At 38.8% G+C, this 288,358-nt stretch overlaps 1 long non-coding RNA gene across 1 annotated transcript; it reads left to right on the top strand.

Annotated features, from left to right (window-relative positions):
- The first annotated feature begins 76,502 nt into the window (after positions 1-76,502).
- Positions 76,503-283,716, top strand: LOC122810919. The gene is made up of 4 exons (XR_006366150.1): positions 76,503-76,704; positions 152,868-152,935; positions 202,764-202,858; positions 283,328-283,716. It is a non-coding gene; the product is annotated as an uncharacterized LOC122810919 (long non-coding RNA).
- The last annotated feature ends 4,642 nt before the right edge of the window (positions 283,717-288,358 follow it).

Here is a 288,358-nt window from a genome sequence, read left to right as displayed (position 1 = left end):
AATGAGCAAAGGGGAATACAAATATAAAAGAGAATAAAATCTGCCATTTCAGACTAGTAAGCAGCATGCAACTTCTACTTGTGGTGTACTCCTACACATAGTTTTTCTTGGAGAAACCTTCCAGTCCTTGAACAAGGGTGCCTGTATGTTTACCTTATTTCCTTGGCTGTCCTTTTAATAATTAGCTAGGTTTAGCAGAGTGCCTTGGATTCTCCCCTGCTACTTGAAATTCCAATTGATGCCCCCCCAAGTGATTGCTCAGGTACAACACACCAAAGGTTTTAAAAATCCTGGATGCCATATTTGCTCTTATTGCAGCTGAAAGCCCTCCAGGTGTAGCATATCTAGTAAGTGTCCCTGGACTAGCTGATAGTTTTTTTTAGCTAGGTTCTATCTGGAAGGTGTAGCCCCACTCTGTTCGCTTCTCTCACTTCAGTCATCTTTCACCCCCATTCCCACCCACCCCCATATCATTAACTTTATACCTATCCACACAACCACACCTCCTCACTTCCTCCCAAATCCCCCACCCCTCTACGTCCTGTTCTCATACTACCTCCCTTCTTTGTTCCTCCCCACACTTACCTACTATCCACTATCAAAGACTACTATACCTTACTCCGACCCCTTCCTCTCATCCTCTGTTCTACATCCCATAAAGTGACGTCTCTTACAACTCAGACTATACTCTTACCTTCTCTACTCCTTATACACTATCACCTCACCTCCTATCACTCACAATTACCTACTCCCAATTTCCATCCCTCAAACACCACTCTTAACTTGAGTACTACACCATAACCCTATCTACTAATTTGTCCCTCCATCCTTCCCCCCACCACTCCCATTCCTAAAATAAAAATATATCCCCCCTCCCCTTTAAATAAAAAAAAAAACAAAGTTTACTTACTCAAATTAAAACCCCATTACATACCTATACTTCTATCTGGTGACATTCATCCGAACCCAGGCCCTACAGACACTACCCTGAACAATAACCCCCTGTATCTAAACCTGCCAACCCCTCCAACCCACAAAAACAAGAACAATTCTGCTCTATCAACATCAGAAGCCTTGTAAATAAAGTTCAAGATCTCCATGCTTGGATAGCTAACTATACTCCTGACATAGTTACCCTAACTGAAACATGGTTAAAACCACACCTTCTGGACAATGAAATCATATCATTCATCAGCATAGTCTCCCTAGCTCATGATAACAATAAACTTATCTTATGCGTATTCCTTGACCTTTCTAAAGCCTTTGACACTGTCTCTCACCCACTCCTTCTAGATAAACTCACTAACTTACATTTCTCTCCCCCTACTATCTTCTGGTTCTCCAGCTATCAGTTAAATGGCTCTCTGCACTATCCTCCCCTCTCACTGTACAAATGGGAGTCCCCAAGGGCCCATACTTGGACCACTACTCTTTAATATTTTCACCAACTTGCTCTACTCCTCTTGTCCCCAGTCATCTCTTGCACAATATGCTGATGACTCAACTGTTATAACCATTGCTGACAACCCAACTGACCTCCACTCAACTACCCAGGCATCCTTCCACACCATTGAGGCTTGGCTTAGTGATAACAAACTAATACATAATCCAAAAAAAAACTAAGCTCCTACTCTTCCTCCCTAAAAACATCACCACACTCAAAAGTACATTTATCATCTTATCCTGCAACAACACTATAATCTCAGCTGAATCTAGTACTAAATTGCTAGGTGTTACAATAGATGATCAGCTTGTTTGATCTCCATATTATTAACTCGGTAAAAGGAACTCATCAGAAACTTGGACACCTTTTCCATAGCAAGAAATACTTAACTAACACTGCCCGAATAACTCTCTCTCAGGCATTATTACTCCCAACACTCCTGTACAGTTGCCACATATTCACAAATCTAAATTCTACACTTATTTCCAAGCTTGAAACTACCTATAATAAGATCACCAGATTTGCAGCTAACCAAACCTACAAGTCACACCACTGCTTAGCAATACAGCAACTAGACTGGCTAGAATTCCCTCAGCTGCTCCAACTATACCAACTACAAATCATCCACTCTATCCTCTATCTACCCTCCTTCTGCCCCAGCCTCACCACTATCATATCCAAATATTCCCCTGCTAGGACGCTACGCATCTCAATTCAAGAATTATTAGACATCTGCAAACCCAAAACCAAAATAGGTTGCCTTCTCTATAACTATAACCCAGCTACATCCTGGAACTAACTCCTCTTGGAAATAAAATCCCTCCAGCATAGCAAAAGTTTCAAATTAGCCACAAGGAAATACAAACAAAGTGGTCTTGCCACTGTAGCCAACCACCCTGAAACCACCATCCTTTCATCTATTTCACCACCTCACTCTTAATGTATCTCTAACACTATTCCCCTGCCTCTTCTACCTCTTGCCTTCCTCTATCTCCAACCACTCTTAATTCTTGCAGTCTCAAAACAGCCTACCTGTCTAGCCTGTCTCCTATACTCTACCTCCCCTGCATCTCCTACTAGCCATTCTTACTTTCCTTTCTTGTTCCCAAACTCCCTACAACTAGATCCTACACACTTTAAATAAGCATCTGCCTAACTATTAACTCATTTTGCTCTAAGCAGCTTAAATAATATTGTAACTAGTCATATTTTCTTCTGCTAATTGTTTAAAACCTTGTCTGTAATAACTCACATACTTGTCTGCCAGTTGTTAATACTCTGTATCATTGAATTGCCTGAGGAGCTTTTTTTCTCTCCAGGTCTCTGCTTGTAAGATCCTATAGCTGATTGTTACTACTATATGACTAAAATTTAATAAATTGTTTTCTAGTCCTGAGGAGCTTTTCTCCCCGGGTCTCTGCTGAAAATGAGCCAAAAGCTCAGCCAAACTAACCCAGTTAACAAATGTAAAATAAATAAATAAATCAGTGCCCTCCCAGTAATAAGAGCAATTAAGAATATGGATAGTTTAGCCAGATTGTGGCACACAGGCAGAGTGAACAAACAGTTATGCTGCCAGCAACCTGGCTTCAGGAATGAACTGTTTTTAAAGTCAAAATTTGAGAGGAAAGGTGATCTGACCCTTGTCCTGCTCTCCTTTCCCGCAGGGAAGTTACAAGAGTCTCTGCCATTCTGCTGACATTGTATGCTTTGAAAGTGGTATGTAATGCAGGACCCAGTAATGCAAACCTGTTGTACACACAGGTGTATTAGGAGAGTGGGGGTATAGTGATGCTTCTGCTCCTGCATAGTGCCAGTGCATGTGTGGCAGGGCAGGGCTTGGTGTAGAGATCCTTCCTGTCAAAATGATGGCATCCTAAGGACCTTTTCTCAGGAAATATTAAACCTGCAAAGGTTAATCTTCACAGGTAGGCAAATTCTCAAAAGGTACAGAAGATACACAAAACGAACAGATGGTCTTGTGGATGGCAGAGTGGGTAGGTGACTCTTCCAACAAAATTTATTAAAACATAGTGCTATTAAGAATGCCAAATAATAGTAACCTGTAAGTTAGTCCATGACGTGTAATGGAAGAATGATATTATTTGACAATATCTGAAAGTAGCAGCAGTTCAGAGTAATGGTGAGTGTGGAAGAGAGGTGAAGAAGAGAGTACAGGTAGGACGGAGTGGGTGGAGAAGAGTGTCAGGAGTAATTTGTGACAGACGAGTACCAGTAAGAGTGAAATGGAAAGTCTGCAAGAGGGTAGTGAAACCAGCTCTGTTGCATGGGTTAGAAATAGTGGCATTGACAAAAAGGCAGGACTCAGAGCTGGACATGGCAGACTTAAAGGTGTTAAGATTTGCACTGGGTGTGATGAGGATGGACAGGATTAGGAATAAGTATATTAGAGGGTCAGCCCAGGTTGGAAGGGTTGGAGACAAAGCCGGAGAGGCAAGATTACGTTGGTTTGGACATGTGCTGAGGAGGGATGCAGAGTATATTGGGAAAAAGATGCTAAGGATGAAGCTGCCAGGTAACAAGAAAAGAGGAAGGCCTAAGATAAGGTTTATGGATGTGGTGAGAGAGGACATGCAGGTGGTTGGTGTGACAGAGCAAGATGCAGACGACAGGAAGAAATGGAAGCAGTTGATCCACTGTGGCAACCCCTAATGAGAGCAGCCAAAAAAAGAAGATCTGAAAGTAGCGGAATGTGTGACATAACTACAGACTGGATGCAGCTGATAGAGTAAACCTCTGTGTTATGACCTTGCAAATGTTGAAGCAAAACATTTTTTGAACGTTTTGCTTGCACTGCCTCTGGACAATCAGACTTTGTCCTAGTCAGTTGGACCATTTGTTCTCCATACAGCAGAGTGACAGCTGGCCAAGAGGGTCAGAATTTATTTATTTTATTTTATTTATTTATGTTTTGCATTTTGGACCTTGATCCCAGAGCACATGCCCAGTAATGCTCCCAGGGTTTAACATGTGGAGGGTGTAAGCAAGTTCATGTCACTTTTGCTTGACGTAACTTCTCAGGACAATCCTGCCCCCTTGAAGAGAGTTTGCCTATGAGATTTCTGATCACCAGTGGGGATTCAGCTGTGGGAATGTCTGTATCCAGCATGTGTTCCCACACACTATCCCCAAAGAGAGTTGAGACAACTAAGATGAATCACTGCTTTCATGTCCTCTCCCATTCCAGCTCCAGCTGACACCTGGGCTACTCCTTGAACTCAGGTCACATGGGTCTTAGTCATGCCTCTGTCTCTCTACATCACTGAACCTGGCATCTGAAGGCAAAATATATGGAATTCCTGTAGGACAAGTACCGTTCAAAGGTTGCAGGGAAGTAGGAAGCATAGAATGATAGAGGTCGTTTGACTTGATGGGGCTGCATTAAAGAAGAGCAAAGACTTTGCTGTAGACACGAGGGACCCTAAAAGTACTGGTAGATATTTGTCGATGAATTAGAGAAATTAGCTGCAATATAAAACTGGCTTCATGGAAGAAGGACTGTGATATTTTTATTTTACATTTGTTTACCCGGAAAGTCTGACTGGACACATGTCCTTTTTCAGTGGAGGCCCAGGGAGAAAATCTCCAACTTACAAATAAAGTACACAAGGAAAAATACGTATACAGATAATACAAATAGGAATCACAACGTAACAATTCACACTAGAGTTTCTAAGTATACATTTCTAAAAGACATTTGGGAAAGCCCTAGTATTATATTATTTACACTTTAAGTATATAGTTCTGCAAGTATACTATTCTGTGAAGACATTTGAGGATGTATTAGCAGTAAATTGTAAAACAGCAGAATATACAATAAATAAGTTAATTGTATCTCAGTGTAGAAATATAGGAAAAGTACATATGTTTTATATTGTCTGCATGCCCTCCCCACAGTCGAGTGGCATTCGAAAGACATGCGTGAATGGGCGTGCCTTCGTTGAAGGTTGGGCATCAGGCTGGCAACTCGGCACCATAAAAATCTACTGCCAATCATTAGAGGACTGGAGTTCTGCTGTGGTGACCCCTAACTGGGAAAAGCCGAAAAGGCACACACCATATGTTTTATATTGTTTATGTTAACTGTAGCTTAGTATAATATCAGAAGAGTGCATAGAAATAGAAACGTGAGAAGATAATTTAACTAGAGGAAGTGACTGATGCTTAGCTACTTTATCAGCCAGGGGTAGAGAATGGACTTATCCATTTACTGACTAGATAGTTTTTTAATTAAGTTTTAAAGTATGGGATGATAGGGAGGTGAGAGTGTTTGGTAGGGCATTCCAGAGTTTACCTATGTAGTTAGAAAAGAGGGAATCCCCAGCTTAGCTTGAATAAGGTTTCTTGTTGAGGAGCGGAAAGGTGTGGCAGAGGAATAGGATTGCAGAAGTATTTGTAAGGCAGGTATTTTTTCAGGGTCAGATCGGATTTTTTTGGGCCATTAATGGTTGTGTGTAGTTTAAGAGATGTGGCAATTCCAACCAGTTGAGTTGCCTGAGTGCTAGGCAGTGATAAGACCTAGCAGGTGAGTTTGTGGCAAATCTTGCTATTTTATTGTAGCAGACTTCAAATTTTTGAACTCAAGTTTTTCTAAGGTTAGTAAAAATGGGTGCTGCATATAATAAGGCAGAGAGAAGATGGGTTTGGGCTATGGCAATTCTGGTATTTTTTTGTGAGAAAGTGTTAGTTTCTGTGTAGTGTGCCAAGTTTTTTGTGTACTTTTTTAATTGTCTGAGCTATGTGAATATCAAATCTAAGTTTGTCAATTTCTATGCCTAGTAATTTAGTGTGTTGTGAGGGGGTTATGCAGGTGTTATTGTGTGAGGTAATTTGGAAGGTGTAAGGAGAGGGAGGGGTTTTGTTAGGAGAGAATACTAATAGTTTGTGATTTTTAGGGTTTAAGATTAATTTAGCATTTGTTAGCCAGGCCTCACCTTCGTGAAATGCTTTCTGGGTGAAAGCTTCTAATTCAGGTAGGGATGGTGCAGAACAGATCACAGTAGAATCGTCTGCATGTTGTATGAGAGATGCATGTGTGGTGGCCAGATGGAGGTTGTTGGTAAATAGAATACGAGTGGAGCCTTGTGGTATGCCTAGTTCAACAGGTAATAAGGGTGATAGGGTCTTTTGCCATGAGACTGCTTGTTGTCTCCCTGTAAGATAGTCTTTGAACCATGGTAAAGAGGAGTTACTGAAATGAAGGTCAGATAGGGTGTTAAGAAGATGGGGGTGGGAATGGGAGACCATGTTGAATGCTTTAGAAAGGTCCAGGAAGATGGAGGAGGTATAGAGATTATTACTCTTGTGAAGATTTATGGTATTAGTAAAAGATATCAGTGCAGTTGTTGTGCTATGGAAAAGCCTAAAACAGTGCTGGGTGTTGGTGAGGAGATTGTTATTGAGCAGATGGGCAAATACCTGTTTATGAATTACTCTCTCGTATTTTAGAGAGTGAGGATAATATTGCTATTGGTCGGTAGTTGTTTAGTTCATTTGATGGGCCACCTTTATGGAGGGGTATGATATAGGCTAATTTCCAGATGGGTGGGACCTGTTGTTCAGCTATTGCTTTGCTGATCAATATAGATATAGGTTATGCAATGACATCTGCTGTTAATTTTAAGTATTCTGTGGGTAGATTGTCAGCTGCGAGTGTTATTGGCTTTAGTTTTTTCAGGAGTTTTTTAATGGTATCTGTGGCGTCCAGTTGGGGTGAGAAGGTGGGAGTGGTAGTAGATGAGAGGAGTGAGGAATTGTTTGTTGATGGGGTTTGTTTTTTTTGCTAGTTCCAGGATGGTTTCTGTAAAATATTTATTAAACTGAGTGGCTATGTTTTCTGCATTATTATTATTGGTATTTGGGGAAGGGGTTCCTATTTTGCCTGGCTTAAGGATGTTATTAATTGAAGACCAGAATTTTTGTGGGGTTTTGTGCTATATATTGGTGTAGTAGTTGATTTTGTCTTCTTTTGTTTGTTTTTTTTTGCTTTATTCCTAAGTTCCCCATTTTCTAGGAACACCATGCCTTTTCCCTTAGCCTGTGAAGATTGTGTTTCTTTTCTTAACCAAGGGACATAGTTAGATTTAATGCGTATAGTTCTAATTGGTACTTGAGCATCAAGAATGGAGAGAAAAGTGGTGTTGAAGTGATTTATTGGGTCCTGTAGGGTTAGGGTTTTTAGGGGTGACCAGTTACAATGTTTCAGAGTGTCTCGAAGTTTATTGGGGTTCAGTTGTTTTTTATTTCTTATTTGTAGCAGTACAGGTTGCTTGGTTTCATTGTTTTCTTTCTAATAAGGTGAGTGATCACTGAGGCTGTCAGGTAGACTACCTGAGAGGGGGTAGAGTGAAGGTCTGTTTGTTAGCATCCAGTCTTGGGTGGATTGCCTATCAGAATTTTTGTGAATTCTAGTTGGTACTTGGATGAGTTGAGTGAACCCATGAAGGTTAATATAATGTTTGGGCTGAGGAGAGTTACACTCTGCCAAGTCAATGTTAACATCCCCTATAATAAGTGTCTCTTGAGGAAGTTTATTGCTACACCAGTGTAGTAAGTTTTCCAAGGATGAGCTATTGTCTCCTGGTGGCATGTACAGTCCTACGATATGTATGTTTTATCGGTGGTTGATTTTTTGTTTGGCATGCAGTATTGTTAGCTTGAAAGGGTATCTCAGGAAGGGTTTCTAGGGAGAGTTGATCTTTGTAGAGTAGGGCTACACTACCACCTTTTTTATTTAGCCTATCTGAGTGTATAATGTAGCCTGGGGGTAAGATTTCTTTGCAATCTGTGCTGGGTTTTAACCAGGTTTCTGTGAGCAGAGCAATGTCTGGAGTGTAGTGAACTAGGTTGACATGGAGTTCATGGATTTTATTATTTAAGCTTCTGATATTCATATTTAGTATTACTAAATCTAATTTGTCAGTAGTGGGTATGGTCGATTTCATGTGGGTATTTGGTCAGAAAGGTCAGGGGATGATGTTAAGTTATTGTTGGTTGGCCCTGGGTTTGGGTGTATTTCCCCACATAGAGATAACTTTGGCAGAGTTTGGAATAGTTTTTTAGATATTTACTAAAGTCTCTATCGTATTTTAGGGATACACTGGTTGAGTTAGGGTAGTGAGGTTTTGTCAGTATAGCTTGGGTAAAGGTAGAGTAGTTAAAGATGGAGCTAGTTATGAAAAAGTTGACTGGTTTGAAAGTAGTGGGGTGTATATTTAAGGTGGAGTGGAATGAGGGAGGGTTGGAAGGGCTTGAGTGAAGAGATGTGGAGATTGTAGCATTTTTTACTAGTTACAGAGTATAATCTGCTCTGCAAAGATGGAAAGGGAGGAAAATAAAAGGTAGGATATAGTCAGGAAGGGATTATTTTATACCTAGAAGAGTCTGAAAAGGAAGAAGCATCCATAGTAGTATGATGTAAGTAAAGAATTAAAGTAGTATGATGTAAGAAAAGAAGTAAATGCTGGAGAGGAGTTTGACACATGTGGGAAGAGGAGGAGGGGTGTGATACAAACATATTTCAGCCTATCCAGTGTGTTGTGTCCTACCTGCCAGCCCACCCAGACATGATAAGGCTGATGACTGCAAACTGGGAGCCATAATTGACTCTCCGGCTGACACGGGCATCCTTCAAAAAGGCCTTACTGAGACAGACACCTAGTGTTAAAGTCATGGCCTCAAGCTAAATGCCAAAAAATGCATAGTCATCCCGTTTGGGAAAAACAAAACACCCACGAATTGCCACATAGGTGGCAGCCCCCTTAATACAGAAGAAGTAATAAGAGATCTGGGGACCCAGGTAGATAGTAATCTCTCCTTTGACAATCATATTGCCAAAATAGTTAGGAAATCCTTCTATGTGGCCTATCTAATTACTAAGAGGTTCACATCTAGAAATTAAGAGGTTATAGTGCTCCTCTACTCATCAGACCCATTATAGAGTACAATGCCCCATTTGGGATGTACCTCACAAGACACTTCCAACAGCTGGAAAGACCACAAAAGCACCTCACCAAGAGGATTATTGGCCTCAAACATATGTCCTATGCAGCCCGACTGGAAAAACTCCAGCTGTACTCTGTGGCATATTGCTTACTCAGAGGTGATCTCTGCCTGACTTACAAAGCCATGTGAAACTCAGAATCGATGGACATGATCCACCTAAATAAATCCAAGTCACTGCGAGCCACGTGCTCTAGTGAGCTAAACCTCGGCACAACAATAAATAGAACATGCTGGAGGGATAGATTCCTGTCACAGAGACTCCCCATGCTTTGGAACAAAATTCCTAACTACATTAGGCAGAGCCCCTCACTAACACTCTTTAAGAGAAGCCTTGACGAATGGATGGGTAACAGAAAATACACCCCTGAGATCACTTCATTGGCTCTGCTTGACAGAGGCTCAGTTAATTAATCAATGGGGTGGCGAAAGCCAACACACTCTGGCTAGGCTTAAAAATGCCCTCGGGCAGATAGCCTAGTACCTACCTATGAACCTATAATTATGATAACCTCAGGATTTCAGTAGATAGTGACATCATCAATGTCGTGTTAATAATGACATGTATGTGTTCTGGTTTTCACTAACGCATAGAATATGAGAAGTGTATGTTGTAATTAAATATGAAATGCAAGAAAAATTAAAAAGGCAGTAAACTGGATGGACTGTTCCCAAGATAATTTTTAAACATAACATTAGCCACAAGGTAAACACTGTACAATGCAGACTGAAAACGTGCAGTGAATAATTTAATAGTTTGCATTAGATATAACATGGAAACATTGAAAGTACATTGACACTGGGTACACCATTTCATAACTTATACTGCATTGGCTACACTTTCCTACATTCAAGATACATTGCTTTCTGTTGCATTTGATACTGCGTTACATAGGTAAGGAAAGTCTCATCACTCATCTGTTATACTAGAATCTGCATCTGTTAAGCTGTACAAATATGACTCTGTCATTGTTCATATTTAGTGTATTACCTGAGACGTGCCTCCCTGGACTACATGAAAAGAGACATGGAGGAGCTCTCGGATCATGTAGCCCAGGCAGGTATGACCATAGCCTTGAGTAGCATCCTGCCATTGCCCAGAATGATACCACAATACAAGGACAAAATGATTGACTTCAACAAGCTTCTGGTGTCATTCTAAGGGGATCCAGTGTGTCTCTGCTTGAGACTACATGATAGACAGACCATGATGCTTTTCCAGAGATGACCTGCACCTGTCGCCCCCTGGGATTCTGGATACTGGCTAAGGCTCTTGCCACCCCTATAGTGTCTTTTTTAGGCAAGGTTCAAATGACAAAAACTCACAACCATAGTAGGTATAAGCAAGCAAAATCTGAGGATAATGCTACTCAATGCTAGAAGCCTAAACCTCAAAATGCAGTCACTCGAGGCACTCATTAAAATGGAGAACATTAGCATCTGTGCAGTGATGGAGACCTGGTTCAAGGCTCCAGAGAGCACCCCTGCATTACCAGGCTATAACTCATACCACACCTTTCAGCCGCCTAACTTGGACTGAAACACTAAAGGCGGAGGTGTATCCATATTCATTAAGGATATCCACACCTCCAGGCTAGTTGCTCGACATAATGCATCCGAAATTATCTAAATGCATCTAACACTGGGCAAGACTGCAATCCAGGTTTTAGCTTATTACAGATACCCCACCATCCCCCCAAGATGCCCAGTCCATGTTTCTTGATGTACTGGGTAATATTAAGGTACAGCCCAATACCCTAGTAATGGGTGATTTCAACTACCCCACCATCAGCTGGGAAAACTACTCATGTACTAACTCATTTGCTCAACGCTTTCTGGAATTCATAAATTCCAATGCCCTGGATCGGCTTGTCCATACCCCCACCAGGGCCAGCAGTATCCTGGACCTGGTTATTACCAATTTGGGCAACCAATGTTCCACACCAGAGGTCAACTCCACACTGGTCAGATCTGACCACAAGCTAATTACCCTAGACATCAATATCCCGCCCCCACCCCCCATTAAGGAAACCACCTTAAAAAACTTCTCCAAAGCCAACTTCATCCTTCTTAAGACAGAAGTGGCAAGCTTCACAACACCCATACAGACGGAAAGTAGTGGTACGACTGCTGAATCCTATACAACTGCACTGTATAAGTACATACACGAGTGCGTGGATCGTGCCATCCCCAACAGAACCGAGACACTATCTTCCAAAAAAAGGAAGCCAATCTGGTGGTCCCCTGCCATAAACAAACTATAACAGAAGGAAGAAGCTGTTGCAAAAAGAGTAAAATTCCCTGATTGTAGGAACTCCCTGGGCAGCCTTAGTAAGAAGCTGAGATCCCTCATAAAATCCTCCAAAGCTAGTTATGAAAATAAAATCACCACTGATTCTAAAGACAACCACAAAGCATTCTACAGCTATGTCAAGAATCTCAATGGCGACACTCAGATCTTCTCTGAGCTACAGCACAATGGCACTAGAAATACAGAACCAACTGATATTGCCAACACCTTGGCAGATAGGTTCAGTGCAAACCTCACCCCCCAAAGGGCCCATCACTATACCGGAAGAATCCAAAGCCCCTGTAATCATGGTTGCCCAAGTAAAGACTGCACTCTCCAAAGCCAAAAAAAACACAGCATCCATGGGACCTGACAACATCCCAGGCTGCATTCTGTATGCACTACAGAACGAACTGGCACCCCACCTAAGTACCATATTCAATCATAGCCTCACTTCAGGCTTTGTGCCTATTGAATGGTGCACAGTGATGGTTATCCCACTCCACAAAGGGGGCGCCACCACAGACCCCCGGGAACTACCACGCCATTATCCTGACAAGCCTGTTCTACAAGCCCATGGAATGTATTATCTTGGAGCTTATAAACAAGGACATAGGTAACCTCCAAACTCTGGACCTCACTCAGTTTGGGTTTCTAAAAGGTAAGTCATGTCTCCTAAACTTGATTGACTTCTTTGAAGCAGTCACCAGAGCCATGGACAAGGGTAAGATGGTGCACAGAGCCTATCTCAACATCGCCAAGGCTTCCAACACCATCCCCCATTCTGGAATTATAGATAAACTCACTAGACTGGGCATAAATCCCTATGTCAAGAGATGGGTGGCCAAACTGGCTCACTGACAGAACCCACACAGTGAAAGTAGCCAACTCCAAATCCAACTTCAGACCAGTGACAAGTGGAGTACCACAGGGCTCAGTCCTCGGTCCTCTCCTGTTTGGCATCTACTTCTCTGAAGTCCAGGCTAATACAGCAGGTCTTTGGTTAATGAAGTTTGCAGATGACTGCAAACTAGGTGCCATAATAGAATCACCTAATGATGTGGACATTCTACAAAGGGGTCTCACTGAGACTGATACTTGGTGTCGAAGTCATTGCTTCAAGCTCAATTCCGAGAAGTGCATTGTCATTCCCTTTGGGACAAATATTGTACCCATAAACTACCACATAGGCGGTAGCCTACTAAACACTGAAAGTGTGATAAGAGAACTTGGGACACAGGTGGACAGTAGTCTCTCCTTTGATAATCACATCGCCACAGTAGTAAGGAAATCCTTCTACGTGGCACATCTCATCACAAAGGGTTTCACATCCAGAAAAAAAGAGGTCATTGTTCCTCTCTACTCATCTCTCATCAGATCCATTATAGAGTACAACACCCCATTTGGCATACACCTTGCAAGACATCTACAACAACTAGAAAGGCCACAGAAATACTTCACTAAGAGGATTACTGGCCTCATATAGATGCCATATGCAGACTGTCTCAAAAAACTCCAGCTCTACTCCGTCACTTATCGCCTACTCAGAGGCGACCTTTGCCTAATATCCAAAGCCATGTCAAACCCAGATCTGTTGGACATGCTACACTTAAAAACCCCAATCTCTCCGAGCCACATGCTCCAGGGACCTAAACTTTGCCACCACAATAAACAGAACATACTGGAGGGATAGATTCCTGTCCCAGAGACTTCCCATGCTCTGGAACCAGACTACCCATTCATGTCGAGCAAAGCTCCTCATTAGCCCTCTTTAAGAAAAATCTCAATAATTGGATGGGAAATAGGAAATCCACCCCGGGGATCACTTCTGTGACTGTGCTAGACAGAGGCACAGGAAAATAACTTTCTTGGGTGATGAAAGCCAGGGAACTTTTTTGGCTAGGCTTATATAGGCCCCAGGGCCAATAGCCGTAGTACCTACCTATGAACCTATGTTTGAAGTGATCATGCAGTTTTTCTTCCAGATATCTTGCTAGTTTTTGACATTGTAGACCCTCATAAGGGATAACTTTTCATATCATGCTTAAAGGCAATTAAAAAAGAAATGCAGCACAATAGACATGATGCAGGGGAACACTAAACACCAAGGATGCTCTACATAGTGTGCTGTAAAGGGCCTAAAAAGATCCCCCTAAAATTACATAGGGAGTATTAGTCCTCTGGAACACCACTAGGCACAAGGGATACTTGAAAATAAAACCTAAGACTTTTTCAAACAAGAAACAGTAAAGTGAACAAAGGAAGTTTCAAATGCCGTACCTTTGGCACAGGACACATCAGCAACATTAACCCACTACACTAAGTGAACTGTTAGTGAAGCTGATTTTTTTAATAGTAATAAGTGTGAGACTAATCTCTGGCATTAATGACTGCAACACTTTATAAGTTAAGGGGTAAGGCATGTATAAGAGGCAACAGCAGGTACAGCCAGTAAAATCTGAGACAGACAGTTGAAAGGAATAGGGGTGTGCCCATGTGAGGGTATGTTTTGGGAAAAACTGGGAGGAACATTAGACGACACCAGGGAGAATTTTTAAACTATTACTGGGACTCGTTTAAAAAGTTAATAGTGCAACAAGTCTAGTATCACATTAAGATGAATGAAACTCTAATGCATGGAATTGTTGACTTGACTGTAAGGCTCTGTGATTTATGTGGACAAGGGCAAAAAATCAGAAGAGACACTGTAGCATTCTGTCAACTCAGGGACAGGTAAGAGATACAAAACTGTGTGCATACATGTGGTGTGCATTTGTGTGTGTGTGTGTGTGTGTGTGTGAGTGTGTGTGTGTGTGTGTATTCAAATGTGTACATATGAGTGTGGGAGAATGAATGGGGCATACATGTGCCAACACAATGCATGGGCCGCCACTGTGAATTACTGTAAGAAGGTTTTACAGTAGTTAAGGGTAATTCAGAAATATAAAATTAGCTGATAATGAGGCCTTTCCTTATTGTGGCTAACATGTTTCCTAATTGCAAATTCCCTTATGTTAACAGTGCATTTTCATCACATCTCTTACCTCCAGTGATGGGGTTCTTTCTGAATCCCCAGGATAGTGTCAATAAGTGGTGCAGTACAATACATTGCAATCTGCACAACAGATACATCTGCGTAGGCTGCACATTAAGCAGTCTTCTAAAATGTGCACATGAATGGATTCATACATCCCAGATTTCGTACAGAGCCATGGATATTTAGCATAAGGACACAGAGGTGTTGTAAGATATATCTCTCAGCTTATTTCCTCAAGAATTCTGGGCAAAACCAAAAACAGTGGGGCGACAAAGGTCCAAAATCAGGGGTAATTTTTAAGTATTACTCAAATTTACTTAAAAGTTTCGTAGACTAACAGGTTTTTCATCAACATGCCTTTTTCAGAATAATAAGAAGTATAAAACTCTAATGTCTGACATTATTGGATAATCCTCAGTAATTTTGCCAAGACAAAAATCAAACATTTTATGAGGAATGGGGCAAAATTTAGAATGTTCTACAAAATCAGAATCAAGGGCAAAATTGATAATTATGGTGAGAATTGCAGTTGGCATATAATACTAGGCATATTTTCCATGTTACTAGTTCTTCACATTAATGCATGTCTATATAAATCCTCTTACTTAACTTGCTAAGTGAGTAGTACCTGTATTTAAAAGTTTTCCTAAGAGGGATCTTGTTCCTGATATTTGCTGGCTTTTCACTTATTCTTTTCTTTTTTTAACAACTTTATTTATTTATTGTTTATTACTAAGCCACACATACCTTAATAGAGAAGAAAACAAACTATAATAATATTTGTTCATGCATAATAAATTGCACGTTTTCTTCCTTTATAAAAGCAGTTATTCATTCCAACATTACAGAAATTGCTCAGTTACAGCCTTCTCATAAACCTCACTCCCCCTGAACATTATTCTGCATGTATTGTTCCCACAAATTCCTCTGATTTCCTGATGAAACAAGTTGAGAGCTGTGCATTAGCATACTCAAAATATAGGAATCGTTAGTCAAGTGCTAATTTGACTTTTCACCTTTCTTCCCTCATTTGTACAACATAGTTGTACCACTAGATGGCAGTCAAAGACCATGTAAAGTACATTTATTTTTAATTTGCTTTTTTTCTGTACTTGGTTGTTTCTCATCTGTGAACAGATAAATCCACATACAAAAGTTGCATGTCTAGTAGTAGCAGAATATATACATACTGCAAAACTAGATTAGGTAGTGTGCCTAGTTAACTGAAAGGCAGCATCACAAATATTATCTGGCTGGCTAATACAAGATCTAGGTGGCCATTCTGAGTTCAACAATGTTTCTACAAAGGAAACAATACAGGCACAGAAATAAATATTTAAAATGGATGAAATAAAGGATGGGAAGCATATTTGGAAGGACTGCTGGACAGGAAGGGCTGCTAAATGCTGAGTTGAAGCAGTGTTGTGAAACGGGAAGATATGATCATAGGAAATGAGTTATGTTTGTTAGTGTTTGTGGCAAGTACAGTAGAAATGGTGGTAGTTCTAGTCATAGGAGCAGTAAGAATGAGACAGGTACTAGAGCGAGAAGGACGAGAGAAAGAAAAGGTGTATTTCTTTTTTTCCAGTCAATGGGAGCGGCAAGTAAATGAGGACTTGCTGTTAGGCATGACACCAGGCAGGGACGATAGATGTCAGACTTACTCCATGTGAAAAGATCATGAGGGGAACATATGACTTTGCTGAAGGATGTGTAAATGCAAGGCTGTTGAAACTTTGGTCTAGCAGCTTTGATGGAAAAGCAGATCTACACCTAGTTAAAGGAGATAAATATATTAGAACTTAATTGATATACAATGTTTATTAAGATTGAAGTCCTTTATGACAGTAGCTGCAATTGTCTTCAAAGCTGAGAAATGTATGAAGTATGGATTTAGGGAGATGCTAAGATTTACTTAACTGATCTTTTTTATAGAAGTGAAATATTGAAAACCACTTTTGACATATTTACTGACAGATTTGTAATGTAATAGTTTACCTCTTCATAAGATATATATCTATATCTATCTATCTATATATATATATATATATATATATATATATATGTTCTGTATATATGTTTGCATGTTAACTATGTAATATTTCCTTGCCACAACATTAGCCTATTTATCATGCTAGCTCATCTGTGATGGACTCTATAAAAGGTTTTCTGTTTATTATGGAGTTTCTCCCCAGGTCTCTTCTGTAAAGGGGTATGGCCCAGTCAGACATCAGGCATTTCCTTTAAACAAAGAAACAAACAGATAAATAAATAAAAAAAATAAATACACAGTAGGGGATTGTGTTTTAGGCTTGCAAACAAAACATAGCTGAGGATATTAACATGTTTTGTGGTGATGCATCATTGTGGACAGCCACAGATGGGATCCCATTACACATATACGGGACATACCAAGTACTTTGTTGTGAGGTAGGCTAAGGCCAATGCGAGGATGGTTGCAGAAGGCAGTGCTGTACAATAGAGAATGGCATAGTGAAGTTTACAAATACAGCTTTGCTGGGAGACTATTGCCAAGATCAGCTGCATGGAAAAGAAATAATACTTATCAAGTTCAGTGGTTGGGCTGTGTGGCCCAAAGCATACACATTTGGGAGTAAACTAATTTATGTGTCTAAGTACCCAGTCAGCTAGAGAGCATCAGAGTTTGGGGATTTTAGTTGGGGGACGTGGAGAAAAGAAACAGATCAGTATTTTGTAGTCAGCAATGTGCCACCATGTGGAGAGGGCAGCCATTTCAGATTTTGTCAGGTATGGGAACATTTGGAGGGCTGGTGAGCAGTTTGGGATATAAGTAATGTGTGTGCACTTGTGTATCTGCTGTGTGTGTAGGTATTTCTGTATCTATGTGTGTGTGTTTGTGTGTATGTATTTCTGTGTGCATGTTTCTATATATTTCGGTGAGTGGGGAGTTATTAAAAAAACAGAACTAAAGGCAGATCTCTCAACTGTCCAGATTTTCACAGAATGTCCAGATTTCTGCCTTATATTTTTGGTCTGTTCCTCAAAAGATTTCTGGTTTTCTAATAAATCATTGAGGAACTGAAGTAACTCAATAATGACAGACATTTGCATTTCAGACTTCATATCCTTCACAAAAATGCATACTAATGCAAAACATGTTATTTTAACAGGTTTCTAATTTTATTAGAGCAATAACTAAAATCTGTCCCTGTCTTTGGACTAAGTGGTTGAGAAGTGTGGGTATATAACATGCTGAGATGAAAAATTGCTGAATGTTTGCAGAATGGACATCTTTCCTTATGAGACTGAGCAATGCATTACTATGTTGTAAATACTCATGATATCAAGAAACATCTGTCTTCCTTTTTCTGAAAATGTACATTTTAGGAATAAAAAACAAAATGAATCAGGGAGCTGTCTTACTTAATGAATAGACATTGGGTTTTGTGCAATCATCTTCCCCTGTTCTTGGCAAAAAAACTGCTAATATTTTACTAAATCTGATCATATTAGGTAATAATTTGAGATGGAGGGAGGCTAGTGATAAGTTCTAAGGTGGATCTCTGAAATCATCCTACTATCTCCCTTCACATAAAATATTCTAAGCTGCAACAGTTTAGGTAGGGACTCACCCATATTGTATACAGTGAAGGAATACCCTCTCATTCACCGAAGTGTACACTGTGTACATTACATTGGAAGTGTGTTGTTCATTTTTACTGTTCTCTGCTTTTAACGAGCAGAGAAGATCAACCTTAGCATGATCCAGATATCAGAATACTTTGCTTTTTCTCTTTTTATTAACATTCTAGTATATTACAGCTACTTTGATTTCAAAGTAACCATTTTGTTGTATGACTTTTGCTTATTCTTAACTTTCAGTTTTTCCTTCGACTGCATTTAACATTTTCTTGTCATATTTAAATAGTAACACATTTTGGATATTTTTCCTCCAAGCATCTTTTGAAAATGGGCAGGACATTACTGGTCAGACAAGTACAACACTCCATCTCATATATAGTCGCTGTTTAGATTCAGGTTTCCTGAGCTGGTAACTGTTTTTTTTTTTAGTGTTTGCAGCGGTATTGTATATCAGCAGGAGTAATTATTCTTCAGCTATGTGATTCAAGCATTTTCTAAGTAATTAATAATTAACAAAAATCAATACAGAATAACCAGCCATTGCATTCAATAGGACAGCAATTTTTAACATGTAGTTTTATGCATTGTCATTGAAGCACAGACATTCACATTATTTCAGGAGATGTATTATCATGGTAGTCTTAAAGCAAGTCAGTGTTGCTTGTTTTCTGTAGGATGATGCATACTTCTCAACTGTCCAGATTTTCACCTCATATTTTTAATTTGTTCCTTATAAAATGCGTGCTTTTCTGGCAAATCAGTTAGGATTGAAGTCACTAAATAATGACAGACATTAGAGATTCAGACTTCATAAAATACATAATGCAAAACCTGCTATTCTAGCAACTTTGTATGTTTATAGGAGCAATAGTTAAACTCTGTACATAGTTTTGGGCTTTTGCCCCCCCTCCAGTTATTTCTGGCTTTGTACAGATTTCTTGCTCTGAGAGGATGAGTGGTATGGGGAGATGATTCTGAGTTTTGTCAGATCTTTCTCTCCAGTGATTGTTTTGTAATGCGGAGGCAGTACCCTGATTTACTATGTATATTTGTTATTTAAATGGTAATTTAACCCTTATGGGAGGGCATTATGAGAGTATTATGCTTTTAAATAACATTGAATTGAACAGTAGGGTAGCTGTACTTTGTATTGATAGCCAATTAATTCCTTTTATTTGGTAACCTTGGTGGCTGTAGGTATCGGCTAGAAGAGCAGCTCTGCAATGTTATTTTCTTTCTTTTGCAGTCTATGGATGTTGGGATCAGGCTGCAAAGCAAACAAGGGGAAGGCATTATTCTAGCACTAGGGAAAGAAAGTGGGGAGTTCTGTAAGCCAGTCTCAGTTAGGCAAGGTTTTATCAATGTTTATTTGAGTATGTCTAGTAAAAATCAGAGAATGATCCAAAACCATGCTAATATTTTTATGCAGTTACATTAGGTATTATATAGCTCAGGTTGTCTCTGACAAGAAAGGTTGTACGTTTGTCATTTTCTTTGGGTAGCAAATATTATGAGGCTTTTTTTGTTGTTAGAGTTTCATAATTGTTATTTTAATAAAGCAAAAATTGTATTAATGTCCTTCTTGCAATCAATGTACATTAAAATGAAAACATTTTCTTGGTGGTTGTTCTGAAAGATTCTAAAGAGAAACAAAATGAATTACTTATTCACTTTCACCTTCTCTTATTGTGTACAGCAGCTGCAAGCTAATACCAGGAGTTCCACTTATAACTTTTGATACATTTAGTCATGCCTCATTTTTCCCCTTTATGTCCCTGCCTAACGTCTTCCCCTTTAATGCTCTATATGTTTTACTTAGTTGTCTATAAAATACTCTGCCTTAGCATTCTTATTTCCTTGCCGGCGTTACCTAAAAGTACTCCCTCATTTTCTTTTCTCAATGTCCCCAGTTCCTATTATTACATTTGTATTACATTACATCCCTAAGTCTTTCATTTCTTCTACCAAATATATCACCTCTTTTATTCTGGGAATAGTATTTGTTTTCCATCTTCTAGTAATTGTTTTTTAGCTAATATGAGGACTAGTGACTGTAGCCCCCTAATATAATAGGATGGACATTTTTGGGGTTAATTATCACCCCATAATAGTGCTATTTTACTCATGGTTTGTAATCATGTGTCTTCTTAATGATCATTATGGGGGTCTTTATGTCACATGGTTGTGCTATAGTAAATCTAACATTCTATTTTACAAAATTCTGTCCTTTAGTTTCTGAACGTTTTTATGAACTTCAGACAATTTATTTATACTAAAGTATGACAGACTGCAATATTAATAGTTATATGGTAAGTACGGATCTGGCCATCTGCACATCGGGTCCAGGCCTTAGGTGAAACATGTCCTGTGCCAACATTAATTCCAAGAAATACTATTGCTTTAGCTTCTTCATTTTTTGCATTCTCTTAAATGCAGCTGAAATGAGTTGTTAATATTCAGCAAAGTCCTTCCACAAAATGTTTTGCCTGGAGCTTACACCTGGGGTGGAGGTGGCCATATTCACATTCATCAGTGATGTAACCCCTTTCATATGCATTTGTCATATGGACTACACAGCTGATCTTTGCCTTACTGTCCACTCCCTGCTAAAGTCTGAGCATGAATCACTGTATGTAGTAGACGATTATGCCTGTAGTATGTGATTCTTGCTCTTGCATACCCCCAGGTTGTCACTGTGCCCTGCAGTGTATGTGTACATACAACAATTCCACTACAGTTTATTTATTTATTTAATTTATTTTATTTGACATTTGTTCACCAGGAAAGTCCAACTGGGGTAGCATCTCATTTTCAGCAGAGGCCAGGGGAGAAAAGCTCCACATTGCCATAATAAGGTTATAGTTAAAGTTATTACAAAGCCTAATACAGAAGAATGACATATTAACTAAGTAAAAAATTCAGCTTTGGCTCATACAGTGTGAGCCTTTGTATGCATAGTGCAAATATTTTGACAGCTGTAACAAGCTGAAAAAAAAAACATTGTCAATAGGTAAGGTAGTCACAAGTTTCAATTTATAGAGATACAATTAAATACAATTAGTACACTCTTTGGAACAGAGATGACTAGATAATATAGCCTAGGCAAAAATAAATTTGATCTTTGTCTAAGCAATAGATGTTAATAATTCCCTCTCTCTGAATATAGTAAAAGTATACTGGTTTTGGAAGGAGGGATGGACTAGTTCAGCCTGAGGTAGTGCAGGAGCAGAACCACGTCATATTTAGGTAGTCTTTTAGTAGTAGTTTGAAGGAAAGGTTAGAGGTAGATCTAATTTACTGGAGGATAGAATTCCATTTGTAGTGACAGAGTATGAGTAAAGACGTTGGCCAGAAAATTTGTGGGGTTTACATATGTTGAGAAGATGTTGCCCATTAGATCAAAGTAGTCTGTTAGGGTGATAGCAATGCAGGGTAGCCATTGGCTTTGTGAATAATGTTGTATGTGGAGATAAAATGTATGTAATGTAAATGGTGAGGCAGTTCAATCCAATTCAAAGCCTTAAGGGCAATACAGTGGTGGCTGTGGTATTGTTTGTTGGTGGCAAATGTTGCATCCTTATTATAGTATGCCTAAAGCTTATTTTTAACTGTAGCCTGAAGGTTAGTTTGGATGGGTGCACCATATAAAAGCGATTGGAGTAGGTAGTTAGTGGCAAGATTAGTTTTGTTGATGCTGCTAAGGAAGTTTTTTATGCCTGTAGAGCATTCCTAATTTTTGGTTTGTCTTTTTATGCTATTTTGAACATGCAGATCAAATTTAAGAGTATCATCTATAGTCATCTCAAGAAGGTTTGTATGGGAGAGTATAATTTCAGTTTCATTTCGTGAAAAGATTTTGAAATGTACTTTATCAGGCATATGTAATTCTGGGAAAATAGGAGTAACTTTGTTTTTTTAGGGCTGAGTAGTACCTGGGCAATATGTAGCTGTTTCTCAACTGAAGAAAAAACTTCTTGCATGATATGATTTTTTTTCTGGCACAGGATCTTACCTTTCTTGGCTTAACACACTCCATTCACCCTCGCTACGCTTGAGCTCAATCCACTCCCCTACCCTACCCCCATTCCCATACACCCCACTTTCATTAAACTTATACCTAACCTTACCCCACCCACTACAATCAAGTCCACAAATTACCTAGCTTGACTCCAACCACCCACTCTACTCAACATACTACACCCCTACTGAATCTAGTCACCTCCCTTAACCCATCACACCCACCAACTACTCTCCTTCATACTCACATCCTTTTTGCTCCTCCTCCAACCTGTCATTGTTATTAAACATTGCTAACTAAAATCCCTCAACCTGCCTTTCACATCTCCCTCTCCCACTTCTTCCTCAACCACAGACTGCATGTACACCCTACCACCTCACACACCCCACATTCACCTTCACTTACAAATATCAGTATATATCTCATATAAGCACTATCTCTATACCACGTTCTATTCCTACAAACTTCTCTTCTATCTCATTTACTCCTCCCTACCACAATGCCTCTCAGCTCTAATACCATAATCTTTACTATCTCCCTACACTTCTGTATGCTCCTCCACCTTACATCTTATAAAACAACTCGTATACCTTTCAAACCAATATGCACAATATCCACACATATACAGTCTCTCCCAAGTTATTCCACAATAGGCTCCACCTTATATGGATCAGATATAATTCTACAAACTAAAGTAAAAGTCCTCCCTCTACTTAAAGTCCTCTATACTTACTCTAAACTAGACTACCAACACAAAACCAAAATAAATTGCTCTCTGTAAACCAGACCACCCATTCTAACTTAATCAAATGTGGTGACATGCACCTAAACCCAGGCCCACTGTCTGTCCTGCACAACCAACCCAACCCCATAAAATTCCTGAACTTCACTACCATTCAATCTACAAGGCATTAGACATAAAATTCCCCATTTCCATGCATGGTTACACCAAAATAAACCCAACTTCACTGCCATAACAGAGACTTGGCTTAAACCATATATCAACAGCACGTAATCCCCCCCCCAACTATACATGTCTTAGAAACGACAGGCCACATAGAAATGATGGAGACATTGCCTTGATATACCCAAGTGTCTACACCGTAGTCCCATTTACAAACCCTATTCCATATCTCTCCACAGCAGAACTTTTAGTAACCCTCCTAAAGCTAAATAACTACAAAACCCACTGTATCATAGTATTGTACATACCACCAGGTAACAATATTCCTTTACTACAGGAAGTTCTTGCCTGGTCATCTAAGAATATTCAAAATGAAACATTAATTCTAACGGATGTTAACATTAATTGGTTAGATATCACTAACCAACCTCCCCAACTAACATCAACCTATTTAACTACACCCAGCTAGTCACTGATATAACAAGGCCCAATAACAAAAACAACCAAGGCTCATTCTTGGATTGAATACTTGTGTCTGACCCCAGTAAGATTTCCACCTCTGGTACACTACCAAATAGCATCAGTGAGCACTTACCAGCCTTCGCTATACGTAAAACTACCTCAGCTGTAAGTAATCACCAACTAAAACAAACTAGAGACCTATCCCACTTTTCACCAGACACATTTAGTGACATTTTGCAGCATACAAACTGGGCACCATTAAAAACCAGACCCCTTGATGATGCAGTTTAATTCTTCAATTCAACATTTCTCACAATCTTAGATAGTGTAGCCCCACTTCGACTGAAAAGATTCAAGGCTAATCATGCCTTTTGGCTCACCAAATCCACAAACAAATCATGTCTACTAGAGACAAAGCTGGGAAAGCCTGGCAAAAATAAAAAAACAGATGACCTTGCTCAATATAAACAACTACATAATCAGGCCAAACGACAAGTCATTAAAAGCAAAAAAGAATACTTCCATAGACTACAAGACCAGCATAAACTAAACCCACAGAAATTCTGGGGAGCAATCAATTCTCTAATTCACCCAGGCTCTAACAACAATCCATGCCAATACCATCCCTCTTCAATTAATATTTCATTGAAACTATTGCTAAATTGACCACCACCTTCCCACCTTTTAACCCCAACCTACCTGACCAACCTCAGCACATTCTAGACCTTCCTGTCTACCTAATTTTTCTTTCTCTCCTGCTCCTACATGCACTGTAAAGAAACTCTTTCAAAAACTCAAACCTTGCACCAATGCTCCTGATAACTTACCTGCTGAATTCCTAAAATTATCTGCAAGCTCCATTGCTTACCCCATCAGTATACTCCTCAATAGATCTATCCAGGAATCCCACATACCAAATATCTGGAAGAAAACATACATTCTTCCTCTCCACAAAGGTGGCAAAAATTCAGACATCTCCAACTTCTGACCTATCACTATCCTCTCCCCCATTTCCAAAATATTAGAAAAATGTGTCCATATTCAACTTCTTAACCATTTAGGTAATAACCAACTTCTCACCCCTACCTAACATGGCTTTAGGCCAGGCCATAACACAAACACAGCTCTCATCTCCTTTATGGATACTGTAAATCGAGTATGCAGTGCTGGTCTCATTGTCTCTACACTCTTCCTTGACCTTTCAAAAGCCTTCAATACTATATCCCACTCCCTTCTACTCTCCAAACTCAACAATCTAAGTGTCACATCCCCAACCCTAAACTGGTTCTCAAACTATCTCTCTAGTAGATATCAGTCAACAAAATGAGAGCAATCCTGTTCTCCCTTCCTCAACATCACCACGGGTGTACCCCAAGGATCCGTATTAGGCCTCCTTCTGTTCAATATATTTATCAATAACTTCCATAACTCCCTTACTCATGGCACCATGACCCAATATCATCTGGACGGCCAAATCCCCTTCTGAGTTACAACTGCCAACACAACATGCTTTACATCCACTGAAAACTGGATGTCAAATAATCACCTTGCTCTCAACCCCAACAAGATTAAACTCATTCTATTCACTCCCAAAAAAACTACCCCTCCTTAATAGGACAGAATTCTCTATCCACTCCCAGAACAATACTACCATTGAAGTTGTCTCTAGCACCAAATTGTTAGGGGTCATTATTGATGAAAACCTAAAATTTGAGCTCCACATTCTCAATAACATAAAACAAATTCCTTAAACCCCTCTGCAAAAAAGGCTCTAGCCTTAGCCTTTCTACTTCCATCCCTGCTGTATAGTACCCCTATCCTCACAAATATCCAGTCATCTCTTAAAACCAAGGTGGACTCATGTTACAATAAGATCACCAGGTTTGCAACAAATGCAAGATTCTGAGCACACCACTGTTCCTCTTTACAGCAAATAAACTGTCTAGAATTACCATTCTATCTGAGCTACCTACACTTAACCACTGCACACAAAATCATATACAAACCCACAGCATGCCCCTCTCTTTCCTCCCTGCTGTCCTTGTACCACCAAAACAAGCCTCTCAGATCAGAAAATAAAACACGGCTCAAAGCAGACAAACCCCAGCTCCCAGCCAGTCAAATGATCTATTCCTTTACTGTTTCCAAACTTTGGAACACCTTCCCATCTACAGTCACCTCCATCACTTACACTGCACTCTTTAAAAAGTCTTTTATACAACATCTCTCCTCTGGCTGGCTATGCCCATGCCAAAAACAAATCTCTTTAAAAACTGCTTCTCCCACTCTACCCCTCACTGCTTCTCCCACTCTACCCCTCACTGCTTCTCCCACTCTACCCCTCACTGCTTCTCCCACTCTACCCCTCACTGCTTCTCCCACTCTACCCCTCACTGCTTCTCCCACTCTACCCCTCACTGCTACTCCCACTCCACCCCTTACTGCTTCTCCCACTCTACCCCTCACTGCTTCTCCCACTCTACCCCTCACTGCTTCTCCCACTCTACCCCTCACTGCTTCTCCCACTCTACCTCTCACTGCTTCTCCCACTCTACCCCTCACTGCTACTCCCACTCCACCCCTTACTGCTTCTCCCACTCTACCCCTCACTGCTTCTCCCACTCCACCCCTCACTGCTTCTCCCACTCTACCCCTCACTGCTTCTCCCACTCCACCCCTCACTGCTTCTCCCACTCTACCCCTCACTGCTTCTCCCACTCTACCCCTCACTGCTTCTCCCACTCCACCCCTCACTGCTTCTCCCACTCTACCCCTCACTGCTTCTCCCACTCTACCCCTCACTGCTTCTCCCACTCTACCCCTCACTGCTACTCCCACTCCACCCCTCACTGCTTCTCCCACTCTACCCCTCACTGCTACTCCCACTCCACCCCTTACTGCTTCTCCCACTCTACCCCTCACTGCTACTCCCACTCCACCCCTTACTGCTTCTCCCACTCCACCCCTTACTGCTTCTCCCACTCTACCCCTCACTGTTTCTCCCACTATACCCCTCACTGCTTCTCCCACTCTACCCCTCACTGCTTCTCCCACTCCACCCCTCACTGCTTCTCCCACTCCACCCCTTACTGCTTCTCCCACTCTACCCCTCACTGCTTCTCCCACTCTACCCCTCACTGCTTCTCCCACTCTACCCCTCACTGCTTCTCCCACTCTACCCCACTTCTTTCTAGCCAGCTGGTACTTCATTTTCCTTGCCTATGTACCATACCGTATCCTCATACACCTCCTTTCTCTGTATCCCTCTACATTACTACCACTGCTGAACCTATCCTCCCTGTCATCGCTGCTGTGAACAATTCTACTAATATTCAAGCTGCTTACTGCTTAACACCCATTAACTCTGATATGTACGTTTATACCATAATTATTTTAAACCCATGCCCATGATTGTTACTGTATTGCCTTCTAGGTCTTTATGTAACTGTAGTTGTATTTCTGTATTTTTATTGTATGTGCATCACCTTTAATTTGTATGTGGAGCTTTTCTCCCCGGGTCTTCACTGAAAATGGGCTCATGTAGGCCCAGTGGACCTTCCGAGTAAACAAATGCAATAAATAAATAAATAAATAAATAAAGAGAAGTCAATTTATTGGATGCACATGTAAGCATAGAATCATCAGCATATTGCATAAGAGAGGCTTGATCTACAGAGGTATATAGGTCATTGATAAAGGCATTAATGGAAAGGGGACCAAGAATAGAGCCTTGGGGATAAACCAGTGGAGATCTGCAGGTATGGTGAGAGAGTATTTTGCTATTTTACAGACTGGAGCCTAGTAGTTAAACAGCTATTGAACCACAGTAATGAAAAGGGATAGTCCAAGTTAAGATAGTTTATGCAAGAAATTAGAGTGAGAAACTGTGTGGAGTAAGGAGGAAACAAGTTTGCCCAAGTTTCCTGTATTTATTTATGGTGTCAATGAATGATAGTAGGGCAGTAGTTATACTGTGTGTTGGATAGAAGCCATGTTGGGTGGATGTTAACAGCCACTCTTGTATAAGATAGTGGAGGAGTTGCTTATGAATATACTTTCAAGAGTTTTTGATAAAGCTGATAATATTGCAGTAGACTGAAAGTTAGAGATGTCAGCAGAGATGCCACTTTTATGAAGAGGGATAATATGGGATTTTTTCATATTGAGGGTACATATGATTCAGATATTGATCCACTGGTAATAATGGATGCTGGGTATGCTATGGCATTGGCAACTGTCAGTATTCAGGTGGGAGGTTGTCAGCTGCAATGGGGCAAGCACTGAGCTTAAGTAGACTTTATTATCATCGATGTGGAGACAAGCTGTAAATGGAAGTTGCTAGCAATAGATATAGAAGGTAAATTATGTTCAGGGGATGCTGGGAGACAGTAAAAGAAGTCATAGTGTGCATGGTGTAGGGAGAATGTTGGTTTTGGTCTAACTTGATTGCTGAATTACTAGGGGGTGGTAGAAACACTGAATGGTGGTGAAGGGTTTTTAGTTAAGGAGGTAATACTTTCTATGAAATATGTGTTGAAAAAGGTTGCTGTTTCTATTATGAGAAGGGTTTATTACAGTCTGACGCATCTGTATGTCAGCTGCATTAGTACTGATGTCCCAGAGCTGCTTCAGTATGCCCTGCTTACTAGAGAATGCAGATGTAAGGCCCACATACTGGTAGGTAAAGTACATTTGCTGCACATTGTCAGAGGTGTAGCAGTGCACATGTTAATCAAATATTAATCACACATATTCTTTGCCATTCTGAATGGCTGATGACAATTCTTTTCCATGCCCTAGAACCCTGTGCAATCCCCATGAAAGCCACTATATGTAACCTTCCCTTAGGTGGACTACCCTTGTACACATTCTTCAGCATATATCCATGTGCATGCCATACTGACTGTTACACAATTGCCCCAAAAGGCATTTACTCTGTATTAGTTCTAGGGAAGCTCAGTGGAGGAGAAGAATCTGAATATTGTTTTACATGAAAACAACTGGTTCACAATGGTCTTTGCATAAATTTTAGATGTTTTGAAAACTTCTTTTTTTTTTAATCGAAAAGCTCCCATAAAGGGGGAGGGAGTTCCTTCCCTACACCCTTAGATGCATTATAATCATCTGAGTTCACTGCAGCTTGGAAGAAGGGACATCTTTCCCATACATCACTCACTTTTATTAGTCATGCCCTCAGTAATGGTGTGTCAGTCACAACAGGGTCAGACATTCTGCTTTCTCCTTCTATAGCTTCTGAGTGCACTTCCATACAAGATGTTGAAGTCATATGATAGTTCCTTTACATTACAGGTTATATGCTTGGTTGGAATAATGGTTAAGGTCTTCACCTCCCAAGCATAAGGTACAGAGTCCGATCCTGACCTCTGTATATTCACTGTATGGAGTTTGCATGTTTTTTCCATGTCTCTGTGGAGTTCTTTCCAAATACGTGCTGAGTATTTCCACCTCAACCCCCCCCCCAAAAAAAAAAAATAATGGTGTCATGGGCAGCAGCAGAAGCTCCCTATTGGGGAAGAGTTGGGTAGATCAACTACTTTAGGCATCAGCTGTGGTGTACTGTATCCTTCTAGGCAGAAGAACATGGATCACAGACTGCACTGCACTGTATGTTAGGGCTAACTGTTAACCACTTAATAGTGTAAAAGATGGCTCTAGGTGTTGGTCAATTGGAATAATGCTTCAGTAGTAACAGGTTCCTAGCTTACTCTGACCTGTTTGAGGGACCAGTGCTAATGGTGGGAGAGGTCTGTATGCCTTTATTGGGCAGTGTGCCCAGTATAAAGCCTAGCAGCTCTGAGACGCTATGCTTCTAGCCATCTGGTGTCCAATTGCCTAGCCTGTGTTACTTAGGATAGCTCTGCTGGGTATAAAACCTGCCAAACAGGAAGTGTGTATTACAGTTTTAAATACAGATTCACTGAGAAGATGCAGCTTGGAAGTGGATGGCATAATGGTAAGGAGGAGGCGGGACATCCTGTGTATCCAGGAGGCCATGTGGACATACTTCTCAACTGTCCAGATTTTTTCAGAATGTCCAGCTTTTTGCCTTATATTTTTGGTCTCTTCCTCATAAAATGTGTGATTTTCTGGATTTTTTGTGACAAATCAATGATGATTGAATTCAATAAAAATGACAACTATTTCATTTTTAGACTTCATGTCCTCCAGAAAATGCCTGGTATTGCAAGACCTTTTAATCTAGAAACTTTCTAAGTTTATAAGAGCAATATTTAAAATTTGTCCTTTTCTTGGGGCTTTATTCCCTCACTATTTTTGGCATTGTCCAGATTTTTGTGCTAAGAAGTTGAGAGCTATGGTGGAAGGACAATGCTGTAAAGTCACTTGGCTTGGGATCTGGAGTTTGGTTCCCAGGAGGAGGAAGGACTCATAAGGGTATGGAAACTGTAGTAGGAAGTGTCTCCTGAAGATATTGAGAGATGGCATTAGAATTGGTGCTAGGCTCAGGGGCCATCAGGCTTCAGTGTATAGGGAGGTCAGTATTTATTATCTCAGTTTGTGCCCCACAGTTGTAATAGTGAGGAAAAGAGTGCAGAACCAACTAGATAAAGCAGGACAACATGAGCTGGTGATGATAACAAGAAACCGGAATGCTCATGTTATGACGGACATAACAGGCTGTGAATACTGCCTGGATGCACATAGGTGGGCAAAAAGGAATAAAGAAGGAAAAGCCGTTCTAGACATTTGTGTGATGAATGACTTAATGGTGGCCAGCACATGGTTCAGCAAGACAGAGAGAGAGACAGTCATATATGAGCGGTCAACATGCAACTCAGCCAGATGGCCTTCTAGTAAGAAAAGGGCATTTGGGTAGAAGCAGCGATTGAGACTGTGAACTCGTCTACAGCTGAATATTTGACACACATGACAAAACCAGTGCAGGCAGTGGATGGAGAAGTTTCTTAAGGTCAACAGAGACTAGACCGGAGAAGTGGAAGTTGACTGGAGTAAAAGTGTAAGAGTTCAAAGAAGTACTCAGTGGTCCATCACCTCAGGAAGAAAAGCAAATTGGTAATTTTGAAGAAAAATGGCAGCACCTCAAACCAACATGTGTGAAGACTATAGAATAAATATGCAGCCAAGCCAGGTATGGATATAAGGTACATATGGCAAGCTGGTAGTGGAAGGCAGACGTCCACGAAGTTCTCAAAAGAAAGGAGTGCAGGAAAAATGGGAGACAGGAAAGAATGACCAGACTAATGACACATATTGCTTCACTAACAAAGAGGCTAAGAGGGCAGTTGCAATAACAAAGAACAATGAATAAGAGGCACTCTGCCACATTATGAAAAGTGATTCAGCAGATGGCACAAAGAAACTCTATCAGGTTACAAGATAAAGATGGAAAGATAGAGAAGACAGTCATCTCAAACCATTCACAAGCTACAACCTGATCATCAGCCCCAAGATATCAAAGGCAGATGGAAGGAGTTCTTCCAGCAGCTTCTGAATGAAGAAAACTCCACAAAAACTGTACTGACCCATAAACAGCTTACATTGAATAAGGAGGGAAGAGCCCACCCTAAAATAAAGTAAAAATAGCACTAAGAAAATGAAGTCGGGGAACGGAGCATGTTCAGATGAGATCACAGTAGATTTGATGAAGATGTTGGGTGAATTAAAGGAGAGATGGCTCTTGAAGTTAACCATACCAGTATGGAGGGAAAGGTGTTTCCCGGATGACTGGAGACTAAGCACCTTAATGTTAGTGGAGAAGAATGAAGGAGACCTTCACAACTTTCAGTAGTATAGAGGTATCAAATTCTGTCACACTGCATAAAAGTGCTGGAGAGGGTGAATGATACACAAATATACAGAACAGTAGAAGGTATGATGGGAGAGGAGCAGTTTAGATTCGGATCAGGAAGCAACATAAACAAGCTAATATGTGCAGTGAGACAGATAGTGGAGAAGAAAGTAGAGATGTGGAAAAAGTCCAACTGGGATTTCCTAGACTTGGAGAGAGGATATGAGAAGGTTCCAAGAAAGCTGCTTTGGTCAGTCCTGTAATGGTTCCAAGTTCCAGAAACATTGGCAGAATCAGAACAGGCTATGTACAATGACCCAATGATGCAAGTGTGAACAGTGCTCAGACTTATAGATGGGTTATGAGTGGGAGTTCAGAATGTGGTTGGGGGTTGGTATAATGGTTAAGATGTTTACATCACAGACACAAAGTACAGGGTGCGATTCCCATCTTTGGAAGTGAAGTTGTCTAGGCTTAAGATGACCGACAAAGACATCTAGCCTAGTAATTACCATTATATTACCTAGTATCTATGAGTGGGGTGAATCAGAGTTATGCTCTGTGCCCACTGCTGTTCATACTGGTGATGGACTACGTTAGCACACAGGCTGGAGGAGAAAGATCTATGATGCTGCTGTATGCAGACAATGTGGCATTGCAAGCAGACTATGATTTTCAGCAAATGATAAAGGGCTAGAATGCAAAACTGAAGACTCATGGGATGAAACTAATTACAGGCAAGACAGCTGTTATGGCAGCAAATGGGGGAAATCAGAAGAAGCTAAGAACTGAGACAGAAGTGAGAATAGGGGGAAAGGTTAACAGATTCATGTATCTGGGAGGTGTGGTTGAGGAGAAGGGAAGTCTGAATGAGGAAATCAAAGCTAGAATCAAAGTAGTTGAAGCCAACTGGCACAAGAGTGTTCAGGGGTGGTGTATGACAAAAGACAGATAAACAAGCTGAATAATAAGGTGTACAAAACAGTGGCGGAAGCAGTACTTCTGTATGGTACAGAAACCTGGGCAGTGAAGGCAGTTAAGGAAGTCGGAGGTGATGGAGATGAAGTGCCAGAGATGGGTGGTAGGATGCACACTGTAGGACATATGAAGAGATGATGACATCAATTCTGAAGCCAAAGTAGCTACAATTACAGAGAAGGTTAAAGACAACAGATTACTGCACTTTGGGAACATGTGTAGGAAAGCAGAAGATGATTTGGGAAAGAAGATTTGGGAGAGAATAGAAGGCAAGATATTCTTTGTATTCATACAATATGCTGATGATTCAACCCTAATCTACATTTCCAGAACAAAAATGTTCAATAAGGCGGCCACGGCTTAAGTACTCTTTAATGAAGATAAAATGAATAAACAATGGATAAACGCTTTTGCGTGCTATATGCTTCTTCAGATCCTAATACAATATTAAAACACAGCAGTGTTAAATACCAAATCATTCAATCAAAAAATAACTCATTGAATATGAAAATTAGGACCACCTCTTATTAAGTGTACGCCCTCTACGGGCAGGTTTTATGCTGACATTAGCATTGATAACTTAAGATGCAGTTCCGACAACCTAATACATTTTCAGAGAATTACTCAAGAAGTCTTTAACTCTGTTGAAAGTTGGCTACAAGGTAATCACCTGCTACCAAACCCCCCACCAAAACTAAATTACTTCTCTTTTTTCCAGAAATCCCATTTCCATGAAAAAAGAAACTTTAAAATTTCTTCTTTAAATAATACCATAATCGAAGGTTCACCACATACAAAACTACTTGACATGATGATCGATGACCATATTAAATTCGATTTACATATTCACAACAGAATCAAGAACACTTATCAAAAGCTAGGCACCCTAAATCAACTAACAAAATTCCTTACAGACTCCGCCAAGGTACCTCAAGCTACCACTTACCTCTTACTCTCTGTCTTATACAGAGCCCATATTATGACCAACCTACAAGCCTGACTTAGTTCTAAACTTGAACAGTACTATTACAAAGTTGGCAGATTCACTCGCAACAAACTATACCAAATCCACTACTGTTTAGCACTAAAAGCACAACAAGCTCAAGCTTCCTCCAACACCTATCTAATACTCAGTTCACCTTAACCATAAAATTATCCATACCCCATTCGCCTACCCAGCAATTAGACCCCCTACTCAAATTCTGTCTTCCAAATTGTCTCCTTTGGCCAATTAATTAATGACTGCTGACCATCTATAAACCACAAAGTGCTGCTGGGTTCAGTCTCTATTCCAATTGCGTAGCTAAAACTTGGAATATAATTCCTATATTTTATGAGGTCTATCACACACCTTCATCCTTTTAAACCATTACAAAAATACTTCCTCTCTGCTTAATGGCTTTGTCCCTAGTCCTCATCTGGGACATAGCTCCCTAACATAGCTCTCAACCTCTTAGCACAAAAAAATCTAGACAAAGCCAAAAATAATGGGGGGCACAAAGCCCAAAAAATAGGTACATATTTTAAATATTGCTCTTATAAACTTAGACAGTTACTAGAATAAAAGGTTTTGTGTTACCATGCATTTTCTGAAAGATATGAAGTCCGAGACTCAATTGCCTATCAGTATTTAGTGAATTCAGTCCTCACTGATTTGCCACAAAAATACAGAAAACCACAAATTTTATGAGGAACAAACCAAAACTATGAGGCAAAAATCTAGACAGTTGAGGGGTATGCTCTCCAGTACCCTTCCTCCCATGTCCTATACCACCCTTTAAAACACAAACTCACTTAACCTGCTTATCCCCTTCTAATACCACACTTTAGTGTACTTCTTAAACTACTATAGCTGCTTTAATTAGCATGACCAAATTACTATTCCATCTCAACTTCTCTGTTAACACTCAGATTTGCTTATCTCCCCTAATACCTCACTCTATTGTATTTCTTAAATTACTCCTACCTATATTATACACCTCTCTTCTGTCTGTAAAGTCTTAATACAAGGCTTATAAATTTCTCGTTTGTGAATATGAATACACATTTTATTATACTATTATGCTTTGTATTTACTGAAACTGTATTATAGAATTTGTTATTGTAACTATTGATTGCAGTACATATGATACTTTGGAGCTCTTCAGCATAGGCCTCTGCTGAAAAAGTGCACCTGTGCCCAGTCAGACTTTCCTGGTAAACAAATGAAAATAACTAACTAAATAAATAAATACGAGAAAATAAAGATGTCCGGCAAAGAGATGGATTGATTACACAAGAGATGACCTCTGGCATGACTTCTGGAGACGGTAGGACATAGGTGATGACAGTTCATATAACACCCCAACCCCATATAGAAAAATGGGAAAAAAGGGGTGGTGGTGATGATGATGATGATGTCGAATGCCCAGTTGCAGAGCAGTATAAAGCTGCTTTCAGGTTTACGTTGTATGATTGAGTGAGATTTGCCAGATTCAATTAGTTGGAGGTTGTCTGCATTCATGAGTATGTTTAGAAAGGTGATGTTGTGTTTAAGATTATTGCTAAACAGTGAAAGTAACACATGACTAAACATTAAGCCTTGTGAAAGAACTCCAATATTGAGAGTGTTATGATCAGTTTTAAAAATTCCCATGAAGTAAGAATTGTTTTGTTTTAGCAGCACTGCAGAATAAACTTATATGGTCTTCTAGAGCTCAAAACTGAAGCTCTTGCATGTGAAGTAATCAAAGGCATTCTTGAATACTAAAAAGAGTGTAACTGAGCAGATATACCAGCAAGGGGCACTGTTGGATAGCTGAATATTTTATAGTTTTCTGAGAGGCTTTTTAGGAAAGTTAAATTGACTACTAGCAGAAGGAAGGTATGTACCCTGTCCAGTACAGCTAGCTGGTTGTGTTTGCACAGAGCAAAGTAGTTAAATTTTACCTTTCAGAAATGTTTATTTCATGACACTGCAATGCCATAAAAATGAGCATTCTACAAACCACAGAAAAGTAATTAAAACTTTCCTAGGCATCATAAAAGTACTTTGGGCCTGCCATTTTCAGGAAAAAGACATATGTACTGCCCTGTATAGAAAAAGATCAGTGCCCCCTCCCACACGTATGCTCATGTGCACTTGAAATAAAGATTAGACATTGCACATGTTTTTATTGATTTTTAGTAAGACAATTTATTTATTTATTTTACATTTGTTGACCGGGATTGTCCAACTGAGCTGAAGAGCCCTTTTTCAGCGAAGGCCCAGGGAGAAAAGCTCCAACATATTATACAATTTTCATTATAAATTAGCATTAAACAGCGATGTTACAGGATTATTACAAGGCATTAACTAGCTACAATGTTATACAGTGTCAATAATCAGGAGTATAGCATAACTATTTCAAGATGTATAAAAATAAATATGTCATTAAGATGAATATAGTTTTTGGGGTAAGTGGTTACAAAAACCCAGTTTTTGTAAACAACTATATATTCATTATTCATTATAACAAATGTATTCATTATTCATTGACTGTCATCCTTCTGTTTTTAGCCTGCTTCCACGTGAAACCAATACTAATCAGTTAAAGTTCTGAGTACACAGCATATTCAGACTTACTGGGGCCTCCCTTTAACAGTCCTGGGACTCCTAAGTGAGGCTTGGCCTCACTGTTTGGAAAACACTGCACTAATTAGCCTCCACCATGCTTTTACCATAATATGTTGTAACAGACCCACATTGTATAGTTTACCAATAGCGTTTTTACATGCATTCCTTTTATTTCATTTGTACAGGACTGACCACTATCTAGCTTTGATGTTTCTATGCTATAGCCATGTCTTGGCTTCTATTGCCTTACCTTTGTTTTGCCACAGCTTAAACGTTCTAAAACAGTGTCAACAAAAGATTATTAAGAAGCATCATGTTAGAGTTTCTCATTTTTTTTTTTTATTTTTGCGTCTTATTTTTTTTTTTTTTTTATTTTTGTAAAGAACCACAAGGGCTTACCTCAAGAGTGCCCTAGATATCTGACATATCATTTATATGATATATGACACTGACATAACTAAAATCTTTTTAAAATCAGTATACCTACTGCACTGTACATACAAGCAGCAGTATTATCATACAGTGATTTCTCATTCTCAGGGTTACTGCAACCTTTATCCATCATGACTTTACTTTTTTGTTGCACATATTTTTAGTCCTTCAGTCATGTATGCTATTTTTCAGCCTAGTTACCTTACTGCTCAGAAATTCATTATCTGCTGTTGTCCCCCTCTCAGAACTGTATGCAGATTTCCTGTTTCTCTTAGCATCCAATAGAGACCCTATTTCAACACAAAATGAGGTGCAAAACAGCTTCACTGCCTTTCTGTCAGGACGTGCAGTATCAGACTGCTAATAAATACCTTTAAATCTAAACTTATGATCTTTGGCACACCTCAAACAAATCTCACTTTATCTCCCACTACTAATTTCAGATAGCCAGGGTGACACCCTTCCAATAGTCTCGGAACTAAGATACCTGGGCATGACCTTTTGACCCAGTAAAAACACAGAAATAGTCATCAGCAAAACCCTATCACAGTTAAAGCTCTGCTACAAAATCTCACACTTACTTTCCCACTCTGGACAAAAAACTCTTGCCAGAAATGTCTTAATTCCTAAATAGAAAACGGCCTTCCATTACTAACACTGCACCAAAGTTCCAACATCTGCAGAGCACAGCCAACAAAATCTGTAGATTTGTCCTGTTGGCAGACAATTGGATCCATCATTGCCAATTACCATCAGCATAGCTTTGGCTTCCAGTGATGTATTGAGCTACTTTTCTCCTTAGCATACAGTTATCTAAAAGTCTCAAGCTTGGCCTCTGTTCACCTCTTAAAACTAAACTGCTCATCAAACAGTATAACTGTACATTAAGAGATGACCCTGATGATGGATTAACCATTATTAGACCTAAATTTAAAACATTCAGTGGACAAAAAGACTACTCAAAACTAGAACCATCAGTCTGGAGTAATCTAAATGCAAATATTAGAGTTCAAGGAACTCTAAATAAGTTCAAACACCCATTAAGACAAAACCTCCTAAAAGAATCTGCCTGCACATACTTTAAAGATAATGGGTAAAGATTTAACCCTCTAGGTTAAGCTTATCTACAATGTATTACCTCAGTCTTCTACTTCACTGAACCAGCAGTATGTTACATACAACCATGCTACTGACCCATGTAATATTAGTCTAAATTAACCTGCTCTATCTAATAGCCTTTTCTCTGCAGGTTGGTAGTTGTGTAATTAAGATTTTTGTCATAGGGTCATAGAATCATAGGATCATATAAAGTTACTAGGCTATTGGCCCTGAGGCCCTTATAAGCATAGCCAAGAGTTTAGTCCATGTTTAGACAAGTCAGTACCCAAAGCCCCTGTCCAGCAGGGACACAGGTGGAATCCCAGGGATGTATTTTTTGTTTCTCATCCAGTTATCCAGATTGTGCTTAAAAAGGGTTAATGAGGTACTCTGCTTAATAAGGAGAGGGAGTCTATTCCACAGATGGCGGAGTCTATGGGACACAAATCTGTCCCTCCAACAAGTCCTGTTGATGTCACAAACCAGGTTGAGGTCATGCATACAGGTTACTTGAGTGGAGCTTGACTTGCGGATATGCAGCAGTCCCATCAAGGTGGGGTCTGAGATTGCTTTGTATGCCAGACAGAGGTCACCTCTGAGGAGTCTGTATGAAACTGAGTAGAAGGAAAGGGCTTTTAGCCTATCTTTGTAGGGTAGATGCTTGAGGCCCTGGATTCTCCTGGTGAGAAACCTCTGTCATCTCTCCAGCTGCTGCATGTGCTTTGCGGGGTACATGCCAAAGGGGGTTTTGTACTCAATAATTGGCCCTATAAGGGAAGAATACAGGGATGTTATGACCTCTTTTTCCCTGGATGAGATACCCTTACTTATGAGGTGAGCCATGTTGAAAGCTTTCTGTACAACGGATGCAACATGGTGGTCATAAGTCAGGTTGCTATCAACATGGGTGCCCAAATCCCTCACTACTCATTGAGTGCTTAGGACATTGTTATTAATATGATAATATGTGGTGATGTCACTCTTCCCAAAGGGGATGATGATGCATTTTTTGGCATTCAACTTGAGGCCATGTTTCTGGCACCATTTGTTTGGGTGAGACCTTCTTGGAGGATGTCCACATCTCTTGGGGAATTGATGACTAAGCCCAACTTACAGTCATCTGCAAACTTGGTCAGCCGTAGCCCACTGGTTTTGGCCTGCACCTCAGAGAAGTATATCTTGAATAACAGAGGCCCCAAGACTGATCTCTGGGGTGTGCCGCTTGTTACAGGTGTACTGCTTGAGGTGGCTTTCCCTATTTTGATTAGTTGGGTTCTATCAGTGAGCCAGTTTGCTACCCATCTGGTAACATATAGATTGATGCCTAGTTGAGAGAGTTTATCTATTATGCCTAAGTGGGGAATAGTGTTGAAGGCTTTGGCCAGGTCAAAGTAGGCAGTGTGCACCGTCTTCCCCTCATCCATGGCTTTGGTGATTGTCTCAAAGAAGTTGACTGAATTTAGTAGACATGGCCTCCCCTTGGCAAAGCCAAACTGTGTGGGGTCAAGTGTTTGGAGGTTACCAATGTCCCTGTTAATGATGTCCATGATAATCCATTCCATGGCCTTGCAGATCAGGCTAGTTAGGCTGATGGGTCTATATTTTCTTGGATTGGTAGACGCTCCACCTTTGTGTAAAGGGATGACAATGGCTGTCCTCTACTCGGCTGGGACAAAGCCGGTACTCAGGCTTTGGTTGAATAGGGTGTCTAATGGTGCTGCAAGTTCATGCCTGAGTTCATGTAGAATGCAGCCTGAGATGTTATCAGGTCCCATGTAGGCTCTATTTTTTGCCGTTGAGAGGGCAATGATGACATGTTCCCTAGAGATAAGGGGTGGGGGGCAGGTACTGGGAAAAAATAATATGTAGGTTGACAGGTTAGCTGCTTTTGTGGACCATTTTAAGTCTAGCCAATTATCCCATGTGAGAATCAAACCCTGTACTGTATGCTTGTAAGGTAAGCACCTTAACCATTATACCAATCTCCCACCCTATAAACACTGCATTCAATTTTGCATCTTGACCTCTTTGTATTTATGAGGAACTAACTCAGAATTGACACAGAATGATATGTTTATTTTTCTTTAGAACCTGAAACCATACAGGAGAGAAATGTGAGACAAGTTTTTTAAACATGTGATTCAATAAATCATATTAATCAAGTTATGGAGAGAAGTAGAGTATGGACTGCTTTGTTAGAATTGACTAAAGAATTAGTGATTTTATCAATAGGATATGTCAGTCAGAAAACAAGGTGAAAAAGTGAAAAGAGTGAATGAGCTGAGTGGGATCATCCAAGGTAGAAACAGCTGTTAAAGTGAAAAGAATGATTGTTGGCAAGAAAATTGATTTTGTCATTTATAAAGGGAAATATTACATGTTTATTGGGAATGCTTAACCTGGTAAAAGATGTGTGGCCCTAAGGAACACATTTAGTTGAGCTGTTATCTTGAAAGAAAATGTTGTTCATAATATGTTTTTGGGGAAGTGAGGAAAGAAAGTGAGGAATAATCAAAAGGCAGACGAGATGATGCAAAGGGAATGGAGAGTAAATGGAGAGTAATTGCAAAAGGAAATAAACTGAGGAAGAGAAAAAAGAAGAAAAGGAAAGGAAAAAATAAATATACACCAGGATGACAGTATTAACAATGTATGTGAATAGGAATAAAACAAGAGGCTGAAGAAAAACAATAAAGCAATGCATAAGGGACGTAGGAGGAGGTATAATATCTGTAAAGGGCATTCATCTCTTTTGAAGTTTAGAGTAAGGCAGAATAAGAGAACTTGAGCAAGGAGATTGGTTCCTTTCATTTGGAACTGAAGAATGTTCTTGCGTTTTGGTATGGGTAGCTCCATGGAGTCACTCTAGAGAAATATATTGAGATGAAGAGAATGAAGGGGAATAAAATGTATTAACTCATGCTTTTGCAGATGTAAACTTAAGGATCACATTTTATTAGGAATGTGAGGGAATATATACTTGTAAATAAGAAAGCATTGTCCCTAGGGAATATTTTACATATAATACAGAGACTGGTAGAAAGAAAATTTTGAAATAGAGAAATAGTGGGTATTGGCAAAAAATGTTGATGAAAGGATCATATATCAAATGAGATTGCATGTTATGGCAAAATATTCTTTGATAGGGACTTAAGAGCTGTGTTAAATGAGAGTATAGTACGGGAAATTGATTTTATGATTATAAAACTGTGATAGGAATGGGAGGAAGGAGGTGATAGGTAAAGTGGTATTTAAAAATATGATAGCTAAAGGAACATTTAAAGTTCAACCTTCAGTATTGCTTTCAGAAGAGAACACTATGTGGAGATATTTCATAAAGAATTGGAGCGGGGAAATGAGACAGTTATAAGGATAAATTCAAAACAATTATTTGAAGCTAGGAAGTAGAGAAACTATAAATAAAACAAGAAGCAAAAAGTTTGAATGTTATGGCAAAAGAATAAGGTTTGCCTAATGTAGTCTGAGAAAAAGAAGTGTGAAACCCAGTTTATTAAGTATTTTATTTGAGTAAATAATGTAGGGAAGTTATGAGAGAAGATAGTGTTAATATCTAATTTTTTTATCATCAAATTTGATATGAAGAAGAGAGAGGTAAGAGACCAAAGCAGTAATGAAAAAAGGAGGAAGTACACATAATTTTACTGGAAGAGATAGATATTTAATAAGTTAAAATGATGTGTATACCAGGAATTGATGCGTTAGAATATGAATTTTATGGTCAACTGAGCATGGAGCAGGTAAGGGTCTTTGCAGAATCTTTAATGATAGATTATTTGAAAATCAGGAGCAGGGAAATACTATATGAAGAGTTTATTATTTTTTAAAGGGATATGGGGGACAGATGAAAATCTGGAGACCTTTATTGATAGATTATTTGAAAATCAGGAGCAGGGAAATACTATATGAAGAGTTTATTATTTTTAAAGGGATATGGGGGACAGATGAAAATCTGGAGACCTTTATTGATAGATTATTTGAAAATCAGGAGCAGGGAAATACTATATGAAGAGTTTATTATTTTTTAAAGGGATATGGGGGACAGATGAAAATCTGGAGACCTTTATTGATAGATTATTTGAAAATCAGGAGCAGGGAAATACTATATGAAGAGTATATTATTTTTTAAAGGGATATGGGGGACAGATGAAAATCTGGAGACCTTTATTGATAGATTATTTGAAAATCAGGAGCAGGGAAATACTATATGAAGAGTATATTATTTTTTAAAGGGATATGGGGGACAGATGAAAATCTGGAGACCTTTATTGATAGATTATTTGAAAATCAGGAGCAGGGAAATACTATATGAAGAGTATATTATTTTTTAAAGGGATATGGGGGACGAATGAAAATCTGGAGACCTGTCTCCTTGATAGGGATTGATTATAAATTATTGTCCATATTGGTTCAGAATATGTTAGAAAATAAATAGATACATTTTTGGGAAAGAAATAGGTATGATTTAGTAAAAAAAATAGGAACACTTTGTGGTGAGTGAAGAATTTGGGAGAAAGTAGGAAGGGTACATTATTAGCACAAATTTAAATAAGGGATATGACTCAGTAGAGATACAAATCTTTAATATTTTTACAGGATATGGTTATGCATCAGGCCTGTAAAGAATGTATTCAAGAAATAAATGAGTTGTCTGCACTGTGAATAGTTGATTAATTGCTGGATTAGTAACATGTGTGCAGTAGAAAAGGGAACTGAACATTGTTGTCCCATAAGCCCATTGCCCTCTGTGTGTAACATTAATAAACTAATAAAATAATCTCAAAAACAAAGGGGAGGGGATGTACAGACTAACAAATGCATAATAAAATAAAAATACCAGTGATGATATGATATGTAAATGACATGGTTTTGGATGAAGGAAGAGAATGAAAAGGGTCATATTAGGTCATATCAGAAGATAACACTGAAGACAAATGTGAAGTGTAAAGTTGTAGAAGAAACGTTATGTGACTGCAAGAAATATATTACTGGAGAAGAAGAAGTGCAACATTTTTAAGCCATGAATGAAAAAAAAAGAAATTCTGGAAGGAATTGGTAAGTGAGTTAGAATTACCACTGAATACAACTAGTAAAGAGGTAATTTGTTATGGTCTGTATGAAGTGTTTGTGTGTATATATATATATATATATATATATATATATATATATATATATATATATATATATCTATGGTTTCACTTCATATATTCAAATTGCTGAAATATCAAATTTCAGCAATTCATGTCCATGAAGCCGAAACCTCTATATAATGAAAGTGCATAATTGCAAATAGGACTATGTCGAATTTGCGCTTATGCATTTTCATTATTGTACGGAAGTTTTCGGCTGGGATGGCATCTGCAGTTTAAGGTGAGTGAGTGTGCTTGAGTGTTTTTGTAACTTGTATGAGTGGGTCAGGTAGGGAGGTGGGGGTATGAGTGTGTGTGTTGGCTGTGAGTGATTTTTTTTTTTTTTACTGTTTCTGCGATCTCGGAGTTAGTATGTATAAGTGGGGGAGTGTGGGGTTGCAGGGGGGCTTGCCCCCCTGCATAATTGTAGTGTAGGTGTGTGTCTGTGTGGTGTTGTGTTTTTTTTCAGTGTTTTGTGGTGTGGGTGTTATGGTTTGTGTGTTGTGTGCTGTATGCTGTGTGTTCGATGTTGTGATTTCGTGGTTGTGAGGTGTCGGTGTTTTAATGGTTTCGACTTTATACTGTTGAAATGATGAAATTCGATATTTCAGCATTTTGGCAATATCAAGTGAAACTATATATATATATATATATATATATATATATATATATACACACACACACACACACACATACATATACATCTATATATACATTTATATTTACATGTGTGTGTGTGTGTGTGTGTGGTATATGTGTCTTTAAGTGCTCTCAAAAGCTAAAACTGCTGCATTGATGGAGCCTTATAATATCCCTCCATGCATCTTAAATAGCATGAAGCACAATTTAACCACAACTTTAGCAATACTGTTGAATCTCAGCCTTCATACAGGTTTTGTACCAAGCAAACGGAGAACAGCTAGTCATTCCTCTGCATAATAGAGGACCTTCCACAGACCCAGAGAATTACAGATCCATCAATCTAACCAGCCTCATATGCAAAGCCATGGAAAGACTTATCATGGAATTAATCAATCAGGACATAAGGAACCTCCAAACACTGGACCCATCTCAGTTAGGATTTGTTGGGGCGGTTCATTGCTTACTCAACAGGATGGATTCTTTTGAAAAGTTCACCAAAGCAGTGGATGAAGGCAAAATGGAACACAGATGCAGCTCCTAAATGTTTTATCCCATGCATAGGTCCCTGTAAATGTTTTATCTCTCAGGCCCCTGCTTGTCAATGTTTCATCTCTCAAGCCCCTTCTTACACTTATCAAGGGTACCAGAACTTGTCAGAGATTTGGGATGCATGGCTAAGTTTAAAAAGGCCCTTGTGGTTGTTAGCCTAGTAAACACCTATGAACCTATAAACCTATGAACATTGCATACCTCGACCTGGCCAAAGCTTTTGACGTAATTACCACTCAGTAGAATAGCTAAACAAACTGGGAATAAACCCCTGTGTCACCCATTAGATTGCCAACTGGCTCATAGATAGGATGCAGACAATCAAAATAGAGGATGTTACCTCTACAAACAGACCAGTCATCAGTGGAGTCCCCTAGGGTTCTGTTCTGGGACCGGTACTATTTGGCATCTACTTTTCTAAAGTAGAAGCCAATACCAAAGGGCTCAGGATGACAAAGTCTGCAAATACTTGCAAGTTAGGAGCAGTCACTTAATCCCCCAGTGACTTAGACATTCTACAGGAAGGTTTGTCTCAAATAAATAACTGGTGTCATATTAATGGTCTGAAACTAAGTGCCAAAAATGCATTATTGTATCCTTTGGAAAGTCATCTATGCCAGGGAACTACCACATTGACAGTGCACCCCTAAGAGTTGACCCAGTTGTTCAGGATTTGGGAACTTATGTGGTCAGTTACTGAACTTTTGACAAACATGTCTCTGTTGTAAGAAAGTCCATCTATATTTCACACCTTATAAATAAAAGGATTGTGTCTAGATCTAGGGATGTTATTGTCCCACTTTACTCAGCCCTCATTAGACCAATAATTGAATATAATGCCCCTTTTGGCATGTATCTGTCCAGACAAATTCAACAACTGGAGCAACCACAGAGATATCTTACTAAAAGGATCCAAGAACTAAACAACATGTCCTACATGGACAGACTCAAAGCCCTGTAACTATACTCTGTATCCTACAGACTGCTAAGAGGTAACCTGTGTCTGGCATACACGGTATCCTTCAACCCATTACTGATGGATTTACTGCACATCAACAAGTCAAATGGCATCAGAAATACTCAGTCTAGGATCTAAACCTCTTCTGCAACATCAACAGAATGGTTGGGATGGACAGATATATCTCCCAGAGGATACTGCTGCTGTGGAACAGACTCCCCATAAACATAAAACAAAGTTCATTTCTGTCTATTTTCAAGCAAAACTTAGATCTATGTATGGGAAACGGAAATTTTACTCCAGGACTGCCCTGTGTACTACTAATGGACAGATGCAGCTCCTAAATGCTTTATCCCTTGCACAGGTCCCCTCAAATTATCAATGGTATGATCCAATTTATTCTCATTAAAATAATATAATTATTGACCATGGAATGGGTAAGGCTAATCTATAACCATGTGGGATAGGTTATTTCAAGCACAAAAGGGAAATTAACTTAAAAAAGGTACTAAGTAGAACGAATCAGAGTTCAATAAAATGTGGCTTTTAACTTATTGGGATTGGAAATTTTTACTGGAATATTTTTCAACATATGTTGGTGGAATTGTAACTATTTTGGGTGTTATTGCTTCTTCATTCTACTTAGTACCCTTTTTTGAAGTTGATCTGTCTGTTTTTGGGTACCAGCCCTATTTATTTGGTTTCGTGTGACAAAAGGGAAATTGGTTAGACGTAAAACAGCCTGCAAGGGCAGATAGCATAGTAGTTACCTTGGAACCTAGGAACCTATGAAGTGAATATGGAGATGACTAGAGAAAAGAACAAATTAATAATATGTGTGTTTTGGAAATTATGCATAGCAAAATCTGTTGTGCATTTGTGTAATTATAATGCATGCTGTAATTGCAGTGGGACATTTTTGATTAGTGCACTACCACAGTAAACAATAAACAAACAAATAAGTAAATAATACAATCCTGGATTATAGGAAATGGTGAGAAATGTAAACGCAAGTATTGATTGGTTCTAATTGGGTTGAAATGGAATGGAGGCGAGTATTGGTGAAGTGAAATATGATAAACAGCTTTTGTGGGCAGTGAGAATTCATGCATTCATTCATTTATTCATCCCTTTTCAATTACCTACTCATCAAATTCAAGTTCATGACAGCACCGGAGGCTCTCCTTGCTCTCACTGGGCACAAAGGAGAGGAAATAATCCTGAAGAGGGCACCAAACAATTGAAGTATGCACACACACAATCACACATAACATGCACACCTACAGTCAATTTAGAGGTCCACTTGTTCACCTATGGCAAATCTTTTGAATGTAAAAGGAGGCTGGAGCAGACAGAAAAAAAAATCTAAATACGGAAAAAATGTACAGACTCTGTCAGTGAATGAATTGATGAACTGTGAGGCAGCAACACCAACTGCTGTGCCATCATGTCATCCTAATAAAAATTATTGTGTGAAATATTTCACTAAAAAGGCTTCTTTTCAGTAGGCATCATGGGATCATTTATTTTCACCTCAGCCATATGGGACCTCCACTTAATGTCTCGCCCAGGGGAAGGTACCTCAGGAGTGATGCTCTGCCCTTGTTTTGCATTACAGTGTCAATATCAGAACGTGAATCTAAGCAGCTGGTAGTGAGATAAAACCTGCAGCCTTCTGATCTTGCAAGCATCAGGGGCAACTGTGCTGACATGAGTACCTGGCATTATGACAATACATACACAAATACGTGATTCAGTGCTGACTTATTTGCCCCAACACAGTAATACCATCCCCCATTTATCTCCGGTACCACTTGATTATCTAGAGCAGAGTAACCTGTTTTTTTAATTGGGAAAATGAAAACTTAACAGGTGCTCAGGCAAGCCGTGTTGCTTCTCCTGCCTTTCCAGCAAAGCCTCTGGATGAGCTCACCTTCTAGAGGTTACATTCAAACCACAATTTTTGGTGTGGCATTGACTGAAATATCACTGTCTGATTCATGGACAGTGCTGGGCATAACTAATGCAATATATTCTCAGGTATTAAAATGGCTGTGAGATGAAGTCATTGTTAGTACGTTTCTTTTCCTCTTCTATATTTTGTGTATGTGAAGAAGGGTGTGTCAGACCACTGTCCTGGAATTATTTTCTAGATATCAGCTTTAGACAAGCACAGTGCTTTTGGGTGCCAAAAAATAATATATTTTACAAATTTATATCTGGAATTATACCATTGCACATATGAAGTGGAGGCCTAAGAAATGTTGATTTTATGTTATGAGGTATCTTTTGTAGTGACTTACAGAATGAAGAATGAGTCATCTTTTTATATGCATTGCAGGAATTAAGGCACAATGCCATGTCTTGTTCTCCAAGGACCCACTAAAGGTCATAAATTTGGGTCGCATGCACATGTTTAATTAAACTGCAGTCTAACTTGTCTCTGCAGTGGATAATCTAAACAAGCCTACAGGGTCTTGTCAGTTTTCATCCATCCGTATCTACCTTTTCTCAAACTTTAATCCTTGTCATGCATCAAATTTCCATTATCTTCAGCTTTGTGTTTTTTTAGTTGTTCATTTAATTTTGCATGTTATGAATTCATTTGACATGTTTGTCATACTGCATGAAGGAGACAGTGATCTCTGATATGTACCACACTGCCTTCACTTAATTCAGATCAGTAACATAATGTAGCATTCTGCACCTGTCCCAATTTCCAATAATTAAACCATTTTAATATTTCTGTATTCCATATTTTGGAACAGAAGAGTGAAGCATGTAGATATTTTTTATTGTTAGCATTAAATAGAAGATGTTTGCTTTACCTTTTCTTTTTATTTGTTTCTTAATCATATATGATGCTATAGTAAATAACAATGCCTCTTTTCTTGCCTGGTCAGGCCAATAGTGAGAGTTTGCCTGTTATGGAAAGTTGATGTACGAAATTGTTTCTTTGTCAGGTTTAGAGAAAAGTATAGTATATGTGGCTATGTATAGAAATAGTCACATTACATTTAATTTGATAAGTCTCCTACTCTGAAGTATAGCATTTTTTTTCCTTCAGCATTCTCCTGTCACAACTTATCATGTATTTATTGTAATACGTAACAGGTTATTTTCCTTGCCTGTCATTTCAGGCTGGGGCTTTCCTGGTAGGCTATGTTTTTGAGTATTTTTTTATGAATGATTTGTCTTAGTAGAGTGCTGTGTAATCCCATAGTGCCATATTATTTTGCCAACAGACGCCCATGGACCGAATTGCTTTCCTAATGGCTATAAGTCTTGTACTTTATTATTTGGCTCACGAATGGATGGAATTTGAAATTGTTGTGTTATAGAGCTATAAAGGATGGCTTGCACTGGGAAGTGCAAAGTGGCATCATCAGTACATCACCTAGGTTTGTAAAGCTTTCCTGCCAGGTAGTACATAAATGCTGGCAAATAGGGTTTTTCCTTATGGGGACAAGATCTTACTACAACATGAGCAAAGGGATCTTCTACACTATTGCTGGTGACTTCCTACTAAATCTTGTAATGTTAATCAGTTCCACACTTACATACACAACAAAATCCCTGTCATTAACTGTTGAGTTTTGCAGTGCTACGGTTTTATACACTGCCATGTCTAAAATTGTCAAGTAATTCTGATTAGGAAATACATTAGAATTTGCAATGGAGTAACATAGTGGTGGTGATAGTAATATGGGGATGCTGCAGTTATCCAGAAAATTGGAACATCGAGAAAATAAAATGTAAATGTACAATGGAAATGCACTTTCCTCTCTTTCTCTGACTTAGTTAAAAATGTTTAAGTTTACAAATCTCTGGATGTTTTATTTTGTGACCCTTTTGTTTCATTAAGGCTTTTGTTTGTCAATTTACAAGCTATCACAAAAGAACGAAAAAATAAAAAACAAACTGATATAAAAAAGCTAAACTGGAGGACTGCTTTGAGCAAAGAAACCACAAATTTAATGAAGTGCTTTTCGTCTGCCTCTATGGACAGACACAGAGGCAGACGAAAAGCACTTCATTAAATTTGTGGTTTCTTTGCTCAAAGCAGTCCTCTGGTTTTGCTTTTTTATATCAGTTTACAAGCTATATTGTATACCTTTGCAAGTACAAAAGTTGTTCCTCCAAAGGTATGCAGGCTTAAGTTAGAGGTGCACAGATGTTCCTGTGAACATATATTGTTTTATCCAAATCTGTATTGATTCAGGTGGGAGGAATGCAAATGTTATCTGGACATGAACAGATTAACTTGCAGAGGTGTAATACTCATTCAGAACTATTCTTCCATTAGTGGAAAAAAAATCAGGCTTATTCAAAAATTAATACTGATTAGGTAATATTGATGAAGCAGTGTTCTTCCATAGGATGGTTTATGAGTTTCAGTGTTTTCAAGAAAATAGTCTTGAGAGGTCACCATGGGTCACAAGCCTTGAAGTGAGAGAATACAATAATATGAAATAACAAGACTTCAAGTATGTTATACTATATAGTTAAAATACATCTAAAACAAAGCACCATTATTGGTAAAACTGAAGTAGACTGAGAAGATATCATTAATGCCCGGATCTCTTCCATGTGAAGACTGATTAGTTTGTTACACAGCTATTAGAGAGACTGTAATGCTGACAATGATTATGTATGACTGTGTTGTTTTTAGGAGGGAATTAATACTGCCCCCCCAAAAGAAAAGAAAAGAAAACATTGCTGTCTAACTCACGCTAATTGAGGTAAGATTGTCACCTTTTTGTTTGGTAGCTAGTTATGTTAACTTTTTAAAATATTAGGCAAACCTTGGTGCTGTGATTTGTAATTTTTATATCAGAATGAGTTTGTCATTAGAGACCAGATTATGTTGTCAGGAAGACTAAGCCAGTATAAACAGCATGTATTGTTAATCAACCACAACGAGCAGGATACAGAAGCCCATGGTGCCATATGTAAATCAGTTTATTGACACGTGGCATTCAGCTAGAACAAGCTTCTGCCATATGTTGATGTAAGATAATTGTTCAAGGAACAGTTTGATGTTAGTGTTGTCCATAAAGTCAGTACATCAGATGAATGTTACTGTTCCATATTGGGAGGAGGAGGAGAAGTATTTTACAAAATGTTAAAAACACATTTTATGGGAGGGAGGCTGTGTCAAACATGCACACACAATATACTCCTGCAGCACATCGATAACACAATGACTCCAATATCCCTGAAACCCAAAGGAAAAGGTAGGTTTGTTATTATCCCTGCCTCCATCTAAAACTGTTATTTTTACTATTGACAGTCTAAGTCCTACCGTGTGGAAGTAATCTTCGACAAATGTATTCACATCTGTTGTCATTAATTCACTCATTTTCTAAACTGGTTTTGCTAGTGAGAATCATAGTGGTAGGAAGCTGAAGCAGTTAGACCAGACTTCTATAGTCCCAGCAGCAGTCTCCAAATCATCAACAGAACACATTCTTTGTAATCTAGTGAACTTTCCCTCAGAACTAAGTATAATAATAACCCCAGCCCACCCCTGATAATTTTCTGATGGTAATTTCTGAAAAGCAAAGGTGACCAGCATGCCTCTGTTGTTGTATTCCTGGCTAGTTAGTGAATGAAATGATTGAATGAATGTGTGGGATTGTATAAATAATTGTTTTTCTCAGCTGGAAGCTGCTCATATATTCCTTATAGGTGCATTACACCACCTGAAAATTATATTACAGGTGAGTATGCAGTGTTACCCCTTTGCAGGATATACTTTGAACTGGCATATTAGTTGTAGCACTCCAATTCCATGTGCAAAATGGGTGGTTAAAAAGGAAAGATAGATAAGATTGATTAGAAAAATGATGACAGGGAAAGGCAGTAACTGCAAACTGCATATTATTGTTGGGTGAATTTGGGCATCCTGGGTTATAATTAGTTTAAGGCAGTATGGTAGTATAGGGGTGCTAGCACTATTCTATCATGATAGTTATGAATTTTTGGTCTTTGCTTTTCATTGCCTCCATGCATCGGTTTGTCTGAAACATAATGGTACTGGGTTTGAGCTTTGGTGCTTTTTATTCATAAAGTCATTATTGACCCTAGGTGGTCATAGGTGTCAGTCTAAGTGATATGCTTCCTGCCTGTCTGATGCATATGTGATGCTCCAGTAGCTTTATTTCCATACTGTCTCCATCACAGAATGCAGTATTCATTAGTACGTTAAGTTCTTTGAATGACTGCCACTTGTGTAAACTGGGGTTCGGAGCACTTTGACAGAAGAACATTTATCTGGGGTCTGCTTTAAGCATGGATTCTTATTATCCCAAGATGCAAGAATGCTGGAGTTGACTTTAGTAGTAGAAGGGTGGAACTCATACATGAAGATGGGAGGTGGGGAGTTAGTTCCCCTCATAAAGCACTACTTAGTTCCAAAATAAGATAAAGAAAGGACATGATTTAGTTAATGTTTCAATCCACCACTGGTCTGTAGAAGCACAGGCTAGCCAGACAAAAAGTAGAAGAACAGAAATGCATTATAACTGTTAATCTATGCCTGCTGTCTCAGCTGGAACACAGAAGTGTTGAGAGTGATATAGTCAGGCCAGTGTGGTCCATTAGAAGATGATATATCTTGTCTGTGTTCCAGTGATTTCTGTCAGTGGATCAGCAGAGCATTTTCAAAATATTTATCATTACAGTTACAGAAGTATATAATTTGATAGAAAACTTACAGCAGGGCATGTTCAATCCAGATTCACAATATATCTACTGCAGGGCTTGTCATTCAGTTTTAGCTACACTGGTCTTTTGTTTGGGTAACTGCATTTTTAACTTATATACTCAGTTGTTCTGCTCTCTTCCAGAAATATATGCCATATTATACCCTTCCTAACATTTGTCACATAATTACTTTTTTCTGTCACATAATTATATTTTCCTTGAATGATAGAGCTCTTTTTACACTTATCCCTTAAGATCCTTTTTACAGTCTGCCTTGCAAGGATGTATAGTGACTTGGCAGGGTCACTTCTCTTTTCCTGCAGATAAACCCTTTCCATATTATCTGAACACCCTGTAAGCTCTCTTTTTATGTGTTCCTGCTTTTAAGTAGTCATGATTTCAAATAATAAGCTGATCTCCAGATTGTTTACTGTACTTTGCTTATCAGCTCTGCTACTAGTATGCAAAAAAAAAAAAACATGATTTGCACAAAGTTAAGTCAATAACACTGCATTTTCTGTACTGAAACCCAGTTACTATTCCCATGCTTTTACTCGTTGCCCTTTTGCAGTCTCTTCAATCCTTCTATGTAACCCTTTTACAGTGATTTTATGGTGGTTGTTATATATGTATATCTATGCATGAACAGGATTGATAATGTGCACAAGAGTAGTGACTGAGTGTGGCACTGTGTAGGAGCGTGTTTTAAGGAACACAGTACAAGAGTAGTGACAGTGTGGCACTGTGTAGGAGCACGTTTTAAGGAGCATAGGACAATAGTAGTGACTGAGTGTGGCACTTTGTAGGAGCATGTTTTAAGGAACACAGTACAAGAGTAGTGACAGTGTGGCACTGTGTAGGAGCATGTTTTAAGGAACTCAGTACAAGAGTAGTGAATGAGTGTGGCACTGTGTAGGAGTGTGTTTTAAGGAACACAGTACAAGAGTCATGGCTGAGTGTGGCACTGTGTAGGAGCATGTTTTAAGGAACACAGTGCAAGAGTACTGACTGCATGCAGCACTGTGCAGGAGTGTGTTTTAAGGAACACAGTACAAGAGTAGTGACTGGGTGTGGCACTGTGTAGGAGCATGTTTTAAGGAACACAGTACAAGAGTCATGACTGAGTGTGGCACTGTGTAGGAGCATGCTTTAAGGAACACAGTACAAGAGTTGTGATTGAGTGTGGCACTGTGTAGGAGCATGTTTTAAAGAACACACTACAAGAGTAGTGAGTGAGTGTGGCACTGTGTAGGAGTGTGTTTTAAGGAACACAGTACAAGAGTAGTGACAGTGTGGCACTGTGTAGGAGCATGTTTTAAGGAACACAGTACAAGAGTAGTGAATGAGTGTGGCACTGTGTAGGAGCGTGTTTTAAGGAACACAGTACAAGAGTAGTGACAGTGTGGCACTGTGTAGGAGCATGTTTTAAGGAGCACAGTACAAGAGTAGTGACTGAGTGTGGCACTTTGTAGGAGCATGTTTTAAGGAACACAGTACAAGAGTAGTGACAGTGTGGCACTGTGTAGGAGCATGTTTTAAGGAACACAGTACAAGAGTAGTGAATGAGTGTGGCACTGTGTAGGAGTGTGTTTTAAGGAACACAGTACAAGAGTCATGGCTGAGTGTGGCACTGTGTAGGAGCATGTTTTAAGGAACACAGTACAAGAGTACTGACTGAGTGCAGCACTGTGCAGGAGTGTGTTTTAAGGAACACAGTACAAGAGTAGTGACTGGGTGTGGCACTGTGTAGGAGCATGTTTTAAGGAACACAGTACAAGAGTAGTGACTGGGTGTGGCACTGTGTAGGAGCATGTTTTAAGGAACACAGTACAAGAGTCGTGACTGAGTGTGGCACTGTGTAGGAGCATGCTTTAAGGAACACAGTACAAGAGTTGTGATTGAGTGTGGCACTGTGTAGGAGCATGTTTTAAAGAACACACTACAAGAGTAGTGAGTGAGTGTGGCACTGTGTAGGAGTGTGTTTTAAGGAACACAGTATGAGTAGTGACAGTGTGGCACTATGTAGGAGCATGTTTTAAGGAACACAGTATAAGAGAAGTGACTGAGTGTGGCACTGTGTAGGAGCGTGTTTTAAGGAACACAGTATAAGAGTAGTGACTGAGTGTGGCACTGTGTAGGAGCATGCCTTAAGGAACACAGTACAAGAGTTGTGACTTGAGTGTGGCACTGTGTAGGAGCATGTTTTAAGGAACACAGTACAAGTGAATTGACTGAGTGTGGCACTATGTATGAGTGTGTTTTAAGGAACACAGTACAAGAGAAGTGAATGAGTGTGGCACTGCATAGAAGCTTGCTTTAAGCAACACAGTACAAGAGCAGTGACTTAGTGTAGCACTGTGTAGGAGTGTGTTTTGAGGAGCATAATCTGGCAGGGGTAGTTCATTTTTTTTTTTTGCCAACAAACATCTTTATTCAATTTTCACATATGACATAGGCAATCTTATAGTGAATTCTGTATGACTGGATATATTAAAATTGATGTATAAGGTTTGCAGCTGCAGTTGTGTTGGCACGGTTTGTAAGGTATAATGGTTGCAACCAAGATTGTGTCATTATGCTTTATTTTCATTCATATAAATGTAAGATTGCTTATGTCATACATGAAAATTCAATAAAGATGTCTTTGTTTAAAAAAAAGTATTGGTTGGGTCAAGAAAAGACATTCTATTATTTATTTATTTTATTTTGCATTTGTTAACTGGGTTAGTCCAGCTGGGTATGAATTTACCTTTTTCAGTAGAGACCCGAAGGGAAAAGCCCCAAACAGACATACAAGTAGAGGTAAGTTTACAATAATACAGAGCAAAACAATGTCATGAATACAATGGATAAGAAAAAAATAATGTACTCCATGGAATTAAACATAGCTGTATACAAAAGTATAATAATAAGGTTGTAAAAGGAAAAACAACAATAATAAATCCAGGTTGTAAAAGGAAAAACAATGGTAATAAATCCAAGAGGTATGCAGTAAGGGAATTAAGGTTATAGGTAATCTTTTGAAAATAATATGGTATTATTAGATTAGTGGCTAGAAGGAGAAATTGTGTCTGTGCAGGGGGCCTCAGCTCTGAAGATGAAACTAGTGCAGGAGTAAAAAAAAATGTAGAGAAACGTGTATGTAGAAGAGTCCTCAGATCAGAAGAAGAGATGTTGCAGAAGAAGAAAGTATTAGAGGAGGGATGTAGTGATCTAGAGGGAGGGTGTAGAAGGGAGAGCATATAGATATAGTAATTTATAGAAATAAGAAAGGTCTTATAGATCAGACTTATTGGTAAAGTGGGTGTAGGGAGAGGGAGGGGTTAAGTAGGGTGGTTGCAGGTACATATAGGGTTGTTATGGAGATACAGTATCAGGTCATGTTTGAAGTTAGAAAGGGAGGTATGGCTTCTGATTTGGAGTGGAAGATTGTTCCAGATAAGTGAAATGGGAGTGTTTATAGAGTATTTTACCTATGTTCTTGTTGGGTCTATAGACTTGTATTAAGTGTTTATCGGAGCTGCACAGGGAACGGGGAGAGGTGTTCAATGAGATCTGGTTGGGCAGAGATGGACAGTCAGAGTTTGAATTAAGAATTGTAAAAGCTTGGATTAGCTGACTTTTGGCCAGAAGGTGTGGGAGTTCAAGCCAATGTAGTTTTGTGAGTGCTGTGCAGTGATGGGATTTATAGGAGCTGCTGGTGACAAATATAGGAATTTTGTTGTATTTTTGGTCTAGCTTTGTCAGCAGGTTATTTTGCAGATTAGAAATTCTAACAAAGTAAAGTTGCTATTTTTACAAAAATTTCTATGACACTGGAGGTTGATATTTTTTTAGTGGCTGTGAGCCTCATAAAAAAATCCACATTTCTGCAAGAAAGATTAATGATCATCTTTTTCATCCTTTGTTTTGCTGTTTTTCAGAACACCCTCATAAATCTGTCAGGCTGGCTTCTGAATTGTCAGGCCTTTTGTAAAATTATGTGTTGACCTTTGCATTTTATACTTGCATACTTGACATTCTAGTCACTGAGGTCTTACGAAAGAAAAATAAAACCTAGAGAAACTGACAGCATTGTTGATACCAGGAGGCTCAGCTGTAAATAGGCCCCAAACTTATACAGTTTTCTTAACTGCAACTAGTATCATAGTTTTGGTAGCTGTGAATGTTTTCATATAATGGTGTGCTTTGTCAAAATGACATTCATTGAATCTGATTAATCAAAATCAGTTTTCTGAGCAGAAACTCAGTGTTATCTGTAAGAGCCATCCCTCTAATATACTGCACTCAAGTTTGCTGCATCTTTAGGTAGGCATTGCTGCAGTTTCAGTGGTCTCTGAATGCAAGGGTGCACAATGACAGGCATGCTATAGTAAAGAACTCACAAAAGCAGCATTAGGGTAGCTGTAAAATAGCTACCTAACACTGGGTTATTGATCACTACTCACCAGTGAATTATTTTGTACCAAACAAAAGCAATCACAAGTTGAGATCACTTTTACTGGGCTAGGTTTGCGGAAGTGAGCTCTAACGTATTTCAGGTCCATGAAGTTTTCTGCCACTGATGGCACCCTTATTTTTATGCAGGGTCTTCCCACAAAGTTAATCAAAAGACACTGAACTCTGTATATTTTTACTCAGAATAAACAACAATGTGAGGAGTCTTAAGACATTTCCTGCATTGTGGAAAGGAACTCTCCAAACCAACTATTTCTAATTTAGACAAAATGATTAATCTATATTTTACAGAATTACTTGACATGTATATTTCAGTGCAATGAAAAATACCCACGTTGCAAGATCTGGATTTCTTTATACATCATTACTGATAAAGCTTTCCTGAGAAATTTATTGTGCTACTTAATCCATGGATAAATGCCACAACTTTCCTGCATGTGTGCTGTAACTCACTACCGTCCTTGCTTGACTGCCACTATCACCTGCATCGCTTGCTCTAGGAGACAGCTTCAGATGTATACCACAACATCTTGGAAATAATTACATTTTCAAAGTTTTTTTTTAATCTCTTTCCCCATAAAATGTGTTTATAATGCTCTACATTTAGGTGCTGCAACTCCTCAAAAAATCACCCAACAACAACATTCAATACATTGTTTTCTTCTTACCAGATAAGCATACTGTCTTATCTGTCATAGCATTTTATGTCATGTGTACTTTTTCATAGGCCATGCTATTTGGTAATATTTAATAAAATAAAATTGAATAAAAATTGTTTATACCCTTTTAAGTGACGTTAAAGACATGCAGGTAGGTGTGTGCATGAATGGGCGTGCCTTCTTTGAAGGGTGGGCGTTGGGCTGGCAACTTGGCACCGTAAAAATCCACTGCCAATCATTAGCAGACGGGAGTTCCACTGTAGCGACCCCTAACTGGGAAAAGCCGAAAGTTTGCATGTATAAACAATCACAAGGCACAAAATAGTGGTTGTAATGCTAATATCCTGTGTTACTGGGTGAAGTCTATCTCTGTCTCCTTATAGTAAACCTCCCCCAAGCTACTACTGCTGCTCCTCATTTATCTTTGTGATGTTTTGACATCTAGAGCATCTGGCGGGCTGTCAGTCAATAACACAGGATTATATGTGAGTTTCTAGTAAGCTTTATTCCATTGTTATGGGTTTGATTCCCACAGTCTTCATTTGCCTACTGTATGATTCTAAGCAAGTCACTTAACTAAACAGTACTTGTGGGTGGGTCTTGACTGAAAATGTGTCTATACCCAATTGTACAACCCGGTTAACAAAGTATTTAAATAAAAATACAGCAAAACATTTACAATCGCAGTAAGCTATAGAAAGCCATACATTTTATAAACATTCAATCTTCTTGAATTTTAAGACTGTTGAAACAATTTCTTATTTTAAGACAGAGTAAAGGCCCATGCCCTTGAAGCACAAGTGGTATATTTATAGTGACTAGATTCAGAGCTGTCTTTGTCTGATTACTTAGGCATGCATACTAATTTTTATGTAGACCAGCTTAGATAAAGCTATACCAGTGGCATGGTCCTCTTGCAATTCTGTCTTTCTTATTAAGAAATGCACTGATTGCTGTTCAGTCAAGGACAGCTGCCCTAACATTATAACCAGATTTCTAAACCAAAATATAAAATCCTTTTCTTTTACTTAATGACAAGTGTGTCTCCCATGTCAAGAGTATACAGGAAGAAAACTGTTTTTTACAAGACCATTATACATTTATAATAATGTCTTCTAAAGTGCTGGGGCTTTGACCTTTGCTTTTTCTGTTTGCATGCTTGAAGCACAAAGCCCTAGATGGGTCCGTGGGGGGGGGGGTCTCATAAGAGAAACAAAACTACAAGCAGGTAATAAGTACAGTACTCACAGTAGCAGGCCTGGTTCCACATAGGCACTGTATTTATACAATTTCTAATATCAGTTTGTTTTGCACAGTTATCCTGATGAGCAAAATCTAAACCAAAATATCAAGACTTGTCATCCTATAATTACATTCTCAACTGGTATTTACTGTAGTCATTTAAGAATTAAAATTATGTAGCCTAATTTACCGAAGAGCACATTTGGTTTGAATATTAGCCTTAGTATGTATAAATGAAATTTGATTGTCTAATTGTGAGTTTTTTCATTTATTGTATCACTCTCCAGATCCTATTACAGTTTTCTAGTTTGGATTCCATTTGGCAAATGGCTTGGCTATACAGTATCAGTGCTATTGCCTGTAGTGCTAGACACTTGTATCTCAAAATAAGACTAGAATACAACAGTCATATAGACTATATATATAGGGATGATCTTCTCCAAGACTAAAGACAGTATTATGTAACTGTAGCTGTGCAGCCCAGCTGGGCACAAGTGGAGCTATTTGAGGCACAGTGAGGTGTGTGTAGGCAGAATATGTGCATCTGTGTTTGATTGATCCCCTGGAATCATCTAACTGGACTTCAATGAACCAGATGGGGATGAATAAGTACTTATATACTACTCCTGTAGCCAAAACAATATGTAATGAACAGATAGAGTTTATCGAGTGTTGTGTGATGAAACTGTAGGTAGTCTTCACAAGCTGTGCAATATCTTGCATACAGTAAAAAAAAAAAAAGGACTGACAATCTCTTCTTTTTTCATGCTGAAATGGCTTTTACATGGTTTCATAAGTTTATATAACAGTGTTCATTGCCCCGTCAAAAAACACTAACTTAGTAAAATGATAGTCAAAAACATAATTTCTCATACATGAGTCTGGCTTAGATTCAAATCATTTAAAACTTTAGCCATTCTAAATATATGTGATAATTGATTCCATAATCATGGAAATGAATATTCCCTTGATTGCGAGTTAAATAGTTATAGTAATTTTGAAGATTTAGTGATACCTTAAGAAAGTCATCATTAAAGGCTTTGTAAGCCATGATTGCCTTGTCCCTAAAATATCTATAATGCATGATGAACAAATTCAGATAAATGCACCTTATACTGTAGCACAGATCTTTTACAAATGGTAAACGCTTGCTGAAGATATTTTGAACAGAAGAATGTCATGCTGTACTCCAATGTTGGTCTTATAAAGGATATGCATAATTCAACCATGTTTTTGTTCTCTCATTCACAGTGATCTGAACCTTAAACCTAAATTTCTTAGTGCCTTACCTCTGGCGATATGTACGTGAATTTAAAAAGAATGTTTATTATCAACTATAATTCCCAAGTATTTATACTCATTTACAGCTGATAATATACATTCATTTAGAATAATTGTTTTTTTAATAACAGTCTTCCTACTGATGATAATAAATTATTTAGAAATGAGTGTATGACATTGGGAAGTCTAGAGAAATATTGACATATGTGGGCTGTCATGACTGGGGAGAGATGGGCGAAGGCTGTCAACCTAGTCAAATAGAATTTGATATATAATTCTGGCATTTGTAAATAAATGCAAAATACAGGCATGTTTTCTTCTGTGTAAAAGAATACTGTGAAATGTGGAACTGCAAAATATGTGACAACATTGCACTCTACTGGCCCAGTGAAGCATGTTGTGACACTTTAATGTTAGAATTCAGCTCCAGTGATTCTGGATGAAGGTTTCACGCCCATTGTTTTAAGGCTAAAGTTTGTGACCAGAATTTAGATGTGGAATGTGCTTTATTGCTCTGGTTTCTGTTAGAGTATACATGTGAAATGACTTATATTGTTGTAAGTTTCTGAGCAGGTGTTTAAATAATGCAGTTTGTTTGCCTGGGAAAACCTAAGTGTCAAAATGATGTAATTAGGGAGGGCCTTATAGACATGTTTGTTAGTAATGTTTAAATACTATTTCTCACATGAGACAATGAGCATTTTGATCTTGGATATCTAACTCAGCACTCTGCCGTATGCTTGCATGTAAGTTTTAGCACTGTGATTTCTTATAGGAATAGTTAAAGCTAGTAAAGATTAATTAGGTATTTTTCTTTGAAATCAGACCTGTCCTACTGAATTATTTTAAGTTTCTGTGTGATCTCTGAACTCTTAGATATCTCTGTAGTGTAGTAGTATTGTCTTGTGTTTTAATTATTTATTATTAAATATTTTAAAAACCTTTACCTGTGGCTGGTTTGTGAAGAGATAAGCTCTAGAGTACATTGCATATTTATAGAGTTTATTGTAATAGGCCACTCTAATAAGCCTTAGACTGTATAGTCACATTACCAACTGGATAATAATATTGCACAGTAATAATTGGACACCCTTTTAAGGGCCTTTTAGTAGCTGATATTATTAGCTAGGTGGTGGCAGGGATTACTACTGTATAGTCTGGGTAAAGGGGCACAGCTGGAGAATCTGTGTCAGCCTTTTTCAGGAGTGTCTGTGAAGTTGTATAAATACTTATCTCAAAGTGTGTGTGTGTTGTGTCAGCTACTTGGGCAGGGTCATGAAGCACTGGTTAGACAGAGAGGGTACTGGAGGTTTTAGCTCACCCAGCTAGGCCGAGACCTGGACCCTATAGCTGTGCCAGTGGGAAGTGTTATTGGGAACCTGGTGAGCAAGGGAGCAACCAGCCCCAGACTGACTGTGATCTATGTGTGCACTTAAGGGAAATGGTACTTTACTGTGTGTACTAGTTATACTTTCCTCTCTTCTATGAGACGACCTCCCTGGTGTTAGTGGTAAAGATTGAGGCTCCTTGATTGCTGGACCAGGGCACGGTCTTCACAAGTGTTTGGCAGTGGTGGGGTCTACTTCACATACTAATTGACTTGTAGTGGTATGGGTCGAGCAAACTCCTGTAAATTATGTACAGTGATCTCTAAAAGTATTTTGCACTCTAAAACAGCCACGGAGTGTATACTCAGAGTTCAGATCACAATTGTTTTATTTCTTTTGTTAGGTTAGTGTTACTCAGGGTGAGCTGGCAGCATGTCAGCAGAGGAGTATGGAAAGCTGAGAAGGAGCCAGCTGGTGGAGATGTGCCAGGCTAGGGGACTGGTTCATGGAAACCTGACTAAAGCAGACCTGATTGCAGTCTTGGTTACAGCTGCATCAGAGAACAGCAGCCTGGAGAACAATCAGACTGACAGTGGACATACAATATCCTCAGAGAATGGACAGCTCAACCTTTCTGCAGTGGACTTAAAAATCCAGCTGGAGTTAAAGAGACATGAGTTCGAGGCCAGGCGTATGGAACTAGAAGCAGCTGAGAAAATGAGGAGTCTACAAGCTGAGGAAAATGAACGGCAGAGGAGGCATGAGAGGAAAATGCTGACTCTTCGCCAGAGTCATGGAGGTAATGGGGAAGGGAGTAACCAGAACCCAGAAGCACAAAAGGTCAGTAAATTTCTTCCACAGTTTAAAGAGGTAGATAATTCTGGTAGCTTCATTCACATGTTTGAGCAGGTATGTAAACAGTATGAAGTTGACCAAGGGCTCTGGGTACGGTTCCTGACCCTCTTACTCCATGGTAAAGCTGTAACTTCTTTAGCAAAAATGCATGACACTGACTGTTTTGATTATACTGCTGTAAAAAGACACTTGGAATGTTTTAAGCTAACACCTGAAATGTATAGGAAAATGTTTCGTGAGCATAGACGCATGGCAGATGAAAATGTATGTGAATATGTTGTTGAACTGAGCACTTATTTTCATAGCTGGGTGAGTGGATGTCAGGTCACCACTTTTGAAGGGCTGGCAGTCCTTTTGGTAAGGGAACAATCCCTTAGCACTTTGCCTGAGGACATGAGGATCTGGTTAGCTGATGGACAGTGTGCTACTTCAGAGGAGTTGGGGAAGAAGGGAGACCTTTACCTAGCAAGCAGGGTAGCCCTGCACAGGAAGGGGACCCCCAGTACTGCTCATGGGTCTAAAGGAACCCATGATGGGTAGCACAGACTGCCCCAACAGAATCCGCCAGTAGCAGGGGAAGCCACTAGTCCAGTTACACATCCAGAGCTAGGGTTAAATGTTTTGATTGCAATCAGTGGGACCATGTGGCATACAGATGTCCACAGAGGCAAGGTGGGGAACAAAAGGTGAAAAAGCCAGTAAGTGGGAAAGACAAAATGCCAATAGTAGGTTGTCTTGGGACAACAAGGGAACCAAACTACCACCAGAGGTTATATCCTATTGTAGTGAATGGCAAAGAGGCCATTGCTAAGAGAAACACAGCCTCTGATATAACCATTGTAACGCTTGCACTGGTTACAGAGGAGCTATATTTGCCTGGTCAGTCTACTCCATTCAGGGCTTTAGGAGGAATCCCATTCCAAATACCTTTGGCTAGGGTTCACCTTGACTGGGAGGGTGGAAAAGGAAGCCAGCAAGTAGGTGTTTGAGGATATACCTGCAGATGTCCTTATAGGGAATGATTTTGATAGTGCAGTACCCTGCGCTTGTGCAGTTACATGCAGTCAGGCTTGGAGACAAGCATGTAAGTCAGGTAGCCTAGGGGAGACCGAGACAGACTGCATACTTGCAGCCAGGACTGCTGAGGTGGTTACTTCAGGGAGTGAGCTGTGCTGTAGCAATGACACTGAATGTGAGCCAAAGCTGCTTGTGGGTACTGATGTTCCCTTGGACAGGGTAACTGCATAGGTAGAGTTGAGTATTAGTACCCAGGCTAACAGTGAGGCACCACTGTCAGAGGATGCCAGACTTCCTGTGGAAGGGGAGCTGGGAAGAATTACAAGGAGAGACTTGAAACAGGCTCAGCTCTCAGATCCTACATTGCAAGGCCTGATGCAGGTAGCTAGGGAGGCACCTGATACTCAAGGGAAGGGGGAATCTATATACTGGAACAAAGGGTTACTGTACAAAGAGTGGACTACTGAGGGAGGGCTAGAAGGTGAGAGAGTATAGCAGTTGGTAGTGCTTAGAGCTTACCGTCTGGTGCTTCTAGCCATAGACCATGGTATTCCCTTTGCAGGTCATATGGGCATAAAACATACAAAGAGGCATATTATGCAAAACTTTTATTGGCCTGGAATTTCCAGAGATGTAACAGGGTACTGCAGGACCTGTGGACCTGTTAGCAGTGACAAAATGTAGGCAAGGCAGGAGACAAGGTGAGAGCTCCTTTGTTGCCTTTGCCTGTGATTGAGGAGCCATTTCAGTGGGTAGCTATGGATATTGTGGGTCCTCTGAGTACCCCAAGTTCCACAGGGAAAAAGTATATCCTAGTGATTGTAGATTATGCTACACAATACCCTGAGGCAGTGGCTTTGTCCTCCATTGAGACAGAGAAGGTGGCAAATGCTTTGCTAGAGATTTACAGCAGGGTAGGTTTCCCAAAGGAAATACTGTCTGACAGAGATGCCAATTTTATGTCAGACCTGCTAGCTTTTCTGTAGAAGTCCTGTGGGGTGAAGCACATGAAGACCACCCCTACCATCCCCAGACTAATGGTCTTGTTGAGAGGTTAAACTCTACAATCAAGTCCATGCTATGGGCATTTGCAGATCAGTTTAAGAGGGAGTGGGGCAAATATTTGCCCCATCTGTTGTTTGCTTACAGAGAGGTTCCCCAGGAATCCACAGGTTTTTCACCCTTTGAGTTGCTGTATGGGCATAGGATGATGGGACCTCTAGATTTAATTCGAGATGAGTGGGAAGGTGAGTGTCAGTCTCACAAGGAGTCTGTTGTGGCATATGTCCTGAACCTCAGGACAAGGCTGAGGGAACTCATGGGCCTGGGCCAGGAGAAACTAGCAGAGGCCCAACAACAGAAAAAGGTGTGGTATGACAGGAATGCTCGAGCTAGAGAGTATGCTGTAGGGCAGCAGGTGATGGTTCTCATTCCTGTCAGACACAACAAGTTGCAGGCAGCTTGGGAGGGACCCTACAAGGTGGTAAGAAAGCTAAGTGATGTTAACTACATGGTGGAAGTGCTAGGCAGATGGCAGGGGCACAAACTGTACCATGTTAACATGATGAAACCTTACCATGATAGGGAGGCCCTTGTGCTGAGCATTTGCAGTGGATTGCAGGAGGGGTCTGACAAGAGATCTTGTGACTGATCTCCTCAGTGAGGCTCGGGCTGACACCTCAGTGGAAGTGGTAGCAATGTCCCAGCAGCTATCTCATACCCAGGTTCGAGAAATCTGAGCAGTGTTTCAGGAGTTTGGGGGCATGTTCACTGGGAAACCAGGGAGCACCCACCTGGTGCAGCACCAGGTAGATACAGGACCCCAAAGGCCTCTCAGGCAGGCCTGAGGGAAGAGGTACAGGAGATGTTGGAACTAGGGGTGATTCAGGAGTACAACAGTCCCTGGGCCTTCCCAGTGGGTACTGGTGCCAAAGAAGAATGGCAGCACCAGGTTCTGTGTGGATTACAGGAAATTAAATAGTCACACAGAGGCAGATGCTTACCCCATGCCTAGGACAGATGAGGCCCTAGAGCAGCTGGGTGGGGCTAAGTATCTTACAAACATTGATCTTACCAAGGGCTACTGGCAGGTGCCCTTGACTCCCAGTACTAGAGAGAAGTCAGCCTTTGTGACTCCTTTTGGCTTGTATGAGTTCACAAAGATGCCCTTTGGGATGAAGAATGCCCCAGCGACTTTCCAGAGGCTTGTAGATCATATCTTAGCAGGAGCAGTAGGGTTTGCCCTTGCTTACATGGATGATATTGCTATCTACAGCCATTCCTGGCAAGAGCACCTTCTGCATGTCAGGGAGGTGCTGGGCAGACTGCAGAGGGCAGGGTTGACCATTAAGCTGAGCAAATGTCAGATAGGAATGGCAGAGGGCTCCTACCTAAGACATAGAGTGGGGAGTGGTAAGATAAGGCCAGAACTTGCCAAAGTGGAAGCCATTCAGGCATGGCCTGCACCTGTCACCAAAAAGCAGGTGAGAGCATTCTTGGGGACAGCAGGGTACTACAGAAATTTAATTCCCAATTATAGTACCATAGCTGCTCCCCTCACAGACCTGACAACAAAGAAGAGGCCAGATAAGGTAGTGTGGACCCCAGCATGTGAGCAGGCATTTCAGAAGCTTAAGGAAGCTTTGGGTGGACCCCCTGTGTTAGCCAGTCCAGACTACAGCAAAGACTTTGTTGTGCAGGTGGATGCTTCAAACTATGGGGTGGGGGCTGTACTTAGCCAGATTTCTTCAGAGGGAGAAGAGCACCCCGTGGTTTATCTCAGTTGTAGGCTCCAACCCAGGGTGGAATGCTATGCAGCGGTAGAAAGGGAATGTCTAGCCATAGTGTGGGCACTACAAAAACTTCAGCCTTATCTGTATGGAAGAAAATTCACTGTGATGACAGATCACAACCCTCTAACATGGTTAAACAGAGCCAGTCAGCAAAATGCCAAGCTGCTAAGATGGTGTCTGCGGTTGCAAGCATATGATATGTCAGTGCAGCACCACAGTGGGAGTAGCAATGCCAATGCAGATGGGCTCTCAAGACAGGGAATGGGGTGAGGTACACCCAGATAGACCTGACACTCCCAAGTGACATTTCTCAAGGGGCACTTGAAAAACTTGCTTGAGTTCCCCCGGGGGGGGGGGGGGATTTTACGACTGGGGAGAGATGGGCGAAGGGTGCCAGCCTAGTCAAATAGAATTTGATATATAATTCTGGCATTTGTAAATAAATGTAAAATACAGGCATGTTTTCTTGAGTGTAGAAGAATACTGTAAAATGTGGAACTGCAAAATATGTGCAACATTGCACTCTACTGGCCCACTGAAGCATGTTGTGACCCTTTCATGTTAGAATTTGGCTCCATTGAGTCTGGATGAAGGTTTCATGCCCATTGTTTTAGGGCTAAAGTTTATGACCAGAATTTAGATGTGGAATGTGCTTTACTCCTCTGGTTTCTGTTAGAGTATACATGTGAAATGACTTATATTGTAAGTTTCTGAGCATGTGTTAGATTGCTAAAGAATGCAATTTGTGGCCTGAGTACTCCAGACTAAGTGTCAAAAATGATGTAATTTGGGAGGGCCTTATAGACATGTCTGTTAGTAATGTTTAAATACTATTTCTCACAAGAGACAATGAGCATTTTGAACTTGGATATCTAACTCAGCACTCTGCCTTATGCTCACATGTAAGTTTTAGCACTGTGATTTCTTGTAGGAATAGTTAAAGCTAGTGAATATTAATTAGGTATTTTTCTTTGAAATCAGACCTGTCCTACTGTATTATTTTAAGTTTCTGTGTGATCTCTGAACTCTTAGATATCTCTGTGGTGTAGTTGTATTGTCTTGTGTTTTAATTATTTATTATTAAATATTTTACCTGTGGCTGGTTTGTGTAGAGATAAGCTCTAGAGTACATTGCATATTTATAGAGTTTATTGTAATAGGCCACTCTAATAAGCCTTAGACTGTATAGTCCCATTACCAATTGGATAATAATATTGTACAGTAATAATTGGACAACCTTTTAAGGGCCTTTTAGTAGCTGATATTATTAGCTGGGTGGTGGCAGGGATTACTACCATTTGGTCTAGGTAAAGGGGCACAACTGGAGAATCTGTGTCAGCCTTTTCCAGGAGTGTCTGTGAAGTTGTATAAATACTTATCTCAAAGTGTGTGTGTGTGTTGTGTCAGCTACTTGGGCAGGGACAGGAAGCACTGGTTGGACAGAGAGGGTACTGGAGGTTTTAGCTTGCCCAGCTAGGCTGAGACCTGGACCCTATAGCTGCACCAGTGGGGAGTCTTATTGGGGACCTGATGAGCAAGGGAGCAACCAGCCCCAGACTGACTGTGATCTCTGTGTGCACTTAAAGGAAATTGTACTTTACTGTGTGTATTAATTATCCTTTCCTTTCTTCTAGGACACGACCTCCCTGGTGTTAGTGATGAGGATTGAGGCTCCTTGATTGCTGGGCCAGGGCACGGTTATCACATGGGCAAAGAAAAATAACCTATTCATTTTATTTTGCAGACTTTGGAGATGTCTGATGTCAATTTTTGAAGAAAGAACCAGAAGGGGGGAGGAGTCTGATTCCAGTTAAAGTAGACAGTGGTAGTTGCAGCCACCTCTGACCTATTATGTTTAAGGACAAGATATGCGTCTAATGAACCTGAAGGCACTAGTTTAGTTGTGCAGCTTTGAAAGCACAGGAACTCAGGTGTTCTAGGAGGCTATAGGATATGCTGTATAAGAGTCCAGCCTATTTAACTGAGGCAGCCATTTCCATTTCTGGCCATTCAGTTGTGTGGTAAAAGCAGAAACTTTGCATTTAACCAGAAATATACACTTGGCTGCATCAGGGTTCCTAATATGTTTGTGGGCTATAAATGTCTTGTCCATATGAGAGAATCTGCATATAAATTGTCTGTTGAGTGTTTCATAACATGCTGCCTCTTAGGTGAGTGTTGTCCTCTACATTTGAAAGTGCAGTGATATTGGAGGTAATATGAGATAATTTATGAAGAAAAATGAATAGAATCAGTCCTAGAACTGATCAGTGGGGATTCTTGTGGTAGAAAGGGGGGTTAGAAGGTATCCTCTCTTTTGGCTTTGAATGTTTTGCACTTAGGTAGGCCACCAAACATGATGCAGCCCTATCAGGGAGGACTAGATCCCCCAGTTTGTTTAGGAGAAGATGATTGTTCTAGACTGCTTCAAAGATTGAATACACCAGGCATATTGTGACTGTTTTAGCCATCTCTAATGGTAACTGTCTTTCAACATTTAAGAAGAACGTTTTTTGCTTCATCTATCTAATATATTAATATGTATACCCCTGAGCATTTCTGGGGAGACCGTCTTTTGATGCATCTTTATTGTGCTTATTTAACATGCTTCGTGGTTCTTAAATGTCTAGACTTACATTTATTCCCATTCTTGTTCATTCACTGGAATTTTAGATCCTTTACACATATTACAGTGTACTACAAGTATCTCTGTTTTATTTTGTGTTTGTTTTTTTTCTTTATTTCTTCTTCTTCTCTTAAAACAGTATTAACACTCACTTGTTGTAGTCTGTGTTCTAGAATGTTGAACTACTAGCCTCTTCTTTGCATTCCATAGCTGTCCTGAATGTGACCTTTTTTCACTGTGAGAAACTACTGGGATGCATGTCTGCATTTGGCCACTTTTGTTTGATTTAGATAATTTCAAAGACACCCATACTATCTAACCTTATTCATCCCTACAATAACCTGAAATCCCTAAGATCTTCACAAAAAATCCTCATAAATATTAACAAATCAAACAATAGAGCTGGAGACTCTCTTCACTAATACTGTTGGGAAAATCTGGAACTTACTCCCCACTGAACTTTCTACACTTCCCTCTATTTTCTCGTTCAAAAATAAACTTAAGCTCTTCCTTAAAACACATTGGATGTGCCCCTGTACTAAACCTGACTAACCTACATGCTCTCACTACTTGTTTCAACCCCACCTTATATGCTCTAGCTACCTGTTTCTACCTCACTGTCTCAGCTCAGTAACAATCTCATCAGAATTCTACTACCATTCTACCTCTACTACCTAGCCTCACCTATTAGTATACTCTCATAAAAGTTCCAGTCTTCACGATTAGAATTTTCTTACTCAACTTCTGTTCCAGTCTTACTTTCCTTTTTTCCCCTTCTTATATCTACAATTATATGATGTGTTTTACTGTCAATCTTTCTGAACAGTTAATTGCAGCCTCATGATAAATTGTATTATGTTTAGTCAATATTTTGTGTTATATGCTCTATATACCTGTAACCACTTTTTAGCTAATAGTGTTTTAGTTATGATTAATGTAGTCAATCTCATATATGTACTTCTGTAGATATGTACTGTAATTGAACTTTGGAGCTTATCTCCCCGGGCCTCTACTGAAAATGGACATATATCCAGCTAGACTAGCCCGGTCAACAAATGTAAAATAAAATAAATAAAAATAAAAATAAATTTAAGATTAATGTGGTCTGGTCTCCACCATTATCTACTAAGAAATAGCCCTATATCATACATCTTCCTCATCCTTTTAGTCAAGATGAATACTGACAATGGCCATCTTATCCTTCAGCCACTTTCAGACCCTTTGTGTCCCGTTCCCATTTTTAAACTGGGGCCACTAATTACAGGCAGACTGTTAACTGCAAATGTCATCTTAGGTGTCACACCTTTAAAGTCTGTGTTCATTTCAGTAAGAGTTACACCAAACCTAAAGTTCCATTGGTAGAGTTTGAATGAATGATATATCTGTTTGTTATGTAGGATGCCTTTCAAGAGGCATACTGTTTCCAACCTGATTTACTTTACACTTTTGAATAATTTTGCATTAAACAATTGAATATTAATGTAATGAACAATGAAGTTGCATGTTACATATCTATGCATGTCTGCTGTTCATGCACTGGAATCATGCTACCAGATAAGCTCTGCAGAAGTGAATGCATTTTTACATATTTATATCTGTGACTTGTTACAGGCAGGATGGAGTTGGTGGAGAAGAGTGTCAGGAGGGATTTGTGACAGACGAGTACCTGTAAGAGTGAAAGGGAAGGTCTACAAGAGGGTAGTGAGACCAGCTATGTTATATGGGTTGGAGACAGTGGCATTGAAAAAAGGCAGGAGTTTGAGCTGGATGTGGCAGACTTAAAGATGTTAAGATTTGCACTGGATGTGATGAGGGTGGACAGGATTAGGAATAAGTATATTAGAGGGTCAGCCAAGGTTGGAAGGTTTGGAGTCAAAGCCAGAGAGGCACGATTACGTTGGTTTGGACATGTGCTGAGGAGGGATGCTGAGTATATTGGGAAAAAGATGCTAAGGATGAAGCTACCAGGTAACAGGAAAAGAGGAAGGCCTAAGATAAGGTTTATGGATGTGGTGAGACAGGACAGGAAGGTGGTTGGTGTGACAGAGCAAGATGCAGAGGACAGGAAGAAATGGAAACAGGTGATCTGCTGTGGTGACCCCTAACGGGAACAGCCGAAAGACGATGATGATGATGACTTGTTTTCAGTATCTAAAACTTCTCTAGTAGTGTACTGCAATTTCATTAAACTGCTCTGACATTCTGGGATTTTATATGTGTAAATCTAATTACATGAACATACTAGCAAATTGTAAGACACATATCCCTTTTTTATTGCTGTTGCAAACTTAGCAATGCACTGATGCATTTGAATTTGCAGCTGTAGCAATAAGTGTGAAATTAATATTATTATTATGCTTATTTGTTTTACTGGACCATAAATCAGATGTACTCATCATACAAAACCTTGCAAAATAGAAATGGAAGTGAGGCGTAAATGTCAAGAAGGGCAGAATGCTATACACAGTGATCAGATCAGAAAGGACCCTTGCTTTGCATATTTCAATTCATAAACAAAGACTCAGCTAGGTATTTTTCTAAAAGTTTAAAGAGAAGACTGCTTTCTGCCACCAGTCCACACTGCTTAACTGCTCATAATTTCACAAACTGTATCGTTTTTTGCCTCATATATTTTTTATTCGCTCCTCATAAAGGTTGTGGTTTTCTGACAAATCATTAAGGATTACAGTCACTAACTAATGACATTCATTTCAGTTTCAGATGTTATATCCTTCAGAAAATGCTTGCTATTGCAAAATACGTTATTTAAGCAACATTTTAAGTTTATGACTGCAATATTTAATACGTGGTTGTGATTTTGGGCCTTTAACCCCACTATTATTTTTTTGCTTTGCCCAGAATTATTGCACTAAGAGGTTGAAAAGTATGTGTCAGTCTGAAAGGGCAGTAGACAAAGTTGACTTCCTTACCCTTGGCCAAGTGTGAACTGGATGCAGTTACACCTCACTTGGTACAACTTCTCTGAGTAGCGGCACACCGACCTGTGTGTTTCATTAAAAATCACTGTTGCCATGGTTTTCATTACTGTGCTGGCACTCATTCAAAGCTTTAGGGCTTTTCAGTTTTCTTTGCAGCTGTGCAACAATGGAGTTTGTATGCATAAGTAAGGAGGATGTTGGGGTGAAGGGTTTAAGGTGGTTTGCCTCCCTACAAATAAATAAATAAAAAACAGAGATAGAGAGATAGCTAATGAGGCTTTGACTCTTGTGGACTTGTCTAATTATAATGAACTGAAAAAAAGCTCCGGGTTATTGGTCATATATTTAGAAATGTGTGACCTAACATTGTGAAGGCTTGGAAAGAGCTGAGGAGAGTGGGGTGCTGCTCATGTAAGGAAAGACTCATCCAAAGAAAATGGAGGCCATAATACTTTGAAACTTAAATGATTACTGACTGTATTCCCACTCTGAGTATGGTGTAAAGAGACCCCATCTAAAGGAGCATATAGCAGAACAGTTGTGGTCCAGCAATAAACTAGTAATGTGCACACAGTGTTTATAATGCATTTGAAAGAGAAAATTGCATAAATACCTTACTAATATAAGCATGCCAGAAGAAGAAATTCTCTGTAAAAAAAATAAAAGACTTGTGAGAAACTGAAGGCTGTTAGGATAAAGTTTTCAAAGAAATAATAAAGTTCTTATAAAAAGTATACTAGCAGGAGCAGAAATGGAAAATGAAAAAAAAAAAAAAAACGTAACGTATGAGTATAGCTAAAGATCTAGGAGTACTAGTGAGTGTGTCAATGAGGGAAGACAGAAAGATGCCCTGAGTTAAGTTTTCTCCATCTCTTCACTAGTTTGGTTCTAAATATGTCTTTGAAGCATTTCTCCCCAGGCCTCCCCAGAAAAGGGGTCTTGCATGCCCCATTCAGACTGTCCTGGTAACCAAATGCAAATAATGTTAACGATAACATCTTTTAAGCTTAACTTTTTTTTACTAAATGCATTTCACTTCTTAGAATAGTTGACGTTGTGCTTTAATAAACATATATATATATATATATATATATATATATGACTGTTGCCATGATTTACATTATAGCAAAACAGACTTTTACAGAAGACTAATTTCACAGCCATACACTAACTGTGAAAAACAGAAGTATGATGTAACGGGATGAGTCATACAACTGTATTTTTTGTCATTTCATGTGTGTTCAGTATGTTCTTTAAATAAAGAAGCTTATAAATAATCCTGATTACCTTTAATGACCAGATCTTGAGAACCAAAGCACATTTAAGGCAAAGCGCTTAATTATTTGTGCTATCTGAACCTTTAGCTCACTTCCCTAAGGGAGTAGGCTGTTGTACTGCTTCTGAATTCTTAAAAAGCAGTTATGTGCTTTATTCTGTTTCTTTTTTTCTCCTTTTTAAAAATATATTGCTTTTCAGCTAAAGTTACAGCTAATGGTGATAGATACAGTCTCTGTAACTAAACACCATTGTTGGGACTACACCTTGTATGAGTCATACCTCCGTAGAACAGTGGAAAACAATCTCTCTTCCAGTTTTTAAAAAAAAGCTGACTGAATAAAATGCAGTTAAGTGGTGTTAGTACTTTGGCCTCTGTACCATTTACAAGAATATGACATCCTGTTAGGAGGCTCGCACTAACTTGTTCAGAGAGACATGTAACTACACTTCAGGGAAGGGAGACTCTTGAGCTGACTATTGAGTCAACATGAAGCTACTTGTCTGTCAAGAATGCTGTGTGTTTGAGCCCAGATCACAATATGTCACAAATTGTGAAGATTTTTATAGTTTCATACATTCCCAAGGTGTTTTTGTGCATTTTAGTGGTCAACAGGTGGGATTTTTTTCTCTTTTGACTGTACAACAACATTATAAAGTTAAAATATTTAAATGCTGTACAAGAAGGGTTCCTCCAAAAGCAAACTGATTAGTGGATGCTTGCTTTTCATTAAGCTATGTAGCATAACAGAGTGTAGTAAATGTGCCTGCCGAAGCAGCATAATTTGACATTTTATGAGATCTGCTTGAAATGAAGCTCTAGAGCTTTTGTGTCAAAGCCAGAAGACGTCAGGGCCACTTCATACCAGAAACCCAGTTATCCACAGTTCCCAGATATGTCAATAGAAATAGATTTCAGGTGAAAAAACAGGCATAAATAATAAGTATGAAGTATTCCTTTCATTTACGTTTCACTTATATGAAATATGAATTAGAATCTGGCCTGACTTGTTAGATGCTGATATATCTAGAAATATTCTTAAAATTACCATATTTTAACTGGGATGTATAGATGTTTTCAATTTAAGTGCCATCATGAAGCAGTAAAACAAACAATTCTCTGTGATAAATAATTACCTTTAGAAAGCTGCAGTAAAATCAGTCTTACTGTGCAAGAAACATTCATCTTGCTACACATCACATAGAATATGCCAGGTATGCATCAATGTTGTGAACTGAAGAGATCATAACACAGCTACATGTAATTATGACACACTACATTGCTTTGGCTGGATATACAAAGCCCAATGTACTATATACTTCTTGTATCTGCAGACTAAAATGCAGTTTATGAACTTGCAGCAGATATATGCCAAAACTAGTTAACCCCAATGTCTGAACAATAAAGCAGCTGCACTGGTACTGTGGAATGTGTCTGCAGGCATTGATTTTTCATGCATTGTGGTGCAGATTACTAACCAAAGTATAGAGGGTGGTCAGTCATGCATCACTGTCCTTTTAGTAGGTTCTATATATCAATATGATGCAATGTATAAGAGGAGTTCCTATGCAGCAACAGACAGCTCAAAAGTCTTTGATAAAATGCCCTGTTGGTTAATGTTATTCACAATAACTGTCCTGATTGCAGAATGACATCAAAAGCAAAGTGCCTCTGTCAGCATCTAGTAACACCATTCTAGTGATCATCTCAAAAGCATAATGAAAACCATTACTGAAGTCTTTGTGATATTTAATATGGAACCACCTGCCCAGTCTATATCCCCAGCACCCCTCTCAATCATTCCTGTCATAAAATTCCATGACTCACACAATCCACCTTGCATGAACATCACCTATCGTTGTCTGATACTTCTATGTGTATTAATAATCCATTGATCTACACATGCTCTTTCACAGATGACAGCAGGTAGCTGTCCAGTGTGGTATGAGAAGAGATGGGTTTTTATTGTCTCATTGCCAGGGCACTTCTATGGGCTAGGCTTATAAAGGCCCCAGGGCTATTTGCCTAGTACACACTTATGAACTTATGAACCTATGTCACAAAGGGCCCAATCTGGGGTGGAGATTATGGTATACTTGGGTAGGCTTAGAGTCAGATGAGGGGACCTAACATGTTATGGTGGGTTTTTTATTTATATTATTGCTTAGCTGTCAGGACAGTTGTGAAGTGGGAGCAAATCCATGTGGCAGTGGTTGTTTGAACTGCTTTCATCTGCATTTAGGATGATCATAGTTGGAAGATGGTTGCCCACTGGTGGTGCCGTTGTTTCTGGTAGGGGATTTCTACCTGATCCTGCAATATAGCTACATTCTTGGACAGCAAACAGCGAGTGCTGCTGTCTGCTACTTTTGTAGATATACTGGTGCCTATGTATATGGCTGTTAGCTTAATTTGCATGGTTATTTATGCTACATGCAAAAGATATATACTGATGTATGGACATCATGTTCTGCGCACAATACAGAATGGATCTGAGTGGTGCAGTGCTCTGAGTACAGGTACAAATCAGTGCTCTATGCACAGTGCAGAATGGATGTACAGTGCTGCAGGGGTCTGTGTACAGGCACAAATCAAAACTCTGAGCATGGTGCAGAAAAGATCTGCAGTGCTGCAGTGCTCTGAGTACAGGTACAAATCAATGCTCTAGGCACAGTGCAGAACGATTCTACAGTGCTGCAGGGGTCTGTGTATAGGCACAAATTGATGTTCTGACCATGGTGCAGAATGGATCTGCAGTGCTGCAGGGCTCTGAATACAGGTAAACCCAATGCTCTATGCACACTGCAGAGTGGATCTACAGTGCTGCAGGGCTCAGAGTGCAGGCACAAATCAGTGCTCTGCTTATGGTGCAGAATGGATCTGCAGTGCTGGAGTGCCATGAGTACAGGTACAAATCAAAGCTGTATTCACAGTGCAGAATGGTTCTGCAGTGCTGCAGGCCTCAGAGTACAGGCACAAATCAGTGCTCTGAGCATGGCACAGAATGGATCTACAGTGCTGCAGGAGTCTGTGTACAAGCGCAAATCAATGATCTGCACACAATGCAGAATGGATCTACAGTGCTTTGGAGCTTTGTACACAGGCACAAATCAATGCTTTGCGCACGGTGCAAAATGGCTCTACAGTGCTACAGGGGTCTATGTACAAGTATAAATCAATGTTCTACCCACAATGCAAAATGAATCTACAGTGCTGCAGGGCTCTGTGTACAGGCACAAATCATTTTTAGGTTATATGTGATGAGGACTGAAGCTCAGTCAATGTTTTTGTCACACTACAAAATATTCATAGCTATGTAAAGCCAGAAGTCCTTATACTAACACAAATAAAACTATAGTAATACTTTATCCAATTAAGAAATTATGTTAATTTGTCAAATCCACTTGTGTAGGACAAAGCCAATAACAGCTATAATTCTTCAAAATGTTTACACGTGTTGCCTAATGTGCTGTGAACAGGTATAATCTGCTTTTCATGTATATTTTATTAGCAGTGCTGCACCAAGGTTGTGCAGCTTAACATAGTGTTGAACTAAAATTGGGAAGGAATGCTGAGGGGAAAAAGTGGATGTGTCTTAGACTGCGGTTCTCTGGGACAGTATACTGGTTAGGACAGGAGTGGCTTTAGGTCAGCTGGTGCCCTAGGCAAAAGGGCCCCATGATACCCTCTACCACACCACCCGGTGCCCCCATCCTCGTCTACCTACACCAAATAAATACTGGAAAAGTGCCCCTACAAGAGCAGTGCCCTAGGCGGCTGCCTAGTTGGCCTGTGCCTAAGGCCAGCTATGGGTTGGGAAACCATCTTTCACTAGCATTCTTTAATATGCTGACCACTAGTGGTAGTATAAGTGACCCAATGTGTATCTGTGTGCATAGTGTGGGATTATGGAGAGTAAATTTAAAATGATGTTGTGAGGGAATGGTAGCAAAAGCCATAATAACAGGACTAAATTGATCTTGGCTACAGTTCACTCATCTGGCTGTGGTTACCCTTCTTGATGCATTTTTTAATGGAAGAGTGACAGGTCTCATTTGCTGCAATTAAAGACATTGATTTAGGTGCACATATTGTAAATGCATGTGCCTGTGGTACAATGCAACTCACAGCTCTGAGTATTGAGCATGACTGCACATTGCCTTGTACTGCATATGATAGTTCTGTAGCAATCCTGGCAGAACGAGTTAGAGAGAGAGAGGGAGATAGAGAGAGAGAGAGACAGAGAGAGAGGGAGAGAATATTAGTGAGAGATACATAAGTAGCTGAAGTGGTCTGCACAGCCATTCTGATGATACATTTCAGTAATCTGAGCAGAGTTACTGTCAGGACAGATGATATGGAGTGTTGAAAGTTTTTTTTTCTTCCTTTAAAATAGTAGTATGCTAAGATGGATTAGACTTTTAGTTTATTTCAGTGCGTATCCAGATATTAACTGTCGCTCTGAGGAGCTGATACAGTAAGCGAAATGAAGAACTGCAGTTCATGCAAGACCTACAGAGAATTGTCTCAGTCTGTGAGTTTGTTGTTTGCTAAAAGCTTGTATTGTAATACATTCTGAGAAAAAAAATCATAATCTAATGAGTTAGTGGGTCTTTATTTTCATCAGAATTTTGCAGAGCTGAAGAAAACAAATGCATAAAGCAATAAGATATTTGAGAAAGATATACAAATGCTTGCTGAGATGGCAATTTCATGTTGGAGCAGGCAATGGTATGTTAAGTGAAAGTGTGCCAGCCAAATCAAAGGTGTCTGAATAATAGCAGGCTGAACCATGAATTACTACATATGCATAGCCTAACACAAAGAGAAGTATTAAAAAAAGAAAAAAAATGCTGAAGCAGAAAGCTGAACCTCACCTAAAAAGCTGAATTCATTCAGTAGCCACCGCCCTGCCTAGCAGTTCTAAACGTGTGCAGACACTGGCGGCTCCTTTTCTCTTGTGTTGGGAACTTTATTTTCGCATCTTGCACATAGCTTTCATGTGGCATTTTTGATGTGCCTGGTCTTTCAGTGCAAGATTTGCAAAAGAGTTTCAATACTGTATGTTATTTTTTACAGTATGTGTATAAAAGATTTTCTAAGAGACAGATTAGTGTTCACATACAAATGTTATAAGGAAATGTACAATTGCACTTCTGTTAGCATAATGTCTATTCTGCTAGGAAACTTTTACTATATTTTGAAGTAATAATATTTTGAATGTACAACTACAGTTCTGATACTATTCTCAGGATGCATTTGCACAGGATAAATTATTTGAGGGGCAGCATCATATTGATAGAGGATTTACATCTTAATCATTTTGTGTGTATACACACACACACACACACATATATATATATATATATATATATATATATATATATATATATATATATATATATATATATATATATACATACATATATGTATATTGATCCCTCTCGTGCACGCGCGCTCTCTCTCTCTATATATATATACATACACACATATTTGTATATACATACACATACGCGATACACAAACACATATATAAACATACATATGCATATATACTGTGACCATAAAAAGGGGGGAGCAAAGTAAGGCAGTACAGGGCAGACAGAGCAGAGAGGTAGAATAGGCAGAAAATTCTTAAGGATAGTTGTTAGCTAGGCCAAATCTCAGTTCCTTACCAACAAAACAGCATGCTTTTGTGCACTTTTATTCGCTTTCATAGCAAATCTGTTTTATATAACTAGTAACTCAACTGCCATTTAAATGCTGTGCGTAATTTTAACAAAACATTGAAATCAGCAAAGGGAATGTAGAATCCTGATTGGTTTGTAAAATATTTCATCTGGACCATTATCCAGTTACAACAGTCTACTCTAAAAATATCTTTACAGTATGTAACAAAAAACTGTCCATTTCATAACTGAAGTAAGATAAACCATTGAAAATTACTATTGTAAGTTAAAAACATGTATAGAATATGTGAAGCTCCCAACTGTGCAATCTGTTGTAACCCACTTTAGGTATGTCATTATTCCATCATAACGTGCAACCCATACCATGATGTAGAGGGTAAAAGACACTCCCTCAAAAATAAAAATAGATCAGACCATGATTAAAGTGGCAGTGAAGATAGTTTCTAGTATTGCTTTTAAATATAAATGATGCTTTTGTTAATGTCTGAAAAGTTAATATATAATACAATCAAGGAATTTAATGACATTTTTCCTCCAGTTCTTCAATTATTATGAGGAAATGTTATGCTAGGCAAATCTTTCTATTGGGAGCTGTTTAAAGTCCAATAAATATCTTCATCTGTGGAATTATTTGATCTCATCTGCTTGCTCAGTTTGTAGAGGACCGCTGAATATAAAAGTCAAAGATATATAGTGAATTTTTTATTTGTTTCACTGAAGATATGACGGATAAATGGGAGCTAGACTCCTCAGTGGATACAAGAAAAGATTAGTTCATATGAGGGAAACGTGAAGAGGTTCCTCTAAATAGATAAAGGACTGAAGGGTATCAGTAACCGATTGTAGAGACCAACTACTCTTTGAAGATGCAAAAGTACTTCTTCACTGAGAAGGTTGTAGACCCATAGAACTGACTATCAGAATGAGTGGTGAAGAGAGACTCCATGGAGGAATTCAAGAGAAAATTCAGCGTTTGTGAAAGAAATGAGGGAGGAAGAATCAGACAGAGAGCTTGTAGAATGCTGAACATGCTTAAAGTGCAAAGAAGGTAGGATTATGGTCTCCTTCTGAATTCATTCAAATGTAGTGCAGTTTAAATTAAAGTGAAATATCTTTAATGGCTAAGCAGTAAAACTTTAGGGGCTCTACAGTTGTAAGTATATAAGCTACATGGTTCATACAATAGGAATACCTGTTCCCAGAGCCATTTAAAATGGTAGCCTTTTAGTTTTGTGTGGAGCAAAATGTGTTTTGTAAATATTTCCACATGGGATCATGAAGCAATGAATCCTGATTGGCTCAGACAGCTTTCCAGGAATAAAAGTCAGCATAATGGCCTATCTCAAGTAAGCCATGCTAAATGCTTCCATTATGATAGCTTGAACTTCAACTCACTCAAACCTCAACTGCCCTGCCCTACAACCTTTAACCTATTACTTAAAGAACACATGACTTTTAGTATATGTCCTTGCAAAGCAATAGCTCTATAAGCACTCCAATTAATCATACAGCAAATCAGATGTTTTTTTTTTGAATGGAATAAGCTGTCTTCGATCCCCATATATGGGGGGTGTTGCCTCCAAACCCCATTATTTTATTTTTGTCATAACAGTGTTAATCTGATTCGGTGAAAAAGCATAAAACACAAAAGACAAACAATCTCACTCTTCTTTTGAGTTAGCATGATCCTGGAGAGGCAATGATAAAGTTCATTGCAATGAAAAATACATTGATGTAAAGAAAAGTGATCAAACAGGTGCATGCTCCAGGAAACAAGTCTCAAGCATACAGGACTCTAGCAGGAAGGCTGCCAGTAGTCTTGAGTAAGGCTCTGTGAACTCTAAAATATACTGGCTTGTTTGAACAAAGGAGGAATAGAAACTTTTCCTAAAGTTCAAGAAGATGATCAAATGGCGAGTCTATTTTAGATTGGCCAGGCAAGAACTTAAAATATATGCTTTTTTATATCAGTTGGATCTTTTGATGCATTTTTACTCTTTTTATATCTTTTTTTCCTATTGAAGAAAAAGGATTCCAGCACCTAGGCAGTGAAACATTTCCCTGTTGTACATTTGGCTGGGGACAGATGGCTGAAGTGACATTTAGTTGCAGAGACATACAGCTGTTATAAATTCCTTGTGGGCAAAGAGAAGCAAACAACACCATGCCCACAGCCTCAATAAACAAGTGCATGTGGACAGGGGAAGTAATGTGTTGTGCTTCATGTACCGCACATGCTTATGTAAGTACAACATGTAGAAGTGTGTTACAGCATAGAGGAAATCCTGTAAGCTGCCATAGTCACATTTATGCTCCAGTATGTGTTTAGACAATATACCCTAGACACTGTGAAGTGGGTGGTGGTCCACACACTCCAATTATAAAGGCACTGCTCATTGTGCACTGCATTTTTACTGCCATTGACATGCCCACTATACAGCCTGCTGTCTCTTGGTGCTTCAGGAGCCATGGACATTATTTCCCCCTGTACATTTGGTCATTAAAACTGACGGTATGACACTGAGTGCTTCTCTGTGCTCACATAGAATATGCAACAGCCATATGTCTGCGCAGTTGAATGCCACTTCAGCCATGTGTTCCCAACCAAATGTGCCACAGGAAAATGTTTCACTGCCTAGGTACCTAAACCCTCACAAACAGCATACATACCATTTAGTCCTAAAGTGACAGCAGTAGTTTTAAAATATAAGCTAAATAGAGGCGTGCTTGAAATAATAGACCATCGACAAATGTGTATACTGTTGAGATATTGCAAATATATATACATATATATATATATATATATATATATATATATATATATATATATATATATCTGTTGTGCCAATGTGAAACTGATGAAGTTATGAAGATTATTTGTTCATTTTACACATAGTGTGTAAAGCTATTACATATAAATATGCAAATCCAGTTTGTTGTTTTGTTAATGATGTTGGCACATTAGCAGACGTATAGTTGTAGTGAATGATGAAAATTTGTGTAGTATATTAGGAGAGCTTGCATGGCCTATTTCACATTCACTTCAAGTGCCAGTTCAGCAACACAAACTGTTTAGCTATGCAATGAAATTGTAAGGCATTGTAGACTTGTGAATGCTGTTGTTATTTTGTTGTGCACTTACTGGCATTTTTCAAATCTGATTTTTGCATCAAAAAGATGATAAACCAAGAGAAAGTGCTGATGATTAGGAAGATATGATAGATGTTTCAGCCCCAGGCAAGAAGTTCCAGCACCTGAAATGGTCATTGCCTGGAAAACATGATGCAAACAATCTTAAATTAAGTAGTGTGAGCATTTTTCTGCAGTATTTCAGTGTAAATGTTTAATATTTAAGTTACAGGTGTCATCTATTTCCAGAGTACATCTGTTTACTGCTATGAGTTAAGCTGAGTGATCCATTCAACTACTTTATAAATGTAGGTGTCACCCACATATCTTTTAATTTTTATCTGCAGAGACAAAGAAGAAAATAATTAGAGAAGGGACCCTAAATTAGGGACACTTTTTAAGAGCTGATATTATGAACTTCTGAAAATAATTTTAAATTTAAGGATGGGTGGAGCAAAAGTTTTGAGAACAAGTTAGGAGTGTCCATCCAAAATGTGGAGAGTTGAGAAGTATGGACACTCAACAAAATGTGGACAGCTGAGAGGTATGGTCACCCAACAAATCAAAATGACATAAAATATTGTTACTGACAGCAGATCAAGATTACTTGTCCTACATTGATCAGAGGTTGTTGTTGAAATTCTGAGGAGTAGAACTGCAAGCCTCAGAACAGGGAGACTGAGTACAAATTGATGCATGTTACTAAGTCTGAGTTTGCAGTAAGTCGAAGTATTCCCCAATACTCAGAGGTGCAGTGATCCCGGAGTTATGTATATACTTAACAGCGGCAGGGCTTCCTTCAGCAAAACATTTCAACAGTTGCTGTACTAAAAAAATCAAATTTTAAGTTGTGGGGCTCAGTGATGGATTTAGCACTTCTGATAAGATAAGAACCACATTCATACCTGTCAACCTCAACATGAAGAAGTCTAGGCAATTACAAAAATAACGAGGAGGCAAAGACCCAAAATCAGGGACAAATTTTAAATATCACTCTCTTACACATTTTCTGAACAATATAAAGTCTGAAACTCAAATTTATGTAATCATTTAGTGATTTCAATCCTCAGCGATTTGCCCAAATGTGACAGATTTTATGAGAAGCAAGCCAAAATTATAAGGCAAAAATCTGGACATTCTGCAAAAAATCTAGACATTTGAGAGGTATGACCAAATTATCAGCCCTTTTCCTTCCTATTAAAGTATTACGCTTAACATTAAAAAGACATTGTCCACTCTTTCTTAAGAAAAGTTGCGTTAGGTTTGTCTCAGCACTGACAAATTCTGTCAACATTTGGAATTTCAATTGCCTCATTAACAGGACTTTTCATCTGCCACATGTTCTTTAAAAAACAATCCTCATATCTTCCAGACTTGACTATCTTAAATGTCCATATTGTTTTCTTGTTTTAACATACACGTTTTAACTATTTTCACATTTTTATTTCTGATATATTGGCCTCCTTACAATGTTACATTTGTGAAAACTTATACATTTAAGTAATACAAAAGGTGATGAAGTTCTGCATTGAGTTTTTGTTTAAGTTACTTAAGAACTACTCTATGGGAAGAAGTCTTCTGATGTGAAACTGTAGATGCTCTCAAATGCAATGTTTCAATTGCTTTGGCTGTCAGACATAAGACAGCCTTATCATCATTTTGATTTAGCCTTAGGTTGTGTATCCTCATCACACATCCCAGAATCCTTGAGCAGCTGAAGCAATTATTCATCACAAATATGACTACTAACTCAGCAACCTGCCTTTTAACTGAAATTAACAGCATTTTGATTGAATGAACTCAGTGTCACACATTAGAAGGTAAGCATTCTGTATGTGATGTCAAATGAATTATTGTGGCCTAATTCCCAAAGACGTGCTGTCAGTGCAAGTGACCACTTACACTGAGAGCAGGCTGAGACCAGATCTTTTGGAATCTGTTCCATGTAGCAAGCCTGTTCAAAGGCAGATCTTACACCGAAGTAAGTCACTTACACTGAGAGCAGGCCTTTGGGAATCACGGCAGACTTATGCTGAGAGAAGCTGTTTTGGAATTTGGCCCTTGACGTTCTAGGCAGAGAAAAGGTAAATGAACATGCTGAATAGTAATGCCAAGAACACTGCTTGGTGTAGATAAGTTGAAGATATGTTTCTGGAAAAACATTCAATAGCAGATAAGCATTACTAAGCATGTATGGTTTGCTTGTTTCTGTACTTGCTGACAACTCCATGCATCCTATTTAATTATTGTACAGTAGCACCATATGTCATAGTAAATATACAAAGCCATTACCTTAACATTACCTCTGCCAAATAATCTGAAATAAGGGCACTTTTTAAACATAATGCAGGAGAAAGTACTGTATTTTATTTCAGAATGGTTAGGTAAAAAAATGCCGTTATCATTTTTATTATAATTATAGTCAATACAATTGTGTCTCCCTTGAAAAGATGCCACTGGCCTAGTGGGACTAAACTGGTCAACTAAATCAAGTCAGTAAATAAAACAAGTAAACCAGTCAACCAAATCAAGTGAATAAATAAAACAAATAAAATAATTATTTTATTTTTACAGTTAATTAGAATCTTTTATCAGCATTCCGATAAAAATGGATGCAGTAATGCTTTTCCAAAGCAAAATATTCCCCCAAAGGATACAGTGTACTATAAAATTTATTTCCACTGGAACACTGCAGAGGTTAGTTTTCCTGTGATATGTTCATTGCCCTGAAACAATAGCTCAGAATTGATAAAAAGCTATGGAAAATTATTTTGCAAAGAATGATGATGTTTCCTTGGCATCTGTCCACATACATCTAAAAAAATGGCTGCCCCAACTGTAAAAGAAAACCGTCATAAGAACTAGCCGTGCATTCGGATGTGAGCTGCTTCTTTTCAGTTCCTATAGACCTGTCACACAGCCATATGTCTTGTCTGCTGTGTTTATATTTCTTAGCTTACCAATGACATGTAAGTAACATAGAAAGATTAGCTACTGCCCACTTAAAAGTGTGAAATGAAAACAGTTATCTAATTTTTTGGTTTCTGAGAGTCACTCAGTTATAGTGGAAGTTTTCTTTGTGCCATAATGTGAGCATGTAGTTAAGTCAACACCACTGCTTTTTTTATACCATTTCATCACTTGAAATTATACAAGTGCATTGTTGTCAACTATTAGTGATATACTAAGCCTGAGGCAAAGTGAGCTTACAGACAGTATATTTTGAATTATGCTAGTTTAGAAGTATAGGGTTTGCAGAGAAGCTTGCCTCTACAAGAACTTTTTTGTCATTTAATATTGCCAATATTATTTCAGCAACATTGTGGTAAATGATATTTGTGTGCTTAACAGCAAATGAAAAAACAGGCCTAGAACCTGAGATAAACACAAAACCAAAATAAAATATGAATAAGCTTGAACCAGCTAAGCAAACCACACAAGGTGAAGGGAAAATTGATAAAAAAAAAAAATTTATTGAGCGCTTTCGTCATGTGTAACAAATGACTTCTTCAGAACGATACCAAACAATATTCAAGAGTAGTCCTTAAAAAATTCCACATCTAAATAATTAATTTGATTCTGATTATGTGAATGTGTAAACATCAAGAAAGAAGCAGTGGAATTAATGTACTGTTATTCCTCTGGTCTCATTTATGTAGCTATTTGTCAGTCTTGCTTTGTTTTTATGTGGGGAAAACAGAGAGGAAATTTAAGGAGCATATTTATGAGCATATGTATGACATGAAGAGTATAAACATGAATAACACTCAGTACCAACATATTCATACATTTCCTAACCATCAATTTATGTTTTATGGGCTGGACAAGGTAGACAAAACTCCCCAGGGAGGGCCTTGGTCCGAGCTCCTTGAGTTCAAGGAGCTCATATGGCAAATTAGACTTAGTGCATGTCCTTTCCCCAGTTTAAATGATTTTCTCTCTATCACCAGTGTTTTGAAATTGCATTCTTTATTCCACTTGATTTCTTTTTCCCTACATTTGGATTTCTTTGATGCATATATTTTCTAGGGCAGGATTGTATTTATGTAATGCTTCTAGATGCGGTTGCCCTTTAACTAGTAGTTTGCTTGCTACTAGTGAGTTACTGTGAATCGCTTTAATTTTTCAAGTGTTTTTCATTGGTTGTTTTAATCATTTGATATGAGGAGGGAGTTTTTAAAAACTCTTGGATATTGCTTGGTGTCATTCTGAAGAAGTCATTTATTACAAACGATGAAAGCGCTCAATAAATTTATTTTTTATTGTTTTTTTCCTTCGCCTTGTGTGGTTTGCTTAGCCAGTTTGGGCTCGTTTGTATTTTATTCTGGTTTTATATTTGTGTGCTTGTTATTATAGCATGAATCCTGTGAATATCACATTCTGTGCAACAAGCTATTTACACTACCGATAAAGGTAACCATCTGGTAGAACTTACACAGCCCAGTTATGCTGCCATAGAAGAAACCCCTACAAAGCTGCTTTTTCAAGTGTCAAGGGGTGGTGAACCATATGAAACTGCAATGTAGATGCCATGCACACTGTTTTTTGAACTTGAATACTGGTGACCTTTGCTAACAAGCTCAGAGTCTGAAATGGGTGGTGCAGGGAGCCTTACTGTACAGAATATTTTACATATAAATAACATAGATAAACACTGTCTGCTGTAGTCTGCATGTATTTATGGTGCCAATGTATGACCAGCAATAGCATAACTAAATGAAACAATTATAGAAGTGGAAAAATGTGTGTTCCATGACATACCTGACTGTACCCTTGTTGTTTAGAATCATATAGTATACAGGTGATGTCTGTAGCTCATAAGATGTAACTTGTTCATGGCTCATTACCTTAGATCACTAAGATATACAACCAGCTAGCAATAATGCTGCTAAACCAACACTGTAGCAGTATAGATAAAAGGAGGTTATTCGTGATGTTTGCTGTTTTACACTCTGTTTAAGGAAAAAAATATAAATTTTTGAGAAATATTTTGATCAAAGCAATATATATGCACATATCCTACCTTAATGTTTTAATACAAGTTTAATGTAAAAACTAAAAGCAAGTATACCTACTTTTATAGTGAACGGAACTCCAAAATATAGGTACATTCATGTGCGTGACTTGTGAGGACAAGGAGACTCGTGTTAGGTATTACATTTAGGAAGGCATACTCACTAAGGATGTAGGGGGATCAAAGGATTATGGTAGTACTGATTGATGACAAACATGTTTACATTAACTTCTCTGAACTCAAGATGCCTTGAAGATGTTAGTATCAGAAATATATACTGAGGTAATCTGCAATCAAAACAGATGAAAGGTCAACAACAACTCAATACAGAACTCCAAGGTGTCTGCACCTTGTGGACAATTTTATATTTGGAGGTTTTCTATGTGAGCAATTACAGTTTTTGGATGATGGAATTTTCAGTGCATCCTGGTGACAGAGAATTGGGTTTGTAGAATAATAGGAAAGTTTACCTTAAATTTTTCTCAGTTTTAGCAGATGAAAAAGCAGGTAGAATTCCAATGTCTGCAATAGGTAAAGGATCCACTCTTGTTGCTGTTTCACAAGCTATGATTGATTTCTGAAAGGCATGATACCAGAAATTTAACTAATAAAAAAACAAAAGAGATGTCACTTTAGAATATGTTCTACGAAACAATGTACCATTACCCACTTCAAAGACCAGAATAAGAGTTTATTGCACAAACTTGAAAACTTTCAGTGGATAGCCATTCTAGGGTGATGAAGAGCATATGGAGTGAGTAAACTTTGAATATTCAGCAATAAACACATGCTAATAATATTCAGATAGCCACATTTGTCTTTTTTGTTTTACTATTACAAATGAAAATCAAGTTGAATTGTACAGCCCTAGGAGTTAGATATCATGATATTAAAACTGTTTGCAATATTTTTACAGTTATGTGTACAGCAGGCAGAGTTGGATCCAGTGCTAAGTGACTAAAGCAGTTGCCTAAGACTCACTGGCTTGGGAGAGCCACTGACGGCTGCCACAACATTTAATTGTTAATAAACAATTAAAAAAAAAAAAGTTTTATATTTTCTTCTGATCCATTTTTCCTTTAAGGACACACTTTCTGTATGTGCATCATACATCTTACTATGCATGCACAAGATGTTTTAAACACATGTTGGAACCTTGGAGCTCTTAATACAGCAATAGATAAGATATGCCCACATGTCGGAACTGACTACAGCAACATGTATGATTTAAACACAATGGGAATGTTTTTATTTTGGAAAGACGTGGACTGCTTTCCTTTCCCTTGGGAGACAAGCATTGCAGTTACTCAGAGGTGGTGTGAGAGTGTAATGTCTGAGTTAGGGATGGCATGTTAGTTAATTAGATTTCTCAGCCTTAACCCCTGTAGTCCTCTAAACCAGTTACCAGATAAATTAGTCATCACAGTTCATACATTTTCTTTCACTGCTTAATGGAAAAAAACATTTTCAAAACTAGATATGTGCATTTTCAAGGAATGTGAGTTTCAGTGCATTTTCAAGGAGTATGAGCTTTAAAGGAAGATAAGTTTACTTTTGCTCATGCTAAGTCTGTTTAATATATGCAACTGTTTTATTTATCAAATGTCCGTCCGAGTCTGTGCTATAGCATTTCAAAGCAGAAGGCTGTGGGTTCTACTCCCACACCATGTAGATAGATTGCTGCTACTGCACTGCACTTTAAGAGGGGGGGGGTGTTGCACTTCTCAGTGTGTCAGCCTTTGGATGAGATGTTAATCTGAGGCTCCATCTGTCTGTGTTAATGGTAGGTGCTGTGAGGTCTTTCATATCTGCCTGAGTTACCAAAAGAGTAGGGAGAAGTTCCTTAATGTCCTGGCCAAATCTTCCCTAGAAGTACAAATACCACCAAGTGTCTCCCATGAAAAGAAGTTACTAGCTTATTGAGACTAACCTAGTCAACAAATTATATTTAAATTAAAAGTTTTAAATTAAATCCACATCTCTGTCTTTTTTTCAAAAGTAAAGAAGAAAATAATATTCACATTAACAGTTTTGAGCAGTGTTTATGGTAACTGGGATGATAACAGGACAGCAAAATGCCTGGGGTGGGGTAGGGCTGGAGCATTCCCCTGCCCAGGGCCCCATTTGACCATGATCTGGCTCTGACAGCAGGCGAGAATGCAGTCTTAGTTGGTTTATTTTAAATGGACATTTGTCTGTATGGTTGGTGAGGGGAGGGTTTGGGTCATATATAGGAAGATCATGCTGAGACTGAAGCGAATGCTAAACCTCCAGGTTTCATTTTGTAGGACAGCATAACATCCACGATGGTAGTCCCCACTGTAGATGTGGACCTACAGATGAATAACTCCAGTAATGTAGCTAGTACTGGACCTGCTGTCACACACAGAACTGACAGCTACTGTTCCAACAATACTGGAACTTACTCCAAGGTACTGTAACCCCAGTGATGTTAAATATTATGAGAGATTGGATGTGAGCTCTCAGAAGATACCAGCCCCACATTTCTAAACATGTCAGTACAGTACCTGCTACTTTACTTTCTTTCATTTGATACAAATAAATCCTTTCCTAAGGAGAGAAATGCTTAACAGTTTACAAGAAGCCTCACCCAACATATCAAAAGCAGGATTATTTATGAAGGGTTTTGCTGAAGAGATTCATCTTGAAACAGAAGCTCAGACTGTGATGTGACTGATAAGGTGAATACAAGCTAAGGCTGCCTACAAATACATTAACTTAATAGCCTGTAATGATAATATGTATCCCATTAAACATTAAACATCAAGGTGTGGCAATCTACATCTACTGTGGTTTTAGTATAGCAATAAAACTATGGTGCAGGGTCGGATGATGGTCTGTGTATCTGAAAAAGCAGAGAGCATACAAACTCCTGCAGCTTCCTTCCTTAAGATTTTCTTCCTTATTTAACCATTTTGAATACACAGTACATTTTAAATGTATTGTTATCTTATGATCTTATAAACTCTTGCAACAGCCATTCATTTATTGATCCAAAAAAATCTCTAGGGCTTGCAGTTAAATTCCTGTACAGACTTGCATGGCATATTCAGTTATGTTTTACACTAACTACATTTCCTGCTGTCATTCAGACTAGTCACAAATGTTATCTTTAAAGGTATAGAGTTGCTGCAAGCCTTATAGGATTCTAACAACTGTGTCAGGTATCCTTGGAATCATACATATATGAAATAATTCCTGCATACATAATCACCCCAAAATAAAGTCGCTGTGAGACTGCTTCCATGGCTCAGCATATAAATGAAAAGCTTTGTAAAGTATAAATAAGAGGGTTGACTGCTTTGTCCGGCAAACAGTGCACAGGAATAAATTTCCGACTTGTTAAATCAGCTACTTCCTGCCCCAGGAGTACAGGGTTTGAACCTTTCCACTTTCATTTGCCTACTATGTGATCTTGAGCAAGTCACTTAACCAGGGATAATTGTGAATTTCAGCCAGGTACTTAAACTGATCTCCTGGACTGCATGCCTAGTAAAAACCTACAAACCAGTACACCCCTCCAAGCACTTTAGTTCATGTGTGTGACACACACACCACAAACATGCTTAGCAGTTGTGACTGTGACTCACTGCTGTGCAAACTCTGAGTAAGAAGATGAGAAGCAGACTAGCTGAAATGCTCTTGTATTGTTTAATTGCAACAGTTAAGTTGCTGAAGTGCATCATATCAAAATGAAGTTCCTTTTGGTGGTTTTAGATTGCTTTTATCCTGCACATATCCAAATATGAGATTTAAACTGATACCAACCAAATATGAACTCTTGAATGAGTTTCAGTGAGATGGCATGCAGTATGCAGGGCTACTATATAGGAAAAGGCATGAAAACTGTCAGTGCACGATTCAGAGACAGAGAAGGGAACCAGTGTGCCTGGATGTTTGTTTCTGCACACCACAGACAATGCAAGTGCTTAAATATGTATGCAAATGGGACAAAATATATGAATAAAACCTGGGACATGATTCCGAGAACATCACAACATGTATCATTGCTGATAACATGCACACAGATACAGCAGCAGCTAGTGACTTCAAGGTGAGAGGAGGGGCTGCAAGCAGCAACTGAGAGGGCAGGGTTAACAGGAATGGGGCGGGGTCAGCTCTAAACATGACTACAGTTTTAAATAAGTAATTGGTCATTCACTACTGTCCAAGCTGACTAGTCATCCAGCTGTAGCTTTCCTCTGTAGATTATATGCCAAAGGTCATCTGAGGAAGAACATTCATTTCATATACATGAGCTGGTTGAATAAGTTCCATTATAAAACCATTATGAAACCCAACAAAAAGAAAGTATAGAGTAACCAATGACTATGCCTTCCACAAAAGACTGCACACATATGTAATGCAACGGAATCCAAACCCCCCAAATCTGGAACCATGCAGAGGTAAATATTTAATAAAAAAACAACAAGCGCGTTTGCGTTCCAACTAACCCTTTCTGAAGTTGTATAAACTGCATTCATTAAAAAGTTCCGTGATCAATGACATGATCCAAACCAATTAAACAGTTAAATGATTTGATGAGCTAGTTTCCTTCTAAGAAACTTTGGTTTAAGGCTACAGCTCTTTTTCAGACCAGGTGGTCAAGTAGCATTTAATTTTGCCATCCAGTCAAAGTCACAACTTTAAGTGATGTTCTTAGTATGCTTCCTGGGGAGGAGCAGTGCTGTTTAGAGAGAACATCCCTCATGCAGAAGTGAGGGGACTACCTCTGTGGTCAGCCCATTGCCTGAACCCTTTGGCACGTTGCTGACGTCATGTTTGGGGTTACTGTACAGCAATTAAAATCCAAACTACCTCTAATGTCTGCTTAGTGATGGGATCATCTGGCCAACTCTTGTCTCTATGATGAGGAATGAATAGGTCCATTGATCAGGATGGGGGTTGATGATTCACTGTCAACAAGCTAAAAAAAAAAAAAAAAAAAATGGACTACTTGTACCATGGATGTCAGTTATACAATATTTCTGAAAGAGACTTTCAGTGCTGTAAGCCCCCAGAATTCTTTTTTTTTTTTTCAATAATCATTTTTATTGTTTTTCAAAACCATAATACAATTCACACACTATTTACATTATGTACAAAATTGCTTCCAATGTTCAGTTCCATTTCTAATTTCCACATTATACATTAAGAATAGATGCCGTATTAATCAAGTAAAGGAAAATGTAAAAAATAAACATAAAAACATCTCCTATAGATAATTATAAACCAACTCAAACCAACAATCTATATTGTTTCTATATCTTCTATCTAGTCTAAGAATGTGTTTGTACACTTGCAGAATGTCCTAAAAGAAAGTGGATAGGAACCTCTAAGCCAATATAATTTTAAAGATTTGTTCCCAAATTTTTATACTATTAATACTTTTCTTCTTATTACTAATTAATAATTTATGCGCTAAAATATGCTTGATCGCTAACAGCCTGAATTTTTGCCATGATGTCTGTTCTGGGTTCAACCAGTTTGTGGCTATATATAATTTCATTAGTAAACTGATGTTCATAATTACAATCTTTTTTGATTTGTCCAAATTCTCCGGTGGAATATTTAAAATCAAAAATTCCCAGGTGAGTGTTGAGTTCCCCAAAGAAGATATAGTACAGGAAGTTAAGGAGATACTTAAACAATTATTATATAATATTCCCCATAATGAACATCCATTAGATATAGAATGGGCCACAACTAAAACTTTGTTAAGAGGATTATTTATTCAGAAAGCCACATATTATAAAAAACTGCAAAATAAAGAACAACTGGATTTGGAAACTAAAATACAATTACTGGACCAGGAGTTGATGAGGAACTACACTGAACAGACAGAAAATGAGTTGTTAAGATGTCAGAAAGAGCTGTTTTTAATGCATAATAGAAAATTGACACTGTATGAACAAAGAAGTCTAGTTAAATATGCAAATCACATTCAAACTCCCTCGAAAGCGTTAGCCCGTATTATTAATCAGACGAAATTGACGCGATTAATTACTGAAATAAATCACAACAATACTTTATATACTGATAAGTCAGATATCATGAAGATTTTTGAATCAATTTTTAATCAGATATATGGTGAGCAACAAATACACGTTCATGATAAAGAGAGAAAACAGTTCTTACAGAAAATTAATTTTCCCAATATTGACAAAGATTCTCATGGAGAATTAACTGCACTGATTACAGTCGAGGAAGTTTTGGAGGCAATTAAGAAATTGAAGCCCCCAGAATTCTTGACAGTCTCTCTCCTATGCAAAAAAAGGAAAACAAAAAAACACAGAGAGCAGCCCCCACCATCCACCTATGGCCCCTCCTAACCTTCGCCCAACATATGATCCAGTATTACAGGAAGGTAATCACAGTGCTCTCATTCTAATGGAGAGCTAGGACTACAGAAATAAGACTGGCTGATGCGATCTTAGGAAGGAACCTAAATCATTGTGGAGAGAAGACTTAAAACCTTTAAAATGAAATCATGCTAGCATGGCAGCCATGTCAGCCAATGTTGGTATATAACAAAACAGGAAATGATACTAACCACTTAGAGTGAAGTGCATTGATAGGTTCATAGGTTTATACTTACTAATACTCTGCTGATGCATGAGGATTTTTAGAAGCCTGCCCATACATTTCCATTAAGTTTTTAGCCATTAAGTATGAATAACCCAGAGATGACCAGAACATTTACATGATATCCCTATTCATGATGGACTAGTGTGCTAAACCAGGGCAGAATTTGAGGTTACCCATTCATTCATCCAGATTATATTTGAATAGTGTAAGAGAAGTACTGTGCTTTATGTGGCGCAAAAGACAATTCCAAATAAATGGTATTCTCTGTGATACATGTCTATCCAACATGTTCTATTTATTTTGTAAGAGATTTAGATTTCTCAAGAGGGTGTTTATGCCCCCATTGGACTTGTGAATGTGCAGTAGGTCTGACAGAACAGGGCCTGTTGAGAATCTGTATGTAAGGCAGAGAGTGACTCTCAGTGGCTTGTATGACACTGAGAAGAGTTACAAGGATTTTGAGGTGATCTGCTTAGTTTTTATGATTTAGGTCCTTCATTTTCTGTGTAAAAAGCATTATGGGCATCATACCTCTCAAACTGTTAGACCAAGAAATCTAGACAAAGTCATATATAATGAGGGGACAAAGGCCAAAAATAGGGACAATTTTTAAATATTGCTCTTACAAAAGTAGAAAGTTGATAGAGTAACATATTTTGTGTTAGCATGAATTTTCTGAAGATTATGAAGTCTGAAACTCAAATGTCTGTCATTATTTTCTGACTTCAATATTTAATGACTTGCCATTGATTTGGTAGAAAAACACAATTTTATGAAAAACTGGCCAAGAAACAGGAGGCAAAAATCTGTACAGTTGAGAGGTCTGGTGCATTCATGTTTTGTCAAATGTTTGTATAGGTTTACTCTGAAGGGGGCATTATACTCAATGATCAGCCTGATGAATGTGGAATACAGTGGAATGATCACATCTCTGGACCTGGACACCATACCCTTAGTAATAAGCTGGTCAGTGAAAAAGTACTTTCTTACACTAGTGGATAAGTTCGTTATGTACATAATTTCCTAGGTCCCAAACTATTGGACCAGTTTTCAGGGTTGTGTTGTCAATGTGATAGTTACAAGGGACTTATTGCTTGCTGAAGGATACTGTTATAAATTTCTTGGAATTTTGTTTTAGTGTATGGTTTTGACACCAGCTATAGGTTTGGGAAAGACCCACTTGGAGGATTTTGGTGTCTTCTAGGGATTTTATAATGACATCAAGTTTGCATTCATCTGCAGACTTGTTCAGCTATACATCTTTAACAGTAACTTTACTCCAAGAAGTAAATGCCAAAGAAAAGTGGCCCAAGAACTGAACCCTGGAGTATACAGCTCGTGGCAGGTCTTTTTGGGGAGGTAGAGCACACTGTCCCTATTTTCTGGGTTGGATTTGTGAGCTGATTTTCTATCCAGTGAGTTACATAGGGAATAACATTTAGCTGTGATGGTTTATCTACATTACCTGAGTATGAGATTGTGTTGAATGCCTTTGCAAGGTTAAGATATGCCGTGTGTACTGATTAGCCATCATCCTTTCCTTCAGTAACAGTCTCAAAGAAGTCAAATAGGTGAAGTAGACAGGATCTGCTGGTGGCAGATTCAAACTGGCTTGGGTCAAGAGTTTGTAGGTTACCTATGTCCATATTTATTAATTCCATAATGACCCTTTTCATAGTTTTACAAAAAAGGCTGGTCAGGTTTCTGGATCTATAATTTCCTGGTTACATCGACTTCCCACCTTTGTCCACTTTGGCTATATCCTCAAGGTCCAAGTATGTGATATAATTTACTATTAGCTGTGCACAGTGCTGGACACTGTTTCTAAGTTTCTGACTTAGTTAAAGAGGAAGACTTTATGCTTATATTTAATTTGGTGACAAGTTTTACCTCATACCTGGCTTTGGTTGATTTGATCAGGGTCTGGATTTCTATGTTAAGTGTAAGAAGAGCTTTACTTGTATCTTGAAAGTTACATTTATTTTTAGGTGTAATGAGTTTTTTTTCTTTTAATATACATCATACTTATATTTGGATTCCACCATAGGTGTTTATTTTTGAATTTGATATTGTATTTACTTCAGAGGGGAACAGATACATAAGCAGTATGGTCATTGAGTTGGAAGGGGATGTTGAATTTAGCCAGGTCATTACTTATTTTCAGTAGATTAGCCTTGGCATAATCTTTGAATATGGAGATACTGGAGAATGCTTCTGGCAGTCTTAAGGTGGATGTGTTGTCCAATCTAAAGAAGAAGGAAGTTACAGTTTGTAGGGAATAGTGCTCTTCCAAATTGGTGAAGACCAACTTTTAGCACCCCTAATTGGGGTACGGACTAACTAGTCCAGAAGATTGCATTGATGAAGTCCAGAAATCTTTGGGAATACATGTTAAAGGATGTATACATCTCCCAGTTAATGGAGAGGTTGTTGAAGTCCCCTAGGAGAATGGTGTTTGGCTTAATGCATCGAGACTACATATTCGTTAGGAAGGAGTTACAGTCTGAGGGAAACACTAAGGATATCTTATGGTTAGCCATGATGTGCAGTTGGCTGGAACATGTGGTAGGCATTGAAACCCTGCATTGGTGGGGTACTTTCAATGGTTTTGCAATAGGTCTCCATAATAATGCATATATCAATGTTTTTCGGAATAAGGGGTGTTTGTAGGGAGTGGAGTTTTTGTTAAGGCTCCATGTTAGGGCTTCAGTACCTTTATGTTATCTGGATTCTATTTTGTTATGTTGGAAGCTTTTGAGGACTGTCATTGCCTTATAACAGGCATTATGGAAGTAGAAACAGTTTAACTAATATAGGAAAGATTTGGGGGGATAGGTGCAGGCCATCCCTGGCTAAGCAGTTTGGTCTGTCTGCCCATGCTGATATATATTGGACCCCCTTGAATACTGCCAGTGGCTGAAGTCAATAATCTTTTGTCCATATTGCAGCATCATTTTAGGTTATAGTAAAATGCTGCTCAAGGCTAGATTTTTACTGGCCTTGGACACATATTCCAAGAGTTCCATCATATCTCTCTCTTTATATAGTCCATAGATGCACATCTCAAGTCATTTACATGTACAATGGCTGTGTGATATTTGTACTTGTGGTGCAAGGGCCTGGATGCCTGTGCGATGTGATGAATCCTGGCGCCTGAAAAGCAACTGACCCTCTCCTTGCACAGCCTTGTGAGTGGTGCATTGGTGAGTACTGGTGTGTCTCACAGTGGAGTTGACTATGACTAGGATGTTGGATTGTGTGGAAATTTGCCTTATGGGCTTTCGAACTGAAACACTGTGACTCTTTGATGTATATTTGAAACTATTTGCTGCATGTGTTGCATGTTTGTGAGGTTGCTGAGAGTACTTGTTTCTTAGATTACATTTAAGAGACCTTTGTATTTAGGTGCATTACTTGTAATGGTTTCAGCATATGTAGGTGTATGAGTTTGGTTTGATCTGTGTGATAGGTTTAGTGTGGTGTCGTGTGGTACTGGCAACCTGCTTCTTATCTGTAGTGTCTTCATGTGAGAGTTTTGCCTGCAATAACTGCATCTCTCTCACTCTGTGTCAGTTTGTTTAAGAAGTCGATAGTTGTCAGCAAACATGACAGCAGTCTCTGCATTATCTAAGGAAACTTGTTTCAGCCAAATAGTGCTGGCCTCAACACAACTGCAAACAAATAGGAATCAATTATCCTTGGCTCCTTCTCTCACCAGAAGTAAATGAATAGCACTAATCCTAATCTCCTGAGAAGTAGTATTAACCCAGATGTACACGATATAATCTTGTCTTAGTAGATACCACAGAGAGAACCTACAGCAGCTGGATGCAATAGACATTAAGTGCATTAATAACACAGAGAAAATAAAGATGTGATAAAAAAGAAACTCTTTTTTTTCAGTTTTGAGTTTAGTTGTCCTTTAACTAATCGCAATGCAATCAGTAAAAAGTACAGTTTATCTTATCTGCTTTTTCTACTGTATGTAAACTGGAAGGTGGCTAATGCACTGCAATAATTTCATCAGTTACCTATACCACCAGAAATGAGAAACAGAAATTAAAAAGAAACATGTGCATGCTAAAGAATGAGCAAAGCAGTAATGAGCTTCAGTACTGACAGATTTGCATGGTAAATGTTAAAACTGAATATGACAATAAAACAGCAAAGTCTAAATTTCAAGATGCTCTTGCTCAAAGAACTCCTCAAAATGGAGAACATTGACATTTGTGCTGTAACAGAGACCTGGTTTAAAGCAGCAGAAAGCACCCCTGTGCTATCAGGCTATAACTCGTTCCACACCTTTCAACCCCAGAACATGGGTCGAAGCTCCAAAGGTGGTGGTGTCTCCATATTCATAAAGGATATGCACACCTTGAGATTAGTAGCCCAGCATAATGCACCTGAGATACTTCAGGTACAACTAACATTGGGTAAGATGGCGATTCAGGTCGTAGCCTGCTATAGGTCCCCAACCATGTCCCAAGACTCTCACTCCATGTTCCTAAGCACCTTGGAAACTATTAGGGTCAAACCCAACACGCTCGTACCAGGTGACTTCAACTACCCCTCCATCAACTGGGAAAACTACTCATGCACTAATACACTGGCCCAACACTTCCTGGAATTCGTCAATTCCAATGCCTTGGACAAGCTCATTCTTACCCCCACTAGAGGAAGCAATATCATTGACCTGGTTATTACTAACATGGGCAACCATTGCTCTACACCAATAGTCAATTCCTCCCTGGTTAGATCCGACCACAAACTAATCACCATGGGAATCCACATCTCACCCACACCCCCCGCAAAAGGTAACCGCCATGAAAAACTTCTCCAAAGCTGAATTTGGGCTCCTAAAAACAGAGGTGGCTAACTTCACGGCACCCATGTCAATGGAAAATAGATACATGACTGCCGAATCATACACCAATGCACTGTACGAACACGTACATAAATGCATGGAACTAGCCATTCCCAACAGAACCAAGATGCTCTCCTCCAGTAAAAGGAAGCCGATCTGGTGGTCCTGTGTCATTAATAAACTCTACAATAGAAGAAGAAACTGTTGCAGAAAAAGGTGAAGTCCCAAGACTGGAAAAACTCCCTGGAAAAAAGTTGAAATCCCTCATCAAAACCTCTGAAGCCAACTATGAAGTCAGAATTGTGGTATACACTAAAAACAACCACAAAACCTTCTATAGTTATATCAAGAATCTCCACGACAATACCCAGGTTTGCTCTGAGTTACTGCACAATGGTACCTCCTATACTGAGCCAACAGATATTGCCAGCATACTGGCCGACAGATTCAGTGCCAGCTTTACCCCCCCCCAAAGACCAATCACAATATCGGAGGAATGCCTGGCACCCAGCATTACTGCAGCACAGGTTAAACTGCATTGTCCAAGGCCAAGAATACAGCTTCCATGGGACCCGACAATATCCTTGGATGTGTTCTACATGAACTACAAAGTGAATTGGCACCACATCTGTGTCCCTTATTCAATCACAGCTTCACCTCAGGCTTTGTCCCTACCGAATGGTGCATTGCTACAGTCCTACCTCTCCATAAAGGGGGTGGGACTACAGACCCTGGGAATTATCGCCCTATTAGTCTGACAAGTCTGATATGTAAGGCTATGGAGCGCATCATCAAGGACCTAATTAACAAGGATATAGGGAATCTCCAAACTCTAGATCCAACTCAGTTTGGTTTTGTGAAAGGTAGATCATGCCTGCTCACCCTGGTTGACTTCTTTGTGTCAGTCACCAGAGCTGTGAATGAGGGCAAGGCATTACCTTGATCTGGCCAAGGCATTTGATACAATTCCTCACTCAGGAATTATTGATAAACTCACCAAACTAGGCATCAACCCCTATATTACTAGGTGGGTTGCAAATTGTCTCACAGATAGAACCCACAGTGTGAAAGTAGCTGACTCCAAGTCAGACTGCTGACTAGTCACAAGTGGAGTTCCACAGGGATTGGTCCTGGGTCCTCTCCTGTTTGGCATCTACTTCTCAGAAGTCCAGGCCAACACAGAGGGACTCTGGCCAACCAAGTTTGATACGACTACAAGCTGGGTGCCATTATTAACTCCACAGGTGATATAGATATCCTACAGAAAGTCCTCACCAAGACCAATGACGTGTCAAAACCGTGGCCTTAAGCTTAATGCCAGAAAATGCGTCATCATCCCCTTTGGAAAAAACTTAGTTTCCACTAATTACTACATCGATGGGAGCTCACTGAACAGTGAAGGCGCTATGAGTGATCTGGGACACAGGTTGACAGCAACCTCTCCTTTGACCACCACATTGCCACTGTGGTCAGAAAGTTCTTCTATGTGGCGCATCTTATTGCCAAGGGTTTTGCATCCAAGAAGAAAGAGGTCATCATCTCTCTCTACTCTACTCTTCTCTTCTCTCATTAGGCCAGTCATCGAGTATAATGCCCCATTTGGCATGTACCTCACTAGACACATGCAACAGCTGGAAAGGCCACAAAAATACCTCACAAAGAGGATCCTAGGCCTTAAACACATGTCCTACATGGACAGACTCAAAAAACTCCAGCTATTCTCTGTCTCATATCATCTACTAAGAGGCGGTCTCTGCTTGACTTACAAAGCCATGTCTGACCCAGCTCTGTTAGAAATGCTACATCTAAAGAAATCCCAATCCCTCGGAACCACACGGTCCAGAGACCTCAACCTCATTACCACAATCAACAAAACATGCTGGAGGGACAGGTTCATAGCCCAGAGACTGCCAATGCTTTGGAATAGACTTCCCATACATGTCAACCAGAGCACCTCTTTAAAAGAAATCTTGATGAGTGGATGGGAAATAGAAAGTTCATCCTGGGGATCACTGCAGTGGCTTTACTTGATCGAGGCACTGGGAAGTAATGTTGGGCAGCATGATGCCAGGGCACTTCTATGGGCTAGGCTTGTAAAGGCTCCAGGGCCATTAGCCTAGTACACACCTATGAACCTACGAAGTAGTACTTAAACAGCAGAGGTGAGATTGTCAGCAGTTAAAGAAAGAGGTAACAGTCTGCAGCTATTGTAACAATAGACAAGCAAAGCAAAGTTAGAGACATGATTTATGCATGTTTGCTAGTCAATGGGTACTATTCGTCCAATTAATGTTGTGAAACTCCCACTTTTATGACTAATGTGTACAGACATGTATGCTGTTCCGGACAACAACCATTTAGGCTCATTAAAGAGGCAAGAAATTCAAGGACTGAAGCAAATGTAGAAACACAATACAATGTTTTGGAACATGCAGTTTTCCAATTCTTTGCCATGTTATGATTACCTGATTCACTAATTTACTGTATTGAAACTTTTGCTGATTTTTGTCTGACTAGTGATTAAATGTTTTGTTTTTTTCTACCAATATCATTATTCATAACATAAAAGTTTCCATAGTACACTTTATATTCTGCATGCTGTTAGTTATTTTAAAGTATTCATCAAGAAGTAACATTTGCAATACATTTTTTTTATTCATTTTTTTATTGAGTGTTATTACCAAATAATAGCACACGAACATTATTAGAATGCATTTTAAAGATAAATACAGTTTGTTAACTTTCTAAAAAAGTGTGCTACAGAGGATGGGAGTCTAACCTTGGGTTATTGGCTAGGCAAGGTTTAAAATGGCACTTCAGGCCAGCTAGCCTAGTATGAACCTATACATTTACAGCTTTAAGAGGTAAAGGATAATTCAGAATATAATGAACTGAAAAAAGTAATGGGAAAATAAACTTTTACCCCAAGTGTGCCTTCTGCAAGCCCTTTTAACAAGGTGCTAATGTGCACTGCACTAAATGTTTCATGCAGAATTTTGCATTCAGCACTGTCGGTTATTGTAAACTGAAACTGTACAGAAAGTCAAACTTTTCAGCTGTGGCCTTTGTGAGCCTTCTCTGCAACAAAGTCTGATTTAGCCTTCATCAGGCCTTTCCCAGTCACATCCGCATCACTGAACTGCCATTGCTCCATCACATAAGAATTCTGCAGATGAAGGCATTTTAGCTTTTTAAACCTCAGTATGTGGCTTCCTGCACTAGTACTGTCAAGTACTTTGTCACACTGACCTCTGAAATTGGAGGAATATATATGTTAAAAAATAACCCCTAGCCTGATTTTCAAAATCAGAACATTCTACTTTCAAATAAATAAATAAATGAAAACACACCATCTGTAAACTCTGGAGGTATGTACACATCAAACAAAAGTGGATGAACTGCAGCCCAACAGCTCAGTGGTGTAAGCCACCCCTGCAGAGATACCATTTAGAAGAATAGGGATAGTATCCACATAGACAGCTTTGTTCCAAACAATCCTTCGCACAATCAGCTGTGTTAGATGGGATAATCAAACCTTACTGCACTGTCTGTCTTATGCACAAAAGCACATACTCATATGTATACCCATCTCACAAATGGGCATTCAAGAATCATTGTTGTGAACACACTGTGCTGCATGTTCACACTAAATCAAGACATATTCATGTATAGGCAAACCTCTGCATGCATACAGTATGCGGACAGAGAAGCATTAGTTGACATCAGCAGGGTTCCTTCCAAACCAGCCATAATGGGCTGTGATTTTGGAGGTTTACAGCAGTGATGCTGGCTCTATGCCTGCCCATTATAGGTCCTTTCCTTCATTATGTGCAGCCCGATAGTGCTTGTAATGTAGTAAAGTGCTCACGGCAGTCATATAATGAGCTATGAATGTAAATGGTATGTAGGAACACTGATTGAGCTTTGTAAATGAACCTCTGTTTGTGAATGGCTCCTGTACTCCTGCTTATCAGTCATTGTCTAAATATCTAAATCTATCTGTAATTTTTCTATGTGGAGCTTTTCTCCCTGGGCCTCTGCTGAAAAAGGGCTTTTTCGGCTCAGTCAGACACTCCCGGTTAACAAAAGTAAAAAAATAAAATAAATAAAATTGTCCCAAACAGTAAAGATCACAATGTTTTTTTCTCTTTCTTTCTGTCTCTATCTCTCTGTCTCATACAGGATCACACTTGAACACACACACACACACACACACACACACACACACACACACACACACACACACACACGTACGCATGCACACGCACACACACACAGATACACAGAAACACTCACACGCACGTGCGCTTGCGCACACACAGACAGACACACACACACACATGCGTGCGCACCCACATACACCATCTATATATTTGATTGTGTGTGTTGATTGTGTGTGTGTGTGTGTGTGTGTTTGCGCATGCATGTGTGTGTACATGTGTGAGCATATCACTGCACAGAGAAGCATATCCTGTTCCCAGTAACATATATACATGGAGCACATCTTACAACATGACGGAATATAGAGAAAAGCACACAGGCTGTCAGCCTGTTTAACTGTACTACACATATGTTGGATTGTGTTTATGGTGTTGACAGTAGTATTGGAAAGACAGCATGTCAGTCTATATGCCTTTCTTGTTGACAGTTGTGGAAGGATAATGAATGGACTTATGGTTTGCAGTTGTACCACCAGCCATTCTATGTAATCTTTGTCAGTTTATGTGGCTTCAAAATATATTCTGTGAGCTGTGAGACTTTAAGTTTTCTTAAGGTGTCATTATTATAGTTCCACAGTAGTAAGCCTTCACAACACACTGGTTGCTGTGCTGTGTGTCCTACCTTCGACATAAGATAGATGTGCTGTAGCATTTTGCCATTCAGTGTACCATTGTCCTATATTACTGCAGCACAGTTAGCTGCTGTAGATCTAATCAGGTGTGGCAGACAGCAATGCATTTCTCACAATGATCTGCCATCCTCTGATTCTGCAGACTAGAACATGTTTACACAATTCTTGGTGTCATGCAGAGGTGATACTTGAATCCTGTCCAACAGCTTTTTACCTAATCTTCCAGTTTCCTATTCTAATATCATTCAGTAAGGGTATTTTGTATTAATTTAATGAACTTCATACTCCAGTAACATTCCACTACTAACTTCACCCCATACACATGCAGTTGATTTTGTACTCCATTAATTTAGGTATGTATTTTTTTGAAATATGTGACTTACAAAGTTAAAAACAGAAATATGCATGCCAAGTTTGGTGAAAATCATTTGCACTGAATCAAGGATATCCAGCTTACAGAAAAGGTATGCTAACACATATCCTTCCACTGGAGAAAGCTTTAATTACCTCCATGGAAAGAACCGTAATCCTTAAATTCAAAAACAACAACCTATACACGTTTTGAACTGAAATAACACAGATACCTGCCTCCTAATTCATATGTAAGTTGGAGTACACTGTAAATTAGTTAAGATAACACGATTACCTAATTGTGCAAGAACTGAGTGTAGATCTTCAACGATATTAAACTCATCACAATGTGAATCAAACTGTAACCCTTGACCCTAAATGATTCCCACTGTTGAAGTGACATCCTAACCCTATGTGCAAAAATGGGAAAAAGGGCTTATGGACTGATGGATGCTATGTACTTGGGGATGTGACTACTATGGCCAACATGATTTTTATATCTTTGCTTCATAAGGCATTATTGAAACTGTTACTCTATATGAGCATATTTAATAGAACTCTGCCAAGCCAGATGAAAAGGCAACTCAGACATAAAAAAACAGGTGACTTAATACCTTTGGCTGGCAGAGTGAATAACTGGGGGATTTGTGTCACTAAGAAATTGTGGAAAGAAGTAGCCTTAGCTGAAAATCAAAATGATGTCACTGTAGCAGTTTCCCACTAGCCCATTATGAGGCTGAATAAATTATAAACAAATATTAACTATTTAGACTGACGCATGTGAATTTTTTACTTTTTAAACTGCTCTTGCCAACCAAGTGCTACCTTTTTTTTTTCTTTTGGCCCCAGTCAGTGGAAGGAAACATTATCTGGCTAACAATTGCTGGGTTTTAGTTGCTATACTCTAGTATGCCAAAAGTATGACACATATGAGTATACTGTACATTTCTGGGTCAGTATGATACGCAAGGCTAAAATATATATGTCTGGGTCAGTGTATAATATGATGCCTTTTATTGTCCGGTCTTAAGAATTCACTATTTCCTGCTTCCTAATATAGTTTTCAGTAAAAGACACACAATGCATTATTGTGCTTTGAATTGCTACAATGGATTTTGCAATAAAATGTATGATAGAACTTCCACCATGAATGAAAAAACTCAAATTCATCAAGTCTCAACTCCTTGAAACTCAACCTGCCAAAAAGAACTGGATGAAAGCCCTGTTTCCAGTGTTTGTTTCAGGGGAGCAAGACACTCTGTACCCCCTATGTGTGAGGCTGCATCCCCCCCAAGTTATATAGTCATCTCCATGGTTGCACTATAAAAGTGGTAGGGGAAAAACACCTAGAAATAGCAATTATTGCCTGCACAATTCCGCACCAATGTTTTTCAACAGACATGCCAGCACTGTTAGGGAAGCATGTTTGGGAGTTGAGGCTTGAGGAATTAACATTTCTCAAGCAGTAGTGTATTGGTATTAGACAGTATGACTAAATGTGATATACAAAGATGGTATAGCTTATATTCACTGCTCTAACACTTCCCCAGTACCTGATGGGTTTATTGCAGTACTGCTCTACTTCAGAAAACTTTCCTTTGCTACCCAAAATGTACACTGGTTGTGGGAAAGCTTTAAAGCTACAATGATGCATTTTATGCTAATGGCATTGTATAAACTGACAATATTCCATCCATAGAAAAAAAATGGCACACAGTTTTGTAGCATCATTAAAGTTCAGTTTGAAATTGGTGCAGCGGTTAATGCTGATGCATCACACCCCATGGTTGTCCTTATTGGTTCTCAGCTGGGCACCTACAGTGTAGAGGCTGTATGGCTTCCTTTGTCTGCGTGGGGTTTTACTTAGTAGCCTGGTTTCCTCCTGAATCTCAAAGATGTGTAATTAGTTAAATTAGTATGCCTCTAAATTATCTGTAGGTATGTATTTGTTGTGTGACAGTGTCAGGGGTGTCTTGCAATGGACTGGCATCCTGTTCAGGATCACTTCTGTGCCTTAGGTCCATCTAAGGTCATTCTGACTTGAATAGAGTGAATATCAAACAATGAATGGCTATTAAACAGTAAAATATGACATAATGTTCATATGGAGTATTACTTAGCCTGCAATATTCACACTATAGTCTAACTGAGGAGAAACAATTACAAAAATAAAGGTAATTATTATAAAAAAAACTTGCTTGCATGGTAGTTAGGGTTAATCATAGGTAAATTGCATAATAAGGGCATCTCCTGTTTACCAGTCCACTGATGACTACTTCCACAATTCTTAACAGCCTCTGCATCCCAGGATAAAATAAATATTTTAGTATAGTGTCACACTCCATGCAAGCCCCCCCCCCCCATGTGGGGGGCAGGTCCACACACAATTAGAAACTGCAATGGCAAAGATTTCATATTTGGTGCTTTGCTGTTCATCTCTTTTCTTCTGTGGGTTACTGATGCTCAAGCAATTTTACATCAGGTATATGTAGGACAGCTGACAAGGAACAGCCATTGTATTTAGTTATTTTTGCACATGGAATGTATCAGTTCTTGTATCTTTGTATAAAACATTCACTCATCCATATATTGAATATTACAGGCAGTTTTCTTGGACCACGAAAACCTAGTTAGAAGAAACAGAAAACAAATTGGAGAAGATTCATTAAAACTATGGGTTACATTATGTGTCATATACTTTTGTGCAACAAAGAACTGGCATATTACCCATTGCTTGTAGCTTAGTTAAGAATAAACTGTGTCTTGGATTTAAATACACTATGTTTCAGTTTTGAAAACAAGTTTACAACTTGAAAAGTACACAATTAGCAACACAAAAAAGAATCAGAATATGTTTATGAACTAAGCAGCAACAAGAAGGACATCTATGAAGAATATTTTTCACGTAATTCCAAAGACGTGCATCAGGTATAGACATTCACTTTATTTAAATCAAACTTTGATAACGTCTCTGAACTGTGGGAACTCTAAGTAACTCTGCCTTATTTAGATTCCTAAGGAAGCTTTTTACCTTAAATCTTTTACATTAAAATATAGAATTGTATTATTTGTTTTAAAATAAAGTACCCTTAATGCTTTATTTTTTATGTATGGGCATTTTGTAAGATTTTAAGTGTGTTAATACTAACTTCCTTGAAACCAAGCATTTTTGTGCAGTATAGGTGCATGTGTGCACATGCCCACTGATATATAATGTGCATGGAAATATATTTTTAAGTGAACATCATTTCTTCACATTTCTTTTCTTTACTCTTCTCGGTTATTTTAGTAGCTATCAACAAAAACACTTTGCTAACAACTATAGCCTGAATGTCCTAACAAGCATCTGCTAGCAAGGCACTGGAGTTATTTACACCTGGAAGCACTGCAAACATATTGATAAACAGTGTTTGTTTTGTCCTTTACAGCACCCTGTGATGTCACCTAAGAATGAAGTTATGAGTCACTCACTTTAATCATTTTTTTTCAGTATAATTATGTACTAATACAGATGGAATGTAGTAGAAAGTGCTTTTCCAAATAAAATGTCCCAGACACATTGCTCACATAATTAAACAAAGAATCCAGTCATAAGTCTCACTGTCTTCATCTGGTTCTTCCTTTTCATCATCATTTATGGCATTTATTATAATGAAGCAGTGTAACACAATAGGGGAATCTTTAAGTGATTCAAAATAATTATTACAGAGGCACTGGAAGCTGTTGAAGACTGGGGGGGGGGGTGGCAGGGGTACTCAGTGATCTAAAAAGGGCAGTTTTTTAAAACTATTTACTACCACAACATAGGTTCACTTGGATGACATTTTAAGCTTAGCCAATTTCCCTTTTGGTGCTTGAATAACATTTCCAGATTGGTCTTACCTATTTCATGGCTGATAATTGTATATTAGCCCTAGTGAGAATAAATGTGATCAAACTATAGATAATTTGAGGGGACCCATGTAAGGGATGCACCATTTAGGAACTTCCTCTATCCATTAGTGGCATGAGGGGCAATCCTGGAGTACATTTTCTATTACCCATCCTTGGATCCAAGCTACATTTGAATATGGACAGGGATGAGCTTTGTTTTACTTGAATGGATAGTCTGTTCTGGATATATATCCATCTCTCCACAACATTAAGTTTAGATACCTGGACTCAGTATTTCTGATGCCATTTGACTTGCTGATGTTCAGTAGGTCCATCTGTATTAGGTCGGAGGATACCTTGTATTCCAGACACATCACCTCTAAGCACTCTGTAGGATACTGAGTATAGTGATAGATCTTTGAGGTATACCATGCAAGACCTATTGTTTAGGACTTGTATCCTTTTAGTAAGGTTTCTCTGTGGGTATTCCAGTTGTTGCATGAGTCTGGACAGATACATGCCAAAGTGGGCATTATACAAAAATGATTGACCTAATGATGGCTTTGTATAGGGGGATAATAACATCTCTAGATCTAGTCAAAATCAATTTGTTTATAAGCTATGCAATATAGAAAGACTTTCTTATGACTCTGGGCACATGTTGGTCAAAAGTTAGGTCACTGTACACACAAGTTCCCAAATGCCAAACAACTGGGTCAGTTCTCAGGGGGCATTGTCAATTTGGCAGTTCCCTGGAGTTGATGGCTTCCCAAAGGAAACGATAATGCATTTTTTGGAGTTTAGTTTCAATTCATGATTCTGGCACCAGTTATTGTTTGGGACAAACCTTTCTGCATGATGGTTAAGTCATTTGGGGATTTAATAACTGCTCCTAGCTTGCAGTTATCTGAAACTTAATCGGCCAAAGCCCTTTGGTATTTCATTTTACTTTTGAGATGTATATGCCAAACAGAAAAAGTCTCAACACCAAGCCCTGGGGGACACCATTGGCGACTGGTCTCTTCCCCTATTTTGATCTCCTGTATCTTGTGAGCAAGCATACATGTATATGTTCTTAGATTTGCCTTCCTGATTGTATTAACCTGATTGTATTCAATTATATTCCTTGTATAATACAGCACCACATGTTAGGATATGTTTTAAATTTGTAGTTTGAAACAGTCTTCTAGTAAGCAATGAAACAAAATGTATGAACCAATAATGACAAAACTACCCATTTCAGAAAAAAGTCTGTCATTACAATCCAACAATATCAGTAAATATGCAAAATCTCTGCAGAAGTAAGTTATCTAAATAATTCCACATTCATTGTATCTGTAATTAATGAAGAGGCTGCTGCTAGCAAACAATTTTATATTTCATTGTTTCATCTACAAATAAAATGCCTGTTGCCCTTGAAGAATAAATTGCCTGTGCTACATTAAAAAATGGTACGCTAGTAATTTTGCAATGGGGAATGGACGGCAAACTGACAACAGGTTCATAGTTACTAGGGAACTCCTTCAAAGGAAGACATTTATAGGACTGCAGCATCCACTCCCATTAAAGTACAACACAGTACAGTATCAGTGATCCATCTGCATACTGCGGGAGTAGTACCCACAGCCTTCTGCATCAAAAGCAAGTACACTACCTGTTGTGCTGCTAACAATGCAAACAACTTAGCATAAGTAGCATTAAACGTCTCTTCCCCCAAAGCTCTCAGCTCCTTGTAAAATTCACTTGACGATCAACTAAATATCGCAACTTCACAGCACAAGAAATCTGGAAAAAGCCAACATTTATTTGGGGGGGGGGGCAAAGGCCCAAAACCAGGGACACATTGTATATATTGCTTGTATAATCTTAGAAAGTTGCTAAAATAAAGTGTTTTGTGTTACCATGTGTTTCCTGAAACTTAAAGAGCTATCATTATTTAGTGAATTTAGTTCTCGCTGATTTGCCAGAAAAAAACAGACCAAAAGTATGAGCCAAATATTCTGTGAAAATCTGGGCAGTTGAGAGCAATGGACTCAACTCCCTGAATCACAAGTGGTGGTATGAGTAGAGAATTCAGGCTCTTGTTTGAGCCTGAGTAACACTAGCCACCAGGTGTTCCTAAATAGGGCATCACACACACACACACACACACACACACACACACACACTAGCATGACATTTATAACACTAATTACTGACTAGGTGAAAATCGATGCACAGAAGCCTTGTTTGTAGGCAAGTTTTTAATTATTTATTCCATTGTTCTTAGATATTGCTGGGCAGTTTTTTTTTAGTATAATAGTCTGTGAGACACTGTTGTAGTTGGACAACCTCCAGATATTAAGCCTTTTGTAGCCATGTTAGCTTGTGTAGACTTTATTGTTATGATAATGGGATGGCATACCAGGTACAAAACCTGTATCCTGTTCTAGGCCAGCTCAATTCTGTGTTGGCTGGTGGCTGTAAGAAGGGTTGTTATTACATGGGAGGCATGCAGGAAGCCGAGAAGCAGAAAATAATGATCTGCATCCGTTCTGCTGTAGTTCATAGGTGAATGCTAGGCTAACTGCCCAGAAGGGCCATTTTAAGTCTAGCCAGTAAACTAAGGTCAGAATATTACCCTTTACCTTGTAACTATGAGGCAAAGACTTTAACCATTATGCCATTGACTTTGTATAGCATACTAAGCCTCTGCTTTTCTTCTGTAAATGTGAACTCGATACAATATCTGGAGTTCATTATCCAAGATGACCCTTTGTAGATTTCACTAGCTGAATAGATGAGTATCCCATGGTGGACAGAAGTAAGTCTGGATCAGGTGAAGAATAAGTTAGTATATACGACGAACAGATTACATTGGTTAAGATACAGATTAGGGAATAGCAACCATGCTTGAACATATACATATCCATCCTAAAGTGTTGACTGTATAGCTAACATAGTAGATCCCAGTCAAGTAGCGTGACATCATTAGTATACAGAGTTAACATGGCAGCACCATAATATTTATGTCTTCTACAAATGTAGAGAATATCAGATAGTCAAGCATTGAGCCTTGGATACTAGTAGAAGAAGGGAAGTGACATTATGCCATTTGACAGCCTGAAACTTGCTTTCAGTATAACTGAACTGAACTGAAATAGTTTATTTGCTTTTGCATGTGTCATCAGGCCAGAGGCTGACAAAAAGATCCCAGGGCCACTCACATAGATCTAGGATCTTTTGATGGCCATTTCCTGTACTGATGTTACAGAGGGAGTTTTTGCCACTGCTTTTTGTTGTAAGAACAACGTTAGACTGTTATACTTCCAGTGCAGACTGTTTCGCAAGTGCTGAAAAAGAGACACATTTTTAATGTATGATGTATACTACATCAAAATAAGAAGCTCTAAAACCTTTAAATGTATATGTCTGCTCTGTATATGACTGCGCCAGCAGATGTTGCCAGTATGACCATGCAGAAAATTAAATGAAGTATGAGGTAATGAAGCATTGTCCCATTTAACGAAAAGAAGTATTCCATTACCTCTTTTTCACTAAATAATGACTTCATCTGATACATTTAAAGTTAATATTTGAATGTTGAGATTTTTTTAAGTATACTATATTGTCTCATGTCCTTCTGCCCTCCAGGTCCCTCAAGCCCCCATCCTTATTTGACCTATTCCTTCTTCCTGACTCTTAGCATTCAGTGACACTAAGAAGGAGTGAGAGGGAGAGAGAGAGAGACAGAGGGAGAGAGAGAGACAGTGCGTGTCAGGACCCAGACGTTCAGACCATCATCCAGTTATGGTTAGGTGTTACTCCTAACAACTCATCGTCTTGGTAGAAAACATGGTGCACTGCTTGCTCTGCTGGACCCAGAGTGAGCTGAGCACTTGTGCGTTGCCTGCTATGCCGGACCCTGTCTGAGCTGAGCACTTGTGCATTGCCTGCTCTGCTGGAACCTGGGTGAGCTGAGCACAAGTGCATTTATACTCCTTGCAATCTCAGGCCTTGTTACTAGTAGAATTTTCTTTGTGGGACTCTTTCAGCAACTGCTTACAGGGGTAAGTAAGTCAGTGTTAGTTGCTCACTCTTCCCCCTCCTTGTTTAGCTCCTCCAACAACCTGGCTGATAGATGAATCTGGGTCATCTGGGGCAGTGGGGGACAAAACCTCTATGCTACCGTGCTAGCTTAGTGATATCATTTCCCCCTGGTGTGGTTATGAATATAATAAGTAGCACTAGGGAGTTGTGGTTGAGTCACCACCATTATCACCATCAGCCAAATATACTGTTTGTCCAGATTATATATAATTTGAGAAATGAAAATCATATCTGACTGAAACAAGTATTCCTTTTGTGGTCAGAAATGTGTTAGATGGCATTAAGACGGCTGGTCTGTTAATCTCCTTTTTGCAGTTTTGTTTGTTGCTTGTAATCTCCTTTAGTTTTGTTTGTTGCATTTTTGATATTTTGCTCAAGTTTAAAATGTTTATAACTTTTTTATTTCCAGCTTTTCATGTAAACCAGATATGCAGATGCTATTACAGCTATGAGTATGAAAGTATTTGTGTACACATATAAATCTATGTACATCTTTTGGGATCTATGAGGCCCAGAGGCAGGATAGGACTTTTATTTGTGTAACATTGTATTCTGCAAGTTATTGCATGAGGGACATATTTGAATTCAGCATCCTGTGGTAAAAAATAAAAAATAATGTCCAGCTCCTGGACCACACATTCTAGTTAGGTGACTAATTTACTTTTTGTAAGGTGTTTGACTCTTTTTTTTTTTTTTTTTTTTTTAATTTTGTAATCATATATGCAGTGTGACTATGTAGGTTAATCCACTGCATCATGTATACTCCTGTACAGTACAGTGTTCATTTTTTAATTTCTCCAAAACTTTTGGGTTTGTAATACCATGATGGGAATGGACTCCATTCCTAAGTCAAAGTATGATTAAAGTCCATGAAATTAGTATTGTTTCAATCTTTGATTCCAGCCAAAAGTGCTCTTTGTAGCACTTGCAATGTGCCCAGTAATGACGCCTTCTGCAATTTGTATGGGGTTACGTGTATTGGTAACATATCTAAATACGACTGTAGATTCTTTTTATAAGACCTGTTGCTCCTACTACTATTAGAAATGTCTAGGTATCTTTCTTCCACATTGCTCTCATTTCTGCCTGCAGATCCTGATATTTTATGACTGTTTGTCTCTCTGTATGCAAGACACTGTAGTGACTGGGTGTGGCGATTTAAATGATCAATGCTACTTTTGTCTTCTTTTCATGGACCACTATATCTGGTTTTCTATCATCTATCATTTGAACTGTTGGTAATGAGTGATCCCATGTGAAGTAAACTTCATCATTTTCTATGATGCTTTGTGGATTATGTTTCCAGTGTTTTTCAGCCACTTCAGTACCATAATGTTTGCACAATCCCCAGTGCAACAGTCTTGCCACATTATTATGCCTTTCAGTATACCGTCCTTCTACCATTAGTATGTTACAACCAGCAATGAGGTGTGCGACTGTTTCCAATTCGGTTTTATAAAACCTACATTTGTCTATTTCCCCTACATCTTCAATGGACTTTGTAAACCAGTGTGTATGTAGCCCACTTTCATTGAGTGTAGGTGCCCCTCTGTAAGTGAAGGACAGTTTTTTTTATCTTTGTACTGCTGTGTACATCTTTTATGTATCTCTGTTCCCACTGTCAACATAGCTATGTGTACTGTGTCATCTTGCTTATTTCCCTTGATCTCTCATTATTACTGGCTAAGTTAGTTATGCCCTATTTCAACAAGCATTGATATATACCTGTGTGTGTGTTTTTTTAATTTGGATATCACAAAAGGATGAAAAGCACACAAAGACACATTTCAGTCTTAGCTGATATGCCCCACCATTTGCCCATTTTTCTTAATACTCTTGTGAATTGAACACGTACAGACTGTTGTGCACATTTCATACTTCCGTTTGTCAAAAGAATGAAGCTTTTAACACACAGAACATGGATGATATAAATGGAGGGCATGTTATTTGTTTCCATTATAGTCATCCACATATGGATTGTTCTAAAACTTAAACAGCAAAATTATGACAGAATCCCACTATAGTCCAAAATAAAGGCTGACTCTCACAATGGCTGCCACATGTTTGCAAATCTATGCAACAAATACTACAGCAGAAGACAGATGCTGATTGTCTGTCACTGGAAAATGGCTGCCCAGGGAAAATTATGGAATTTCAGTTGTATTTGTATAATTCTGTTTAAACTATGAGTCAAAATCCCACACATGGATGCATGGAACGCATAATTCCTGAACAAGTGTGTGCTTTGTTTTGCCTGTATAATGCTGTAACAAAAGCTTACTGAAGTTGATGTAATTCTCATACTGCAATGAACCATGTTGTAACATGTTACAAAAAGTTTGGGCTTAGGCTTTTGGGTTATGGCTGAACAGTGTCCTAAGACCAGATCATTTACCTAGTAAACAAAGTCAATTAGTCAATCAATCCATTTACAGTGTTATGGTCCCGTAGACTATGACTCCTTTCTATGATGTTTCACTTAGGATTGCTTTGATTTTATACTTTGCTGTACCATTTGAGGCTGGAAACACTGCCCTAGATGTATGCAGTTTCCAGGCTTTAGGTTCCGAGCAAGCTACTCAAATATATTTGGGCAACCCCAGCTAACACTGATTTACACTGTGAATAAACAACAAGATTTATTTTCAATGAATACTATGGAATCTCATTAACTTCTTTTGGTATAAAGGTGTTAAATGAAAATAGGCTGCATGTAGTCAAGAACTGTGGCTTATATTCTGCACGAGGTTGGGCTGCCTCTACCCTGCATCAGAGCATTTTATTAGAATGTGACTATATTAAGGGAGCAAAATAATTAAGGGTATTGTGGTAGAGTGCTTCTGCAATGCTGATTTAGATCTTCTGGAAATTATCTCCAGATATATAAATATAAGACCAATGGGGTAGGGGAGGAATTGATTTTACCCAAAAATGGATGGCTCAAATAAAGAGGCAAACTGATAGCTAAATGAGTGGATTGATAGACAGCAGGTATACAGAGTCGTATTGTAATGCAGAGTTCTGGGGAATAGAAAATTACAGAGTTTGTGAAGCTGTTGTGTGATTGCAAGTGCACATTATGTTCGCACCTTTTCACCACCGGCCACCAGGGCTTATGAATTTTATGATACAAAGTAATGCCTCTGTTTTTCTTAAACCACACTAGAGATGTAAGCAAAGTACTAGAAATGCATTCATTTCTTAAATTAGTAAACACTCAGACCTTAGTAGTAGATGGGTAAATATGAATAGCCCCAAAGAAAGGCAAGGGCATCAAATTAGGGGTGCCACATTTTCAAAAGTCCAAAGTGTGACATTTCTTTATGAAAAAATAATTTTCAGGATAAACCATGCCTGCAACAAGTACAAAGGACTGTATTTCACTTTGTTGCCAAAAAAGCTTGCTTTCCTAGAATATTTGATTCTGTTGTTTCGTATAGTGTTAAGGTGTTTCAGATAAAAAAAATAACTGTTTTATTAAACCATTAGAGAAAAGTTAGAAAGTATTTTTTGTCCCAAAAATTCAGGACATTTGCTATTTTTCAAGTTTTTGCAGGACACAACTGCCTAAATTGGGACTGTCCTGCATAAAGGGAGACAGGTGGTGACCTCTACATCTTATAAGAGCTACATGTGCTGTCCTGAAGGTATATTGGTATTTAGATAAAGATTACTGACTTTAGTAAACAGTGTACATTACTATACCGCATCACTTTGTCCGAGTAATTCATCTGCAGGATTTGAGATAAGCAGTAAACAAATTGCAACTGAACAAATTGCAGCTGCTCCTAATTTACCTTCATAAGCAAGTAAAGACAACAAGCCAAACTACAAGTGAAAAGAAAGTAATAACTCTTCATGCAAACCCATGCTGACTTTATAAGAAATACAAGACTCACTTCATTAAAGGCAGGGTCAAATACTTCAGTGTATGCATTCAATTTTTAGAAGAGTGAGTGTTCAGTGGAAATGTTTATGTATGAACAGAAGTGAAATGTGCCTTCAGATGAGAGGAATCATTCTGACAATAATGGCATTGCTCTTGTTGGACCCCCCCCCCCCATTGTTCTTTTGTAAAAAATGGACTTCTAAAGGAAAAGCAGGGGACAAGCCAGGAAGCATAAACAAATATTTGCACACATTCTTAAATACGCTCGCTGGTGTTAGAATTTTTTAAGACATATTTTTATTTGACATTAGTAAGGCAACGCCCTATAGCAGGTGATTAAGAGATTCCTCCACTGACAGTGATTGATAGTACAGTTGGAATGTGCTTAAAGGTGTTATATCATGATTGTTGTGTTGTACTGGTTATATAGTCAAAAGTCTAAATGTAGGTTTACAACAAGATGCAGAATATAATGTTTAAATTACAAAAAACCTTGCTAAATTGCTTCCTTTTTGCTCTGCTATGAACTTACCAACATGCTATGCACCTCTGATTTGTAAGCCAAAGTAGGGCTTAGTTTAGTGACAACACATTTTTAAATTTCTTCCCAAAATGAAGACAGTGCAGTGTTGCAGTTGACATGCTGGGCTGCAAAGCAGAATATCTTGGATTGAATCTATTCCTTCTGCTTTCATACTGTGCATACCTCTCAACCTCTTAGCACAATAAATCTGGGCAAAGCCTAAAATAACTAGTTGACAAAGGCCCAAAAATAGGGACAGATTTTGAATATTGTTTTTATAAAATTAAAAAGTTGCTAGAATAACAGGATTTGTGTTAGCATGCATTGTCTGAAGGATATGAAGTCTGAAACTCAAAATGTATATCATTATTTAGTGACTCGAATCCTCACTGATTTACCAGAAAACCAAAACATTATGAGGAAAAGACCAGAAATACAAGGCAAAATCTGGACATTCAGTGAAAATCAGGATAGTTGAGAGGTATGATACTGTGTGATCATAATCAAGTAAGTTCCCATACTGCTGAGGATGGAGCATATTCTTTAATATTACCCAGTCTTTGGTTTGTGGAAGATTGTTCCTGCTCTTGTTAATCCAGTCCCATTCAGTTTTATTTCCAATCAAACCTGACATGAAGACCCTACTGAGAGTGTATACCTTGACTAATAAGAAAACAATAGGGCTCTGGAGTAGGGGAAAATGTGACTAAATGGTAGCAGGAAGCAAAGACTAATAGTTAAAAAGATACTTTTTAAGAAAAGAAAAGTAGTTAGTGAAGTTTTCCCCAGGAGCTGTTTCTTGGATGAGTGCTCTTTATATCTTGGTATCAGGCATCATGAAAAGGTTTGAGAACAAGAATAACTTGGTTGTGGCTCGCACTAAGAAGTGACAGTGGTAGAAGGAGGAATATGATGCCAACAACACCCGAGACTGCCAGAATAATGTCAGAAATTAGCATATCAGGTTTATTGCAGGGGAATATAAATCTGTCAGACCACAGTCGATGTAATATGTTAATTTCTAGTGTCACTTAGGAATAACCATAGTCAAGAAGGTATAACAAAAAAGGCCTCTAGGTTAATAAAAAAAAAACAGATGGCAAGGGTATGAGGAGAGGTTATGGAGTCTAAATTTATACTTTCTTATGGATAAGAGAAATGGTTGACATACTAAAGTACATAGGATACTTTGTGAACAGTAGGATGGCAAACAGCTCATTAAGAAAGGCAGAAGAGGGGGGAGGAAGAGCATGCCTGCCATATTAAGGGGTATGTTGCCATATTAAGGATACACTATCATATTAAGTGTACACTGCCATATTAAAGTTACACTGTCATATTAAGGGTGTCTAAGTATTTTTAGATAAAAAGAGTAGTGAGCAAAGAGAATAGGTTATATAAGTAGTTAAGGCCTGGGACAGGTGGTGTCTTAAGAAAAGAAGCATGAAAGGGGCAATTGAGCTTCAAAAAAGTACAAGTCATCCAGTACAAGATCAATTAAAAACTGACATCTATAGCTGAAAAAGCTTGTGTAGTGTCACTTGAAAAGGAGAGGCATAACTGAATGGTGTTTATATAGAACTGGTAATACACATCTCTTTTGAAAATAATTTTCCTAAGCCACAGTGTATGCAGTGAACAAAAGGAGAGTCAAAAATCAGCAAATGGTACATCATAGTTCAGCGAGTAGGTATCTTATAAGGACACCACTCACTGTTTAAGTGTTATGAGGTAAGAGACAAACCACTCAAGGAGAGACTCTGATAAGCTCAGTGCAATTTTAGATGTCAAGTAAGCATCTCATGCTCCATGGTGTCATTTGCCACGTGTCAGGTATTTGCATTGACCCCTCAACCTCAAGAAGTCATTAAGAACTTTAATGAGAATTGCCTCCATGTTATGCCTGGATCTAAAACCAAGAATCCAAAAAGCTCAGATGGTGTAGAGGTATGTTGTTGTGATTGTAGTACACAGAGTTCTGGGTTCCAGACTTGGAAGTGATGACTTTATACGAATCCTGTAGTGATATATGTTGAGTGTTGGACTGGAGCGCAGATGGTCCTGTGTTCTAGTCCAGGGTATGCAACCTTTATTTAAACTGCTGATTTGACACAGTGGTATGTTTTTCTGACTGTAGTGCACAGGGTCTTGGGTTCAAGACTTGGCAGTGAAATGCACTGTGGTAACAACAAGCAATTCAATGTTAAATATTAATACAGATGAGCATAGAACACCTTCTCAGTAACCAGTCCATTGAAGTGAATGTTGAAGACAGGTGATAATGTTCCAAAAACTTCATATTCAAAGATGGCTTCTGAATGACTGGAAGAGTTAATGCCTCTTTTAATACAGATAGAAACACTCCAGTTGTCAATGAGCTATGAACAATGTGGATAATAATTGGACATATTAATCTGAGACATACAATATTCATTAACAAAACCTCAACATTTTGTTAAATAAACTGTCCATGTGTTTTTTCTTTTTATATGAAAATACAACACATAATCTAATTTACTGTTTTAGGGATCTCCATTCATCCATTTTCTAAGTCATTTCCCTTGCTTACAGTGGTAGCAAGCTGAGCATGGCACTCCACACCTCCTTATCCCCAAACATAGTCTCCAGCTCTCTCTTGGAAATAAGTAGCTGAATGATCTAATCTTGCCAGCGTGTTCTGGGTCTGTCCCAAGGACTGGTCTAAGTTGGGCATTCCTCAGAGGACACAGCTGGGAGGATACCAGGCAACACCCTCACAAGGTCCCAACCTACATCAACTGGATTCTCTTTGTCCTGAAGAGCACAAGCTCTATCCTCCTTGATTATTGAATTGTCATGGACAGTGAACCCAGGAACCCTAAAAGGTAACTTTATTTAGACTGCTCATTATGATGACACACCACTGGATCAGTAATCAAGAAGCCTCAATCCTAACCATGGGCAACAGTGGGGGACGTACACTGGAAGGATGACAAGTACACACACAGTATTTCCAGATGCAGCTCTTTGCATCAAGTGCAATTTCCCTTAAGAGCACAAATTGACAACAGTCGGTCCGGGGCTGGTTTCTCCCTCTTTCTCCAGATCCCCAATAAGACTCCCCACTGGCACAGATATACAGTTGAGATCTCAGCTACGTGGCCAAGCCAAGACCTTCAGCACCCTCTCTGTCCAAGCAGTGATTCGTGTCCCTGCCCGAGTAGCTGAAATACACACTCACATACACCTGGGAAAGGCTGGCACAGGTTTAATAGCTATGCCCCTTTTGACTAGACTATAAGGTAGTTATCACTGCTACCAGCCAACTCCTTATCAGCTACTTTAAGACCTTAACAAAGGGTGCCCAATCTTACTGTGTAATATAAATATTAATACAAATGTTAGTTTGATCAAGAGCAAGGCTATTAGGAGTGCCCACACAGTGTTACCAAATAAATATGCAAGTACTCTCAAAACTTAAATATCTCTAGTCAGATCAGCCAGGTGTATATTGGATGCTCGAATGTTTAAAAGTTCAAGTGTCATATGGTCGACACCATATGATCTAACTTTTAAAAGTTCAAACATCCAAAAAAGAAAAAAAAAATAAAGTACACAAATAACCTACCTGAATGTTTTAAGCAGAGTGGAAAGCCCCCCTGCACCCCCATCCCCGCTCTTTAAATATGCCAACTCCGTGATCGCACAACAGTGCAGAAAAGAGAAATCTTCCCATTCCATGCTGTATGGACATCTCTATTAAAACATTTGAACTTTCAAAAGTTTGATCGTATGGTGTCGCCCATATGACACTCAAACTTTTGAAAGTTCGAGCATCCAATATAGACGCAGATCAGCCACAATGAAAGGTTTAAATATATTTAATAATAAATAATAAAAGAACAAGAAAATACTCAGTATATATTCACAGTGACATCAGAGTTCAAAACCACAGGAAATATTTAAAACAACATTGCAGGACAGTCTCAAATAAATAAAGAAAAATATCTAAACTAAGCTTCACTATATTCCTGATTGTATCTAAGAGAGTTATTATACCCTAGAAACATACTTATAGAGCAAGGCGGATGTGGTGAATGGTTCTTGTTGTTGGCAGGTCCAAGACAGAATGCCCTAGCTCACTAAGAGACTCCTCAAATTAGTATCTCAAATATTACTGCTGGGATAGCTTGCAGAATGCCATCAATTCTTGTCATCTGACTCTATCAAAAGTGAAACCCCCACTGCTGGAAGCTGTCTACCTGTGAAAATACATAGACCTCAGATTGTTGGCGGATGCTGAAAGTCACAAAACAGTTGCATTCCTTCATACTTTCAGAAGTAGTAATTAGTTCACTACAGAGACAATACAGAAGGCTTCTCAGCACAGACTCTATGTCCTTAGCTCATTGAAACTGAAATATACCATCTTTTATTGCATAACCATAAAGTAATTTAATTTCAGCTATTTTTCTGAAGTTAACCTCCTGTCTTCCAGTTTCCACTGTTAAAATATATACATTTAAACAGTTGCAATAGTGCATGTACATCTCTGTGTTCTTCCAGCAGGGAACACTGTGGATACACCTTTAAGCTCAGTACTTTACAAAATACCTTTTTTAACACACATGTCTGTATAGTCCAGCTTGATATAAACATGACATACAGTTCTAATACATTTGTAACACATGCATCTTATATAGATCACGTTGATATTCACAAATGACATATAATTATTTACACAAGTCCAGATAACTGGGGTGGCAGTATCTCCTTTCATCGCACTCATATCCATGACTTCATCCTTTAGGTCAGTACTCAAATTTCATGACCATAGATATGGATGGGTCATAGATTGGCAGGTAAATTGAAAGTTTCATCATATGACTCTGCTTCCACTTTACCACAACAGTTTGGTATAATGCCTACAGTATTGCCACTGTTACAGCCATCTGCTAGTCAGTCCAGAGGGGGCTGCAATCTGCTGCAGTCTGCTTGACCCTGCCTAATGTATGTTCTTGAAGAAAACCATATCCTTTGCATTTAAGATCTTCCCCAGATAAAATCCAAAGAAACTACTTGTAGCGACTTTGGGTGAATGATCCAAATAAGAAACTGATTTAAGTAAAAGACTGTGGTGTTCAGTGTTGTCAGGCACATTTAACAGCACTTTTGTTGAAAGCTAAGGCATGTGGTAGGGCTCTAGGAAGTTCCAGTGTCATCAGGATGTCCATCTGAAAGCAGCTGTTGTTGCTGATGCTGGCAGTTATAATAAAACAATATTAATTTTAGACTGAAATGTTTTATTATGGTATTAGTATTTTGCAGAGATATGGTTAGGTTTATAAAAGAGTTACATTTTAATTATGATGGACATTATGTCTGGTGCTTGCTTACTGGGGTCATTATGCAACAATCTGGGACTAATGCTGTGTGTGGCTTAAGGTTTTTAAGTTTATAATAGTTTCACAGCACCGTTCTTTGTATGCATTAATGTATTTGCGTAGAGGTTCCTAATGCTTTCCATTTCCTTACATTACAGTAAGTTATAGTGAATTCAATTGGTGTGTAATCTGCAGTAACATTTATGTGAATCAATTTATGTGATAAAGTTTATTATTAAATTGATGAAGGGTCACATTATTTAATTACACAAAATCTAATGTACTATCACAGGTGCATCATAATTCATATGACTTGTAGTGTACATGGCAACGTGAAGTCTGGGCAGATCAATTCCAGGATCTGTTACTTTGAGGGGAAATCTGCCCCATGTATATGAACTACAGGTGGTTTTACAGGATGTAAAGCTTGTTTTATGTTCTGTCATGAATCATGTGATTTCTTGCTTTATATACACCTTGCTTGAAACTATATTATGTGTAACACAGACAGAGATATAACATGCGGAGACACACACACACACACACACACACACACACACACACACACACACACACACACACACACACACACACACACACACACACACACACACACTGAGGTGGGTGAAAAACAGAAAATGTGGATAATACATTGTGACTTTCATATATGCTCTCATTCTATGGATGAATTATTCTTCCCTTTGATTTTGTTGATATTTTTGCTCAAGATAGACAGGGTATATGCTACTTTCTGCAACTTCTGGCATAAGGTGAGAAATTAATGCACATATTGAGATTCCATGTATGACTGGCCAGTTGAGGTCCTAGAAAGGGGAATTTGATGAGGTGGTAGTCAAAGGACATTACTGACAGAGTGACATTATTTTTAATGTGTGTGAGTGCAGGGCTAGGTTGTTCCATATTTTGGAATATTATATAGTACAAACCATCTGTTTAAAAAAGTAAACAGCAGGTACTTTATTCTACCTCTTTTAGGGGAAGGAATAATTATTCAGCACACCTGTTTATCTTTGATGAAAGAACGGGGGAGATATGACAGTGGTAATTAATATCATTAGCTTTGTCAAATGAATCAGTAGAATATATTCTAGGAGATTATATGGAAAAATAGAACAGGTATATCTTTTGGGGATCTGGCTAAGGGGATGGCAAACGAATGCTTGAATGGCTCAAGAATCTGTGAAGAGGTACCGGACAAAGAACATGGTGTAGAGAAAAACATTGTTTCTGTTTTATTAGAACTGGGTAAAATCAAAGTTTGAGAAATAGAAATCTAAGACCTGATCAGGTGGGCATTAACTTGCCCATGATTGCGTCTTTCAGCTTTTCCTGGTTAGGGGTCGCCACAGCGGAACTCTGGTCCGCTAATGATTGGCAGTTGCTTTTTACGTACCAGCTTGCCAGGCCTCATGCACAACCTTTAACAAAGGTACATCCATTCACGCATGTCTGCATGCAGAAGACGCTGTAGCTGAGAATCAAACCGGACAGCGTCTTACTGTGAGGCGACAATGCTACCGCAGCACCACTTGCCCATATTTTCTGTAATTATATTACAGGAGGATTTGCTACATACTTCAGCTTTATTGCCATATTCTGAAATACAGGCAGTGCCTAGGATGGACTGCCTGGTTAAAATGTGTTCAGAAGTTTGAGAAACTTTAGCATCATAAAAGCAATGTACACTGAAATAATAGACACAAAGGTATCCAGTTATTTGCTGTGTTTGATATGGAAAGAAGACAGAACAGATTGAAAAGAGTGGATATGGTAGTTGCAAAGACTGATAGACTGCAGAAACACCTTCTGGGCATTCTAATACGTGCAATGCGAAAAATGGTGAGCTTATACAATTCAAAACATTGTTAAAACAAGGATGCTCACCCATCAGAGAATAAATAAATACCTTTTTTTAAAACTAAATGTGTTTTATTCCATCTAAAGAGAGGGTTGTTATAACACTCACCATGGAGACCACATCTTTACACTATCTAGTTTTAAGAATTCTGCTTAGATTATAGAGAATGAGCAGCAAGTATGTTGTATCTTGATTCTTGAATCCAACAAAATGGAAATAAAAAGGTTTTGACTGAAGCAACTTCAGTCTGTTTATTTAGTCTTTAAGATAAGAGCAAGTGAATCTGGAAAAACTTCATCTACAGCAAACTGCCTTTTTATTTGAGTTGTTCTTGTTAAGCCAATGTTTTGCTATTCTTTGACAAAGCCATCAAGGAGTTCAACAAAGGTTACATAGTGAATATTTTGTATGTCGACATCAAATTGGTATTTTGTTAGGTCTTTCAAAGACACCTTTAAGAAAAAGAAACAAAAGTTTACTTAAATGTTCCACACAATACAAAATCTTTAAGTTCATAAACAGCCATCTGAATTAAACACATAGCAAAGTGGATGGTGTTTAGCATCAGCACTTTAGTCTAGAACATTATATTAATGTGGTCTGCACCCTCATTTCTCAGAATGGCTTTGTTCAGCATTTTCCTCAGAGGAACCGAATTACATTACAGGTAAACATTCCTCTTGAAGTATATAACATTAAGCTCAGCAATATGGCAGAAAATGATGATGGCCCCCAATGGCACTCAGGTAGACGTGTACTAAAGAATAAACTGGCACACATGCAGCATAAGATTAATGTAAAAAAGTGTTATTATGCATTGAAGCATGTCCAATATCATTACTTATACTTAGTATAATAAATCTCAGATCATCTCTTTAGCTGAGAAGTATGTCTTGGCTAGAACTCATTAGTGTAATCGTATGTCACACAGTAAATGTGGTAAATGGTAAGTACATTTCATGGATTCAAAACAAGGATCCAAAAGTGTAAACTTTTGCTGCAAGTATAAATGAAAGATGATACTGCATTTGTGATAGCAGCTAAAACACTGAAATGCACAGAGTATGTTTGTGTGTGTGTGTGTCTGTGTGTCTGGGTGTGGGTGTGCGCACGTGTGTGTGTGTGTGTGTGTGTGTCTGTCTGTGCATGTGTGCGCGCGCGTGTGTGTTTGTGTGTGGTGATAACTACATTTGCAGCAAGCAGCTTGCTACATATGTAATAAGCAGCTTACCTTGGTTTTGCTGTTGTAGATCCTAACTAATGTTATCTTTGGATAACCTTCCTCTGCATATCCACTGTCTGTTGACTAAACAGTGCGCTTACAAGTTTACCATTCTGTATTGCACCATTTCTTTCTAAATCTTGCAAACATTTCCATATTCCTCCTTTGTGTCAAACTATTCTCCCCCTTTTGACAAATGTTTAAGTAGGAATTCAAAAAAGGTACCTGTCCACCCTTTAGGGTAAGAGCAAAACTCTAATAAGCGAATGGACTTTGATGGGATTACTCTACTGACCATCTTCCATTCATGATTTTTTAAAACCAAACATTATAACAACATAAGCTGTCCCTCATGAAATTTACTTTAGAATTCTTCACTCATCAGAAAGGTTTAACCTTCAGACCTTTTCACATTCCTCACACTGAGAAGTTTACCATGTGCAATCTGGAATTGTTTTTCCCAGGGTAAGGATATTTCTAGGTTATGAGCCTGGATTACCTAATTTTAAACCTTGATTTATATCTTCCTAATTTGTAGGTAGGCTTAATCAGAGCTGTCTGGAAGTAGATATGCATACAAGCGGATTTAATCAGGAGCTGAATAGGAATGGGTTCTGTGGTCACTGCTGAAACTCTTCAATATCTATTTTTTCTTCTCTCAAGGTTCTAGCCCACACCAAAACAGGATCAGTGATTGCCTGCAAAACCATGGAAAAGACAGCTGCAGTCATGCAGGGCTGCACATTTAAGACATTTTATCCCCCCCCCACTTTATTATACATGGCTTAGCATATATTTTGATTTTATTAAGTCTGAGCCTGATTTAGCCAAATGAGTTTGCTAATATTTTGATATATCTTAGTAATACAGTGGAAACTGTGGTAAGTGGGAGATGTGCACAGTAACATGTTATGAGGAGAGGTACAATCATTTTGGCTGCAGGGATCCCAGCATAATTGACTAGATTCAGTTTGCTAGACTGAACCTTGAGACGGAAGCGTGGCATGCCATGTAATTTGTTGTAAATGACTTGTATGATATCATCAAATGAGACAGTAAGCAGCAGGCTCAAATGTTTCAAATGGTAATCTGCTGCTCCAGATGGGAGGAAAAGCTAACTTTTCATTGTTTTTCAGGCAATGCAGTGTTGTAAATCCTTCACTAGAATATCTTAGTCTGAGTTGTGAAGTATTTAAAATGCATTTTCTGCAAATAGCTGCACACTGGGGATATTCAGATTCTGGAACACTAGGTGTTTTTTGAGGCTTTCTTGAAACCCTTTGGACACTCACTCTGCAGTCAAAATAAATAGAATTTGCAGTAAGAGCTAAGTGCTAGGGTTTAACCTATCCATTGAAACTGTTAGTTGGTGATTACACATCAAATAAATGACCCATCTTTAGAGCCTCACGGGTCTTACTGATGTCCAAATGTAGAGCAATTGCTGAGTCAGTGAGTTCATTGGCTATAAACACAACAGAGATCTGGAAGGGAAGATTGTGGGGTCATTGTCGGCAGACATCATTAAGAGCCAACAATGGCCTGCAGAGTGCTGCCTCTTCTTAAAGCCTACCTGTTGGAAAGAAATCAGTTTGGGCATGACTCTTTCTAGACTAGCTAACCAGGTATCTTAACTAAATTTTGACATCTAAATTGAATGGAAAAATAGGGCTATAATTTCCTAGCTGATCCATCAGGCAGGCCCACGTAAGAGTGTGATGAGGGCTTCATTCACAGAGGAGGGAAGGCAGTATTTTAACATGCCTCCAGCAATGTGTCTTACAGAGGACGAAATAACTCATATGAACTTAGTGATAGACCATCTAATATTTCCCTAGTGCTGTCAACATTTCTTCCACAGGACAAATGCAAGAAAGCCACCTATGGCATCACACACCCCTCTGCAATGATGAAATGAATAAAGATCTTTTCAAAAATCCCTGAAAGCTTTGGCATATTACTGAAGATTTGTATGAGTATAACCATTCTCTAACCTGAGAGAGGTATTCTTTTTAGATGCCTACCTTACCTTTAGTCTGTATACTAGAAGCCTGCTATCATTACCCCACATTTATCACCCACATAAGAAGTTGTACCTACCCTCCCCCATAATGCAACCTCAGGGATAACAGAACCTTCCTTTACCTCTGAGGTTAAGCAACCTCAGAAATTAGTATTGTGGCAACCTCATTGCTTGCATAGCCAGCTTTAGGCATAGGCCAACTAGGTGGCTGTCTAGGGCACTGCTCTAGCAGGGAAGTTTTTCCAGTACTTATTTGTTTTATTTTGTTGTAGTGAAGAAATTATTTCTTTAAAATGTGTAGAATGAATACAGGAAAAACTGAAGAGTAAGACAAACTGGGTGAAAAACGAAGAAAAATAGTAATCTGGATGAGGGCACTGGGTGGTGTGGGGGGGGCACGGTAGTGCCCTTTTGCCAAGGACACCAGTTGATCAAAGGCCGTCCCTGATTGCTTGTGTGATTTACGTTTTTGTTACAGGGATAAGGCATATGATTAATGTGCCTTGACAGACCTGTATGCTCATGGGACATGTTCCAGCCTACCTGCAGAGAATTCTTCTACAACAGAAGTTATTTTTTTTAAGCTCATCTTTGATAATTCCCAGTGCAGATGTGTTCTCTATGTTGAAGAGAAGCTCCCACTTTACCTGTTTTATGCCATTAGGGAGGACAATCTTGTACTTTTGAATCCTACTCTTCCACCTGCTGTTAATCCTCACAACCAAGACTTAAACCCCTCCCATAATGGAACCTAATTATGATCGACTCACTTTGGCTTTACTAAAATCCTACTGTAGCTGCGGAACTTCTGCTATTGTAAATTATCTTATTTAACAGCAGAAGTTTTAGTCTTCATGTCTCCCAGAGAATAAAAATGAATGTCTTTGAAAGCTCTGTTAAATCCATGGTGACTAAAGCACAGTTAGAAATTCATTGCCCTTCTACATTATTACATTACTACGTAACGTGGCTGATGTCTGCCTTGGCCTACCCAGTTCCGTTCAACATTTCTTTTCACTTTAGAAGAGTACCAAGGTCATGCACAGTGCAGGGCAACAAGTTAATATGCTGGGATTCGGTCTGATTGCCATGCAGGATACAATAATTAGAACAGCAAGTTATGTCTATCCATATTTCTATCTATCTGGCTATTTGTCTTTGTATTTACTTATTTGTTTCTGTTTATTCGATTGTCCTTTCTGTGCAGAACATTTTAAAGGAAGAGGAGACTTGATATTTTCCTTAGCAATGTAGATCTTTTACTCCATCTCCACAACTGCAGTATTTATGTAGGTGTAAGAATGACTGCCTGTGAAAACTGCATCTTTTTTATTTATTTACCATATTTTGTTGACCAGGCATCTCCCACTGAGTTGTGGTGGCTGTTTTATAATTGGTAGAACCTTACATTTATCAGTAAGGTTATTTAAGAGGTACACTTATACTGATGGGCAGATTTGTGGTAGCCAGTACCAAGAAGATAAGTATAAGGATATTTTCCATGTTGCTATTATAATTTAAAAATAGCTTTGCAATATATTCATTGTCATTGATCAATGTCATTCATAACAGTCATAGCATTCATGGTGATTGTTTGACTTGCTCTCTATTTGGTTATATGTTTTTCTGTGGCTGCTGTGAAAATAATTATCTAACTGGCTGTGGATGGATCTATGTTGAAATTTCATTATTCCTTTGAAAGATATGAACTCTGTTCCTTGACATTCATTTAATTTAATAGTTAATATTTAGGGTAACCTACAGGTGGATAAAGATTGAACACTTGAACGTCAGTTGCTAGAAGGTCAATTCACTGATGACTGGAGGTCCTCCACAGAACATCACTGTCAGCAGTTTTGTTATTTTCAATGGAATTTCCCCCTTTTTTGAGATGGGGTAAACATGGAGTTGGTATATATTAGTATGTACAGTATGGAGGACTTGCCCCCCAAAAGTTTTTTTGTCCATTTTTTTCTGTGAATGCAATTCTGGGATTCCAATCCTCAGCACATTCAGTTTTGTTACTAATATTATTTACTTCTTTATTTATTTGTTTTGTTCACCAGGAAAGTCCATCTGGGAACTGAAATGCCCATTTTCAGTGGAGGCCTAGGGTGAAAAGCTCCAAAACATGGATAGAAATCAAAACCATAGACAAACATTATTTGCAAAGTATTTCAAAGCAAATGGTCAGCAGACATTATTTACAAAACATATTACATTAAGGAAATACATGTTTTCAAGATATTGTGAGTAGAATCAACACTACTGTATTATTAGTATCTATAGTGGCCATAATTAGGATCACATACTTCAAACTGTAGATGTGGTTTATTAGTTGCCAGGTGACATCTTTAGGTGGATTTGAATTTTTGCAGGGTATTTAAAAGCCTGATATGATTTGGAAGTTTGTTCCATGCCTTGGTGATGGTGACTGGGAATAGTGAGTCATCATAATAATTGTTAGATTCAATAGCAAAAGTTATTTTAGGTTCTGAGGTTATTATGGTTCTATTTTGTACATGCCATCACATGAGATTTGACATGAGGGTGTTTTAAGTGGATGGGGAAGTATTTTTGACTTTACTTGATGGATTATTGTGCCACTGTCTGCTATAGAAATGTTTGTCCTTGTCCTTTCCCTGTTTTATCCTTCTAGACTGGACATGACTACCTTTCATTTGTGACACAGGCTTTATATGTTTAGGATGCAATTTGAGCAAGCACTTGATGTAGATTAGAATGACTGCTTCTATTCCTTGGTACTTAGCCTCTTGGGTGATCCACCCATGGATAAAATATTACACTTCCTATGTTCCTTATCTTTGCACTGTACTCAGGGAGTTAGCTATTTTTGTTGGTATGATATTGGGGACCTTGCTGCCTCTGGTTCCTATACGGGTGCTTTATTTTAATGATAGATCAAGCTCCAACAAGCCTGATATAATTTCTGAGTTGTTGGATAATGTGGACCTAGTTTATATTATGGAGACTTGGTTAAATGACAGTTTTGATCCGTATTTAGGAAAAGCTGTCTCCCTCTCCATTCTTTCATGTTCATTACCCAAGCTCTGTTAAGATTGGGAAGGGGATATCACAGTTTGTTTTTTTCTTTCCTTTGAGATTCATCAGGGTTAAGTATGGTGCTCACAACACCTTTGAATACATAATAACCATTCATTCAATAGTTTGAGAATGTTCCTTCAGGAATTCACAGAATTTTCTCATTGACCCAAAGTTGTTGACATCTTCTTGGTAAGTTCTAGGTGACTTCAACAACTGGGTTGATGATGAGTTTTTGCTTTTTCTACAAGTCTTCTTTCCCATTATGAATTAATTTGGCTTTACTCAGCTAATTACCTGTACTACCCATCATTTTGGATCTACTCTGGACTTGGAATTACAGCCTGGTGTGTCTAGCTCTGACATGGTGGTAGAACCAGTCTCAGTGTCTGGCTACCTTCTAGATAATTTCTTATTAACTTTGCCCCAGTTACACCCCCTATTTTGAGTTGCCCCTGTCTTCACTGGCTCCTTATGACAGCAAGTGCAGGCAGCCATGATGAGTTTCTACAACTGTAGATTTTACACTAGACTTACTTGCTCCAAATGGTGTATGCTATGTTTACCTCAAGCTTCATGAGCAATGGTTTGATACAGACACCCACCTTTTAGATGCCAAGGTCAAAGGTTTGACTATAAATGGAGAATCACAGGCTTCTTTGATGTCAGTGTCAGGCATAATGATAATTAATACTGTGTGGGTTATCAGGCAGAGATCTTCTGGAAAATAGTAATGTTTATATCAAAGAAGTTCTCATCTCCATCAAACCGCCTGGCCGCGCTCTTTCAGGTGATTTAGAATCTGTGTAATCTATGTTTCCTTTCCACCTGTAGAGCATTTATGTCTGATGAATGTGAATTGGTCATTTGTCTTTTCACACTTAAACTGTTTCATTGTGGACTGTGACTTCTTCCATGATAAACTTAAAAAGAGTTTGATGCCCATGTGTAAAGTCTCTTGCTTGGAACTGGAATGAGATTCAGGAGGATTATTATTTGAATTTGGTTTCCTTGATTTCCAGTATGTGAGAACTCCCTTGAAGACTGGATCCTTCCCAAAATGGGCTAGTTACAACCTGCCATCACATGCTCAGACCAGTGCTTTACCCCGCTGTTATTGCTTCATTAAGCACTGGGTGTTTACATCTACATTGAAGGTGACCTTAGTTATCCAGGTGCTAAAGAAGCCTAACTTTCCATTTATTAGCAAGGTTATTTCAGAGGTTGTTGGCTCACAGCTCAAACTCAATGTCAGAGGATGTATCAATGCTCATTTCTAATTTAGTTGTCACATGAGACACAGTACTGAGATGGCCCTTACTGTGTTTTGAATGACTATTAGTAGTGAGAGATTTAGTACTGTTGTGTTTTGGTCCTGCTTGATCTCTCCTCTGTATTTGATATGACTGATCATACTGTTCTTTTCAATTGGCTTAGAACGTACTGTGGAGCTATATGTACTGCCTTAGGATGGTTTGCCTATGACCTTACAGAACAAACCCAATCGTTTTGGGGATAAAGTCATCATCAGCCTATCCTATCATATGTGGAGTTCCTCATGGTTCGATTTTAGGTAATTTCTTGTTTTTCATGTTCTTTTTTCCACCAGGAAAGCTCAAGAGAAAAAGACTTTCTGTATCATTGTTACGCTGATGATACTCAGCTTTATGTCTTTTTCTCTGGACATGTTGTCTGTTGTGGATATACTTGCTGAATATTTAGAATGTATCTAAAGTTTGATGATAGCTAAACCACCTGTGGCTTAACATGACCAAAACTCTTGTCACGGCTATTCATAGTAACTTGAAGCAATCAAATTGTCCAATCTTTGACCCTATCATTAGATATATTGGTAACAGGCTAGAATGAGTGAGGAAGGTGAAGAAACCTGGTGTCATCTTTGATGACTGATCCTGAAGGATCCCGTTCATCTTTCAAATATTTCTCATATCAATCCCAGTCTTAGTCCTGATGGTGGTCATGCATGCTTTGGCATCTTCACAGCTTGATTACTACAAGTACCTTTACAGGGGCTGCCTAACAGTGAACTTGCGTTCTCCAAATACCGAAGAATTCCAAAGCTTGCTTACCTTCAGACACTCCTTGTTACCTTCATATTATCTCTGCTCTGTGGGGTCTGCAATGTTTGTCCTTTTTATCACATAATATCTCTAAAGTTCTACTGCTGGTTTAGCCTTACATTGTTTGTGTCCCTCATACCTTAATGAGCTCTTGTCCCCTACTGTCTAGACAGGCATTTATTATCTTTTTGCTTGGAGGACTTAGAGGTTCCTAGTATTTCTTCTACAGTATTCCGAAGCCTAGACGTTCTGCCATCAGGCCTCCTATCTCTGCAACCTCCTTTCACAGTGGTTATGAGAGTCCTCACACTATCTGATTTTAAAAGAGCCCTCAAAACCCACCTGTTTGATCTTAGCTTTGATATTACATGTTGCAGTATTTATTACTGTATTTCTTCATGCACGTTAATTAACTTGATATGATTATTGTAACTATCTCATTTCTATATGTTATCTTAAATTCAGATTGTAAATCCATTTTAGATATACTTCCCTTGATTTTAAATTAGTGTTTGATTTTACTGATGTTTTAATACACACAGTGGTAGAGTGGGAGACACAGCCCCCATATTGTGGGTATGGGGAGGGGGACTTGCCTCACTGTAAAAAATTACAATGGCAAGTTTCAAAATATTCTATTTTTTTCCTAGTAACTGCAATTTTGATGTCCTGACTCATAGTAATGCATCTTTCATTTCGGAAAGGGTGTCCTAAAGGAGAATATAGCATACTGTGATAAAAAAGTTTAAAGAATTCGGAGTACAGATTCATGACCTATATTTTAATAAAAATGTATAGATGCATAGTAAGAGGCTAGATCTACCTGCAGTCACGTATATGGATTTTGCTGTTTGGAAAGGCAAGGACAGGTTGGGAGTGGCTATGCCCCTTACTGTGCCAATGTTTCAGAATCCGGACCATAGTATAACATATCAAATTATACATTTCTTATCTTGACTTAGGTTCTACAATACCTTTTGTTGCAACTATGAGGATCTCTCAAAATGTTTAAAATGAAAAGAACAGTCATTGTGTTTTTCTGTATGTATATAATGGTAAGACTGCTACTATAAGTATGTCTATATATATATATATAAAATGAACAAGTGCAATAATGATTTTCTATATGCACACTGATTAGCTGCTGTTATACTTTTTACTGTGTCTCTGCCTCTTTGGCCTGGGCTGTACCCGAAAAAGGTATTTGTACCAGTTTACCAACCCAGTTATTAACAGTAAATAAATAAATACATTGTACTTTCACTAACAAAGATATATGTTTAGAAATATAAAATGAAGACGGGAAAGATTACAGTAATTTGTTAAATATGACAGAGTACACTCCATTCTAAAACTGCAAAAGAATACATCTGGAGATCAATAAACAAGAAAAGAACCGAGTGGAAGCTGTAGGAGAAAATATGTGGGGTGAAAGAGCTATGAACTGAAAACACCAAATGAACTAACTGGAAGCAAGCAAACAAAGTGACAAAGATGAATTAGATGCACAGAAAAAGGTGTCACAGAAAAGAAAACAAGTTGGTATTAATTTTCATAAGGAGTTAGTAAGAATTCATTTAGCATAGTGTTGGCAGTTCTATATAAATATAATAGTGGCAGCTGAAAGGACGCAAAATAATTAATGCATAGCTTTCCCAGAATCCATGTAAGAGAGAAAAAAATAGATAACCATTACATGGGTAAGCTTCATATCCCCACCAAAATCAGTTGACTGCACTGAATATGTGGAAGAGTACACCACCATACTATACCAGCATGTAAACATGCAGCTGTACCATGTAGGAACAAGTGCAGGGAAAAATCCAGAAACAAACCCACATGGTGAAACTATAATATCAGCAAGCTTTATAATAAAAGAAGAGAATGTTGATCAAATGTAAGAAGAGTAATTCCTAGAAAGATAAAGCCCTCATCTTTTTTTTTTCTTTTTCTTTCAGCTATTCCCATTAGGGGTCACCACAACAGATCATCTGTTTCTATTTCTTCCTGTCCTCTGCATCTTGCTCTGTCACAACAACCACCTGCATGTCCTCTCTCACCACATCCAGAAACCCTATCTTAGGTCTTCCTCTTTTCCTCTTACTTGGCAGCTTTATCCTTAGCATCCTTTTCCCAATATACCCAGCATCCCTCCTCAGCACATGTCCAAACCAATGCAATCTCACCTCTTTGGCTTTGTCTCCAAACTGTCCAACCTGGGCTGACCCTCTAATATACTTATTCTTAATCCTGTCTACCCTCATCACACCCAGTGCAAATCTTAACATCTTTAACTCTGCCACATCCAGCTGTAACTCCTGTCTTTTTGTCAATGCCACAATCTCCAACCCATATAACATAGCTGGTCTCATTACCTTCTTGTAGACCTTCCCTTTCACTCTTACTGGTACTCGTCTATCACAAATCACTCCTGACACGCTTCTCCACGCACACCACCCTGCCTGTACTCTCTTCTTCACCTCTCTTCCACACTTACCGTTACTCTGAACTGTTGATTCCAAGTATTTCAACTCATCCACCTTCGCCAGCTCTACTCCCTGCATCCTCACCATTCCTCTATCCTCCCTCTAATTCACACACATGTATTCTGTCTTAGTCCTGCTGACCTTCATTCCTCTCCTCTCTAGAGCATATCTCCACCTCTCCAGGGTCTCCTCAACCTGTTCCCTACTCTCACTACAGATCACAATGTCATCTGCAAACATCATAGTCCATGGGGACTCCTGTCTGATCTCATCTGTCAACATGTCCATTACCACTGCAAATAAGAAAGGGCTCAGAGCTGATCCTTGATGTAATCCCACCTCCACCTTAAAAGCATCTGTCACTCCCACTGCAGATCTCATCGCTGTCACACTACCCTTGCACATTTCCTGTACCACTCATACATACTTCTCTGCCACTCCCGACTTCCTCATACAGTACCATAACTCCTTTCTAGGCACCCTGTCATATACTTTCTCTAAGTCCACAAAGACACAATGGAACTCCTTTTGACCTTCTCTGTACTTCTCCATCAAAACTCTCAGAGCAAACATCTCATCTGTAGTGCGCTTTCCTGGCATGAAACCATACTGCTAATCACTAATCATCACCTCTCTTCTTAACCTAGCTTCTACTACTCTTTCCCATAATTTCATACTGTGACTGATCAGTTTTATCCATCTGTAGTTACTACAGCTTTGCACAGCACCCTTATTCTTAAAAATCGGTACAAAAACACTTTTTCTCCACTCCTTAGGCATCCTCTCACTTTCCAAGATTTCATTAAACAATCTGGTTAAAAATTCCACTGCCATTTCTCCTAAACACCTCCAAGCTTCCACAGGTATGTCATCTGGACCAACAGCCTTTCCATTCTTCATCCTCTTCATAGCTATCCTTACTTCCTCCTTGCTAATCCACAGCACTTCCTGATTCATTATCCCCACATCATCCAACCTTCTCTTCCTCTCATTCTCTTCATTCATCAGCCCCTCAAAGTACTCTTTCCATCTGTTCAACACACTCTCCTCACTTGTGAGTATGTTTCCCTCATTATCCTTTATCACGCTTACCTGCTGCACATCTTTACTAGCTCGGTCCCTCTGTCTAGCCAATCGGTACAGGTCCTTTTCTCCCTCCTTAGTGTCCATCCTTTCATACAGCTCTCCATACACCTTATCCTTAGCCTTTGTCACCTCTCTCTTTGCCATGCACCTCATCTCCTTATACTTCTGTCTACTTTCTTCATCTCTCTGACAATCCCACTTCTTTTTCGCCAACCTCTTTCTCCGTATACTCTCCTGTACTTCCTCATTCCACCACCAGGTCTCCTTGTCCTCCTTCCTCTGTCCAGATGTCACACCAAGCACCTTTCTAGCCATCTCCCTCGCTAGCTCTGCTGTAATTACCCAGCTGTTCGGTAACTCTTCAGTGCCATCCAGTGCCTGTCTTAACTCTTCTCTGAACTCCACCTCACAATCACCCTTTTTCAATTTCCACCATTTCTTCCTTGGTGCTGCCCTCACACTCCTCCTCCTCCTCTTCATCACCGTCATTCTATAGACCACCATTCTATGCTGCCTAACTACACTTTCCCCTGTCACCACTTTACAGTCCCCAATCTCCTTCAAATTGGCCCTCCTGCAAAGGATATAATCCACCTGTGTGCATCTCCCTCCACTCTTGTATATCACCCTATGCTCCTCCCTCTTGTTAAAATACATATTCAACACAGCCATACCCATCCTTTTTGCAAAATCCACTACCATCTGACCTTCTGCATTCCTTTCTTTAACACCATACCTGCCCATCACTTCCTCATCCCCTCTGTTCCCTTCACCAACATGCCAATTGAAATCTGCTTCAGTCACCACTCTGTCACCCTTGGGTACAGTCATCACCACTTCATCCAACTCACTCCAAAATTTATCTTTCTCATCCATTGCACACCCAACTTGCAGAGCATATGCACTAACAACATTCATCATTACACCATAAATTTCCAGCTTCATAAACATCACTCTATCTGACACTCTCTTTTCACTTCCAAAACACTCTTGGCAACACTGTTTGTTCAGGATAACCCCTACCCCATTTTTCCTCCCATCCTCAACATGATAGAACAATTTGAATCCACCTACTTCCCTTCCACCTGGTCTCTTGCATACACAATATATCAACCTACCTTCTGTCCATCATACCAGCTAGCTCTCTCCCTATACCAGTCATATTGCCAACATTCAAAGTTCCTAACCTCACCACCACACTCCTAACCTTTCTCCTCTCTTCCTGCATTTGGGCATACCTTCCCCCTCTTCTTTTCCTTCTCCTCCTTTGGCCAACAGTAGCCCAATTTCCACCAGTACCCTGTTGGCTAACAGTCGTTGTTAACCTGGGCCTCAACCAATCTGGTATGTAAACCATCAGTGAAATAAACAACTCAGGACCGTAATATAATCCACCAAAGCCAAGTCTGTGGCTATCATAGCCACCCAAGCCAAAGACAGTCACAAGGCCTTTTTAGTTATATTTATAATTTCAAATGTGCAGTGCGCTGAACTGATTGTGAATGATGTTACCACACTGAGACTGAAGATATAGTGAACCTGCTGGGTGCTAAAATCAGCTCTAAATTTACCCCTCTCTCTTCTCTGCCAGTCAAAAAAGATATTCCTAAAACTGGTTATCACACAAGAAAAAGTCCTAATAGCACTATCAAAAAATATTGCATTGATGGGTCCTGACAGTATTTCTGAATGCATTGTAAATAGCATGAAGCATAATTTGACCAACCGCCCGAACAGCACTGTTCAACCTCAGCCTCCACACAGGGTTTTGTACTGAGTGAATGGAGAATAGCCACAGTTGCCCCCTGCTTAAGGAAAGTCCTTCCACAGACCCAGGCAATTGCAGACCAATAAGTATGACCAGCCACAGATACAAAGCTATGACAAGACATATCATGAAACTAATCAGTGAGGACATAGGGAGCTTCTAAACACTGGATCCTGATTATGGATTCACCAAGGGCAGGTCATGCTTACTCAGCCTGGTGGACTTGAAAAGGTCATCAAAGTGATGGATGAAGGTAAAATGGTACACCCCACATACCTCAACCTGACCAAAGTTTTTGACACATTCCCCCACTCAGGCATAGTAGAAAAACTAAATAAACAAAAAAAAAAGTCCGTTATTCTAAGAAAGACCTTTTATATTCTGCAGCTTATAGACAAAGGGAGTGAGCCTAAATCTAGAGTTGTCATTGTCCCCCTTTACTCAGCCCTCATTAAGCCAATAATAGAGTATAGTGCCTGCTTTGGCATTCAGCTGTCCAGACACATGCTAAAACTGTAATGGCCACAGAGGGACCTTACTGAAATGATACAAGGCCTAAACAATATGTTCTACGTGGATTGACTTAAAGCCCTGTTACTATATTTTAGTATCCTACAGACTGCTAAGGAGTGATCTACATCTGGTATATAAGGCATCCTCTGACCTAATATTGATGGATTTACTGCACATTAGTAAGTCAAATGGTATCAGAAATTCTCGGTCTAGGGATCTGAACCTTTTCTACAGCATCAACAGAATGGTTTAAAGGGACATGTATATCTCGGAGAGAATACTGCTGCTCCGGAACAGACTTCCCATCCATGCAAAACAAGCTCATCCCTTCAAATGCAACTTGGATATATGTATGGATAATAGAAAATCTATCCCAGAATTGTTGTACCAAGGGATGGAGCCAGCTCCTAAATGCTCTGTCCCATGCATGGCTCCCCCCAGATTCTCTGTGGTATAATCCCATTTATTCTCACTGAGGTATATATAATTATCGACCATCAGATGTAAGGCAAATATAACAGCAAACAGGAGAGGTTAATTTAAGCACCAAATGGTAAATTGGCTAGGCTTAAAATGGCCCCAAGGGTAGCTATCCCAGTACTTACCGATAAAACAATTGAGCTATGAACCTAAGAGCTGAACACATACAGTCTTATAGAAAGGAGGTGGATGGGAAATGTGTTAAAATGCAAGTAACCCAAAGGAATGCAGAAAGTGGGTAAAGTGGGTAAGGTGTTTTGAAAAACAGGTCTATGGAAATAAGAGGATACTATTTGGAGGTAAATACTGGATAGCTTAAGGAAGAGGCATGGAAGTGTTTTCCCCATATATGGTGATGGATGATTGGAAGAGATGTCCCAAAGAAATTGCAGGATCAAAAACTGTATTATAATTGACAAATTATTGGGACAGACCCAAGACAATTCTTAAGAATGGTGAGAAAAATCAGATATCATTCAAGTAAGTTTGTTTATACACAAGGCTTTCTTTAGTTATGTTAGGAACCTGGGTGGTAATTCCCAGATATGCTCAGAATTAGTCCAAAATGACAAAAAATACACTGAACCCACAGACATTGCCAACATCCTAGCTGACAGGTTCAGTGCAAACTTCTCCCCCCTCCCCACCAAAAGGGCAAATATCTATCCCAGCAGAGTGCTGCCCCCCTGACATCTCAGATGCTCAGGTAAGAGCCGCCCTCTCCAAAGCAAAAAACACAGCATCAATGGGACCAGACGGTGTCCCGGGCTGTGTCCTACATGAACTCCAAGAAGAGCTAAACCCAAACATAAAACTACTGTTCATTCTCAGCCTTACTACAGGATATGTGCCCAAAGAGTGGCGTACAGCAACAGTGGTCCCTCTCCATAAAGGTGGTGCCTCAATGGATCCTGGAAACTATCGCCCCATAAGCCTGACTAGCTTGGTCTGCAAAGCTATGGAAAGGATCATCATGGACCTCATAAATAAAGATATTGGGGACCTACAGACACTGGATCCTACCCAGTTCAGCTTTGTTAAGGGCAGATCCTGCCTCTTAAACCTGGTTGATTTCTTTGAAACAGTCACCAAGGCCATTGACGAGGGAAAGGTGGTCCACACAGCCTACCTGGACCTCGCAAAAGCCTTCGATACAATACCCCACTCGGGCATTATAGATAAGCTCACCAGCTTAAATATAAACCCCTATGTCACTAGATGGATTGCAAACTGGCTCAAGGACAGAACCCACATGGTTAGAATTGCTGGAGCCATGTCAGACTCCAAACCAGTTACAAGTGGTGTCCCACAAGGCTCAGTCCTGGGACCTCTCTTCTTCGGTATATATTTCTCAGAGGTACAGGCCAACACGGAAGGACTGTGGCTGACCAAGTTCGCAGATGACTGCAAACTGGGCGCCATAATCGACTCTCCAGCCGACACAAGCATCCTCCAAAAGGGCCTCATAGAAACAGACAACTGGTGCCAGAGCCATGGCCTCAAGCTAAATGCCAAAAAGTGTATAGTCATCCCCTTTGGCAAAACAAAGTGTCCACAAATTACCACATAGGTGGTAATCCATTAAGTACAGAAGAAGTAATTAGGGACCTGGGGACCCAAGTTGATAGCAATCTCTCATTTGACAACCACGTGGCCAAAGTGGTTAGAAAAACATTTTATATAGCCCACCTAATCATGAAGGGATTCACATCTAGATCAGGGGAGGTCATCGTGCCTCTTTACTCATCCCTCATCAGGCCCATAATTGAGTACAATGCCCTTTTGGGATGTACCTTACCAGACACCTGCAGCAACTGGAAAGACCCCAAAATTACCTCACCAAGAGGATCAAAGGGCTCAAACAGATGCCATATGCTGCCCGGTTAAAGAAACTCCAGCTCTACTCAGTGGCATACCGCCTGTTCAGAGGCGATCTGTGCCTGACGTATAAAGCCATGTCCAACCCGGAATTAATGGACATGCTGCACCTCAGAAAATCCAAATCCCATCGAGCTACGAGCTCGAGAGACTTGAACCTCAGCACTGAAATAAATAGGACATGCTGGAGGGACAGATTCATAACCCAGAGGCTCCCTTCACTCTGGAATAAAATCCCAGTCCAGGTTAGGCAGAGTCCCTCATTGACTCTCTTCAAGAGGAATCTTGATGAGTGGATGGGAGATCGTAGGTTTACCCCGGGTATCACTTCTGTGTCACTGTTAGACAGAGGAACAGTATACTAACCTCGAAAAAGGGCATAGCAAAATAAATTTAAAATGGGTGGCGAAAGCCAAACACATTCTGGCTAGGCTTATAAATGCCCTAGGGCAGATAGCCTAGTATGAACCTATGAACCTATTAGTTAGGGAAATTTGCAGACTGGGTGGGCCAAGTGAGCCTTATCTTCCATCATAATATTATGTTTTTCTGTTTTTCTGGAAGTAATACTGATATTAATCTGGCAGCAAGAAATGACATATTTGAATCAGTGAAGACAGATGAGATTAAGGGATATTTTGTTACTCCATATTTAAAGACAATCTTTGATTTTATACTGGCAGCAGGAGTGTAGGCCGGAAAAAAGATTTTTCTGGTACATCTTGGTTTAACGATATACTTATAAACATTATAATATAGCGGAATATATGACTGTGTAGAAGATTTAAAATAATGTATTATAGAAACACAACAATGAATATCAGTGAACATATCAAGGTTGTCTACTTTGCCCTAGTGTTTTTTTTATCTGCTTTTATTTCGTTCCCCTGCACTGAAGATCTAGAAAAATAACATTATAAAATAACAGACATAAACATTCTAGTTACGCTGAGAACATTTTATAACTGGATAATATTACATTAATTGTAAGATGCAAAATTGGATTTTAATGCGGTCTTTCAAGTAAATAAACATTTTAATGAAAAATATGAACTATTATGAATATAAATAATGTCATAAGTCTTACCATATAAGTAACTATATGGGGAGCTGCCGTAAGTTTAAAAGTAACAACTAAAAAGAGTGAATTTTTAGAAAAACATTATTATGAAGAAAAAAGATAATACATAGAAAGGAAAATTAAAGCTGGTTATGCTAAAAGAAATGAGTTCTATTACCTATATTTATTAAGTTTCAATGCACTTGTTTGAATGCAAAGTTGAAAAGATTTAGGGTGGTACTTACAGTCATTATGAGGGTGCTTTGAAGTTATCCGTGCTATCTATGAATAAATAAAGCTAAGCTATGAATCACTGAGGCCGACGTGCAATGGCCACGAATGAGTATAAGAAAGTGAAGTCATAATGAAATATAAGTGAGGAATGATGCAACCCAGCATATGTTAGTGAAGCATTCTCTCATCTAGTTGCAATTCACCGTGTAATTTTCTGCTTTTCTGCACTGTCTGCAGATACGTTATATAAAGCAAAGTCTTGCTAATCCTGCTAATCCTATCTATTTTGAAGTCTGTGAAAATGCTGTCACTTGCTGCTAGTCTTGCCATTGCTAGGTGTGAGTTGCTTGTCTTGGCCAAGCCAAAACTGCTTGTAGCCAATGGCGCATGCAGGCCTAGAAGTTGGAGATATAGGTAGAGGATAACTCACTATAATTCTGATAATCAAGAGATACTTGATAGGTTCAGAATACACAGGGACATCATAAAGATCTTAGTGAGCACGTATGACCCCCATAAGCGTACCGGAACAAAGCATGGGCATCCTATCCCTGTGAACACTAAGGTATCTATAGTCCTCACTACTTGCCATGGATTCATCTGGAGACAGACTGAGGGGATATTAGGGATCTCACAGGCTTCTGCCTTGAAGATATTGCAGCAGTCCTTGGATGTATTCTTGGCACGTGTGTTGATTAGCACATCTTTTTTTCTGGTGTCAGCTCATGATGTAGCCTGGACTGTGTGTGCTTTTTTATGGGCTGGCACATTTCACTAAGGTAGTCAGTGGGGTGGATTGCACCCAAGTTGCAATTAGGTCCCCATCTGGTCAATGGGGGGAGTGGTACAGCTATAGAAAGGGCTACCATTCCATCAACTGCCAGGTAGTGTGTGATGACTGGGGATGCATTACCAATGTCTTTCCACAGCATCCTGGCAATGCAAATGATTCCCATATCTGTCACACTACCGCCTCTTCCTGCATGGTTGGATGCCCAGTGGTCATGGTGCTGGTAAGAGGAAAAATATTTTTTTCTCTTTCTTCTATTGTATTTAAATAGTTATTCATGATAAAATGGATTGTTGAATACTAAATTATTTCCTTTGCCCCCTTATCTCTCTCTCTCTTTTCCCCTTTTTTTCTCTCTGTCTCTTTTTGCATCTTTCAGGTGAAGCTAGCTAAACACTGGAGCCATAGCTCATGACACCAGTAAGAAATCCAAGTGGAGCTTCAGAAAAAGAACTACAACACATCCCTGTTCCAGGCCTGTATTGTCATTGAGAGGGTCTGTGGTCTCCTGAAAAGTCATTTTATGTACCTGGATGAGTCTGGGGTGCCCTTCAGAATGACCAGCTACTGTGTGCAGGATGTTTACTGCCTGTTGCATTCTGCTCAACATGATCATGTCCATTCTGGTGGTGAAGTGACCCATGCTGTCATTGCAGCTTCCAATTCCAGTCCTACTGTGACTAATAATGTTGAGCCAGCAGCAGCAGCATCAGTAGTAAGGGCCCAAATGAGGCAGGCTCATGCATGGCAGGTAAAGAATGGTGCCTAGTCCAGAGCTATGGACCATGACATTCAGGTTAGTGTCTCCTTTCTTGTAAAATACACATAGAGTATAACTGATGCATGCAGTGATACCTGTGGGCTGTGCTGTGTGGTGCACGGTCTGCTGTCACTGTTCATCTGACATCTCTCTCAATTTAAAATATTTTTTAGAGCAGTTACCTATATTATTGTTTGTTAAAGCCATGTCTGAGTGCTTATTGACTCCTGTTCAGTGATGTTGAAAGGAATCATATAACTGTTTTTCACAATACATTCTATTGAGTTGTTTTACCTGTGTATGCCCTTAATGAATGTCATCAGGTGGTATTATTAGTAAAAACTGTTAATTTAGTATTTAACAGGAGTCCATGCCTTGCATTTGAATGAAAATGTATATTTTTTTATATTATCAATGTTTTCTATGTTTATATTATTTGTCGAGGACTCTGACCATTTCCTGCTGACTCTCTATGGCAGTGCTCTGAGCTCTAACAATGTCACATCAGTGTTTTCCATGTTTCATAGGGTATCTGTAACAAATTCCTACACCTGTCTCTCCTTTATAAATGTTTCACTGTGGACGTTGTTACTTATACTGTCTGCAATCATCCTCAAAGTGTTCATCTGGGGTTGGAGATACTGGCGTAGAAGTGTAGGGTTTTCTTCTTATACAAGCATGACTATAATGTCAGCATGCACTTGACTTTGTGATTCTCTGTTGCTTCCATATCTATAACATGTTGTGGGGTTTGAGATCTTGCCTTTAAACTTGGGGACTGTGTACCACTTTCCTCAGGCCGCCTCATAAATATAACTATATTATCATCATCATCATCTTCAACAACCATTCTGCTGCTGATCTCTAAGTTTATTGGCATATTGGAATTTTTTTGTTTCTGCTGCTCACTAATAAAGAAATATCATACTCTATTGTATGTTTATTAAGGGGGAGAGTGGGGCACTTACCATGCACACTGTATGCTTAGTAAGGAGGTATGGGTGGCACTTAGCATGCACACTGTATGCTTAGTAAGGAGGTGTGGGAGACACTTGTCATGCACACTGTATGCTTTGTAAGGAGGTGTGGGGGACACTTGTCATGCACACTGTATGCTTTGTAAGAAGGTGTGGGGGACACTTGTCATGCACACTGCATGCTAAGTAAGGAAGTATGGGTGACACTTACCATGCACACTGTATGCTTAGTAAGGAGGTGTGGGGGACACTTACCATGCACACTGCCTTCATTGTCAGTCTGTGCAGATGTAGAAGGTTCACCTTTTAATAGTAATTATGTGTTTAATGTAATCATTCCTTGCAGCGTTCAGTTCTGTATATAAATATATGTTACTGTTCTTAAACCAACCTGCCACCTATGACTATTTCAGTGCCATCATCTTCTGTGTCATAGTCATCCCCAAGGATGGATGGGAGGCATTCCTCATCTGGTGCAAATGGGATAATTGTTGGAGGACCCCCTCAGCACTGGTATGGGTAATTGCATTCTGTTTCACCTTGCTTCTAACACTTCCTTCCATATCATTTGTTCTCTTATTGAACTGTGTTAATGAGCATTTCTGCCACCCACTGCATTAATATCTAGGGCAACCTGATTCCAGGCTTTTGCATCTCAGCTTGTTTGGGCCCCCCTTTACCAAACAGATGTTTCCCATATATCATATGGGCTGCCCTGAGGATGTGATTTTCCTAATGGCTAAAGTTGCCCTTTCTCTGCCTTGATCCCTTGTTTTGCATCATTACTGCACATGAAAAAAAAAGATCACAGTTATACACAAAAAAAAACCTTTTGATGTAATGATCAGTCAAACAACACAACGATAACCATGTGTGATTTCCATCCTCCTAAAAAAGGTTATAACATAAAGGCCAAAATTATATACACTTGCAAAATCTCAGTCTTACAAAGTAAGGTTGTGCTATACTAATGTATGTAGCATCATTCACAACAGTTAAGCAATCACTTTTTAACAGATTCATTCTTCCTCCAGCCACTGCTATTTTCATGTGTTCATTGTGAAGGCTGCCAGCCTAGCTAGATAGACTTTTATATTTAATTCTGTTATTTGTAAATATAAATGTAAACTACAGGCTTGTTGTCTTAAATGTAAAGAAATACTGTTACATGTAGAACTGGAAATAAATGTGACAACAGTGCACTCTGCTGACCAAAGTAAAGCATGTGGTGACCCTTTGAAGTAGACAGTGATGTTGAAAAGTTTAGATGAAGAAATTATTTCTATTGTTTTAACCAAGAGTTAAATTGCTAGCTTTAAACATGCAAATGTATTTTATTGCTCTGCTCCTGACCAGCTGCAAGATAACAAAAGGGAGATGTTAAAAATGTAAATGTAGTTAATGTGTAGCCTGGGAACTCCAAGAAGGGTGAAGAATGATGTAATGTTTATCAGAACTGCAGTTTCAGTTTAAACAGAGAACCAGAGATTACGAAGCATTTTTGTCTTAATCATACAACCCACAGCACTGCCTCTTGCTCACATGTACGTTATCTTAAACATGTGTTTTCTTTTAGAGATAGCTAGAAGCTAGAAAGATTAGACTAAGTGTTTTTCTGTGATGTCAGAACTGTACTACTGAATTATTTTAAGTATTTTTGTGTTATCTCTGAACTCTTGACTAGCACTGACTGTGTAGTAGAAAGTATTGTCTTGTGGTTTTAATTATTTATTATTAAATATTTTAAAACCTTTTAACTGTGGCTGGCTGTTTAGAGATAAGTTAAGCTCTAAAAATACATTGCCTATTTATAGTGATTACTGTACCAAGTCACTCTAATAAGCCCTGACTGTTTAGTCACATCTACCAATTAGATAATAATATTGCACAGTAATAATCAGAATCCCTTTTAAGGGCCTTTGAGTAGCTGATAAATATTAGCAGTGTGGTGGACAGTAATTACTACAGTATAGTCTGGGTAAAAGGGGCACTGCTGGAGAACCTGTGCCAGCCTTCCCCAGAAGTGTCTGTGTGGTGGTGTAAACTCTTATCTCATGAAGCACTGTGTGGACAGAGAGGGTGCTGGTGATTTTAGCTTGTCCAGCTAGGCTGAGATCTGGACCCTATAGCTGTGCCAGTGGGGAGTCATATTGGGGACCCAGGGAGCAAGGGAATGACCAGCCCTGGACTGACTGTGATCTCTGTGTGATCTTAAGGGAAATTGTACTTTACTGTGTGTATTTATTATCCTTTCCTCATATAGGAGACACCCTCCCTGGTGTTAGTGGCGAGGATTGAGGCTCCTTGATTGTTGGGCCAGGGTACGAGTGCCACATATGTGTTTGGCAGCGGTGGGATATCCACATCATATATTAATTAGTTGGCAAATACTAAATAGCATGTAGTAGTATGGGTAGAGTGAATCATGTAGCTTGTGTACAGTTAGCTGTGAAGGTGTTTTGTCCTCTCAATCAGCCATGCAGTGAATACTCAGAGTTCAGATCACAATTGTTTTATTTCTTTTGTTAGCTTAGTAAGTCAGGGTGAGCAGGCAGCATGTCAGCAGAGGAGTATGGAAAGCTGACAAGGAGCCAGTTGGCGGAGATGTGCCAGGCTAGGGCATGGGTGCATGGAAACCTGAATAAGGCAGACCTGATTGTAGCCTTATTACAGCTGCATCAGAAAACACCAACCAGGAGGACAATCAGACTGTCATTGGAGATATAATTCTCTCAGAGAATGGACAGCCCAACCTTTCTGCAGTGTACTTAAAAATCCAGCTGGAGCTAAATAGACTTCAGTTGGAGGCAAGGTGTGTGGAATTAGAAGCAAATGAGAGACTGTAATGTTTGCAGGCTGAGGAGAATGAGAAACTGTTGCGTCTGCAAGCTGAAGAACAAGAGACACAGAGGCAGCATGAGAAAGAGATGCTGACTCTTCATCAGAGACATGGAGGTAATGGGGAACGGTGTAACTGGACCCCAGAAGCATAAAATGTCAGTAAATTTCTTCCACAGTTTAGAGGGGGATAATTTTGATAGTTTTGTTCATGTATTTAAGAGGGTATGTAGACAGTATGAAGTTGACCAAGGGCTCTGGGTATGGTTCCTGACCCCCTTACTCCATGGTAAAGCTGCAACTGTTTTGTCCAAAATGTCTGATGTTGCATGTTTTGATTATACTGCTGTAAAAAATAGTCTTTTAGAACTGTTTAAGCTAACACCTGAAATGTATAGGAAAAAGTTTTGTGAGCATAGATGCAAGGCAGATGAAAGTGTGCGTGAATATGTTGCTGAACTGAGCACTTATTTCCATAGGTGGATGAGTGGATGTCAGGTCACCACTTTTGAATGGCTGGCAGACCTTTTGGTAAGGGAACCAGCCCTTAGCACTTTACCTGAAGACATGAGGATCTGGTTAGCTGGTAGACAATATGCTATTTCAGATGAGTTGGGGAAGAAGGGAGACCTATACCTGGCAAGCAGGGCAGACCTGCACAGGAAGTGGACCCCCAGTACTGATCATGGGTGTAAAGGAACCCATGGTGGGCAGCATAGACTGCCCCAACAGAATCTGCCAATAGCAGGGGAAGCCACTAGTCCAGGTACACATCCAGGAGCTAGGGTTAAATGTTCTGAATGCAACCAGTGGGGCCATGTGGCATACAGGTGTCCATGGAGGCAAGGTGGGGAACCAAAGGTGAGGGATCCAGTAAGTGGGAAAGACAAAATGCCAATAGTAGGTTGTCTTGAGACAACAGGGGTACTGAACTACCATCCTGCAGATGTCCTTATAGGGAAGGATTTGGATGAGGCAGTACCATGTGCTTATGCATTTACACATGGTCAGGCTAGGAGACAAGCATGTGAGTCTGGTAGCCTGGGGAGACCCAGACAGACTGCATACTTGCAGCCAAGACTGGTGATGTGGTTACTTCAGGGAGTGAGCTACACTGTAGCAGTGAGACTGAAGGTGAGCCACAGCTGCTTGTGGGTACTGATGGTCCCTTTGACAGAGTGACTGCAAAGGTAGAGGTGAGTAGTAATACCCAGGCTGACAGTGAGGCACCACTGTCAGAGGATGCCAGACTTCCTTTGGAAGGGGAGCTGAGAAGGGTTACAAGGAGAGAGTTGAGACAGGCTCAGCTCTCAGACCCTACATTTCAAGGCCTGAGAGAGGTAGCTAGGGTGGCACCTGATTCTCAAGGGAAGGAGGATCTGTATACTGGGACAAAGGGTTACTATTACAGAGAGTAGACCCCTGAGGGAGGGCTAGAAGGTGAGAGAGTACAGCAGTTGGTAGTGCCTACAGCCTACCATCTGGTGCTTCTAGCCATAGCCCATGATATTACCTTTGCAGGTCATTTGGGCATAAAACATACAAAGAGGCATATTATATAGGAACTTCTATTGGCCTGGAATTTCCAGAGATGTAACAGGTTACTGATGGACCTGTGAGCAGTGCCAAAAGGTAGGCAGGGCAGGAGGCAAGGTAAGAGCTCCTTTGATGCCTTTGGCTGTGATTGAGGAGCCATTTCAGAGGGTAGCTATGGATATTGTGGGTCCCCTGAGTACCCCAAGTTCCACAGGGAAAAAGTATATCCTAGTGGTAGTGGATTATGCTACACAATACCCCGAGGCAGTGGCTTTGTCCTCTATTGAGGCAGAGGAAGATGGCAAATGCTTTGTTAGAGATTTTCAGCAGGGTAGGTTTCCCAAAAGAAATACTGACTGACAGAGGTGCCAATTTCATGTCAGACCTGCTGGCTTCTCTGTGGAAGTCCTGTGGGGTGAAGCACATGAAGATCACCCCCTACCATCTCCAGACTAATGGTCTTGTTGAGAGATTAAACTCTACAATCAAGTCCATGCTACAGGCATTTACAGATCAGTTTAAGAGGGAGTGGGAAAAGTACTTGCCCCATCTGTTATTTGCTTACAGAGAGGTTTCCTGGGAATCCACAGGTTTTTCACCCTTTGAGTTGCTGTATGGGCATAGGGTAAGGGGACCTCTAGATTTAATTTGGGATGAGTGGGAAGGTGAGTGTAAGTCTCACAAGGAGTCCGTTGTGGCCTACATCCTAAACCTCAGGACAAGGCTCAGGGAACTCATGGGTTTCACCCAGCAGAACCTGGCAGAAGCCCAACAACAGAAAAATGTGTGGTATGACAGGAATGCTCAAGCTATAGAGTATGCCTGTGGTTCTCATTCCTGTCAGATACAACAAGCTGCAAGCAGCTTGGGAGGGACCCTACAAGGTGGTATGAAAGGTAAGTGATGTTAACTACGTTGTGGAACTGCTTAGCAGAAGGCAGGGGCACAAATTGTACCATGTTAACATGATGAAACCTTACCATGATAGGGAGGCCCTTGTGCTGAGCATTTGCAGTGGATTGCAGAAGGAGTCTGAGGAAGATCTGGGGACTGATCTCCAGAGTGAGGCTCATGCTGACACCTCAGTGGAAGGGGAAGCAATGTCCCAGCAGATATCTCCTACCCAGGTTTGAGAAGTCCAAGAAGTGTTGCAGGAATTTGGGGACATGTTCACTGGGAAACCAGGGTGCACCGACCTGGTGCAGCACCAGGTGGATACAGGACCCCAAAGGCCTATTAGGCAAGCCCCTTATAGAGTGCCTGAGGGAGTCAAACAGACTCTAAGGGAGGAGGTAGAGGAGATGTTGGAACTAGGGGTGATTCAAGAGTCCAACAGTCCCTGGGCCTCCCCAGTGGTGCTGGTGCCAGAGGGTATGGCAGCACCATGTTCAGTGTGGACTACAGGAAATTAAATAGCCACACAGAGTCAGATGCTTACCCCATGCCTAGGAAGGATGAGGCCCTAGAGCAGCTGGGTGGGGCTAAGTATCTTACAACCATTGATCTTACCAAGGGTTACTGGCAGGTACCCTCGACTCCCAGTGCTAGCAAGAAATCAGTCTTTGTGACTCCTTTTGGCTTGTATGAGTTTACAAAGATGCCCTTTGGGATGAAGAATGCCTCAGTGACTTTCCAGAGGCTGGTAAATCATATCCTAGCAGGAGCAGGAGCAGGAGGGTTTACCCTTGCTTACCTAGATGATATTGCCATCTACAGCCATTCCTGGCCAGAACACCGTCAGCATGTCAGGGAGGTGCTGGGCAGACTACAGAGGGCAGGGTGACCATTAAGCCGAGCAAATGTCAGGCGGGTATAGTGGAGGACTCATACTTAGAACATAGAGTGGGGAGTGGTAAGATAAGGCCAGAACCTGCCAAAGTGAAAGCCATTCAGCCATGGCTTGCACCTCTTAAAATAAAACAGGTGAGGGCATTTTTAGGGACAGCAGGGTACTACAGAAAGTCCATCCCTAGTTGTAGTACCATAGCTGCTCCCCTCACAGACCTGACAAGGAAGAACAGGCCAGATAAGGTAGTGAAGAAATTCTTTCTGTTGTTTTAACCAAGAGTTAAATTGCTAGATTTAAACATTCAAATCTATTTTTTATTGCTCTGCTCCTGACCAGCTGCAGGATAACAAAGGGGGGATGTTAAAATGTAAATGTAGTTAATGTGTAGCCTGGGAACTCCAGGAAGGGTAAAGAATGATGTAATGTTTCTCAGAACTGCAGTTTCAATTTAAACAGAGAGAACCAGAGATTATGAAGCATTTTTGTCTTGATCATCCAACTCACAGCACTGCCTCTTGCTCACATGTAAGTTATCATAGACTTGTGTTTTCTTTTAGAGATAGCTAGAAGGTAGAAAGATTAGATTAAGTGTTTTTCTGTGATGTCAGAACTGTACTACTGAATTATTTTAAGTATTTCTGTATGAGCTCTGAACTCTTGACTAGCACTGACTGTAGTAGAAAGTATTGTCTTGTGGTTTTAATTATTTATTATTAAATATTTTAAAACCTTTTAACTGTGGCTGGTTTGTGTAGAGATAAGTTAAGCTCTAAGAATACATTGCATATTTATAGTGATCACTGTAACAAGTCACTCTAATAAGCCTTGACTGTTTAGTCACATCTACCAATTGGATAATAATATTGCACAGTAATAATCAGACACCCTTTTAAGGGCCTTTGAGTAGCTGACAAATATTAGCTGGATGGTGGCAGTAGTTACTACCATATGGTCTGGGTAAAAGGGTCACCGCTGGAAAACCTGTGCCAGCCTTCCCCAGAAGTGTGTGTGTGGTTGTGTAAACTCTTATCTCAAAGTGTGTGTGTGTGTGTGTGTGTGTGTGTGTGTGTGTGTGCGTGCGTGCGTGCGTGTGTGTGTGTGTGTGTGTGTGTGTGTGTGTGTGTGTGTGTGTGTGTGTGTGTGTGTCAGCTACTTGGGCAGGGACATGAAGCAATGGTTGGACAGAGAGGGTGCTGAAGATTTTAGCTTGCCCAGCTAGGCTGAGATCTGGACCCTATAGCTGTGCCAGTGAGGAGTCTTATTAGGGACCTGGGGAGCAAGGGAGTGACCAGCCCCAAACTGACTGTGATCTCTGTGTGCTCTTAAGGGAAATTGCACTTTACTGTGTGTATTTATTATACCTTTCTCATATATGAGGTGCCCTCTCTGGTGTTAGTGGTGTGGACTGAGGCTCCTTGCTGGGCCAGGGCACATGCGTCACATTCATAATACTGTCATTTTTTTCAGTGACACTCAGAAATCTTCAAATAAGACCACGTGTGTGTTTAGCCTTTCCACTTCAGTAGTTCACAGTTAAACACATATGTGTGCATAATCACTGCAGGACACCAAAGTAAATGATTTTATTAGTGGTCACTAATCATTTCCCACTATTGCTGTAGTGATTTCCACTTACAAATGGCAACTTTACATTATACATTAAAGCCATGCCATGATAATATGTGTATATCAGTAAAATAAACATTTCCTAAAGATTACTTACTAATTTTACATAATTTTGAAATGTGTCATATTCAATTTTTATATATTTTTTCCTTACTTTAAGAAGTCTATGTTTTCCTAAGACATTTGCTGAGTAACTTGAGTAATCAAAACTTAGTATGGTTGTGTTTAACTATTTCATGCAAAGTCAGGTCCATTTACATGTTTGTATGCAAATTAGATCCTTTTATGTTTATCTTTATGAATCGCAGTAATGTGTGAATGTGTACGACCACTTCTGTACTTAAGACCCTCTCAGTTGCTCATGAACACTGCTTTGCATTTAGGCAAATGCACTACAGAGAGTGGCATGGTCTGCAGAACTCCTTAGTAGTCCCTAGCATGCCATAGGAATGTATGGATTAATTCAGATATGCTCAGATCTGAATATATTTAGAAGAAACAAAATGGAGTTGTATGTATTACACTCTGCTCAACCATGAAGTGAAATCTCTGGCCATCAAACATCATCTGGCACACCTTCTCACCACAAACCATTCACTACTCAATAAATGTTGATAGTCACACACATAGGAATATGAATTTATGCACTCCCCCCAAAAAAATATATTATTGCTGCTACAATACAGGAATAAATGACATTCAGGTATAATAATTCAAAAAGATAGCTAAGGCAATATGCAGTAACAACTATTAGTAGAACAAAAGAAAAATGATGATTGCATACTGTTTTCTTTTATGCACCATGTATGCACCATATAAATGAAATGTGAATGTATTACTTAAAAAAATGTATGTGGCAAAGCATTTTTTGTTAAACCAAACATGCCAATAATAGCTGTACCTGCTCTAATGCCTCTGCTGGTTAACTGGATTTGGTTAAGGTGGTGTCACATTCCAGAGAAAGTGGCTCTAAACCTGTGAACCACAGCCCTGCTTCATTCTGGTTCTGACACTTGTAATGCTGGAAATATCTGTGATGACACGAGACCATGCTCCAAGCTAGTCAGATAAGGAGACTAAAATTATGGTCTCTCAGCATGTCATATCTGGAAAAAACGGAGGTATGCACAAGATGTTCTAAATGGAAAAAAATATCTCTGTCAGGAGTTGGTTGAGCACCTATCATCTTTGACAGGGACAACCTACTCAGGCCAACAGTGCCATCACCGATAAGATGACCTACAAAAGCATAGGCCTGACTAGCTGGCTGAGAGGGTTGACCAGGTAGATTGGAGAAGACCAGAGTTCTGTAGTAAGTATTACATTTCGGGGGTCATATTAAGGTTTAAAAAAATTAAGAATATTGCATAAATGAAGTTATTTGGTAGAACAAATATGTGCATCTGCAAAAAATGTACCTGTAATGTTGTTATAATTATAAAAAAGAAAGCATAAACATATCTGTACACAGAACTGCATCTGTATACAAATATATGGATATTTATGTGCTAACTTAATTATCTGTATCAATATAAATGTAGCATATGTATAAGTAAAATAATATTCTGAATACATATGTCTGTAAATCACATATATATCTGCATATGTACTTATAACTAGTTTTCATATATTTACATAGAAACCAACAAAAAGTCTGCATTTCCATATTTTCACTTGTTGTTGCATTAACTTAGGTAGCAGTTATATTACATGTAGACAGTTTGTGTAAGCCAGAAAATATTTATTAGTGTAGTAATTGTATAAGGAAGTAATTTCTTCCACAATTTTAATAACATATTCTAGATGGCTGAAATCAGTTAGGTGCCACACCCTAGTCAGAGTAGAGGTTGGGAGAGGGAAGTGAAGGGTTGTAGTGGCAAGTGAATGTCCAGCACATACTTTACTGAGAAATGTCCAGTAGTGCTACTTCTGTAGCACTTCTGCATACATTTTAAATCACCCCTTATATGCTTAATTTTTTTTAATATGCTTAGGTTTCTTAAGGAAGAAAACTATCAAAGCGCACACTTCTATACAGCAAAGAACTGAAAACTTACATGACTTATACTGTACTGTGTGCCTGCACCTTCTGGCTGAACATAGTTGACAGACTGTTACATGCAAAGCATAACATTTTTAAAGAACTTGACACCAAAAGTGCATCTGTGCTTGTAAATTACAGTAAAGGGAAGGTGAACAAAGTATGAGAATTTAAATACTAATACATTTTTCAACAAATGCAGACTAAGCAAATACTGCAGTGAATGTCATGCCTTAGACATAATACTCATATAAGGAATGTTAATGGAGAAAAAAGTGAACTACAGATAAGGAAGAATTGTTTTATGTCTACTTTTTACAGCTGAAGAAGAAATCTTCTATAACAAGAGGCAGCAGGAAAGCATACAGTCAGATTGGTTGAATCTACTGGTAAGCCTGAATAAAGTAATACATAGCATTTTTGTCTTTAACTCATTGTATTACTGTATATGAAGAAATAATTAATACAGAATGATAATTGATGCACTAGAGTGTATTCAGTAAATTATTGCAAGCAAGTCTGAGAGATATATCAATATGTAAACTGAAGTAATCTGTTTTTAACTCATTGTATAAGATGTAGGGTATTTATAATGGGTGTTTTTGGTGCAGTATTCCAAACAAATACATATCAGGCACAAGTATGATTATTATGTTGGTGTAGTAGACTGCAGTATGTAAACATCACCATAACTTGATGGTGAACATTGTCCTGCCAAGTAAGCGTAAGCACTTTCCATACAGTTTCATCCAAAAGTCTGCATAAGCACTTCCATACATTCTGTTTTACTTCACTATAGATTTATAAAATAAAATGCTTTAAAGTAAGAAACTGGATGCTGTGCAACATGATATGAGAATGTACTGTATTTTCTATTTTGTCTCTACTTTTTTTCTTTGTTTTTGTTATTCTAATTATACATTCCATTGTCCTTTATTATTTTCTTTCTCTCCCATTATGTTAATTTGTTTACATATTCAAAATCCTCTGGAGTGGCACAGGCACATATCTCTCAGGTTACGGAGAACTCACCCTCTGCCTGTCCTGGGACATGCATGTAGGTTTAAGGCAGTGGCACCAGTTCTGCAAGCACACTGGAACATGGCAGCCTATCAAATTCACTGACTGGGGACTTGGTTGAGTGTGTGCTGGAGCAAGCTGTGGGTAGGCCGATTCAGTCAGACAAAAACCTTCTTCAGTGTGTTCAACACATGCTGGCCTAGCTGATGCTGACCACTGCACCACCTTAGGCCACTACCCCATTAACATCGGGGTCCTTCACTGCACCACCACCTGGCAGTGGAAATTAATGAGGGTCTGTGAACTGAGACTCCTGCTGGCATTTCTTCAGACCTTCTTCCCTTATGCTTTCTGATATACCCTCTTACCTACTTCAACCCAAACTACCCTATTATATAAAAAAATACGAAAAAAATAGGGGGTATATCCTCTACCAAAAACACAGTGCCCCTTTTCTTCCATCTCCTACAGCACACCCCTCTTGATATGGTTCTTCTTTGTCTTCCTCTTTGTTGTGTCTCCTCTTTTTCAGTCTTTACCTCCCCCTTTCCATTCTTTAATGAAACTATCAGGGTGTCAAAATAAGAATACTTCTATATGAAGCATGCTAAACTCCTTTGTTTTTTTAAATATTAATAATAAAAGCTGCACAGTTTGCTGCTTGCCTTAAGAATTTTGAAGTTTGACTGCACATAGCCTCACCCATCCACAAGTTTGATACTACTCTTCCTAGCAAAGAATGTCCCTTTTTATTGCATAATAAAATAATGCAACTAAGAACATGGGATGTTTGGAGGAAGACTGCACAGGCAATAATGGGTGTATGCCCTAAACTAAAGCCCAAAGCCAGTCAACACAAATTATGTATATTTGAGCTATGCGTGTGTTGAACTTACACTGGAGGTTTATTTACTTATTTATTTTGTTTGTTTATTTGATTAAAATATGGTGTAGGGATCACATGGTGTTGCAAGTTTTTTATTAAATATTAATGTCTGATATTAGCCGAAAGGAGAAGAAGAAGATTATCAAGGAAAGAACATTTATTGTTATGTATATATAAAATAATGTAAGGTGACAAGTTAATACCAAATGGAATTTACAACATATAGAAGTTCATAGGTAGGTACTAGGCTATCTGCCCGAGAGCATTTATAAGCCAAGCCAGTGTGTGTCAGCTTTTGCCGCCCCATTGATTAATTAACTGAGCCTCTGTCAAGCAGAGCCAATGAAGTGATCCCAGGGGTGTATTTTCTGTTACTCATCCACTCTTCAAGGTTTCTCTTGAAGAGTGTTAGTGAGGGGCTCTGCCTAATGTAGTTAGGAATTTTGTTCCAAAGCATAGGGTGTCTCTGTGACAGCAATCTATCCCTCCAGCATGTTCTATTTATTGTTGTGGCAAGGTTTAGCTCACTAGAGTGAGTGGCTTGCAGTGACTTGGATTTCTTTAGGTGGAGCATGTCCATCAATTCTGAGTTGGACATGGCTTTGTAAGTCAGGCAGAGATCACCTCTAAGTAAGCGATATGCCACTGAGTACAGCTGGAGTTTTTCCGGTTGGGCTGCATAGGACATATGTTTGAGGCCAGTAATCCTCTTGGTGAGGTACTTTTGTGGTCTTTCCAGCTGTTGGAAGTGTCTTGTGAGGTACATCCCAAATGGGGCATTGTACTCTGTGATGGGTCTGATGAGTGATGAGTAGAGGGGCACTATAACCTCTTTATTTCTAGATGCGAACCCTTTACTAATTAGATGGGCTACATAGAAGGATTTCCTAACTACTTTGGCAATATGATTGTCAAAGGAGAGATTACTATCTACCTGGGTCCCCAGATCTCTTATTACCTCTTCTGTATTAAGGGGGCTGCCACCTATGTGGTAATTCATGGGTGTTTTGTTTTTCCCAAATGGGATAACTATGCATTTTTTGGCATTTAGCTTGAGACCATGACTTTGACACCAGGTGTCCGTCTCAGTAAGGCCTTTTTGGAGAATGTCCGTGTCAGCTGGAGAGTCAATTATGGCTCCCTGTTTGCAGTCATCAGCAAACTTGGTTAACCATAGTCCTCCTGTGTTTGCCTGCATTTCTGAGAAGTATATACCAAACAGTAGAGGTCCCAGGACCGAGACTTGTGGGACACTACTTGTGACTGGTTTAGAGTTGGACCTGGAGCCCACTATTCTTACCAAGTGAGTTCTGTCTGTAAGCCAGTTGGCAACCCATCTCATGACATAGGGGTTTATGTTCAGGCTGGTGAGTTTTTCTATAATTCTCGAGTGGGAAATGGTGTCAAAAGCCTTGGCGAGGTCAAGGTAGGCTGTGTGAACTACCTTCCCCTCATCTATGGCCTTGGTGACTGTCTCAAAGAAGTCAACCAGGTTTAGTAGACATAATCTGCCCTTAACAAAGCCAAACTGGGTCGGGTCAAGTGTTTGGAGGTGCCCAATGTCTTTATTAATGAGTTCCATGATGATGCACTCCATAGCCTTGCAGACCAGGCTAGTCAGGCTTATGGGGCGATAGTTGCCAGGGTCAGTTGTGGCCCCTTCTTTGTGGAGCAGAATAACCGCTGCTGTGCGCCATTCTATGGGCACATAGCCTGTGGAAAGGCTGAGGTTGAACAGTGTGTTTAGGTGGGGGAATAGTTTGTTCTGTAGTTCGTGCAAGATACAGCCTGGGACACCATCTAGCCCCATTGACGCTGTGCTTTTGGCTTTTGAAAGGGCTGTTTTCACCTGTGCATCTGTGATTCCTGGGACACTACACTTTTCCGGTATTGTTGTGGGCCCTTTTAGAGGTGAGGGGGGGGGGGGTGAGGCTTGCACTGAATCTATCTGCCAGGATGTTGGCAATATCAGTGGGTTCAATATATTTTGTGCTATTTTGCACTAGCTCAGAGCATATCTGCGAGTTGTCACTTAGATTCTTGACATAGCTAAAGAAGGCTTTGTGGTTATCTTTCGAATCCTTGGCTATTTTACTTTCGAAGTTAACCTTGGAGGATTTTATGAGGGACCTTAGTTTCTTACTGATACGGATCAGGGATGTCTTTCCTTCTTGGGATTTGCTTTTTTTCTGAACTAGTTTCCTCCTCCTATTGTATAGCCTGTTTATGGCAGGGGGTCCACCAGACTGGTTTCCTTCTCTTAGGGGAGTGTGTCTTGGTTTTGCTAGGGCGGCACGATCCATGCATCGTTGTAAGTGCTCATATAGTGCATTTGTAAAGGTTCCTGCATCTTGGACACTGTTATCCTTTGGTGTGGGGGCTGTGAAACTTACCACCTCTGTCTTAAGTAAGGTGAAGTTTGCTATAGAAAAGTTTTTCACCATGGTTTCCTTGGTTGGAAGTGGTAGTGTGGTGTGGACATCCAGAGTGATTAGTTTATGGTCTGATCTAACCAGTGATGGGTTGACCTCCAGTGTGAAACACCTGTTGCCCATTTTGGTGATGACCAGGTCCAATATGTTTTCACCTCTGGTAGGGGAGTTTACCAGCTGATCCAGGGCATTTGAGTTGATAAATTCCAGGAAGCGCTGGACCTGGGAGTTTGTACTTGAGTAGTTTTCCCAGTTAACGGTAGGGTAATTGAAATTGCCCAATATCAGGGTGTTTGGTAGGACCTTCATATTTTCCATTGTCTCCAGAAAGGCAGAGTGGTGGTCCTGGGTCACAGAGGGTGATGTGTATCAGGCCACAATTTGCATTGCAGATTTGCCTGATGTTAGTTGCACATGGATGATCTCGGAGGTATCATGCTGCGTCACTAACCTGGAGGTGTAGGTATCCTTGATGAATATGGATACACCCCCTACTTTTGTGTTTCGGTCCATGTTCTGTGGCCGAAATGTGTGCTATGAGTTGTAGCCCAGTAGTGCTGGGGTGCTCTGTGGAGCTTTGAACCAGGTTTCAGTTACTGCACAGATGTCGACGTTCTCCATACTGAGGAGTGCTTCGAGCACATGCATTTTGAGATTTAAACTCCTGGCGTTGAGTAGCATAACCCTCATTTTTTTATTTGTGCTGTTTACGGAGGTGGGTTTGACTTTTGAGCCTTGCCTAAAAAAGGCACTATGGGGGCAGCAAAAGCCTTGACCAGTATTCAAAAGCCTAGGGGTGACAGGTGCAAGCCGTCTCTTGCGAAGCAACGAGGCCTGTTGAGCATGTCGTCCCAGGCTGATAGACACTGGATCCCCTTTGAATGACACCAGAGGCTTAGTCAATTGTTTAAATTTATCATTTTTTTCTTTATACTGCGGTATCATTCTTGGTGAGGGCAGGATGCTACTCAGGTATCAGGGTTGTACCCACCTGGGCTATATGATCAGAGAGCTCTTCCATGTCTCTTTTCATGTAGTCCAGGGAGGTGCGTCTCAGGTCATTCACACCAACATGAACAATGACAGAGTCATATTTGTACTTGTTCTGGAGTGACCTGAGTGCTTGTGTTATGTGGCGGATTCTGGCTCCCAACAGGCAGCTAACAGTAACCTTCTCCTTGTGCAGCCTAGTGAGTGGGACATCAGTGTGCCTGACTATAGAATCACCTATTACTAGTGTGCTAGGTATGTTATTTCACCTTAAGGGCTGTGATTGTGCAGCACACTGATTTTGTGTTTTATGTGTTGTCTGGTTTGTGACGGGAGGTGCAGGTTTTTTGGGTGTCTGCTTTGGAGGTCTGTGATGCTTTTGCAAGTTTTTATTTAGATCCTCCGAGTATGATTTCATGCATTTATGTGTATTTTTTGCCAGTGCTGGTTTAGTATGTCTATGTGAGGCTAGAGGTGTGGTGCAAGTGTTAACCTTCTCCTCATGACTGCCTGTTCCAGTCTTGGGTGGAGAGATCTTACCTCCAATTTAGCTATATAATTGCATCTCTCGCATATGTTAATGTTTTGTGGTAGGAGGAGAGGGTTGTCTGTGTCCATGAGGCAGTTGTAACATTGCTTCAGGATACCCAGGTTCACCAGCTGGTCTGGAGATTATACCTGAAATTGCCCTTTAGTCATGCCTGAATAGTAGGGTGAGCTGCTTAGTTGCTTGGTTGGTGAGGGGTGAATAATGAGCCTTGCCCTGCTGGGCAATCAAGTGTATGGGTATATTAGTGCTTGCTATCAGGTCTGAGCAAGTGCTGGACTGTAGGATGCTTTTTAAGTGCTTAGGTTGAGAGTTAGACTACTTTCAAGGGAAAAACTGAAGAGGAGACTTGGTGGAGCCGGGATAAATTTAGCCCTAGCTAACCGGCATTGCCCAGACTTGCAAAACCATGCAAACACGTTTTTTACAGCAGGGAAATGAAAGAGATAGAAATTAGCCCAAAATGGCCTATAAACTACTAACTTCTGGGCTGGAACCACTCCTCCAGGGACAGATGGCTGCTCAAAGCTCCCTCTCTCACAGGTGAACAGAGAAACCTCCCTCTGTCCAAATAAGGTATGGGCAACTCAGAAAATTGTAACACAGCCCTGAATTCAGCACTAGCCTGAAAACTAGACTATACTAGCTTACAAAGGTGGGAAACAAGGAAATTTTTTTTTTTGAAAAGATAAGGCAAAAACAGTAAAAAATACACTTAAAACAGCTTTAAATGACTACAAACAGTAAAAAATACACTTTAAACAGCTTTAGATGACTACAAGCAGTCAGAAAAGGCTTTTAAACAAATAACCCAATTATCCAGTAAAAACATCTCAAAACTGAGCCTTGTTCCTGTAGTCTTCAGTCAGACAAGTTCTAACTGCACACTCCTGCCACTGGGATGCAGGGGAACCTTCTCCAAAACAGAAGGCCTGGATTAGTGCTCAAGTTATACAAACAAAGCTAGATTCAGCAGGCCTGGATCTAGTCTATGCTACAGCAAACAAGGCGCACCGATTTCGGTAAGAAACAGTTCAAATATGCAGGCACTATAAGCCTTTAACCAGAAATTCCCAGCTCAGAAGTGCAGAGTCCAGCCTCTCCTCCCACAAGAGTGCAGACCACGAACCTTCTTAATGTAAAATAACTGGCCTGAAGCCCAAGTGCTTAAACCAGAACTAATACACCTTTAGAATCACAGACACTGAGCCTTCAATCAGCAGTTCCCAACTTAGAAGGATGTAAGCTACCTGTCCTGCCACAACAGTGCAGACCACAAACCTTCTTAATGTAAAACAACTGGTCTGAAGCCCAAGTGCTTAAACCAAAAGGCTTAGAAGAGTTATTTAAGGATTGTATTATGCAAGTACCGAAACATGTTACATGAAATAGTGGTAATATTAAGGTTATTGTCTTTGTTTTATTTTATTTTATTTTAATGCTAATTTTGTTTACCAGGTACAAAACAGATCAGAAATGACCAACTTCAGGCTCACCCTGAGCTGCACTATACAACAAGAGCACCAGTAGTGACAAATGTAAAAACACATATGGAATGAAAATTTACAGACAAACTAATGTCATACTAGAGAAATGACATTGCAGTACATTAATGTATAGAACTGAATATTATATTACAGCATTATAGTACTATTGTTACAAATATAGGCTTAGGCTTAGTCTAATAAGGGCTCATAAGTTCACAGGAAATTATTCAGCTAAGGGCCTAAGAGCCCTTACAAGCCTAGCCATATTTAACCCGGGTTTCTCAGTTTTCAAAAGCTAGATGAACGAAGTTCACAGAGGTATGAGCCTGTGCTATGGTATCTAATACCAACTGCCTCTGTCCATAAGGGACATGGGTGCCAACCCAGGAGTAAACTTACAATTACCCATCCATTGAATTAGGTTGCTCTAATTAGGTTGCTCTTGAATAGGGTCAGGGAAGAGCTTTGCTTTACATGAACAGAAAGCTTGTTGCAGAGAAGGGGTAGTCTGTGAGATACATATATATCTCTCCAACTTGATTTATTTACATCAGAGGCTAGGTTAAGATCCCTGGAACAGATAACCACCATGCAGTTTAATTTACAAAAGTGTAAAATTTTGATCAGGGCTGGATTGGAGAATGCCCTGTAGGCCAGACACATGTTGCCCCTTAGTAGTCTGTAGGAGACAGAATACAGTGATAGGGCTTTCAATCTTTCCATGTAAGACTTGTTTTCCATGTTCTGTATGTCCTGGTGAGAAACCTCTGGGGTTTGTCCAGCTGTTGCAGATGTCTGGTAAGGTACATGCAAAATGGTGCATTGTACTCAAATATTGGTTTGATGAGGACCAAGTAAAATGTAATTATAATGTCTTTTGATCCGGATGCCATGCCTTTACTTATGAGTTGTATTACATAGAAAGACTTTCTCATCACTGTGAACACATGGTCTAAGAAGTTCAGATTACTTTCAACCCGAGCACCCAGATCATGTACTACTGGTTTTACTCTCAGGGACATGCTGTCTATATAGTAATTAGCTGGGGTATTTGCTTTCCCAAAGGGAATAATTATGCATTTGTTTGTATTTAGTTTCAATCTATGGCTCTGGCACAAATACAAAAAACAAATGCAGTTTAAATAATTACACCCAATTAAACATTATAGGAAAACATTAAGTGACAATGATTTAATAGTTAGAGAAATTTAATCAGTTTATAGAGAAATTAAAGGTAAGTTAGTATAATACAAATAGGAATTGCATTACGAAGTGAGAGAAAAGCAGGCTTGTACATTTAGAGAGAAAGCCAGGGGGAAGAAATTGATAGGAGTAAGGAAGTGAGTGCAGAAGCGAGATTGAGGAGATTGTTTTTCCATGGCTTAATCTTTTGGAGTTTTTCCAGTGTGGTTTTGCTCTGATGTTCCCATTTCCTCATCAGTCCCACAGTGTGCATCCTACCGCCCATCTCAGGTATCTCATTTCCACCATCTCTATCTTCTTTTATTGCTCTGCTTTCACTGCCCTGGTTTCTGTACCATGCAGTGGGTCACAGCAGTGTTTTGTACACCTTACATTTTAGCTTCTTTGGCATTTTTCTACACTTAGAATTGTCAGTGTCATATACCACCCTAACACTCTATACCAGTTGGTTGCATAACCTCTGATGCTAACTTTAATCTTCTCATACAGAATTACCTTCTTCTCAACCACGCTTCCCAGATGCTTGAAGCTATTAACCACTGTTAACCTGTTCCACTATTTTCCATTGTATCTCAATTTTCAGCTTCTTACAATTTCCCCAATTCATTGTTATGACATCTGTCTTGTTTGTACTCAAGTTTATCTCATGTGCCTTCAGTTTTGCATTCGTTCCTCCTATCATTTGCTGATGTTCTTAATCAGTCTGCTTGCAATACCATATTGTCTACATACAGCAACTTTGCTGATCTGTCCTCTCCAACCTGTTTACTAATATAGTCCATCATCAGTATGAACAGCAGTGGGCTCAAAGCTGAACCCCAATGCACACCCATTCCCATTGGGAACCCCTCTGTGAGTTCAAATGTTGTTCATACTTGTGTCATTGAGTCCTTGTACTACTTCTACCAATGTTTCTGGGACTTGGAACCACTGCAGGACTGCCAAAATCAGATTTCATTGGACCTTTGCATATCCTTTCTCCAAGTATAGGAATGCCCAGGTGGACTTTCTCTTCATCTTTAGCTTCTTCTCAGCTGTCTCTACAAACATCAGACCAGTTGCGGTGCACCCTGACTTATCTGTCCATAAAGTGAAATAATTACTTCTTGCTTTACTGTAGTAAATATTTTTAATTTGCATCTAATTGTTACACTATCCATCCTTGCTGCTTTAACAGCTTGCTTTCTTACCTTTGGTCATCTGCTATAATTGCTTTCTGGTCCTTTTATTCATTTGTATTTGCCGTATATTCTCCAATGACATGTTGCTTTTCAATGTCACAGGGCATCATGAAAGTGTTAACCTGTGTCAGCAAGATAACCATGAAAAATAAAGACCTTTAAAATATAAAACTGCATGAGCAAACTACACATATGATAACATGTATTATTATTTAAACATTTGATAGATGGTTTTCTGCTCCCTGGAAATTTTACCACGTTTTCTGTCTTATCTGTGAAATGGAGGTAATATCTTATGCAATCATGGTGCATTCCCGGTGTTATTTCTGGCTGGCAGGCTGTTTTATCTGTGAATTTTTGGTAGCCATAGTTATAGACCTACTGTTCTTCTCTGTTGCAAAAATCTGCTCAGCCTCTCTCATAGTGTTGCAAATAGCAGAGAAGTCTCTTTTATTTCCAAATATTCAGAAAAAAATCATTGCACATTGATGAAAGCAGACAAAAGGATGCAGGTAAACTGTATTTTGTAGAACTGAAAAAGTAATTATAACTAGAGAGTGTAATTAATGGGTAAAAATAATGGAAAATGTGGTAAGAGCGGGAGAGAACAGGTTTTGTAATTATACAAGCCTTGTGGAGAACTGCCATTTTCTACCTGTTACATGTATTAGTGATCTGTACTGATGATGTTTTTTTAAACAAAGGCATTGATGAACCCTAAAGGAGTATATACAAGTGAGACTGCTGTTCAATGTTCTTGTCATTCATTTACTTAAGGGTTTAACAATGATGGAAGCTTTCTGAAAAGAGTATTTAACACACAAGTCTGTAAGCAGAAAAAAAAACTACAGCAGAAAATAACTAATTGTCAATTAAAGAGGTTTTGCTTTGATGAACAACAGCAAATGGCAAAGTGTTGCTAGCATACATCATGAGAAAACAATGAAGTCCAGAGGATAATAATCCAAATGTTATGATATGAGGTTTTCAGAAGTGCTTGTTGCCAGGAAATAAAATCTGCTATGGTTACAGCAACAAAGTAGAAGCACTTGCTCCAGACAATACTAGATGTTGACAACAAGCTTTTACAGTTCTTAAACTATTCAGGGACTACCTGTAACAACACAGTTACCATTAAGTCACTGGGAAGCAATCCAGGTGGTGGTTTTGTGTATTCGTTTTTCATTTTCCCATAACATACCTTTAAAATGAATATCTATAAATATGACTGCCCTTATGAGTGGGTGCATTCAGTGCTGTTAATATCTAACATAAAAAGACACAAAGCCACAAGGCCAGGTGAGTTACACACAAATGTTTTCCATGATCTGGAGTTCCTTGAGGACTTCTTTATGCTTAATGACATCACTAGCAGCTTAGTATCCTACCCTTTCTGATGACCTGATTAGGAACTCCCTGTGACAGAATGACATTAGTGAGCGTGGTTGTACAGGATAGTGGGTTAAAGCTGTGAGATGCTAATAATCTTTGTTCTGTAGTTCCAGGTATGAATCTGTCAGTTTCTACTTGCATACTCTGTGACTCTGAATAAGTCATTTAATCACACCAGTGCCCACAAGTCACCTTGTTTAACTGATCAGTCAGCAGATAAAGAAAAAAATAAAGTCATTGAGCATGCTTGTTAATGCAAAATAGACTGTCAGTGAGGGAAGAAGGAGGAATTCATTTGGACTGCAGTTAGTGTTCATTATAACAAAAAGAACATGCATTAAGAACGTTGTTTCATTATGTGCTCAGGAATCACAGTTCTCTGATATTCTAATGTCATTGGGAAGGTTCAGATTTTTGAAAACACTGGTAATAACTGTGTTCAGTTTGTCATTTGATTTGCAGCCCATCTCCTTAAAAATAATCAGCCTGAATGCCATGTTACACACTGCTTTAAATGGGAGTTTGTCATTATACCTCACATCTTGGCCACAGCATTATAAATGACTGGCATAAATAAGAAAAAAAAAACACTGTAGTATCAGAACCTCAGGCTTATATAACATTGCTGTTTTCTTAAATTAACATATAGCTAGATAGAAACAGAGATACATAGGGATATCACAAGAAACTATTTGTTAATTTGTTGATAGTAATGTTAAAGTTTAACTCAACTGTTGAATGTAATAGCATGTTTTAAAAAGCAGGAAAATTTGACGCCATCTGTACGGTAATATTTCTTTTCCCATATCAGCTTTTTGTGAACAACAGCAACCTGCCTGGCAGCCACCCTGCTTTAGTTATCTTTTTTTTTTTTTTTTAAGATCATCCTTACATTAACCACTCTGAGTGTGATCCTAGTTGCACATAGGAAGTTGTGAAAGATACTAGAGCCTTCTTTAGTGAGGTCTTAGCATTGTGAGAGTAATAGTAAAAGCACAATTAGATATACCATCCACTAAGCAAAATGTTTTTTTAGCCATGATAACTAGCATAATACTCAGAAATTTCTAGGGAAATAAAAAAATCATGGTATGAGCAAGAGTTGTACATGTTGGTTAAAGTGAAAATGAAGATAGGCAACATGAAGGGTTAGAGAGAGAGTCAAGTGCCAAATGTAAACATCAGCTGTTGCCATATCTCTCCGGATTCAGTGATACTCTCCTACCTTCTTTGACAGCCATGCTTGACTGTCACAAGGCTTCTTTTACACAATCCATCCATCTCTTTGCTGGATGCCCTTCTTTCTCTTACTGTCTTCCTGTCTGTCCCAGAGCTTTACACGATTGTTTTCTGTTTTCCTCTCACATGTATAGAACCCTTGTAATCTGTTCTCTTTGACCTGCTCTGCAATTGGAGCTACATGGACTTCTGCTCTGACACCCTCATTTCTTCATCTGAATCAAAGTGTGCAGCCTACCACCTGTCTCAGTCACTTCATCTACATCACCTCTAATTTCTTCAGTTGCCCTACCTTCACTGCTTAGGTTTCATTACCATACAGTAGTATTGGTTACCCAATTGCTTCTGACACCTAACATTTATTTGATTTGTTTACTAAGAAAGTTGAACTGGGATAATGTCCCATTTTCAATGAAAGACTGAGCAGAAAAGGTCCACATTGACATAATCTAGTTCCAGTTAAGTAAAGTTATTACAAAAGCTAATGCAGAAGAATGACATATAAACTATGTAAAAATTCAACTTAATTTCATACAGTGTGAACTTATATATACATAGTGCATGTATATGGACAGATATAAGTTGAAAGAGAACATTGTCAATAGGGTATTCAGAAGTTGCAGTTCATAGAGATGACATTAAACACACTGAGTACACTTTGGAACAGACATAACTAGATAAGTTAGCTTAGTCTAAGAAATATATTTTACTAATTCCTTCTTACTGAACCTAGACAAATTTAAAGTATGCTGGTGGTGGAAGGAGGAGGGACTAGTTCAGCCTGGGATAGTGCAGGTGTAGAACCAAGTTTTATTTAGGTAGTGTTTTAGTAGTTCTTTGAACATGGAGAGGTTAGAGGTTGATCTAATTTGCAGAGGGCTAGAATTCTATTTTTAGTGACAGAGTATGACTAGGAACTAGGGCCAGAGGATTTGTGGGGTTTATATATTCTTAGAAGATGCTGTTTATTTGATCAAAATAGTCTGTTAGGGTGATAGGAATGGAGAATGGGAGTAAGAGGAGGGCAGTCATCGGGTTTGTGAATAATGTGTGTGGAAATAAAACTGTATATAATTTAAGTGGTGAGGCAGTTTGAGCCAGTTCAAACCGTTAAGGGAAATACAATGGTGGCTGCGGTATTGTTTGTTGGTGCCTGCAGTTTATTTTTAACTGTACCTGAAGCTGAAGTCTGGTTAGAAGGGATGCACCATATAAGAGAGGTGGGAGAAGGTAGATAGTGAGTAGAGTGGTTTTGGTGCTGTTGCTGAGGAAATTTTTATGCCTGTAGAGCATTCCTAATCCTAGGTGAGTCTTTTTTATATTATCTTGAGCATGCAGATGAAATATAAGGTTATCAATTACATTCACACCCAGAAGTTTTGTATGGGAGACTACTTCAATTTCAGTTTTGTTTAGTGAAAAGATTTTGAAATTCAATTTGTGAGGCATGTGTGGTTTGGGGAAAATAGCAATAACTTAATTTTATCATGTTGAGTTGTCACTGGGCATTACAGAGCCATTTCTCAACTGAGGAAAAAGGTTCTTGTGTGGTATGGAGGAGAGAGTGAGTTATTAGATGAGCATATAAACATAGAATCATTGGCATATTGTATAAGAGAAGTTGGACCTGTGGAGGTATAGAGGTCATTGATAAAGATATTAAAGAGGTGTGGACCAATTGGGGTACACCAGTGGAGACTTGCAGGTATGGAGAGAGAGGGAGTAATCTGAAATTTTACAGACTGGAGCCCGTCAGTTAAATAACTATTGAACCACAGTAATAAAGAAGTTGGAAGTTCAAGGCGAGACAGTTTATACAATAGTTTAGGGTGAGAAACTGCATCAAAGGCTTTTGACAGGCAAGGAATAAGGGGGGGGGGGAGTAAACAAATTTGCCCAAGTCCCTGTATTTGTTTATGGTGCCGGTGAATGGCAGGAGGGCAGTACTGTGTGCTGGGTAGAAGCCTTGTTGAGTGGATGTTAAGTGCCATTCTTGTAGAAGATAGTGGAGGAGTTACTTATAAATACATCTTTCAAACATTTTTGAGACAGGTGATAATATTGCAATAGGCCAAAAGTTAGAGACATTAGCTGAGATGCCACCTGTATGAAGAGGGGATAATATAAGATTTTTCAATAGTGAGGGTACATAGGATTCAGATATTGCTCTACTGATAAGGATAGAGACTGGGTATGCTCTCTTTGGGTATTCAGGTGGGAGGTTGTCAGCTCCGGTGGAACAAGGCTTGAGTTTAAGTAGAAGATTTTTTTATCACTGATGTGGACACCGGTCTGAAGTGGAAGTTGCTAGAAATGGATATAGAAGCACTGGGTTGGGGAGAAGAGTATTTATTTAGGGAGGTGATGTTTTCTATAAAGTAGATATTCAATAAGGTTGCAGTTTCTAGTAGCGGGCTATTATGAGAAGGGTTGGGTTCTTTGCTTGAGCCTGGATGTAACAGGTTACATATTGATGTCCAGAATTTTTGGGGTCATTTTGTGTTGAAGTTGTAGATGACTATGATATATATATTTTTTTATCTAGGTTAACTTGTTTTTACTCATACTGTACAATTTTCAATAAAGCTGCAGGTTATAAAGAGTTTTAAGTTTAAGCCATTCTTTCCAAATGATTTTTATTGATTTGTATAATTCAAATCAATAAAAATCATTTGGAAAGAATGACTTACTTAAAACTCTTTATAACCTGCAGCTTTATATTTTTTTCCAAGCTTTCTCTCTTAGACATTGTAGTTTTTGTCTGGGTAGTGAGCCATGGTGTGTGGTACTCTTTCTTTGCATAGTGGGGTGTGGCTGTTTAGAGTATTTAAGGCTGCTTTGTCAAATGGAAGAGTTTTTAGAATGGACCATTCAAAGGCTTTCAATAAGCTGGAAGGTAATCACTAAGTGAGTCTGGATAGGTTCTTGAGGTTGTAAATTTACTAGGGTCAGAGACCAGTATCCAGACTAGAATTGCACCTTTACTGCTGGTATTGTTAAATCTAAGGCGTGTTTTGAGAAGTTGTGGGAAATCATAAAGGTTATATTAGCTGAGGGAAAGTCTGATGTAAGGTTTTGCCAGTCAATATTTACATTTCTCACTATGATTTTGTATTATGGTATATAATTAGCTGTCCAGGAGAGGATTTCTTCTAAAGTTGTTATATTATTTCTAGGTGGGATATAGACTGTAACAAAACAACTGTTTCTTATTGTTAAGCTATAGCTGTGATACTAATATTTCAGCATTTTGGAATTTTGGAATGTTGTGTATGGGGGGGGGGGATTGTATGAGCTTGGGTAAATTAAGCGTGCCCCTCCTGCTTTCTTGTAGGGCCTATTAGCTCTGATTATACTGCAGCCTGGGGGGAGTAGCTCAGAATCTTTGATGTTAGGCTTTAGCTGAGTTTCTGTGATGGCAAGAATATTAGGGCTAAACTGTGATATCCAGGCATATCGTTCTGTAATTTTGTTAGAAATGCTATGAAGGTTGATAGTAACAATATTAATTTTTTTTGGGAAGACACACGAGTCAGGGGTTTGATATTCAAGTTTTATTAGTGTGGCTACGTGGTTGTTTAATGATACAACAGTACAACTGGGAAGAGGTGTAGTTTTAAGGTGGTAGTTGATGGAAGGTTATTTAATTCACAATTTTTGTAGGCATGGTTCTTTGCTATTTGGATTAATTGGTGAGTTTTCAGGTCCTGGGTTGGGGTGGACATCAGCACACTGTAGGGTTTTTGAGAGGTAGTGTACTGATTTAGAGGGGAGCTGCATGAGTTTTATTTTTCAGTAGAGTAGTGAAAGGGGAGTATTTTGTGCTTAAAATAAAGAGAATATGAGAGATTAAAAAGGCAGGGTGATATATTGGTATAGCTACTCTGGATTTTATAATGCACTGAGTAAACTGAAGTAGGGGAGGTATATAGTGGTGAAAGTATACAGTGATAGTTTGTTAGATGGGATGCTAGTAGCAGCAGAAAAAGACAAGATGCCTGGAGAAACACTTGAAGTTTTAGTGGTTCTTGAGAAGTGGAAATAATGAAGTGTACATTATAATATGAAGTGGAGGAAGGCAGAGGTTGAGTTAATGAAGAGAAGTAAGTGGAGAAGATTTGTTTTATTAGTTAATTCTAATTATGTAATAATAAGAAAGGAAACAGAGTAGCATCAATAATATTTGAAGTCAGCCAGAGGTTTAAGGAACAGGACATAACTAAGGACACTAATAAGGAAATTTATGTGCATATTATTGTATGAAGAGCAGATGAGGCAGATATAATTTCTATGGTGGCCTGGAATAAGAGCCTGTGAGTGGTTATTTGTGAGATGGTTATGCTGCTGCAGGTGGGAGGAGTTAGGTACCTTGTGATAGGTTGGAATCTGGATAGGGATGGGTAGGTCCAGTATAAAGGAAGTGATGTCATGGGATGATGGGAATGGAGGTAAGGTTGGGAGTGAAGTGAAGCTGAGGGTAACAAGGTGAAGAGGGGCAGAATCAATCTGAGTCCAGCAGGAAAATAATCAGTCAGCATTAGCAAAAGAAAGTACAAATGTCTTAATAGACTAGGGCACAGCAATAGCAGTGGCAGTGTCAAAAACTAACGGCAAAAAGCTGAAGTATCAGGATGAAGAACAGGGAAGATCATAACATTTCAGCTTCACTGATATTCTTCAGTCACAGTGCAGTGGAGTAAGCTCCTTCTGAATTTATTTTGAAAGCAGTTCAACATATCACATACAGTATGTTTTATAATAGTCACTTACTATGTCCTTATTACTTTTCCATGGAATTCATTTTATATTTGATACTTGACTGTCTCTCTCACCCTTCATGCTACCCACCTTCCTTTCCAGTGGTAGGATTGCTGGAATGAAAACATTTAAATAGCATGCACAATTACAACTTTTGCTCATAACATGATTTTTTAAATAATTCTAATTAAGTTTGCACTAAAAAATAATAATTATATACTAGAGCGGACCACATACAGACTGATGTCTGAAATGTTGTCATGTGAAACTCCAAGAAGTCATGGCAAGTTATATACAGCAGAGTACATTCACATATATACTATAGAGGAAATATGTAGCAGTGCATTAATCCTTCATCTGGATAATTTGTAGGTTCAGAGGTTTGAATGCTAAGCTTATGAGGTTCTGACCTTTCAGAAGCTTAAGTGCAATATTCCATGTTGATATTTTTAGTCACCATGCAGATTATTTTTATGGAAGGTAATGAATGACTTTCTTTGCTTGTTAGGGGAAGCCTAACCTGTAACCCTGGAAGATAGAGAGTAATGTAGCTACCATGTTTACTTTATCATTGATATCTGTTTTTAGTATTATTGACATGCATTTTTAGTATTAGGTCCTCTGATTTGGTGTTTTTCACCTAGTGGTGTATACCAAGCAGAGAATTTCAAATAGAAGTGGTTCACATTGGCTTTTAGATCAGACTGATGTCATTTGTAAGTAACCTTTAAGAAACTTACTATAATGACATCTTTCAATGGTTTTTAATTATTCCAACTCTTTGATTTTGCTACTAGGGTATTATTTTACATTTTCAGCTTGTTTCAGATATTTTTCCATAAGTTATTACAAAATGTAGCAGTCTATTAAGTCAGATCAGTAAGGTTTATGGTGGTACTAGTGAATCGACACTGGAATAAATAGATATGCTGTCAGAATTAAATGAGGTACAGAATATGCTTTTTTGACTTTACACAGTGATTGGAGTTTAAATATGTATCTACCACTGTACTTAGATCTTTAATGACCATGCTGTTTTAGATCATATGTCTGTGCAGTTTGTAATCATAATTTATGCTGTTTTTGCTAAGTTTTATCATGCTGCTGATGTTCATTGACAGTAAAGGAGAAGTCATGTCTGATGCACTAATAAGTATGTGTTATTGTAGATCTTCTTGGAGAACTTCTGTATCTTTTATTGAAGCGGCCATGTCACCCAGTATGCATTCATCGGCACATCTATTCATTTATTTGTTTATTTATTTACATTTTGTTAATTAGGTTGTTCAGATGTGCTGAGGTGACTTTACAGTGCAGATGTGGAGTCAGAAAGCCCCAAAACATAAATTATATAAAAGCATAGATAATGCTGTAAGTCAAAATGTTCATTAGGCAAATATACAGTATGTATACGATAGGAAAATACAAGTGCATCATCGATTCATAGATGTATACTAGGCTAATAACCACTGAGGCCTTTACAAAGCTAGCCATGGAACCCAAATGTGTCCCATGAGTTATTTTGCATTGAGGTTATTTGAAGAGGGCATATGTTAGCTAGGGCATGATTTAACTACTACCTCTGTCCACCAAATACATACAGATGCAGGACCAGAAGTGAATTTCTGTTTTCCCATTCACCTGGTCCAGATTATGCTTAGATAGCATTAGACTTTGCTTCACATGGGTGGAAAGCCTGTTCTATAGAATGGGAATTCTCTGTGACCCTCACCTGTCTCTCCAACATGTCCGGTTTATATCGTAGGCAAAGTTTAAGTCCTTGGAACTAGTAGTACTAACACTGTTCATTTTGCAGATATACAAAAGGTCCATGAGAACAAGGCCCAAGGATGTGTCATATGCCAGATATAGATTAGATGTCAGTAGGCTGTAGGAAACCAAGTACTTCTTCAAAGAACTCCATTAACAAACTCATACTGTTCCATAGGAACTGAAAGTACAATTGCAAGTGGTCAAAACTTTTTCAGATGCTATAAGAATGTCATTTGGTCTTGATAGTGCAAAAGCAACCTTTAAATCAGGAAAACTGCAGTACCAAGAAAATATCAGTCTGGGACAGGAATGTGATATAAAGGAACTTGAACAAGTGGGAGTGTATAAATATTGGGAACTGATGAAGGATCAACAATAACACACGAACAAATATGAATAAAACTTAGTAAGCAATATTTTAGAAGATTAAAATTAATACTGAACAGCTCAAACCAGAAGTAGAGAAAAATCAGGCAGCAACTTAATGTGCCAAAAAACAAAAGAAAGAATATAAGGTGAAGGATCAGATGAGAAGGCAAGAAATGTAGAAAATGCATAAATATAGTTGCAAGTACAGAAAACTCTTGGAACAACCTCATATTGATCAGAATGTAATGTAGGAATAGTTAAGGAGAGGTGAATTTAAACCAAAAGATGAATAGTTAATATTGGTGGCCAAGGATAGTGGACTATGTACATGCTGGTTTACAATGTCCATTGAACATGTCAGAGAAACAGAAAAATGCAGGTTTTGTAAAGCAGAATTGGAAACCGTTGCACACTTCATTGCTGGTTGTGAAGGACTAATGGCAGAAGGACTGTATACGGAAAGGCATAATAATGTGACAAGACTGTTGCATTGGGGATTGTGCAAACATTATAATATCAAAGTAGCTGAGAAGCATTGGAAAAATGAGCCACAGAGCATTGTAGAAAATGATGAAGTTTATATCACATGGGATCAGCCATTACTAACAGTTCAAAAAACAGGTGCAAGAAAACCTGATACAGTAGTCCAGGAAAAGAAGACAAAAGTAGCATTGATCATTGAAATTACTACACCCAGTGACTACAGTTTTTACATATAAACAGACATAAAGACATAAAATGCCAGGATTTGTAGGCAGAAATGAGGGCAATGTGGAAGAAAGATGCTCAGACAGTTCCAATAGTAGTAGGAACAATGGTCTCATAAAAAAGAATTTAAAACAAAACAGTGTAAGAAACTTCTCTGTGTGGAAGATTTTCAATCCATATATATCTAGTTAATTACTGTATATTAATCAGATCAGATAATGGTAGCAGAAGTAGTGAACTAAAACTTGTCCTAAGTGAAAAAATAATAAAAAAAATATAATTGGAAATATTATATAGAATTACTAAGTATTCAAAAGTAATCCAAGCAGGGTAGACAGTCTGTTTCCCGTCGAAAATCCTTTCAGTCATATTTAGATATGTTGCTGATACATGCAACTTCGTGAAATGCAGAAAGAGTCAATTCTAGGCACATTGTGGATGCTGTGATACATATTTTGGCTAACATCAGATATTGAAACAATACTAATTTCATGATCCTTTACTCATACTTTGACTTAGGTATTGGGTCCATTCCTATCATGGTATTAGAACCCCAAAAGACTTGTAGAAATTAAAGACAGATTCCATATGTAACAGAAGCAGGTCCACAGCATCATTTTGGATCACTTTAATCATGGCTCTTTTCTTGAGTTTAGTTAGAATACCAATAAAACTAATGGGTCTAAAATTGCTTGGGTCTGATGTGACTTTCTTCCCTACTTGTGAAGTGGTATCATTACAGTCTCCTGCCACAGATAGCATATGTGTTTACTTGACAACATTTTATTTAACATAATGAGAACGCCAACACAATTCAACGAAGCAACCAAGATATCCCAGATAGAATAAAAACATATACTTTATTCGATAAAGATGCACACGGTAAGCACTTTCACTAAATCAGCTTCATCAGACCATTTAACAGCACCATAAAACTGAGTTCTTTTTAAACAATTCAAAATCTCATGGTCCAATCAAAATTCAAACAATTGTTAACTAGCAATAAACTACTAAGCTCTCTTAAAGAAGTAACACTAAAAAAAAATAAAAAGCTCTTATAGCTATTACCATAAAAGACATTTCTATAAATATCTAAATAAATACAAAGTGACATAGTACTACCATAAATATGCAGAATCTAAGGACAATGGCAATAATAAGCAATATGAGGGTATAAAGATGTGCATACCCTGTACATCTACGTAAATAATGATACCTATATATATATATATATATATATATATATATATATATATATATATATATATGCATATACACATATATATGTTAATAAGCATAAACACTCACATAAACACCTCACTTCCTTATTCTTCGTTTTTTTAAAAGAGGTTTGATGGAAGCCTTCTCGTTTTATTTTATTTTATTTAACATAACTGACAGTGATTTATTTACTTTTCCTTTAATTCTGTACAGGAGGTCACAATAATTGTATCAATATTTATATAAAATATGCTTCTCCTTGTAACTATAGCACTCTCACATATGTTTTACTTACTGTGAAATCTGCATACTTTTTTCTGCACTAAGTTCCCTTTGTTTGGTGATCACTTCTTTCTTTATCAGTAACTTGTTACATTTACCATTCTTCCATTTTTAATGTAATTATAGAACCCTTCGTTGCTTTAAAACCTTTGTATCACTATGAGTTTGTAGTTTGAACTGGAAGTTTTGATAAATAAGTAGTTACTGGCTCTCAAAAGACACAAAACAAAAAATACTAATAAGAAACAAATCCTGGGCTAAATGGAGAGCAACTAGAGATGTCTCAGGACACCTGAACTTTAGACAACTACGTAATACTACTAAAAAAGCCATACTCTCTGACAAAAAAGCCTATTATAGTAAACTTCAACAGTCTTACACTAAGAATCCACAAAAATTTTGGACTACCATTAATAACCTTCTTCAACCCGGCCATTCTAGTACCCCTCCACCCCTACAGTCAGAAAATAAAACCAATCTAGAAATTGCCAATGCCTTCAATACCTATTTTACGGAGACCATTCAAACCCTGGCCAGCGAACTAACCTCTGCAAACACTAACCTACCTAATGCCCAACATGACAATCTTCCTATTTTCCAGATAAAACCCATCTCAATCTCCTTTATCCAGAAACTAATCCACAAGCTAAAACCCTGTACACCCTCTGATGACAACCTACCAGCTGAATACCTTCAACTTGCAGCCAGAGCAATTACTCATCCTATATCTATTCTTATTAACCGTACCATTTCTGAAAGCACTATCCCCAATCTTTGGAAAATCTCCCACATCATTCCCTTACATAAAGGAGGCAACTCTAATGAGTATTCCAACTATAGGCCCATAGCACTACTCTCACCTTTAGCTAAGATCATGGAGAAATGTATACATCATCAGCTAATAGACTACCTAACCAAAAATAACATCCTGTCCAGCTGCCAACATGGCTTTAGACCTTTTCACAGCACCACCACTGCCCTACTATCTTTCACCAATACTATTAACACCAGCCGTAACAATAACTACCTCTCATCTGTACTCTTCATTGACCTGTCAAAAGCCTTTGACATGGTCAGTCACTCCCTACTTATTAATACCCTACAATCCCTCTCTCTGGATACTAATTCTATCCTTTGGTTCAAGTCTTACCTCAGCAACCGAAAACAAGCTGTTTTGTGGCAAAATCACTTGTCTTCATATCTCCCTGTTTTACTAGGTGTCCCTCAAGGCTCTATTCTAGGACCCCTTCTCTTCTCTCTTTTCATAAATGATCTTCATGTAGCTATTCCTCAATCCACCTGCATACAGTATGCTAATGATTCTACTATCATCTGTTCTGCAAAATCTCTCCCTGAACTTCAATCTCTAAGCCAAACTGTCTTCTCCATAGTAGAAACATAGTTCCAAAACCGGTGCCTACTCTTGAATGCCAAAAAAACCAAATTACTTCTGATTACTCCTAACAACAAGACCCCTCCCATACACTTCTCCATCCTAGCTAGTAATGGAACCCTTATATCACCTGAGCTGACCTGTAAGTTATTAGGAGTTACAATAGACAATAAACTCACTTTTGACAATCATACTAATAACACCATTAAGTCTGTTAACAGAAAATTAGGCTCCTTGTATAGGATAAGACCCTTCCTTACCCCTAAAGCAAGAACTACCGTTGCCCATTCTCATTTACTCTCTACCCTCCTCTATGCTTCTCCCATTTATACTAATTTAAAACAAAACAATCTCAACAAACTTACCAAAGCCTACAACAGTATTGCGAGGTTTGTAACTGGTAAGCCCTATAGAACCCATCACTGCATTAATCTACATCAGCTAGACTGGCTTGAACTGCAAAATGCTCTGCTACTCTTTCAACTAACAATTGCTCATAAAATCTTCTACCTACCTAACAACACACCTACACTAAACAATCTTATAACACCCTATAATAATCTTCATTCCCTACGCTCCTCTAATAAACTCCTATCTTATATACCCAAATCTAACAACTTGGCTGGTGACTCCTTGTTCTCCATCACCACTGGTAAGCAATGGAACATGCTGCCACCCAACCTAACCTCAATTTCCTCCTTTCCCCTCTTCAAACATAATCTTAAAAATCACCTAAAAACCCACTGGTTATGCCCTTGCTGCAACCCTGACTAATACGCTACTCTTAGCTTGTAACCTCACTTCTCACTCTTTCTTTAAATTACTACTCTGGCAACAAATGTTCTGTAAATGTTATGTACCATAATTTGTTAATCCTGATGGTTTACTGTACAATGTTATGTTAATTCCTTCCTAAGGTACGTGGCATTGCCTCTTATTGCTTTGTATTTTCTATATTATTATTAAGTATGTGGAGCTTTTCTCCCCGGGCCTCTACTGAAAATGGAAAGATCTCCAGCTAGACTAGCCCGGTCAACAAATGTAAAATAAAATAATTATGTTCTGTATTCAGTTCAGTTTACAGTTGCTTTATCACTATGGTGATTTTTGAAAAGCTATGCAGTACTTTTCCTCTATCATTTTTCTTATTAATGTTGGCACTCTTCCAAAATTGTTTGTTGAAATATATGCAAATAGTTTTCTTACTAGTATGTAGCCATGAATGCAGAAGTTAACAACACCTTAGAATTCTTTATAGTATCCTGAATAGATTTATCTGGGTCATTCAGAACAGTATTCAAGCCTGTTTCTCAAGTATATTATTACTGCATCATTGCTTCCACTGGTGAGGTCTACAAAGGATGATGTATGACTGAGTTTGAGTTTACACTCAGGTTAAAAATGATAGTGTCAAGATCCATGTTAATTACATATGATGCATTCAAGGATGAGGAGAACAAACATCTTACCTCATGATATACAATATATTGCCACCATTAGCTGAATTTTGTAGTTTTCATTGCAGATTGTTTTGAATAACATAGTAGACTATTATCTGGGCATGTTTATTCATTGCTGAATAGTTTATGGAGTTAGTATTTAGGTTGTTAAAATTTTCTATAAAAATGCATTTTCATTGACTTTTATATCCTTGGGTATAGTCAGGAATTATATTGCTTTCTAGAGGCATAGGTTTTGCGTAATTGGTTTCTTTCATATAATGAATACTGCTGATATTTATTATTGTGTGAGCAATTTTTAGTCCTGGATTGTGTTTTGGCTCCTGGCTTTTAGGCAACATTTTACAAATATTAACACACAATAGATGGAGTTGTCAATATTGTCTAAGTACAGGAACATTTGTGTAACTCTCATTTTATTGTTGAGATGTCTGTGGTTTGTGTCTTACTTTTTTGCGCATTAGGGATCCAGCAGTCCAAAACCTATTATATGCCCAGAAATCAGTCCAGTGTACACTATGACCAGAGATCTCAACTTGCTTCTGTAAATAAACAAATCGTGGTGGGGAGACAGATTCATCACACAGTAATTATCCCCTTTAATGGAACAAACTTCCACTCCAGATCAAACAATTTGAAAAAACATTTTCCTTCAAAAAGGAGTTAGACAATTTATTACCAGCATGACCGACCTATCATACATTGAAAAAGGACGTAAAGTCCAAATTTGACAACTGGCAAGGGGCAAGTGGCTACATGGTCCAGTTGTCTAATATCTTCTATGATACTACAGTTCTGCAGTTCTGTGGAATTCAGCAAAGCCACCATTGTGGTGATTTGTTTCTTCTTCATTTATCAAGATTTTTTTTTTTAGTTTGGAGAGGTGTAAAAAAGATGCTGTAGTGACAGGAAATTTCCTCTTCAGCACTAATACTCCCATCCCAAGGAGAAGAGAAGCTCAGTGAGTACAAAATATTCTGGCTATTGGATAACCCAGTCTAGTCTGGCAGGCACTGAACCTCATGTCTGTGACATCATGTCCTTAGACACTGCCTGAATTCCAAAATTTTGTCTTGATATTTGGGTGCCATATGACATGAAGGAAGGATTTTGCTAAGCAAATACTTCCCTATTTTTGAAAGAATATATTATAATTCTACCATATCTTGTTACATATGCATAAGGGAGGATATTCTCACCAAAATGAGCAATAACTATGATGTCATTACTTCTACTCCTTCTTACTGTGGCACTGAAACACAGCCTAAAAATCTGGTCACACACCACCAAAGTAAAATCAGAAAGGAAAGGTTTAGTTTGCGAGTGCTTTCGTGAATTATTTGCTTCTTCAAACAACAACATAACATACTGAATATGTATATATATATATATATATATATAGTAAAACAGTACATCTAATAATTGAATCAACCAATCAAATAAAATATGTAATTAGTGGTTAATAAGTAACAATGCATCATACAATTAAATACAGAAGGATGGTGGGAAGCTGTTAAACAGTTCAGTATGACTTACAGCTTACCACTGCTCTTTTGTAGTGACCACAGAGTGTGTGACTATAGCATAACAGTACTAAATGGTAGTTAATAAAAGCTTGATATACACCTTTCCAACATCAGAATGGTGCTTAACAAGCATGCTTTTCCCATAAATTTAGAGCGTAATCACAGTGATCCATGTACCACAAGTCATTATCTATCAAAAATAAGATATAAAATGTATCACAGACCACTTAGATCCTGGCAATGTCCACAACTCAGGTTGGAGAAGTGGAGTTTGACACAAGCTTTTTGAGGCCTCTGCCCTGGAGTCACCTGCTCTACAACTGGCCCTGCTCAGAGTTGTGCAAAGAAGATTGCTGTAGCTTGTGTTTGTGGGTGGTGGGAGATGGAAACAGTGAGATTATTAAGTTCTTAAATTCTCCTCGCAATCAAACCTCAGAAGTGTGCACAGAAGGTCACTATAACCTGTTTGAGACTGAGGAAAATGTGGTCATTATTTCTTTAATTTTTCTTACAATTAAACCTCAGAGGTATGCAAAGAAGGTCACTGTGGCTTTTGAGGGGCTGTGGTTGGTAGATGGCTCACATATTTACTTATTTATTTAACATTTGTTTAGCAGGATAGTCCAACTAGACAATAGCCCATTTTCAGTGGAGGAAAGGGGAGAAAGGCTCCAGAGGCAATTAACAAATTACAAAAAAGTTTACAAATAATACATAAATAACAAATCAATTACATAGGGTACACAAGTTGCACACATCATAGAACTGCATACCTCTCAACCTTTCAGCACAAGAAATCTGGACAAAGCCAGAAATAATGGGGGGGGAGGGGGGGCAAAGGCCCAAAAATAGAGACCGATTTTAAAAATTGTTCCTATAAACTTAGAAAGTTGCTAGAATAACAGGTTTCATTTCACAAAAACTCAATTCAAAATATTCAGTACTGCCAGGGACTGCCCCATTTAAATTTAGCACACAGATAATCAATAAGGTTACCTCTATAAAACATTTCGTAACACTTCAAAACTGTAACACCTGGATAAGAAGTATACAATATGCTTGGTTTTGTCAGATTTCTGGTATTCAACAATCCTTTTGAATGTATCTTTATTTATTACTGCATATAATATACCTCGTTGCATAAAAGTGCTAAAGTGCTAAAAATGCCCTTGCAGACAATCCTCAAGCTGTTTAGCTACTGTTGATACCCCTTGATAGAGGTGGCCTTACAAGTGACATGTGTAGTTAAAATCCTATTAGCTTTACCAGCTTCATCTGTAAAACCAAGGGGTTTATCATAACTAACCTCATAAACTGTGATATAAAGAATCTTGCTTGACTTGACCCCCCCCCCCAACAGTTTAGCACTTTGGCTTTGTGAAGTATAGATCCCCTCTTGTTAAATTGGTAAATTTCTTAAAAAGAGTTTCAGAGGCTGTAGATGGTGGCCATGACAGTGTATTTTGACCTGGCGATCATCTTCAAAACTATTCCCCATGCAGGCATCATACAAAAGCTAATTGCTTTAAAAATCAACCCATATGTGATCAGATGGATAACAAACTGGCCGAAAGACAGACCCCACACAGTGTGAGATGTAGATGCCTCATCAGTAATACGAAAGTGACAAGTTGTGTCTCTTAGGGCTCAGTGGTGGTACCTCTTGTTTTTGCTATTTGCTTCTCAGATCTCCTGTGGAGAGCCATGACTTTTGGCACTTAAAGTTTACAGATGATTGCAAACTGGAGGTTGTTATCAAGTCACCTGATGATTTCCAAACTTCCGTGAATGAACTCTTCCAAGTAAACCATTGGTGTACTAAAAATGAGCTCAAACTAAATGCTAAGAATTGTGGTGTCACTTTTGGTGGACATCCCTCCCTTCATCATACTTTATATCCAGGACATCACTACAAAATGAAAATGTTGTCAGGGGCCTAGAAACATGGGCTGAAAGCTCCCTCTCCTTTGACCATCATGTGACAACATTTGTCAGGAAATCCTTTTATTTAGCCCACCTAATTGCCAAGGGAATATCATCTTAGTCTAAAGAGGTACTCACTCTCTTATATTTAGCATCAGACCAATTATCAAGTACAACACCCTCCCCATTTGCGATGTATCTCAGTAAACATGTCAACAAAATTAGAAAGATCCCAAAGGCTCCTAACCATTAAAATCACAGGCCTAAAGTCCCTGAGCTACCAAGAGATGCTGTAAACTCTCTCCCCTTATTCAGTGTTTTATAGACTATTGAGGAGAAATCTATCTTGGTTACTGCACCATTAGAGACCCAGTTGTCCTGGGCCTCCTGTTTCACCACAACTCCAATATCTACACCAATATTAGAACCCGGGACCTAAATCTTCCCCAGCAGATAAATATAGCACAGTGGAGAGGCATAATTATCAGTCAGCACCTCCTAATCATTTGGAACAAGCTTCCCCTGCCTGTTATGCAGTGTGATTCACTATCTTACTTTAAACATAAACTAGAGACTGGATGGGTATTGACAAATTTACTTTGGTTAGTACCGGTATGACCCTCCTGGGGAAAAGAGGTGCTGCCTGAGGGAAGGTACTGGCAAGGTGTGACTGACATAAGATTTGTTGACCTTAGAACATATATGAAGCTAAACTGTTTTTATGGCTTACTCCCACAGCTTGTCAGGACATCTCTGCCTATACTCATAATGATCCTGAGCAATATAAAGGGGATATAAGAGAAAGAATGAATAATTAAATGCATCAAAAATGATTACTACATTGTAATTCAGTCTAGCTCCACTGAAATGTACCTCTGTGGAAAATTCTGCCTAAAACAAGCTATTAGGAGAACGCAAGCCTATGCTGGTACTTAGTGGGTGAAAGGCAACAAACACGCAAGTCTGCACCAGCTTATAGAAATTAAACTTTACTTGTAGAACATATCTAAACTGTATGAAGTATGTACAAAATATGTAGATGAATTTAATGTCTTATTGTACTTGTATAGAGTGTTGTTTTTTCTGTTTATCCTGGGTTGTGTCTGAAAAGGGTCAATAGGCCAGCACACTTACCTGGTAAACAAACATCAGTCAGTCAATAAACAAATAAATAAATTAAAATTTTGACTCCTATTTTTGCCCTGTCCCTCATAAAATATTTGATTTTCTGGTTAATCACTTAGGATTATACCTCTCAACTCTCAAGAATTTCTCAGAATGTCCAGGTTATTGCCTCATGCTTTTAGTCTCTTCCTCATAAAATCTGCAGTTTTCTGGCAACCCCCTGAGGATTGTGCTCACTAAATAATAAAACAGTTGAATGTGAATCTTCATATCCTTCAGAAAATGCATGCTACTGCAAAACCTGTTATTCTCGTAGCTAAGTTTATAAAAACAACATTAAAAATCTGTCGCAGATTTTGGCCCTTTCTCCCACCATTATGTTTGGCTTTGTCCAAAACTTTTAAGTAAAAGATGGGAAGTAAGCAGCTTATTGCAGTCAGTCGCTAATGTTAGACAATAAAGTTTCATACGTCTGTTGTTCGGTAAATGTACATTGATACAAAACTATTCTGTTAAAATTTTAATGAATTAGTAATAGTTAATAATTGCCTCTAGATATGAGACCTTATTCCCCTGTTATTTTTGACTTTCTCCAAAACTCTTGATGAAAGAAGTTGATCAGTATGCCTTAGAAACATTTGCATAGGCATTTCCATGGTAACTATGAGCTTTGACAGTCAGAAAAAGATGACTTATTATTCAAACCATCTTTTTCCAACTGCCTGAGTCTGCGGTTTCCTGAAAATGAGAATGATTCCGTGTAATGGCTACTAGAGGAGCAGTTTCAGGGCACATTGGGCGGCTGTTGACATTGGGGGGAGGTTCTCATACTCCCTACCTATGGTTCTGGCACCCATGAATAGACTGCAGTTTTTTTATAGTTATTCAAATTTACAGTGCTAGCATTTTTGTCTGCCTCCTCCATGATGCCTTAAGTGTCAGAAATACCAGCTGTGCTTGGTTACCTGTGATACTTCATAGACCAATCATACAGATTCAGTCAACTTCTAGTATTCAGTACTATCATTAATTTTCTTCAGATATGTGGATAGCATCGATATTTCTCTGATTAAAATGAGACTGCTTACTATTTTTATGTATAATTCAAGTTTTACTGATCCTTGCTTTTTATATAAAGATTTCTACAACAACTAACTGTTTGCAAAGCTTTAACTTTAGGTGCTAAGTGTATCAGAATGTCAAAATGTGAAATTTGTGGGATAACTAGCTGTTGCAAGGGAATTTGGTACCCTATTCAATGCATCAGTTGGGTACACCCCCTGAACCTGAATAAAGTTGACAGCTTACAAGCTGTCATTAAGAGAACACGATGATCTTCATTTACTTGACAGCTTCTTAACTGCCCAACTGCCTAACCTGTGTTTTTATTTTAAAGGTAACTACCTTAAAACAATGTTTGACAGCTTACAAACTGTTTAATGCAATCACTTGTTATACAGTTTGTAAATTATCTAACTGGAAAACTGTAGTTATGCTTAAAAATAACCATTAAAAATAACTAAAGTTTTGCATTTAGTTTACAGGCTGTTCAGCAGGTGATAATGAATGATTATGATCCGTTATTGACAGCTTGTGGTCTGTCGGACTTTCAATAACACCTGCAAGTTGGTGCCTAGGGCAGGAGAACTGTTCACCCCACCTTTGCTATGGCACTGGAGATCAGTTAGAGTGCACACTGCTTAATATCATTGTCTCTCCATGTCATACATGCTGAGACAAATACATTCCTGAAGTAAAACTGTATTTGAAAAAAAAATGTTGTAGAACATTCATTCTCTGTGGCAGAAAATATAAGGAATTGAAGGAGGTGAGATGTACTGAAGGGCTGCTGGATCTCTGGCACTAAGCTATATATACGTGATATTGTAGAGAGGAAAAAACTCAGGGATGAGGCTAAATACAATGGTGGGAGGAATTATGCTTTAAATAGGTAAAAATGTCCTAAACACGCGTGCTTCTTTTCAGCAGTCAAATAGCTTGCAAGTTAAGTTGTCTGGAATCAAACCCAGGACTACAGGATGACTCACATTAGCATCTCCCAGCTATTCTGAACTTTACTGCTAAACCTTCTAGGTTCATAGTTTAGCAGACAAGTACTAGTCAATCAGTCTGCAGGCAATTATAAGCCTAGTCCCCCCCCAAAAAAATAAATAAATAAAAAATAAAAAACATTCAGAAGTTCCCTCCATCCTCAAAGAGGGTAATACAAGATAGACCAGTGGAGAACATAAAACTGTTTATCCACTTATCTAGGTTTACCTTGAGGGTGGCAAGGGACCTACTCAGTCTGACATAGAGTAGAACTTTGATCAAGAGGTGAGGGATACATTCGAACATGAATCTTATCAAGCCAGTGTGTCTTACTTAACTGTTGATGAATGTTTAGTTCCATTAACTGGGTATTTGAGGTACCATTTATTCTGTGAAGGAATAGGAGCTCAACAAAGACTGGCTCTTTTATAGCTCAAAAACCTAGACACAGATCTCAATGGACGAGTCTATATAATAGACTGAGTAAAGAGACAATGCTTGTAGTTTGTCCTGATAGCTAAAACTTTTGAGGCCACTGATCTTTTTAGTTATGAATTTCTGATGTCTCTCGGGTTCAGTGATTTGTTTATACAAACGCATACCAAAAGGTGAATTAAAATTCAGTAATGGATTTGACGAGATACAAGTAAGGGGGAATTAAGACTTTGGGTCTGGTAGAGTTGCATTTGGAAATTAGATGAGTTAGATGGAAGACTTTCTAAACTATCACAGAGACATGATGGTCAACTGGCCAAATGATAAGGAATTATAAACAAGATTGCCTAGATCCCTTACAACAGTGCCTGATTGGAAGGGTGTGTCACCTACATGGTATATGAAAATATTTTGTTTACCAAAATGAGCTATGCAACATTTTTTTCATTTAATTTTAGGCCATTGTCCTTTCACCAATTGTTAACATGGTCTAATCCATGTTGGAGAAATTATGAGTCTGAGAGATCAAATAACAACACCCAATTTACAGTCATCTGCAAACTTAGATAATCATTGGCCAGGAGTGTTGGCCCAAAGGCCTGAGAAATAGATGACAAATAAGAGAGGGCCCAGTGCTGAGCTCTGTGGTACATTGCTAGTACATTCTTTTGCTTTAAGAAGTGGCAGTTGTGACTCTAATCACAGGGGTTCTGTCAGCTATCCACTGCACAGTATAAGGATTTTTATTCAGATTTACAAGTCTGTCAATAATGCCTGCATGGGGAATAGTGTCAAAGGCATTGGCCAGGTCAAGATATGTTGCATGTAGTGCATAACTGCATTCCACTGCTTCAGTTACGTTTTCAAAGAAATTAGTGAGGTTAAAGAGGCAGGACTTTCCTTTGACAAAGACAAATTGGTGTATGTCCAGTGTTAAGATATTTTCAATGTCTGGATTAATGAGTTCTGAGATAATACAGTTCATAGCTTTACATATAAGGCTAGTGACATGAATAGTCCACTACTTCAGTTACTTTTTCAAAGAAATTAATGAGATTAAAGAGGCAGGATCTTCCTTTGACAAAGCCAGATTGGTAAGTGTGCAGGGTTAAAAGATTTTCAATTTCCAGATTAATGAAGTCTGAGATAATATGCTCCATAGCTGTACTTATGAGGCTACTGAGAATAATAGGTCTGTAGTTACCAGGGTCCAAGGTTGGGCCAACTACTGGTAATGGCATTACAGTGGCTGTTTCCAGGCTTTAGAGATATAGCCAGTGGACAGACTTCAGTTAAAGAGGTTAAGTGGGAGGGTTCAGAGAGCCCATGTCTGGTATTAATTATCTGGGTACCTGGTATATTATCAGGACCCATGAATGAGGTGTTGTTAACTTTTGGAAGGGCTGACAGAAGCTGTTCCATAGTAAATAAAGGAGTGTTTGCGACTGTGGAACCTGTGGAATAGCTAGAGCTATAGATGGAAAACTTACACTAAATTTATCAACTTGATTTTTAGTGATTTTTTTTGGGTAAGAGGGTGCACTATTATTGTGGACTAGCTCAGAATATTAGATAAAGAAAAAATAATCTGGTTCTACACAGCAGTGAAGATCAGTATGTCCTTTATTGTCACCTACTACAATAAAGGACATATTGATCTTCACTGCTGTGTGGAACCAGATTATTTTTCTTTATCTTGTATTCTCTGGTTTTTGCATCTGATTCCTTGTTTGGTTCAAGGACTGTTTTCGTTAGCTCAGAATATTGTTGGGTTCTCGCTGGGTTTAATTCTTAACTTTCTGATATAGTTAAAGAAAGATTTGTAGTTATTTTTTGGCTTTAGTTTAGATCGAGTGCATCTTGCTGGGTATTTATTAGGGCAAAGCTTAGGCATCTGAAGTCTGATTTATAGTTTCATACTGCAAAAGGATCTTAATGCTGCCAACATGATGTAAGTTATAATCAAACCTTCTTTAGTGTGATTTGAATACCAGTTCGATAAAGAAGGGACATTTTCAGCAATGAAAATATATAAGCAGATTAAATAGGATGTTGGAGATGGATGACACAGTACTTGTGTGGATGGGGACATACGATCAATCAAGCAGATGTGGGAACAGCGAAGCGTGCTTCTGCAGTCACTGTGAATGACTATAAAGCATTTCTGCATTCATGATTGTACCATTTTGAGAGAAACATACAAAGAGATGATGCAAACTCTTTAGGCACACTTTATTATCTGAATGTGATGCTGATTCAGAGTCGTCCCTTATGCTGCTGCTTGGCTTACATTTATTGATTCTTGGCAGTGCCGCTGAGCTCAGTAACAAAACTTAGTATGGTGTATTATCACCACTTCCAATTTAAAAGACATAATCTTATGTTTTACTAGAGTTAAATGGCAATTCCAAATTGAGTTGTTTATGCAAACAGAATCTGTATACTGAGGACAAAATCATCTTAAAGTCATGCAGAAGCAAGGAGGCATATTTTAAGTGAGGCTCAAACAAATAGAGCTCATTAAGATTGAAACAATGAAAAAAAAATGTTAAATATGTACTTGGGGGCTGGCAGTTTTGGTGTAGGCTTTGCTGCCTGTCTCTTCATGATATGTAAACTACGTCTGATGTCTCAATAACATGGGAAAAGGGAGTCCGTGTCCAAGACCACCATGCCGATCAGTTAGATGTATGGTGATCAGTCTCACTGCCAGTCAGACACTGAAGCTGGTTTTAGAGTGTATCAGCGCTTTGATTTTGCCAGGCACTTCAGAAAGTTCAGACTCACAACTTTGATGATGAACCCCCAGCAGTGTCTTTTTCACTTCTAATACTTGGTAGGCTTTCATTTTCAGTATCCAGTCTTTCCATGGAGGACCGCACTTCTTTAAGAATTTGAATGCTCGCAGTCATGCTGACCTCGTTTGGTCATTATATCCCCTGTGCATTATACCATTGTTTGCTCTTCTACATTAAACAGAACTGGACCAGTCTGTTTTTTTTTTTATTACACTTAGAACCTACTTGCAACTGCCTCTAATTATATCTCAAAGGTTCACTGAATCCGGTTCCTTGAAGGATCTGTCTTCTGCATGCTTATAATAAACTTTCTGCTGATGCACTCATATTCATTTTGATCAGGATGAGACTGTCTCAGACATGCCTGTTAAGAAATAATTTTGCAGACAACTGGCTTGTAGTACACCTAGGTGTGGTTTTGTGCTGTAGGACATAGGTGTAGTACTGTATAGTAGTATATGTGGGTGTGGTTCTGTACTGCAGGACATGGGTGTGGTACTGTATAGTAGTATATGTGGGTATGGTTCTGTACTGCAGAACATGGCTGTGTATATTATACAATGACCCCCCCTCATTAATATTCCAAAACGTGCATTCTGATTGGTCAGCGTGCACGTTGTAAATCAGACTTATACTAATGGAAAAAGGTCTGGTCGCCCGGACTTTTTCCATTAGTATAAGTTTTTTTTTTACAGCAACGGAGAACGAAAGATCTCCGTTGCTTTTTACACATTGTCTCGCTATGTTAAAGGAGTTTAACATAGCGAGACAGCTTTAAAAAAACGTAATGGAGATCTTCCTTTCTCCGTTGCTTTTTTTAAAGCTGTCTCGCTATGTTAAACTCATTTAACATAGCGAGACAGCTTTAAAAAAAGCAACGGAGATTCTCCGTTGCTTTTTTTAAAGCTGTCTCGCTATGTTAAACTCATTTAACATAGCGAGACACTTGTTAAAAAGCAATGGAGATCTTACTTTCTCCGTTGCATCCACCCACAGCTCTGATGTACTGCGTAAGCATATGCATGTGCAGTGCATCAGGACTGCCGCAGAATACCAGACAGCTGCAGAAGGGCAGCAAGGAGGCATTATACAATGCCATTATTTAAGAAAAGTAACTATTTTTTTCTTAAGTAATGTCATTGTATAATAGCAATAACCCACTTCTGGGTGTGGGTAATGCTGGATTTACCCACAGTTGTCTTTGGTTGGCCACTCAGGCTTCACCCTTGTGACCAAACCACACCAACTGTGGGTAAATCCAGCATTACCCACACACAGGCTTGGGTTATTGCTATAGTAGTATATGTGGGTGTGATTCTGTACTACAGCAGAAATAATGAAACTTCATCTCCCACGTCTAACATTGTGACATTTTTTCATTCCATTCTATAATGTCTAAGCGTACATTTTGCTAAACGTTTGTTACACGGTGCCCTGTTGTATCACTGTAATAGATAAGTTAATTTTGCCTAACAAAATGACATGATTGTTCTGATATGAACTGAGTACAATTTTCTGTAAAAATATCTTACTGAAGTTCACAGCTAACACTCTTTTCAATGTGTTGATCGTAGTGTGTGACATAATCTCCATTCCAACCATTCCAGATATACAGCCACAATAATTGTGAATAAACCTACAAAATTAAATATTTTCTAACACTCCCCTTAAATTCCAGTGAGTACATGTTCTGTTCCACGTTATGTGGTACACATCATGTAGACATTTACTCAGTTTTATCGTGCATTTACTCTGGGTCTTCAGTTTTACAATAATCTGATGCCCAGTGACTCCCTGTTGTAATTTATAGACTGAAAAATGCAAGTCCCATAAAAAAATAAAACAGGAGAACAGTGAATGTCAACAGTTTCTGTTTTGCTTTAATGATGTAATGATGTTTTTTCCCCGGAGAGATGGCAAACCCTCTGCAACTCTCAGACACAGAAATATTAGACTTAGTATATGTATGGCTACCTTTTCCCACATTCAGTCTCATTGTTCTGGGATTTACACTAATGAATCTAAGGATTACAAATAGTTAATTTCCTGCAGTACTGCTTCTTTTTCCATTTAATGAGAATAACAACTTTGTCTGAATATAAGAGACATCCTATCTGTTTGGATAATTCAAATCTTCTCTCATACCTTTAAGTTTCCAGCAAGTCGCTTAGGCCAACTTTCCATCATAAAGCATTATGCTATGGAACATTCTCAGTCATTTGTGCTATTATCTCAGTTATTTAAATAGATGTTTTTTTTTTTAAAACAATCTTCCATAAGAGCATTCACATATTCTGTTATTCTAGCTGTTAGTTAATTAATTCTTAATTTGTGTGCATTACTGTATTGGATGGACATTCTGTATTCAGATAAAATTATAGCCTATGTCTGGACGTGCTGTTGTCAGTCAGGAGAACCTTAGGCGCACACCAAGCAGTGCTAACAATGCTTTGTGACCTGTAATCAAGTTTAGACGTCTACTGTAAAGGTACACATAAACATTTCTTTACCCCCCAAAAAAAAACAATGCATGAGGTTTGTTTTTCTATGTGTGAATATGTTTTTCTGTTTTGCAGCAAGACCTCCAGAAGCATAAGCAACTGGTTGCTGTTTATCTAAAGGCATAGCATGTTGAATTACAGCTCCATTACAATACACAGAATCATCACAACCTAATAAAAGTGGTATGCTTTGGCCATACTATACCACTAGTTTATTATGTCTTAATTATTCTTTTAAGTTTTTTAAATGGATCCTTTTACAGTTTATAGAGTACACATGAGATTGCTAACTCCCCAAGAATCATACAAGATTCACAAACGCTCTGCAGGTTGTAAACAGAGTAACTTACAGGATAAGAAATGTGCACCTGCAGATGGTATAGTGTCTGTGACTGTAATTAACCCCTTTTCTTCTGCTCATCTTCCACATTTGAAGGAAAATATTTCTTTTGCTGTGCATAGCACAGAAAAACCCTACCAGTAATGACGTTCTGTGGATCTTGTTGGTGCAGACTGCCACTCTTTTCCACTTCCCACACAGAGATGCTGCCAAGCTTCTGCTAGTGGGAACACCTACAGCACCAATTTTCATCTTTACCAAAATATGATAAAGATTCTCACTCTGCTGACATGTTTAATAAATGATAAATTGTTATGAATCACATTTAGGCATGAGCATAGTATAGCTGGGGTAGTAATATTACTAAATAGCTCTTCTCTGCAGTACAGTGTTGCATTTAAATGCAGCAAAGAGATCAGGAATGTCTTTTTCACTGGAGAGCTGTGCTATGCACACCTGTATATCATTCACAGAAAAGAACATTCTTTTGTACTTTGCATGTTAATACTGTGAGCAGCATTTATGAGTCGTGATACTGAAAGGTGGTAAACCAAGCACCATGTGCAAAATTAATGCATGCAACTACACTTTGCATTTACAAATCCCTGGGATAAAACTTTCAGCAGATTTCCCATAATTCTTTGAAAGGTGGAAGGTACAGATATTACAAGGAACTATCATGATCTCAAGCTGTACTTTATCAGCAGACAATAGAAACTGTAATCAAGTTTAGACGTCTATTGTAAAGGTATACATAAACTTTTCTTTACCCCCCCCCCCAAAAATGCATGAGTTTTTTTTTCTATGTGTGAATATGTTTTCCTGTTTTGCAGCAAGACCTCCAAAAGCATAAGCAACTAAGATAGATGTGAAGTGAGGATTTTAATACAGAGTATATTGCACAGGATTCTTGGAAAACAAAATCATACTGTGCAGCACAGCCATCTATCTTATGGTATAACAAATTATAAGATAAATCTAATTACACAGAGTAATTCAAAAGGACTAGTATTCTGAAAGGAATCAAAAATGTAATAAAATGCCTATTTTCTAATTTATTGAGTGGATTTACCCTTTAACTCTGAAGAAGGAAGCTCTGGTAGTAATCTTAATAACTTTCTTTGAATGATAGATGCATGAAGTACCAAAAGGTACTGCAGTTTGGGCCAGATTCAGTAAAGCCTACACTACATGTACACTGAGTGTATATAATATGTATACAAGAACATTCTTATCACCATTGTTTCTGCTTTCTAAACATTCAGAAAGATTACACTGTGTACATGTAGTCTGCACTTTGTGGTAACCTATATGAATCCCTGTCAATATTTAGAGCTGCAAGAATATCAGAAGGAAAAGTGAAATTAGGAGGAAGAAGGTGTGAGTTATGTCTGTGTTGTCTGTTCACTCAGAATGGCGTGCACTTAGTGTATGACACCGAATGAACTGAACTGAGACAATAAATCCAACCATAGGGCCACCAGAGTAACTTTGTTAAGCGCTTTCACTCACTTTAATGCACATGAGCTTCATCAGAACAAGCATTACATTCATTACAAACTGTTTAAATACCACTTGATATCAAATCACATGACTTTCCATTTAAAAACCTTAAAGTAACCTTTCTACTTGTATTCAAATGTTTTTTTTAAAAAAAAAATAATATTGATCAAATAATTAATGTACATATTTCTGACTTAACAACATATAATCTAATGATTTAAATATATATATGTATAAATTAACAAATAAAAATTGAATTTATACAATTATTTAATTCTGGCCATCTGCAGAAAACATTTCATGTTGATTGCCCCATTGAGGCCAGGAGGTTCATCAGCTATTAACAATATTTGCCTCAAACTTTCCTTACACTTCAAAAGTGTCTTATAGTCCCCAGAGAACAAGTCAGTGTCGACCCTTTCCAGAACGATAAATGAAAACTTCTTAAACAAAACACATTCCGTGGCATGAACAGCGAGAGCATTTTTTACATCTTTTTTCTTTATGGCTAAACTATGCTCATAAATTCTTTTGTTTAGTGCTCTAATAGTTTTCCCAATATAACATTTTTGGCATTTATCACATGTTGCACAATATACCACATTGGTCGTACTACAATCATATCACGCTCTAGCCACAAACTTTCTTTTTAAATGTTTAAATTCTACGCTAGACACATTACTCATGTATCTACACTGTCTGCATCTACCACATGAAAAACTTCCAGCTGAACAAATCACTGAACTTGTGATCTGATTTCTCTTGGATTCTAGAATTTGCTTAATACTAGTGACCTTTTTGTAACAAAAAAATGGTTTCTCACCTAAAATCTTGACTAATTCTGTATTGCCCATTATTACCTACCAGTGTTCCATGAGAATCGTTCTTATTACACTCATCTCATTACAAATAGGTATAGGAAAAGCTAACGTAAAATTCGTATATCCATTATTTGTAACACTGTGAGATGTAACCCTTAGAGTGACATTGTTGTCCAAAATTGGATGTGCAGAAGTCACTCTAAGCTGTTTAACTTCCTGAACTATCTTGCAAAGCCAGTTCAAATCATAACCTCTTTGTTGAAAAAAGCTTAACAATTTATCTACCTCTTCTAAAAAAATCGAATGTTCAGTGGTCAATCTACTGAGTTGTATGAACTGACCTTTGACAACCCCACTTTTCATATGAACAGGATGTAAACTCTCTGTGTGTAAATATTGATTGACAAAGGTATTCTTTCTAAATATCTGACTTTGAAATCTCAGGGTGTTGATGTCAAAGGTGAGATGTAAGTCCAAAAAATCTATGGAGTCCCCAAAACTACCAATAGTAAAATTCAAAAAGGTAATACTACTATTAAGATGCTCAACAAAGAGTAGAAAACTGTCATAGCTGCCCTTCCAAAGGAAAATTAAATCATCTATGTATCGCCTGTAAAATAAAATATTTTCTACAAAAGGCACCACATAAAGATGTTTCAATTCCCAAAGGGCCATGACAATGTTGGCAAATGAAGGTGCTACTCTAGACCCCATAGCTACCCCAGATATTTGTTGAAAAAATCTCTTGCCAAATTTGAAAAAAATATTGGTATGATTTGATTGTAGTACGAACAATGTGGTATATTGTGCAACATGTGATACATGCCAAAAATGTTATATTGGGAAAACTATTAGAGCATTAAACAAAAGAATTTATGAGCATAGTTTAGCCATAAAGAAAAAAGATGTCAACAATGCTCTCGCTGTTCATGCCACAGAATGTGTTTTGTTTAAGAAGTTTTCTTTTTTTGTTGTGGAAAGGGTCGACACTGACTTGTTCTCTTGGGACTATAAGATACTTTTGGAGTGTCAGGAAAGTTTGTGGCAAATATTGTTAATAGCTGATGAACCTCCTCGCCTCAATGGGGCAGTCAACATGAAATGTTTTCTGCAGATGGCCAGAATTAAATAATTGTATAAATTCAATTTTTATTTGTTAATTTATATATATATATATATATATATATATATTTAAATCATTAGATTAAAGTCAGAAATATGTACATTAATTATTTGATCGATATTATTTATTTTTTTAAAAAAACATTTGAATATAAATAGAAATGTTACTTTAAGGTTTTTAAATGGAAAGTCATGTGATTTGATATCAAGTGGTATTTAAGCAGTTTGTAATGAATGTAATGTTTGTTCTGATGAAGCTCATTTGCATTAAAGTGATTGAAAGCGCTTAACAAAGTTACTCTGGTGGTCCTGTGGTTGGATTTATTGTCTCAGTTCAGTTCTTTCTGTGTCATTTTTTTATTCTGTTTTTGGTCTAGTTTATGTGAGTTTTAACTATTGTGCACATAGTGTATACTTTAGTAAAGGCATTATTGAATCCCAGTGACTTACAAGCTTTAAAAAACTAAAATTAGGAGGAAGAAGGTGTGAGTTATGTCTGTGTTGTCTGTTCACTCAGAATGGCGTGCACTTAGTGTATACTTTAGTAAAGGCATTATTGAATCCCAGTGACTTACAAGCTTTAAAAAACTAAAATTAGGGGGAAGAAGGTGTGAATTATGCCTGTGTTGTCTGTTCACTCAGAATGGCGTACACTTAATGTATACTTTAGTGAAGGCATTATTGAATCCTAGTGACTTATAAGCTTTAATTGGCAGCAAAGGCATACAAGTAGCATTTCTGTTTTGCCCCTCCATCTGTACAATGAGTATATAATGCATATTTATTTATTTATTTAACATTTGTTTACAGAGAAAGTCCAACTCGGAACAAAGCCAATTTTCAGCAGAGGCTCGGGGAGAAACGTTCCAGATGCATATCTTTAAAATGTGGGAGGAAACCCACACAAATGCAGGGAGGACATCCGGACTCCACACAGAAGGCACTCCAGCCAAGAATCGAACTGGAGAACCTTTTGCTGTGAGGTGACAATGCTACCGCGGCACCACTACCCCATCTAATATAATATGCACCCCTTCCATTGTGCATATAACTAATTGTAGGGCCACTATAATTTTTGAAGCAAAAATGAATAATTATTTACCTGTCTGAAAACGCATTTCTTTAGTTTGTATAGGCCAGCTAGTATTCAGTAAGATACATTTAGTCCATCTGCAGTGTGCCTGAGAGAAATAGAAAGAAGCAGAAGTAGAACTTGGAATAAGATGATGAAGACTTGCAAGCTATCTTTTACTCTTGACTTGTCTTTCACCCAGATAGAGAGACTTTATGGAAAACTCTAAAACCAGATGGCTATACTGGGAATGCATTGTTTGTCTCACAATAGATCTAACAAAATAATTTCAGAAGTGACATATTGCACGACAGTTGTATGAGTTCAATTTTTCCATTTCCTTTTTGCAAGCTGTCATATATGCTAAATGGTGGTGCAATGTAACTGCTCATTTCTTTGTTACAAGTATTTTGGGGATTCTGGAAGTGATTTGGCATTTTGTCTTTCACTGTTTCTGTGACTAACAGTGGAGTGTAAAAGAGCTTTGATCACACTGATATTTGCACTCATTAGGAACTAATATATTTAAGTAAGGGTGTTTTATATAGGTATGTCTGTGATACAGAAAAAGATTGTTCTCTCTCACTCTCTTTTTTTTATGTGGGGGAGGGGGGTCATTGAAACTGCATTTTAGTATAATAATGTAGTCCTGGCACTTTTGTACAAGATTTGGTTTAGTGATATGATTCCATTTAGTTCTATGCAGATGAATTTCTGCATCAGGTAAATTTTTTGTGTGACATTCTGGATTTCAAAAAGGCACATTTAGCTTGGACTAGATCTAAACTTTTCCAGGGGAGAAGGAGAAGATCTGAGAAGTAGAAGAGGGTTGGAAGGAGCCGAAACACTAGTGGTACTGATAATTTCTTTGTTAAGTTAGTGACATATGGAACCATTTATAAGGGATGCAGCCTGTCACTTTAGAGAGTTTTAGCACCAGTAAAATCAGTAAAGAAGGGAGGACCACTGTTTACAAAGTAAAATACGAGAAGGAAGAAGAATAGTCAGGCTACAGATAAGTACATCTGAAGCCAAAGACAAACTATCGTGTGCAGGTTTTTATGTTTAGCATTGTGTGAGAAACAAATACAGAATATATACATTCTGCAGAAGAGCTCAGACAAATGCAAGGCCAGGGTAGTAATAGGTTACTTTAGTTAGCAAAATAAATACAATTACAAAGAAATGTTTAGTAAAAATTAAAATTAATCAGAAATTCTTAAATGAATCATGAAAGCCCCCTCTCCAAACTTAAAGGTTGATAAGTCTCAAAAATAAGGGACATTTATCTGAATGTTTTCTGCCAGCTGTATGTTCTTCTAGGACCTTTACATTTTTACTCACATAATTTTCAGAAAATATGGCTAAACATTTGTAATGACTTCAATGAGTCACCTGGACTCATATGACATTCTTGAAAGTGTCGTTATTACAGATGGGTAAGGTTCTGTAGTGCAAAGGAGTTTTATCCTACAATCCAGGGTTTGATTCCCACATGTTTTACTTCCATACCATTTAAATTTGAGTGGATCATGTAATCACATCACAGGTGATTGATCACTCCTAAAATAGGGTGCTTAATGGATCCTGTCTGGTTAATAAATAGAAAGAAAGGGCAAGTCATTGAGTTTGTCATCAAAACAAACAGTGCTTGACTAATACACTACTGTGAGAACCCCTTCAGAAGATTATTCCTAATAGCCATCTTACTATCCCCTTTTTGGTAACCATATTTTGTTCCTTTGTCAGTTATTGCAGTGCTAGAGACGTCTCAGCAGACTTGACATTACACCTGGTATCTTACTTTACATTGCTTGGAACTAATTACAAAAACACTGGCTATGTGTGGAATGTAGCGCCCTTATCCTTGACAATAGTATAATATAACCCTTGGAGGGTAGGCCTAGTCGTGCATATGTTTTCCATGCTTGCTGTACCTTTATCTCCTTATTGATTATCTATTATTTGTACTTCCATAATGGTCATCCCTTGCTTACCTCTGGTTAGGTGCAGCTATTTATATAGGTTTGTCCAGCCTATATAAAAAGAAATACAAATGTGATGTATATATGGATGGAGTGAGGTTCATTGCACTTAAATGATTAATGTGCCCATTCATTTCTTGGAAGCTTTTCTTCATAAATATACTATATATAAAAGACCCTGTACAGAAATGGTTTACCTCCTCTCCAAATAAAATGACATAAGACAATTAGTAAAGTGCAATGTTTACATTATCAAATAATTTTGGACTGTACCTAGTACAAAAAGGATCCAGCTTGGAATGCAAATGTATAAGAAAAAAAAGTTGCTGGATTTTGCTTATTCCGGATTAGATCAAAGAGATTTTCTCAATATTTTTTTAAATAATTATTTTTCTTTTTGCTATTCATGCGCATTTTGTGCGCTGATATATTTTATTGCCATATCCTTAAACATCCTCTGACATCCATGATGTAAATATATTGTAAATATGGTGTAAATAGGTTTTTAGGACATGTATAGTTTACTTTAGGTAGTGTACCCCCAAAATAGTTAATAGTTTGTACTTTATATAATAGTATGTTATCTGATTAAAGTTATCCTCCTCTTGGGAGGCCTGATTTCTATTTGTATTATGTTTTTCTGGGGCACCCTAGTGAATGTTTTACCTGTTCAGGGGTAAGGTACTTGTTACAATAACTGCTTGTCTATAAATCAAAACTTGTCATTAACTGTTTGTATTAATTTAGAATGCACCTTACTTTCTTTTTCTTGGTTTGATGTACCTTACAAGTTCCTTATCTTGTATTTATTTTAATTTCTTTTCTGTAAAAGTTTTAAAACTAATAAAAATATTTTTGAAAAAAAAAGAAATGGTTTACCTCCTCATTGTACCTGCAAAGAAATATAGGTATATGAAGGAGGCTAATGGATGAGTATCACGTTATTGTCAAAGAAACCTGGGTTTCCCTGAAAAGATAAACAAAACATTGGGACACTTAGCTTACATTAAAAAAATGTAATTAGATATGAATTAAAAGTGTGAAAGTATGTTCCTACATAGCATTCTCTAAGTTGCTGCAAACATCTTCCAATTCCGCTGAAGTTAAAAATGCTCAAATTTAACTTTAATTCTTTTGTTAGAAAGTAGCTCCTCGTAATAAAACCAACAGAAAATAATTTCCTATATGCATATCTAGCTCATTCTATCTGTCTATCTATCTATCTATTTATATATCTATATATCTATATGTCTGCCTTTCCATGAGTGCATATATCATGCCATTAATATAGAGCTGTCATTGTGGGTGTTGGGCTGGATATATTTATAGAGAAAAATAAATTATGCATTTTCACAGAGCTGAAGTTATACATAGAATCCAAAAGCCAAGCAGATATTATCTATCAGGTATAATTGATGTTAAGACGTATAAATCAAGTTTAATTGAAAGGCAGTAGTTGTTTTTCTTTTTTTTAATGAACCATACATGACAGGATAGCTAGTACAGTCCATAGTAAAAAGTAGACCAGCTAGAACTAGTCCAGTTTTAATGGCAAATTCCGGAGCAGTTTGCTGTAGGCTTCCACAGGTGTGTATAATTCGTTAAGTTTGCCAATGTGTGCTCTGTGTGTTGACATTGCTGACATTTTTGTCTCCTCAGCATTTAAAAAATACTATAGTAGCACAGAATAACATGAAATTATTATGACAACTAACGCCTTTAACATTTTTATGGGACATTTTCATATCTATGCTTTGTCCCTGCCCCCCCCCCCCGTGCTAGATTTTAGTTTCCAACTTTTTTGCTATATTTTGTTTAGATGAAAGAATGAGCCACATACATTTCATCTGTTAGTCTGTCATAGGTTTCCCCCCCAGCAGTGCTAGATTTAAGTTTCCAATTTTTTGCTATATTTTGTTTAGATGACTAAATGCATGTGCCACACACATTTCATCTATCAGTGTGCCATGGGTTTGAAACTATCAGGGACATGTAAATACACTGGGAAGATGTACCATAAAGAATATGCCCCATGGTGCAGGCAAACAGTTCCTAAAGAACTACATGTGTGACACAACAGTGCAGAATGGATAATGGTGACACAAAAATGTACAACTATTCACAAAGAGGCACATTGTGATGTACACCAAGAGTGCAAAAAGCACTACAAAATGTACAACTATTCACAAAGAGGCACATTGTGATGTACACCAAGAGTGCGAAAAGCACTACAAAAATGTACAACTATTCACAAAGAGGCACATTGTGATGTACACCAAGAGTGCAAAAAGCACTACAAAAATGTACAACTATTCACAAAGAGGCACATTGTGATGTACACCAAGAGTGCAAAAAGCACTACAAAAATGTACAACTATTCACAAAGAGGCACATTGTGATGTACACCAAGAGTGCAAAAAGCACTATCTATATGTGGGATCTCTATATCAACAGAAGAGGAAGACAGTAGACAGTCTGTGTGGGTGATAATGCACTATAATAACCCAATTAGATCATCAGAAAGTGCACACAAAATACAGATGACTGTAATATGATGTTCAGGCATGACATGACATGTCACTAGAGTAACAACAAACACAGTATTGTCACAGTTCCTAATACACAACAATATAATGCATGAAGTGACAAGAGTAAGGCATAAGGGCAGAAATGGGTTCATATAATAAGGAAACAATTATTGGTCAAACAAGAAATATGAGTATAACTGTGTTCAGCAGTATATGCAAGCATAATGCACTATAAATATAATGATATAGAATAAAATAAGTATTTAGTTTAAGAGTGTCAAACTAACGAATGTGGGTGTGATGGAGATGCAAATGCAAGTTGAATCGTATATGTACTTAGACACGAACCATCAATATCATGCACCCTTTTTTCATTTGAAATTATTTATTTTACACCTTGAGATGTGCTAAAGAAAATTTATTCACCGTTATTTTTTTGTCAGACATATTTTGGTAAATAAGTTTAAAGATTTTGTTAAAAAGCTTCTTTTTAGAATACTAGGCTGGGTATTGGATTTTTTGCTTAAGTCTGTGATTTCAAGAATTTCTTTTCAGTGCTAAAAAGTTATATTTCCCTGAAACATACTCTACCAGAGATGGAACAGGGATGTAGTTGGAGGATAAGCATTTACCTTCTAGAATTTGGTTTACAATTCCAAAAATGCTGGCTACACTCTTAGGATAAATTTAAATCCATAGTACTGACATATGAAATTACACACAAGCTGCATAAATAATAGGCATGGAAAAATTTGTGATTGTGAAAATTGAGAGACTGGACAAAATGGAGTACATATAAAAATCAAATATTGTGTGGGTTTAACACACATGAAGTGAAAGGTAGGTCAAATGTAATGCATTTCAAGAGCAGGTAGGGGGAGGACATGTATAGATGGGGTAGAAATTGGTAGTAGAAATTGTTTTTTTGGACATGGAATGTCACCTACTACTGGATAAGTTGCCCAAGTTGCGAGATAGTTTGGTAAATATCAGCTGGGCACAGATGGTCATACCTTTATGCATGACAATAGTTCAGCCACTATGACTAATTGAAACAGAAGTGATTGATCACAACTGTATGACATTAGACGTCATCTAAAACCCCCTGAAACAAGTGTTTTTATTAGGGGAGTTCCCTGTTCCACAGTTTGAGATTCAAGCCCCCTTCTTTAAAAATACTAACTCCATGATCACACAATGTGGATATGAGAAACTCCGCAACTCAGCATACGTGTCTTGTACAAACTGATCTCACAGAGTGTACTGCTGAATGACATGACCTATGAGGACATAAAAATTTCACCAGCTGAATTTGGATAGGAAAAACTATTTGAAGAGACATGTCAGGGTAGCCACCTCAAGCAAGCTGAAAATCTCAGACTGGCTAGTTAGCATTCTTCTTCAATGTTATTTTATGCAAAGAAATATATGCATTACATCAATACAATTTATTTTCAAAACAGACGCTTCTTGTTTTTTTGCTAAAAAATAAATCAAATGAGCACAGCCTTATTGCTTTCTATTGCATTTTTTTATTGCATGTATAGACCAAGACATTCATTATGAGACATGGTTGTCAGACAGTCATAGACAAGTAATTTCCTAGGTTTATGACAAACTTAATGCTTGTTGGCCTTCAGGAGGCTTGAATATCATTGTCTTATATTGAAATTTAGTTGTATTTAAGTATTCACAGAAGTCTCTTTGAAATGTGTGAAGAGACTTGCACTGCTTTCAGGTAAGGGAGGAGACACTGGCTTATATGTGTATTATGTTTCTTTTCTTTTCTTTTCTTTTCTTTTTATTTTACTGTTATCTATGGGGATCTTAAAGTGAGTGCATCCACACATGTGTTAATCCTTCGGTTTACTATTGTTTATTCAAACGGAAAAACATTTTCCGTTCAAATAAACGAATGGTAATACCGAAAGTAAAAAAAATAACTTACACAATGTCGAACCAAATGCTCGACGCATTTGACTCGACATTGTTGTCGAAACCACCACGTGATAGCTGTATAGGAGCTGAAGCAAATCAAACTCCTATACAGCTATCATGTTTTTGCAGGGGGGCAAGCCTCCCTGCACCCCCCACACCCCCCTACTTATATATTCTAACTCCGAGATCTCACTACAATGGGGATGTGGATGAATTTCCACTCCCCACTGTACTGCGATCTCCGTGCAGAAAGTCGATTTCCACTTATGCGAATGCAGTTGTGCATTCGCATAAGTGGAGTCGACTATCTGGTGCAAAAGTGCTTGTGCGTTCGACATTCTGTATTTTGGCACATTGCAGCTGATAGAATGTCGTTCGCACAAACAATAGTAAACCTAATCCTTCCATTAGTTTATTATTAAAAAAAAAAAAAACAGAGAGAGAGAAAGGCTTCTAGATAAAATGTTCTTTCATGATCTGGAAAACAAGTCACAGGTTCCCCTTAGGGGATGGCTTAACAAAGAGAACACAAACAGTTCTTTCAGTTCTTTCAGTCTGAAGCCTAAGCCCTTCTCTCTTCTTAATAAACAATTATTGCACCTCTCTAGCTGAATCTTGACTTTATCGGAAAATTGCAGATGGGGTACGGAGGGACAATGTACTCCTAGAGTAACTTGCAACTCCATATTGTATCACTGTGTACTTTTTCCGTGATAAAATTATTACAAAATGCAGGATGACTCTGTGAAGTCACTGTTGCATAATGCTTTTGGCAGACGAGAAGGGCACTGTGTTTTCTTGCTTTATGGCTCATCTACTGTATGAAGGATTAGGCTTTGGTTACAGAAAATGCAATGTGTGTTAATTCACCTGGAATTACACTAAACTGCTGTGCATTATATATCTTGTGGTGTGCAGCTTGAATAAAGTGATAAAGTAATATACCTTAATGCTGATAGCGCAGGGGCTGTCAATTTGGAGGTCTGGCTCTGAATCCCATAATCTCTCATATTTGTACTGTGTGGCCATTTTGCCACTCATTTAATTACCTTATGATACCAAGTCACATCTCTAATGAATCTAATGTTCCAATGGGCCAGTAGTTTGCCAAAATGAGAATGTCTATAAATTGTCTAGATGATTACTATCAAGATTGTAGGGCCAAAGTAACTGCATGGCAGAAAAAAGTATGTAGCTGTGTTTTGGGGAAGAAATGAGAAAGGGATTGTTCTGGAACGCTTTAGCTGGCAGAGTGGCAGGCACCTAAATGCTTACAAGATGCTTTGATAGGGTAGATAGGGTAGTATTGGGGCATAGCATTTAGTAGCAACATGGGCTGGCAGAGAGCCATGACATTCTTTTTGCAGGAAAGCACTGGACAGAGATATATATTTAATGTGTTTCTTCTAAAGCCTTAATCTTAACCCCAACATAATATATAGAAATAAAACTTCCAACAGCAATTTTATAAAAATACTGGACTGAAATGAAAAAATCTGCAAAGGTTTTCAACAATAAAGAATTTCTGAGCACACCACAACATCTGCCACAGATACAGTGGGGTTATGTGTTCACCTACCTTTAGGTTTACACAGGTTGATGTACAAAGCATCTGAGAGAGTAGACCCATAATACATTGAGACAGGACAATGAGATTTGTAAAGCGCTCCATTTGTCCATGTGTGACTCACCATACATAGACATGCTGAGTGTCCCTTGAAAACATTCATTTTATTAAATAGAATGAAGACAATTTATGTTAAAGACTCTGATATTATGCAATGCTGCAATATAAACATAGGGACAGTGAGTAAGAAAGTCTTTGCAATGACACATAGAAGGTCAACAAGGCAATGATATGAAAATAGATAAAGGTAAAACTAACCTCCCTTTTGAAAGAGTTTGAAGTGTCCCCTATGTGCCATACCAACCAGGCTCACAGCACAATATTTTTAAAAGATGCACTCAGGATGCATTTTGTTGAAAAGATGCATATAATCACAGTTGATTAATTTGGTCTTTGTTGATTTATAAGTTTATCATAAACAATGTGTTTGGTTTATTTTTTTATAACTCTCTTACCCTGTTTTAGGTATGAACTGTATGTATTATATAAGACTAAAGCAGCTGTGTTCATTAAATCTTGCTATTGTTATGTGCGCATTTCTGCAAGTAGAATTATAAACCTTTTTTCAATTCTGTTTCAGTAATCTGATGCTCATGATTGCAATCTTTCTCAAGATGAAAGGGTGGCTGATACCTATCTTGTACAATTATGCAAATGATGTCTAATGGTTTAAAGGTAAGGGTACATGATAAATGATTCTATTTTTAGAAAAGGAAGCACCTCTACTCTTCAGTGTTTTGTTTTGATCTCCTTGTTGTCGCTATGTGGGATACTGAAGCCTATCCTAATGCAAGTTCTGCCACATGCACAAAACTGTTTTCTTAACCTTTGCCAAAACTGTAATTTCATTAGAACAAGATAAGTAGAAGTGGTACCCTGCACAATTTAGTTTCAGTTTTCCATGAACAGCAAGTCATCAGTCAACAAGAAATGACAGACATTCACAATTATGAATATTGGAGATTTGTAAAATCTGAAGACGGAGAAACCAATTGGTAACTAAACACGAAGGATCACTAGGCTAGGTTGAAAAAGCCACAGACCTAGAGTATTATTTTTTTACTGATAAAAGCTGAATTTCCTTGCCTATTTACATTGCCTATAAATACAATTTTGTCAGGAGTCAGTGAGCTCTAAGAGACTGTAATGCACAGACAATTTTTAAACAGTTTCAGATTATTTTTTAGTCATTCTGGAACTTTCAAGATATCCTTTTTATTCTACTGAACAATTGAACAATATATTCATGATTTTGAATGTGCATGCATTCATTGATTTTATTTCTGATTAATACTTAGAATTTAGGGCACATCATACTGATTTAAATACAGGAACAGATTTAGAGACAGTTCTATGTATGCAAAGTGCTAGTCTTTGGAGAACAATACTAATTACTAATTACACATAAAACAGTCATGAACACATTTTTCTTTTTGTTTGGATCTGTGTGAATATTTTGCAGGTATATTATGCCATGGCTCATACGCTATTGCCTCCATATGATAGGGATATGTATGATGACTCTAATGTTCAGTTTTATCTTGCTATTTAGCTTACTATATTATACGGCAGTGTAGCTCAGCTGGTTAAAGAAAGCTGTTAACAAGCTTCATGCTATGCTCACTGGTGTCATTCTCTGAATCTGCATTTACCCTTTGTTTGACTTTAAGTAACTCATGTTACCATGCAGTCCACTTGGGCCATCACTGAAAAGAGGCAGTTGTGTCTAATGAGCCTACCCAGTAAAAATGGATTCAAATAGGCTACAAGTGTTTATCATGGTAAGTTTTTTTAAAGACTAATCTTACTGTATACAAAACTGTGCATTTACCAGTTGCAGCAGTTTGTTGTGGTTCAAGTATATTATGGAGTCAACAGGAATAAATTACAGGTCGAATGAGCTAATTATGACAATTAATGCCTAGTCTATAGTGTATATATTTGTAGAACCACTAGCTTTATTTATGGAAGTAGGAGGTGAAGGATTGATAGAAACATTTCACATGCTAGAAAAACATCACTATGTGAGTTGCAATATCTCTTATGTTGGATCAATGCAAATGCATTTGGTTCATTACAACAAAAAACAAGACCATGTTGCTGGCGTAAGATCATAGCTAAATCAGATACATGTAGTAAACCAACTTGCTGTATTTTCTCACCAACCCAGCATTTCTCAACTCTGAATATATTGTAAATAACAGATACATAAAGCCACTTTATCAAGTGTATATATATATATATATATATATATATATATATATATATATATATATATATATATATAAAATGCATCTCTTCTCATCTTGAATGCATTGTTGTTAGAGTTACTGTGTAAATACTGTACCTTTTTAGCTTTATTCAGATGATGATTTTATGCAAATACTGTTGCTGTTTAATTACTCTACCTGTTAGCAATCAAGTGTATGCTCCTATTATAATTGTTCGTAGTATTACAATTGTTTGTCTAAAAAGAGTCTTTGAACCAGTGTAGTAAACCAATTAACAAAGTGAAATAAATAAATAAATAAATAAATATTATATTATATTATATTTTTTTAACATTTAAAAAAGAATGCCCTAACAATAAAACCAATATGGGAACTGGATGCTTGAATTAAGAGACAGAAAGAGTCATCTAACTATATCAAAAGTACCCTGCATGATCAGAAGCACTCAGTATGTTACCTTAACTAAATATTTATGGGGGACAAGCGCATTTATTTGGAAAATAGCAGGACAGGAACAATATTATACAAATGATCACGAGAACCATAGGATGCTCAGCAATACACACCTACAGCTAGACACACTTAGAGCTTCTTCCACAGTCATGTATAATATCCCTTGGGGAAATCTGTCTTAAAGGTTGCCAAAGAAGTACTTTTTTGGCCTGTTGTGGTAACTTATTCTGTAGGCTGGTAATACACTGAGCCCGAAACCTATCCCTCCAGTGACTGTTTATTTGCTGGTGTAGGTTAAGGTCCCTAGTGCAGATAGATATAAAGCCACTAGTTTATTTAAATAAGTAGGAGGTCAGATAGGATTGAGTCTTTCCTGGTTCATAGGTCACCTTGGAGCAGACTGTAGGTTACTGAGTATCAGGGAAGATCTAATCTATCAGGATAGTTGAAAGATTTGAGGCCTTTTCATTTTCTTGGGTAGAAATCTTTGGAGCCTTTCAGTTCAGTAATAGGCTTGGATTTGTATACACCAAATGGAAGAGGAGGGAAGAGTGTAGCAGTAAATTGGCAGTTGAGGGTATTCCCTTGGAAATTAACTGATTCGGGCAGAAGTATATCCTGACTATGGTGGAAAGAGGATGACCGAAGTAGAGAAATGTCCACATAAATATCCAGGTCTCCTATGACAGTATCTGTCTGAAGAGGTGTACCATTTATACCATATGAGGTGGGAACAGCTTTTCGGATGAAAGCTACTATACTGTACTTTCTTTTTGCACCTAGCTTAAGACCATTTTTGGCATACCAGGCATTTGCATATTCTAGTCCTTGCTGGAGCTGTTTAGTATCAGTGGATAAGTAGCTGATAGTGTCAAGTTTGCGATCAACAACAAACTTGGGCAAACATATTTTTGGGATATTGGCTTGAATGTCTGCAAAATAAATGCGTAACATGAGAGGATTCAGCAGTATGGTGTCTCTCAAGTTACAATTTTACATTCAGACAAGGTTCCAGCAATTTTCTCAACCTGGGATCCATTGGAGAACTGATTTGCAATCCAATGCACAGCACATGGGTTTATGTAAAGTTTATCTAATATTTCAGTAATATCAGCATAGAGGATAGAATTAAAAGCATTATTCAGGCTAAGATAATTTTGATGTGCTGAGTAACTTCAGTGATGTTATTATGGATGCACTCAATGCATTCTTGGACATTATTCCTTAATTTCCTGATAGAACTTTAGAAAGCTTTAGAGTTTCCTTTAGTATCAGTAATGACCTTACATTTATTCTACTTCATATTTTCTAACTGCATTCTAAAGATCATTGTCTACATGTTTTAGAGTGGTTTTGAGAAAAGCAGATTGGGATTTCTTACAACCTTTTCGTATTTTTTCTGCTTTTGTTATGTAGTATATTAATACTGGAGCTCCATCAAAGAGTTTTACTTGTGAATTTATCATCATATTTCAGGCAAATGGATACTGACTTTTATTAAGGCTTTTAGTTACTGATAAAAGTTGGAAATGAATGTAGCAGCTATGTCAGTTGGGTCCTTTTTTGGGGTATTGTTGAAAATTTTGCCTAGGTTTTCTACAGACTGAAGAAGGTTTGCCCTAGAAAAGTACCTAAAGATGGCCTCATTTAGTGGAAGTTCATACTACTAGAACTAATGCAGAAGATAACTGATTTGTGGTCTGATTTCACTAAGTATAAGGAGATATGGGGTAGGAGAGAGACAGGAGCCATGTTAGTAAGGACCAGTTCAGTGTTTTTAGAGTCCCTACCGGGTAGATTTTTTGTTCCAGTGCACTGGTTTTAACAAAGTCTAGGAAACCCTAAACATATTCATTTTTAGAGGTTCGAGTATGACAATCAGTGCTTGAAAAGTAGAAGTCCCCTAGCAATATGGTATTTCATTTCATATTGAACCTCTTGATGATATTAGGGTAATTTCCATGATCTATGTGGGATATTTATGGGAATCTGTAGCTAGCAATGAAATGGTACATGCCTTTGTTAAGGATGATTTGGATCTCTAGGAAATCCAGATTAGTGTCTTGGGTAATTTGACATTAGGTGATGGTGTTTCTGACAAATACATATACCCCCTGTAGTTACCTGAAGGGCTAAAGACATGATAGGTGCTAAACTCTGGTATAGAGAAGTGCCGTCATTTCATTGAAACCACATCTCAGTAACTACACAGGTATGAGTGTGTTCTCTCCCATTTTTTAATTTCTCCAAATCTTTTGGGTTTCTAATACCATGACGGGAATGGATCCCATTCCTAAGTTAAAGTACAGTTAAAGTAAATGAAATTAGTATTGTTTCACTTTTTGCAGCACCTGCAATGTGCCCTGTAAAGACTCCTTCTGCAATTCGTATGGAGTTACATGTGTTGCTAACATATCTAAATTTGATTGTAGACTCTTTTTTTATAAGACCCATTGCTCATACTACTATTGCTTATTGGAACTATCTGGATATTTTTCTTCTACATTGCTCTTGTTTCTGCATGCAGATCCTGATATTTTATGACTTTGTATCTCTGTGTATGAAGGACACTATAGTCACTGGGTATAGCAATTTCAGTGATCAGTGCTACTTTTGTCTTCTTTCCTGGACCACTAAATCTGGTTTTCTAGCATCTAGTATCTTTTGAACTGTTGGTAATGGATGATCCCATGTGATGTAGAATTCATCATTTTCTATGATGCTTTGTGGCTCATGTTTCCAGTGTTTTTCAGCCACTTCGGTAGCATAATGTATGCAACAGTCTCGCCACATTATTAGGCCTTTCTGTATACAGTTCTTCTGCCATTAGTATATCACAACCAGCAGCGAGGTATGCAACAGTTTCCAATTCTATTTTACAAAACCTACATTTGTCTGTTTCTCACATATGTTCAATGGACTTTGTAAACCAGTGTGTATGTAGCCCACTATCTTGGGCCGCCAATATTAACCTTTCATCTCTTGGTTTAAATTTGGCTCTCCTTAACCATTCTTGCATTCCTGATCAACATGAGGTTCTTCCAGATGTTTTCTATACTTGCAACTATAATTTATGAATTTTTTACATTTCTTGCCTTCTCATCTGGTCCTTCGCCTTATATTTTTGCTTTTGTTTTTTGGCACATTCAGTTGCTGCCTGATTTTTATCTACTTGTGGTTTGATTTCCATTCCTGCTTGACACTGATATGCTTCTGTTAGCCTAAGCAAGGAAGTAATCTTAGATTTATTCTCCTCATGTTTCAAAACATTCATTACCTTCTCTTGTGAGATCAGCAGATATGTGTGGAGTCCCATGATTGCAGATCTATACATGTAATCAATTTCAAGGAGGCCCATCCCTCCTTCAGAATGAGGAATATATAATCTTGGTATGGACTGTTTTTTATAAATCATTTGGTGAGCATGAAGCACCCGTCCTGTTTTCCTATCTAATATCCCGAACACTTTTTGGAGCCAGTCAATCACTCCAAAACTGTAAGTTAGGACAGGAAGAGCAAATTGGTTTATAGCTTGGATCTTGTTCCTAGATGTCAATGCTGTTTTCAGGATTAATTTAAGTCTTCTAAAGTACTCCTTACTAAGTTTTACTCGCATTTGTTCATGATTTATTGCCTATCCTTCATCAGTTTCCAAATATTTATACAATCCCTCTCGCTCAAGTTTTTTTATATCACATTCTTGTCCCAAACTGATGTTTTCCTTGTGCTGCAGTTTTCCTGCTTTAAAGGTTACTTTTGCACATTTATCAAGACCAATTGACATTCTTTTGTCATCTGAAAAAGTTTGACAACTCGCAACTATGCATGTGAGAGTGTTCAATCTCGCCTTTGTTCTTACACATGGGTTCGGAGCCGATCCTCGGCTCCGTGCCGGCCGACTGCAAGCTCTGCATCGAGAAGAAGCTCGAGGACATCTAATACCCACAATCCCCCTCTGCCTTTACCTCAGATCTAGTTTGCCGCTGCTGCATTCGCATCGCTGGAGGCTAGCTCGAGGGTTTTTCAGATAAGATTTAACTTTCTTGTTGTTAAATTTTCAAGAGAACTTGTTTAAAACACTAGTTATAGTATTTAGTGTATGGTGTGTGTGTAGAGAGTGAAATTCTCGGTACCGTTAACTTAGTTTAAATTCTTTAACTGGTATAGAGTTTTTCGGGGCCTACCACCCCTACTTGGATTGACAAACGGACTGACATATCTACCGGATTTGACCTTTTTTTCTCTGGAATTGACTGTTACTGGACTTGACTTTTTTCTCTTACCTCAAAATGTCTGAGAAAATAAAATCTGGATTCAAACGTTGCCAGTGTGGCCAAAAGATGTCGGTCACGGACAACCACAGTTCCTGTGTCTACTGCCTTGGCCCTCTCCACTTACAAGAGGACTGTTCTATTTGTCACTCTTTTAGTGGGAGGGTCATGACAGATAGGCGCAGGAAACTGATGGACAGAGGGTTGTTGAAACCCTCTTTCCAGGAGGCTCTGGATGCTTCAGACCAGGCATCCAAATCCTCGAAGGAATCGAAGACGTCGGAGCCCAAGTCATCGGCTCCGAGCTCTTCGAGTAAAGTTAGATCACCGGTTCCACAGACTTCGGGGCCGAGTGTTCAACTGTTGGCAGTTTCCGAGCCTCGAGTCTTGGAACCGGTGACGGAGCTCCCTCCACCGACTCTGTTGAGGTCGGCTCCGTCTTCGATCCCTTCGACTCGTTCTTCCAGGCCCCTTTCCGACACCGATGTGGACCATGTGGTGCAGAAATTGATGGAGCATACGGCCCTATCCAAGCTTATCTCGGTCTCCTCTCAGTTGATGTCGAGACTTGAAGGCCTGCCACTATCTCCATCTGTTCCTCCTCCGAGACCTGTCCAGTCTTCGGAGCCGGAAGAAGCTGAACTGATGATTGTGGAGCCCTCGGTGCCAGAACCGTCTTTTTCTCGGTCGGCACCGTTCACCTCGACTCCATCCGATCCGGTACTGGAGTCTCGGGGCCGAAGATCCATCCTTGGTTCCGGGACCGAGAGTCGGACCGATGTTTCGGTTCCGACGCTCCCTCTCGGGGCCTCGGCGCGGATCGACTCGGTTCCGTCCTCGGGGTCGGTGCCTTCGGTTCCTGTTTTGGGGATTCTTCCCATTTCTTCGGAACCGGGAGATACCTCGACTCGGGACCCGGGGGCCTTCGACCTCATGAGGAAGGTGTTGTCTACCCAGACAACCACATCAGCAGAAACAGCTTCTCCTCCCCACAAAGGACCGTTATCCTCCTCTGCACCCACGGCCACGTCCAAGCGTCGGGCACCAGTGTCTCAGCCACCCCTGGAGGGTGCCCCTTCTTCCTCGGAGGCTTCTTCGGATGCTCCCCACGAAGAAGTCCCTAGGAAAAGATTGTGTAAGAGGAGACACTTGGATTCTCCACAAGAATCCTTGACATCTGATACTGACTTAGATGAGTCAGAAGGGTCCCCTAAGTCACCTTCAGAAGATGTCTCTTTTTCTGACATCTTGGAGATCCTAAAACAAAGAGGTGACTGGCAAGCCCTCCCCCCTTCTGAGGATGAGTCAGTTTTGCTGAAGGCATTTGGTGCTCGCCCTTCCTCCTCCTGGGTCACTCCGCCCTTCGATGAGTTAATGGAGTTGATTGCTCGAAGGGCGTGGGAGACACCTGACACGGTGGAACCAGTCCCTAGGAAGCCAAATAAGTACATTACGGCACCACAGGACAAGGCTTACCTCACCAAAGGAGTTCCAGTAGACGCCATGGTGGTGGCAGCGGCCACGAAAAAGGAGATGTCGGAGTCTTCCTCATCTGTCCATCCACCTAACAAAGATTCTAGGACCATGGACAGATACGGGAAGCGCATTTTCAGTTCAGCAGCTTTCTATGCGTTCCCTGAACTATTTGACTCATTTTACACGTTTACAGAGGGATCTAGTCAAAGAGTTGGGAGATACCCTCCAGGGTACTACAGATGCTGCTGTTTCAGAGAAAGTTACAGCGCATCTCAACACCCTTACATCCATTGTAAACTCGTCCATGAGGCTGATATCCTACGCAGCCGAAGGATCGAGTAGGGCAGCGGCTTCAGCGATTGCTCTTCGTAGGCAATCCTGGATGCGCTTATGTTCGTTTGTGGAAGCCTTCAAGTCTTCCTTTACTAACGCCCCATTTGATGGAGCCACACTTTTGGCCCTAAAGTAAAGGAGACCCTTACCCGGTGTGAACAGGAGGGAAAGACTCTGTCTGCTGTCGGAGTCCGTTTTCCACCCTTCCAGACCGTACCCCAAAGGGCAACGTGGTGGGAAAATGTGGTTTCGAAAACCCCAAGGATCTTTCCCAAACACACAGGGTGATGCCCCCTCTAGAGGCAGGGGGGGGGCAGAGGTGGAAGACGCCGCCCTGGCGGCAGAGGGGTCCGCAAAACCAAGGTGACAGGGATAACCTCCCTGGCAAACCTTTCAGCACTCCTGAGAGGAGGCCCGACTGTCCTGCTCTGGAGGCAGTCGGGGTCGCTTAGCTTTATACCCTCAGGCCTGGCAAAACCTTTCTTCAGACAATTGGGTAAAAGCATTGTTACCAGAGGTTACAAAATCCCATTTCTATCCACACCCATTCCAAAGAAAACTCCCAGATGTACCACCCCATCTGCGAGACCCAGCAGCTACAGAAATTTCAAAGCTGCTAGAAAAAAGAGTCATCCAACCAGTCCCAGTGGACCAAATAGGATTCGACACTTACTCAAGGTTCTTTTTAGTTCCAAAGAAAACAGGGGACTGGAGGCCGATTCTGGACCTAAGCCATCTCAACACCTTTGTCAAGAAGGAAAAGTTCCGAATGGTCACGCTTCAATCGATCCTTCCATTCTTACAGAAGGACGACTGGATGTGCTCGATAGATCTGAAGGACCACTACCACATCAAAATGGCCAGGGCGTCCAGGGATCATTTGCGCTTCCGGCTGGGAGCCAGTCACTATCAGTTTCGAGCCCTGCCCTTTGGTCTGACTACAGCCCCCAGGGTCTTCACCAAATGCATGGCAGTGGTAGCGTCTCATCTGAGGCGCCTAGGATTCCAGGTGTTTCCGTATCTGGACGACTGGCTCCTGTCTGCCACCACCAGGCGTCAACTGATACAAGCCAGGGATTACACCCTACAACTTTGTACACACCTTGGAATTTCAGTAAATTTCGAAAAATCTTTGCTACAGCCATCACAGCATATCTTATTCATAGGAGCGGAATTAGATACGCATCATTTAGTTCTAAAACTTCCTACAGAAAGAATAGTAGCACTTCATATCAACATTTCCCTTCTGCTGTCGTCCAGAAAGTCACCGGCAAAAATTGTTCTGAAAGTCTTGGGTCTCATGGCAGCTTCTCTCATTGCGATACCATTGGGAAGACTGCACATGAGAGTGCTACAATGGCTTCTGTTTGCACAATGGTCATTCCAACAACTTCCACTGACTCACGAAATATTGATAACGAAAACATGCAAATCACACCTAATGTGGTGGTTACAGACTTGCAACCTATCCAGCGGAAGACCATTTGTGCTACCCGCACTGTCAGCGACGATAACCACGGATGCTTCCCTGATAGGGTGGGGGGGCATCTTTCAGGGACAGACAGTCCAAGGCGAATGGACCAATCTGGAGTACAATCTGCACATCAATGTTCTGGAGTTGAGGGCAGTGTTTTTGGCGTTGCAACACTTTGCTCCCCTTCTTCCTCCAGGGACCATTGCAGTTCAGACAGACAGCATGTCCGTAGTCTGGTACATAAACAAGCAAGGGGGAACCAGGTCTTACCAACTATGCAGAGAGGCCATGAGAATTTGGCAATGGGCAGAGTCCAGCGGTCGCTTTCTGATCGCAACGCACATCCCGGGGTCATCCAACGTCATAGCCGACAGGCTGAGCAGGGCAATACTATTGCCTCACGAGTGGTCCCTCAAACAGTCAGTTGCGAGAAGGATTTTTCGCAAATGGGGCCAGCCTACCTGCGATCTGTTTGCGTCTCCAATGAACGCCAAATGCAGGAGCTACTTTGCCCTATTACCCCCTCCAGGGGAAGTACCCAGGGACGCGCTGGTGCACGATTGGCCCCCGGGTCTCCTATATGCTTTTCCTCCATTTCCCCTGATTGCAAAGTTTCTACAGAAAGCCAATAACCTTCAGAGGACTATTATTCTCATTGCCCCGTTCTGGCCTCGTCAAATTTGGTTCCCCTCTCTATTGCATCACCGCATTCGGGGACCTTGGATGCTGGACCCAGAGCCAGATCTACTGACTCACTCGTCAGGAGTTCCTCACCCATCTCTAGAATCTCTCCATCTAGCAGCTTGGCTGCTCCGCTTCCTTTTAGCCAGGTCGGTTCCCCTTACATCGGTTCAAGATATTTTAGTAGCTTCTCATAAAGTTTCCACTACAAAGACTTACACCAGTAAGTGGAAACGTTTTGTCTTTTGGGCGGAGTCACATCATTTGGACCCTGTTAGAGCTCCGTTAAACAAGGTTTTGGAGTTCTTGACTGAACTATTTCATGAAGGAGCTTCCCCGGCTACTTTAAGAGTACAGTTAGCTGCCATTTCTAACTATCATGTAGAGGAATGTGGTGCGCCTATTATGGCTCACAGACTTTGTAAAGCCTTTTTAAAAGATTCTTTTCATATCAGACCACCAGTCAGAAGTCCGACATCACCGTGGAATTTAAACCTGTTGCTCTCTAAATTGATGTTGCCACCCTTTGAACCAGCCTCAAGTTGCACATTGAAATTTTTGTCATGGAAAACTTTATTTCTAGTGGCCATTACATCTGCTAGACGAGTGTCTGAGCTTCAGGCCCTTTCTGTCAAACATCCTTATTTAATATTTCATTCTGACAGAGTATCCCTACGCACTAATCCATCCTTTCTCCCCAAAGTTTGTTCTTCTAGTAATATTAATCAGTCCATTGAATTGCCCACCTTCTTTAAGAACCACTCTAATAAATTGGAGTATATGTTGCACAAACTGGACGTCCATAGACAACTCAGATTTTATTTGGATAGAACAAAAGATCACAGGAAATCTGATCAACTATTTGTAGCTTTTGCTGACAGCAGAAAGGGTCTTGCAGTTACGAAACAAACTCTTTCTAAATGGCTAACTGACTGTATCACATATGTTTATGAAGCCTCTGACCAAACATTATCAGCAAAACCCAAAGGACATTCCACCAGATCAGTTTCTACATCTTTGGCTCACGCAGCTCGCTACCACTAGACACTATTTGTGCGGCTGCTACTTGGGCTAAACCACATACATTTATCTCTCATTACAAAGTGGACAGGGTTTCTAGGGATAGGGCAACCTTTGGTTCCACTGTGCTCAAGAACGTTCTCCCTTGAGTTCCTCAGGATCATGGAGCTAGGGACGCTACCCATGTGTAAGAACAAAGGCGAGATTGAACACTCTCACATAAAGAAGTTATGTCCTTACCATAACGTTCCATGTGGAGTGTTCATCTCGCCCTGGTTATTACACTCCCACCCTTCCCACCCTTAGGAAGAACGTTCGATATGGTGCCTGGTCTGGAGTATTCTCCTTCTGCTGTTGCAGTATTAGTGTTACTATCATACCCTTGGTATGTTTGTATATATGTACTTTTATGTATATAGTTTGGCATGTGTGCGTGCTTTATGTCTGGTTTGCTTGCAAACTAGATCTGAGGTAAAGGCAGAGGGGGATTGTGGGTATTAGATGTCCTCGAGCTTCTTCTCGATGCAGAGCTTGCAGTCGGCCGGCACGGAGCCGAGGATCGGCTCCGAACCCATGTGTAATAACCAAGGCGAGATGAACACTCCACATGGAACGTTATGGTAAGGACATAACTTCTTTTTTCAGTTCCTCGTCTGATGAACTATACAGTTTCAAATCATCGACAAAGAGAAGATGAAATGTCTTTACACTTTGTTGTTTTCTAGGAGCCAAATTACAGCCATGACCTAAACTGTTGAGCAGACAGCTTAATGGGTTAAGGGCAAGACAGAATAGCAGTGGTGACAGAGAGTCACCATGGAATATCCTCCTTTGGATTTTATCCCTGGAATAAGTTGTCCTTTATCAAGGCTTAATTGCAAAGTGGTCTGTTACTGTTTAATGGTCACTATAATGTAGTCTATCAGTGTAGGGTGTATCTTATACTTCTTTAAGCACTCTTTATCCATGAATGTGGGATACTATCAAATGCCTTTTTGTAGTCAGTCTATGCCATATTTAAATTCTTCCCCTTTTTTACAGTTTTCCACTATGACTTTATTTAACAACAAATTATCCTTTGTTCCGTATGACTTTTTATTGCCCTTTTTGTTCTATTGCCATAATTGAGTTTTCTTCTAAATGACTATAAACTTTGTCAGCATCGATTCCACCGTATAGCTTACATGTTGTTGGAAGGCAAGTTATTGGACTATAACTGTTAGGGTAGCTTGCAGGTTCACTCTTAAGTAGGAGCAGTGTTTTTCCTGTTGTTAGCCAGGTTGGTGTTTACTTGGGGTGCGTATATAAATAATTCTTACTTGTGGCTAAATCGTTGTGCAAAGATGTTAATACTTTTAACCAGAAGTTAGGTACTGCATCTGGGCCTGGGGCCTTCCAGTTTGAGGCTTTTCTTAACTTTGTTTCAAACTCTCTGGATGTTACTTCATCCCATTTCATATTCTGCACCTTTAAACTTCTTATTCTTTCTTTTACTTCTTCTGTCCATTTAACATCTTTGTTATGTTCCACAGGATCTTCATAGATACTTCTCCAAAATGTATTTATTTCTTCTTTTTTTGGTGGTCTTTCAATTCCTTTTACCTTGTTTCCCAATTCTCTATAAATTTTTTGTGTCATCAGTAAATTGCTTATTTTGTACTCTTTCTTTATATTTATCTGCGTATCTTTGTTTTTCTGCCTGTGCTGAGATTTTTAGTTTATTTGCGATAGTGCATGATAGAGCCTGATCTGTTCTAATACTGCTCATTGCTTTTATCACACCTATCTTTCTGAGTATTTTTGTTGATCTGTTCCTTCTTCTATACTCTTCTAACAGTGACAATTCTTGTCTTAGTTGCTTTATAGTTTTCTCTATTCGATACTGCCATGATGGTATTCAATTTCTCCCTTTGTCTCCCTCACTACCCTGTGTTTTTGTGGTAGAACTTTATCATTTATTAATTTAACTGTGCAGTAATATATCCTGTTTACTTCTGTTATATCGTATAAATCTCTATGTGCAGTCCTAATTACTGTGTTCATTTGTTTTATCAAATTTCTGACTTTTTGGATTTTATTGACCTTCTGCAGTCTATTTCTTTCATTGATGTTAATATGTCTATCTGTCTCTAAGTCAAGCAACTCTTCTCTTAGCTTGTTTTCTTCTAAACTGAGGGCACATTTTTTATTTTCCATTTCCTGTGGGCATTCTATAGAAAGTTCTATTGCATCTTTCTGTGGGACAGTCTCGTCAATTTCATCCTGTGCCATCTGTTTGTTTGTCATATGAGAACTCACTGACCTATCACTTCTCAACATTAACTGTGTCAGAGTTTCCACAGTTTTCTGTTCCTTCCCTTGCTGAACAGCTTCAAGTGAATGTGTATACTGGGTTTTTGTGGAAGGCTCCAAAATATCTTCATGTGGCACCTGACAAATTGCTTCCCATTCCACTGGTTTCCCCTTAATTTGGAGTACCATTACTCTGTCCTGTTGTGGTGCTTTCTGAATTACATTTTCTACACTGAATCCTTCAATTTGGAGAAACTTCATCACCTCAGTTACTAGTTCTTTAACTTCTCCATTACTGATTTCCATTTTTACTTTTCCTCTTTGACTTCTTATTTTTCTGTATTGTAAAGTTCTCCATGTCTGGATTCCTTTGCCTGTATTTCTCTTCAAATATCTTTGGTGCTGCTCTTTTTGTATCAATTAGTTTTACTTTCTCATTTTCATAGATATTACACCATATTAAATCTCTTTTTCTTTCCCATGTCCGTATTTCTTCTTCAGATGCCTCCTGATCTTCTTGTTTCTCTTTACTTTGGGTACTCATTACATCATGCTGTAATGTAACCTGTGTTAGAACTGCTACATCAAATCCTTCACTTTACAGGCACTCCATAACTTCAACTTCTATTTTTTTTAATTTTTATTTTACTGATCTTTTTTTCTACATTCCCTCTTTGTGATATTATTTTTTTATTATGAAATTTTCCATATCTGGATGCCTTTTCCTGTATTTCTCTTTGAATATCTTTGAGGCTACCTTCTTTATGTTAATTAATTTGGCTTTTGCCTTTGCATAAATATTGCACCACATCAAATTTATCTTTCTTTCCCATATCCATATTTCTTTTTTATGCTTTTCAAAAATATCTAGGTTTCTTGATCTATATGCTGTTTTTCAAAAATCTGTTGTATTAATTAATGTCCACAATTTTTTATTTGAAGTTTCTGACAGTTTTTCTTGTGGAAGTAGTTTTCTTTTCTCTAAATTATCTCTTAATCTTTTTGTATATCTTGTGTCTGGAAATTCTGGACTTTCTGCATAATAGTAACAATACATAATTTCTTTCTTATCCTCAATAGTCCACTCTATCATCTTTATGGCTCTTCTTTGGCCTATCAGTTAGATTATTGTGGACTGCTATTTCCTTCTAAAACAGGGTGGCCATTCTCCCTCTGGGTCTGGCCTGGCCCCATTGTAGAAATGTTTCTGTATTTTGAGGATTATAGACTATAATTTTTTCCAGTCCTGGCATCAGTGCACCTATCAGGATTGTGTACTTTTTTTATCCTGGGTCTTGTGCACCCAGCTATGTTTTTTTTAGTTTTTGACCTACTTCTGTCCATGATATATGTTATATAAATACAGTCTGTATATCAATGTCGCCTTGGTGAGATTTTGTGAAAAAAAATTCAGGGTCCACTTCATGAAGATTCTCGCCAAGACTTGAGGATGAATTCAATTTCAGCACTACTACTCTCCTTTGCGTGGTGGCTTTTCTTCTCTCCATTCAGAGAGATGTGTGCTCAAGTTGCAGGAGGTCCTAAAGTTATGACATCTTTCTATTTAGACTCCTAGCATTGAGTCTGATGTTGTCCAAATTTGAGTTTGAGTTTCCTTTGTTGCAATATCTGTTAGGGGTCTACCTAAAAAGAGGCAGTGTGGGGCAGCAAATGCTTTAGCCAGTAAGTGGAACTGCTGGCATGAGAGTGTAATGCCACCCTAGCAGAACAGGAAATCTTATCTACCATGTTTTTTTTTCAGGCACCTTTATTGAATTATCACTCGTGACATAGGCAAATTTACATTCATATAAAAGTAATCAAACTATATTAAAATAAAAATTATACTTCACATATATTGCTATATATCATATAACCTAAGCAACATTACATAAATTATTCACTTCCTATCCCCTTTTTTAAACAAGAAACACCTTTATTAAACCATCACCTACGACACAGGCAATCATACATTTATATAAATGAAAACAAACCACACTGACACAATCCTCGTTGCACGCATGTTACATCACAAACCATACTGACACACTCCCAGTTGCAAACATTATACATCACTTATAATCTACCCAGTCTTTCTCACTCGAACATTACATAGCTCATTTAAGTCCTGCCACATTTTAGAATTCATTTCTCCCTTGTGTGTATTATTCCCACTATTCCCATTTTTTCCTATGTAGTTTGCTCCTACCCTTTTCTAAAGATCTCAGTTACAGCTGTTTTATCTCTGTTACAATATTCACTACTTCCAGTATTGTTGGTTTAGATTTTGATTTCCATTTTCTAGTAATTGCTTATTTGGTAGCCACCATTATTATATTATCCTAAGCTGACATATGCTGGGTCTTGTTGGAATTGTATCAACTTCTCAGCCAATTGTTAAAGCCAGTTATCTTCTCTTGGCATTTAGGCATCATTCTTAAAGTTCAGATACTACTCATGGACATGTTTTTCCTGTTGCTAACACATGCAAAATAAGACCCATCATGCTTCTCTATGGGTCCTTTTGGGTGGCACACTTCAAGCTATTCACTTCCACTCATTCCTCTCAACCTCTTAGTACAAGAAATCTGGACAAAGCCCAACAAAATGAAAAATAGGGACATATATTAAATATCGGTCTTATAAACTTAGAAAGTTGTTAGAATAACAGGATTTGTGTTAACATGCATTTTTTGAAGGATATAAAGTCTGAAAATAAATTACATGCCATTGTTTAGTGACTTTATTCCTTAGATCATCCCAGTGATTTGTCAAAAAAACACAATTTTTAAGCGCAACAGATGAAAATTTTGAGGCAAAAATCTGGACATTCTGCGAAAATCTGTACAGTTTAGAGGGAGCCACCACTAGGCCATTATCATATTTGTCTTGCCTTTGTATCACCACAGATCCTGGTTTTGTTTATAGCCTAGATTAAACATTTCCTTTAAGAATATTCCATTCAAGATAGAGATCAGCACCTACTTGCCACTCCTCATAGACATGTCTATGGATGTCCTTGGGGTGTATGGCATTGCAATAAATAATGCAAGAAAGTCTTTCAACCACTGGTTAGGTTATGATTACTGTACATGGCATATGTTTTATAAATAACATTTACATCTTTTATAAATGTGAGCAGTAGATTTCTATATTTAAACACTTGTGTTCTTGAATGAAAGACTTACAAGTGCCAGAAGCTGAGAATTATGCATAAACTAAACTGGCATGCCCCAAAGGGTTAGGAGGAAAAATGCTTTAAGGTCAAAAATATCTTTTCTGGTCTTAAAGTCTCAAGAATATTCCATTTTTTTGCAGGAAAGGCCATAAAAGAAGACAAATAAAAGAATGCATTCAAAGTAATCATCTAGTTAATGACATGTCTGACAGTATAGTTTTCTATCTCCACATCTGTCTTTCCACTGAATACGCTTCTCCCTAAAATCACAATTCCTGCTTCCCACATTATTTATTCCAAAAGTAAAACTGAATACCTTTTCAATTACTTATGCAAATACAAACAATACTTCCTCCTTGATGCTGTACTTCTTTCAGGTGATATTCATCCTAATCCAGGTCCCTTCCCTTCCTCATCTTCCAGTAATCCTACTTTTCCCGACCCAGGTGACCATACCCTTCCAAAAAACATATCTCTTTTTACTCAATGAATATTAGAAGTGTACTTAACAAAGTCAGTGATTTTCATGCTTGGATTACCAATCATACCCCTGGCATTGTCACCCTAACAAAAACTTGGCTGAAACCTCGAAACCCAGATAGAGATATTCTACCCCCTGGTTATAATATACTTCGCTTAGATCGCCAAAAGAAAAAGAGCGGCTGGAGTTGCCATTGTCTTGTCCAACCACCTAACTCTTACAGATCTTAACAAACCTGTCCCAGCCTTTCCTCCTGCTGAAATTCTTACAGCTAATTTTAAACTCAGTAACTATTCTGCTGTCACTGTAGCAGCCATCTGCATTCCTCCTGGGGACCACATTCCCCTGCTGGAAAACATCCTCTCATACCTTTCTTAACATATTCCAAATTAAACCATCCTCCTTGGCGATGTAAATATTAACTGTCTGACTCTTTGTTCTCCAAATTCTAACTCTTGCATTAACTTATCTGGCTTTACACAACTAATCTCTGAACCTACTCATACCAACAACTCACACATCCCAAGCACACTTATTGACGGGATACTAGTCTCTGATCCCTCCAAATATCATAATCCTTATACCCTACCTAACTCTCTAAGTGATCACTCTCCTATATCTGTCCTTAGATACTCCTCTCACTTCAGTAGACCACACAGATGTATAACTTGTCGTAAGCTAACATCTGTCCTGAGACTTTTAAAGCCCTCCTTTCTAGAGTTAACTGGTCTTTTCTTACCAACTCTCCCTCAAAAAAGCAGTTCATTCATTCAACTCTACCTTGCTTAGCATTAACTCTCTTGCAGCTCTCTGTATAAAATCTAACATATCCCCATGGCTTACCAAAGCTACTCGCACCCTAATGAAAACTAAGGACAGGATGTGGAAAACTTGGATTAAAACTAAGCTCCGCTTCTGATTTGCAAAAATACAAAGAACTCAGAAATTTGACAAAAAACTCTAATAAAAATAAAAAAGACTTCTACTTTAACTCTCCTACAGCATTAGGATCTAATCCTAAAGTATTTTGGAACTCTATTAACCAAATATTGCATCCTGGTAACCCGTCTTCTTCCAGTCCTTGCCCAAACAAGACACCAGTAGAAACTGCCTCCATCTTTAAAGCCTATTTTATCGAATCTATAGCTAAGATGTTTAATTCTGACTCTTCTACTGTGGTTCTGCGGTAGCATTGTCGCCTCACAGTACGACGTTGTCCTGTTCGATTCTCAGCTAGAACATCTTCTGTGTGGAGATATGCATGAATGGGCGTACCTTCAATGAAGGTTGTACGTCAGGGCCGGCAACTCGGCACGTAAAAATCTACTGCCAATCATTAGCGGACCGGAGTTCTGCTGTGGCAACCCCTAACCGGGAAAAGCCGAAAGACACAGACAGACTACTATTAACACTACTAACACATTTGAACCCTTTTCTACTATTAAATCTTCTAATACTTTTTCCCTCAAATCTGTACCTACTTGCTACATTAAATCTCTACTCTCTAAATTAAAACCCTGCTCAGCATCAGCTGATAATAATCCTCCCCATTTCCTTCAGTTAGCAGCTGACTTACTTGCTCTTCCTGTATCTATCTTGATTAACTGCTCTATCTCTGAGTCGAAAGTCCCTTCTATCAGGAAATAATTCTTTACTCTACCTATACATAAAGGTGGCAACTCTGCTGAAATTACAAACTTTAGACCTATTGCTATCCTCTCAAAACTCTCTAAAGTATTGGAAAAATGCATTCATAAGCAAGTCATGCAACATCTATTACAGGAAAATCTGCTCAAACCCACACAACATGGTTTTTGCCCTAAACTTAGCACTACTACTGCCCTTTTATCCTTCATTAACACTATTTCACTTGCCAGAGATAACAACAAACTCATCTCTTGCTTACTCCTAGACATTTATAAAGGCTTTGATGCTGTCTCTCACTCACTTCTATTGACCAAACTGACTAACCTTAATTTTTCCACTACTACTGTTGCTTGGTTTTCTAGCCATCTCACTGACTGAGTTCAATCAGTGAGATGGCAGTCTGCTCTCTCCCCTCTTCTCCCAGTTAAAATGGGCATTCCCTAAGGATCTATTCCTGGCCCACTACTTTTCAATATCTTTTCTAATCTTCTCTATTCTTCCTGTCCTAACTCATCCCTTGTACAATATGTAGATGACTCTACTGTCATCACCATTGCTGATACCGTATTTCTCCTTAAATAAGATCTAACCAGAGAGTAAGGCCTAGCATGGTGGTCATGATATAAGCCCTAACCCAAAAATAAGCCCCAGTTATGATCGTCAACAACACATGATGGACGTGTTGAATTATAAAATAATATTATTAACACCTGTTGACTGAGGTTATCATACTCTGCTCACCATTTTCAGACCATTCAGACACCCAACTTCTTCTCTTTGCAGAAAGTTGTAAGATTCTTCCCCTGGGAGTCCTCCACAATTCTTACTGTAACCCTAATCCTCACTCACATCTGACGGTTGAGATCCTTGGCCCATAAACATTGGCAAGTCTATTTTGATTGGCCAAAGTACAGACAATGCATGTAAAACATGTGCACTTGATAATGAATGTGTGGTGTCTTCTTAACCTTCACCATTTTGTGTTGCCACTCCTGTCTCATAAGTCTTCAATTAACCCCCCCACCCCCCCGCAGACAAGAGCTATTCCATTGAGTACAAGAAAGGAATTATGGAGGACTCCCGGGGAAAGAATCTGATGGCTTGCTCAAAGAGAAGAAGTTGGATCTCCAAATGGTCCGAAAATGGCGTGTAGCATGCAATAACCTCAGTCAACAGGCTGACAAGGGAAATGCTAAGAAGTGCAAGTGTGGATCAGGTCAGCAACCATTATTTCCTGAGCTGGAAGACATCATCTGTGAATGGATTGCTAACAGGAGAGCAAAGGCTTTGGTTGTGTACAGGGCTGATATTCAAGCATTTGCCCTTGCAATGGCACCACAGTTAGAAATATCCCCAGAAGAATTCAAAGCATCACAACATTGGCTGGATGGGTTCCTTCAGTGATATGAAGATCAATAACGCTGTTCAAGCTGGAAGATACTGAAGTTATTAAATGTGCACTTGCATTCAAGTCCTTTGTTGATGGCATCAACTTTTCTAAATACCGACTCTTCAACGTGATTGCTATGGATGAAACTGCAGTATTTATGGGCCAAGAATCTCAAACAACAATTGATCAGAGGGGTGCCTCATCAAGCTACATTCCCTCCACTGGTTACGAAAGTGCACGTTATCTGTATTTTGGCAATTTGTCTAGATGGAAAGAAAACCCCACCTCTAATCATTAATAATGGCACGAAAGATAAGACTGAATGTGTTTCAGGCATTTACATTCTTGAAACCGAAAAAGCCTGGTGCACACAAGCAGTTATAAGGAAGTGGGTCGATGTAATGCTGCCACTTATTTTGCGAGGTGGTGAAAGCGGTCTGCTAGTCTGGGATTCAGTCAGCAGTCACCGCGGTAAAGACAAGAAGAAATTCCTTGCACAGAGAAGAATAGATCAAATAATGATTCCTGCAGACTCTTGATATTATTGACAAGAGCTTGCTGGCAGCTGAAAGCAGAAGCAATCCATTCTGTTGCCCTGATAACGGAAAAGTTATTCAAATACAGTCATGTCATCTGCTTCTGGAACATTGTCATAAGTCTTCAACCCCTGAATTCTGGCCTGGATTTCTTGCGACTCTATTTCCTATAAAACCATTGGCCCCAATCTCTCATGCCTAGCAATAGAGCTCTCCTTAAATGAGCACTGCTTGTCCAAATATCCTGCTCGTAGTGCATTGTCACAGCATGAGCTGTGGTTTCTCCAGTCTCCATTAGTAAAAACAAAATGAGAACTCCAGCAAAGCTATTTGCATATATCCCATGTCCCTCTGATACAAGAGGTTTGGGAGGTCACTCAGTGGAAGTTCTAGCTTTGCTGGAGTTTTCATTTTGTTTTTACTGATTGGTTTTTCAGTGACCTACTCACTCATTGTTCCAGTCTCCATTAGGGAAATCATACCAACTTTGTTTACCTCTGAGTATTCAACTCTTGCCATTCCCCCCAAGGAGAGGAGAGCAGGCCATGCTGCTTCACTCCTCCCTCTCCCTGTCTGGCTCCTCCAGTGCTGGAGATGCTATTTGATCCGGTGTTATCTGGGCCACAGTATGGAATCCATTCCTCTGTACCATGTAGCCAGGCAGTTACAACAGTAATCTGGTTTCAGCCAACATACCACTTTAGGAAGTCACTCAATGTGAATGCCACAGTAAATGGTGCACTTTTATACACTGTGGTACCTCAGTGGTTAAGATTTCAGCCCCAGTGCTCCAGAGTCTGTGATTCAGTCCTAATCACCTGTTACTACTTTGAGGAGTTTGCATGTTATATCCATGTAAGTAAGAGGAATTTGAATGTTATATCCATGTCAGTAGGAGGACTTTGAATGTTATATCCATGTCCGTAGGATGAGTTTGAATGCCATATCCAAGTCTATATGGATTTTATATCAGAAATCTAGTTTCTTCTCACCTCCTGGAAACATGATGATTAATTGGCTATTCAGAATTTGACTGAGAATTAATCTTTGTGTTACTAGATGTGAGATATTTTAGTGTTTGTTTCACTCGAAGTTCCATTGTGCTAAAACTAACTTTCTTCTGTTAAGTTATATTTAGATGAAGATTAATCCTCACAATGCTAAGTGTCATTATAATCTGCTTTTACACCTATGGGCTAGTGAAGGAACAACCACGTGCTTTGTACGTTGGTTGACAAATGACTTCCTGTATTAGGGTCTAACTACACGAGTGAGTATGGGATAATTGGAATTTACATTTTTTTAAAGTTTATATATTGTTTTCCATGCCCTACATAAAGTATCCCTCTTACAGTCATCTGTACATTAATCAAAGGTTATAATAAAGTATGATGATGAAATAATAACTCCTAGTTTTAGGCAAAATAGTGATGTGAACTAGTCCTTCTTTCACAGACCTATTTCAGCTACAAAACGGGAAACAGCATCAAGGATAAATGCAATATATGTGGGCAGTTTAAGAGAACCAGCAGCAGCTATGTTTGTAACAAGAAAGAGAACATCAGAGTACTTGGAGTAAATCCATTCAGACAAGGGAAAACATAATAACAGCACAGAGATACTGACCAGTGGTAGGTACTAAACCTTGGACAGTCACTGACCAGTTGTAAGTACTAAACCCTGAACTGTAGACCACTAAGGCAGAAAATGCCCACTCATATTAAATAACAATAATGCTCAGAGAAATCACTGGTGAGCATTGATTTTCCTCAGTGTTTACCTAAGTATTGATAAGATTATTTGTAGTGTGCTGAACAGATTAAAATAAGTAAATATATGTGCAGTTTATGATTCTTTTATGTCATACATTGACTGTCAATCAAATTTTGAGATGTGTTTATGTAGTATAACCATAGTTTGGATCTTTAAGCCTGTTAGGGAAGATAACATCTGTCTTTCTGACTTTACTTCTGGGTGGAGAAGTCACACCTTGCAGCCAGAATGCTGAAGGGTTGCATGCTTTTCTCACTGAGGAGTGTCTGCAGTTTCTACCTTATATTTTTAGTGCTGGAGTAGAGGAGGTATGCAAGAGATGCAGTTAATAACTGAGATAGTAGAGCCAAACTCCTATAAATGATTGTAAAGAATTTGTCAGTGTTAATAAGGTCACATTCTGCAACTATATAGCAGCAGTTGTACTTCAATTCATTATGGGACTGTGATAATTAAGCAATAACCCACATCTGGGTGTGGGTAATGCTATATTTACTCATGGTTGGTGTGGTTTGATCACGAGGGTGAAGCACGAGTGACCAAACAAAGACAACCGTGGGTAAATCTAGCATTATCCACACCCAGACCTGGGTTATTGCTATTATACAGTGATATTATTTAAGAAAAAAAAATACTTACTTTTCTTAAATAATGCCTTTGTATAATGCCTGTGTGGTGCCCTTCTGCAGTTTTCCGCTATCCTGGGGATTTTCTGATGTACTGAGCATGCGTATGCTTATGCAGTACATCAGAGCTGTGTAGAGGAAGCAACGGAGAAAGGACGATCTCCATTGCTTTTTTAAAGCTGCCTTGCTATGTCAAACGAGTTTAACATAGCGAGATATCTTTTAAAAAAGCAACGGAGAAAGGAAGCTCTCCATTCCCTTTTTTAAAGGTATCTCGCAATGTTAAATGAGTTTAACATAATGAGATATATTTAAAAAAAGCAAAGGAGAAAGAAAGATCTCCGTTGCTTTTTTTTAAGATATCTCGCTATGTTAAACGTATAACATAAAGAGATTACAGCAACGGAGATCTTGCGTTTTCTGTTGCTACCTAACACAAACAAAAAAATCAAGACTTGTACTAATGGAAAAACTCCTGGTGACTGGACCTTTTTCCATTAGTATATGTCGGATTTACAATGGGAAAGGTGGTTAGGCTGACCAATCAGCATGCACGTTTTGAAATACTAATCGGCAGTCATTGTATAATTGTAAATATTGTTCAGCTTGTTAAATGCACGAACAAGAAATTCAAACGTATGCAAAATTCAGAAACATAAACGTTTAGCCTTAGCATGGCCTCATTTTTTCAGAACTGAAATTTGGTTAAATATTTACTTAACAAGATATCACTTTTTGTTTTTCACTGTTAGGTGTAATAGAGACAGTAATTAATTATGTCCCCTATGCACTAAGAAAAACTAGACAGCATAGAAAAGGCTGGAGTAAATGGTGCAGTGTTTAGTTGTCTCATGTAAATGTACACACCAGTTTTAATTGCAATATTTAAAACTATGATGCTATAGATGATGGCAGTACTATATGTATATGTAATCAGGTGCCTGCTTTGATTGTGTGCTTAAAAGTTGTAATTGCCTGTAATATGACTCCCAAAGTTTAAACACGGTACATAGTTCTGAGATAATAGCTTTGATATTACTTCTTAGTTTTAGAGTTATTTTAATTATTTTCAAGTTCTAAAAGTAATTTGTAATGTAAAACATATCTATACTATTCCAATGTATAGTATAATCTAAAGTCATCACATAAAACCTATAGCTGTGATATGTTAATCGCTAAGTAATATACAGTCAAAAAATTGGTCAATCAAAAATTACTACCATGATTAAAATTAAACATGTTACAAAAATTAAAACTTTGGCAGTGTTTCTCACAGTAAGCTTATTCAGATTTGATGGATCATCCAGGAGCTACCTGAATGACAGGTCAGAAGTGGTGAAATGGAATGCTGCTACATCAGAATAATGGTCTGTCACAGTGGCGCAGCAGATAGGGTTGTCACCTCACAGCAAGAGATTCATCAGTTTGATTCCCGGCTGGGGTGCCTTCTGTGTGGAGTCTGCATGTTTTCCTTGCATTCATGTACTCCGGTTTCCTCCCATACTCCAACAACATGCATTAGGTGGAATAGACACTCTAAATTGGACATAGATGTGAGTGTGTGGTGTGGAAGAACCACTGTGGTGGGGCTAGCTATCTGGCAGTGCAAACCTTTGCTCTTGATGATTGTCACTGGTGAAATGACACCCTAATACCACGTACAACAAAGTGAAAAAAGTGGTTGTGGATGAGTGGATTACTGGTGTCCTGTCCTGGCCCACTTCTCTTTACTTACTCAGTGACCAGCATGTTACTCAGAAATGAGAATGTCAAGCTCAGCCAGTATTCAAACAACTCCAGAAATGCCATATCTGGTTCTATGCGCCCCCTCCTTTTCCTTCGGCTGTCAATTCACACATTATGATATACCTAAATATGCAGGTCTGACATATCAACTGCTTTAAACTATATTGAGCCTTTTTTCACTCAGTACATTGGTACACTTGCTACTAATTTGTATTCATTTTTTATTTAGAAATTTACTTAATGTAGCACACAAGTATTTTATTTTATTATGTTTTGGACTATGTACATTTGATTTTATTTATGTATTACGTACGTGAATTGGACCACATTAAATACATACATAATACATATACAAGTGGTAGGAAAGGTATACATTTAAAATTCAAAGAAGGTAACTGTACCAAGATTACAATACAAAGAGGCATAGTATAAAGTCTACACAGACTAAAATGACTAACTTAATCAGAGCTGAGTAAATCATTTGAAATTTTCATTGAAGTTAAGTTGTTTAGATATATGTAGGCTTGCAGTAAGTTAGCATCATTGTAGATTATGTTATCGTGCTAAGAGCTAGAGGAAGAGGAAATGTTATGATCTAATAACTTTTACAGAAATAATAAGAAGGCAAATAGGTATAGTGGTCTCCTTTGGACTCCACTGAAAGTGGAATTTTACAGCTGAACATTCCTGGTTAACAGCTGTAAGTAAATAATTAAATATTCATGAAAATGAATGAAGATCAGATGTTTTAAATGCATGTTGGGTATTGCTAGCAGTTTTCTTTATAGCATACATTACAGATTGTCTGTTCTGGCAGATGGGCACAGTGGCTCTTTCAAGGCTAGTGGGACCAAATAATTCTGGACAAGGGATGTTAATACTAATATTTAGTATTTCATCCTCAGTACTGCATGGAGGCAGTGCAGGTTCAACATCACAGGTGCAAGGTCCATTGATGTGGACACCCATCAGTAGTCTGGCCATGGACTTGCCACTAAATGAAAATACTTCAGATCTTTACAAAAAGGCTTCACATAAAGATCTCTGCAATAATCCAGCCACAAAAACACTAGAGCATGGAAAACAAAGTGAGGCTCAAGAGACAGAATTAGGTGTTTGATAAAAATTGTATTCCTTAGATGAAAAAAATTTACATTGATTATTACACCATAATTTTGCACCCAACTCACAAACTCAAACTCGTTTCTCTATAAATCATTACCTGAGTACGAGAAGGACTGCTAGAAGATTTTAGAGTGGCTTGTGAGGCCAGTGTTTTTCTTTTTTCTTTTTCTTCTTGCTGGATTAATCTTTTCCTGACTATTTATTCCTCATTCAAGTTTAAATGCTGTTCATACTCTCCTCAAATTAATCTAGGAAGGTTCATTTCTGTTATAGGAAATGAGAGGTAAAGTGTGTCATCCTTTTAGAAGAGATATCTCAGTCCTCTCCTTATAAAACATCCAGTGGGAGCACATATACCATAAACTAAAAAGACCCCAAAATAGAGCCAAGTGGTATTTCACAAAGCTGACATTAGATTGAGGAAGATATTCTCTGAGATGCCACCTGCTGTGCTTGACCTGAGAGGTAAGGAAAACCTCTAAAATTCTGTTGAGGAGAACCACTATGGGTGTACCAGTGTTCCAGAATTATGCTGTGGTCCCCACTGTCAGATGCTACAAATACTATGCAGGAAAAAGCTAGGTCCTAGCTAGGAATGTTCTCATATAGCTTTCAGTCATTTTTGTACTCTCAGCTAGAAACAATTTTCAGAAACCAGTGACAGGAAAATATGTCAGCTTGCCTTTCTAGCTGACACCCTAATAAAGCATTACAAACTTTTCAATAAATCCCACTGCCTTCCAGGGAATAGCAGAACAATCCTACTCCTAAATATCCTGCTGCATAAAATTCTAGAAGTATTAGACTGCCTACCCTCCTGAATGCAAACTGATAGCTAAAAGTAATCAAAAACAATGTCAGTCAATGTACAGGGGAAAACTCACCTACATATTTGACATATCTCTTAAATGTTCCTGATTTTGCAGAATGTCTATAATATTGTCTCATATTTTTGCCCTGTTCCACATAATATTATTTATGTTCTGGTAAATTAGAGTTTTGTTCTTCTTCTGCAGAACATGACTGTTGATGTAAAACCTGTTGTTCTATTACCTTTATAAACAAATTCAAAATGGTCCCTGTTTTTGACCTATGCTCACACCTTGTTTTTTGCTTCGTGCTCATTCATGAGCAGAAAGAAGTTGAGAGGCATGATTTCACATGTGGGGGTCTCCACCCCCCAACTTTCTTGCTTAAATATATTGACACTATGCTTGTATAGTCATGCAGAAAAAGAAGCAACCTGAATGGGTGAAAATATTTGTTCACATGAATGAACTGTAATCTTGAATAAAGTGTTTTAATCATTGATATAGTTGGGAATCATACTTCATGGAGATAATTATTGTCCACTGAATTTCTTGACCACATATATGGCTACTTTAGGTATGTATGTATTTATTAATTTATTTATCCATTTATCCATCTAATTTATTGACTGCGTATAAGATTGTGAATTTTCATAAGAGGACACGAGGTAATATTTATATTGCATGTGGGAAAGAAGACAGAACTCAGTGGAGACTCCCTTGTTGTTCATTGAAGGCACCATTGGATCCTTATCATCCACTTGAACCCCCTCCCACACACAAACTCTGGCAGATAGGACAGTAGCATGCCATCTGAGGACTAATGCCTTGGGACACTTGGACCTACACTAACTAAATAATGTTGGGACCAGAACAGAATGCTAAGCTAATGTGGGTGTAGAAATTGAAGCATGCTGATCATCCTGATTTTTCTCCTTTCAGCTTTTTTCTGTTAGGGGTTGCCACAGCACAACAACAGTCTGCCGAGCAATTGGCAGTGGAGTTTTACAGTGTCAAGTTGCCAGCCCAGCACCTAACCTTACACAGAAGGCACACACACGCAAATGCTCACACCTAGGACCAGTTTAGAGTGTCCAATCCACCTGCAGCATGTCTTTAGGACGTGGGAGGAAACCAACACAGCCACAGGGAGGACATGCAGACTTCACACAGAAGGCACCCTAGCCAAGAATCAAACCAGGGAACCTCATGCTGTGAGGTGGCAATGCTAACTGCTGCACCACTGCAGCTGCCCATCCACAGAAGCTGATATTAATACAAATGTGGTGATGGGATGAGACTAATAAGATGACTATGCTTAGCATTTACTGTCATGAATCCATGCCTTGTATTTTTCTTCTGATAAAGCCATGATGTCTGATAGATGATAAATAGTTTATTGCATTCTACCAGGTATGATAGTTATCAAAGTGTTTTTTTTTTGTATGTTTACTGTCAGGGTGAACCATGATTAGGGATGCAAGCATTGTAAAGCATTTGTTAAACCAATTAATTGGGTGTGACAGATTATACAACAGAGATACAGGTTTGTACTGCTGCTGCTGTTGCTGATGCCGACCCAGATTCATTGGAAAGGAGATTCTGTGGTCTGATGCTAAAAGCAGTCAGGCATGCTACTAAATGGTTGCATTAGGAACAGCTGTGGGTATACAAGAATGCAGATATGAGCGCCTGTCAGATAACACTCAGGATTTCCATTGCCGTCTCAGCTGTGCTTGAATGAGGCATTTAGGTTGCCTTATACCTCAGTCTCCAGTTCAGTTTGCTTTCCTGGTGGAAGTTTTATACAATGTCAGTGAAGGTTTAGATGTCTCTTTTGCCACAGTGTGGGAGAGATAACTCATTTGCAGTGTTAAACTCACTTTAGAATCTCTGAGTAATCAGAGATGTGGCATTTAAGATATGTGTTTTTATTAGTACATGAATACACTGCTTGATCAGCTCCACTGCAGACTGTAACATATTACTACACAAATGGGTATCCTGCTATGACAAATAAGATACAACAATCAGTTTGCTTCACCTCAGGAAGTACAGAGCTTTACCTAACTGCTACTGGCGTTGTTTATTTATTATCATCTTTAAAAGACAGGTACACTGGGCTTGTCTGAGACATTCCTGACAGCTGAGATCTGGGAGATCTGTGAATTTCCTCTAAAGATAATGCCCATTGCCCACCAGAATCAGGATTTCCTTTCCTTTCCACCAGTCAGTGATGGCTCAGCCATCAAGTGTGAGGGGAGGGCTTGTGATTCCAGTCCTGGGACTGTGAAAACCAACTGGATACAACAATTGGAAAACTGTTATTGAGCACAAGGCCATGCAGAGGCAAACAAAAAAGATAATTATGTTTCTACCTAGTGAGAAACTGATACAGATGGACCATTGTAAGCTAAAGCATGAGCATATTGACAAACTATGATAAAACATTATATCAAAATGCATCTAAATAAATAAATTATAAAATGCTGACAATAGTATATACATGATAGAATATTGCTTCTCAAAATCCTGTAGCTTAATCAAGTGTACCAAAAATTAAAAGTTTCAGAGGAAAAAATGACAGAGGAATGAAGGGCGTGAGTGGGTTTTATGTTGTCAAGTGAGTGAACCAAGAGAAAGACAGTAATTGGAAATCTTTCATAGGTTCATAGGTTCATACTAGGCTATCTGCCCTAAGGCATTTGTAAGCCTAGCCAGAGTGTGTTTGGCTTTCGCCACCCATTTTAAATTAATTTTGCTATGCCCTTTTTCGAGGTTAGTATACTGTGCCTCTGTCTAACAGTGACACAGAAGTGATATCCGGGGTAAACCTACGATCTCCCATCCACTCATCAAGATTCCTCTTGAAGAGAGTCAATGAGGAACTCTGCCTAACCTGGACTGGGATTTTATTCCAGAGTGAAGGGAGCCTCTGGGTTATGAATCTGTCCCTCCAGCATGTCCTATTTATTTCAGTGCTGAGGTTCAAGTCTCTCGAGCGTAGCTCGATGGGATTTGGATTTTCTGAGGTGCAGCATGTCCATTAATTCCGGGTTGGACATGGCTTTATACGTCAGGCACAGATCGCCTCTGAGCAGGCGGTATGCCACTTAGTAGAGCTGGAGTTTCTTTAACCGGGCAGCATATGGCATCTGTTTGAGCCGTTTGATCCTCTTGGTGAGCTACTTTTGGGGTCTTTCCAGTTGCTGCAGGTGTCTGGTAAGGTGCATCCCAAAAGGGGCATTGTACTCAATTATGGGCCTGATGAGGGATGAGTAAAGAGGCACGATGACCTCCCCTGATCTAGATGTGAATCCCTTCATGATTAGGTGGGCTATATAAAATGTTTTTCTAACCACTTTGGCCACGTGGTTGTCAAATGAGACATTGTTATCAACTTGGGTCCCCAGGTCCCTAATTACTTCTTCCGTACTTAATGGATTACCACCTATGTGGTAATTTGTGGGCATTTTATTTTTGCCAAAGGGGATGACTATACACTTTTTGGTGTTTAGCTTGAGGCCATGGCTCTGGCACCAGTTGTCTGTTTCTATGAGGCCCTTTTGGAGGATGCTTGTGTTGGCTGGAGAGTCGATTATGGCACCTAGTTTGCAGTCATCTGCGAACTTGGTCAGCCACAGTCCTTCCATGTTGGCCTGTACCTCAGAGAAATATATACCGAACAAGAGAGGTCCCAGGACTGAGTCTTGTGGGACACCACTTGTAACTGGTTTGGAGTCTGACATGGCTCCAGCAATTCTAACCATGTGGTTTCTGTCCTTGAGACAGTTTGCAACCCATCTAGTGACATAGGGGTTTATATTTAAGCTGGTGAGCTTATCTATAATGCCCGAGTAGGGTATTGTATCGAAGGCTTTTGCAAGGTCCAGATAGGCTGTGTGGACCACCTTCCCCTCGTCAATGGCCTTGGTGACTGTTTCAAAGAAATCGACCAGGTTTAAGAGGCAGGATCTGCCCTTAGCAAAGCCAAACTGGGTAGGATCCAGTGTCTGTAGGTCCCCAATATCTTTATTTATGAGGTCCATGATGATCCTTTCCATAGCTTTGCAGACCAAGCTAGTCAGGCTTATGGGGCGATAGTTTCCAGGATCTGTTAGGGCACCACCTTTGTGGAGAGGGACCACTGTTGCTGTACACCACTCTTAGGGTACATATCCTGTAGTAAGGCTGAGACTGAACAGTAGTTTTATGGTTGGGTTTAGCTCTTCTTGGAGTTCATGTAGGATGCAGCCCGGGACACCATCTTGTCCCACTGATGCTGTGTTTTTTGCTTTGGAGAGAGCGGCTCTTGCCTGAGCATCTGAGATGTCAGGGGAGCAGCACACTGCTGGGATAGATATTTGCTCTTTTGGTGGGGGGGGGGAGTTTGCGCCGAACCTGTAAGCTAGGATGTTGGCAATGTCTGTGGGTTCGGTGTATTTTTTGTCATTTTGGACTAATTCTGAGCATATCTGGGAATTCCCACCCAGGTTCCTGACATAACTAAAGAACGCCTTGTGATTATCCTTAGTGTCCTGTGCAATTTTTCTCTCTAAGCTGGCCTTAGACGATTTTATGAGTGCCCATAGTTTTTTGCTAATACTGATCAGAGATGCCTTCCCTTTTTGGGATTTTGCTCTATCATGTAGTAGCTTCCTCCTTCTATTGTAAAGTTTGTTTATGGCTGGGGTCCACCAGACAGGATGTCTGCCTTTGGAGGATTGGGTCTTGGTTTTATTTGGGATTGCATGATCCATGCATTCCTGAAGGTGTTCATAGAATGCGTTTATAAAGGATTCTGCGGTCTGGGCCGTATTTTCCACAGGCCCGGGGGCTTTGAAGGATTCCACCTCAGTTTTGAGGAGTGTGAAATTTGCTTTAGAGAAGTTTTTCACTGTGGTTTTCTGGGCAGGGGGTGGGGTCGGGATGTGAATATCCAGTGAGATTAGTTTATGGTCTGATCATAGCAGTGAGGGATATACTTCTGGTCTGGAGCATAGAGTCCCCATGTTGGTGATGATCAGGTCCAGTATGTTTTCCCATCTTGTGGGAGTGGTAACAAGTTGTTCCATAGCATTTGAGTTTATAAATTCTAGGAACCTTTGGGCTAGGGTTTTGGAGCTAGAGTAATGCTACCAGTCTATGTTTGGGTAGTTGAAGTCGCCCAATATAATGGTGTTTGGAGAGACCTTCATATTTTCCAGTGTTCTCAGGAAGGCCGAGTGGGGTTCCTGGGTTTGGGAGGGTGGTCTGTAGCAGGCTATAAACTGGAAGGCAGTTTTACCCACTGTTAGTTGCACATGGATAGTCTCTGATGCTTCGTGCTGTGTCACCAACCTGGAGGTGTGGGTATCTTTGACGAATATTGATACTCCCCCTCCTTTTGTGGTTCAGTCCAAGTTTTGGGGCCGAAAAGTATGGTATGAGGTATAACCTGGTAGTGCTGGGGTGCTCTCGGGAGCCTTGAACCAGGTTTCTGTTACTGCACAGATATCGATGTTCTCCATGCTAAGGAGAGTTTCGAGTGCGTGCATCTTGAGGTTTAGACTTCTGGCATTGAGTAGCATTACTCTTAGTTTCTTATCCCTTGTGATACCTATGGAGGTGGGTTTGTCTTTTGAGCCTTGCCTGAAAAAGGCACTATGGGGGTGGCAAGAGCCTTTGCCAATATCCGAAAGCCCAGGGGTGACAGGTGCAAGCCTTCCCTAGCGAAGCATCGTGGCTTGTCGAGCATGTCATCCCAGGCTGACAGGCATTGGTTCCCCTTTGAATGACACCAATACTCAAGCCAGTTGTTGAAATTGATCATCTTGTCTTCATATTGTGGCATCATTCTTGGTGAGGGTAAGATGCTACTCAAGGTCAGGGTTATACCAGCCTGGGCTACATGCTCAGAGAGCTCCTCTATGTCTCTTTTCATGTAGTCCAGGGAGGTACGTCTCAGGTCATTCACACCAGCATGGACAATGACTGAGTCATATTTGTACTTGCCTTGGAGTGACCTGAGTGCTTGTGTTATGTGGCAGATCCTAGCGCCCGACAGGCAGCTCACTGTGACCTTCTTCTTGTTCAGCCTGGTGAGCGGGACGTCAGTTTGCCTGACGATAGAGTCACCTATTACAAGTGTATCAGGTGTGTTGTTTAGCCTTAAGAGCTGTGACTGTTCGGCACACTGGCTTTGTGAGCTATGTGTTGCACGTGTTTTGTTTTGGGGTAGCGGTTGCTTGGGTGGCCAATTTGGAGGTCTCTGCTGCTCAGGCAGATTTTTATTTAGAGCCTCCGAGTATGTTTTAAATCAGACAAACTGCATGTGGTTAGTAAATCAAATGAACTATATGCATAAAAAATATACAGGGAAGAAGAGAGCTGCTCATAGGGTAGTGCAGTGATTTTTTATCTGTAGAGATAAGCAGATGTAGCCCTATATTTTATTTACTAATACTGATGTTGGAGTTAGATGTGGGTGCATCACCAAGAATGGCTAATTAGCATTCAATTTGTTGCAGGAAGGCACCTTGTCCAAGTGCTGAATGTGTGGCAGAAGTCTGAAACATTGTATGCAGCCTTATGATGAACACGGAGGTTTGGCATACTATGAGCCTGTCCAAGGAGAAAAGATTAGAAATTAGCCCCATCAAATGCCAAGATATGCAACAATCTTACTGTTTCTTTTATTAGTATTTCCAGATACGGAAGCTATATCTTTGGTAGATGTGCTTGTTAAGGGTTGGTATTTATTACAAATAACATGCTTTGTTTTTTTTTTTTGTTTTTTTTTAGATATTATTTTCAGTTCTTTAATAATAACCCAGAGCATGCAATTTATACAGAAAGTGAGTCCAGTGCAATTGCAGGGTGAACTAGTGTTCTACCAGATCAAAGCAGGTGCATATATTATAGTACTCATGTTAAAGTGGTTACTAGGAGGTATGCCATTACATAATGAAAAGAGTATTGATCCTAATACTGATCTCTGGGATCACCGTAGTAACCAAGGACAGCGATGACAGAGTAGGACTAACTTGTACCATTTGAAAATCTCTTTTAACGATAGAATGGCAGCAGGGAATAGCTTTATCAAGTTTATTTTCAGAGATCTAACTGAAATGCGCAGAGTGAGAGTTAAAGGCCATTTTGAGATAACCAAAGTTATCATGCCTGCAAATCTCATTTGTAATGGTAAGCACAACAGTAGTGTATCATGTCTAGCCTGAACTCAACTTGCTCATCACAAAATCAATCATTTTTGGATTTTCTGTTACCCACTGTATTCTCTGGTCATCACCCAGTTTCAGAGGAAGCCAGGGGGAAAAGCCTCAGCTGTGTACCACATCTTACTGATAGTGTTATAAATGTACTGGTTATTACAAATAACACAGAATTAATCTTATGTATAAAATATCTTTTGCAATTGTATAGGTGATCAAATTTTGCTATGAATGATGTTATCATTGTAATTACATCGTATACATGGAGTTTTACATAGTGTTACAACTGCAACTCGTATCTGAAGCTGTACTCCGAATGACTGCATGTCAATAATTAACACAATCTTTGATGGACATTGAAGTCAGCTTCGAGATCCTGAATAAATCATGTATGCGTTAGTGATATGTATATAAGTTATACCACACCTATAGCAACTGGTCTGTATAATATTTTTAATGTTTATCAGGATATTGATTAAAGAACAAATAAAATGTGCAGCCAAAAGCAAATACAGAGCATTCAACAGCAAAGTAACAAAACAAAATAAAATAAACACTCAGCAGCCACAGATACTGGTTTTAATAGTAAGTTGTTATTAAAACCAGTATCTGTGGTTCCTGAGTGGTTTATTTTACTTTGTGTTGATTAAAGATTCATACATTGTGGGTATGTTACCAGCTTCTTTACTGTGGCTACCTTCTAAAAAGAAATGTGTCAGTTTGAGAACAGTAAGATTTAATGTGTATACTGTTCATATACTACATTCTGCTTGAGATAATATTTTAACAATAACTGAAGCTGATTGGGTTGACGTGTGTGTGTGGGTGCTGTTTGGAAGGTTTTTCCATGCTTTAGATGCTATAAAGGTTTGTAGGTAGTTGATAGGCATGCAGTCCAGGGGGATATTGAGGAGTGTTGCTCAAATTTCCAGTTGCCTCAAAGCACAATCTGGTTAAGTGACTCGATCAAGCTCTCACTGTAGGCAAATGAAGGCTGAAAGAATCAAACCATGTACCACAAGAACTACAGCTCACAGGCTTAACCCACTGTGCTATCTGCCAAAAATTTGTAGCTACTATATTTCTTAGGATATTGTTATTTTGTATTATGTAGGAACATTTAGATCCATATTTGTTATTGCATGATAAGGCAGACCTTTTGTCTCTTGTGGTATGTGTGTCAAAGACATTATTTGGGGTTGGGAATGAGTATTGCACCTTACATGAAAGTGTTAGCTGATGGAACACAATTATTGCTAAAGATGAAAATCATTTTATGTAAGGCTGGTTCAGTGATGGATGTAGCAGATAAAGGCAAATCTGACATTTTTATCCGAGGCACACTCTGATTTATGAGAAGTGAATAACTAAAGTCTGATAAGGGCCTATTAGACACAATGCATTAATTCTTTTCTTTTTTAGTATGTCTCCATGAGGGTAGGCCCCAGAATTTTATTTTCTATTGCCTCTGTCCTCTCACTTTGCTTCTGGTGGTCCAATCTGGGAATGATAAATACCTCTGTGTATTTTTCTTGTTCTGTTGTTATCACTTCTACTCCCCCAATTTATACTTCATACTAGGACTGCTGTGATCCAAGTGGATTACTTTATTTTTGTCTGCACAGAACCTCAACTGCCATCATTCAGCCCAGTGGGTCAGCCTTTCCAAGTCTTTCTCTAGACCTTCCTTCACTGCTCCATGGCTGTATCTTTGTGCTGTTGGTGAAGAGGCTGATTTTGTTTTGTCTTCCCCTGAATATGCCTGAAACAGACACTGCTAAATACAGGACCCAAGACTAATTGTAGCAGTGTTTTGTTAGTCAGTCTGTTATTCTTGACATTATATCTCTCATCCCAGTCCTTTGTGTCCTAACTTCAAGTATTTCACAGTAGACTCCCTTACTCTTAAGCCTGCCTCCATTCTTTCGGTCCAAGTAAAAACCTTGGTGAAGCCCAGAATTGCTACTTCTTTTGGTACTCCACCTAGAAGTTCTCCTTTAAATTTGTCATAAGACAGGAATCTGGAATAAAACAGGATTAAGTCTTACTGACAGATACTTCTGACGATGAAGTTGGTTAGTTATTATTGTGAAGGATTTTGGCCCTGAGGGCAGCAACTGACCTTTAGCACAGTGGTGTCTGTGATTTTCCTTACCACTGCTTTTAGGGTGGCAATCCTGTAGCTTCCTGGATTTTTTTGCTGTGACTCCACCTTCTGCAAGGCTACTGGTCTTGCTGTCTTCTAGTCATAAATTCGTAGATTCATAGGATGATACTAGGCTATTGCCCCAGAGGCCCTTATAAGCCTAGCAAAGTTTGCCCATGTTCCCACAAAGTCAGCACCTGTTTCCTCTGTCTACCAGGGACACAGGTGGGATCCCAAGGGTGTATTTTCTGTTTCCCATCCAGTCATCCAGGTTTTTCTTAAGGAGGGCTAGTGAGGTACTCTGATTGACATGGAGAGGGAGTTTATTCTACAGATTGGGAGCCTCTGGGAGCAAATCTATACCACCAACAAGTTCTATTAATGTCACAGAGCAGGTTGAGGTCTTGCGTGTGGGTTGTGTGAGTGGAGTTTGACTTACGGATATGCAGCAACTCTATCAAGGCTAGGTGTGAGATGGCCTTGTATGCCAGACACAGGTCACCTCTGAGCAGTCTGTATGAGACTGAATAGAGGGACAGAGCTTTTAGCCTATCTGTATAGGATAGGTGTTTGAGACCCTGGATTTTCCTTGTCAGGAACCTCTGTGGTCTCTCCAGCTGCTGCATGTGTTTGGCAAGGTACACGCTGAATGGGGCATTGTACTCGATAATGAGTCTTATAAGGGAGGAGTACAGGGATTATATGACATCCTTGTTCCTGGATGAAATACCCTTACTTATGAGGTGGGCCATGTAGAAAGCCTTCCATACAACGGAGGCAATGTAGTGGTCAATTGTCAGGTTGCTATCAACCTGGGTGCCCAAGTCCCTCATGACTGATTACATGCTCAGAACATTGTTATTAATGTGATAATTAGTGGAGATGACATTTTCCTCAAAGGGGATAATGATGTATTTCTTGGCATTCAGTTTGAGACCATGCTTCTGGAATCAGTCATTAGTTTGGGTAAGGCCCTCTTGGAGGATGCTCACATCACTAGGGGAATTTAAGATAGCACCCAGCTTGCAGTCATTTGCAAACTTGGTCAGCCACAGACCACTTATTTTGGCTTACTCCTCAGAAATGTATATCCCAAACACTAGAGGCCCCAAGACCGATCCTTAGGGTACACCTCTCATTATGGGTCTATTACTAGAAGGGGCTTCCCCAATTTTGACTGAGTGGGTTCAATCAGTGAGCCAGTTCAATACCCATCTGATAACATATGGGTTGATGTCTAGCTGGGAGAGTTTATCTATTATGTCTGAGTGTGGAATAGTGTCGTAAAAGCAAACTGTGTGGGGACAAGCGTTTGGTGGTTGCCAATGTCCTTGTTTATAAGGTCCATGATAATGCATTCCATTGCCTTGCAGATCAAGCTAGTTAGGATGGTGGGTCTATAATTGCCTGGGTCAGTGGATGCTCCACCTTTATGTTGAGGGATGACAGCAGCTGTCTTCCATTTCGCTGGGATGAAGCCAGTGCTCAGGCTTTGGTTTAATAGGGTGCCTAACAGAGCTGTGAGCTCATGCCAGAGTTCATATAGGATGCAGCCAGTGATGTCAGGTTTCATGGAGACTGTATGTTTTTTGCCTTTGAGAGGGCATTAAAGACCTGCTCCCTGGTGATGAGGAAAGGGGGAAGGTGCTGGGGATGTCTTGGTTTATTGATGGGGGGAGAGGGGGTGAAGTTTTCACTGAACCTGTCTGCCAGCAGGTTGGCTATATCTCCGGTGTTTGTGTATATGGTATTCTTCACCGCTAGTTCAGAGCAGCTTTAGGAGTTACCTTTGAGATTGCAGACGTATGTGAAGAAGGCCTTGTGATTGTCCTTAGTGGATGTGGCCAATTTGGCCTCAAAGTTAGCCTTACAGGATTTTGTGAGTGACCTTATTTGCGTGTTCAGACAAAGGAAAGATTGCTTCCAACTTGGCACCTGCCCTTCTTGGTCCTGAACAGCAATTTTTTTCTTTTATTATAGAATTTTTTTATTGCTGCTGTCCACCAGACAGGTTTACTCTTTCTTGTGGAAGACAATTCGGTCCTGTCAGGTATTGTTGAGTCCATACAGCTATGTAGGTGTTCATATAGTTTTTTGGTGTAGGCTTGGACAATAGTGCTAATTCCAACTGAAGGGATGGTGGCTGTGAAGCTGCTTATACCTGCTCTGTGGAGATTGTAGTCAGCTTTAGAAAAGATTTTTTGTTTGATCCTGGTGGGGAGGGGCAGGGGAATCAAAAGTGATCTCTTTATGGTCAGATCTTACCAAGGAGGATGACACTGTAGGGATGCTATAGTGGCTACTCACTTGGTTAGTACCAGGTCCAGGATATTTTCACTTCTCGGGAGTGTGTTGACCAGCTGATCTGATACATTGGCATCGACAAAGTCGAGGAATTTCTGGGCATTCATGTTTGGGCCAGAATAGGTCTTCCACTCTATGGTTGGGTAGTTAAAGTCACTCAGGATCAGGGTAGAGGGCTGAATATTGATGGATTCAAATAAGTCTAGATAGGTGGAGTGGGTGTCCTGAGTCATGGTTGGGGGGTCTGTAGCTAGCTATGATTTGAATGGGTATTTTGTCAACAGTTGACTGCACTTGGAGTGTCTCCTGTGTGTCATACTGTTTGACTAGCCCGGAGGTGTGTATGTCTTTGATAAATATTGAAACTTCACCACCTTTGGCTTTGCAGCCCTCCATCTGAGGTCTGAAAGTATGGTAGGATGAGTAACCTGGTAAAGGTGGGTGCTCTCCACAGCTTTGAAATAGGTTTCAGTGACTGCACAATTGTCAGCATCCTCAAGGGTAAGGAATGTTTGCAATGAGTGCAGTTTCATGCTAAAACTCCTAGCATTTAGCATGACCTTTAAATTTTGTTTAAAAGAATTTTTCATGTTGGTAATTTTGTGCTCACAACTTTGGACATTTCTGTACTATTCTGTGATCTGGTAATGACATCCTTTAGGGAATCATCCAGCACATTGAGCAAACTCCTTTGAGTAAAAAGAGGCAGCCATTTTGTCTGTGTGCCTTATCATAACTCAGAGAAACTATTACCATTTTCTTCTCTTTCTCTCTCTGTCTTGATACATGTTCACTGCTCCTTCAACCATAAGTTTCTTCCAACATGGCATCTTCTCCTCGCTTTCTGTTGTGAAGAGTGTGGTAAAATGTACATTCAATATTTCTACTTTGCCTCCGTCTTCTTTGATCTTCCCATCCTTACTAAACATAGCTGTTGTTCTCTTTCTTCTTCTTTTTGCAATAAACCTGAGAAATCATCTGTTCTTCTTTCTTCATCTCCCAACAATCCCTTCCTTTCCATGTCTTGTATGACCTCCATTTTGTTTTGATCACTAGACTCACATTCCTCTGTAGACACTTTATTGACATGCTTAATCCACACTAAAACTTAAGAGTAAAGGACTCTTTTGTAAGTCACCTGTTTTTTGTCTTACTTTTAGACTCTCAGTCCTTCATCTTTGCAAACATAAATAATGTCTGTGCAGATAATAGTTTTCGGTGGTTCTTTCACATAAAGCTCAAATATCAGTATATAGCTCAACACCAGTTTGCAGCTGGCTACAAAACCTAGGCTTTAGAGTAGACCTAGAAAAACAATGCCTTTTTATTTGAAACTCAGAAAAGACTTGGTGGCCTAATTCTAAACTTAAAATGATATGGTCTTGAGGGATAAATTTTAATAGGAGCTGTGTATTTTTATTAAATGGTGAAAAGGCTGTTACAGCTGAATGAAAATCAGTGCTTAGAAATTGCCAGCTTTTTTACTGTGAGATCTAAGGACAGCAGGGATTGGGGATATGCCCTTTCCTCAATGTAGTGCAATCTCCTAATTGGAATATTTAATTAGTAGGGGGTGTTGGGGTACAGAGGTGGAGGCAAAAACTTGTTTTTCATTTTTTTGATGATTTGTAGTTAGAGCATTTGTGTTCAATAATTAGCAGATTGATTTTTTATGTAATCTTATATCCCCATTTTGAAGTAGTGTAGAATTGGAGGCACACAGGAATCTGGATAAACTATAGCCCATTTAATCCATCATATACAGAAATCAGTACTTGACACCATTGTACTTTTAACTTGCTATGGAATTATTAGCCTTTTAACAGATGCGTCCATGAAAGACTTAGCCACAGCAGTTTTGATGCCAACCCTATATCAATTATACCTGCCAAACAAATAAGAAACTTCAGTTAGCCCCAGATAAGTTCTGCACATTTATTATGTAAACACCATGAAAGCAATACCACTATACCACCCTAACTGTGGTAAACTGGTTCTGAATAAATTTTTGAGCAAAACTATTAATTTGTACTTTGACTGCAAATGAATCAGCATTGATGAGCATAAGTCATTGCAAGGATTAATGAAATAAACTTTGTGAAAAAAAAAAAAAAAAGAAATGTGTGATACTTTTGGTTAGCTTATCAGAAAGGAATAGGCTACTTATCCCACAATGCTCACTGCAGTGATCCTCCACAGCTTATTCTACCCAGGGACCACAAAATTGGAAGTCCCTTGCTGAATCCTAACACCATTAATAGCAAAAGCTGCCTTTATTAAGGGAATAAGAAGCTTGCTTATAGTAGAGGCCTGATGTTCATTGTGTTTCACTGTTGCAGTCCTAACCAATGGGTTATCTGGCCTTCGATCGACCACAATACCAAAGGTAAGTAAAAATGACTTCGGCTGTCAACAGTTGTAAAGGACGTCAGGCGTCTGATACAAAAGGAGGCAGCCGATGTCACTTCCTCAATCTTCCTTGCCGTGGAGCCCGAAGCAGAAGCATTTTTTGCACGAGTGCCGGTTGGCAGTTTACCTTTTGTGTTTCCGACTACAAAGTTGAAGTCAACTACAGCTAAGTACCCCATTGGGGATCCTCTTTTCTTGCCTTAACGAATGTCAGAAAAGGTTAATAATTGTCTTACCTGTGGAAAGCAGATTCCCCATAGAGATTTTCATTCCTATTGTGTTATTTGTTTAGGCCTTGACCATGACATTCCTAATTGTGATCTTTGTGCCTCCTTTAATCCGCGTACTATTCATTGTCGGGCTAAGCTTTTAGCTAAGCATTTTGGGGTTTGGCCTACATTTGTCGGTATGGCATCCGCTGGTCTTCAGGCTTTGGATATCCCCAAGAAGCATAAGGATAAGGACCACGACGGGCTTCCGAAGGTCAAGTCCTCGGATGATGTTAGGTTGGTCGTCAGTCATGCGGTAGCCAGTGAGGCATCTTTGCAGCCCCTGCAGCCTGCAGATTTTCTACCGCAGACCTCTGGTGAGACCATTTCTGAGGTCCTCAGGCCTCCAGAGTCCATTTTGCCTTCCGACCTTCCACCTGTTGCCTCTTCAGCTGGCTCCGGAGCCGCAAAACTGACTCTGGTGTCTGAGACCTCAGTTCTTTGTTCAGACAGCAAGCTCATACCGACAACTTTGGCTGCAACTTCAGCAGTAGCCAGGCCTCCTGAGTCCTTTAGACTTGCAGGTAACTCTTCCAGTTGTAAGCCTGTGAAGAAGCAGGCTCCAGTTTCCTCTTGTTCTCCTCATTCTCAAATGGTTAAAATGGCCGATGACCTTTTGACTCTTGTTAGGGGTTCACAACCTCCTCCTTCAAAAAGGGTTAGGGATATCTCTACTGAAGCTTTGTCCTTTTCAGGTTCGGATACTTCTAGTACTTCTGTAGATGAAGAAGATGTTTCTCAAGCTTTATCTCCTTTTGAGGATTCAGACACAGAGGAGTCCATCCCTTCTGCTTCTCCACCAGAAGATTTCTCTTTTGGTGATACTTTAAATACTCTCCGGGAACATTTTAAATGTGAAAGTCAGGATTACCCCCTTTCTAAGAAAAGGGTTAGGGAATTTTTGGATTTACCTCAGCATAAGCCTTTGGCTATTCCTCCTGTATTGGAAGTTGTTGATGATGTTTTTCTGGAAAATTCCTTGACTCCAAATTCAATTCCTCCTGCTCGCAGGAAACCTGTCAGGTACTATAGAGTTCCTGATTCTCATTTGTTTCTTTTCAGGAATCTGTTGGCTGATCCAGAGGTTATTTCTCAAGGCCCTAAAGGAGTTAAGGCCACTGTTACTAAAAATCCTATTCCTTCTGACAGGGAATCTAGGAATCTAGATAGATGGGGTAAAAAGGTTTATACCTCTGCCACTCCAGCTATTAGATCTACTAATTGTCTTTTTCATATGCTGAAGTACCAGCAGCACACCTTGGAAGCTATTAAAGTTAAGATAGCAGGTGTGCCTCAGTTGACGGACAGTAAGGATATGCAGGATTTGCTTAATTCTGAAAGTCTAGTCAATAAGCATTCTTTACATTGTGGTTTTGACATTCTAGAAGCCTCCTGTAGGGCTACAGCTACTGGCTTGGTTATTAGAAGGCATGCTTGGCTCAGGGAGCAGCCCCTACCAGAGCCTGTTAAAGCTAAGCTTTTAGATGTACCTTTGCATAAGGACAGTCTTTTTGGCAGCAAAGCAGAGGAAATGCTCAAGAAGATGGAAGACAAGGCCAAGTCTCTGCAGACAGTTGAAGACTTTCTGCAAGTTCAGCCTCTTCGCTTTACAGGAATTACCCTTCTAAGAGTTGGACGTTCCCTGATACTAGCAGAGAGAGCCGTTCTAGGACTAGAGGTTACAAATCTTCTAGGGGACAGGGGGCTACCCCTCAAAGATCTAAACGGTGGCAGACTTCCTCTTCCAAGGCAGGAAGTTCTAAACCTGCATCTCAATCTAAACATTCTCAATTACTGTGTCCAGCTTTTGCCTGTTCTTGTCTGCCCGGAGAGTCCTTTAGGGGGGAGGTTGGCCCTGTTTGCAAATGTTTGGGCCACCATCACGTATGACAAATGGGTACTCAGAACTGTATCTCTAGGGCAAAATTTTTCTTTCCACACCTTTCCAGTACCCAAAGGATTCCTGGACACTCCTCCAAACCAAAAGGCAGAAGTAGAAAAGCAAATTTTGTCTCTGGTACAGCTGGGAGCAATAGAATCAGTTCCTGCTCAGCAGGTAGGCCAGGGATTCTATTCCAGACTTTTCCTAGTTCCAAAAAAATAAGGCACCTGGCCTTCCTATCCTGGATCTATCCATCCTGAATACTTTCTTGATAATTCCAAAGTTCAAAATCCTCACTCTACATCAGTTACTGCCAATGTTAGAAAAGGATTCCTGGCTGGTAACATTGGATCTCAAAGAAGCTTGTCTGCACATCCCTATCAGGGAAAGTTGCAGGCAATACCTTCATTTCAGGGTGGGCAAACAACATTATCAATTCTCTGTGCTGCACTTTGGCTTATTTACTGCTCCCAGAGTTTTCACAAAGTGCCTGGCTCCAGCCATTGCTTTTTGCAAGCAAAAGAAAATTCAAATTTATCTATACTTGGACGACTGTTTAATTCAAGCAAATTCATAGGAACACCTGCTAAAGGATCTGGACTTTGTAAAACCTCTTCTTTCTTCCCTGGGTTACACTCTCAACGTGGAAAAATTGAAAATGGTACCATCCAAAGAGATTACATTCCTGGGAGCGAGTCTGAACACAGCCACCCAGATGATTTATCTCACCCAGGAGAAGCAGACAACTCTTTCAATTTACTTCAAGGACTTGTCAAGCCTGTCCCAGCTCCCTGAAAGGAAATATGTGCAAGCTCTGGGATTCATAGCCTCTTGCATTCTCATGATTCCATATGCAAAACTGCATATGATGAAATTGCAATGATACCTCAAGAACACTTGGTGTCAACGCACACAGGATCTAGATGTGATAATTCCTCTGCTTCCATGTCTGTGGACATAGTTTCTTTGGTGGGCAACAGCCTGTCTACAGAACAAAGGCATACAGAACAAAGGCATGCCTTTTCAACCAGCCCTGGCCAGTCAAGTTCTTACCACAGACACATCAGACTACGCCTGGGGAGCTCACCTGGATGGCAGATGCATACAGGAAAGTTGGAATGCCCAATAGATGCACCTGCACATAAATTTAAAGAAGTTGATGGCAGTCCAACAGGCTTTACTAGCTGACAAACATCTTCTTTCTCCAGGGACCCTTCTTGTTAGGACAGACAACACCACAGTCATGTGGTACATCAACAAGCAGGGAGGGACTCATTCTTACCCCTGTGCAGACAGAGCATGAGTCTTTGGTCCATAGCAGCATCCCTGGGCCTGCATATCCTAGCTCAGTTTCTTCCAGGAAGGCTCAATGCTTTGGCAGACCAGTTGAGCAGACAGGCCCTGGATCCTCATGAGTGGCAGCTGAACAGAGCAGTTTTTTACAGCATCATTCAATGTTAGGCCACTCCTCAGGTGGATCTCTTCTCCTCTCCGGACAACCATCTTCTACCTCTTTTTTGCACCAGACAGCATCACAGCAGAGCCTGGAGAGAGTGAATGCTCTGTCCTTCCCTTGGACATGGCTGCCAGTTTATGCCTTCCCTCCTCTTCCTCTTCTTCCCAGAGTATTATTGAAGATCAGGGATGAATGACCAAGGACTATTCTCATAGCTCCGGACTGGCCCAGGCAGCATTGGTATCCACTGCTTCGCAGTCTCTACCAATTTCCTCCTTGGCATCTTCCTCTGATGCCAGATCTTTTGGTTCAGGAAGTGGGGAAACATTCTACATCCTCATCTTCAGTCTCTCCATTTGATAGCATGGCTCATTGTATGACTCTATCCTTTTCTTCTTCCCTTTCCCAGCAGGTGGTTGACGTGCTGAGGGAGACCAGGAGGCCTAGTACTAGGAAATCTAATGCTGGCAAATGGGAAAGTTTCTTTCATTGGATGCAGGCTAGAGGGGAATCTTCTTCTCAGCCTACCCTTCCTTTGATCCTGGAATACATGGCTGATATGCTTAAGGGTGGTCTCTCTTTTTCCTCTATCAAGATCCATGGTTCAGCCATTTATTTTCATTGTTCTTTTGAACAACCCATTTTCTCTAACCCCCTGATGAAAATGTTTCTCAGAGGTGCTTGCAATTTAAAACCTTTCATTAGGGTGCCTACTGCAGCCTGGGATCTTAATTTTGTTCTAGAGAAACTCACTCTTCCTCCTTTTGAGCCAGCTGCCACTGCAGATTTAAAGTTTCTCTCGTGGAAGACTGCCTTCCTCTTGGCTATAACTTCAGCAAGGAGGGTTTTGGAGCTGCATGTTTTGATGGCTATGGAATCTTTTCTTATTTTCCACGCAGATAGGGTCTCTCTGAAAACCTACCCCTCCTTTATGCCTAAGGTGATTTCTAGCCTGACTCTTAATCAGTCCATATACCTTCCTACCTTCTTTTCAAATCCTCAAAATAGAGGTGAAAGGATCTTACATTCTCTTGATGTGCACAGGGAGCTCAGGTTTTACCTGGACAGGACTAAAGACCTTTGGGAATCAGCTCAGCTATTGGTCAGCCTTGCCCCTGGAGCTCAGGGCAAGGCTATTTCTAAGCAAACCATTTCTAAATGGATTGCTCATTGTATTACTTCCTGTTATTCCTTTCATGGCAAGGTTCCTCCTCAAGGGGTTAGGACCCACTCAACTAGAGCAGCTTCCTCTTCTGCAGCCTTTTTAAGGGGTGTCCCTACTAAAGACATTTTGGAAGCTGTGCATGGTCCTCTGTTCACACTTTCACAAAGCATTATAATTTGCCTTTGTTTTCAAAAGCCAGGGCAGGGTTTGCCACTGCTGGTCTGCAGGGCATTATTTACAATCCATGATTATATTAGTTCCTCCTCCCTCTTCTCCGGGCTTTGGTAATCAACCCATTGGTTAGGACTGCAACAGTGAAACACAATGAACATAGTACAGTTGTGTACACTTACCATAAATGTAAATGTTCGAGTGTATTCACTGTTGCAGTCCTGGTTTCCCTCTCTTCTTCCCCTTTTTCTCTTTTGCTAAGATACAGGCTAATTTTAGTTTAATCCTTGTTTTCTGGGGGCTTCTGGCTGTTATGGCAAGAAAGACCGAGGAAGTGACGTCGGCTGCCTCCTTTTGTATCAGACTCCTGATGTCCTTTACAACCGACGACAGCCAACGTCATTTTTACTTACCTTTGGTATTCTGGCTGATCGAGGGCTACCGGGAGCCAGATAACCCATTGGTTAGGACTGCAACAGGGAATACACTCGAACATTTACATTTATGGTAAGTGTACACAACTGTACTTCCTAAATGCATTGGAGCAACTACAACTTAAATGATTCTGCATTCATAAATACTTTGTTTCATGTATTCTACATGGATGTAAGGCTGAAAGGATGTGCATGGCAAAGGTGATTTTGATGAAATTCAAGATCTTCAAAGGTGATTTTGATGAAATTCAAGATCTTCAATTTGTATTTATATCTATGAAGCAAAGCTACTTTTTGAAATGAAGCTATTTGTCCAGCAGATAGTGCAGATGATATCTGGCATTTAGTATAACTAATTTATTTATTTATTTTATTTATTTTATTTTACATTTGTTGACTGGGCTAGTCTAGCTGGATATATGTCCATTTTCAGTAGAGGCCCGGGGAGAAAAGCTCCAATGGTTAGCACAAGTTTAAACAGAGATCAGCAATACAAGATTAAAATTTATAAACAGAGGTAGGCAATACACATATTACACAAATATGAAAGGAGCAAAAACAAAAAGTGGAGTAATAAAATGTCTTAAAAAATAGAGTAGAAGGAGGAAGTGGAGGTAAGTGAGAGTGATAAGCAGAGGAGGAGTTGAGGAATGTAACTTGAAATATATAAGATAAATTGAGGGAGAGTTGGAGTAAAGAGGAAGAAATGGGAGAGAAAGCAACAGAAGAAAACAACAGCAAGGTAAGGTAATAGGAGAATGCAGGAGTAGGCAAGGAGGACTGCAGTTATCTAAATCTTAGTACACTAAAGACAAGTCATACAATCCCAAGTCAGAATGCATTGACCAGCTCAAATGTTGAGTAGGAGGAATACAAATTACAAAAATGGTGAACATCAGCTTAGGCAAACAATGTAAGCAGTAGTATGTAGCATATACTAAAAAACTGCATAAATTGTCTAGTCGCTATTTAAAGATATCTCATGATCTACATATAAAATAGACAGCTTCATTTCAGGCAGACTATACATGTAGAGTGAAGATTAATTAAAACTGAGCAGTTCATGAAATGTTTCCCGTAGCTCAGGGTACAGATCCAGTGGTTTTATGCAGTTAACAAGTAAATAAAATAACAAATTATCTATATAAAATGAATCCCAAGCCAACTTTGTGAAGCTATTGTTTTTTCTTCATATCTGTTGCCATTAGTTTGCCATTATTTTTGTTCAGCTTTTAGGTCATGGCAAAATCAGGGCCAGAATGTTCCATTTCATTTACGGATAAAACCATATAAAATAAATCCAAAGAATACAGACCAGGAGCAACGCAATGAAGGGCATGTAGTATCAGTTCAAAAACACAAATCAATCTTTCCCCAAGATAAAAATCCACAAGCGATAAATGAAAATAAAGTTTAATTCAGTGCACAGAGATGACGGTTAGCGCTTTCGCATAGTAGCTTCATCAGAGCAATGATAAACAGTACAACTTAGTTTAAATAGTCATAGAGGCGGGAAAAGTTAATAAATATTTAAAGATATATCTCATACATCATAAAAGTAACATATCAACAACATCCACTGCATGTAGATGTGATGTATATGAATATGCGTATGTATATGTGCTTTTAATGTATATGTTTTTAGGGCGTTTGTTTATGATTAGATATGTTTTTTATGGATGAATATATATTTTTTATATACTCAGCATTATACTATGTTATAATCTATTGACATACTTCTACTGAATGAACGTCATTGTTTTGGATAAATCTACATGCAGTGGATGTTGTTGATATGTTACTTTTATGATGTATGAGATGAGGCCATATCCACTGTTTGACAGGAGCTGGAGGTTAGAATGCAGTTCTTCAGGTGGTTTTAAATAGTTGAAGAACACATGAGCCAGAAGATTCTGGTTTAGGTGAAGGACTGGTGATTTGAAGGATAACAGTAGATGTATAGATTTCCTGTACCCACTGGGTTTGTGGCTTATAGTGAAGGCATTAATTTCCATTATCAATTCTCTGTGCTGCCCTTTGGCCCTGTATAATTTCCATGAATAGCTCACATTTCTTGATAGCAGCTGTATTTTGGGTCTGTTCAGAGATTTTTCCACATTGAATTTTCTTTACATTATTGTTTTGTTATAAAAGGTTTTGGTTCTTTTTGGACTTTTCAGTTGTTGTCATAAAGCTTAGTACTCACAAGAATTTGATGGCTCGCCCAGGTTGTACCTCATCCAGGTTTAGAATAAATAATATGTGGGATCATTTATAGCTGAGGAGAAGTTAGGAGTTGCTTGAGGAAGGCTTAAAGTGCAAAATGTTCTTTGCTATTTGAAAACTGTGAATTTTAACACAGTAATTGGTTTTGCATGCCTAAAGGCTAATCTGTGAGTTGACATAGTATCACAGTTGAATATATTGTACAAGGTCTCACTTTGTGCTCTGTCTGCTTTAGACTGTTTACTGTGTCACCGAATCTCAAAGGTAGACACGTGCATAATATGAACTTCAAAGACTTTTTTCTTAACTGGTAGAGTAACATTGTCAGACTGTTTGAGATTTCAGTTAATATTAAAGCCCTAAGTAGAATTCATTCAGATTTGAGAATGTTTAACATCCGTTTCAGTGATTCAACAACAAAGCTTAATGCATAATTTGGTTTTGTATAACAGGATACTTCTAGTGATGAATTTCTTCTTTGATCTTATGCTAGTATTTACTAATAAGGCCTTTCTCTCCCATTTATTGGTAGTAAATGTTGCACATGTGTTATAGGTTCCACACCCCTCGATACTGTAATTTCAATTCTTGCTTATGTATATTCTTGGTTCTATAGGTTGCACACTCCTTGATATAGTAATTTCAATTATTGCTTATACATAGTCTTGGTTCTGTAAGTCATTAAAGTAATGTCACTTTAACTGTAGTATGGTATTAGTCAAATTTCAGATGGCGGTATGAGATCTTGTTGATGCAAGTCAATCCAGGCTTCCCTTCAGGTAGTGCGATGTATAGGCTTCTTGTATTCATATGTGTTAGCTTCAGACAATTTGAGTTGTGTTGTTGATCAATAGGACATATTTGGATGTGATAATTCATTTTGGGTCCAGAGTTTGGGTGACTATTACCAGACTAAGGCAATGAGCAGGCACCCTTGTTGGATGTGACTGGAAAAGTCCAGGGCCTTATTGTCTGTGTATATTTCTTCTTCGTTAGGTAGAAGCTATGTTTATTTGAGCTTGTTATCATGATTCATCCTATGCAGTAGAGCAAAATGTTTAGACTGGGTACACTTGTAAGAAGAGGTAGTTGTATGAAAAAGTATAAGTCTGCATAAGCCATATTATAAAACAGTTAACAGCCAGATGAGTAGAAAGACAGAAGAGTAATGTAAGAACAGGGCCTTATGAGACTGATGTATGTGACCTGTAGTATGAAGGGAAGTGAGAAGCACAACTGAATGGTAAATTGTAAAGGACAAGACTGGATAGTGCAAGACAGATTGCCATCAGTCCAAAAAAAGGAAGTTTAAGTTGAGTGCTTGACTGTGTATGAACACAATTGGGTGAGCAGGTATACTGGGCTTCTCCTGAATTCCGAAGTGTTATCTTGTAGAGTATTTTGACATTAGTTTATACTGCAGTTAACATGCTAAGAAACTGCTGTTCCAGACAGCATTAGTTAATTCAATACTTTAAAATGCTACTTAGCTGCAGTATTTCCAAAGTTCTCTTGTTTACTTAACAGAATCATTAAAACATTAAAAGGTTGCAGTAGTTTCTGAATTCTTTGTTTAATAGAAAGCAGGCATCAGAAGCATCTGTTTACTGGAGGACATACAAAAAATGTGCCTCAAGGCAGAATGAATTATCAGAGCAAACATCCACCAAGCCCTTCAAGAAAAAAGAGAGTACAATTTACATCACACCCAGGATGTGTCACATCTTTTTGAGGTACATAGCATACTGCTTGCATTTTCCCCTATTTATTAATAGAAAAATAGCTTTGCCTAAAACAACAGCATATACAATACTAGAGGATTAAATGTAAAAATCACCGTACTTGAAATGACAGTCACTAATGCTGCCAGATCTATGAAATGTATTTGTTGGACTCAAAGAAAATTTGCAAGAAACATAAATGGTTCACACTTATAAATGTCTTAGCGTAGAATACCCAGAAATGGGAGGCTGTATAGCCTAGATGGGAGTGCAGAATATTTGTCTGATGGACTAGCTAGCTTTATTTCATCAACAGATAAGAGGCAGATATGCAAAGATGTTAACAATGGTTGGAAAAGATCCTTCTAAAAATGACCCCCCCTTTTGTTGAAGGCAGTAAGTTCTCTATTCTCAGTACAGGTAGTTCAGCTCAGACTTCTCACATCACCAAGCAAAAAAATGCTTGTTAAATTACAACAAATAATCCTAGTTGTTTACAGTAGACTCTGTATAAGAAATGGCTCATAGCTGAATTTATAATAAAAGTTTGTATGGTGTCAGCTGGAAGAACACACATCAGCTTCAGGGATTATGGCAATGGGAGAGCAGAAGGAGAAGAGGTCTGTAGTGTTTAACTGAGGTGGAAGTAACATGGAGTAAAGAACAACTGTGTAAAGTCACAGCGATATGTATAGCCATTACGTGTAAGCACAGTGCTTACAGCCACAGGTAAAACACAAGTTCAGCTCAGGCACGATTCAGTGATACCAGCTGCTCCAAAACTAATCAGTACGAAGCTGGCTGAAAAAGTTTTATGAAATGAGAGCACACGAGGTGTTCTACAATACATTCTGCTTTTCTTTTATATTAAAGTACTATATAAAAATGTGTATGTATGTGTGTGTGTGTGTGTGTGTGTGTGTGTGTGTGTGCGCCTGTCTATATATATATATATATATATATATATATATATATATATATATATATATATATATGTGTGTGTGTGTGTGTGTGTGTGTGTGTGTGTGTGTGTGTGTGTGTGTGTGTGTGTGTGTGTGTGTGTGTGTGGGTGAGTGGTCTTTGATTAATTATTCAGATCACAGAAAAAATAGTGCAATGAAATTAATCATGTGAAACAGACTGCTTCAGGATAACTGTTGGCAAAGTTTGGAAGGGTGTGCAAATCACATACATTTTTGAACTACTTGCTGAGTTACTTTTCTTTTCTAACGTAAATTAGAAAATGGACGGCCTGAACCTCGCCACTCTGATTGGAGAATGAACATTATCCAGCAGGGTGTTAATGTATTGGTAATGCTCCCCTGAAAAATGAGTCTGCAGCTTCATAGTTGCATAGATTAGTACTAGGCTAACTGCCCTTGCGGGCCACTTTAAGCCTAGCTAATAAACTCATGATTGTCAACCCTGCACCTTTGTGTTTGTAAGGTAAATATTTTAACCATTATGCCAACCTCCCTCACCATATTAAGCTGCCCTGGAGCTCGGACTGTAACAAAGTTAAAGGCCACCATTATTTTGCACTTGCTAAGCAGTGCTTTTGCTGTTTAATGAGTGTAAAATTAAAACAAACAAAAAAAAATTAAAAAAAGTGTGTGTGTGCGTGTGTGTGTGTGTGTGTGTGTGTGTGTGCACGTGCGTACACCCATATGAGTTTGTTTATGTTTCTGTCTGCGTCAATGAGTGTATGGATGCTTGCATGCATGAAAGTGGAAGTTTGTGTATGAAAGAGAGAGAGAGAGAGAGAGAGAGAGAGAGAAATCGATTGAGCAGTGGATGCAACTCATTTAAAATTAAGAGATATGCATACCTCTCAACTTCTTAGCTCAAGAAATCTGGATGAAGCGTAAAGTAATGGGGGACAAAGGCTCCAAAACTGGGACTGATTTTAAATATTACTCGTATAAAATTAGAAAGTTGCTATAATGACAAGATTTATGTTAACTTGCATTTTCTGCAGGATATGAAGTCCATGCCTGTCACCTCAGGGACACCCCTGAATTTGACTCAAATTTTAGCTCTGCCTCCCTTAATCCCTTTTACAATTGGTGACTTTTGGATCAAAGTCTCAAGTTAATGGTACTAATATATTAAAAGTGCCCCAGATTATTTCTAAATTTGTCCCTGATTCTGTTGACATTTATCCCTGATTAGTTCAGAGCTGTGATAAAATCTGAAACTCAGATGTAACTCATTATTCAGTGACTTCAACCCCAAAATGATTTGCCATCATATACTACAGCAAGTTTGAAACCCTTGTGTAAGTAACACCCTTCCAGTGGTGTAGCAGTTCTCTGCCTGCAACGTGCCTCAGAACAACCCCAAGCAGGTGTTATTTACACAATAACACATACCCTGTTGGGTATTATTGTCTGCTTAAACCATTTTGGTGCTATGATATAAACTACACTTGAATAACAAATAACTAATGCTCTTATTGCATGATGTTGATGCTATTACGTGTACTGAATTGCCATGTTCATAACAGAGTCTGTCTGGTGAAATTTTTTGTCACAAATTTATTTACTAAAGTGTACTGCTTGGATGTTGCACTAACAAAATACTGTACATCGTAGCACCTTTCTGTAGAATGTATGTAGTGATACTGATAATGTGTTGGGGATTTCTAGAACTTTCTCAAGTTTTACAACTATTACATTCAGAGGCACTACACATCTACCTCATGGTGCGTGGGCGGGGAATTATTGAACTACATGCTGTTCATTTTGTTTGTGTTAATGCAAACTGCAATGCTTTAAGCCCTGATCAATGATGCATTTCCTCAGGTCTGCCTAATGATGATAAGGAAACAATGCAAATATTAAAATGTGAACATTAATGGCAGTAATTCACTTCAACTAAGAGTGATACTTGAAAATTGTTGACATGCACTGCAACACCTGCAGGACTCTTGCCTTCCTGAAACTGACTATCTGCTAAAATAGCCATAGCAGTAGACTTTTCCCCAATGAACAGATCAATAACTCAGTCACCCTCCCCACAGCAAAGGTATTTTGTCTAGGAATGTATCAACTGCAGAAGTTTAGGACTGCCTGTTACAATTTATTTTCCATTGAAAAGCATTCCCTCATTTTACCATAGGCATAAATAATAATTTTTGCAGGATGGGCATCATCTCTATTTTTTAGCCAGATATTTAATATGACTATTTCTCCTGTAGTCCATAATGCAGAATGTTGCTTACATTAAAAGAGTTACATGTTTCATTTGCTAATATGCAAGCTATGGGGAGCAAGCTACAATGCACAACAAAGGGAGGTAGTTACCTAACGGAAGCTATGCGGGGAAACCTCTTAGAAATATATATAGTGGCGTTCTTTAAAGTACACTGCAGACACATTCATTTTCAGTAATCCACTCCTTTTCCTCTTGTTTACTTATATTTCCAAAGGCGCAGAAGAGGTGAGCTACAATCACAAAAGGTATTGGAGGACAAAAAAGCTGCTGGTCTTAAGGTCCTGTAATATGGTTTAACATCACTAAGGAAATAAAAACCTAGAAAAAAATGAAATGAAACTGAATAATTATATAACCACAGACTGCAACCTGTCAGGGTGTCACAACTATAGCCTAGTAAGTAGTAAGTAAAAATTAGATTCTGTGAATTTAGTGAAATTTTATTGCAAAACATCGTATAGTCATTCGGTCATGTTAAAGGAAATACCTCTGCAGCACTAATAGACCTAAACCAGTACTTACTAATATTTACTGCTTAACTACTTGATTGTAAAAGGTTGTGGAATTTTATTACAGCAATTCATGCAAATTAGTCATGCTAAAGGAGATGTGGTTTTACAAAGCTGAATGCCTACAAAGAGAAACTCGACTTGAACACCAAAACAGTATTTATCGCTATTTACTGATGAAGTTATTAATTGCAAGATGTATTTAGTTAGTAACAGTTTACTATTCATGAGTAAAAATGTTACTGCTCTGTTTTTTGCCTCATGAAATAAAGGCATTTGCTATGTAATGCTTATGAATCGTTTTGCTGTCTCCTTCTGTCTCTCACTCTCTCAGCTGCCTGGGGCACTTCAACCTCAGCCAGCCCAGATGCAACAAAGATCTCTACCACACCCAGCCCATCCAAGGAAGGCTTCACAGGGTGGGAGTAGTGGTGCCACCCTTGTGAGTACCCCAGTGCATGGCAGCCTAGCAAATCAGTATCCTTGGTTTCAGGACTTGTTAGAGGCTGCAGTAAAGAGGGTGGTAAAGAGATGATGGGGCCCATATAAATGACCCACTGTCCTGGTTGGTGCTAACCTCTGAGCCACCAGAAGCCTCAACACCTTCACCTTCAAGGTCACCCTGCCCTGGACCATGAAGGCAAGAGAATATTTACAGTTGTCTGGACTGGGATGATACTGATTCTGTGGGCCCTCTTCACCATACCCTTTGTGCCTGGGTTGTAAACATATAGGCAAATTATAATACATGAATATGACTAATGTTAATATGTTTTTTTTCTGTTAATGTATGTGTGGCTATATCTTACAAGATAATTTAATAAAGATGTTAAAAAAGAGAAATGACCATGGTACTGACAACATTTAGGGCAAAACTCTTCACAATGCATTGATGTATTTTGTCGTAATGTCATCAGTCTTATTATCCAGTTAGTCTTTTGTACTCCCCTTACATATATTTTACATGTTGTTGTTTTTGTATATGTTGACTATTTTGCATGGACTACAGACTTGTTGGAAATTATATCTAACCATGTTTAATCCTAGTTTCACTTGGGGGCAAACACATTTAGACAAAGCTAAGTTTTAATATTTCTAATCAGCATACGCCTCAACTGTCCAGATGTTTGCAATTGTCCAGATTTATGCCTCATATTTTTTGCCTGTTCCTCATAAATTTAGTGGTTTTCTGCTTAATCACTGAGATGTATGTCTTGTCTCTTCATTCCAGTTGTCAATGCATCATAATGTTCCTGTCTATCTTGTCTGTCTTTTTATGTTTTTAAGAAAAAAAATCCTTAACTCCTTCCTAACCTTCTGTCTTACACAGTCTGCCCTTCTTCTTTCTCAACTTCCCTTTTTAAAATAGTTATTTTGATGTCTAGCCCTACCAAAAAAAAAATAATATATATTAACCATCCCCTCCAACCTCCTCCAGCACAAATCTCTTAATGTGTTCCTTTTATGTTTACCTTGTCTGCTGTCTCCATTTTCCAGCTGTCCTATTTTCCCGTTTCCTATCTTATAAAAGCCGTAGTAGGGTATACCCTTTACAGACACCTTCAGGATGAGTATAAGTCTTTAAAAGATTTTGATAGTCTGAGAGTCAGTGACTGAGCCGTAACCAGGACATGATCTTGAGTAAAGTTCGCAAGAGATCTGTGCAGCTTAGCTGTCATTGCTGCTTGCTGAAAATAGACAACAGCATGTATGCATATGTGAATACTCTCCACAGCAGTAGGGTCTTTAAAACGCACAACTAACCTTGTTTCATTTCAGGTTACACATATTCAGATTTGCAAGACTGTAATGGGCATTTCATCAGATGGCTGAAAATGTCTTAATCCAGCACTGCTTGTTCTCATTGGTAGTGCTTTTCAAAGATTTCCTTTACACAATTATGAAGCAAGGGCCAATGAATATACCCTTATAATAGGAGTAAATTAATGTCTAGTTGAATAACTGAAAAGGAAACATAACTTCTATAGACTACCATTTGAGAAATACTGAAACTGTTAGCAATGAATACTTAAAAAATGTAACAATATTTGAAAAAAAATGTCAATTTGTGTGGCAAAATTGCTGTGAAATAAAAATATTTGAAGAAGTCCTGAAAATATATTGCAGTAATTAAACTAATGTTAAATACTGTTCATTAGCATAGTTTACAACCCCTTAACAAAAGAAATCTGGACAAAGCGTAAAATAATGGGGGGACAAAAACCCTAAAATATGGACAGATTTTAAATATTACTCTTATAAACTTAGAAAGTTGCTACAATAATGGGATTTGTGTTAGCATGCATTTTTGAAGCATATTAAGCCTGAAACTCAAATGTATGTCATTATGTAGTGATTTCAATCCTCAATGGTTAAGCAGAAAACCACTAAATTTATGAGGAACAGGCTAAAAATATGAGGCATAAATCTGGACAATTGCAAACATCTGGACAGTTGAGAAGTATGCTGATTAGAAATATTAAAACTTAGCTTTGTCTAAATGTGTTTGCCCCCAAGTGAAACTAGGATTAAACATGGTTAGATATAATTTCCAACAAGTCTGTAGTCCATGCAAAATAGTCAACATATACAAAAACAACAACATGCAAAATATATGTAAGGGGAGTACAAAAGACTAACTGGATAATAAGACTGATGACATTACGACAAAATACATCAATGCATTGTGAAGAGTTTTGCCCTAAATGTTGTCAGTACCATGGTCATTTCTCTTTTTTAACATCTTTATTAAATTATCTTGTAAGATATAGCCACACATACATGAACAGAAAAAAAAAACATATTAACATTAGTCATATTCATGTATTATAATTTGCCTATATGTTTTCTTTACCCTAAACCTTCCTCGTCCTCCTGCACATTATTCTGCCGTGTATTGTTTGGATTCCCTTTTTTAAAGATCTCATCTCCTGTTATTTTATGTCCCCTTTAAAGTATTCTGTTCTTCAGTTGCAGTGGCATGGCAATTCTCGATACTTTTATTAAAATTAAGAGCTTTCAAGAGAATTTGGAAAGAATCTGGCCTTTCCCGTATCACAAAGGGTCGTAGCAAGCCTGTGATCATCTGTTAGGTTCTGTTACTGGAGGAGGTAGCCAGGGAGATGTGGAAAGGAATTAGGTAGTGCTGCCATTTCTATTACTGTGTAGGGAAAATTAATGGAATCCTGCCATGTAAAATTTCACCTGATGGATATTTGGGTATAGAAACTTCCAGAAGGCCAAATGTCTATTGGTCATTGATCTGCCAAGGAGTCACTGCTGTTGCGGAGTTTGGTGTATTGGAGCACCCACCCATAAGTTTTACAATGGCAGCCAAATGTTGTCCCTGCTAACCATTCAGAGAGGGAGGGAGTGTTGATAGCTATATTTTAAGACTCTCTAATCCTGCAGCATGACAGCCATGAATACTGTTGCTTGTTTTCATGACAACAATGGCAAAGGAATATGGGACAAATGAGCTTATCATTGACATTGACAGACACCAAGCTGTGCTCTGGAACACCATTCTTTCTACCCATCTACCTGTTAATATTGGTGTCCCTCAAGGATCCATATTGGGCCCTCTCCTGTTTTCTATATTCATCAATGACCTTCACCAAGTAGTTCCCCAAGCTGCATGTATACAGTACGCAGATCACTCTGCACTTATATGCTCAGCCACTTCTGTAACTGAACTTCACTCCCATACACAAGACGTATTTAATTCTGTATAATTATGGTTTACAAAACGCTGTCTCTTACTAAACCCTAAAAAAACAAAACTTCTCCTTTTTACACCTACCGGTAAATCTCCCCCAATAGACTTCACTATTATATCCAGTAATAATACTCTTATATCCCAAGATCCTACTACGAAACTGCTAGGAATCACCATAGACAACAACCTTAACTTTGACACCCATATCAACAACACTCTGAAAACTACTAATAAAAAAATAGGCTCTCTTTATAGGATCAAACCCTTCCTAACTCCTGCAACCAGAATAACTATTGCCCACACCCATCTAATCTCCACTCTTTTTTTATGCCTCACTCATATTTACTAATCTGTCAAAAAATAACCTTAAGAAACTAGAAAACTCCTACAATAGTATAGCCAGATTTGCCACAGATAACCCTTACAGAACACACCACTGCATTAATCTAAAGCAACTAGGGTGGCTTGAATTACAGCAGCAACTGAAATTCAGTCAACTTGCCATCACCCATAAAATACTTTATCAACCAGCCAAGACACCCATCCTATCTAACCTTATTCACCCCTACTATAACCTGAAGTCCCTAAGATCTTCACAAAAACTTCTTATAAATATCAGCAAATCAAACAATAGAGCTGGAGACTCTCTCTTCTCTAATACTGTCAGAAAAACCTGGAATCTACTTCCCTCCGAACTTTCTACACATCCCTCTACTACTCTGTTCAAAAATAAACTTAAGCTCTATCTCAAAACACATTGGATGTGCCCCTGTACTAAACCTGACTGACCATCATGCTCTTGTTACTTGATGCTACTTTACCTTCTCATCTCTGCAACAATTTAATCTTAACAGCCTCTATTCTACCTCTCCATATTTTTCTTACTCATTCTCAAAAGGTAGCATATTGTACTACTAGATGTATTACTCAACTGCTACATCATATTACCTTCTTTTTTATCTTCCTTTTATCTACACTTATACTTTACTTTTTAGCTTTTAATCTTTTGAACATTAAATTGTAACTTCATTAGTAATTGTACTAAGCCTAGTTAGATATTTTCATTTTTTTTTCTATTATACTTTATAAATGTGTGACCACATAAATAAATTTTTCTTTTTTTTGCAATTTAAATATGTACTGCTGTATATGTGAACTTCATCTGAACTGATTGGAGCTTATCTCCCCGGGCCTCTACTGAAAATGGACATATATCCAGCTAGACTAGCCTGGTCAACAAATGTAAAATAAATAAAAATAAATAAAAAAAATAAAAATTATCAGTGAGGATGGCCTTGGTGGTTGCTGGGGTAAGGGGCCAAGATAATTAAAAAGGGAATTGTGTGGACTCATGAATACCCTACAAAGTTTATTCTAATAAGAAGTGCAAGAAAGATCATGCTTTTAGTTTGCTTATGTACTGGTGCATGCTGTCTGGATCTGATGTCAAACTTGGATATTCTATTGCCTGTCTTATCATGAGCATCGCAAACTTTACCATCATGAAGTTTGTCAGATCCTTTAATACCATAAGATTTGTACTTCACCCCTTTCTAAACTATGAGTTATAAATTAGCAATGATTCCTGAAGCATTTATAAAATATTTGAGCTGTCTTTCTTTGCATCCAGTTATCTGGCTGTACCTGCCCAACCTGTCAACTTCAAAAGACTTTCCCTTCCAATGTTTACCTATCAAACTACACTTTTCATCCTTTGGCTATATTTGCTATTCTTAACTTCATTAAATCAGGCCTGATGCACATGGCATTAAAGGGTTAGGAGACAATGGAAAGGAATAGACCACAATAACTGACTTAATGGTGATGGACTTTGCTATGGTCATAAGACTGGCACTGGAATATTCCCAGTATCTTTGTCTGGATTCCCCCTTTTTCTCTGCAATGAAATGTCACCACTTCCCAAACCTTCTATGTCTTCAACCCTCCTCCCAACCACCACCAAATCAGTGGTACACATTCTTAATATCTCTTTACTTGACAATGTTGGGAGTTGGCATAATGGTGAAAGTGTTTGCCTCGGGTCTATATTAGAACATCGAAGTTTCAAAACTTTGAATGTTCTAATATCGACCCCTATTCAGCGAAAGCTGAAAACATCGAACATACAGAACAGCAAATTTTTTCCTAGGGAAAAAAATTTGCTGTTCTAAAACACATACACACAACACAAGCACACCAAACAAACAGCAATCCACACACATACACCTAAAATCTTACACCTAACCCTACATTAAATTATACACACACCACTAGCTATCCACTTACCTTAACCCAAACCCTAACCCTAAGGTCTATCACTATCGCACACTCACCTCCACTGCGCCCTAACCCTAACCCACGTACCCCACCCTAACCCTCACTTCTACACAATCGCACACTTACCTGACCCGCGCCCTAACCCTAACTCACCTAACCTGCCTTAACCCTCACATCCACACAATCGCACACATACCTAACCCGCACCCTAACCCTAACTCACCTAACCCGCCCTAACCTTCATGTCCACACAATCGCACACAAACCTAACCCGCACCCTAACCCTAACTAACCTAACCCACACTCAATCGCACACTTACCTGAACTCGACCCGTAACTTTCCACCACAGCACTGAAAGTACCGAAGCAGTAGAAACGGACAACCAAATTCTTTCCCTAGGAAAAAATTTGTTTTTCTGTTGCTTCGATATTTTCAGCTTTCGCTGAATAGGGATCGATATTAGAACATTCGAAGTTTTGAAACTTCGATGTTCTAATATAGACCCTTTGCCACACAGTCACAAGCTACAGGGTTTGTTTCTTGGGAAGTAAGGTGAGGCTTAAAAAGCCCTCCCTAAGGTTGTTAGCCTACAAAGGACCTCAAATCCAGGTAGTCTCACCACTTGTAATACGCTGTTTGAGAAAATCCTGCCAATAGTAGAACAGTTCCCTAGACGTATTTAAACAATATGCCATTTGACATTTTACATCATCAGAAATTATTTGTGCCAAATATAAAGAATATTTCCTCACCCAGTGAAACAGCATATCCTGTCATCTTCTAAAATTCTTATGGATGGAGAAACCTAGATAAAGTAGATGTATTAGGTCAAATATCAAAATAAAAGCAATCAGAATGTGCTGAATGCCAGTCATGCTCTATTTATAGTATAAGAAGGAGGCACATAATAAATTACACTTTGAAATGTAGATTTTTTTTAATTTCTTACATAACAAGACACAGTGTCTACTGCATAGGAAAAAAATAATTGCTGTTTTTTTGTGTATATGAGTAGATTGTATAAAAAAGAATCTGATGATAATTAACATTCAGCATTGTTTAGAAAACTGCTAGGTCTCTGGCAAATAATCTCTGTGTAGTAAATATAGATGTCTTTTGTTTGATATGTCAGTCCTTATATTTAACTTTTGTGTGTTTTACAGACAGTATGTGTGGATGTATATTTATGTAACACATTCTACCTGTATGCTAGCGGACTGGAGTTCCGCTGTGGTGACCCCTAACCAGGAAAAGCCGAAAAGACAAACATTTTATCTGTATGTAGTACTAGTAGACTGTTTGGCATAACTACCAGCCTTGATTTTATTTCCTGTAAAGCCAACATAAATCTTTTAATGATTAATATGTTTAGTCATAAATCCCAGTGAATATGGGGTACTAGAAATCCTTTGCAGAAATAATATGCTTCATTTGTACCTTTCCCAGTAATGCTAACCCTGCTGTACATATACATGTGAGTCATCAGTCTACCCTGAGAGACAGACTTCATTGTTTAGGACAGAACAACACTGTGGAACACCTTTAGTGTTGCATCAGCATTTGAGTAGTGAGTGTGAAGACTGAAGATTTAGCCCACAGGCACTGCACTATGCTAGTGTAGAAAAGCATCATTCTGTATTGCTTGTGATCTGGCTTTCACTAACCACCCAGGCAATAGATTGCAGAAAAGTATCTGACTGAACCTTTCACTGGGTTGGACTGAGGCTGGAGGAATGTTTAATTTATCTAAATGTAATCTGCAGTTTTTGGTTCATAGATAAATACTGGGCTAGCTGCCTTTCTGGGTCATTTTAAACATAGCCAATTTCCCTCAAAGGTGAGAATCAAACTCTGGTCCTTGTGTCTGTGAGGTAAATACCTTAACTGTTATGCCTTACCTATTTATGGTCCAATGCCATGGCATACTTCTCAACAGTCCAGAATTTTATTGAATACCCAGATTTTTTGATACATATTTTGATCTGTTTCTCTTAAATGTGTGGTTTTCTGGCAAATCATTAAAGATTAATGTCTTTAAATAATGACAGGCATTTGGGTTTCAGATGTCATATTATTCAGAAAATGCATGCTAATGCAAAGCCTGTTACTGTATCAACTTTCTAGGTTTCTACACATGTGATGATGTGAGGTAGTGCTAGCTGTGCTAGGGGGAGGAGTGCAGTGCATGTGTAACATACGCCAGCATAGCTAGCTGGAGTTTTATAAAGAATTATATGTCATTTGAATGACAAACTGATTTGTACAGATGCTTGTATTAAATATGTATTTGTAAAACTGTTTGTGTTAACAAAATGTTCCAACAGTGGGTTCTGCTGGACAGAAAAGAAATATACACGTATGTCAGGCTGTATTGTTGTAACTGCTGAAATGTTTATATTTTAAAAGAAGATACTGGAAGGGAAGGGGTTAAGCTCACCCAGCTAACCTCAAGAAAAATAGCCTGAAATTAAATGACTTGGTTTAGGCTATAAAGATTCTATCTCACAAGTCTGAATGCAACCAGAGATGCAAAGTCTATGAAAAGCCTTTCTGCAAGAAGGGTAGAAGTGCTGGAATTGTTTTATAGCTTCCAGATGCTCTATAAAGCCTTAGCAAAATTCTATGTGTGTACTGTGACACATCTGTGCTATATCCTGGCTCAGTTGCTGGTGAGGGGGTAGTGTGAGAATTGTTAGAGTCAGGTAACCAGATCTGATGTTATTGTATTGTAGCCAGCACTGAAATTATATTTAGATACCTGTGAGAGGTGTAATAGATGCACTCTGTTATTGGAACTGACACAAGTCACTCATTCACTTCATCTTAACTTGCTGCAGTCAGTAAGTAGAGAACAGTAATTATTCAGTCAGTTAGGAAAATATAGTGGTATTAGTTAAATATATTTTTTTCTGTATCTGAGTCTTTTCATCTGTGTTGTTTTTTTTTATATTTCCTGTGATTGAAACTCTGGTGTTTTTTATGAGTAGATATTCAGTATTTTCATGATTTCTTTTTCATTATGTATTATTAAATATATCCATATCTTTCATTGTGGCTGGTCCTTTAGAAAACATTTAACCTTTGAGAGCACTTACATTTATTTAGTGGCACTGTGGCTCCACACTCTTGAGAAACGTGCTGTTTTCAAATACTACCATTTGTATAAATATTAATGTTATTGAGTAAAAGTGGGTACCCTAGTAAGAGCCTTAAAGTAGCTGGCTGTTGGAAGTGAATCTACCTTATAGTCTGCCAGGCTTTCCCAGGTATGTGTGTGTGTGTGTGTGTGTGTGTGTGTGTGTGTGTGTGTGTGTGTGTGTGTGTGTGTGTGTGTGTGTGTGTGTGTGTGCATTTTGAACAGGGACACTGAGAGCACTCATTTCACATTGAGAGTGGTGGAGGACCTGGCTTGGGACACCTGGCTAAGGACTCATTTCTATAGCTGCATCAGTGGGCCTGGAGAGAAAGCCCAGCCCCAGGACTAGAATGTGCATTCCCTGTGTGCTCTTAAGGAAAATTGCAATTGGTGCAGAGAGCTGCTTCTGAAAATATTTTTTTCTCAGTGAACGTTCCCTGCCAGTGTCAGTAATGAGGATTGAAGGTCTTTGATCACTGGCATAGAGGAAGGACATCACAAAGTACAATATTGAAACCTTGGCCTGATTTTGGTCCTATGTCTCCTCCCCCCTCCCATTTTTTTTTTTGTTTTGATCAGAAATCATGTGCTAAAAAGTGGAGCCTTGGGGCAAATACATGAGCATGCATATAACCCTGTTTGAAGTGATTGGGTACCTGCATTAGGGCTGCATGTTGGTATAACTAGGAAGGGAGCACTTAACAGTAATAACACTGGGTAGCCAGAGTGATGGACTACCAACTTTTCACAACATCAATCTCTAGTAACATACAGACTTGTAAGCACTGTTGGATTAGGGAACATGGTTAAAGGACTGATTGACCTACCATGTCAGTAAATATGACTGAAAAGGATAAAGATTGTCATATTACATCACAGACACACACAGGGGACAAATGCAAATAGTGGAGCAAGAAGCATCAGTACCACCAAAGTCAGGGAAGGTATGGATAGCTTGGTATTTTTCCATGTTTTATTTATTTATTCATTGTTTTATATTATGTGACCTAAGTAGTAACTATAGTTATGAAGCGTTGGGGCAGACCTCAGAGTAGGGGACTGTTGTTCCTTTGCTTCAACACCTCCATGAAAAAAATCTAAAAGCCAATGTTTTATTTTCATATTTTAGTGTTAATAGGGAATCTTTCTAAGCACAATGAGCTAAGCAATAAAGAATAACAAGGCATAATAGTAATAATAATAATAATAATAACATAGTTAATTTTAATATGCACTCAAGAATTCTCAGTTTGACTGCATCTGTAAGTATTTTTTTATTGTGATGTATGGAGATTTTCTACCATTGATCATGCTGAAATGTGGTATTTTTTGCTCATTCAGACACTTGGCAAATGAATAGAAATGAGTAAATAAATAATTACATAAAATAAATCTGAATAGTTCATTTGTAGCCCTTTCTCTGCATCAGTGTTTGCGATTAAGTGGAGGCCAGACAGTTCAGTAAAGGCTCACTCTGAGTCGCTCACCCAGTTTTGTGAATCTGGTCCCATGACTATTCCTGAATAAGCTAATCAAAGATCACATAGTGTTGCATCATTCTGAAACTCATGGAATAACAAATGATACTTGCTAAGTTCCACTTGAGTGACCTTTAGACTAACTTATAATGATCTGTTTATAAAAAAAAAAAACAGGTTAAGACTGTAATGTCAAAGTCCTGGAATCTTAACTTTGATCTACTACAGGACCTAAAGACACTCCCCAACAGCACCAGCATAAGAAGAGAGGTTGAAATGGATCTTTTTCTTACCATTACAGGAGAATCAGAGGTACTGTATGGGTACGTGATCTTGGGTAGCTAGCTAAAGTGACAAACGTGAGCATAAAAATAAGATTAGACATGAATAATACATTGTTTGGGTAACACATATTAGAAAATTCAGGCAGTTTCAAGACACTGTTCTGCATGTTCATATCATTTTACTGCATGAAGCTGTACTCTGCACACTGTATGAGTAGGTGCAACTTTGAATATTTGACATTAGTATTCTTTGGTTTTTGTTAATGGCATCTCCTTGCAAATCTCAGCCTTACAGACCCTTTAGTTAAAATAAGGAACATACTAAATCAGTTGCATGCTTTAAGACACACTGTAACAAATAATGCCTAGTAGTATATACATGCCTGATATTTTATAACCATCTTCTGACAAAAATACTAAAACAGACCACTGAAATTTTGCTACTGAGGTCTATATACGCGTACTGCAACCCTTTAATGAAAACAAAGGCTTGCTACATATGAGAGCCCATAAATGATTTACTTTTTTTTGTTCTTTTTCCCACCATGCCTGCCAATCATCAATACTCCCTTCTATCTACTTTGATGCCTTTTCACTCACTCCCACTGAAGAGTTCCCAGAATGGAGGCAAGTGCCGAGTGGGCCTGTCACACAGGCAGCTAGAGAAGTGTTTGTGCCCTCATTTTCATCTAGTCATTTGAACAACGAGGGCATTTCCAGTTAAGGCTTTAACCTCACCTTTTTGTGGCTGATGAGAACACCCCATTACTGTAAGAGCCTTCTTTACTATCCACCTGCATGTGTGTTTCCAGTAACAGGCTTATGAGGACTATTGGGGTCACTGGCTTTGGTTCTGAAGCCCTTGTCCATGGATAATGGCCATAACGTCATTATGTACAAGTCATCATCTGCAACTGGCAAAACAGCAGACTGGACCACTATTACCTGCTCCCAGTAGGAACATTTGCACTGGTCACTCAGTGCAGTCCTCCCCTCTCTGGATCTTTCTATACCCAATCTGCTGTTTGAACTTGGATCCTGTGTATTGCACTCAGGATTTTATCCATCCATGTCACAGAGCTGGGATCTGGGTGCTCATAAATTATTTATTTGTTTGAGAGTTTCTTGTCTACAATTACTGAAAGTACTATCCGCGGTGGTGGTGCTGCGGTAGCGTTGTTGCCTCACAGTAAGACGCTGTCCGATTTGATTCTAAGCTAGAGAGTCTTCTGCGTTGAGACATGCGTGAATGGGCGTACCTTCGTTGAAGGTTGTGCGTCAGGGCTGGCAGCCCGGCACGTAAAAATCAACTGCCAATCATTAGCGGACCAGAGTTCCGCTGTGGCGACCCCTAACTGGGAAAAGCCGAAAGACACAGCAACAACTTTCTGTGATTTAAAACTCTGGAATATATTCATTTCATTGAGAACACAAAATATTGAATCACAAAATGTGGAAAACTCAAAATATCAAAAAATGGGAATTTACCCTTTTCTCATTGTTGTGCTATTCTGAAGTTGATATATATAATTAGCAGTGTGTGTGTGTGTGTGTGTGTGGGGGGGGGGCTTGTCTCCCTTCATTAAATAGGCATTCAATATTTTGAGTTTTCTACATTTTTGTGATTCTATATTTTTGTGTTTTAAGTCGAATTAATTCCCGAATTAGAGTGGAAATTTTATTTTGTTCCAATTCTTCTGTGATTTATCTGAGGTAATGATAAACTTAATGGAATAAAGCTAGGGTATATGGCATTATTTGAAACAAACCAAAGACTGTGCAGATTGCATAATTAAGGAGGTCAGTAGTTCTGCAGATTTATTGGTTTGGTTTGAACTGTGAAATATTGTGTGATTCCATTCACAAACATACAGACACAGATATTCAGTAAAGGCAATACGTATAATGCACTACAAGGCTAATTAAATCTGTAGGAAGAACCTAGTACACATCCAGTACAGCCTTGCCCCTTGGATCTCATCCCAAACATTATCCACGCTCTCTCATTTCAGTGCATGCTTGGCGTCCTGGAACATGTAGTGCTCCAATGCCCTTTTCAATCTGACTAGACATGTCACATTCAGAAGGGAAGCTTAGTGAAAGATAACATTTCAATTATGTTTCTGTATCACCTGGAGCAATTTGGTAGTGTGAAGGCAAGTCCCTGCACTTTTAGCTTTTGAAAACATGATTTAACTCACATTCTTTTCTGCTTATCTGTCTTGAGAGGGGATGGGAAGTGTAGTTCATCTTAGAGTTGTTTGCACTTAACAACCTTTCCGATCATTCTGCCCTTCAGAAAAAAAAAAATCTTGTTTAGGTCAAGTGTCAGGATTTTTGAACATGAATTGGTCATCCTTAGAGTGAGTCCAAACAAAGTCCCTGCTAGGTTTGCAAGCTATGCACTTTTGCCAAATAAAGTTAAAATTAATTTATCAAGCTAATGTAGAAATTTATGTGTCTTTTTACACATTTTCATAGTGTTTAGAAACATTTTCACATGTAATAGATATCTTTTTGGCTGAACTAACCTTTTCAGAAAATAGGTGTGTCTCAGGATGAAGCTTTGGAAAATGGTAATGTGCCAATCTCAGAGAATTGTTTTCAAGTTAGGTGTGTACTAATCCCAGAAGAATCTTTTTTGTTGGCAATGTTAGGTTAGTCTTAGACAAATGAAAAGGAATATTTGCTGAAATTGCCACACAACTTTATGAACATAGTTCAGTTTTACTAGTGCAGTAAAAGCCCCATTTATTATAAAATTATATATAATAGTAATATATATTATTATATTATATATTTTAGGCTATGTTAAATGAATAATTTTTGAAACAGTAGTATGATACTCAAAATTATTCTTTTCAGTGTTGGTGGTCTTATGACAGGTACACCTTTTGGATAGAGGAGATGACCAGTTCAAAAAAAAAAAAAAAAAGTTTGAAAAATATGCTGGCTCAGCATAAGAAAGACCATTTGGTCATTGTGAGAAGGACCCATATGCATATAAGAGTTGCAGAAAGATGTTTTTAGAATAATGAAGATCATTCCAAGAACCGCTGTTTCATCATGTAATAGTGAAGGATTTCGGTGAGATTACATTTTAAATACATTCCTTTACTGCACCCCTGGCTGACATCATAGATATGTCCCTATGGCTGATAGCATAGACATGTCCCTATGTCCTCTGCTGCCCAATGCTGACCTCAAGCAACTGTGGATGCTCCACAAAGCAATAAGCCTTGTATTCCAGCACAATACTGCCATGTTTGCTTTTATGGTCACCATGGGTTTAATATATCTAAGATGTGGTTGGGCATATGTCACTATATGCAGCTTTCTTGAATTTATTAGTTCTGTTTCATGTTTTTCGTATACCTTCATTTTTCTCCCTTTTGCCCCTTTACATCCAATCTTTGGGTCTGAGGGGACATTATGTTATGCAAGACTGTATAAATTCTTTTTACAATATTTTGAATGTTAGTATGTCATTTTTCATGGAATGATAAACATGTCTCTTTCTAACTGGAGATAAAACAACCCTTTAAATGGTGATCTGTGGGTATGGAAATTCGAGACAGTAGAATGTCTTACCAATCTGTGATAACAGAAACTATGTTAGTAGAGAAGTTCTCGGTGAAACATATGTCTTTTTGAAACATACCATAGTTGATTGTATGTTAAAACCATTCTGGCTTTTAACAGCCTTTGTTTTATAAGACTACACACCAAAGTAGGATATACTTCTGTAGTTTTATCTCATAATATTTCCAGCAAATATTATGTCTTACAGCAGAAAGATTAACAAGGAATTCAAACCCCATACATGTACTAACCATCAGATGTACAATATAACAGAGAATAAACTGACCAGCTGAGTGGTGTACTTCCTGCAAATTAAGGAGCAGTCAGGATTTCAAGTGGTTTGGATTTTTCTAAGCAGTCTGGATTACAAACTGCATATTAGTAATACTTTATGAAGACGTTTAATTTCATTGCACTGAGCCTTGTGTACACAATCCAAAGTATCGCACATGCTACCTCTCCTTGGCACCTGTAGAAATATCACCAGCAGCACTACACACATATTTGTTGAGACAAAGGGTATAAACAGACTATGATCATTGATGGAGTGAAAAAATGTCACTATGGATCATAGATGCATGCAATAATGCAAAAAAATTAAAAAGGTGATATGTCATTGATTGTGTAGCCTGCAAAGATTATGAATTCACTCTTCAATTAGAGTCATCAGAAAATAAGTCAGTACTTATGTTTCGTAATTATTGGGAGCATTCAGAAACCTTCAGTGTTTCTGTGAAGCAATAAGTCCTGTGAGCAGGTGCTTTTTTATTATTATTATTTATTTTCAATGTGTTTCTATGAATATGGTTAAAGGGGATTGCTATGCTTCTGAAATACATGTTTTTGCACTTAATTGCAAAAACAAGCATTTGGGATGCAGATCTAGATACATTCTGTAAAACCGATTGAAAACCAAAAAAAAGCAATAGCTTATAAAGAAGCGAGCGTTCAGGAGGAATTGTCTCTCTAATGCAGAAGAAATGAGCTGAGAGCAGGTTTGGGATGAATGTCTTATTGATTCCTATATTTGGTTTGGATGTTTTAGTCTGTGATAATTATAAATATTCCTATGTATATATAATAAGTACATCTATCTTTGTAGTTGTGTGTGTGTGTGTGTGTGTGTGTGTGTGTGTGTGTGTGTGTGTGTGTGTGTGTGTGTGTGTGTGTGTGTGTGTGCACGTGCGCGTGCGTGTGTGTGTGTGTACTGCATAAAATAAATATTCTATTCATGTTACAGTATATGCTAGAACTTATTCATATTTTTTACAATATTGGATTAATGCACTAGTTTAATTAATGTCATGAGATGAAAGAGTGCCATACTGTAAAATATTACAAAATACAAACTGAGATTTCCATGCAAAAAAGGCCTTTACTGGAATTTAGAAGGGCTTACCATGACACAGAAGCCTTAATCCAAAACATTTATAAATAGCAGTAAATCTAAATAATTCAGATGCAACTCTTCTGCCACTTCTTTATACAGGCACTGGCCATAGCATGAAGAACAGTCTCACTGGTGAAGTTATATGCAAATGTGGCAGTCCAGGGGAGTGGCTAATGCAAATTAGCCATGTGATCTCCCCTAGAAATGGTGCTGGAATTGGCTAGAATGGTACAACTATGCAGAAAATTGCCATACTACATTTTTTATGAGAAAGAAAAAGGGAATGACATCTTTTGATGGCATTCACCTAGTCACCCCAATAAAATGGTCATGGCTTATACAGCAACTACAGCTAGGTATTGTGGAGCCATGTGGCTGTGTGTGTGTGTGTGTGTGTGTGTGTGTGTGTGTGTGTGTGTGTGTGGGTGTGTGTACGTGTGCGTGTGTGTGTGCATCTGCAGGGGCATGATAGTGGATGATGAATGTGCATGTGTATGTTTTTGTGCATGTGTAGGTATTAGGTATGCATAAATATCAACAAAGCAAGGACCTGCTGAGGACAGTGCTGTATAATAAAGCTGTACATTCACAAAAAAGCAGTCACCAATTAGTGTTGTAGACCAGAGTACCATAGGTCATGAAACCCAGGGCACCCAGGAATGCAGTTATTGTGCTTGCAGTGATGTGCATCCAGACATGCACTAAATTTCCACATGTTTGCTTCAATGGCATTGCTGAAAGCCCATACAAAAGCCACATGTCAAAGTGCAAACTGTGCATATTTTATAAATGGGAATGAAATTGACTGATATGACTGTCAGAAGGAGGGAAGACAAAGCAGAAGGACAATGAGAAGGGAAAAGTAGCATAGCGTGGGCATATGATGGTAACTCATTTGTGGAACATGTGTCCGTTTTTAGAGAAGAAAGACAGAGGAGCAGAGAAGCAGGGGACAATGTCGGTAGAAAGAAGGGTATAGGGATGACAGTAGGAGCAGTTTGACAAACATATAAAATCAAAAATGGCTGACAGGGGAGATGTTGATACAAAGTGGGACAGCACTATAATATAGAGATATAGACAGAATGTGGATGGACAACTGGTGAGGGGTAGGACTGGTCAAGAATCAGAGGAGGGTGAGAGACAGACATACAGTACTATGATGGAGGATAGGGTAGACTGTGAAACATCAGTAAAGCTATTCCAGTGAGGAAACCTCCAGAAGTCAGCCACCTTCATGGCTATCATCATCTGTGGCCCCTTATACTATGTGACTCTGCCAGTAGCATGAAGATATCATCCAGGGTGTCAGCTTGGGTCTAGAATCACTGGTTTACCTCAGTCCTGACTAGCTGCCATTCATCCCACTGGTCAGTTCCACTTCATTTTAAGCTACATTCTACTTGTCTATCTCTAAATTATTACTAAACTTAAAAACACAACAATGTTATCTTTTCCCTGTAGCCATCATGCTGTAAATACATTAATTGTTATTGTATGTTATTTCTCTAGTTGATAATTAGCCAATTTGAGTTAATTTCTCTCTTGATTTTTGTGTTAAAATGTTGTGTGCATGTAAGAAATATTTAAAAATAGTTAAAAATCATGTAAATAAGCTCATGTATAGCTGTTTTTATCCTGCAATTATAAATGTACATATTGTGTAATTTAAATATGGAGTTTTTCTCCCTTGGCCTCCACTGAAAATGGGTTTTGTCCGGCCAGACTTTTCCCCGTCAACAAAGACATATTAATAAATAAATAAATAAAACATAATTAGAGGCCACCAATGACCCATATAGGGTGCCTCCCACACAATGATCTTCATCACCTTGCAGACAGGCAGGTCTGCTGTGAACCTAACAATCAGTGTGGAGGCCTGTGTGCTGGGCTCCATGGCCAAAGCCCCAGCCACACCACTTCCTGCTCCATGGCTGGTACTGCACAAAAATGACCATAAATGGAGAAGAAAAAAAATAAAAAAATGGAAGAAGAAGATGAAAAGAACAGGACACAGACAATAGTGGTCAGTATGATCTTGTAAATTTTCTGATGGCATGCCCTGGGAGATGAAAACAGTTTTCTGAACTATGTTTATATAAATGCCTGAGGAACACCTATGTTAAGACAGGTGGCAACATCAGGGGACATGACCTGTTGTGCCCATGTCATTGATGTACAGGACCCTGTCACAGATTATGGATGGTCACCACAGTGTGTGCAATGGACAACAAAGCAAAGAAGAAATAATCAAACTAATGGTGAGGGTAAGTAAATCCTTGCCCAAACTTACACAAAACATAAACCAAAGTAAGTAAAACCCACCTAGGTAGAGAGCTACAGCTCCCACACCCCCAATGTGGGGGGGTGTGCCCTCCACACCCCCCTAACTATATATACCAACTCTGGGATCGCACTACAGTGGGGAAAAGGGCATGTTGGGCAAGTGTTTACTTATCCTGGGATAAATTCTTCGTTCGGTTATTTAAGCTTTTGCGATTTGCGTCTCGCGAAAATGAAGTTTGGTTATATGAGGTTCGAGGTTTAGAAGTAGATCCAGGTAAACACCTTAACTATTACGCCAACCCACAGCTAACACATATACATTAAATCCTACTGTAGCATGAGTAATCATAAATTAATCCTTATTGTAGCACTCTGTTTTTTTTTTCTTTCCTAACCTATACTTTCCACTGGCAGAGAAGATCTAGTTGGCAGCTCCTCAGATCACTATTGCAATGCTAAAATTGCTGTCCGGAATAGGTGATGCCCATGGTTTCACTCACGATTCTGTGAAGTAAGCTCCAAGGCATCCAATTTATACAGGGGATCCACATAGCTGTCCCCAGCAGTGATCCCTGTGCTGTATATGCAACAGGTGTAGTATAATTTTAGTCTTCTTTTTGCATCATACGTCATGTTTACTTACCACCTTAGGTCCAGGAATAAAAATGATAACTGGAACACAACACTGCACACCAAGGATACCACATGATATATGTCAATGCACAGTACAGTATAGTAATGTCCATCTATGGCCGCTTAATGCCCATGGTCAATAGAGTAGAGGAAGGAGACAGATACATAGTCATGCCCCATCATTGTGCACACTCTATTTGATCTGTATGCCTAGCATAAACATGATGGGCAGTTGGATAGCAGATTGCACACATCTATTGGTCACAGTGAATATGCATAAGGTAGATCAGGCTTCATAGCATAAAATAAAGTTGATAATGCATTGCATTAAGGGTTATTACACTATACTATTAGTATAATAACTGCACCTTAAGTCCATTAATAGCATAATAAACATCTAGTGGCATTTTACAAGAGACTGTGCTACAGGAATGGATAGAATACTTTGGCTATAAGATATTGCAGAATAAAAAAAATACTGGAAAATTTATATCAGACAGGAGTACTACTAATATATACCACATTGGAGGGACAACTCCAGGGTGCATGTCTTCCGCAGACATGTGTCACATCTGTGACGACCCAGCACTGCCAACCAGTAATCAAGATGCCTCAATCCTCAACACTGGCAACAGTGGGGGATGTTCACTAAGAGGATAACAGGTACTCACACAGTACTTCCAGATGCAGCTCTCTGCATCAAGTGCAATTTCCCTTAAGAGCACACAGAGACCACAGTCAGTCTGGGGCTGGTTTCTCCCTCTTCCTCCAGATCCCCAGTAAGACTCTGCACTGGCACAGCTATAGAGTTAAGATCTCAGTTGAGTGGCCAAGCCAAGACCTCCAGCACCCTCTCTGTCCAACCAGTGCTTTGTGGCCCTACCCAAGTAGCTGACACACAGTCTTTGAAGCTTGATTTGCACACACACACACACACACACACACACACACACACACACACACACACACACACCCACGCACGCACGCACGCACACACACACACACACACACACACACACACACACACACACACACACACACACCTTGGAAAGGCTGGCACAGGTTTACTAGCTATGCCTGCTTCAGCCGATACTATAAGGTAGTTTTCACTGCCACCAGTTACTCCTGCCAGCTACCTTAAGGCCCTTAACAATATTACCACAAATGGTAGTTCGACCAAGACCAAGGCTATTAAGAGTGGCCCACACAGTATCACCAAATAAATATGCAAGTACTCTCAGAACTGCCTTTGTACTGGTAATTTCATCTGGGGCTGAATCAGGTAGTACAGTAACATGAGAAGTATTCTCTAAATCATAGTTATAGCATTATAACACAGCAACAGTAATGCCACACCACTGTTCCACTCATTTGTGCATTCATCCAAAAAAGAAAAAAAATAAACCAAACAAAATTAAACCCATCCATGTGGGGGGGCTTCACCCCCCACACCCCCCTAACTAAATATACCAACTCCGAGATCGTACTACCACGGGGGTAAGGGGCAAAGTTCAACAGGATGGACAAGTGCTTACTTACCTCGAGTGGAAATTCGGTGTTCTGGATGCTGGTCTTCTGGTTTGTCGGTTCTTTGTCTCAGCAAAATGAAAGTTAATGATGTGGCTGTTCGGGTAAACAAAGTGGACCTATATATATATATATATATATATATATATATATATATATATATATATATATATATATATATAGGAGCCTAACTTTTCCTTGACAGCAGGCATCATTGATCACACTACTTATTGAATCCAAAAAACATCAGTCCACAAAGGATCAAAAAAACATAAAACAGTTGGGAAACATCATATTCCCTGATCCTTAATGAACCGCAATCTATAACTTAAAACAGCTGGAACTTTTCAAACAGCTGATTTTCGATCAGATACTCTGCCCCCCAGTAATGAAAATACTCATTGTTGAAAGGCTATTGCACCACCTTGTCATGTATTGCATGCATGATTCTATTTATATTAATATTTAAGCACACCTGATGGTATACAGTTACTTTTTTCTACATGTTGTAAACTATTTTACTGTAAGTTATGGTCCAGATTTAAAAGATGGATGTGTTTGTTTAAGAAAGTTTGTGTTCCTTTTTAAATTATTTATTTTAAATTAATGTTATATTACTTCAGTTAATCAAGTATATTCAGGAAGGTTAACTAACAAAGAAATGATATATGCAACAGATATATTTTTTGTAAGGAAACAGCTTCTGAATTGGCTTATGATTCTAACATTCCTCATAAATTTTCATGGATTCAGATATGACGCTGCTGATATAAATCCTGTTTACTTACTCATATAAATATGAATTCAGTTATTATATAGTATAAATACTGCTTCAATTATTATAACAGTATACATTTCACCTTTCATCTCCCCCGAAAAGAGGCTTCTAGCCGAATGGAACTAACTTGTAAGCAAAGTCGAGATACATAAAAATAAAATTATGTTTTATTTTAGCATTGTTCATTTGTAATTCAAACCAAAACAAATGCCCATTCATGAAGACAGAGAACAACATAACAGAGAACAGAGAACATCACATAAGAATTAAGTGTTTAAAGTGCACAGTCGCTCTTATTCTGTTCCCTTAAACACCACGGAAACTTGTGCCTCCAGTGCTGCAGTGCTTTTCCATGCCATTCATGCCTGCTTAAAGCACAGTCCTTAAAAGCAAATTTGCAAAGTTTTGTTTTCCCTCTGCAAAGAACCAATAAGTTCTTTGAAGTTTGCAATTGAGGGTATATGTGTCGGTGCATCTATTGACATTTATAAGCATACCACAGAACATACACTGTGCTGGTCTATTAAAGCCTATGGATGCACACTACACAAGTCCATCAGTGAGGGACTCACTAAAGTAATGTGTATCCTTAATAAAAAGAAACTACCCATGCAACCTTAGTCAGACATGATGAAAAATACATTGCAGCACTTAAATTACAAAGTGATGTATACCAAAAGTGCAATTGTAGACTTTAAAATGTAAAGCATTATGATCAAGTCACTGATCATAATCAAGTTGTTATGCCCAAGACATGGATGTCAAGAAGTTCATCTTGTGACCAAAGCAAAGCAAATCTTGATGCTGATAACACTTAGTAACTGAGCTATGATCAGACAGACCCAGTGATAATTCTTTGTTGTGCATTGGGATTTATCTACTCCATGGATTACCACTTACAGAAAAAATGTTGGAGAACAAGTGTTTTACAGCTTTGAAAGCCATAAAACATTTAGCGCTGCCACACAGACAGTGGGCAGAAGTGGTGTCCCTCTGAGGAGCGAACAGCTTTAAAAGCTGTTAAGACGCTTTGCTCTACCACACATTTTGTGTGGCAAAGTGAAGCATCTTAGCATCTTTTAAATCCATTTTAAATTCCTGATGCTGCTCTGTGATGACTGTCTCTGGCCATGTTACACTCTGGTATAACACTAGAGCTTAACGGTGTTTATAGGTGTTAACAAAAGCTTGTCAACCTCCTTTCTGATGTCAGACAAATGCATAGCAAGCCAGTGTTTTCCTAATTTTGGAGCAAAATTTTGGTGCTTCATGCACTGCATGCAATATTTGCTAATTTTTTGGGTTGGCTACCATGATGCAGTATTTCCTTGTATGCAGCATGTATTATACTAGTTTGTCAAGATCAAGCTAAAAGATAAGTTATTCTGACTCATGTTCTTACAGCAAATATAAGATCTGGCAAGTAGGAATTATTTTATAATCTGCAGTTAATGAAAAAGCTTTAATTGCTGCCTGGGTAGGATCATGGACTTTAAAATACTATGTGTTCTCTACATTTGCACTTCAGCTGACTGTATGTCAGTGTGATGGGATAAGACATTCCAACCACACTATATACTTTTTTCCTAAATCTTTTCCTGCATTTTTGTCTGCCCAAGAAAATACTGGCATACAGATCTAGATTCCAAAAGACTTATATTCAAGATATGCTCAGAATAAGTTGGGATTTTATGAGTAGGGAAATAGAAGCATTCGCATTCCCTGACATAGTAATAAAGTTAATTAGGAGAATATATAAAGGATTAGAGGTAGAAATTAAAATTGGGGGGGGGGGTCCTCTCTGATAAGTTCTATTGTTTGCATTATATTTAGAACCTCTGGCAAAGAAAATAATGGAGTCAGAAATTCAAGGATATAATTGATATGGTAATCAAGAAACATTGGCTTTATTTGGAGATGATATTTTGTACCTGATAAAGCCAGAAAAAGTACATTTCAGGGTTGTGGAATATTCTGAGCCTTTTTAGGATACAAATCAATGAAGATAAAACAAAGGCAATAACTGTAAACTATGTACCTACAAACAAATTATATTGCTTTAGCAATACCAATGTTTATGGGGCACAATAAACTGAAGTACTTAGAAGTATGGGTTACAAGGATTTTGATATGGCAGCTAAGGATATATGGGAAGAGACTAAACAAAAGATAATACAAAAACAGAGAAAATAGAAGCTCTGTTTTATGAATATGGATAGGAAGAGATAAGCAGTGAGAATGTTTTCAGCCCCTTTAGCTGATACCAATTAAAGAGTTGAAGGATTTTATCTGGGAGGGGAAGAGAGGGCAAGAGTCAAGTTGGATAAGCTGATTCTTCCAATAGAACAAGGTAGTTTCAGATTACCTTATTTGAAAAAGCTACACAGTTAAGGCTACTATACATAGCAGAAGCAGAAAGCTCTAATTCAAAGTAGAAAGGGATGATGATGAAGTAGAGGGAAGTTCAATAAATAAATAGACTGGTATTTTGGATGCAGACCATTAAGAAGAAGAATGATACAGAATATTATATTCATAAGGTAGCAGAAAGTATTCTAAGAACTAAGCCAGTATGGGAGTGGAGAAAGGAGATTCTGCTGATAGAGATGACTGCAATCAGGGTACAGAGAATAGACAAGAAGGACTGGAATTTGCTGGAGAAAACTGGCAAAGAAACCAAGGTATTGGTGCAAATAATTAGAGAGGGAAATATTATATAATGGGAAGAAGCCAAGAATACCTTTGGACTGCAGGCTAGAGATGGCCTTCCCTATCAAGGATTAGTATCAGAATACAGGCAAACAGAAAGGAATAGGAGATCCTAAGTGATAGACATACACCGGTAGAGTTTTTAGTAGAATCTAGAACAGAAGCTGCTGTTAAAAATGGGATAACTAGTAGGGCATATAAAATATCGCATAATAGCTATAGGAATCAATCAGAGGAGGATAAAAAGGATTAAAAAGTGAGACTGGATAAACATTTCACAAAAAAGCAATGGGAGGATATATGCATGACTCCAAAATATGCAACCAAGTTTAGAAGATTTAGGATTTTTTCCTGGTAGTGTTTACATAGGCATTATTATACCCCAAGCAGACTCTGAAGAATGTTTCTTCAGGTAGACAGCAAATGTTGGCTATATGATGGAGAAGAAGGGAGTAACTGACAACATATTTGTTGAAGAGTGCAACCATTACTGTGTGATGTACCACTTCAACCAAGAATCCAGTATTGGATTCATACCTCTCAACCTCTTAGCACAAGAAATCTGGATAAGCATCCAAAAAAATAGGGACAAATTTTAAGTATTGCTCTTACAAACTTCAAAGAGTTGCTAGAATAACAGGATTTGCATTTGGTATGCATTTTCTAAAGGATATGAAGTCTGAAAATCAAATGTCTGTCATTATTTAATGACTTTAGTCCTCAAGTTTTATGAGGGGCGATCAAAAATATCAGTCAAAAATCTGGACATTTTGCTAAAATCTAGACAGTTAAATGGTATGCTTGATTTTTCCAAATTACCCAAAGGCTGATGACCAGTTTATTTAATGTGTATATCTGCATTCTATTATAAGTTGTTTGTATTGAATTTATTTACTATACCTCTGGTGATTCTCCTTCACAACCAGTGTTCCCCATCCTGTTCACTTATGTACAACGTGATCCCCACTATGTACAACTCTAAATCTCAAACACGTGGAGCTCATGCATAATTTGTCCATCACCTTACAGGTTTGGCTTTGTCTTGATAGTATTTTTCAGTGCTAGACTGTAGAAAGGGGCCATGCAGTGCAGACATATATACAAGAACTGAAGATAAATCTTGTCCTAGCAGATAGCAGCCATAACAGCTCAAAAAGACAGTTGCAGAAGTCTTTGTGTATGAAGAGCATGTGTAATATCTGTTATGAACCTTTTATACTGGAAGGCTGTTATGAGCCTTTTATATGGGAAGGGATGCAGAGAGGAGAAAGGACCACAGAATGTTTTGAATTATTCACGTATTTGGCAGTTGAATTTATGTATTTGGCCACTTCTGTGAAATGAGACGTGGTCAGAGCAAAGCTGAAGCTAGTGCAGGCTCTTTGACCCAGCAGACCACATTTCCACAAGTGTACTTTGAAGTAATATGGCAGTGCAAAGGCTTAACATTGGAGAGAGGGTTAAGTAAGTATTCTTTTAATTACACACAAAAAATTTAAATGGAATTCATGTTCCATGGGGCCAGACAACATACCTGGTGTTTTTGTAACTAAATCAGGGAAACTTAACAAAATCTTAGTTAAGTAGGCACATTCTTAATCTATGATGAGATGGCTATTATAGTACCAGTTTGCCATCTACTTATTGATGTTTTAGTAATGTATATTGAGGTATAAAAACAACTCTGAGTGCACATAGTGTAATGTAGGTAACTAGTATTTGTACCTAATATTTGCAAAAAGCATGTTGTATTTGTACACAGCCGTCTCCTATAATTTTAGGTTCTTGCAGCTATTTTGTGAAGATAATTTACAGTAAACATATTCCAGTGTACCACACCCAGAACTGTGAAGTAGACATGAGAGGTGTGAAAAATAATATAGTATAACCCTTGCTTGCTGTGAATGGCTTATATTCCACACCCGGTGCTGCCAGATGGCACTAAAGGATGTCTTTCCTTGAAGAGTAAAATGATTGCTTACAGCAAGTGGACTGCTTTGTACCACACCCAGTACTGACAGGTGACAGAGAGCATATTCAACTGAAAAGGTAGCTTTAAAAAATGAAAGTTTCCTACATTACACCAATAATTTATAAGAGCCAACTGACCACTTATGTTCTATTTTATACACACACACACACACACACACACACACACACACACACACACACACACACACACACACACACACACACACACACACACACACACACACACATTTTCCACTCTAATGTTGTATGTCAAGCATCAGCAAGAGTTGGAATAACTGAATAGAGTAAATATTTAAGTCCTAACTCTATGTGAGATATGATCCACTATCCAGCCTAGATGGAATAAGCAACATAACTAGGAATGAAATAACTACAGGCTTGATGACTCAATGTGTTTGTGTGTGTATATGTGTGTATGTGTGTGTGTGTGTGTGTGTGTGTGTGTGTGTGTGTGTGTGTGTGTGTGTGTGTGTGTGTGTGTGTGTTTGTTTGTAGGGGAGAGGAACACGTATCAGAATCTTTGTTAATGTTGCTTTGTTTTTTTTATTTTTCTCTAAGAAAATAGAGAGAAAACTAACTCAATGAAAAACAGGCAGAGAGTCATTAAACGCTGTAGTTGTATCATAAACCTATATCATTACATAAGGACATTGTTTAGAGATATATTTTCACTTATTCTTATATTTTCACAGGCTAATTAAGCTGTCTCTTGAGTTTTACAAAGCTTATTGAAGAAAGCACAGATATCTGAATTCGTACGGTAATAAGCCACACCACCAAAAGAATGACCTTAAGAAGCTGATGGCACAGAAGGACAGTCCACTGGAAAATATACTAAACATGAAAAAATGGACATGCGACATCCAGGACAGCTACGCAATAGTGAATGTAAAATAAGCTCACTACTGCCACACAGTGGAAGAAAAGGAATAACAGCAGGGACAAAGGGCCACATTAAGGACATTTTAAACTTTATTTAACATTTGTTAATCAGGAAAGTCTGACTTGGAACGAAGCCAATTTTCAGCAGAAGTCTGGGGAGAAGCACTCCAGATGCATGTCTTCATAGCATGGGAGGAAACCGAAGCAAACCCACATGAACACAGGGAGGACATGCAGACACCACACAGAAGGCACACCAGCCGAGAATTGAACTGGAGAACCTCTTGCTGTGAGGCGACAACGCTATTGCGCCATCCTTAAAGATAGGTAGCATTAGAAAGTTGCAGAATATAAAGGATTAGTCCAGATAAAATCACTTTAGCTAGCAAATCTAAGAGACTCTCACTCTCTCTGATACCCATCCTGTGGGAGGAATAAAGACACCCTGTTGAAGCTTTCAGTAGTTTATTCAGTTAAGTAGGTAGATGGATGAGTGTTTACAAGCAAACTACTGGAAACTTCAACAAGATGTCATTATTATTCCCACAGGGAGGGTATCAGAGAGAGAAAATCTCCTAGATTTGCTAGCAAACGTGGTTTTATCTGGACTAATCTTTTATACTCTGTTTCTTGTTAGTCCTGCAACCCTCTGGGTCACAAGTGGGATACCAAACTTCACTTGAGCCCTCTGGATTACTTCTGTTTAGTATTAGAAAGTTGCCAGTAAAAAAACATTTATATTAATACACATTTTCTGAAAATAAGAAGTCTGTCTTTGTATAGTTTAGCATTATTTAATTATATGAACTTTAATATTTTGTCATAATAAATAAAGGCAAAGCAAAATTCTAATGGATGAATCAGAATGCCTCATATTATTAGGGTCAGATGAGAGATATGGCGTTTGCAACCAAATAATTGAGAGGCAGTATATTTTTCCGGGTAGTCATGAACAATGGTTCCACACCAGAGAAACACTGGGCAGGATAGTGGTGATTGTGTATAAAACAAGCAGGGATATGCAAATTGTTGCAATTTGTTGGGTGTGATACATTTGTGACAGGGGATGTGTGTACTTAATGACATAAAAATGTGGCAAGATAGTTGCTTTGAGGATTGTGTAAACATTACAATACTGAAGTAACACAGAAGTATCGGGACCATGAGCCACAAAGCATTATAGAGAATGATGAAGTTTATATCACATGAGATCCCCCATTACCAACAGTTCAAAAAATAGATATGAGAAAACCAAATATAGTGGTCCATGAAAAGAAGACAAAAGTAGTGTTAATCACTGCAATTGCTACACACAGAGATTACAGTGTCTTACTTACAGACAGACACAGTCATAAAATACAAGGATTTGCAGGTAGAAACAACAGCAATGCTGAAGAATACATAGACAGTTTCAATAGTAGAGGAGCAATGGATTTCATAAAAAAACAATTTACAGTCATATTTAGATATGCTACTCATACATGTAATTTCATATAAATTACAGGAGTAATTTCTGGGCACATTATGGGTGTTGTGAATAGCACTTTTGGCTATCATCAAATATTGAGACTATATTAATTTCATGAACTTTAATCTCACACTTACTTGGAAATGGGGTCCACTCCTATCATGGTATTAGAAACCCAAAAGACTTGGAGAAATCAAACCAAATAAAAGGTGTAAGTGAACATTTTTCAAACTCTACCATATGCAAAAAACAAAAGAATGATGAACATGAGGAAAGCAGAAAAACTAAGTATCACGTGAATGATCTTGCAATAAAGCAGTATACTGGAAAGCAGAAGAGCGTGCAAACCAGATTTGGAAGCAGTTAGCAGGAGTGGAACATACCTAGGCCATAACCCAAATGCCTGACAAGCTATCGTTGCAGACACAAGGTGCTATACACTACACTGCATAATCCCACAATCAGCACAGAAATGAACAGGTGTTGCAAAATGCTTTAGGAAAGCACACTGTGCCACAGCATGTGACGGAGATGTAAAAAAGCAAACAGATAAGTAGGAGCAATAGCAGGACAGAGTGCAGAGTACATACCAAGCAGGTACTCTGATGATTTGTACCCTGCAGGCAATGAGGGAGAAAGTTGGGAATTAATGACAATCCCTGCATTAAAGATAAGGTTACAAAGGAAGGCACCATTAGGTTTTTGTGCATAAAGACAAGGGTGATTTTAAGTCTGGATTCATCACACTTCCAGGTCAAGATGATCTTAGCATCCAGAAACAAAGTACACACAAGCATATATTAACTATCATGAAGCTGTCACTGGTCAGACTATCTGATAATGTTAAGAGGTAATACTGAGCTGTGCATGGAAACTGCACTTAATGTGGCAAAACAACCTTCATTTTAGGTTCAGGTGCACATTTCCATATGCAAAATTACAGTAAAGTACCAAGAATTTAATGCCACACATCTGCACACTAACAATGCCACATAAACTGCAAAAACAATGCATGTACATTTAATATCCATTGCTTCAGAGGCAGGGATACAGAAATCTTCTTTCTAACTATAGGCATTAAACATCACCTTTCATGATCAAATATGTATCATATTAGCTTACTGCAAACTGTCATAACTAGGAATCTGTTGGCTGATGGGTGTATCTGAATTGTATCCTAAACATATATGTACAGCAAAAATCCTGACATCATGGCAATAACCCTAGCATATAAGTAACAGGATGCCACCTCCACTGTGTGGAGATGATGTGGGCCAATATCTATACCCCTGAAAATGCATCAGCATCCAGAATAAAAACAGATGTGTGTCTGATGGTCAGATATTTGGCCATCTTGGTGCATCTCAACTTAGATGTGCATCTGATGGTCAGATATTTGGCCATCTTGGTGCATCTCAACTTAATGACTTTCATACAGACATTCAGGGCATTTTGCAAGATTTATTATTATTATACCCATTAACAATAGGGTATCTTGACACATGTATGCTTAACAGACACACACTATTCCTATTCCTCATGAATTTAAGGTCAGAATATGACCTCTATATGTACCACCCTTCATTTCTGCCCATCACCTTGTAGTAAAAAGTAAAACATCAGCATTGTGCTGTGAAAATAGTATAATGTTGTGTGTAGAAAAGATGCCAGTTCTGTGGCAGGAAAAGAACAAAACCACTTCCATTATGGAGTCCATTTTACATGTCTGACAAACGTTACCTCTTTGGCCATGCATCAAGGCCAGATAACTGCGAATACTGACACCTACTGCTAACAGGTTGACTATGTTTCCCAAAAATATAAACTAATCTAGGGTCTTAACACTATTTTTACAAAATTTATTATCTTAACTGTTTGTATAAATCCATGTAGCTACATAATGATGTGCAAGTGATACAACTGTTGTAATCTCATATTGTCTGTATTGCTCTATTCATTATTAACTGTGTACTAGTCTACAGGCTACCTTTACTTACTGTCTATTTTCATTACTGTATTTTATGCTGTAGTTACTACCGTTTTTTTCTTATTTTTATTGTATGTTGTTACTGTATGGAGCTTTTCTTCCAGGCCTCTGCTGAAAACAGGCAGCGCTACCCAGTCGGACATTTCCCAATGTAAAATAAATAAATAATAAATACAAATAAATGCTTGGCTTGATGGAAAGTGTAACTGGTATGATATGTGATACTATGTTGTATACAAAATGCATATTCCACAGAGGAAGAAAGAACACAAATCACACTTGAAAGGTTATGTCCAGACACACACAAAAGATTATGTTCGCAAAAAAACACAATAAAGGTTACTAGGAATGTGTGCATATGATGTGTTGCTCTGTGACAAATGCTTGAATGACATGGCATTGAATTCTACTTGAATTTGCAAGGAAATAATTCCAAGAGGAATTCAGTAATCTTTAAATGGGGAAAAACCCACAATACCCTCCATGTAGTGAAGTTTGCACCCTGTTCCTTTTACTTAGTCTAGTCAGTTCCATGACAGATGCATGTTGGGAGAGGAGAATTTCTTCACATTCAGTGAATCCCAGTTTGAGTGAATGTAGCTCTCTCATGGCACTTTACAGCAAGTGACTGCTGCTGTGGTGTGGTGTAAGACTGGAGACTAAATGTATTTGGAGCTAATTAAAAAAAAGAGTTAGTTTTACAGCTCTTTGGTGCTCAGAGTTTAACTTCAGGACTGCACTGATAGACTGGTTTATTGAGTGTGTTTGGGAGGTGTGTGTGAGTTTAACTCTGCTCATAGGTTCATAGGTAGGTACTAGGCTATCTGCCCGAAGGCATTTAATAAGCCTAGCCAGAGTGTGTTGGCTTTCGATGCCCCCTTAGATTAGTTCCTTGTGCCTCTGTCCAGCAGAGCCCCTGAAGTGATCCCCGGGGTAAGCTTTCTGTTTCCCATCCACTCGTCAAAGTTTCTCTTGAAGAATGTTGGTGAGGAGCTTTGCCTAATGTAGATTGGAATCTTGTTCCAAAGCATGGGAAGTCTCTGGGACAGGAATATATCCCTCCAGCACATCCTATTTATAGTTGTGGTGAGATTTAGATCCCTAGAGCGTGTGTCTCAAGGGGATAAGGTTTTCTTTAGGTGGAACATGTCCATCAATTCTGGGTTGGACATGGCCTTGTTTTTTTCAGTGTCTTGGGACTCAAGAATTTGAGTCTTGAGATTTTAATAGGGAGACTAAAAAAGAGGTTCATGTTATTTCCAAGTTTTGTCGGAGATGAAAGTGTTTACATGCTAACTGCTATCAGAATCAGGTACTTTGCTTCTCATTTTACCACTGTGTGAATTCAAAACTGTTGGGATAAAGCACTATATAAATACACATGAT

This window comes from Protopterus annectens, chromosome 9.part0 (genome assembly GCF_019279795.1).
Source record: "Protopterus annectens isolate FY-2018-M chromosome 9.part0, PAN1.0, whole genome shotgun sequence".
NCBI lineage: Eukaryota > Metazoa > Chordata > Ceratodontiformes > Protopteridae > Protopterus > Protopterus annectens.
This window is presented reverse-complemented; position numbering and strand designations above follow the sequence as displayed.